The sequence below is a fragment of the Lissotriton vulgaris genome, chromosome 3_1, assembly GCF_964263255.1.
Source record: "Lissotriton vulgaris chromosome 3_1, aLisVul1.2, whole genome shotgun sequence".
Taxonomy (NCBI): domain Eukaryota; kingdom Metazoa; phylum Chordata; class Amphibia; order Caudata; family Salamandridae; genus Lissotriton; species Lissotriton vulgaris.
The window spans coordinates 1255919462-1256207819 of record NC_141689.1 but is presented as its reverse complement, the minus strand read 5'-3'; the positions used below and the strand labels follow the sequence as shown (position 1 = coordinate 1256207819).

General features: G+C 45.3%; 1 protein-coding gene across 1 annotated transcript; it reads right to left on the bottom strand.

Moving 5' to 3' along the window:
• Nucleotides 1–59582: 59582 nt before the first annotated feature.
• On the bottom strand, nt 59583–259549 carry SDAD1 (SDA1 domain containing 1). The gene is made up of 22 exons (XM_086961777.1): nt 259253–259549; nt 216027–216131; nt 215525–215623; nt 210947–211057; nt 197368–197439; nt 197180–197280; nt 195355–195412; nt 180179–180253; nt 176873–176974; nt 166917–166983; nt 166309–166412; nt 163951–164008; nt 137388–137446; nt 129854–129930; nt 123804–123901; nt 112524–112600; nt 97317–97452; nt 89675–89775; nt 72711–72901; nt 72514–72598; nt 72043–72204; nt 59583–59769 (listed from the first exon to the last, which is right to left on the bottom strand). The coding sequence occupies exons 1-22, from the start codon at nt 259340–259342 to the stop codon at nt 59719–59721; spliced, it is 2079 nt and encodes a 692-aa protein (XP_086817903.1). The 5' UTR covers nt 259343–259549; the 3' UTR covers nt 59583–59718.
• Nucleotides 259550–288358: the final 28809 nt, after the last annotated feature.

Here is a 288358-nt window from a genome sequence, read left to right as displayed (position 1 = left end):
AGGGCAAACAAAGAGCACGCCATGAGCCCTGCATCTCTCGTTATCCAACTTTATTGATACCATTCCCGCCTCCCAGGGGCGTGGTTACATCGCGCTGGCCTCTGGTGCATTCTCATTCCAGGGGCGTGGTTGCATCGCGCTGGCCTCTGGTGCATTCTGGGGGATGGAGTTTACGATGCAGGTAAGTCTCCTTTGAGTAAGTTCAGGCATGGTCTTCCAATCTGTTAAAAATATATATTTCTCTGAGTGAGTCACTGTTAGGTGCGAGCAGGCTCAATCTGCATCTGGAGCATGGTGCTGACTTAGTTTCGTAAAGTTCAAAACAGCAGCCTCGCATAGCTGTGATGTGTGTTGTCACCGGCTATGGATGGTTCTCCTCCCCACGGCCAGGCACCGTGTGTAGATATGGGAAGCAAACGCTCTGGAGCTTGGGAGGGAAGCACGACCATGGTCCGCCCTCCGGCCATAACATGCAGCCTGCTGTTACCTTCGTGTTTGTCTTTGTCTCTGCCGACGCGTTTCGGGGTTCACACCCCTTCCTCTAGGGCAAACAAAGAGCACGCCATGAGCCCTGCATCTCTCGTTATCCAACTTTATTGATACCATTCCCGCCTCCCAGGGGCGTGGTTACATCGCGCTGGCCTCTGGTGCATTCTCATTCCAGGGGCGTGGTTGCATCGCGCTGGCCTCTGGTGCATTCTGGGGGATGGAGTTTACGATGCAGGTAAGTCTCCTTTGAGTAAGTTCAGGCATGGTCTTCCAATCTGTTAAAAATATATATTTCTCTGAGTGAGTCACTGTTAGGTGCGAGCAGGCTCAATCTGCATCTGGAGCATGGTGCTGACTTAGTTTCGTAAAGTTCAAAACAGCAGCCTCGCATAGCTGTGATGTGTGTTGTCACCGGCTATGGATGGTTCTCCTCCCCACGGCCAGGCACCGTGTGTAGATATGGGAAGCAAACGCTCTGGAGCTTGGGAGGGAAGCACGACCATGGTCCGCCCTCCGGCCATAACATGCAGCCTGCTGTTACCTTCGTGTTTGTCTTTGTCTCTGCCGACGCGTTTCGGGGTTCACACCCCTTCCTCTAGGGCAAACAAAGAGCACGCCATGAGCCCTGCATCTCTCGTTATCCAACTTTATTGATACCATTCCCGCCTCCCAGGGGCGTGGTTACATCGCGCTGGCCTCAGGTGCATTCTCATTCCAGGGGCGTGGTTGCATCGCGCTGGCCTCTGGTGCATTCTGGGGGATGGAGTTTACGATGCAGGTAAGTCTCCTTTGAGTAAGTTCAGGCATGGTCTTCCAATCTGTTAAAAATATATATTTCTCTGAGTGAGTCACTGTTAGGTGCGAGCAGGCTCAATCTGCATCTGGAGCATGGTGCTGACTTAGTTTCGTAAAGTTCAAAACAGCAGCCTCGCATAGCTGTGATGTGTGTTGTCACCGGCTATGGATGGTTCTCCTCCCCACGGCCAGGCACCGTGTGTAGATATGGGAAGCAAACGCTCTGGAGCTTGGGAGGGAAGCACGACCATGGTCCGCCCTCCGGCCATAACATGCAGCCTGCTGTTACCTTCGTGTTTGTCTTTGTCTCTGCCGACGCGTTTCGGGGTTCACACCCCTTCCTCTAGGGCAAACAAAGAGCACGCCATGAGCCCTGCATCTCTCGTTATCCAACTTTATTGATACCATTCCCGCCTCCCAGGGGCGTGGTTACATCGCGCTGGCCTCTGGTGCATTCTCATTCCAGGGGCGTGGTTGCATCGCGCTGGCCTCTGGTGCATTCTGGGGGATGGAGTTTACGATGCAGGTAAGTCTCCTTTGAGTACGTTCAGGCATGGTCTTCCAATCTGTTAAAAATATATATTTCTCTGAGTGAGTCACTGTTAGGTGCGAGCAGGCTCAATCTGCATCTGGAGCATGGTGCTGACTTAGTTTCGTAAAGTTCAAAACAGCAGCCTCGCATAGCTGTGATGTGTGTTGTCACCGGCTATGGATGGTTCTCCTCCCCACGGCCAGGCACCGTGTGTAGATATGGGAAGCAAACGCTCTGGAGCTTGGGAGGGAAGCACGACCATGGTCCGCCCTCCGGCCATAACATGCAGCCTGCTGTTACCTTCGTGTTTGTCTTTGTCTCTGCCGACGCGTTTCGGGGTTCACACCCCTTCCTCTAGGGCAAACAAAGAGCACGCCATGAGCCCTGCATCTCTCGTTATCCAACTTTATTGATACCATTCCCGCCTCCCAGGGGCGTGGTTACATCGCGCTGGCCTCTGGTGCATTCTCATTCCAGGGGCGTGGTTGCATCGCGCTGGCCTCTGGTGCATTCTGGGGGATGGAGTTTACGATGCAGGTAAGTCTCCTTTGAGTAAGTTCAGGCATGGTCTTCCAATCTGTTAAAAATATATATTTCTCTGAGTGAGTCACTGTTAGGTGCGAGCAGGCTCAATCTGCATCTGGAGCATGGTGCTGACTTAGTTTCGTAAAGTTCAAAACAGCAGCCTCGCATAGCTGTGATGTGTGTTGTCACCGGCTATGGATGGTTCTCCTCCCCACGGCCAGGCACCGTGTGTAGATATGGGAAGCAAACGCTCTGGAGCTTGGGAGGGAAGCACGACCATGGTCCGCCCTCCGGCCATAACATGCAGCCTGCTGTTACCTTCGTGTTTGTCTTTGTCTCTGCCGACGCGTTTCGGGGTTCACACCCCTTCCTCTAGGGCAAACAAAGAGCACGCCATGAGCCCTGCATCTCTCGTTATCCAACTTTATTGATACCATTCCCGCCTCCCAGGGGCGTGGTTACATCGCGCTGGCCTCTGGTGCATTCTCATTCCAGGGGCGTGGTTGCATCGCGCTGGCCTCTGGTGCATTCTGGGGGATGGAGTTTACGATGCAGGTAAGTCTCCTTTGAGTAAGTTCAGGCATGGTCTTCCAATCTGTTAAAAATATATATTTCTCTGAGTGAGTCACTGTTAGGTGCGAGCAGGCTCAATCTGCATCTGGAGCATGGTGCTGACTTAGTTTCGTAAAGTTCAAAACAGCAGCCTCGCATAGCTGTGATGTGTGTTGTCACCGGCTATGGATGGTTCTCCTCCCCACGGCCAGGCACCGTGTGTAGATATGGGAAGCAAACGCTCTGGAGCTTGGGAGGGAAGCACGACCATGGTCCGCCCTCCGGCCATAACATGCAGCCTGCTGTTACCTTCGTGTTTGTCTTTGTCTCTGCCGACGCGTTTCGGGGTTCACACCCCTTCCTCTAGGGCAAACAAAGAGCACGCCATGAGCCCTGCATCTCTCGTTATCCAACTTTATTGATACCATTCCCGCCTCCCAGGGGCGTGGTTACATCGCGCTGGCCTCTGGTGCATTCTCATTCCAGGGGCGTGGTTGCATCGCGCTGGCCTCTGGTGCATTCTGGGGGATGGAGTTTACGATGCAGGTAAGTCTCCTTTGAGTAAGTTCAGGCATGGTCTTCCAATCTGTTAAAAATATATATTTCTCTGAGTGAGTCACTGTTAGGTGCGAGCAGGCTCAATCTGCATCTGGAGCATGGTGCTGACTTAGTTTCGTAAAGTTCAAAACAGCAGCCTCGCATAGCTGTGATGTGTGTTGTCACCGGCTATGGATGGTTCTCCTCCCCACGGCCAGGCACCGTGTGTAGATATGGGAAGCAAACGCTCTGGAGCTTGGGAGGGAAGCACGACCATGGTCCGCCCTCCGGCCATAACATGCAGCCTGCTGTTACCTTCGTGTTTGTCTTTGTCTCTGCCGACGCGTTTCGGGGTTCACACCCCTTCCTCTAGGGCAAACAAAGAGCACGCCATGAGCCCTGCATCTCTCGTTATCCAACTTTATTGATACCATTCCCGCCTCCCAGGGGCGTGGTTACATCGCGCTGGCCTCTGGTGCATTCTCATTCCAGGGGCGTGGTTGCATCGCGCTGGCCTCTGGTGCATTCTGGGGGATGGAGTTTACGATGCAGGTAAGTCTCCTTTGAGTAAGTTCAGGCATGGTCTTCCAATCTGTTCACGAAACTAAGTCAGCACCATGCTCCAGATGCAGATTGAGCCTGCTCGCACCTAACAGTGACTCACTCAGAGAAATATATATTTTTAACAGATTGGAAGACCATGCCTGAACTTACTCAAAGGAGACTTACCTGCATCGTAAACTCCATCCCCCAGAATGCACCAGAGGCCAGCGCGATGCAACCACGCCCCTGGAATGAGAATGCACCAGAGGCCAGCGCGATGCAACCACGCCCCTGGGAGGCGGGAATGGTATCAATAAAGTTGGATAACGAAAGATGCAGGGCTCATGGCGTGCTCTTTGTTTGCCCTAGAGGAAGGGGTGTGAACCCCGAAACGCGTCGGCAGAGACAAAGACAAACACGAAGGTAACAGCAGGCTGCATGTTATGGCCGGAGGGCGGACCATGGTCGTGCTTCCCTCCCAAGCTCCAGAGCGTTTGCTTCCCATATCCACACACGGTGCCTGGCCGTGGGGAGGAGAACCATCCATAGCCGGTGACAACACACATCACAGCTATGCGAGGCTGCTGTTTTGAACTTCACGAAACTAAGTCAGCACCATGCTCCAGATGCAGATTGAGCCTGCTCGCACCTAACAGTGACTCACTCAGAGAAATATATATTTTTAACAGATTGGAAGACCATGCCTGAACTTACTCAAAGGAGACTTACCTGCATCGTAAACTCCATCCCCCAGAATGCACCAGAGGCCAGCGCGATGCAACCACGCCCCTGGAATGAGAATGCACCAGAGGCCAGCGCGATGCAACCACGCCCCTGGGAGGCGGGAATGGTATCAATAAAGTTGGATAACGAAAGATGCAGGGCTCATGGCGTGCTCTTTGTTTGCCCTAGAGGAAGGGGTGTGAACCCCGAAACGCGTCGGCAGAGACAAAGACAAACACGAAGGTAACAGCAGGCTGCATGTTATGGCCGGAGGGCGGACCATGGTCGTGCTTCCCTCCCAAGCTCCAGAGCGTTTGCTTCCCATATCCACACACGGTGCCTGGCCGTGGGGAGGAGAACCATCCATAGCCGGTGACAACACACATCACAGCTATGCGAGGCTGCTGTTTTGAACTTCACGAAACTAAGTCAGCACCATGCTCCAGATGCAGATTGAGCCTGCTCGCACCTAACAGTGACTCACTCAGAGAAATATATATTTTTAACAGATTGGAAGACCATGCCTGAACTTACTCAAAGGAGACTTACCTGCATCGTAAACTCCATCCCCCAGAATGCACCAGAGGCCAGCGCGATGCAACCACGCCCCTGGAATGAGAATGCACCAGAGGCCAGCGCGATGCAACCACGCCCCTGGGAGGCGGGAATGGTATCAATAAAGTTGGATAACGAAAGATGCAGGGCTCATGGCGTGCTCTTTGTTTGCCCTAGAGGAAGGGGTGTGAACCCCGAAACGCGTCGGCAGAGACAAAGACAAACACGAAGGTAACAGCAGGCTGCATGTTATGGCCGGAGGGCGGACCATGGTCGTGCTTCCCTCCCAAGCTCCAGAGCGTTTGCTTCCCATATATATATATATATATATATATATATATATGTCTTGATACCTCCGAACCTCTCTGTGGTGTCCAGCCGGAACACAACCAAAGGACGAAATACAGACTCCAAATGTTGTGGAAAATGCAGGTCTTTAATTCACCAGTTTGTCAGACGCGTTTCGAATACCTTTGTATTCTTTCTCAATTACAAACTTGTAGTTCACTTTTAGTTTTTATACAGTTTGTTTGTGTGATGCTTTCACCTCCTCCATGTGATGTTTAGAAATAGAGGAAATACTAAACACATATGCATGCTGGGACTTGTAGTTTCTAAAAGCCTCATTCAGTTAGTTTCATACTTGATTTGCAAAACATTACAGCATAAATGCAGTTTCGTATAAGATGGAAAAATAGCGTAATGCACATATTATGCCAATTGTCATAAAATTGTTTAAGATGTATGTTTTGATTGTATAGGTTACCAATTTCATTATATATTTTTCAATGAGTATAAATAAATAAATATATACATTGATAAAATATGCTGTACAAAAATATATATATATATATCTATCATTCTTCATGTAGTAAAAAAATGACAAATAAATAAACATTTCATATATACGGAATACAATATAAAAATAGAAATAAGCTATTTTAAAATATTGTCACTCTAAAATTCTGTATGGATATCACGGAATAAATTCCTGATTTCATTATTGGCTAACCTCATTAACCTAAGTCGGTCAGATAACAAATGTGCAAAATTACGCAATGTGCAAAAGTACAAACCAAGTGCAAACTTTGCATTATTTTATAGCAGCATGGAAGTATTTCCTTAATAAAGTGCAAAAAGTGATATAGTAGTTATAAAACTTCACCCAATCTGTGCGACTTGCTAATGAAAATCTTGATTCATTCAAGATATTGTGTTTTAAAACTTATAAGCAAAAATAGATTGTACTTATAATGTGAAAGACTAAAAACAGTATTGAGACAAAAGAAAAAGAACAGGGGCCAGAGTACTGTTATCAAAATTTCCAAGATATAGGAGTTTGGAGACATGTAGGGAACATTCATAACTGGTGGATAGGACATCGGAGGAAATGGTGCAAATCCTCAGTATTGTTCAATCCATTTGGCTGTCTACTATCCAGTTCTACAATACATTTAGATTCCAGCTGCCGCAGACACTTTTCTCTGTTTCCACCTCGCGGATTATCCTTCACAGCTGCGATGACAAAATATTTTAAGTCCGCTAGTTTTGTTTTTGGTGGATAGCTTTGAAGTGTCTTGCGACCGGATACGTACTATCGTTATTAACGATAGCCCGCAAGTGTTGCAGAATCCGGACGTGCACTTGCTGCTTGGTACTACCCACGTACCTAAGCCCACAGGTGCACGTCAGGATTTAAACTGCATATTCAGTTTTGCAGTCATAGCACCCCTGAATTTTGAGTTCCTTCGGGCTGAATGGTGTAGTATATTTCTTGGTTGTTACACCAAATTTACAAGCCCGACATGAAGAGCATTTGTAAAAGCCCTGTTTTTCAGGTAGCCAAAGAGTACATTTATTTTTCTTGCTACGGTCTGGGATGCTTTTAGCTATTTGGCTTCTCATAGAGATACCTCTCCGATATGTTATTGTGGGTTTATCAGGTAACTCCGGTGTCATGACTGCATCTGTCTGTACTATCGACCAATTTCGATTGATTATGGACCGAATTTGGCGATGCTGGTTATTGTAGGTTAGAATTAACCTGGGTGTGTTAGAGGTTTCCTCACTTTCACGCGGTTCATTTTCCTCCATATTGGACAACAGTGATTCCCTGGATCTACTATTGGCTTTCTCCAGAGCCCTTTGTAGACTATATGCCGTATAGCCTCTTCTACCGAATCTCTCAATAGCTTCTCGCATACATGTGTTCTGTTGTTCCTCACTACTACATATGCGTTTAATTCGGAGAAGCTCCGCGTAGGGAATGCTATCGATTAGGTGTCTCGGATGAGCACTCGAGGCATGTAACGTAGAGTTACCGGCAGTAGATTTTCTATGTAAAGTTGTTCTTAGCCCGCCATTTTCAACATATACTCTTGTGTCCAAAAAATCTACTTCAGTACAACTTATATTTGAAGTGAAATTAAGATTCATCTGATTTACATTGATGTCACATATAAAATCATTGGCACTTTCATTGGTCCCCTTCCACAAAACAAAGACATCGTCTATGAAACGTAACCACAATTTTATGTGGTCTCCATATTTTGAGGACAGTTCTTGTCTTAATGTCTGCTCCTCCCACCAGCCAACCACTAAACAGGCAAAGCTGGGGGAGAAGCAAGACCCCATCGCCACACCTCTGCATTGTCTATATATCTTTTTTGCAAATACAAAGTAATTGTTATTTAAGCACCAATCAATACTTTTCATGATCATTTTGTCATGTTCATAGTTCTCGATGGGTCTTGTTGATAGGAAGTTGACTGCATTCAATCCTACTTGGTGATCTATGCAAGTATATAGGGATTCAATGTCCATTGTTATCATTTTCATACCATCTTCCCATTCAACATTGCTAATTTTAGTCAAAAAATCACCTGTATCTTTTACATATGATGGTAATTCTTTGACCAGATCTTGCAAGTAATAATCAATGTATTGTGATAGGTGCTCACTGGCACTTTCAATTGCCGATATTATTGGGCGTCCTGGGACTGGTGTCCTCTCCTTATGGGTTTTAGGGAGAAAGTATATGGATGGCAGTACAGGTGATTCATTCCATAGAAAAGCATATTCATCTTTTGAAGTCATGTTGTCCCTTTTACATTGGAGTAGATGTTTCCTCAATGTTTCCAAAGCTCTCATATATTCTTTGTTATTGGTTTCCACATAGCACTTAGTATCAGATAACTGTCAATTCGCTTCCGTCAGATAGTCCTGTTTGGGCCACAAGACTATGTTGCCGCCTTTATCTGAGGCCTTCACAATTATTTCAGTGTTGTTTCCTAATTTAGAAAAGGGGTGGTGATGAACAGAGTATCTGAATTAAGCAGACCACTCTTACCCAGTCCAAAGATCAGGGCTTGATCCATCACCGTTATTTATCTCACTGCACCATCCCAGTTCAGAACCTGGCTATATGCAAATCAGTCTGTCCCTGGCCCAGTGCATCATGGGAACAGGGCAGACTAAACTACCAAGCCAATTCTTCACCAGAAAGGAGACAAGCTACCGGGGACCGGTTTCTGGCATTTCAGCCGTCGTCGGCCCGGCTTGCTTGAATCCTGATGGTGCTGTGAGAAAGGGACTCATGTCTGAGTGAAGGGTATACTCAGATGTGAGTCCCTTGCTCACTGCACCATCAGGATTCAAGCAAGCCGGGCCGAAGGCGGCTGTAATGCCAGAAACCGGTCCCTGGAAGCTTGTTTCCTTTCCAGTATAAGAATTGGCTTGGTAGTTTGGTCTGCCCTGTTCCCATGATGCACTGGGCCAGGGACAGACTAATTTGCATGTAGCCAGGTTCTGAGCTGGGATGGTGCATTGAGCTAAAAAAACGGTGATGGATCAAGCCCTGATCTGTTGACTGGGTATGAGTGTTCTGTTTAATTCAGATACTCTGTCCATCACCACCCCCTTTTCTGAATCGTTTCCTAATTTAGGGCCAGATGTAGGTAAATTTTATTTTCCGACCTCTTAAATACCGAGTCATACCGACTCGGTATTTCAGAGGTCGGAAAATAAAAGTACCGAGATGTAGGTAAATGCAGATGTGCAATTACCGAATCGGAAACAGTCGGTATTTACCGATGCGGTAAATACCGACCAGTTAATGCCCATGCATTCCTATGGGCTTTGAAGCCCATAGGAATGAACGGGCATTTACCGGTCGGTATTTACCACATCGGTAAATACCGATAGCCACAAGGGTGCAGGGGGTGTCACTTTGACACCCTCTGGCACCCCCAAAAGAGGCTCGGGTGCCATGTGGCAGGCATACCTGCCCTAAGGGCAGGTCTGCCTGTCATATGGCATAGGTGTGCATGCACACATGTGCATGCACACCTGAAACGGTATTTTACCATCAAGTAGTATTTGATGGTAAAATACCGATTTTTTAATGCTTGTGGGACTCAGAAGAGTCCCACCTACATGTCAATTTTCCCTATTCCGTTAAAATACCGACTCGGTGTTTTACAGACTCGGTAAATATACCTATCGGTAAATTTACCGAGTCTGTAAAATACAGGGACCTACATGTCAAATTGCTTTTACCGGTCGGTAACAGCCGAATTCGGCCGTTACCACCCGGTAAACGCCTACCTACATCTGGCCCCAAGTCATTAGTCGGTTATATTGAAACTGATAGGAACTCAATTTTTTGGGATGGTAATTGACACGATGGTACAGATCTTTTATATCTTCCTGTCGTGGAAGATGTCGATCGCGTCCTTCGGCATTATTGGCACAAACACTGATTTTGGTTTGAAAGGGCTTCTGCCAGCCTCCAGATGATTTATATATATATATGTATGTATATATATATTACCTACTGGAGGTAACCAGTAGGTAGTTGTAGTTAGAACCTAGTTTCCATAGGAAAATCTTTAGTTGATTTGCTAATTACTTTAGCATCGTTTGACGAATCTTCACGAAATTATCCAAAAGAAAAGGTCTATCCAGGTCAGCTCCTATCCTGAAAATTTGGGGGTGATTCGTCAAGCGGGGGCTGAGAAAAAAGGGGGGTCCCAAAAATTGTTTTCTCCATGTTAATTTCCATAGGAAATTTTATAACAGGCTACAGCCCGAACTGCTGAACAGAATGACACCAAATTTGGCAAAAAGGTAGAGCTTGGTTCAAAAAGCAACCTTTTTTTAAATGGTGTAAATCTGTTTAGTAGTTGCTGAGAAATTCAAAAAATAAAAGCTTCGCTATCTGGGGGAAGCCGTGGGTTTGCGCATCCTCCTGATCATGCACTTCACTCGGATTGGCTGCCACGACCATGAGCTTCACTGTGATTGGCTGCCAACACTCCAAACCAGGAAGTTTTGACAGCCATCTTGTGACTCGGTAGACCCAATTCACAAGAAAACAGTTGAAAAAAGATAAAAAAGAAGAAAAGGGGGCAGGGTAGAAAATGTCCAAATGCGCGCTGGGTGCGTGAATCTGGCCAAAATGTTTTTTTTTTTTTAAATGAAGCGGGGGTTCCCCCACTTCATTTGCATTCGCCCCGGGGGAGCCAGGTTCCGGGGCAATCATATAATTATATTGCGTGGGGTCTGCGGGCCTCCGCAGCCCCGGGGACCGCTACATCCCAGAGGCAATGTAAATTAGATGTGGGAGGGCACACAGCCCTTCCGCAGCTCCGGGTACCGCCACCTCCCAGGGGCTTCTTTTGTAATTATTGGGGGGCCTCCGAGGCCCCCCGAGCCCCGGGGATCGCCACACCTGGGGCTTTAATTAAATATGCAGCTGGTGCTTCCCGGGCCCCCCAAAACCTCAGGGACCAATACCTCCCCGGGGCTTTGAAAATAGAGGGAGGGGGGCCACACGGCCCGAAACCTGGAGACCTTGATGACCCTGGGGACCGCCACCCCCCCCGGGCCGGCTCCTGCAATGTCCTGGGGAGGTCACCCATGCTATTCATGATGTCAACATTGTAACAATTAAAAGCATTCACTGATACATTGCTTAGTGCAAATATTTCACTGTATAGTTTGCATATCTAATACACAATATATGTTGAACATGCCCTATACCCAGGTCTCAATTCTCCTCCATTCCGGGCAGATTCAAGGGACAGAACGGGGCTTCAGAATAACTTTTATTTGCAGAATAGGGCATAATGCGTTTCATCGATAACCTTCGTCAGATGCCTTCTTCCTTATTGCAAGTCTCTCCAAGCTGTGTCTTAAATAAGCGCCTCCTTCCCTGTGGTGAGGCGCGCACCTGGACCACGTTGCATGATGGTAGATCGAGTGGAGAAACTACCTGCCCCACAATGCAGTATGTTGGTAGCAAAGTGCCTTGAAGAATGTTATTTACCCCAGTGGTGCCAGGGAGAGGACTTGATAAGTTAATTCCAACAAAAGTCCTTATGTCTCCTACTTTCAGCACACCTTTCACTCCGGTGTCAAGAGCTGAAGACGCCTGTTCAGTGACTGCGTCTTTCCAAGCAGTCATGGACCCGCTAATGCCAGCAGTCTCTTCGCATCCAGAGTTAGGGTGGTGGGCCACAGCAATGCGATACCTCGGATAGAACCTCCACTTTTTTCCAGAAAATGTAGAAACCTCTTAGTGAAAGGGTCCCTTGTGCGTGATACTGGAAAACACGCCTAACATTCAAAATAATTCTCCTCCATTCCGAGCAGATTCAAGGGACATAGCGGGACTTCAGAATGACTTTCATTTGCAGAATAGGGCATAACGCGTTTCAGCGTCAGCCTTCATCAGATGCCATCTTCCTTATTGCAAGTCTCTCCAAGCTGTGTCTTAAATAAGCACCTCCTTCCCTGTGCCAATGGTCGAAATCTCCTTGAGGAGCATGTACCTTTTAGCGTCTGAGGAATCCATTGGGGGCAGGGAAGATGCAATACTGACTTTCAAGTGGAAGTGACAGCATTTCTGAGTAGTGTTACAAGACGTTAAGGCTATGTCTAACTATAGATTCCTCACCTTTATAATACATACCCATGGAGTACCTCCCAAAAGGTGGATGGTCAGAGAGCGGACTAATTCCCAAAAGTCCAGCAGAACAAGGAACCTTGCTGCTGATTTGACTGTCTACGAAGCAGTGCTTGGTGAAAGTATGCTTTGAAACTCATGTAGCTGCTTGACAGATGTATATGCCATAACAACCCTTGCCAATGCTATTGAGGCTCTCTTGGCACAGGTGGACTGAGGTCCAAGGCGTTCAGGGAGTTTCTTCTTGGTAGGGTATAGCATGCTTTTATGCACAGGATGAACCACCTGGACAGGCTCAGTTTCTGCACTCCCTTCACCTTCTTAGCACCATCCACGCCAAAGGAGAGCTGGTTGATACAGTACTTCCTCGTGTGCTCAATTTAGAAACCGAGGGCTCTCCTAGGATTGAGCAGGTGATGCCCCACTTCCTCTTTCAAAGCATATGGCAGACAAAGTGTCAGGGTACCCCAGTCCCAGTCACTGTCACTACCATCTCAGTCTAAGCCCAGCTGTCACCACCACTTCCGCCAATGGCAATGTCCCACAGTATCCTTGAGGCCTTTATGTCATCTTCCTATTCAAACACCTCTGCTATGGTGGGGACAGTCTATCTAGGTAAAACCTTTGTGTGGCCTCAATGCGGTGTTCTTCACTTCCTGCATTAGGTGCAAGACTGCTTAAGTCAGATTCACCCTGGTTTGACCGCTTAATAGTAGGCTCAAGAGTCAAGACCTAGTGCAAGCATCTGAGATCTCGTGGTCTTCTTGGGAGGGGCATAGGTATAAATACCAGCTCCTCCCTTTTTTCAGCTGCCAGCAATGGAGGACTTTCAGAAGAGCAGCATCTTGAATAAGAAACAGTGACAATTGCTGTTTCTTCTCAGGATGTAAGGTATTCCAGGGCAACTGGTAGATACAGGAGATAAAAGAACAGTCAAACAATAGGGAACAGCATTCTTAGATAAAGTGTGAGTGGCCAGAACAGAAAGGCTCAGACAAATGTGCATTGGAGTCAACACAGTGGTTGCTTTGCAGTTCATAGAGATCTGAAACTGGAAGTAAGACTTTTTTGTTCCCCTTGGACAAGTTTCGTTCTGCTCTTTGATTCAAAAGGTTTATTTCCCAAGTAATTTCCACAGCAACCCTATAGAAAGATTAGGGGGTCAAGAATGGTCTCATAGGATTCAGAACTCAGAAGAAAATCTGAAGATCTTTGGATATTAGACAAGCCAGACTAGAAACAAAGGTTACAATAAGAACCACCACATACGAGTCTTCTTATGAAAAAAACTTTGATGCAACGCATCTTCTATTTGAGCAAGGTGTGTTTGTAGCAGGGAACATAACAGACTAAGCACTTATTATGGGCAAGCTGCATTGGAAATGTTGTAATGTAATACATCTTGAACTTAATAACGTATCGTTTAAGGTGGTAGTTCCACCATCCAGAATAATAATCCTAACCCAACAGTCTAGCAGAGATGGAATTTAAGCGGTAACGGATCATAAAGCTAAGCCAGGTTGAGTCAGAATTCTGCTTGAAAATAGTGGAGGTGAGATTCTCATTCATCAGGTAGGATACGTATCTTTATTATACAACATTATAAAAGAAAAGCTTTCCCAGAGAATCTCCAGTCACATGTCCTATGCAGATAATCAATTTCTGCCCCATCCCTAACACACTCACCAACATTTTACTGCAGTCTGCAGAGGAAATTATATAATTGGTAGCAGTTCCAAAGTATGGGTGGCAAGCGATTGCGTTCTACTCCTATGCAAGTATACATGTCTGGACAGAAAAAGGCAGGATGGGTTGTAGTCTGACCCACATTGAACCGCGATAAAGCCTTTGGCAGAAAGGAAGCCAGGGTTCTCAGCACCAGGTTGTCAGGAAAGACGGTATACAGAGTATGTCTGCATCTCATGGTACACAGAAGTAAAATCTTAGTAACAAAGAAACATAGAGACCAATTGTGCATGGTCTCCAATGACGTGCACATCAGAAACATGAAGACTAAGTTAAGGTCCATTGATGCATATTGAGGGGTTCTAGCAGAAACATGTGTCAATCCCAGTAAAAACCTTATTACAAGTAACTTGAATAAAAAAATGTAGGTCAGGCAAACATTCCAAAAATGAGAGAACTAACATATTACCATTAACTGTGCCCACAGTAGCATCTTCCCCAGCCTGGGTACGCGCCACTAACTATACCACACACGGAGCTTAGTATTACACATCTTTATTTATCTGTGTGTAGCTGTAAACTTAACATTCTGAACCAGCCTTCATTACATTCCACTCTAACACTTAAGTCACAGTTCTACAGAGTCCCTCAGGAGTCAATAGGGTTCCATAATTTCCAACTCACAAGACACTACATCTCCTCCTATGTTAAATAAAAAAATCAATTTTTTTTTTTTTACACAATATACAGATAGCTGGATAGACATATGTAATTAAATATCTTCAATCAATCTTTTTGGCACTTTATTTGTTTGGCCTGATCTTGTTCTTGGAAACTGGGAACTGTCAGCGCCAATGTCCAGGATCTGCGTCAATGTTATAGAAGCAACAGTAGCTATTGATGTTTCAGACCCAGTCTCTTCTTCAACAGTTAGATCTGATGAAAGATTAGTTAAGCGCCTAAAATGAGAAGAGTCTCTGGTAATAGACTTCCCAGGGTGCTGGGCAGTCACCATGTGTCACCTGGTAGACACCACTTGAGAAGGTTTGGCATCAAATGGAGCATCTGATTTTCTTCTCCACATCTGTTTGCGAGCACTCAATCTCCTTTCTTAAAAATTATGTTATTCGCACGTCGTCTTTGGTTAGTATAAGTTTTCATCCTTTGTTTGTTCACCAAGTCCTTTTCACTGATTGGTCCATTGAGGTAACTTGGTGTTCATTGCTCTCCTCAACATCAGTGTTGCAGGACTTTGACCTGGAGTGAGTGGGGTGTTGAACGATAAACTCTCAAGGTAGAATTCAACACAGTTTTCATATCTAGCTTCTCAAGAGTAGCAGGTAGCACTGTTTTCTTTAGTGTACTCATAAAATGGCCAACAAGTCTATTGGTCTGTGGCCACAAAGGTGTGCTCTTCTGATGCTTTATTTTCAAATGCTCCAAGAAATCTTTAATCTCTCGACTGTTGAAAGACGGGCCATTGTCAGACTTCACATTGGCTGGAACACCCTATATCGCAAAGATTCAATTTAGTCTTTCAATGACTAGTTCTTGGGTAGTAGTTGAAATATCTTCAATTAATGGAAATTGTGAGTGTTAGACCTGGCATCATTGGCATGGGTTTTCCCTGTATTTTTGTTGCCATGACCTCCTGTGTTTTGCTGTGTGTTGGACTCAATTTTGCTTTGAGCACTTTGCCACTGCTGTTCAGTGCCAAAGTTGAAGGACTCCCTGTGTACATTATTGTTATGGATTGGTGATTCCATGATTGGTATATTTGATGTACTAGTCAGCCCCTAGTACAGTGCACTGTGTGTGCCCAGGGCCTGTAAATCAAATTGTGCTAGTGGGCTGCAGTACTGATTGTGCCACCCACACAAGCAGCCTGTAAATGTAACTCAGGCCTGCTATTGAAGAGCCTGTGTGCAGTCTGGTACTGCCATGTCGACTTGGCGAGTGCACCTAACTTGCCAGGCCCTACCAGATGTATGACGATTGTAAGATAGTGGCTCTGTATATACTGGACCAAAGTAAGGTACAGTGTGCACAGAGTCCACAGTCCCAAAATGTTTGGCAGAGGTTAAAGTTAGATATAACCTTACTCTCTAAAGTGGTAGCTTGGTTGAGCAGTAAGGCAGTAGCAGAGGACAGTGTAAAGCATGTGTCGTACACACTCAGTCAGCAACTGGTCTCACACTCAAGAACTGAACTCTAGGCCAATTGATTTGTATCAAAACATATAGTTGTTTTATTTTAGACCCAACAAGGTATCAAAATATACTTTCTCAGAATGAGTTACTTTAGTTAAATACTTTTCAAATAGGCAATAGACTTTTTGATTACAATAGTTACAGTTTGTTGCAATAGGCAACACAATTTCAAACACAATGCAACATTGAGCTCAATGGGAATTTCTAGTTAAAAGCAATTAGTTAGTTTGTAGATTACTTTTCTAACCACAGGACTGGATCCTCGATTCAGTCCTGAGACATGTTCTGTAAACAGTTAAGTAAAAGCATTTTGGTTACAGTAGTGATTTTTAAAGAATATTGTTGTATTTTAAAAGTTGACACTTAGAAACTTTTTCACATAGAATCATCAATGTTATCCTAAGGGAGGGTTCACTTAGCAAGTAAGTAGTGTTATCGTTACTTTTGCTTACTCAGTGGTGGATCCTGTATCCAGCGCTGGTGCATCTCCTGTAAACAGTTGAAAGAATGAGTTTAAGCGAAACAGGCGATTTTTAAGTAATATTTGTAGTTTCTGAAAATCGACACTTAGAAATTTTTCTGCTGAAAACCAGACAATGGGTTCCTATGGAAGGAAATTCAAGTTACTGGTACGTACGGTTAAAAGTACTTTTCAGGGTCAGTGCTGGGCTACAAGATGCATTTACAAAAGGGGGTGGTGATGAACAGAGTGTCTGAATTGAGCAGACCACTCTTACCCAGTCCAAAGATCAGGGCTTGATCCATCACCGTTATTTATCTCACTGACCCATCCCAGCTCAAAACCTGGCTATATGCAAATCAGTCTGTCCCTGGCCCAGTGCATCATGGGAACAGGGCAGACTAAACTACCAAGCCAATTCTTTAACAGAAAGGAGACAAGCTACCGGGGACCGGTTTCTGGCATTTCAGCCTCTTCGGCCCGGCTTGCTTGAATCCTGATGGAGCAGTGAGAAAGGGACTCATGTCTGAGTATACCCTGCCACACCTATAGTGGCCAAAATCGATTTACAAAAGGGGGTGGTGATGAACAGAGTGTCTGAATTGAGCAGACCACTCTTACCCAGTCCAAAGATCAGGGCTTGATCCATCACCGTTATTTATCTCACTGACCCATCCCAGCTCAGAACCTGGCTATATGCAAATCAGTCTGTCCCTGGCCCAGTGCATCATGGGAACAGGGCAGACTAAACTACCAAGCCAATTCTTTACCAGAAAGGAGACAAGCTACCGGGGACCGGTTTCTGGCATTTCAGCCTCTTCGGCCCGGCTTGCTTGAATCCTGATGGAGCAGTGAGAAAGGGACTCATGTCTGAGTATACCCTGCCACACCTATAGTGGCCAAAATCGATTTACAAAAGGGGGTGGTGATGAACAGAGTGTCTGAATTGAGCAGACCACTCTTACCCAGTCCAAAGATCAGGGCTTGATCCATCACCGTTATTTATCTCACTGACCCATCCCAGCTCAGAACCTGGCTATATGCAAATCAGTCTGTCCCTGGCCCAGTGCATCATGGGAACAGGGCAGACTAAACTACCAAGCCAATTCTTTACCAGAAAGGAGACAAGCTACCGGGGACCGGTTTCTGGCATTTCAGCCTCTTCGGCCCGGCTTGCTTGAATACTGATGGAGCAGTGAGAAAGGGACTCATGTCTGAGTATACCCTGCCACACCTATAGTGGCCAAAATCGATTTACAAAAGGGGGTGGTGATGAACAGAGTGTCTGAATTGAGCAGACCACTCTTACCCAGTCCAAAGATCAGGGCTTGATCCATCACCGTTATTTATCTCACTGACCCATCCCAGCTCAGAACCTGGCTATATGCAAATCAGTCTGTCCCTGGCCCAGTGCATCATGGGAACAGGGCAGACTAAACTACCAAGCCAATTCTTTACCAGAAAGGAGACAAGCTACCGGGGACCGGTTTCTGGCATTTCAGCCTCTTCGGCCCGGCTTGCTTGAATCCTGATGGAGCAGTGAGAAAGGGACTCATGTCTGAGTATACCCTGCCACACCTATAGTGGCCAAAATCGATTTACAAAAGGGGGTGGTGATGAACAGAGTGTCTGAATTGAGCAGACCACTCTTACCCAGTCCAAAGATCAGGGCTTGATCCATCACCGTTATTTATCTCACTGACCCATCCCAGCTCAGAACCTGGCTATATGCAAATCAGTCTGTCCCTGGCCCAGTGCATCATGGAAACAGGGCAGACTAAACTACCAAGCCAATTCTTTACCAGAAAGGAGACAAGCTACCGGGGACCGGTTTCTGGCATTTCAGCCTCTTCGGCCCGGCTTGCTTGAATCCTGATGGAGCAGTGAGAAAGGGACTCATGTCTGAGTATACCCTGCCACACCTATAGTGGCCAAAATCGATTTACAAAAGGGGGTGGTGATGAACAGAGTGTCTGAATTGAGCAGACCACTCTTACCCAGTCCAAAGATCAGGGCTTGATCCATCACCGTTATTTATCTCACTGACCCATCCCAGCTCAGAACCTGGCTATATGCAAATCAGTCTGTCCCTGGCCCAGTGCATCATGGGAACAGGGCAGACTAAACTACCAAGCCAATTCTTTACCAGAAAGGAGACAAGCTACCGGGGACCGGTTTCTGGTCCCCCTTTTTGTAATAATTTTTGTCCACCCTATGCGTGGAAGGGCATTCTCAGATGTGAGACCCTTGCTCATTGCACCATCAGGATTCAAGCAAACCGGGCCGAAGACGGCTGTAATGCCAGAAACCGGTCCCCGGGAGCTTGTTTCCTTCCCAGTGTAAGAATTGGCTTCTGTAGTTTGGTTTGTCCTGTTCCCATCATGCACTGGGACAGGAACAGACTAATTTGAATAGAAAAGGCGGGAGGCTCCAGTAAGGAAGCATATTCCATCCTCAAAGAGCTCTCAAAACCCCCAGAACAGGGACTAGGACCCCCCTCTGATCCGAAACTTGACCAGGAGAAGTGCCAACAACTGGCTAATTTTTTCCATGACAAAATTCAAGTTATCATGGAATCAATTCCCCCCTCTAGCCCGGAGGAAGAAATCGATCGCCCACACCCTTCCACCTGTCTGTCCACTTGGGGCCAGGTTACGATAGACGAGGTGAGAAACACGTTTAACTCTATGAAGAGCGGCTCCCCTAGGGACCCTGCTCCTCTACGGATCCTCAAGGAGGTAGCCCCAACCATCACTCCCTCCCTTACCCAGTTGATTAACACCTCACTGCAACAGGGAACTGTCCCCACGAGCTGGAAGAAGGCTGTGGTAAAAGCCCTTCTGAAGAAACCGGCGCTCGATCCTGAGAACTTAGCAAACTACAGGCCCATCTCATTACTCCCAGGAGTTAGTAAAATCGCAGAAAAGTTAGTCAATAGGAAACTCTCGCAGTTTCTAGAGGCCAATGACAAATTAAAAAGTTCCCAGACGGGCTTCCGACCAGGACAGGGCACGGACATCGCCCTCCTGGCTGCGGTCGAGGAGGCCAGAGCACTATTGGATGGGGGAGGATCAGTGGCAGTGATCCTCCTCGACCTTAGTGCGGCGTTCGACACCGTAGACCACCAACTCCTTATCGACAGACTGGCTAAAGTTGGAGTGGAAGGTACAGCCTTAGCATGGCTTTCATCCTTCTTGGCCCAACGCTCTTACCAGATCTGGGAGAAGAACGCTCGCTCCTCCGAAATACCCCTCCAATGTGGCGTGCCTCAGGGCTCCTCCTTGAGCCCTACATTATTTAATATCTACATGTCCACATTGGAGGAGGTCATCACCCCATTCGGAGTGAGCGTCGTCAGCTATGCTGACGACACCCAGTTAGTGGTATCCCTGTCCCACCCTAAACAACAGAAAGCCGATCTTTTTAACTGCCTTACGCAGGTCCATGGTTGGATGAATAGATCTGCCCTAAAACTTAATGGGACAAAAACCGAGGTCCTTATACTTGGCCCCAAAGGAACCTCACTCCCCATGGACAGCTGGCCAAACTGTCTGGGTCCTCCCCCTGACCCTAAACCAGAAGTGAAAAGTCTGGGTGTCTGGATTGACTCTGATCTTACTTTCGCTTCGCAGGCAAAAAAGGTGGCAGGGACCTGCTTTGGTCTCTTAAAATCTCTGAGGAAAGTCCTGCCCCTTCTTCCCCCCAAATCCCAGAAACTATTAATTCAAGGTCTCATAATATCGAGACTGGATTATAGTAATGTGATGTATCTGGGTGCTCCCGAGTCGACTCTTACCACATTGCAGAGAATCCAGAACACCGCCGCCCGGATCATCACAAACACCCCGGCCAGATCGTCCGCTAAACCAGCCCTCAAACTCCTTCATTGGCTCCCCATTAGAGAGAGAGTCAAATTTAAGGCCCTGTGTCTTGTTCACAAAACACTGCATAACCAGGGCCCCCCAGTCCTCAGCAAACTCATTACCCCCTACATATCCTCCAGATCCCTTCGGTCTAACGTGGAAAACCTTGTCAATACCCCCAGATTTAGGAAAACCCGATCAGGAGGAAGACGGTTCTCGGTACAAGCCGCTCGTCTTTGGAATTCTCTCCCTCATGACCTGCGACTTGAGCCACAATACCTGCGCTTCAGGAAGCGGCTAAAAACACACCTCTTCCCATAAACATTGTCTCTCCGATCTCCGCTCCTGGTTTCTTTCCTGTTTTTGTCCCTCGTGCTCCTCAGATCTGGCTAAGTTAGGGTTTCTTTAGCGCTGGGATACCCCCGGGTGACTATCGCGCTCTATAAAAATAAATAATAATAATAATAATAATTTGCATACAGCCAGGTTCTGAAACTGGGATGGTGCAGTGAGCTAAAAAACGGTGTTGGATCTAGCCCTGATCTTTTGACTGGGTGAGAGCTTTCTGCTTAATTCAGAGACTCTGTCCCTCACCACCCCTTTTTGTAATAATTTTTGTCCACCCTATGCGTGGAAGGGCATTCTCAGATGTGAGACCCTTGCTCATTGCACCATCAGGATTCAAGCAAACCGGGCCTAAGACGGCTGTAATGCCAGAAACCGGTCCCCGGGAGCTTGTTTCCTTCCCAGTGTAAGAATTGGCTTCTGTAGTTTGGTTTGTCCTGTTCCCATCATGCACTGGGACAGGAACAGACTAATTTGCATACAGCCAGGTTCTGAAACTGGGATGGTGCAGTGAGCTAAAAAACGGTGTTGGATCTAGCCCTGATCTTTTGACTGGGTGAGAGCTTTCTGCTTAATTCAGAGACTCTGTCCCTCACCACCCCTTTTTGTAATAATTTTTGTCCACCCTATGCGTGGAAGGGCATTCTCAGATGTGAGACCCTTGCTCATTGCACCATCAGGATTCAAGCAAACCGGGCCGAAGACGGCTGTAATGCCAGAAACCGGTCCCCGGGAGCTTGTTTCCTTCCCAGTGTAAGAATTGGCTTCTGTAGTTTGGTTTGTCCTGTTCCCATCATGCACTGGGACAGGAACAGACTAATTTGCATACAGCCAGGTTCTGAAACTGGGATGGTGCAGTGAGCTAAAAAACGGTGTTGGATCTAGCCCTGATCTTTTGACTGGGTGAGAGCTTTCTGCTTAATTCAGAGACTCTGTCCCTCACCACCCCTTTTTGTAATAATTTTTGTCCACCCTATGCGTGGAAGGGCATTCTCAGATGTGAGACCCTTGCTCATTGCACCATCAGGATTCAAGCAAACCGGGCCGAAGACGGCTGTAATGCCAGAAACCGGTCCCCGGGAGCTTGTTTCCTTCCCAGTGTAAGAATTGGCTTCTGTAGTTTGGTTTGTCCTGTTCCCATCATGCACTGGGACAGGAACAGACTAATTTGCATACAGCCAGGTTCTGAAACTGGGATGGTGCAGTGAGCTAAAAAACGGTGTTGGATCTAGCCCTGATCTTTTGACTGGGTGAGAGCTTTCTGCTTAATTCAGAGACTCTGTCCCTCACCACCCCTTTTTGTAATAATTTTTGTCCACCCTATGCGTGGAAGGGCATTCTCAGATGTGAGACCCTTGCTCATTGCACCATCAGGATTCAAGCAAACCGGGCCGAAGACGGCTGTAATGCCAGAAACCGGTCCCCGGGAGCTTGTTTCCTTCCCAGTGTAAGAATTGGCTTCTGTAGTTTGGTTTGTCCTGTTCCCATCATGCACTGGGACAGGAACAGACTAATTTGCATACAGCCAGGTTCTGAAACTGGGATGGTGCAGTGAGCTAAAAAACGGTGTTGGATCTAGCCCTGATCTTTTGACTGGGTGAGAGCTTTCTGCTTAATTCAGAGACTCTGTCCCTCACCACCCCCTTTTGTAATAATTTTTGTCCACCCTATGCGTGGAAGGGCATTCTCAGATGTGAGACCCTTGCTCATTGCACCATCAGGATTCAAGCAAACCGGGCCGAAGACGGCTGTAATGCCAGAAACCGGTCCCCGGGAGCTTGTTTCCTTCCCAGTGTAAGAATTGGCTTCTGTAGTTTGGTTTGTCCTGTTCCCATCATGCACTGGGACAGGAACAGACTAATTTGCATACAGCCAGGTTCTGAAACTGGGATGGTGCAGTGAGCTAAAAAACGGTGTTGGATCTAGCCCTGATCTTTTGACTGGGTGAGAGCTTTCTGCTTAATTCAGAGACTCTGTCCCTCACCACCCCTTTTTGTAATAAAGGGCTACAAGATGCAGGCCTGGGTTCTCTCCCGATAACAGGTGAGTAACATGTGAGTAAATCAGAATTCGTTGTTCAGCTGATTTAGATGAATATTTTAAAGTTTCAAAATTTAATCCTATGGAAGGAAAGTGAGTTATCGGCTTTTAGGTAAGTACTCGACTGGCAAAGTTAAGGTTCTGGGCATAGACTCAGGGGTCTCCCAGGCTTAGGTAGGTACAGTTGGTACACCCTCATCAGCACAGGGGGAGCCGGGTGCAGAGGTAGTTAGGCCCAATGTTATCCAATGTGAGGCAGGGGGCCTTCGGTTGGTGGCTGCTGGCAAGCGGGCCACGCGGCTGTGGGAACTGGTCTCCTGGTCACTTTCTCAGGGCAAAAGGGAAAGTAGATTAGGACAAAGGTTGCACTGCCAGGGGCACTCGGGTGGCTGGGTGCAGGGTGCTTTTGAGCCGTTGGGCGCTCAAAGGTATTTAATGGAGATCTTGGAAGGTGAACAAAGGCTGCAGGCTTGGGGACGGAGATTCTTCCGGAGCGACCAACACTTCGAGGGGTAAGTTGGGATCTTGGAGGATAGGTAGGCACCCCGGAGTTGGGCGCCAGGTGCAGGGGTGTCTTTTGACGTCGGGAAATCTTACCCTCTGCTGGTTGAAGTTGGAGGGGTCCCTGGTTCTGAGGCTGCAGGCGTTGTCGGGATCATCAAGGAGGGTCCTTGGGCACTGGATTACAAGTAAGAATCTCCGGGGGGACGTCCTCAGGGTCTTTGTCCACTCGGGCACTGGCCGGGCTCGGCGGGTGCAGAGTGTGTTGGATTTGCGGTTCCTAGCTGGCACCAGGGGTATTGCTGTTTGAGCAGAACCACTGCTTATGGGAGTCCCAGTCTCTAAGAGGGTCAAGGCATGGAGGTCTTCCGGGGTTCTTGAGGTTGCTGTCCGCAGGAGATGCCAGGATTTAGCAGGAGCAGGTTCAATGATCAACAGGCCTGTAGGGCTGGGGCCAAGTCAGTTGGTGTTGTCCTGTTGTTAGCACAGCAAGTCTTCTTCTTCTTGGTCTTCTTTCTTGTTTTGAAATTGGGATCTGAGGAAGGAAGGTTCAGGGTGCCGCTAAATACTAAATTTAGGGGTGTTACAGGTAGGGGAAGGGCAGGTACACTCCCTATCCTGCTCCTCTCCTGTAGAAGGGGGCAGGAGCCTATCTCTGATTGGGCAGGGCTCCCCATCCTCAAGATGGCTGGAGCCCGGAGTTTTGCTTCACCTCGCCTCTCCCACCTGAGGGGTAGAGTTGGCACAGGCTGGCACACCCTCTTTCCTCATGTAGGGTTTCCCGCCAGTCTTCCTGCCAGAGTGGGGGTCAGAACCGGTGGGGGCCAGTTGCTGACTACAGCAAGTGGCCTGGAAAAGCTCACAAAGGTGGCATGCCTTTGAAGCTTCCCCCTGCCCATCCTGGGGGAGGCGACCTAGCACCTCGCTCAGGATGTGCATTGTTGCAGGCCCAGGAGAGCGGGGACTCTCAACCCAGGGGTCCAGCAACATGTCCGCTATGTTGCAGCCTCTCAGACAAGACGTGAATTGTAGGTTAGGTTTCAGGGGGCATCTCTGAGATGCCCTCTGTAGTGCATTTTACATTAAATCCCACACTGGCATCAGTGTGGGTTTAATGTGCTGAGAAGTTTGATATCAAGTTGTCAGTCTTCAGTGTAGCCATTATGGTGCTGTGGAGTTCGTAATGACAGCCTCCCAGCACCATATACTCTTAATGGCATCACTGCACTTACAGTGCCCAGAAATGGCCCTGGGTACTGTAGGGGCATAGGGCTCATGCACCTGTGCCCACACCACTGGCATAGGGCACCCAGCTAGAGGGGTGACTGATGTATGCCAGGTCAGTGGGTTTTTGGGCATGGCACATAGGGATGTGTGCCATGTCGACTCTTTGTTTAGTACTGCACCAGGACACTCAGCCTGCAAAGACAGTGTGTGTGCGTCGGGGTACAGGGCCCCTAAGGGTGGCACAATAAGTGCTGCAGCCCTTAGGGGTCTTCTATGGCCACAATGCCCTGGGTACCATTTACCAGTGGCTGGCATGTGGCCAGAGATGCCAATTGGGTTTTAGTTTCAACACAGATGTAGGGAAGGAACACAGGCCCTGGGCACCTGATTTGCAGGTGCCCAGGGCCCACTCAGTCAAAGCACATCAGCAATTCAGCAAAACGTGGGGGCATACCATGCAAGAAAGATGGCACTTTTTCACAATGAGGGCCTTTTCAACGCGGTCCGTTAGATCGCGGTTTTCACAACAAAAGTCATTACATCGACTTGCGCTGGAGGGGAGCGGGACTTAGGAATAGTGTGAATTACTATTCCAACTCCAGTCTACATACAGTAGGGAAGGTGTTGGAAACAGTAATTCACACTATTCCTTAGTCAACAGCGCCCTCCAGTGCAAGTTGGTGTAACGACTTGCCTAGTGAAAACCACAATGTAATAGTACCACTTTGAAATGGATGCGTGGTACGCTTCCATTTTCATACATGTTAGTCACCCCTAAGGTAGGCCCAATGTACCCCTGTGGCCAGGGTGCAGTGAAAGGTAGGACATACCCTGGTGTGTGTGGCATGTCCTGAAAGTGAAATACTGCCAATTTAATTTTCACTATTGCAAGGCTACCTGTTCCCATAGGGTAGAATGGGGAGTTTGCTTATAACATCTTATAAACATAACTAACCCTGAGAACAATGTAGGAAAATAAAGTTTAGTATGCCTGAACTCATAATGTTAATTTGCATCTTTTAGTGAGGGTGATTTTTACAACCCCTTTTCGAAAGTAGGTATTTTCTTGCTTAGCCATCCAGTGTGCCTCTGCTAGGTTTGTGTATTACATGTCTATCTTTGGATGACAGGGGCTGGGGAGGAGCAGTGGCTACAGAGAGTGTGATGAGTAAGGGCTGGACTGAATAGACCTGGGCTGCATTTAGAGTAGGGGTAGGAGATTTCCTTTCACCTGAATGGGCCTTACCTGCCTTCCACAATTCTGTCTCCACCCCCTGCCAGGAAGCTGCACCAGAGAGGACAGAACAGGCTTTGAACAAGCACAGGGCTTCTCTGCCACAAGAGAACAAAGGATTTTGTAGCATAAATATTGGGGCACAGACCCCAGAATTTTAGATCACTTCTGGAAAATCAAGAGAAACTTTGCCAAGGAGAAGAGCCGGAGAAGGTAAGGAGGAATACTGACACTATGCTGTTTGCTGTCTGGGGTTGGCCTGCAGTGCCTACTTACTACCAAGGACAGGAGAAAGGACTTTGCGGTTTGCTGGGTTCCCTGCTTGAGGAAGATCTCAAGGGCATGAAACTGAGCTTGCCTCCTGTTCTGAAGTCTCAGGGACACAAAGACTTCACCACCATCTCCCCTAAACTTCTTTGCTGGGAGTTCTGACCTGCTAAGAGGTGCCTGCGGTTGTTTTAGACCTCTAAAGACTGTTTTCCACTGGGAGCTGGAAAATCAACACAACACCGAGAAGAGGGACGCATCCGTACCTGTTTCTGACGCCTCGCTAAAGAAACCATTGCAGTGCCTGGCACAGGCCGAGAAATTGCTGCATGCCGCATCGAGTGCAACGATCTTCGAAGTCCGAGATCACCGCACAGATTTCGACGCAAGCCCTGCTGTGCGGCTGCAAGAATTCATGCATTGTTCCGGATAGTCACATCGCATCGAGGTGCCAAGTCTGTTGCATCATTGGGAGTCGCAGTAAGAAACTGACGCATCACTTCCCCACCCAGTAAGAAACGGACTGATCACCTCCTCTCCTGTAAGGAACCGACGCATAACTTCCCCTGGAGCAAGAAACCGACGCATCACCTTCCCTAAGTGTAAGGAACCAATGCATCATCTTCCCTGCGGCCCTTTTTGTTTGTGTGCGGGACGCATCCAAGGTACTTTGTGTGAAAAGTGTTGCATCTGACAATTTGCTATGAACTGAACTATTTCTACCATCTGAAAGTTATATTTTTATTACTGTATTGTCGATTTTTATTGTTTGGTCCTGTTTTGATTTAGATAAAGATTACTTATTTTTCTAAACTGGTGTGGTGTCCATTTGTAGTGTTTTCACTGTACTACTGTATGTGTTCACAAATTCTTTACACACTGCCTCTGAAATAAGCCTGTCTGCTCATGCCAAGCTACCAAGGGGGTGAGTAGGGGTTATTTTAGATGTGTATCCCTCTTACCCAGACTAGAAGCAAGGGTCCCTATTTGGACAAAGGGACCTACCTCTACCAACTACAGTCCCCCATTTCTAACTGTGAGTATTTGTTCATAATCACCAGCAGGCGATGTCCATTGTTGCCTGGACCAAAAACGTCAAAGGCTATTCTCTCCGGTGCATGCTTTGGGAGTTCTGACATGTTCAAGGTGTGGTGAGTAGTTTTTGTAGAAAGGCAGTTTCATAGATGCCAGGTCTTTAATTCTTTTCCACCCAGTCGTAAAGATAAGGGAACCAGACTCAGAGAGCTCATTTTGTGGCAGTAATTCCACGATGACCCTCACGGGCCTCTTCAATTATTTTCTGTCTCAGACTTTCCATAATCAGAATTCTCGATCCTTACAGTATAACTCCCTCTTGAGTTATGGGCAGATCATCCTTTACATTTTTGTATATTTGATATTCACCATCAGTGGTGAGTGGTCAAGTGTGTTGGTTCCAGGACTGATGTGTAATCATATCCTTCAACTTTAAATTGTCACTACCATGGCTCATGGCAGTTATAATATGGGCTAATGCAATGGCAGCTAGTGTGTTCGATTTTACAATGAAGTGGATATAGGCCTCAGCTGTCTTGTATGGGGTACTGAGACCTTGTGTAGGCACTCTGGAAAAGTAATCGCTGGTTGCGGATCGTTCTCTGGACGATGCACAATAGTATAATGATACTCTTGTAACCATAGCCCCCATTGTTCTAAGCGAGGAGGCATTTTGGCCAGTGGATTGCCAAATATAGTCAGTAGAGCTTGATGATCAGTTACCAGTGTTAAAGGTTTTCCATATAGGTATACATGAAAATGTTCACACACCCATACCACGGCTAAGCATTCTTTTTCAGCTTGTGAACAAGCACTTTCTGTTCGGGAAAACTTCTACTGGCATATGCCTCAATATTCCTTCTAGCATTAAAAAGGAGTCCGCTGTGCTGTCCAAGGATAGTGCCTTATCCAACGGGGTTAGCGTCAATAACGACATCTGTATGAAGCTTAGGATTGAAGTATTACTCAAGCAAATGATGGACGAAATTCTGAATAAATCATACATTCACCCCCAGTAAAGAGATCTGGGTTAAATCCATTGTTCTTTTGCTTACCATGCCACCCCAGTTTAGACCCAGCCTTATGCAAATCAGTCTTGACCCTGTCACAGGTATGCCCAGACGTGGGTCCTGTGTTCCCCATGCCACTGAGTCAGCTATCCTGGCTGATGAGGGCTGAAAGTCGGGAACCGGTCCTAGGATGCTTGTTTCCAGTCCAGGGAGGACCTGGCCTGGCAGTTCGGCTGGACTGTTCCTATTAGGCGCAAGGTCAAGACTGATTTGCATATGGCTGGGTCCAAACTGGAATGGCATGGTGAGCACAAAAATGATGGATTGACGTCCAGATCTCTGCATTGGGGTGAATGTATGACATTGTTCTGCATTCTGTCCATCAATTGTTCTTTTTGCATCAGATTGAAGTATGTCATTTCAATTGCATTCCCAATGGCTTGTTTGATTATTTAAAAGCTTTTCCCGCATCCATGTGACCAATGAAATGAAACATTCTTTTTTGTCAAGTCTCTCACTTAAGCACTTACAGTGGCAAAGTCTTGTATGTATCTGGTACAGTAATTGTTCATGCCAAGAAAGGAACGCATCATAGAAACATCTTGTGGGGGAATCAGCATTTGACAGCACTCCCCATCAGAAAATATATGGCTAAAGAATTTTAATTTGTTTTTTAGAACTCATACTTGTCTGCATTCAAAGTCAAACCTGCTTCAAGAAGTGAACAACATACTTGTGTAAGAGCTTTGTGTTCATTTTTTGTGTAGCTCCAAAAACCAATATGTATAGCTGTAATTGAACACATTCATGACAGGCTGTATGATACGTCGAATGACGTCTTGAAACTGTTCTACAGTAGATGACACACTAAAACTTAGTCTTTTGTATCAAACCAGACCTAGAAACGGTTGTAATGTACCTGCAATATTCCTTAAGTTCTAACTGATGATAACCTTTATTTAAATGAAGGCAAGAGAAGACCTTTGCACCATTTAATTGCATTATCATGTCAGCAATGTGTGGACCTGGATGTCATTCTCGTTAAATTGCCTTGTGTGCCTGGTGCATGTCAACGTATATGCATACCCTACTTCATTGTCCTTTTTAGGCTTTACTAATATCGGAGAAACCCATGGCATTGGACCAGTCAAACGCTCAATAATATCATGCTCAAGTAATACTCCAAGTTCAGTTTTACCTCCCCAGTGTTGTTCAGGTGCTTTCAGTGGTGGTAGCCTCGGTCACTACACACTGTAGTCAATGGGGAAAGAACCTGTAAGAAAGAGGCTGCAAGGGGGAACTGGGGGACCAGTCCAGCAGAACACAAAGGGGGCTCCAATTTTGGAGGTCTCATGGCCACAGAGACCCAGTCAGTTTCAATGGACTCATGCTGGAGGCATCGGGTGCACAGGTGTTTTGTCCAGCAGGGTCGTCGAGTTTTATGCTGCCAAGGTTCTTGTGTACCTGCAGGAGAAGAGACACAGCAAGACAACTTCTGGTGTGGAGCTGGCCTCTGGTGAAGTCCCTTGACATGCAGGTTGTTTTTGGCAGCGGTGTTGTTTGGACTGAACACAAACAAGCGTTGGAGCTTGCAACAGGCTTCGGTTCCTCGAGTATAGGTGTAGGGCAGCTCCTGGGGATCCTGGTGTCTCCAAACTTAGTAGGGATACTGATCTTACCTCCTGTAGCCCGGTGACCACTTCCTGGGTGGCTGCAGTGGTAGCAGCCCAATGGTCAGCAGATCGGTGCACCAGACGTGCAGTCTGTGCCTGCAGGCAAGTGACTCTTCTACTTCAAGGGAGAAGCTGACTGGTGGATGAAATTCTGGCAGCCTTTCAAAGCTTTTTGAAGAGGCACAGCTGCAGGATGAGTCCAGTCAGGGCAATTGTCGAGGCAGGAGCAGGCAGGCAGAGGTTAGCACCAAAGTCCACAGCTAGTCCTCTGTTCTTGTGTTCTTCGGCTCTTCTTTGTACTTCTACAGCTAGTCGAATCTGAGTTCCAGGGTGCACATAGATACTGAATTTAGGGGCATTATGGGAAGTGAAGGGTAGTAGACAATGGGTTACTGACCCTTGGGGTCACTACACCCCCTATATTACTACGTTTTGTGGAGAGTGGGCATAACCCTGTCCAATAGTTCCTAATTCCACAAATTCAAGATGGTGGAACCCTTCTTTCGTGGAACACATCAGGCAGCTCAACTTAGGGTTGTGATTAGCCTGGTGGTGTAACACGCCTACTTGCAAAGCTAATTTCCCATCTGTTCTGGTGCCAAATGGGCCTCAGGGCAGGAGTTGGCATCTCCCATGTCTGGTGGAAGCCGGGGTTGCATAGCAAAGGTGGCAGAGCCTTTAAATCCCCTGGCCTGATATTCTAAATCCCTGGCCTGATATTCTAAATCCCTAGCCTTCCTGCTGAAGGCAGTGTGAACCCTTTCCTCCAGGGCAGCCATTTTTCCTGGCCACAGAGAGCATGGGTTCTCACCTATAGGGGGTAGGAAACATATCTGTGGTGGCAGGTTGGAGAATACCCGCCAGCCAGCAAACTAGATAGTGGTAGGGCACCTCTAAAGTGCCCACTGGGTGCATGTCTTAATAAATCCATTACTGTCATCAGTACGTATTTACAAAGACGAGGTGTTTGATACCAAACACTATAGGTTTCAGTAGAGCCATCATGTTGGTGGGGAAGGGGCATATATGCTCATGCAGATCTGTCCTCAAATGTAATATAATGCACCCTGCCTTAGGGCTACAAAGGCCTGCTGTAGGGGTGACTTACATACACTGCATGAAGTGTCTGTGGGTATGGAGCATGGGTTGTGTGCAATGTCATGTTTTCACACTTGTTTGCACCATTTCACGCAGCTAGCAATGAGTTTGGTGGTGGGTCCCCTAGGATGGCACAATACATGCTGGAGCTTTTAGGGACCATCTTTAGTACCCTTGACTTAGGTACCCGGGGTACCACTTACTAGGGACTTACAGAGGTGCACTATAAAATATGTGGGGACATATCTGCATGAGCAGATATGCCCCTGTTATGTCTAAGTCGAGCCTTATATATTATAAGTGAACAAGGAAGCCATTTTGAGAACCTGTGCAGGACACTGGTATTTAGGAGTTCCCCAGCTGCAGAATGGCTTTACTGAAACTAGAGATGTTTAGTATCAGACATCTTGTATTAATAAACCCACATGTTTCCAGTGGTGGATTTATTAACACGCACCCAGAGGGCACCCTGTAGGTACCCCCTGAAAACCTACTGACTACTTGTGTACTGGCTAGCTGGTGTAGATCATCCTGCCACTACAGACAGGTTTCTTACCCCCTGTAGGTGAGTGTGTGTGCTCTGAGGGTATAAACAATGCCTTCTCCGGCTGCAGGTATTCTCACCTCCTCTAAGCAGGATGGCTAAGTAATTAGCATATCAAGGCAGGAGACTTCAAAGGCCTCTGCTGCTTTTGATATATGACCCAAGGCTTCCACAGACTGGGGAAATGCCACCCCTTGGCTTGGGCCAATTTGGCACCAGGACAGGTGTTAAAATTAGCTAGCCAAGAGGCGTGTTCCCCCTGAGGCTAGTTCCACCCCTATGATGCACCAACTGATGTGAACATAAAACTTAGAATTACACCATCTTGGTTTTGGCGGAATTAGGCTCACTGGGTCAGGGTTATGCCCACATAGCGAACACCCTAATGGTAAGTAGCCCATTGGCTACTACCCGACATTAAGTAGACACAGAAGGGGGTTCCCCAAGGGTAACTTTAGGATATAGGCAGGTAATGGGGGGAAAAAACCAATGCAAATAGAAAGGACGAAAACCCTGCCTTAGGATATAAAGGCCCTAACAAAAGGGTCCAACAAATGTAGGTAGAGGGGTGATTGGCCTAGGGGTTGACACAACACATAACAATCACATGGTCAAATCAAGGATAAACAAAACAATTCATATTTGAGAATATATATCTTTTTTTATTATTTTTAAGAATAGCAATGATATAAATATAAAGTTTTTTTTAAAGTGTCACATATATAAATAGATCATCAATAAAATAGACATGGATAAACAAGCAATATAATAAAGAAAATTCTATCCTGCCCAGTAACGGCCACACTACACACACTCTGACTCACTCACTTCAATCTCTACCCACTCTTTCCTATTTGATCTCATTCACCATTCAAGCTACATCCATTCATCTAATCCTGGCGAATACAACACAAAGAGGGTTTCACGTGTTGTATAGATCGGGATGTTTTAGTCCAGGGAGGTGGTTTTGACTACAAGTCCTGATGTAAAAGGGACAATAGTCATTTTCCTGGGGACATAAGCCGACGCGCGTTTCGGTGGAAGGCCAATGGGGCCACACCTTCGTCAGGGCAAAGGGCAGTATACTGGGAGGGGGCACAGGAAAGGAAACACAATCTGAAAGATAGAGAACGAGAACAAATTTCATTTCACTTATACAAAATTCATTTCACTTATACCTAAATATACAAGTTTTTCAAAGAGTACAATTTAATATACAGTAAAACATGCGGTTCAACATTTTAAACATAAACAAGTCATTTAGATTTAAGAGACTAGATTTTAATCAACTGATGGATTTCGGAGCAAAGCTTCTACATTTGGCCAGTGGTTGCTGTGCCGTGTCTAACCCTCTAGAAACACTCCCTAGGAGAGATTCCCTATCACGTGGAATCTATAAAGGCATCTTGATAGCCTTAACCAAATGGACCGTAGAGAGCAATTTATCCCAACACTCAATCTTCATTTTCAGACAAGTATTAAAAAAACCTTTTGTTTGGGTATCAACCACATTCACATAGTTTATAGCACATACCAGAGCTGTTTTCTATTATACACACATGATCCTATAAGTGAGGACAAGACCTGGTCCTCAAGGGGCAACTAGACAAGCTAGTCCTGGTTCAGTCAGTGACGATCTTAATAAGAAGCTAAACCAAGGTTTACTGTCACTTTTTTCTCTTAATCTGATTACCTGTATGTGTGTCTTATTCAGCCAATTAAGAGATGTCAGGACAAAGATGGAGATAATTTGTAGTGAGCAAGACTTCAGGTCGATTCAAGTCCTGTAAGGGGGACAAAGTAATGTCATCCTAGTTTAGACAACTTGAAAGTTTCCATTTAGGCCCTAGTCCTGGTTCAGTCAGTGACGATCTTAATAAGAAGCTAAACCAAGGTTTACTGTCACTTATTTCTCTTAATCTGATTACCTGTATGTGTGTCTTATTCAGCCAATTAAGAGATGTCAGGACAAAGATGGAGATAATTTGTAGTGAGCAAGACTTCAGGTCGATTCAAGTCCTGTAAGGGGGACAAAGTAATGTCATCCTAGTTTAGACAACTTGAAAGTTTCCATTTAGGCCCTAAGTTTAATCGTTGACTGATGTTCCTAAGGCGCTAGGATGCTACAGCTGTTAAAACAAATCTTTTAAATCTCCCTTTTGTTGTTTTTAAAGAAATAAAGACAATACTCCTACATATGATCTACTGAGTGGAAGTTAGTCTTTAACAAGCTAGGGACGGTATAGCACTTTCATGTTTTAGGGTACCTACTTATTGTCACCAGCACTTCAGCGTAACGTTTTTCTCTTTCAAGGCTCACAACTCTCAGGCAGGTTTTGAGTAGGGCTGTGCATCCGTCTTGCCTATAGATTAAACAGTGGCATGGATCACTCTACTGCTTATGTTTAAAATACAAGATTCCTAGCAGAGTTGGATAAGAGACACAGTCGATGTTTTCTGGGGTGTCAAGATCACATTTAAGTGCAGCTAAAGGTCTGGATACATACCAGCGCCGCTGGATCATATAGACTGCACTGTCTTTTTATATACGTCCTGTTGTTCCAAAAGGTATGTGGGTTTAGTTGCCTATGGAAAGAACGTGGCATTTAGTAAATACAGAGCCACTCAGGTTTTAGAAACATTAACACGTTTGTCCCAGATTTTACCTTCCGTGTAAAAAAAGCTGTTCCTAGACTGGGGTTCTGATGAACAGGTCTTTAGGTATAAAGAGGATTTTTCTTCGTGGAATCCAAGTCTACGTGCCGTCCTCCATCGGCAGTAGGTGACCCATGGGGGGGCTGGCTAATCTAGAGCCAAGAGGTAGAGAAGGGGGACAGGATAGTCTCATCAATTATTTCAAGCCCATGCTGAATTCCTAGTCAAGAACCATCCGTTTCGCGGGCTTACCTTAGTTTAAAAAGGCTGTCTCCGTGGAGCAGGGGTTCCGCCATCCAAGTGTTCCGGCCAAATGATTCTCCCTCCTAGCTTCCAGTTCACCGTTTTATGTAGCGCCATATTCGCGCCATTGTTTGAGTGATACCAGCTGTGTGGACTACCGGTGAAAATAGATGACGGGCTATCGGCTTCCCTTTTACTTTTAGCCGCCATCTTGTGTATACCTGAGAAAGGCAGAATTTGCAGTTCTCTAAGTATAATGCGAAGAACCGCGGCGGCCATCTTGATAAAGCCCGTTAATTTATTGTATATTTGCAAACGTTTATTTGTTAATAACTTTAAGTGGTTTATCCATCTACGGCGATTTTGGGCTCACGTTTGTGGTATCCTATAGATGAGGCACTAGCAGTGCATAATTTTTATTTTTAAAGATTGTAATTCTTAATTGAGTGGCATCGAACTGATGCTCTATAACCAATATTAAAGTGTTATTATAAACAGGATCTTTTTGTTGTGACAGGGAGACTTTTTATTCACTTATTGGTTGTATTGATGCTCACATGTCCTTTATCTCGTTCTATAATTGTGGTCCTGTGAACAAATCTGATAAAGTAGGAGGCAGGTTGTAGCTAGCTCACTGGCTTTAGATGATGGACCTTATTGTAGACGGGGTTGAGGCTAGCGTTTCTGGGGTAAGAGACACTCTTCCCTATGGTACTCGTTCTAATATCGATTTCATCATAGTGATCGTTATAGTCTCATATTACCCTTAAGAGGCATGGAACTATTAAAATAATTGAATTTAAGAGACACTCCTCTCTATGGTGTCCATCCTAATATCGATTTCCCCATTTTTTTCATTTCAGTCTCATATTTCCCCTTTAGAAGCATGAAGCTATAACAGTGTAGTTATAAAAGGGCCTGATGCCAGGGACATTCTTCATTCAATCCTTTTTGGACAGTATCTAGAAAAAAGATCCAAAACACTTCCCGTTTTTTTCGGAGGCATGTAGGGTCGATCCCAGGATTTGCTTTTATCTTTTCAAGGATGAACCAACGTATTTCTGTTTCCTTGTGATCCTTTTCCAACCAGTGAGCCACAATAGGGGCTGCCATCTTCTTGTTTCTTATATTGGACTTATGCTCCCCAATGCGTACCCGGCATTCTCTACCAGTTTCTCCAATATATGGGAGATTGCACGGGCACAGTATAAGGTATACGATGTTACTGGTACGACAGTTAGTCAGAGTGGCATTTCGACTGACTGAGACTGTGCGGGTGTTGGTACTAACAGTATCGCCTACAATGGCTTGAGGGCATATATGGCACGTTCCACATTTGTGATTGCCATATATTGGATCCATTCCTGTTATGGTGGTTTGCTTGTTGGTCGGTGGTTCCAATATTTTTCCTCTTACCAGATGGTTTTTTTAATTCTGGTTTTTTTTGAAGGCGAAGATAGGTCGTTTTAGGTGTGTTTTGTCACTTTCCAGGTTCAAGATGTGCCAACTGGAGTTTATTGCTTGCCTGATCTTATGGTTCATTTCAGAGTGACGAGTTACACAAACTAGTTGGTTCAATTTCTCCGACTCTTTCTCTGTAAACATAGCTTCCCTGTTCGTGTATCTGGCACGTTTGAAGGACTCTTTGATCAGTCTTGGGGGATATCCCCGGAAACGTAGTTTCTCCTGAAGTATATCCGCCTGGGTCAGAAAATCTTGTAGATTAGTACAGTTCCTTCTAATGCGAAGGAACTGACTATAGGGGATACTATCCCTCTGGCTGCGCGGGTGGAAACTCGCGTACTGCAGCAAAGTATTTCGCGCTGTTGGTTTCGTATACAATGATACTTTGATGATGTTGTTCTGATGTTCAATCCATATGTCCAGGAATTCAATTCTAGACCTACTGGTGTGGCTGGTAAATCTCAGATTTTTGTCTGCCATATTCAACCATTCAATGTATTCGGTTAGTTGGTCCTCTGCTCCCCTCCAGATAAAAAAGATATCGTCGATGAACCGTTTCCAGTTCACGACGTTTTCGAAGAAGGGGGCCATCTCATTGTAGATATTAGTTCTTTCGAATTCGCCCATATACAGACAGGCAATACTTGGTGCACAGCTCGCTCCCATACTTACACCAGAGGCCTGTCTATATAGTGTGTTGTCAAATTCAAAGTAGTTCTCAAATAGAACTACCTTGAGGCATTCGAGGATAAAGGCCGAGTTTGTTATGTTGGCATTTCGGGAAAGAACAGTCTCGATGGCATCATATGCTCCTTCCTGTGGTATATTTGAGTATAGTGCCTCCACGTCAAGTGTGACCATAATTTCAGAGTTTTCATTGAACGGAGTGCCTTCCACTTGCTGGATAAAATGCCCGGTATCCCGTACATATGACTCCAATTCCATGACCATCGGGTTGAGAAATTTATCGATGTACTTCGATAATGGCTCAGTTGCAGAACCAATGGTCGAAACTATTGGTCGCATAGGGGGGTCTACACTGTTTTTGTGTGTTTTTGGTAAGCCATATATGATGGGGATTTTGGTATTTGAGGGAGTCAGATACTCAGCCTCAGCTTCACAGATATAATCATCATTGACCGCTTTTTGGACCATTTTTAGAATTAGTTTTTTAAGGGAATTTTCGGGGTTCCTGGTAACCTGAATATAATGGCCTGAGGACGACAACAGTTCATTCATCCTCTTTTTGTAATCCATAGTATCAAGAAGTGTAATACCACCACCTTTATCACAGGGTTTAATTGTGATATTCTTATTGGCTTCAAGTTCTTTCTGGGCGTTACCTTCTTGGATGGATAGGTTGGCTTTTGGTATGGGTACATATTTGGTCATTTTGTTGACCTTTTGCATGACGGTCTTTTCAAATATGTCAACTTCTGGTCCCACCATTTCCAAGGACGGTGTAAAGGAGGAGGGAGGTTTACAACCAGATCTATTAGTTTCATTGTCGGTGGGGGGCGCATCTTGAAAAAACTTTTGGAGTCGTACCTTTCGGAAGAAAAGTTGTAAATCCCTGTTCAGTTCAAATTTGTTGAAATTGGCAGACGGTACGAATGATAGGCCCCTAGATAGAAGTTGGATGGCCTCAGGGTTTACTGTTTCATTTGATAGATTGAACACAGGGAGCCCCCTTATGTTCGCCAATACTGATGGCGGCGAGTCTGAACGTACATTTGTGGTTGTCCGCGACCCTGATGGTAATTCCTCGGTTGAGGCGTTCTTAATGGGGGACGGGTATTGTCCCGGCGGTTCCCTAAAAAACGATTTGGTTGGTAGTTGCGGTCATACCCTCCATTTCTGTTTCCCCTATTGGAGTTGTGTCCTTGATTAAAGTTATGTCCTTGTTCATAACTGGGGTCATATTCCTCAGGGGTTTCCCCCTCGGAATCAGTTGTTTCAGAGAAAGTGGTGACTTTCCTTCCTTGTCCCCACCTCGATGTTTGCCCTCGAGGGGCACCTTCTTCTTGGGTGGTGTAGAAGTTGGTCCCTAAATAGGGGTAAGCCCTCTCCTGTGAGAACATGCGGACATCCTTCCTTAGTTTTTCCGTCTTTCTCTTAAGTAGGTAATCGGAGAAGGATTCCAGTTCGAATTGGATTTCTTCTAGCTTCCTTTTCCCCTCTTCGACTGAGTCCCCATCCTTAAGTTTGTCCTCTAATTCTCGGATTTCTTTCTCGAGGATCTCCATCACTGTCCGTGCTGTTTCCACGATCAGCATCATCCAGTCCCTGGAGCAGCGGTTGGATATGAGGGCCCACCGCTCCAGGAACTGTCTGATTTCAATAAACATTCCAGGGATATTACGGACTCTAAGCCCAATGGGGATCGTACCGGCTCGTAAGTAATCTAACATGAATTTCGCATGTAGTTCCGTTCTTTTTGATTTTTTTCGGAGATTTAGTAATTTGTTCCAATCCCCGTTTAGGCCTTTTGGTACAGTAAAGTCTTGATTACCATCTACTGGGAGGCCAAGCATTTTGGCGAAATCATCATCCGTGAAGCCAAATGTTTTTATAGCATCCATTCTGGTTTTTTTTACGTATAGATTTTATAGATATTAGATATGGATGCCAACTGGTTTTTTGTTCAGTTGATCTCAAGAAGGTTTAGGTATAGGTCATGTGTGTATCACTATCAAAGCCAGTCACTCATACCATTCTAGCACTCTTGAACAACACTCACACTATCCTTACACTTTCTCCTGGTCCATTTAGTTAGAAGAACCCAAAACAACCCCCACAGCTCAAGGCTGGGAATTAAGTAGACACAGAAGGGGGTTCCCCAAGGGTAACTTTAGGATATAGGCAGGTAATGGGGGGGGAAAAAACCAATGCAAATAGAAAGGACGAAAACCCTGCCTTAGGATATAAAGGCCCTAACAAAAGGGTCCAACAAATGTAGGTAGAGGGGTGATTGGCCTAGGGGTTGACACAACACATAACAATCACATGGTCAAATCAAGGATAAACAAAACAATTCATATTTGAGAATATATATCTTTTTTTATTATTTTTAAGAATAGCAATGATATAAATATAAAGTTTTTTTTAAAGTGTCACATATATAAATAGATCATCAATAAAATAGACATGGATAAACAAGCAATATAATAAAGAAAATTCTATCCTGCCCAGTAACGGCCACACTACACACACTCTGACTCACTCACTTCAATCTCTACCCACTCTTTCCTATTTGATCTCATTCACCATTCAAGCTACATCCATTCATCTAATCCTGGCGAATACAACACAAAGAGGGTTTCACGTGTTGTATAGATCGGGATGTTTTAGTCCAGGGAGGTGGTTTTGACTACAAGTCCTGATGTAAAAGGGACAATAGTCATTTTCCTGGGGACATAAGCCGACGCGCGTTTCGGTGGAAGGCCAATGGGGCCACACCTTCGTCAGGGCAAAGGGCAGTATACTGGGAGGGGGCACAGGAAAGGAAACACAATCTGAAAGATAGAGAACGAGAACAAATTTCATTTCACTTATACAAAATTCATTTCACTTATACCTAAATATACAAGTTTTTCAAAGAGTACAATTTAATATACAGTAAAACATGCGGTTCAACATTTTAAACATAAACAAGTCATTTAGATTTAAGAGACTAGATTTTAATCAACTGATGGATTTCGGAGCAAAGCTTCTACATTTGGCCAGTGGTTGCCGTGCCGTGTCTAACCCTCTAGAAACACTCCCTAGGAGAGATTCCCTATCACGTGGAATCTATAAAGGCATCTTGATAGCCTTAACCAAATGGACCGTAGAGAGCAATTTATCCCAACACTCAATCTTCATTTTCAGACAAGTATTAAAAAAACCTTTTGTTTGGGTATCAACCACATTCACATAGTTTATAGCACATACCAGAGCTGTTTTCTATTATACACACATGATCCTATAAGTGAGGACAAGACCTGGTCCTCAAGGGGCAACTAGACAAGCTAGTCCTGGTTCAGTCAGTGACGATCTTAATAAGAAGCTAAACCAAGGTTTACTGTCACTTTTTTCTCTTAATCTGATTACCTGTATGTGTGTCTTATTCAGCCAATTAAGAGATGTCAGGACAAAGATGGAGATAATTTGTAGTGAGCAAGACTTCAGGTCGATTCAAGTCCTGTAAGGGGGACAAAGTAATGTCATCCTAGTTTAGACAACTTGAAAGTTTCCATTTAGGCCCTAGTCCTGGTTCAGTCAGTGACGATCTTAATAAGAAGCTAAACCAAGGTTTACTGTCACTTTTTTCTCTTAATCTGATTACCTGTATGTGTGTCTTATTCAGCCAATTAAGAGATGTCAGGACAAAGATGGAGATAATTTGTAGTGAGCAAGACTTCAGGTCGATTCAAGTCCTGTAAGGGGGACAAAGTAATGTCATCCTAGTTTAGACAACTTGAAAGTTTCCATTTAGGCCCTAAGTTTAATCGTTGACTGATGTTCCTAAGGCGCTAGGATGCTACAGCTGTTAAAACAAATCTTTTAAATCTCCCTTTTGTTGTTTTTAAAGAAATAAAGACAATACTCCTACATATGATCTACTGAGTGGAAGTTAGTCTTTAACAAGCTAGGGACGGTATAGCACTTTCATGTTTTAGGGTACCTACTTATTGTCACCAGCACTTCAGCGTAACGTTTTTCTCTTTCAAGGCTCACAACTCTGTCCTCACTTATAGGATCATGTGTGTATAATAGAAAACAGCTCTGGTATGTGCTATAAACTATGTGAATGTGGTTGATACCCAAACAAAAGGTTTTTTTAATACTTGTCTGAAAATGAAGATTGAGTGTTGGGATAAATTGCTCTCTACGGTCCATTTGGTTAAGGCTATCAAGATGCCTTTATAGATTCCACGTGATAGGGAATCTCTCCTAGGGAGTGTTTCTAGAGGGTTAGACACGGCACGGCAACCACTGGCCAAATGTAGAAGCTTTGCTCCGAAATCCATCAGTTGATTAAAATCTAGTCTCTTAAATCTAAATGACTTGTTTATGTTTAAAATGTTGAACCGCATGTTTTACTGTATATTAAATTGTACTCTTTGAAAAACTTGTATATTTAGGTATAAGTGAAATGAATTTTGTATAAGTGAAATGAAATTTGTTCTCGTTCTCTATCTTTCAGATTGTGTTTCCTTTCCTGTGCCCCCTCCCAGTATACTGCCCTTTGCCCTGACGAAGGTGTGGCCCCATTGGCCTTCCACCGAAACGCGCGTCGGCTTATGTCCCCAGGAAAATGACTATTGTCCCTTTTACATCAGGACTTGTAGTCAAAACCACCTCCCTGGACTAAAACATCCCGATCTATACAACACGTGAAACCCTCTTTGTGTTGTATTCGCCAGGATTAGATGAATGGATGTAGCTTGAATGGTGAATGAGATCAAATAGGAAAGAGTGGGTAGAGATTGAAGTGAGTGAGTCAGAGTGTGTGTAGTGTGGCCGTTACTGGGCAGGATAGAATTTTCTTTATTATATTGCTTGTTTATCCATGTCTATTTTATTGATGATCTATTTATATATGTGACACTTTAAAAAAAACTTTATATTTATATCATTGCTATTCTTAAAAATAATAAAAAAAGATATATATTCTCAAATATGAATTGTTTTGTTTATCCTTGATTTGACCATGTGATTGTTATGTGTTGTGTCAACCCCTAGGCCAATCACCCCTCTACCTACATTTGTTGGACCCTTTTGTTAGGGCCTTTATATCCTAAGGCAGGGTTTTCGTCCTTTCTATTTGCATTACTACCCGACATTACCCTTAAAGCCTTGGAATTGGAGTATTTAGGAGGCAACCCTGATTACAAAGAACTCAGATTTGATGGATCCAGAAGAAGAGGACAAAGAAGAGCCAAGAGAACTGAGAACTGCTGTAGACTTTTGGCACCAAAACCCAGCCTGCCTGCACTAGTCTCAAAAATCGTGACCGAGTGATGACTAAGTGTCTCGTCCTGCAGCTGAGCAACTACCAAAACACTGGTAGACTGCCAGCCCTTCACAAATTGCCAGCAATCTCCCTTGGAGTATAGGATCTATTCCCCTGCAGTCCACAGCCAAGTGCAGTTCAGTGAGTTGCTGCTCCCTGGCCAGCCTGACGCAGCAGCCCCCCAGGAAGAGGTACCTGTGCATCTACTGGTCAGATTTGCCCCACCACCGAATGAGAGGACACCAGGACCGAACGGAGTTGCACAGAATCTATACCCATGGGTACAGACCCCTTGCAGCAGCCAAGGCCTGTTTAAGTTCAGTCAGGACTTAAACAGCACCAAGACTGATCAGCTATCGAGGGACATCAGCAACTCAGAAATCCACTACCAGAGTGGCCCAGCAGTCCTGATTTTTGCAACCTCATCCGATGAGACCAAAAACCGCAAGGGAGACAACTGCAAGGCCCTAGGGCGCAGAGAGCCCAGCCGACTTTTCCACTCTGCTCCAGTGTGCCCCAGTCCCGGTACCAATGAACGAGCTGTGGTTACTTGTTTCCAGAACCCTTGACCCCAAGTCTCCCTGTGGAGCCTGTTTACAATGAGCACCCTTTCCATCAGCGTGCTAAGCTACCACCCCACCAGCACCTCTGCACCCGGACGCTTCAGGGCAGGTAAACAGTAACTGCTGGGGGTACTTCAGACCTTGGTCCCCTACGACCCTAAGTCACAAAAAAGACCCCCAGAAACTGTAAGTAACTGTATGCAGCATAAGGCTTTTCTCCCACAGCATTTCTGCGTAAAGACGCATTTAAGTGAACTGTTTACTTATCTGTGAAATTCAATATTTAACAAAAGTACTTACTTGATCAACTTTTTGGTATATAAATTTATATAAAAGCCTAAGATAATTTTCTAAATTGGTCTTGCTTGTCTCTCATTTATTGCCTCTATGAGTACAACAGATGCTTAGCACTACCCTCTGATAAGCCAAAACTGCTCGCCCACTCTTAGATCTGTCATCTTTTGGAATGTTTCCCCTGTCTTTTTGCTTTCTGCCCTTCTGGTTTTGACTCTGTTTTTGTTGGTTTAGTGTCTCTGCACACTTTCTCACTGCTGTTCAGTGTCAAAGTGCAACTATTGTAAATTGTATTACGGATTGGTGTTTTCATGATTAGCAGATTTGATTTACTGGTAAGTTCCTTATAAAGTGCAATGAGAGTGCCAGGGCCGGCAACTCACATGCTGCTAATGGGCCTGCAGCACAGATTGTGCCACCCGGCCACCGTAGTGTCTGGGCACAGGTTTGACTGCCATATCAACCTGGCAAGTGTACCCACTTGCCAAGCCCGAACCTTCCCTTTTATTACATGTGAGTTACCCCTAAGGTAGGCCGACTGAACCCCGGTGGGCGTGTTGCAGTGTATGTAAAAGGTAGGACATGTACTGGTGTGTGGGACAGGCCTGGATAGTGAAACACAGTGGAGTTTGTTTTTCACTATTGAAAGGCTATTTGTCCCATAGGATAGAATGGGCATTTACTTATAACATCTTATGAGTATACCTTCCCATTGGGACAAGATAGAGAAATTGAATTTAGTACGCCTGTACTCAGAATGTAGAAATGCATCTTTTAGGAAAGACACTTTTTCTGATCTGGGTTTAAAAAATACCACTTTTAAAAAGTAGGTATTTTCTTGCTTAGGTATCCTGAGTGCCTCTGCTGGGTGGTGGATTGACTGTCTGGCTTTGGAATGGCATGGGCTGGGGATGTGCATTCTCTTCAGACAGCCACTGTGGAGGGTTGAGGTGTGTCCTGCCTTTCCTGGGTAAGTCAGGGATGGGCTGAATAGACCTGGGCAACATTTAGAGTAGTGGGAGGAGATTTCCTTGCAACTGAATGGGCCTGGTATTCCTTGGACAATGCTGTCTCCAACTCCTGCCAGGAAATTGGGCCAGAGAGGACCAAACTGGTTGTGACGGAGCGCAGACACTCACTGCCCAATAGAGCAAAGAGAAACGTAGTATAAATATTGGGGCCCAGACCCCCAGAACTTTAGAACTCGCTTGGATTAAGGAACCTGCCAAGTAGAAGAGCTGGAATAACTGTCAGAAGGAGTACTGCCCCATTGCTGTGTTGTTGCTTTGCTGGGTTGGCCTGCAGTTACTGCTTCCGCCTTGGGCAGTAAAAGAACTGGACTGATCTTTCCTCACTTGTTGCCGAGTATCTCCAAGGGCTTGAAATAGAGCTACTGTTCACAAAGTCTCAGGGACAACAAAGACTTCACTTACCGCTGGGTACCGCCCCTGGAACCGTGGGTTTCAATTGCCACAAAGGGAGAAAACAGCAGACACGGTCACCGCTGCAGGCTCCATAGAAGGCATTGCCGCACTTTGCACCACAAACCTGGTCTCACCGATGACTACCACTGCGGCCACCAAGCCGCTGTTTGCATCGTGACCTGTGGGCATCGCACTCTGCACTGCCTTACTTCAATGTGCCGCCCTGGTCTCATCGACAACGTCGCTACACGCTGACCTCGACACCTGTGCCAGCACCATTGTTTGGGGGCACCGCTCATAAGTCACATGACGCACCGCCCCTTCCCACACTGCAGCCTGGACCAACCAACGGCAACTCCCATCATCCGGCACTGCCGCTTGCACCATGACCTTTCAGCAACACAACGAGCAACGCCTCACTCCGCATCGCAGCACTGGTCTCACGGACTCCACTGGTCGACCATCACTGAGCTGCTGCCAGCACCACGTCCCGAGGTCACCACACCGCTACGTTTCACTTCGCAACCGCGATGATTGCTGTGACTGACTCGCACTAATGCGATCAGCCGCAACCTAAAGTACTGTTTACGAGTCGGCTGACACGAAGCCGGTCCGCACCAACCCGGCGAGCCAGGACTGTTGGATTTTGTTGTTTTCAGCATTGCTGTAGTCATTCTTGCAAAGTGCATATTTTGGATTACTAGGTGTTGGATTTTTATCGTTTTGGTCTTGTTTGCACAGACAAATATTGGTTAATTTTTCTAAAACTGGTGTGTTGTCCGTTTGTAGTGTTTTCACTGTATTACTGTTGGTTATGTGCAAATGCTTTACCCACTGCCTCTGGGATAAGTCTGACTGCTCGTGCCAAGCTAACAAGGGGGTGAGCAGGGGTGATTTCAGTAGTGTATTGCCCTTATCCTGACTAGAAGGAAGAGTCCCCTATTTGAACAAAGGTGCACACCACTGCCAACTAGAGAACCCTATTTTAACACCCATACTACCAAAAAAAGGGAGCATTTAGTGCTATAATTTGTCTCTGTAAACCAATAAGGGTTGTCTGGACTCTTTACACAGTGTACATCGTTGTGGTCCACTACATAAAGAGCCAGCTTTCTACAGACATGTTGCTGTATCCTGCTTAGGGGGTCTACACAATCATTGTCAACTCCCAGAAGGTACTAAGCCAGTAGGTGTATCCAATTAAAGTTACTCAGTACCAAACCCTTTGTGTCAATTTCTATATCTGTGGTGTCAGCCACCTTGCTTTTGAAGAGAATACATGGTGTTCATGTTGTCTGTTTTTATTAACATAACCTTGTGGTGATTCCTGAACCTGGTGAAAGAAGTCCTTGAGAACTCGCTGAATATCCAGAAGGCCGAGGTAACTGAGGTAAAGGCCTCTTTTTTGGAGTGACCAAATGCCCTGAATGGCCAGCTTCTGAAAGTGCGCTTTCCACCCTGAGAGTGAGGAGTCTGTGGTCACCAGCTGAACTGGGACCATGAAGAGCTGGCCCAGTAACAGGTTGTTGCTGTTCTACCACGGAGGGAGAGCGATGAGTGCTGGCTCGTATCAACACTAGATCCTTCAAGTGATCTTCTCCTTGTGACCATTGTGTTTACAGGAATAGCTGTAGAGGACATATGTGAAATCTAGCATGAGGAACTATGGCTATGTCTGAGGCCATTATTCCAAAAAGGTACAACTGTTCAGACCACAAGCAGCTGTTGGAATGACTGTGCTCCTGCCTCGGTGGGTAGGCCCTGGTGGTGACTGTGTTGAGCATGGCTCAGAGAAAGGGTTGAATCTGAAGGGGCTGAAGATGAGACTTGACAATAGTTATCATGAAACAGAGACTGTGTAGGAGTGAAATAGTGTGTTCTGAGTGGGATCGAGGCATTGCTGTTTGCTTGCACACTTGATCAGCTAACCATCCAAATACAGGAATTAGTGAATTCCCTTCCTTATGAGATGGGCAGCAACCACATCAAGCCCTTTAGAGGATACTCTGAGGGCAGTGACGACCCTGAATGGCAACACTTTCAAATGATAATGCTGACCACTAACCACAAACAGCAAGTAGCAACAATGGATGGGAACATGAAAGAAGGTGCCCTTTAGATCGAGAGCCATCATGAAGTTGCCTTGCTGCGGAATGACATCCTGCAGAGTGACCATGTATAATGTTCTGGGAGGATGTGCCTGGGTTAAGTATTGGTCTTAGAGACCAGCCTTTCTTAGGGATGAAAAAGTACAGAGTACACCCCTTTGCCGTGATGCTGCAAACATACTGGTTCTACTTCTCCTTTGAGGATAAGCACCTGAACTACTTCTGATATTCTGTGGCAGGGTGTGTTTCCAGGGTGGTATGTTTGGTGGCGTTGCAGTGAGTTCCAGGAGGCAGAAACCATGTTGAAAGATAGAGAGAGGCCTCATTGGTCAGAGAAGATCTCCTAACCATTTGGGAGAAACCCCTGTAGCCTTACCCCAACAGGTGTTGTGTGATTGGAGGAACAGCAATGGAGTCACTATTTGGATAAAAGGGCTCCTCGAGCTGTGCCTCCATTAGCCTTTCCCCTGGTGGTGTTACCTCTAACTCTGCGAGTAAATACAAGCTTGATGCTGCACATTTGAAGTTCAAAATGCACAGTGCCGCACTAATGAATAATATTGTGCAGAAGTGCAAAACAATAATGGACATCTCGAATGGATTTTCTGCCAAAATATAGCACCTGAAAGTAGATATTTGACAGCCTTCATGGCACGGTTTACCACAGGGGTATAAGAAAAGCACTGGGCTGTTTTCAGCCAGTCACAGAATTACTTCAAAACTTTGATGAACAGGCATTGTCATATGCCGATGACATATACTTAACGGACGATGACCAGATGGAACACTAGACAAGAGTGGACAGCATAATCTTTGTCATTTTTCATTTGGGCTATTGATTCAATAAAAAAAATAATCTAAAATTGCCCACCTCGGTGTACTGTTTCTGGGATGCCGAGCTGTCAATGGAGGGCAAGAGCCTGGCGACACATTTTTTAGAAAAATGTGCGGCTCTCCAAAATCAGATGACTCTTAAAAGATTAAAATCAATATTTGGAATTCAATTTTTGGCAGAACATACATTCCTGATTAAGTAAAACGTGTAAAACTATTCTACGACCTTATTTGTCCAGACTTTTCAGGTACACATTGGACACAAGAACATACGCAAAGTTTACGTTCCATTCAAGCAGACCTGAACGCTTCCAAACACTTACACATATGCTTAAACACTACAAACCTGGTGATACCTGTAATCACATGTACATCGGGGTACACATGTCACGTTCAATGAAGGTGACATAACCGAAAGCATATAAATCGCATCTCTATACCAAAGCAGAAAAGCATTTTGCCCCTACTGAAAAAATACTGACAGCAGTACAGACTGCCATAGTCAAAGAGCGTGCCCTGGCTCAATGAAAACGCATTGTGTCGTGACCCCGGGACTGACCTTGGAGGCGGTTAAATGAGCAAGTGTTTCGAACGTTAAAGCTCTACATTTAAGATGGATAAAACAGGCAAACTCCCTCACTGCAACAGATGTAGACTACAGATTTGAAGCTACATTACAGACACAACCATTTCTCCAGTACGAGCAAGAATATTTGCCAAGAGAGAAAATGCCTCTAGAACGCTATGACCATATAATTTACACTGATGGTTCTAGTCAGGCTGCTGTAGGGACCAAACACCGGCATGGGCAGACGTAAAAGGTGTACGCACAACAGAACCTTCCATCCTGAAAAAAACTACACACAGTCACTAGGTGATTGTACGGCACAGCTCACAGAATCTAAGGCTTTAGTACTGGTACTACAGAATACAGATGCTGGATTCCCCACACTTATAGTGTGTGGTTCGTATTATTGTGTGCAGTCATATGAGGAGTATTTTCATTATTGGAGCCAGAATGGATTTAGGGACTCGAGAGGCTGCGCAGTGAAGCACAAGTTTATTTGGGAACAGATGGCGAAGCTGAAAGAATACCTGCCACAGGCCCATGTCATTCATATATTGAGTCATCAACGGGTTGGCATTTAAGTCATAGGAAACTCGCTGGCTGATGAACCCACAAAAGTGATGGTTCGCACTGCCACAGTTGCTGCAATAACTCATTCAAGTCTGAGAATAGACAGACATCATGGTGCTGTGTGCAACGTCACACACCTGGCAAAAGGGTTTCCAATCAACTACTCCTACAAGGGAGATGCACAAAACACACCATATGCTTAGATTCCAGGAATGGGGGAAAGAGTAATACCAAACAGGGATCGCAGACTTAAGATTAATTTGGATTGTAAATGACGGTCTGGCTTCTGCACATGAGGGGGTGGCTGCAACAATTTCACTATTGCAGCAACACTATTCATGGCCAGGTCTTTACAGACCAAGGACTTTGTCCTGTGATGTGAAATTTGTCAGCAGATGAAGGGTTCAACCGGGGCGTGTCCACCCCGGACACCTCTTTTGATTTCCAACAAGCCTTAGGCTTGGGTGTATTTGGACTACAGTGGCCCCTAATCATCTGACAGGGCTCACAAGCATATCTTGGTGACAGTGGATTCCTGCTTTCGATTCCTATGGATATTGCCACAGTGATTGGCCGACACCTGAATTGTTATAAAGGATCTGCCAATTTTTATCGGGACATACACAGAGGCACACTACATTTTGATCAGGGTCCAACATTTAGCTCTCGTGCTTACAAAGAGGCCATGGGAAGTTTGTGTGTAACCTTGCATTTCTCTTCTCCATACCATCCAGAGGGAAACGCGGTTGTGGACAGGACAGAATGGGACTTCAAACATTTAATAGCAAGGATAGTAGGCTCTGGTTGCAGTTGGGTCCATCACCTATATGGGGTCCAGAGGGCTTTGAACAATATGCCAAGAACGTTCCTGGGTGGTCAGACTCCTTCTGAGAACCTGTTGGGGTTAAGATGGGGGTCCTAGACCTGTATAATGCCAGCACAGTGGCAGCAGAAACAGTTTGACATCAATGAACATTTGGCTGTTTTACAGGAATTGAAAGATTTCCGGAAGAACAAAGCAAAGTCCAAGTAGAACGCACCGTCACTGGGGAAGTGAAGGTTGTTCTGGCAAGAACTGGCTAGATCCCAAAGATCGGGGATCTGGTCCAAGAAAAGACAGTGGACAAGAAAGAGTTTGGGTCATCTTACAGAGTACTTGTGCCTGTCTTGGCTGTTGAAGGTACACAAACTGTACTTCTCCTGCCCCTTGCCAGATGCCAAGACAAAAGGTTGGTCTCTATTGATCTGATCAAACCACATTATGTGGCCGATTCTCAACAGTAAGTCGCGTGGACTCCTGGGTAGTTACCAATCTCCTCTTGTTGCTTTACAGGAGGTTCAGATGGAAGCTTTAATTACAAATTAAGTCTGCTCTCTTCAACAAGAGACAACTACGAACAACAATAAAGTATTCCTTATACTTGTTTCAAAAACAGCTAAGCAGTCTACAAGAAGAGAAACACAGATTTCAATTTGGAATCCTGAGAAGAATAAGGTCTAAGTCAATGCACCTCAGAACAAATCTTCATCTTTTCGAGCCAGCCTGCTGAGCTGCCCAAGATCGACCGGATAGCTTCTGGATAAGTCATCGACTTCAATGACTTCTCCTCCGATGCATCGGAGGTTCCACCGCCCCCCACCACCCATGCCTTTCGAACTAAAGGTGCGTGTCTTCTATCATTGGCTGAAATTAACACTTGGTTTCGCCATGTTTACACCTTCGGATTACAATTGCATTCCTTTTACTAGTCCTTTGGATTGGTTTTGTGACCTTGCTCTTCCTTCTTCTACATGGACAATCTGAAAGAAAGATCCGACAACTGACGCAGAGCCGACCAACGCCAACTTCCGACGCGCAGAGGTACTGCTGATGAAAAAACTTTCCGGATCCAGTTTGACGCCTGGGGTAATTCTAGGGTAACGAATCTATAACTAACTAATGTTTGATACAGATATATTGTTACCGAAGGTAAATAACTTGTGCATTTGTCCCAGGACGATCTGCAGTATAAACTGTGAATTTGGTTCTGAAACTACACGCATCATCACACTATGAACAGAGACTTGTCCCTGGTGAACATTTAAGCTGTTCCAGTTCTGGATGGGATTGTATGGGATAGGGTATTGTTTGATGTGTATGGTCTCACTTAACTCTGACAAATTACACATTTGTTTAAAATTTCCTCGAATTATATCATCAGCCCCAGTACTATTTCTGATGATTTGGACATTGATACGGTATATGAAATGTCAGAAGATCTAGCACATGCAGCTATATATTCTTCTGATGTGTTTTATGGTGGTACAGCTAATTTTGTAGAGATGATCTGTTTTCAACATTACGGTCATCATTTTCGACACGGGGCTAGTACACCTTGTGAAGTATTAAACTTTACACATTGGGAACATTGCCCTACGCCACCAAGGGGTAGTTCAAAAGCGTTTGACTAGTTTTCTAGTTATGACACATCTAACCCAGCCTCATTTTATTATAGGCATGCAGTCACCGGCAAAGAAAAATGTTAACTGATACTAAGCTGATTTACTCTGCTTCTTTTCTTTCCCAACTCTCTGTACGAGGTTTTGAATTTTGGAGTGATACAGTAGATGTAAAATCTATCTAGGGGACTAAAGGTTGTCATGTTCAGGGAATTAAGGCTTTATTCAGAGCCTGTTTAATACTGCAACAGATGATTTTCCTGAACAAAACTGTGCAACAGATGTGTCTCGGCTTAGTCAAGATAAAAGATTTGAACACACCGAGAGTTCCCACTCTTACATGCTTTACAACTGGCAGCCGTTAAAACTATATGATGTAAACACTATTGATACAGTGCTGCATAAGAGTAGATATTAACTCATCCAATCTAATTGGAAGGGATGGTTACTGTGGCCAGTAGACACCAACAAGTGTCAGGATAGATTCCTGGGTAACATCAAGGGATTTATAGCAAACAGGCCTGACCTACATTATGCGCAAAGTGAACATTTGGGGTGGTAACTACTTACAGTGTTGGGAAGTTGTGTTTCAATTGCCTATAACCTCTACACTGTCTCAGGTAAAACAGCACTTGCCCCTTTAATTGGATGACTTGGAATTAAGAGACTTTTCGTTAGTTCTTCAGGAACCACGTCAAAAGTGATTCCTTTATGCTGTCTATAACGAGATATGAAAATAGCTCAATAAGAAGCTGCAGAGAGGCTCTTGCAGTAGTGAACAACGCTATGACGACTTTATCATCTAGAATTTATTCTCTACGTAACATTGTCTCATCTACAATAGATGTTTAGACTTGTCTGAATTACAACATGGGCAGTCCCAATTTAGGTCAATTCTATTGTTAAGCTGGACACTACAGACATTACGTTCTGTCCATGTGCTTAGCAACACATTAACATCACTAATTTGTTTTCAGCATACCACCTTTCAGAAGAGCAGATAGCTATTGTACGGAAAGATGCAAAAAACACAATGTTACACATGGAAAGTCTTGAAATATTACTTTGTACCGTTGCTGAGATAGCATCCTCGAATTAGATAATCCATGGTTATTACACTACCAATCTCAACTTTTCCACTTTCACTAATGTCTACAAAAGTGGGCAGATATGAAGCATTAGATAAAGAGTTCAACCATGAACAATGGGAGCTTTGTTTCACATTCCGTTGCTGGAATAAGGATACTAAAGTGTTTCTCTGCGGCTCAGACAGTGAGAATACTTTTAGTCGGCCCCTAGTATGCCAGGACATTTCGTTACACAGGGCATGTACAGAGTTTGTGGCAAACCTGTCTTGCTTCTTGAAAAGGACTCCAGCTGCAATGACACGTCCGACCTACAGATTACTCTCAAATGGGAGTTACCTGATGTTGAACAGTCATGGTTGTTGTGGAATTAAGCCAGGGGTCGCTTATGTGGTGACCGTATCTTCCATTGTAACATGTTGCACACAAATCTTGTTTCTGACTGCCCGTTTAGTTAGGGAGAATATGCTGTGGCTTTCAACTAATCCTACTAAAGTGCACTTTGACGCCCTGTGCAAACTGAAAGTCTTATTATTTCAAAAAAGATGAGGCCTTAAGTTCGGCCAAGGAGAAGTTTGATCTTCAGGTGGCACTTTCATCTTCGGAGATACAGGCGCTTCTCCATACTAACTTCCACGACATTTTGGGTAGCTGGTCAATCATATTTTAAACATGCCTAGAATGACTGGAATTGTGTTGGGAGTTATTCCATCATTTATCCTCCCCATTCTCTGAAGCATCTTTGGAGGTCTTCTGCTGGCCCTGATCCCAATTGTGGGAAATTTGCTTTTACTATTTTGGCTCGCAAATAGATGTCCCAGGCCGAGCTATGGAGCTGGCACTGCCTCACACCCTGTTGTGCCGTGAACACATGATGCAATTCTTTGGTGCACCGTTGCTTCGAGAACTGGATGAGCAATGGTCCCTGTCTTTATGGCATGTATGTCTTCATTGCGAACAGCCTGTGTTTCGGTGTCTCCTGTGCACTTACGAGTGTGCCCTAGACTTGTGCTTAGGGTCACAATTGACTCTATGGACATACATGTACTGGTGGACCCACTGAAGGCCCATCTGTGCAGCTATCTTCTGCAGACCCTCTGCTCCTGGACACAGTCTAAGAGCTTCCATGGGTTGCCTCCACACCTAGTGGTTTGGAACAAAGCTCAGTTTCACTGGAACATCAATTATCTGTGTTTGCTTCCTCAGCATCTGCTGTAGGGGGTGGATGGGAACATATTTGCTCTATCAATGTGTTTCAAGGTGTGCCTCTGGGAACATTGTCTGCAGACGCTGGGAAAAGCAATGTTTCGCCTATCACTCGGAAGATGTAAACATCTGTGGTGGGATTTATTTTATTCAGACTGTTTTTAAATGCTAAATTTCTTTTAAATTGAATTACCTTTTGTAACAGCTATTGCCGTTCTAAGGCCTATGGGCATTCAATAACATAAATGACCTGATTTGTAAGGTAATTTTACCATCCTTTATCATATACACTTTTAGATGCTGATGTATTTTAGAGGTGGGATTATTGGCTTTAGATAGCTTTTTAACCAACCTATGTACGAGGAGTGAGTGTCATGTGCCCGGGTTTGGCCTGGTAGGTAATAGTGCCAATTTACATGTACACAGTTCTTTCCTAAAGCTGCCTTCCCAGTCACATCAACTTTTGACACACATTTGCATTTGTGACACTAAGGTTAGTTTCTAAGAAACACTGCACTGACTTTGCTGACACAAAAGGACTTAGTGAGAACACTATCACACTGCTTTGGCATTATGAGCAAGCCCTTTATGTGCATAATACAAATGTGTTTGTTATTACATCAAAATGGCGACACCGCTATCTGTAGAATACAGACATTAGGCAACCTGATCAAAATCGCAGCCCGAGGCAAGGATGCCCTTTTCTAAGTATAGCCTTTTGTTTCCAAATACAATCAGAGGAGACACTTCTGCTGCATTTGAGGGGTCCCTGCATGATGAAGCTTTCACCTAGCAGCTGACTGACGTCTCTGTGAGTGGTGTCCAATTTGTGACCAAGACGAGGTCCTACATTCTTAACCACCAGATAATAGGGTTAGATAATCCAGAATGGGATTTCTTGGCATACCATACTTTCACACCCTAGACACATAGGTTAGGGTTTACATAGAAGGAGTACACTAGATTGTTACATATACTGTATGTGTATCAGAGAGCTCATAAAATCCCCAAAATGGTACTAGTCCTGCAGGACTAGTACCGTAAAAAAATGTCCTCGACCCAACAGCAACCTACTTGACTTCCGTCTCTGAAAGCGGAGCAAATGTGACAAGATAACAAGATTTAAAGGCATCTTTATTGCTCATTAACTTTGTGAGCAATAAAATGCCTTTAAATCTTGTTATCTTGTCACATTTGCTCCGTTTTCACAGACAGAGGACAAAAGTTGGTCGGCCTTGTTAAATTTAGCCGACTATGCGAGAGGTCGAGTGGAATTTCGAGCCCTGTGTATGCATATATAAGCTGTCTCAATAAGCTGGTGGAACTTTATTTTATTCACTGTTTTGACACAACTTTTGTCTGCTTTGTTCGATTAATCATTGAAGCACATTTTCTATATTAGTCTCACTACGTTTCAATAAATATTAAACACTTGCATTTGTGTATTTTTTTGTACAGTTCTCTGAGCGAAATAAAGCACTAGTGACTGAGCAAAAAGTCCTACGTCTGTCACCACGGTTCCCGAAGGAACAGAACTATCATGTTCAAGTAGTTGCCAGAACTGTTTGCTCACTGAATAAGCTGGCTGCATAAGCGGAGGGAGGGGCTAACGGTTTTTACATTAATTGTATCCTGTGAAGTATGATATCTTTTGATTTAAGCTTCGAACCAATAGTCCTTTGTTTTGTATATAACTCGCCAATACAGTTTTGTTAACTGGCTGATTTTACTGTCACTAATTTCCCTCCATCACAATATCCTCAACTGATCACCTTCCCCTTCCTCCCTGGGGCACTGTACAACCGTTTGAAACTATTGATCAGTTGTCTGTATATTCAGTATACTTAGTCCCATTGTGAATAAAACAATGTGGATGCATTTATTGTCTGTGTAAATAATTCTTTGAATTGTTCATATTATATTACACTCACGCTGGGACCCCTTCTTCTCACTACTTATAGAACCCAGGTCCCAGTGACTATGTTTGGGTAAACCCCGCTATTTATACACTAATCTCCACAACGGCCCCCACAACGCTAAGGATGCCTGGCCTCCACCTTGGAGGTGCCCAGGAGTGGACAACTCACAGGGAAAGCCAGGATGGGTTCCACAGCGGTATTCGTACAAGCGCCTTGAGACCCTTGCGGGCGAGTAGTGCGCTATACAAGTATCAATTTACATTTACATGTGCGTTTGGCTAGCCTAAGATGGCCGGCTAAACAGACATGCACTTAAAAGTGCACCAACCAATCATCCCACCCCCTCCCATGGCCTGGCTCTGCCCCACCCTGCACATGCTGGCTCAGCTAGTAGCTAGAAAATAAGATGATAATACATTATCCCTTTAGTTTTCAGCTGCTGGCTCTAAGCCAGTGGGGTGATGTGCCGCCGCAGCTTCGGCCATTAGCTCTTGCCCATGCGGTTTATATTGGTCAGTGAAATGTTGGCAGAGTGTATCCTACTCATCCCAAAGTGCACTGTTGCATCAGGACAGCAGACCAACAGAGTTTGCAATTTGCCAGTATGTGTCCAGTTGTACTGCCACCCTTTTGCCTGCTGCATCGATCTCCCTACTTTCCTGATCAGGAGGTTGCACACCCCCTGCAACCTGGGCGTTTGTACTTTGGGCATCGCAACAAGGGAGTCCAGTGGAATGTGGCCGCAGATGTAAGATGTTGGGTTAGGGTTCATATATAATTTTTAAAATCTTGCTGGGATGACCCCAGTTTTGACCGGTACTTTGAAGGGATCAGGCAACGTTTTCAGCATCCCCTTGAGCCTGGGGAGGATTTGTAGGGTGGGCTGTTTTAAAAAAAAATATATGTTTAAGAGTGTTTCCACCTGGAAATCCTTTTCCTCCTGGATGACATGCACGTCTACTTTCTGAAAAGTAGTCACCCTCTGTATAACTTCGTGGTACATGGAGGTGTCATCAGGTGGGAAAAGTTTTGCTAGGTACAAGTCTGTGTCACCTTGAGGATCAATATCATAGTCATTCCACGGACCTGGGTTCCAGGTCATAGGGAGCCTCATAGAATACCGTAGACTATCCTCCTCATATGAGGAGTAGTGTGACCCCTATGGTGAAGCTGGGGAAGGTGGCATGTACGGTGGTGGCATTGAGGAGGGAGAAGCAGGCAGAGGTGCAGGAGGAGGGAGAAAGAGGAGAAGGAGAGAGAGGAAAAGGAGAAGGTTGGGCAGGAAGGGGGCGGGTGCCCCTGTCCTTCTATTTTTGTGCCTTGGAGAAGGTGTGGGTTCCGAGGCAAATCGCTCCTTGAAGGACAACTTTCTCTTCTTTTGGAGTGTGTCCTAAGGTTTTGATGGGAGCTTAATGGAGATTTTCCTAGGTTGTGGACGAATAAGGAGGAGCTTCTGGTGAGCATCCAAATGCTCTTGTAATCACTGGAGAATGGGCTCCTCGAAGATATCGGAGACTGCAGCTGATGATGCTTGTGGTGCCAAGTGACTTTTTGACATTGCTTGTGTCGATGACTTAGATGAGTTTTGGTGTCCGTGCAGAGGCAGATTTCGGCGTAGTGTCAAAGTCAGAATCAAAGAGCCCGTCGGCACAGAGGTAGGCCGTGGCCTCAGCGAGGCCTTTAAGCTTGGAGAAAAGAAGGTTGTCGGCTCTAAGGGTTTGTGTCGGTGCGAACCTGGCCCAGAGGCAGTGGTGGACCAGCAGGCTGTTCTAAAGTTTCTGGGCTCAAGGCCCAGCCACCACTGGAGTGATGCTCAGCCGATCCATGGGGCTAATGTGCACCTGTGGGTTGGGAATGGGTAGTGCCCATACTCACAGTCAATATCTTGGTGAGTCGTGGAGCCTGTGGATTATTTTGGTCTCCCCTTCAGATCTGGAGGGCGAGCTCACCTCCAAGCAGGACTGCAGCAGCTGGGCTCTGAAGGCCTGACTTCTTCCATGAAGATGTTGGGCTGTCATTTTAGACTTGCTTCTGCATCCTTCCATGGGATCACCTCCATTCACATCGGTATCGAAGAGTCTTCTTCGACTGAAAGGCGATGCAGGCCTGGCACGTAGACTGGTCATGCTCGGGTAAACGGCAGAGGTTACAGGCTTGATGGTGGTCAGTCCAGGGGTACTTAAAGTGACACAGAGTAGTATTGGAAGGGTATCCTTTCCATAACTGGCTTGGCATTCTTGACAAGGGGACAAAGGCCCCAGGTAGAGGGCTGAGGCCCCGCTTGAGAGTTTCGAGGGGAATGTCGTTTTCACGGTCCATAGAACGATGATGAACTGTGAGTATGGGTCTGTGAAGAGTGCTTCAGGACAAAGGGAATTGAAGGGTCAAAAAAGCACAGTGGATGCACTATTTGGTGCCAAAGACTGAGCCAGATCATTACACATCCAAACCCAATGGTGGAGAAAAAAAACATTCTAACAAAGGTGCTGATGGGCATGCGAATTCCCAACTAAGGGATGAGTCGTCATAACCTGTAATTCGAAAGATTTCTTCCAAGAACAACAAGTTGTGAACATCCAAGCCCAACACTAGATGGCAGGAATATGCAGAACATGTGCAGCTACAGCCACACATGATATGGACATTACATTTATGTACCATTAAACAGAAACAAGTCTGTTCTTACTTTTTGTGCAATGATTTGTAGAAACATAGCTACATTTTGAAGACTTGTCTTTCGACCTATTTCTGTTGCTCTGAGTGCTCCTTCATGCCAATCTACTCTTAATTCTGTTACATCCTACTAACTTTGACAGAAAACTAATCAGCAGAGGCTTCAGTAGACACTGTTGATCAGTCTTTCAGCTACAGCCAGGGCCTTTGAAACTGAGTGAGAGTCATACAGCACGACTGCTAAATTGAATAATATATGCCTGGCACTTTGGACCATTGACTGGGGGATCAAAAGCTATTTGTAAACATTATAATAAATATTTCTGTTGAGTTGTGAAATTTCAAGAGCTGACCAGGGTGCTGCAACCTCGGATAACAATGGCTATAGTGTGTTACAGCACCAAACAGTAAAGGTTTGGGTCCTATCAGAGCTGCAGAAGCTGTTAGCACCTATGATTTTTCTCCCTGTATCATTATTACCAGTTTTATTTTACTTACATTCAAATAAAGTATTTTTCTTTTTTTAATGAGTAGCACTGCTGGACATTGAGCCCATTGAGTGTTCTTTACTGTACCATGTTGGGACTAGTTTTCTAAATACTACATAGAGTAAGTCTTGGCCTCTCAACTTGACTAGGGACAAGGGAGTCACATGCCTAAAAAACAGGGCCTTGGTTATCCTGTTGAAAAGCAATAGTGCTGGCATCCCTGAGACACACACTGTCTGACTGACTGACTGGGACTACCATAGAGACCAACCAGAGGAGTTTGTCTTGACTACCTGGTGCACAGAGGCTATACGAAGTGAGTGTCATCTAAATCAGAACTGGAGAATCTAGGCAGGTCAGATGCTGCTTATGGTCACTGACTGACATACACAGGTTAATGTTTGAGCACTGCAACATAAGCAGCCAGAGCTGAGGCAAGATACAGATGAAGGAAAAATATCAAACAGAAAACATCAAAGGTTATAGGAGCAGTATCTCAGTGTGTTGGACTGGTTTTGTTTTCTAACTCCAATAGGCAATGCAATGCCGATGTATGCAATATATACATATATATATGTAGGTGTGGTCCTTGAGCCGTATGACGGCAAGAAACTCAATAAACTTTGCTGTGAAAAAAAGGTTATAGGAGTAGGCCCATGCACTAGAAATGTGACAAGTGCAAGAAACACAGATTTCAATCCACACAATTCAGCATACAAAGAGGAATGAGAGCAGGCTCACATATAGATTCTAGCATGCAAAGTTCTGGCATTACCAAAAGAAGCAGATTCTAGTCCTACTACTAAATGGGAGGGGCACTACCAATTTGAAAATGAGAAAGAGAGAGGATGCAAGTGTAAAAAAAGACTATATACACAGTCACCAGATAACAGTGAGGCAGCAGACACAAAGGCAAATCCTGTTGTATGTTAGTCCCAAAGAATGATCATAACCGTAGAGGGATGTACGAAGTACTGAGCCATAATGTTGGCCGTACACAGGATTAAGACAGACATGCGATGAGAACAACTACCAAAAGGGTGTAAATGCATGGATCATGGATTCTTGAGGACAATCCCAATAATCTAAACTTGTCCCTCAGAAGACTAGAAGTGCAACAAAAATATGACACATCCTAATCCCTAATGTAAATAAACACAGGAAATAAAGCAAATTCTTTTTTTAGCATAGGAGTCCCATCAAAACCTACAGTTCACTATATGGTACTATGGAAATTGGTAAAGAAAAACAAGATTAAAATATATATTTTCAGAGAATGTACACGCAAAACGATCGGTTGTCAAATTATAGGATTACTGCTCTCTATAAACCGGATCTGTGGACAAGATTGTGCTCTTCGTCGGCCGCTATACCATTACTGACTGCAACAATGGCATTACAAAAGTCGCCTAATATCCTAGAACTGACTAATGCCACCTCAGCACACAAGGAGGCAACGAGCAGCATTCCAGTAATATATTCTCTTTCCATGACTACTCAAGCAGAGTTCGCATACCTGACATGTGGCGTACGATACTCACAAATTACTTCTCACTAAAAGTAAATGAAATGTGTCTCTCGTTCTTCTGCTGTACTTAGCCTTCAATGGCAAGCTTTCAATTGACGAGCTCGCCACAAACTAACATAAGAAATATACATTTATTGTACAATTTTCTTTAGTTACACATCTACAATTGCAATCGAGATTTCATTATGCAGACATTTCGAAAAGTTTTTTCTAAAACAGTCCATGAGTGATCAGAATGCCAAGAGCAATTATTTCATCAGTCGTTTTCTTTTTTTCAAAAGTGCATCCCGCAATGAGATCTGGAAGAAAAAAGGCGACATTTTAGCCAAATAATCTTACATGTACATTTTTGCACCTTCCAGCATTTAATGAAACAATACATATTCTGAATTCCGTTCTTTGATGCTTTATATTGGCGAAAAGTAAACTAGTGGATTAAAATAAAAAAGAAAGCAGGATTGCGCGTTTTTCCTCATTTGTTGGCTAGATTAAGGGCACAGTAAAACTACTTTGATGCTTTTATCTACTAGGATTACAAATTAAAGTTTCTTAATGCTGTTTTGGGGTTTACAAGTCTGATTACACACATCATTAATTCACTGACACCCTTACAATGCTAAACAGCACAACAATCTCACTAGCAACGAATTTATTATGTAAAAAATCTTATGTTATTGTAACTAAACATTAACGGAGGTCAGGGTTCTCATTGGCGATTTAATGTGAGAAGGAAACCGCAGTTTAAAGCACAGCCAACCCGCCCCTCTTCTCCATTGGCTGGCTTCCTAAACGGAGGCCAGCCATTGGAGGAGAGGGGCGTCCCTCAGGTCAAGCCTCGTCTTTTTGCGATTCGGGGGCGTGTTTTTTGCAGTTTTTAAGCTGTGAAGTCATCCGTCACTCAACTGCTAAATACACGCCCCCGAATCTCAAAAATGGTTGCGCTTTTGTTCCACCATTTCCCCCCCCGACCGCCGCCGGAAGTCGCTGAGTCCTCCGCCCAGCTGAGTGCTTGTCTTACCGGCTGTGAGAGACAGGTCCGCCCCCCTTTCCCTGTCCTGGGTCCCCCCCTTTTGTTCCTTGCTTGCTGTGTGCTGCCTAGTGGGTGTGGGGGTGGAATTGCAGTCACGGGGCCAGGGACGCGGGCGGGGGGTTGGCCGGGTGCCTCTACTGTGTTGTGGGGAGGGGAGTTCGCTCCTCAGGCTGGTGTTGCGCTGGCGGGGTGGGCTTTGGAGCGGGTGTGCAGCTTGGGCTCGGCGCGGCCGTCTTTGAGCCTGGGGGGGGGGGGGGGGGGGGTTTGAGTTCGCATGTGGATGTGGCCTTGCGTGGTTCTGGGAAGGGGGACTGTGTTGGGGGGGGGGGGCAGTGCGACATGGGGCCGTCCTGCCTGCGGGTCTGGGGGGGGGGGGGAGGTCCGGTCTGTCCCTCGGGCTGCGGGTCTCTTGGAGTTGCGATCTTGTGCGCCTTCCCGTGTCCGCCTGCCCCTTTCCTTATTTATTTGTTTGTTTATGCGTTTTTATATAGCGCAGCTTTGTGCGAGGGCGTCGGAGAGCGCTTCGCAAGGGGGGCAGATATTTACAAGTGATCAACTTACAGGGGAGACGTTATGTCACATGAGGTAATGGTGACAATTGTGAGCAATCTGATTGCATGTGGCAGCATTCAGTGCATTACAGGAGGAAAGGGTGACGGGTGTGCAGGTTACAAGAGATATCGGGTTACATTTGGGTAGAGTACTGCAATATTGCTGGACACTCAGGCACAGGAACAAACTTTGCGTGCAGGGGGAGCAGATATTTACAAGTGATCAACTTACAGGGGAGACGTTATGTCACATGAGGTAATGGTGACAATTGTGAGTAATCGGATTGCATGCCGCAGCATTCACTGCATTACAGGAGGAAAGGGTGACGGGTGTGCAGGTTACAAGAGATATCGGGGTACATTTGGGTAGAGTACTGCAATATTGCTGGACACTAAGGAAAGGGAACAAACGTTACTTAGGCAATGGTGGCACTTGTGCAAGTGTCTATGGCGGACATCTTGCCTGGTTGCTCGGGGTGGGGCGCGCGCTGCTGCTCCTTGTTGTTGGCTGTGCACCTTGTGGCCAGTCTCCCTGTGCGTGATTGAATGCGGAGGACCGGCGGAGTGGTTGCACAGTGTTAGTTTGTTTTGGCCTCGCTTTCGCTCTTCGTCCAGGACTGCTGTTCCCTCCCAGTCCACCAGTGTTCATGCTGTGGGGTTCAGAGGTTGGTCGCTTTAGATGTGAGTGGTGGCTGTGCTTTTCACTAAGACAGCTTGCTGAGAACCCCCTCCGCCCCAGCCAGAATCAAGCTTCAAGGATCAGGTGTGATGGTGCATTACGGGTGGCTGCTGTATCCCCTGTAGGATGTTGTAGCTCCCAGAGACGTAGACCATGTGGACAAGCGCAGCTGCGGTGCCGGTGTAGACACAACTGAGGCACAGACAGGAACATTTGTTAAGCCGTCTTGCACGCTCTGTCCATCTCGAATAGTTCCGAATCCAAATTGTGTTTATCCTGAACCTACGGGTTCTGGGCCCAGTAGATCCTGTGTACCTTTGCTGTGAAAGCATTCTGCTTTCTTCAGCGAGACTTGCATGGGAGTCCACCGTGAGTGGCAGTGATCAGTGGTGGCTTTGGGTCTGCCTCTGAGCAAGTGGAGCCGACACGTGTCACTTAACCTCGGCACTATAGGTCAGACCTGGCAGATTACAGAGCGGCGCAATTTGATTATTATACATTTAGGTGAGCATTCGGAGATGCAAGAGGTAGCTAGCGGTGCTTTACAGGGGTTTCTGTGTGTGGCTCTGTGTGTGTGTGGGTGCAAATGCAATAGATCTCGCATTTGCGAGAGATTAACCTATTGGCATTGTGAATGACAATGCCATTTATTTATATGTTTTAAAAACAAAAATAATGTCATGAGCAATGCCGATAGCTCTAACTTTAAAAAGGACGAGACCATTGCATTGTAAATGCTTATTTATTTTAGCAGAAGCATCAGAGTGAGGTAGAACTATCTGGAAAGCTTAGACAGGATAAACCATCATTTTCAAGAGGACCCTGCCTCATTAGCTCTCTCTTCCCGCCTCAGGGAAAGGGCACCATCGGCCATGAACTTTCCCGTTTGAGACCCCTGCACTACCGGAAGTGGCCATTCAAGACAGACATGAACACTTGGACACATGCTTGATATTTTCCAAACGTTAAAGAAACCGCTAAAGCCTGTGTGTCCAGGGCATTAAAAATGGAACGCAAAACGTCATAAAAGGCTGCTATTAGACGTTCTGGTTCGCTCACAGCACTTTTCATTTGAGTTATGCAGAATGTCAACTTTTTTGGAACGTATTGCGTTCTAGGAATCTCGGTGTCCCACAATTTGGAAGACCGAGTGGATTCTGTTAAAATTCCAGACGGCTGATTAAAATAATAAGGTATGTTTGTCCTTCACGCCTGCTGACAATCAGATACAGTAGGTAGAAGCTTACCAGCAGGTGTTAACATTAGTCTACAGAAAACACAGGCTTGTCACAATAGTTCTTTAATGCACGCGAGTAGGAACAATTTACTCGGAATGTGTCTGTCAGAACAAACCTTTGCAAAAATCATTGCTATGTTATGTGAATTATGGGCTTTCCCCACAGGAGAGGAAGTTGAGGCACCCTTTAAATTATCTACTTGGCTAGAATTTGACAACATTGGTTACTAGGCCCTGACAACTTCAGCTGCAACATTTTGGACACCATCTTTGAAAATTTTAAAAATAAATCCTCACTGAATAGACTGCATGTATGATCAGTGTTGGATTTAGAGTTGCTAAGCCACCTAGGGTAGCCTGGCCTAGGGTAAGACAGTCAGATTCCAGAAACACAAGTGTAAAGGTCGCACACCACCCAGCAGTAACTCAAGGCAATTCCACTCAAAAACGACACCACCAATTTTTGTGGAAAAATACGAGCTGTTTTATAAAAGTTATTTTCTTTTCTTGGTTTCCAATTCCCACTATCCAATGTAATCAAGTTCTCAATATCTAATTTCTTTACATTTTACAGGTAAACATTTACATTCTCTAATAGATTATGTGCAATAGTACAGTTCTCCAATAAACACTTTTTAAACCTCCTTTTGAAATTATGCTCTTGCCAGATAATTAAATCCTTCCCACAGACATTTCATTTCAGGGAAAACAGAGTGGCATAACCATTCCCCAGTTGATCTCAGGTTATTGACTTTCTAGACAACCCCCTCTCCAGTACTAGCTGTGGATGGTTTCATACACCAGTGTCTGAGAGAGAATGGGCAATTTAACTCACATAGGCTTCTGTCACCACCAATCCCCTTAAGCAGAAGGAGAATCTAAGTTTTCCTCAGGTGAAACCTTGCCCAGAAGATTCCCCCCTAGCGACTAAGTTATCTCAGCTGGCTTTTTAAGAAACTACTACCCAGCAGGCCCCCTATTCCCTTATGAACGCGGGAACCAGCCAGTGCTGCACTGTTTCTTAGCTAATAGCTTAGGCAGGGTGTAGTGCTGCCCAGTCCTCCTTTACCGGCAGGCGTTGGGTTTGTCCTGATTCTCCCCCCCCCCTCTCCTTCCCAGCTTACTTGGCGGTGTAGTACTTATGTCCTGGTTAACAGCCGCCCCTTTCCTCTTCGGGTGTGTTCTCCGTTAAGGTAAGGCTTCCCTGCTCTCTCTCCTGTCAGGAGAGCAGGCGCCCTTCTGAGAGAGTGTCACACGGCGCTCCCGCAGACCGGCAGACGCTCTACGGAGCCGCTCCTGCTCCAGCGTTGGGCGGGTTCCGGGCACTCCTCCTCGCCGACTCCACCCTCAGGGCTCCGCCTACAGCCGTCCGCTTCCGGCGCTTCCACGCTCTGCTACGCGTCCCTGGGGTCGCCCGGCAGCTGATCTCCTCACCCGCGTCACTGGGAACCTCCGGCAGCCGACCTCCTCCGGCACATCACGGCTTCTCCCGGCGTCACGGGGGTCCTCCCCGAGAGTCGCTCCGACCGCAGGACAGAACAGCTGAGCGGTGAGCGTCTCTCTCTGTGTGATAACAGCAACACGAAGGTCGCGACTTCTCACAGCGCCTCCATTAGGTGGGAGATTACCTCACCGTTTAGTCATGAAGCTTCCCTTCACTTGACAGAGAGGTCTAGTCGATACCTCGAGGCGGTGACACGCCAGGCTTAGCTTCACCCCACTTCTGGTTGGATACCCCGGGGCAGGCAGAATTACAAGCTGGGGGCAGGGGGGTTTTCCATAGAGACAGGGCTTAGTAGACAGGCAAGGGGACACGTCAGCCTGGAAGAATAGTACTATAGGTCAGTCTCTCCCCTCTCAGTGCGTGATCCTCCTCACAAGCCTCCTCACTCCTGACCAGACCCACTCCAACCCTCTCTGACCAGCTCTAAAATGGCCGCCCTGGTTCTGGCCTTTTATAGGTGGACCCTAGGAAGTCCAGAAGGGACCAGAAGGTTCTAGAGGGTTCCTATTCTTTCCTATGGGGCAAGCTCCAGGTGTGGCAGTTAGGGCAGTTGAAAACCACCATTATGTAGATTTGGGTGAATTCCAGTCAGAAAAGGCACCTAGGCCTGAGGTTAAAAACTATGAGGGCAAAAGAGCATCTATCCCCCAGGCCAACACCATAAAAATCTAGTGGACACAAAAAGATAAAAAGGGTATGAGGGGCAAAAAGGGGACAAAATAAATAATTATTAGGAGGGGCTACGCAAAAGGCCAGACAGGTCTAACAATCAGTATTTGCCAATTATCTTTATTTGTTTTAACCCTCACCAGTAAAACATCGATCTTATAAGCAGAAGTGCGAGGAAAAAGATTCCGACGTTTTCAATAAGCAGTAATATATGGAGGTTTTCAACTTAACAAAAACTTATTTTTCATACCACCATTATACTGTGAGGTAATATGTGTATGGAAATAGGTCAAGGAATCTTCAGGAGGCCTGGCCGGATAAATACAGTCAAGTACAAAAGTATTGTCATGGACCGCTTGAACCAAAATGAACTTTCTCTAGGGTTGAGACAAGAAAAGGAGCCTTTTCGAATCAATAAAACCCTAACGACCTATTCCTTCATAATTGTTTATTTTATATTTTACTTTAGTGGCTGGAAGGTGTTTGGGCCTTAAGTGCTCTCTAAATGTTATACTTCCATACAGAGGTCCTTCGTGGCACCACCTTGCTCAATGACCAAAGATCCAAACTCACAGCTATAGATGGGGCCTTCTGGGAGGGGCAAAAGAGCCGCTTCACACCGCAACCAGTCACTAATCCGGTCTGTAATGTGTCCCTCAAATGCAGACCCTGGGAAAAGTCTGGAGCCTAAGAAGCAATTAGAGCGAGGACATTTTCAGGCTGGAGCCACATGTCACGTGGTTAATGTGGAAGGAGGGAAAAGGCGGACCCCGAGTCTGGGCTGAAGGAAGCAGCCATTGTCACAGCATGTGATTTGCAGGCTGGGGTGGCAAGAACCTGAACAGACAAATATGACAGAGACTAGTGTGAACCCGCAAGGGTACAGACAGAAAGTGGTTGTTTTCTGCGCCTGTTAGCCCACCCTCGCCTCTACAATCAGACCTGTGGCACAGGCCTGCTAGTTGGTCTCAGAAGAGACTAGAAGAGATTGATACTCCTCATTTACAGGGGCATTGCTATACCCGTCCTCACGGGCCTCTGGACGACACAGATGGAGAGGCACCTCCCTACCATTGTTTATTTGGGTAACTAGATGAGTGTAGGCATGCCATCCTTTATAACCCTGGAACCTGTTGGCACCACGGTGAAAAAAGTTAGGATTTGACACTGGCTGTCTAAAAAAGGTGCAAGGGCAAATCAGGCACGCAAGCACAGGTATTGTGTTACCAGGCCCATACCTTCTGACATGAGACAGGACATAACAAAGCAATTTCACTGTGGTGCCTAGCAATCCGTGGATCCTGAGCCATGCAGCCATAAGATGATAAGAGAAAACCAAAAACACAATACCAAAGCAAGTCCAACAAAACAGGCATTACATCTCCCTCATAGTTCTCCACTGCAATGGAGCACACCGAACAACTGGAATGGAGAACAGGGCCACTTAAAGAGCCGATATGGCAAGAATAACATACAGTCAGAGGATAAGACCACTCCAAGACCAGATATGGTAAGGATAACTGAAGTCATAGAGGATTTACAAAATCAAGTTTGAGAGAGCGGGCACAAAAGTTAATCTTCTCAACTCTGATTTTTGTAAAATCAAGAAAAATGACACAGTAGAGAAAGTAAAGTGCAAAGCTTTGGAAAAGAAATATGGCATAACTACAAATCCAATGAGCAAGTTACCAACCTTTGATAGTGAACATTCTGGTGCATATTCTATATACCTACCAATTCCTTTCCTCCTGAATCTCCTCCAGACACTAGCCTGGCGCTGGAAAAGTTGAAATAGCTCTTGTGTGCTGAAAGGTGGCACCACGGCTCAAACTAGACTCTAGCACCTTGTTGTAACTAGATTTATCTCCTTTTAGGTTCCTCAGCCAGAATGAGTGTGATGTCTGCGTGGAATGTTGGTGTGCGTGATGTCAGAGTGAATAGAATGTGTGTGTGGAGAATGTCAGTTGGTGAGTGAGGGCTGAGCAACATCCATCAAGCTCCTGGTGGGACCTATTATCTTATTGAAACCTACTAATAATCTTCTAACTTGGATAAATTACCTGGCTACCATCTACTTTATATATTCTTTTACCCACAACATTTGGCGACGCTCTGAAGGAAACCCTGCGTGTTTTAGCCACAAACCTACAGAAAGTGAGGAAACTGGCAATTTTACTGAACTTGAAGAAACCCTACGAGTTATAGCCACAAGAATATAGGAGGTGAGGAAACTTACAATTTATAATGAACTTTATTTATACAAGAAAAAGGCAAAGCAACTTTGAAAATAAATACGAGGAAAAGAACGCGCTCCAGAGTCCCACCAGTGTCCTCCACCACCTGGACAGCCTGCCCAGGGCGTTTCACGTTCCTTTTTAAGCTGATATTATCCTGCTTGCCGTGAAAATTTACATATCTGTTTGGTACCAACCCAGTTTTGACTATTACTATGAAGGCTAGCAAACTATCGATTTATCTTGATCTGGATTTCGTTTCATTGGTGAGACTTGTTTTAATTTTTCTTCAAAATATGGTTTCAACCTTAGTCCTGTTGCGCACATTTGTTGGCAACTGTCAATTTTGGATTTTGAAAATGCACCACGAGCTCAGGCACGCACTCACCTTAGTCCCGAGGATACGTTCTTCTGACTCCTTAGTGACATTGTGGGTGCTGCTGATAGGACGTTCTGCTGCTCTGGCGTGCAGTGAACCACCCGGCATGCGTCAGCAAGCGTGCCGCCATTTTGGATTTTTTACTCGAGCCCTGCACTGTACTTTACCGCATAAAGTTACATTTTGGTAGAAATGATTCTCCACAGGTTCTGGTTTCCGTTGGCAGATCGAGTCCTCCAACTTTGGTTCGTGTCTTGATATTGACTAAAAGTGCTCACAAGATATATTTTGAAAATTCTCTGTCTCCGTTTGAGATCGGGTGAGACACCGCTCACCAGGACAACATTACTTCTTTGTGGAACTTTTGCTTCACATTACTTCGACATTTTGTTATTTTACCGTCAGATCACAATCTGTACTTATTTCTCATTTACTGTACTATGTAGAATGCACATATGTTTTCATTATATAATATCGTTCCCTTCCTGAACAATGTTTAATGGTTTGCATACAGCTTACTTACAGTTTTGTTATTTGGCTCCTGAGTTACTTCTCATGTTACCTTGCAGTTATGAGTGTCATGCATAGTTCTTTAGGTACATACATTGTGTGTTATGTCAAGCGCACTGGATCCGTTTTTTTTACAAGTGCTATGTTTTTTTTTCCAGGCTTTGGTGCCTTAGTAAGAGCTTAAGTTATTATGAGTTTGTTTCTAATGGCTAGTATTTTCTTGGTGCTAGGACTTCAACTTAGGGGATTTATTGTATAGGAGCTGGTCTTCTTATAATTATTATATTCTTTCAGTGTGGGTAGTGCACACCCTTTCCACTGATTTTATTCTCCCTAGATTTGTGTGCCTAGTAGCTTAAGCCTTACATTCTCTTCACTTTCACATTATTCTTTATATGTGACCATGTAACAGTACTAGTTGTTTTGTTTCTTGCATTGTGCAATAGTCTGATTACTCATCTTTGTTTTGTTGCGCTACGGGCTGTGTACCCATCTTTATAAATGGCGCAGGTAGTATGACGCGTTAGATTAATTATTAAATGGTGCAGGTAGTAAGTCGCATTAGATTAATTATTAAATGGCGCAGGTATTAAGATGTGTTAGCATTATTATTAAGAAGCGCGCAGGTATTAAGATGCGTTAGCATTATTATTAAGAAGCGTGCAGGTATTAAGGTGCGTTAGCATTATTATTAAGAAGCGTGAAGGTATTAAGACGCGTTAGTTTATTATTTTTATTTAAGGTGCATGAAGGTGATGCACTTATTCTTGGGTCATGTATTTACTCTATACATTTAGTGAGGCTATTTTGAAATAATTTCTGCACTTATTCTTGGGTCTTGTACCGATTTGTTTTCTTTACGTTCACTTGTTTGATTTCCTCAAGGGAAGGGGATATGTGCCATGTTCTATGGTTTATCCTTTTACATTGTTTCTTTGCTTTACTTATTCTTCTTTTCTTTTCTATTATGAACTGTCCGCTTTATTGCAAGTGTATCTTTCAAAATTTTAATTGCTTTATGTTGCGAGCAATTCTGTTTAATTCCTGTGAAGAAAAGGAGATATGTTTTAACTAGATTTATCTCCTTTTAGGTTGCTCAGCCAGAATGAGTGAGATGTCTGCGTGGAATGTTGGTGTGCGTGATGTCCGAGTGAATAGAATGTGTGTGTGCCTGGTGTGTGTGGAGAATGTCAGTTGGTGAGTGAGGGCTGAGCAACATCCATCAAGCTCCTGGTGGGACCTATTACTTATCTTATTGAAACCTACTAATAAACTTCTAACTTGGATAAATTACCTGGCTACCATCTACTTTATATCTTCTTTTACCCACAACACACCTCACAAGTCATAAAGCCTAATGTGCTGATGCTTGCTTCTGCCCTTCCTTTTACAATCCCCCCCTCCCCAACCACCCCACCCCAGGCCCCCAACATCCCCAGAGAAAGAGGGAAGACTCAAGAGATTGCAGTGCATAAAACCAACTTTGAACCTTATTACCAAATGTGCACAACTATTACTCAGAACAGTTAGGTCAGGGAATTAGTGAGGAATCTCCAGGTAGATGGGGCATCCACCAGAAAGATCATTACCGAAGTTAAGTGAAAAGTCTCAAGAAGCAACTATGCATGGGCTCGAACGCTTAAAGTGCTTAATTTGTGCCAGTGGGTTCCGGTGCTCAGCACCGGCACTTAATAGTCCATACCGGCTCGTATGGCAGTTGGTCACATGGGGCGCCGTTTGCTACTTTTGAAATTAGCACAACAACAGTTATTTAATAATTTAATATGCATTAAAAAGGACAACTACCTGCTGCCTGAGCCATTCCTATAGCTTTTAGTGGTCTGGAATAGCATGTGCTGTCACACTTTTAGGAGTGACATGGTGAGTAGTTGTGCTGGTACAGTCATTAGCAGCTCTGGCATGGGCAATGCTAGCTGCTTTGCCCTCCTGTCGAGGACCCTGGCACTTCGGTTTTTATTACAAATTGAGCACTGCAATGAACCCACCAGAAAGAAGAGCACAGAATTCAAGTCACATTGAAACAAAACAAGAGACAATGGAGGGAACAGAATGTGTACAACAACCCCTTCAAGGAACGCATCAAAAAAGGTATCTTTGACTAAGGAAAGCTTATTGTAGTGAAGTAGTGTGGCTCACTGGTTAGAGGCGGCAGACCCGAGAGCAGAGGACGGCCCGGGACCAGGGTTCGATTCCCGGCGCGGCAGGTTTCTGGACCAGGGTCAGCGGACTCGATAATTCTCTCGCCTCGGTGCCCACTCTGATCAGCGATCACACTCGGCAACTCTGGGCATTAGCTTGCCTCATCTTCACTAACGGCCCCACCAGACCGCCGGGGATGCCTGGTCTCACCCTGAAGATACCCATTAAGGGACCATCTCTCAGGGAAGCCAGGAAGGGTTTCGCAGCGGTCGAAGCGCCTTGGGACCCTCCGGGTAAGTAGCGCGCTATATAAATGCCTATACATTTACATTTATTGGGTAAAGAAAAGCCTGAAAGACCGACAAATACCCTTGAACAGTGCCCAAAGCACAGTCTTGTCTGGCTAGGGAAAGAGCAAGCACAACACATTGAACAAATGCACTTTGAGGCGGCCCATACCTTGCTTTAGAGCACCAAGAAACAAAACTTGACCATCGACCAGAAAACACATTTGGTGGAGCGGCATCATGCCACCAAGATGGCATCCACTACCTCGAAGGGAAAATCAGAGATACTCTGATTGTCCTCCTCAATCTCCAGGCATAAAGGTGAAGCCTCTGGATATTCGGATAAAGAGAAAGAAGGACTACTCTGAGCAGAAGATAGGAGCACAAAGAGAACATGACCTGACCTGAATACTACACTAATAAAAACACACTGCTTCGGCAATCTGACAAAAGAAAGCTAGTTTGAGGGTCTCAGGTATTAACATATGTAGGTTCATTTTCCAGTCTTTGGAACTGGTAGTACACAAAATGTTTTCTATAATTATTCGGAAAACAGAAATTAAGTGTTGAGCAACACACTATAAACTGCACATAAGGAGTACCTGAGCAGCACGTGAACCAGTCACAAGCATTTTTTCCTTGAGCCCATGAAGAAATGTTAGGCTTTTTTTGTCGTGAGTCAGGTGTTGCAACATCAGCAGTGAGGTGTAACTAGAGGCTAGAAAGTGAATATGGAAGGAAGTCATCAGTGACATGAAGAATTTGGATCACCCCACTTCTGATTTTTGTTGAGCGTAAGAGAGTGTCATGATGTTCATGAACTCCAAAATTTTCGTTACAATAATAATGCATCTTGTAGTTCTGTGATTTAAAAGAAGCCCTGGACCAGTGTATTTTATAGTATACTTTACATACATACATATAGCCTTTAGGTCTGTTCAAAATAATGACAGACAGTTTAAAACAAATGCTCGCCAACCCAAGATTCTATACGAAAACCAAGGGTTTGACCATAATCATCAGAGCGCTCATTAACCCCTTGACTGCCGAGGCATTTGCACATACTTGGGATGGGCACTTTCCACAAACTTTCCACTCAGGAAGTGAGTTGGACATTTTTGCACACGGGTCATATTTTCAGTAAATGTCCATGACATATAAATGTGTAAGCTTAAGGTCTTGCAAGGGGTATGGGAAGAGCTATATAAATTCCAAACAAATGTCACTGTGGAAGGAAAGGCGTTAATGCATGTGCAAAGAACAATGTCAGACAATTGACCACTAACCATGGAGCCAATTGGATCAATTAAGTGGCCAGTAAACTGAGCTCACCTGCTTGTCCCGAAAGGAGCGTTTGTTCTTTGTCCGGACATTCTGGCTGTGGCGCACCATCATGAAACTTTTGTTCTTTTTCTTTTCCTTATTGGTGGTGCTGGCAAACGGATTCATTTTAGTTTTCTTTTTTACAAATTCTTTCCTGTCAGTCTTCCCAGACTGTAAAAAAAAGAAAGTCAAAAGTGAGAAGAGGAGGTGCTTTCTTGCTCTTGCCTTATAAACATAAGTAATGAAAAAGCAAGCCACTCGAAATCTCAAAATCTTCCTTCAACTTTCTTTTGAGATGACACAAATTGGTGAAGTATACAAAAAGTCAATTTTCGAAGTAAGAAACAACATTAGTCTGTGGTGCAGAGGCATACTTTCATACATCAGAATATTAATGCACAATTGCTTTTATTTGATCCAGATTTAGCATCACTCTCTTATTGAGCAAAAAAACCACAAAAGAGAGAACAGGCTCCTCACCATAGCAGTCGCTAGTCTTGTTTCTTTATCAGATTTGGGTTTTTTATGAAGATGTTCAATATCTCGCAGCGTTAGCAACTCCCCCCTGCCATTGGAAAGACAAAGTATTTAGTTAGAGAGCTAAAACATCAGAGAATGAAGGCAACGTTATCACGTCATAGCCCCCCACATGAATGAGGTTCTTTTCTTCCTGGTACCTGCTTTCCTCATCGCTGTCTATCTCAACATTCTTTCTCTTCTTTGCTTTGCCAGGCGCAGAGTCCACTTCCTTACTGATCTGGGCGAGGCGGATTTTCTTGAAATCGTCTTGGGTTAATATTCTGCTACCACTAACAGCTGCTGCTTTGGCTTTGCGCTCTTCTACTGGTATGGCTTTGATTTTTTCTGCCTGGAAAAGTAAAGTTTGCGTAAAAAAACATTTGAGCACAAAAACATTCTTACACATCAATGTGCATTTGTGTGTTATATTTCGTCTTCACGTCTGTATAACATTTACTTTATAGGGAAACTGGATTCATTGTTTATTTAATACCCAACAGAAACAATTCGATTTTGAAGCAAAGTTAAAATGACAAGACACGCCTAAGGGTCATTTCTTTAAAAGAGACATATTCCGAAAAATATAGTTTAGAATCTACCACATTAGCTTTAAAAAAGTGGTGCATGTTGCATTAGAGGAGGCACTGACGGGAAATAGGTAGTCTACAATCACAGCTTGCTTATAAATTAATCTTCTTAAATATACGTCCACAAAATGCATCTCCAAATATCAATTACAAAAGACGAGTTTAGGCAGATTTGGTGTTTGAACCAGACAAACGTGCTTCTGCCACCCAATATAGACAAGCATTTGCAATGCAATAGGTCTCGCATTTGCAAGGTTTAAGCTACTGGCATTGTAAATGACAATGCCTTTTATTTATCTGTTTTGATAATTAACACGAATAAAAAGGCACTGTCATTTACAATGCCAATAGCTCAAACTCTTGTAAATGCAAGACTTATTCAAAGAAGCGGCCGTCATCGTCCCGGGCTGCTTGGAAAGTAAAAGTGCGCATGGCATGCTGAATGTTGCAGGAAAGCATGTAGTGCCTGCAGTAGGAGAAATTCATGAAAGAAAATATTGCTTAAAGACCTCCTGTGTAACAACAGAAGTGAAAGGTTGAGGCCTCATGGGAGGTTACAAACGAAGACAAAGCGGTACTAAGGAGGGACTGACAAGCCTATTCACGAATCAGAAGCCAGCATTTACAAAGGACAATGACACAAGCCAATGACAGATATCGGCTGAGAGAGAGCGGGGCTTCAACTCCATACTCGGATACAGCAAGCCTTGCAGAGCAGCGCATGCGCTGCCCAGGCCCGACTTAAAAATTGTGGAATGCCCCCACATCTGTTACCATAGCATGATAACTGCACCCTTCGAATTGAGCACAGTCCCTACAGTTAAAGCCACATTTTAGTTTGCGTTTGGATGCAACAAGTTCATTACTCACCAGGTGTGGAAATGGCCTCTTCCTGTGCTCCAGCATACTGACCACACCGTTTTGCTAGTCCTCATAAAGCATGGATATAAAGGTCCTAAAGACAGGTAGCATTAGCAGTGTGTAAAAGCCAAGTTACCAGAGGGAAAACTTTGTGAGCCAAAGTTTCAAGTTTCTCGGACTGTCTAGAGAGGCTGAAGGAAAGGAATTTGTATTCTGCTTCAAAGACATCAAAATGCCCAGAATTTCAGTTGATGGATGGGAGGACTAAACATAATTGCCGCCAGGAGCTAAAGCTATAGCACCTGGCCATCGGCCTATGGACTGCTGGGCCTGAAAAGATTTCTCCCTTGCTACAATTATAGTGTCTTGGCGTACCTTCTTAAAAGAAGATAGGACTTCACAGAAACTGTTGAAGAGGCGGGCGGATCAACTTATGAATCATAATCCTCCATGCGTCCATAGCCCTTTTTCTCCATTGCCCAGGTTTCTGTATCTAAACCAATAATTTCCTCTAAATATCCTTGGCATAGGGGAGAGGTACACATAGTGATTCATCACTGAAGTAATCCTCGATTTCTTCCCTTGCCATATGGATGATAACTTTTTCACATTCATACATCAGCCAGCTCTGGGGCTAGCTTTGTGGGCAGCATCACCACCTACTTTGGGGTTGGCACAGAGGGATTCCCTGAATGAATGGGGGCATAGGGACAAGACAGTACTTAGGTCACTCTTGACTACACTTCAAGCACTTTGACTAAACTTGCAGAGAGAGCAGCCAAGTTAGAAGGCGCTGAACACTCGGGCTAGGAGTGAGCAGTTACGACCAGCTGCTGGAAAGGTAAAGGATGAGCTAACTCGAAACAAGCATAAAATCTGCTGTCGAACACGTCATATAGGACGATTTCAAAATGTGTGCTATTTCATGAAGGTCCACATCAGTAACAACCATGAGTAAGTTTGCACGCTCTGGTCTCAAGCGAGACACATTACACACAAATAGCTGGGTGTCGGGCTTGCTCCGGTTTCTTATAAAACACCATCATCAGAAACACCTGATTTCACCCAGGGTGTTTGGACAATGTTCAAGTGACACACGGCTTTGGAGCTGGCATCCCAGGATGGGTAAGCCTCATCAGTGCAGAAAAATTTAATGGACGAACAGGTCCATCTCCTGATGTCATTTTTCAATCTCAGAGGCATTGTAACAAAAAGAAACCTGTAATTGGCACTGGAAACAGACAAAACCAGTGGTCACTTCACATAAGTCAATTTAAAGACCAAAATGCGCAGAGGAAAGGAGAAACTCTGGGGGCAAGGACTGCGTGCCCCATCATACCACGGACCTGAAGGCGGGTTGATTGATTGTACAGCTGCCCGTAATCTGCTCCGTGTTACAAAGTGTTCACGGTGTCCTGCAGTGCGGGACATGCGTGGGCCGGGCCTGGGCATTCTGAACGCACATTTTTTAGAGTTCTTTCATAACTGATAATGAGGGAAAATAAGTTTTGGTGAAAAAAAAATATTTACCTAAAATCAGACAATTTACGAGGGGAAGCTGTGATTTATCCACGTGTTCTCGTTACACTTTGTACCAAATAGCTAGCAAATTGTTATCTATTTGTTTTTCCTTACGCTAAGGCTTTGTTTTTTTCATGTGTACATTTTCCGATGCTTATGATGTCACACGAGAGGGAATACCGTATCTCTCCTGCAAGTTCATGCACTTTAAAGTCACAACATGCCTACTAACCCCACATGCCTAAGCTACACGCTATATTCAGTAGACAATAAAATCAAGACGGACGTGCACGCGCTTTTAAGCTCAATGCGCATGCGCATTGAGCTTAAAAGTCACGGGCACTGCAAGGAATCGCCACGATTCCTTGCAGTGGATAAAGAGTGGATAAGCCCCCATAGTCTCGCTTGCTCGATGCGCATGCGCATCGACAGGCGAGACCTAAAAAATCAATGGGAGTTACACTTTTAATGAATGATGAATGAAATGAATGAAACTTATATAGCGCACGACTTACCCTGGGGCATCTCCGCGCTTGCTTAGGGAACCCGTCCTGGTATTCCCCTGTGAGATAACCCTGGCAGGGTATCCACAAGGTGAAAGCCAGGCATCCCACCGCGAGGGGCCATTGTGGAGATTAAGCAAGCTATTGCCCAGAGTCGCAGAGTGTGAACCCGTGAGTCGAGAAGGCACCGGAGCGAGAATTAACGAGTCCTTGGAATTTTGAGCCCAAGACCCGCCGAGGCGGGGAATTGAACCCTGGTCCAGGGCCGAACTCAAGCTCCAGGTCTGCCACCTCTAACCCCTGAGCCACACTTCTCTTAAGATGTAACAAACTAAAAATGAATTAAAAGAGCAAACAGTGCATCTATACTGTGTCCGCAATACACGCACGTCACGGCTGCCCACGCAATGGCATTGGTAATTCATGGACGAGGCATTTTATGACAGGCCCACGAAACAACAAGCAATGACAAGAAGAACAAAGTACACATAACTAAAAGGCATTTTCATTTACAATGCCAATAGGTCAAAGTTTAGAGAATTCAAGACCTATTACACTGTAAATGCTTGTTTTTCTTGTGACAATTACTTTGGTCCTAGTTGGTGGCCCAGTCAGTTTACGCCACCAAGTTATATTCTATCTAGAAAAGCTGATTTTGTGGATATGGCTCTCGTTTCTACTGCCTTTTAGATGGTCAAGTCTACTAGACTTCCTTCTTTAATGGCCCCTCCTCATCCTTTCGCGCAGGACTAGCGGTTGCAAATGCTGTACCCCCTGCTAACTTTCTCCTATTCCAAGTTCCAAATCTATCCCTTTTTTCCAGGGCACTAGGAGCGCTCCAGCTGGAAAACTGCTATTTTGCCTGGAGCGCCTTACATGCTTGCATCGTTTTTGGAAGCATCTCTGACACTGGAGATGTAAATATCTTAGAAAGAGTTTGAGTCATGCAGACAGCTGACATCCTTATGTTTTGCAGTTAGTCCTTGTAAATTAAGTGAGGTTTTGGCATGGAAAGTGCGGCGGAAGCAACTGTAAAGCGTGCGCATATGTTTAAGTGGCAGGAGAGAGTGCGTGGCAGAGTGCAGGGCAGGGAATAACACCAGGATAGGTGGCAGGATAAAGTGCGGGCACAGGAAGAGGCATGGGTAGACAAAAATATAAGGATAAGTACTAGGAAACACTGACAGCGTCTATTTTCAGTCCTAGTCCGACCCTGATGAAGAATCATAGCAGTAGAAAGCACTGTAGTAATGCTTACAGTTGCTGAACATATTAATTCTGGGATAGGCTAGAGCGGTGTCTTTTTCAGTTTACAGACTTTAGGGGCATGAGAATTCCCTTTTAAATAAACATCGAGCCACTGCTGTCTGCAGCGCTCCTGTGGGAGAAGTGAATTAGCACGGAACAGACAATACTGCCTTTTCATATAATGGGAATCAACAGGAGAAAACAATCACACAGTGGTATGGTACGGCGAGCTGTAATAGGAGCGCGCTCCGAATATCGGCATCTCGGCTGCCGCTTCCGGTAAGGCGAGGAGTCTCACCGCCTGCCTCATTTATTCTTTCCTTTTTCTGTGAACAGTAATAACGGCAGAAGTCATCTAAGGGAATTGGAGGAGATGTTCCAGGAAGGCTACAGCTGGGAGGGCGGGCGCTGACGAGGACAGAGGCCCCTCTTACCTAATTTCTCCTCACTCGTGTTAATTGACGACTGTCCTGTTTTTATCTTCCTTTCAGCTGAGGAGAAATCACGCATGCAGCGCTTCTTCTCCCGGTACGCGCCATCATCACCCTCACCGCAGAAGAGGGTTGTGAATGCTGGTATATTTTCTGAAGTTTAAAACCGGTCTATGTCACGTCATACTAGGTCATGTTATCAGCATTTACATAAAACATTTCAACAGGAAAGTGGGAGGTTAAAAAATGCCCTACGGATCAAAGGACCAATTAACTCCTACTCCGGTGGGAGTATGTGATAGCTCCTACCACTACAAAGGGGTCGCCAGAGAGGAGACGCCATGCGCGCCCCCCGCTTGTCCAGGCGCGCACCTTGTTTATCTCCCTTCGCTAAGGAAAGCGACGACAATAGAGGCTTGCCAAGCGAAGCAGCTGCGCTGCGTTCGCTATGCGAGACCTAAAAAAGAGAAGAATGACATTGCTTATCTTCACTTTCAGAGTACAAGAAAAAAAAATCTCAGTTGCTGGCATTTGAGTAACACAACACACAGCTTACATCACATAACTCTGAGCTGATCCATCGTTTTCTAAGTAACCCTCTATATTGTCAGTTGGATTACAAAGATCAAAGTCAGGAAAAATAGAACTCAGCGGAAGCTATTATATGTCTCGCCCCCAATGATTTAAAACCGTTTCCCTGAAAATATTTGGATTATCCTAGAGATTCTACCCTTCCACATGACTCAGACACATCTATGCTTCTCTCGTGTAAGTAGCCACTTCAGATTGTTCAGTGTGGGTTGGGCAGAACCATCAGCTTAGGCCTTAGACCGTGCATAGGAGGTGTTGAAAATTAGGGTAATTATAAAAAATACAATGACATTCACTGAAAAAAATGTTTGAGGCTCAAACACACAAACCTTGTTAGTTTGACAAAGAATATGAAGCGAGACATAAGTCCCATTCGACCGCCATGAACGAAACAACTCCTTGTCACCTAGTATGTTGTTCTCAAGTAAGTTAAATTGTGTGGTGAATTTCAATGATTCTGTGTGTTTTAATCTCAACCATAACTCAATTTTTAGGGAATTTAGCTATGCATCTGGTACTGGCCACACAGACAAACATTTGTCTTGCCTACACAGATAAATTGAAAGTCTGGATATTTTACAGCATTTTTACAAAAAGAAATCGCAGATAATTTAGGGCCTTTGGCAATACACCAATTAACATAAAAAACCACAATGTTTTCAAATCTCGAATTCAGAGAACAGGAAACACCAAACTTGCCCCAAGTACACATGTTCAAACTGTATGTGAAAAAAAATATATCTTGTGAATATTCAGTGGAAAGAAAGATTATATTTGGAGCCCAACAAAACGGACACCCTTTAACAGCTAGGTTTTCATCAGAAATATAATGGAGAACAATTAGAGGATAAAACAAAGCAGACTGATGGATATACAAAAATAAGCTACTTATCTTTGGCAACACTCTTTATGGTGCATATTCCTCACTTGTGAATCTCCTCAGGTGCAAGAACAGATCCAGCAATAGCTCCTGTGTGTCAGTAGTTGGTGCTATATACCTAGAATCATCACTCTACTCTACCACCAGACATGATGATACAGTGCTAAAAAACTAACTTAGAACATTATTAAAGTCTTCTACAAAGAATGGGGAGGCGGGCAGGCAGTGAAGCATTTGACAGAGTATTGACCATAAAGAGCATTACCAGAATTAAGTAACATTGTTCTAACGGCTGTTTCTAACCACAGATTGCTCGCTTTGTGACTGAGTATCATTGCAATGCGCTCCCCAAGGAGGTGGGTCTGAAGAGTGGACTAAGACAAGAAATTTCTGCAGAACCAAGCAGGCAAAATGACCCCCTCTGTGGACCTGAGAACTGACACAGAAGTGACTGGTGGAGTAAGGATAGATGCCAACATAGCTGCCTGGCAGATATCCGGGGTAACACATCTCGGATGTAGTAGCACCTTAGCTTTCTGGCCAACACACAACACAGTTTGTTGCAGAGGATGATTCATCATGAGAAAATGTAAGAAGCTGGCTTTCTGTATAGTGCATCAAAACGAGGTACACTGTGCAGAGAGCCCAGGCAACCCTTACTGGCTTACAGAGGCAAAACTGATGCACTAAATATTCTCTTTTGTGCTAGTGTGGGGAGCAGTTTAGGCTTATCAGAGGATAGTGTGGAGCACTTGTTGTACTCACAGAGGCAATACCTGAGGCACACACTCAAAGATAAAATCCGAGACCAATTTAGAAAAATAACTCATTTTTCCACAAATTTTGATCCAAGAACTTCATGTGCAAGTACTTTTTAAAAAAAATATTGAATTTCACAGGTGCAATAAAATGTTCACTTAAATGAGTATTTACGCATAATTTTTTCCTATGGGAGAAAAAGACATTCGGTATACAGGTAGGGGGGGCGACGGACAATCCAACAATGGAGTCGATGACCATGTGCATTATCACCGAAATGAGGAGTCACCTTACCTCGTGACTAGGAAATACTTCTTCGAAGAACAATTTGCAAACATCTGGACCCAACACAAGAGGGCAGGGAGTATGCAAAGAATGTGTAGCTACAGCACACATGCCTCAAACAGGTACATACAATAAAATCCAAGCTAGACATAAAATCCTCCTATATAAAAAAACATTCTTAAAACCTCATTGATAACAAAGCATAACGTATACATGATAATAAACACAACAAAACAGATCATACACAAAATCTTCTATATGTGATTATGTTCTATTCCATTGAAAGAACTCTGGTGAAAGGCCGCACATCATGGGCCTACGACAAACACCTGCACCCGGCCCCCTTCCCAAACTGGCAGTGCATGTGGCTGCAGGAGAAGAAGCAATGTTACCTTACAAGGCTAATGCAGAGGCACAGTCTATAATCCATCACAGAAAACTTAAAATGTCATCTTTGAACTGCCTTCTTCAAACAGTGTGGACATAGCAGCCATGTTTTCAGCAAGTATGAATGTGACATTTGATATTTCTATACTGCAGTCTCCCTATGTGTGACATTTTTTCTGTTTACATATGTGTCTTTTATTACTGTTTGTGTTTCTCTTTCTACAGATGGTAAGTCGTAACAAAACAACCGTAAGTTAGCTCTTGAAAATTAGGAGAAATCGAATAGGTTTTCCCTCACTATGTGCACCTTAGCGTGTGGGCATTTGATTACCACAAGACTGGTGGTATTTCCTCAGTCTGTTTTCACGTTTTGGTCCTGTTGAAAGCCAGCATATGGAAATGTCTGGCTGAAACATGTAGACCGATCTGATATATTATAGGATACATGAGCTGAATTTAAGTCTCTAGACATATCCGCCTTTTCGTTTTTAACCTTGCCATAGGGCCCGATAATAAAATAATTCTCTTTACTGAGGGGGACTCTATAGACATTTTTAACACATGTATCACTCCACCCCACTTGACACAAGAAAACACCAGCTTCCCTGTAATTCAGGTGTCGCAGCACACCCAGGGTGCACTTGCCACCTTGGGTGGGAACCCAATGATGAAGCATGCCACCAACTAGGTTGGTGGGCGAGGGTTCTTTTAAAAAAACAATCTGTTTTTCCCCACACAAACCAGTAATGGAATGGTTTAATTATCTTTACAAGCCTCTTCTTCTTGATTGATATAGACTAACACAGGGGAATGGAACAAACTCCTCTTATTTCCTCACTTTCCTCTCGATATTTAATAATGACATTTACATGAGTCATTTATGAGACTGAGTGACAGTTCATTGTAAGCAACTGATAAACAAAATGGTGCATTAAAGCATGAATTACCTCAGTCAATTTTTAACATCAATAGCGCGCCGTCTATGTATTAATGTTCCCATTTGGTAACAAGCAATAATAACCACAAATAATATTAAAAACATGTGACCCAGATAGTTAATGCATGACTTTTTTTCTTTTTTTTTTTACAGACTAGTTCCAGCTTCTCCCTTTATGCTGCTTCGGTAAGAGAAGCTGCTCTTCTACAATAAGCTGGCTCCATACCTTGCTTTACTCATGGGTAAGTAAACTATCAACTACAGAAATAGCAACATGTAGCATGAGGGAATCAGTGGCATGGATATGTTGCTGTAGAGGGAGAATCTTCAGTGTGAAGTTGGTTTCCTATCCATCACACCCTTAACCTAATTTACTATAAAAACACTGTTTCAAACACCATCAGCCAGAACAGAACAGCAAGTTACTTACCTTCAATAACATCTTTTCTGGTCAAGACTAGCTAACCACAGATTCCTCACCTTGTGAATTTCTCCCAGGCACTAGACAGGAGTCAGAAACGTTTCAGCAATTTCCTCGGGCATTGACAGGTGGCGTCATGCGACTCCATATTGGGTACGCTCACTCCGGATATGAGTTTAAGGCCCCATATATGCACCATAGTTATGCTCTGACATCAGTCTCTTTCTAATCTCTACCCGTACCTTTGGACTCGTAGCTATGGAAATCAGATAGCTCAGTGCGCAGAATGTCATATTTGGCATCTGTAATTAGATAGACTCTCTACTAGAAATGGCATTTAAAAAGTTAAGTAACTTATTCTTGTGATAGAGACTTCTAGACACAGATTTCTAAAAGTGAATTGATGCCAAAGCAGCGCACATGCTTTGGCCGTGGGTCTCTAGAATGGCTCAGAGCAGGATATCCTGCAGGATAGGTCGGGCAAAGTGCCCATTCTGGCAGACCTTGTTATTAAGGCAGCAATTCTTTGTGAATGTCTGGAGAGATGCCCACATCGCAATCTTGCAATCGTCCAGAGCTTTCACATCGCGCACCAGGGCAATGGCAGCAGCCTCCGCTCTGGTGGAGTGAGCGGGCAAGCCTTCTGGCGGCCTTTTCTAGGCCGTCCCAAAGCAGATATTGATGTACAACACAATTCATTTTGCACCGCTTTGCCCTTCTTAGTCACAGAGAAACAAATGAAAAATGAATCATGTCAGTAATCTCTGGTGTGGTCTACGTAGAAGCTATGTGCCCTCTCGGGATGAATCCGGTTACGCAATTTTTCTGGTTTTGAAGGGTGAAACAGTGCACAGGAAGCTGACAAGGTGATGGATTGTCATATGTGGAATTGCATGACAAACCTTAGGCAGTCGTGCTCTTTTGTCCTGGAAGAAGGACATATGTACTTTGGAACTACTGATAAAGCCTGGAGTTTGTTCACTCGCCTGGCTGATGTTAAGGCGAAGAGAAATGCTTGTTTTTACTAGTTCAAACAGGTATCATTTAACTGTTACTACAGAGAAGCCTTGCTGGGCTAGGGTCAAACAAACCAGAACATTAGATAAATGAGCAGTGAGAGGTAGGATATGTCAGGAGGAACACAAAGCAACAAACTTCTCATAGCTTTCTGCATTGACAGATCTTGTGGATGAACACTTGGCTGCCAAGACGACATCAACCACTCCGGGAGGAAACTGAAATTTATCAGCTGTCGCCGCTCAATCGCCACACTTGGAGGTGTCAGTTGCACAGGCTGGGGTTCAAAATGTGGCACTGCTGTTGCAACAGGTCACTCCAAAGGGGCAGCCAGATTAAAGGGCAAATGCTCATGGTAAGTAGTTCGAGGTATCCAACCCAAAAGAATGAAACTTAAGTATAATGTATAGGCACAGTTCTCGATCTGAGGGATGACAAGTTGCTTCTACTACTAGTGGGAGCAATACCTCTTATATAGCAACCCTCGCACACTCTAATAGTGTCATGCTTCATCATTGGGTTCACACTGGCTCCTAAAGGCCATGGGCGCTGTATCTTGCCCAGTGTTAGCCCCTTACAGCCAAAAGACTGTGTGGAACGGGCAGAGGTGCAGGATTCTTACAAGGAACCTCTATGAGAGGCAGCTGGTGAGTGTGCAAACAGGAAGGCAGAAGCATGGCGCGTGACAAGCCCAGGAACAAATGGCTGGGGTGAAAAAAGCATGAGTGACAGCCCACAAGTAGTCATAATATTCATAACATGACATATGTTATAGTATTCATCAAGCTCCCATAAGGAACTTTCCGTACTGATTTCAGTGCAATGCGCAAGTACTTCAACACCCGGTTTCAATCTGACTGTCAAGTCTTCAGATAAGCGTCCACCAAGAGGATGCCATTGGAAGCCTGCTCACACGCAACATTTTCAAGAAAGTGCATTGACAGCACCGTTCGGCAAGTAGCTGGTGTTTCCTAACAACACAAGCACAGCTGCCACCACCAATCAAGCAACGTGTACTGTCAGAAATAAATTCAAATGATGCCAGCACATGTAATGAGCGATGTTAACGCTACACAACCGAGAGTGGGAGGAGGTCAGGAGTGCAAATGGAGTTCTTGTTCTTAAATCAAAACAAGATTACCAGCCCTGTTAAGAAGGAGTAGAAAAAAACAAAAAGGCCCATGTCTATAGGCTCCAGGGGTCGAGGCTTCACATACCGGAGTCCTTGAAAGACTGATAACCAGTTGTGGGGGCGCAGGGCTTCTAAAATAAATGGCATGTTATGGTGAAACATGACAGAGTACCCTGACAAGATTTACAGGCCTGTTTTCAATTGCGCTCTAAATTGAAAGGCACGGGGAGCAGCTGTCCGAATGGAGAGCCTTCCCATGCTGCAGTGCAGAAACAAATTAAAAAAATAGCGCGCAGAAATAGGCCTAAATTCGCACAAGTGGAAGGCTACAAGTAGCTGCTCTGGGGGAGTGAACAACCAACGAAAAGGAGGGACAAATAGAAAAGATTAACCATTTGGAAGCAAGGCTATTTAAAGGACATGTAAATAAACAAACGAAAAGATATGGATGGGCTGTAAGCCCACAAAGTATATATAGGTCTCAAATAGACAGCGCAAGCACTGTCTAGGCTTGACCTAAAAATCTTGGTAACATTTTCATCTTAAATCAGAGATATTCTCAATTTCAGAGAGAGTGGAAGACTGATCCAGAGCTCTATGCATGTTTTCGTCTTTTCAAGTGCTGTGGGAAAGTTACTCCTAATGAGATCGTAATCACAGGTGATCTAAACTCCCAGATAACGAACGCCTTCTGGGCTCCACTGCAGGGGATAATCGAGACCCGGGAGTATAGTAAACTCAGAAAGTGAGTCCCGTGTCTCATTTATTGACTATTGTGTTCATTTGCAGATGTCTTGTACTCCTAAGTCTAAGGCTGCTCCACCACACTATACCCTAGAAGAGCACCTTGGGATTGCTAGAGCAAGCCCCTGTCCACTTGAAAGGGAACCTCTGGACACTTCACACAATATAACTCATTAAGATATGTCATATAAGAAGCCAACTTCCTACAACCGAGCTATATGCAATTCAGTCTCTTTATTTTGCACATCTTATCACCTTAGTTTCAATGATGGATCGGGATGCTGCCCCAAGTGATTACCAGTGGCGGAGAATAATTCAAGTATTATTGTTTTGGCCTAAGTGGGACAGGTATGCCCAGGTGTGGGTCCTGTGCACACTGTCACTGGAACCAAGCTGTACCAGGCTGATGAGCTCATAACTAGGGCGAAACCGATCCTGGGTAGCTCGTGGTCCAGTTCAGGGATGACTTGGCTAGTCAATTCAGGCTCGACTCTTCCTATCAAGACTGATTTTCATATAGCTGGGTTCAAACTGAGGTGGTATGGTGTGAACAAATAATAGTGGATTGGGAAGCACCCCTGTATGAGTACCAATGGCTGAGATTAATTTAAGCATTCCATCCATCACTGTTTTGTATGCTTACTACATGGTTCCAACATACAGCCAGTGCAGCTCCTTTGGCCCAAAGCTGCTCTAGCAGATTTGGTAGGGTACCAAAGATTTTTACCACAGCCTCCTGGAGCTGGTGGACTTTGTCTGCTGGTGCAGTCCATCCAAGGAACAAGGGTGCGGGAACACACTGCTGGAGTCCGTACTGCGTATTGCCTCTGCAGCCTGGAGGTACCTAGGCTGTCGCGCAACTTCGAAAGGTAAGAATGGCAGGTAAGAGGAGACCCATGCTTCTACTTAATATGTTTTTTGTGGTATCTTTTCTACTTACCTGAGCTCTGCGACTTCGATTGGGAACATTCATGCGACTAGCCACAGGAACAATAGCACGTATGCAAACTTCTTCTTCTTTTGGAGTCTAGAGATGGCTAACTTGGCTTCGTGGTCGTGATGGCTCTGCAATTCACCTTCGAGCAACATGGACATAACTCCGAGTGCCAAGGCACTAAAGGCAAACGTCATGGGTGTCTGTTACTGACGTTGGTCTCTGACCGTTATAGAAAGGGATAAAACCTGTGATTTTAGGGCCCATGTTCTTCACACTGTGAAGTGTTTGGAAGGAAAAAGAGTTTTTCCTGAGGGAAAAAGTCTGTCATAAGACAGCACTGCTAGCTCTGGATCAGAGTCTGAAGGCGCTGAAAGATTGGAGCTGGTGTCAGCGCGCAAAGGTGGAAAATATGTCAGTCCACAGTGTCATATTCGGAGTGGACTGAACAAACCTAGGGCTGCACACTGCCACCATTCAACACGCAAAGGAATTACTGAAATGTTTCCGGATCCAGTCTGGTGCCTTGGTAAAATTTACAACACACTGTACAGAGGGGGGGACCGGGAGCTATTAGAAAAATGCAGGTCCAGTACCATTGCTCCCAGAGACTGACGTAGTATTCACTAAGCGGTAAGTGTTCCTAAAGACAAAGGAGTGCCCTCACACACCCTTGCGAGTGTCATGGTTCATCATCGGGCGTTGCTCCTTGAGGGAGTGGCACTGCTGTCCTCCAGGGACCCCCCGAGAAGGCTCTTTTAAGGAGATGCCGCAGTTGTGCATGTGGGTCTAGAACAGTAAGTGAATGAGTGAGTTAATATTACCTTAGCGGCACCCACAACCTTGTTTTATTCAGGGTTCAGCAGGTGTGGTAGCTCTATAGACCTTGGTCAATATGAGATCACCCACACGACACCACTGGCCCTTCTATCTACAATACTGCAATCAGCCCATGGCTGTCCCGACAACAAGAGCCTGTGTTGTGCAAACCACATTAGCAGAGATCATGGGGGTTTGAGTGCGGCACTCACACTCCAACTGGACTACCTACTGTCATAATTGATTACAGGACCACTTACTTGACATTTCATTTTTTAATTGAATCATTGATAATTCACAACCAGACTTGTATCCAACAATTAGACGGTTATCTCGGTGTTTTATGTGTTTCTCGTGCTTGACATCATATGCCTTAATACCAGTTGGAAGCATTACTATCCTTTTTTGACACCCTGACACCATTCCAATATGACCGCCACCGTCCTAGAGACAGCAGTATCACTTGTGCAGTCTATACACATTGACCTCCAGCATACCACGCACTTTGGGACGTCAATTCGGGTCGGTGTCAGTCCAGCAGCTATAATTTGGCAAACCGGACTTTCCCGTAAACACCAGCAACTCACTGACGGACGGGCAGGTACGTGGCATCGATATGGGTGAGTGAATGTAAGTGTCTTCCTGCGGTCTCTACAAAGGATCTGAGGTAAAAGGGCAGACACAAGCCTAACAAGCTCACAATCGTGTTTTATTTTTCATACATCCGCAGATACTCACCCTCATTACGACAGTGAGCGCCGACGTGGCTCACCATTCTGAAACAATGGGTATGTGGTCAAGCGTGTTCACGAATGTTGCTTGTGTGGTATGTGTGTGGCACCACGCCCTGCAATACTGCCGCCACAATTATCTCAATTTCGAGACACTCGTCACATTACACATTTGTTTAGGCACGTGAAGCACCCAGATCACGAAGGCGGTGCTGCGTGTAGTCAGTTTTGCCACCACTTTGTCTGCGGTCTGGGACACGAACGAGATAATTCCATGAGATATGCTCACCGCGTCTGATTAGTATGGCTCAAGAACTGCCACTAACAGCATGAAAGTGGAGCCTTGTCTCTAATGATGTTATAGATACAGCAATAACACCACCCTCTAAACCATTGGGTTTATAAATAAGATATGTGTGTGCCAGACACCTACTGCCTCTGGCTATATGCAGCCAGCCAAAGGCGTCACCAGACTTATGTGTACATCATCGCACGGGGAGCAGCTGTGCGCTGATTTGGCAATGATCACTATATGGCAGTATGTCGACAAGCGCATATTTCACTAAACATGCCCAGAAGGATGCCTGTGGATTTCTCTTGCTCTGTTGTATCCCTTTCCATTTCACCCGGTTGGGTATAGGAACTCGAACCAGACGTTCCTACCAGCGCAGAGACACTTCAACACCTGAATATAGATACAGCGGGAATTCAGGGCGTATTTTGCCTGATTCCTGTTCACTTTTTCTTGTATTTGTCACTTCACAGTCCTGACGAAGCACGCCTCGGTCCATTAGGGACCACCATTAAGTGCGAAACAAGTTGACCTAATCTCACTTTTTTCACACATTCCCACTGATTTTGAGAGCAGCAGGAAGACATCCTTTCGCCCTCTATATCTGCTTTAAGGAGGTGCTCCACATCCTAGATTGTTTTAGCTTTACCTTCTGGACCCCTGAATAACACTAGGTTCTGGGTACTGCTAAGGTAAGTTTAACTCACTCATTCCCTTACTGTTCTAGGCCCCACATGCACAACTGCGGCACCCCCTAAAAAGATCTCTGATAAAGAGCCCTCTCGTGGGGTCCGTGGAGGACAGCAGCGCCACCCCCACGAGGAGCAACGCCCGATGACGAAGGATGACACTAGCAAGTGTGTGTGAGGGCGCTATATTCAAAAGGAGTAATTCCTCCACTGTAATTAAATAACCCAACTATATTGAGAGAGACCACTCAGACCCTCTTTTCAACCACAATAGGTTGCTTTCCCCGTGGTCTTTAGGAACTGGGTTACCCCTTACTGAATACTACGCCTAGGAAAAATTCACAAAGTTAGACATCACAAGAGGAGGACTCTGTGTTTAGAAGTCTCTATCAGAAATAAAACCTTGGAAAGGATTGGCAAATATTCCCAAGAAATCTATTTTATACCAGAGATCAATTAGGCAGACGACTGACAGAATCCCAGCCATCACATGTGTTTAGCAAGGAAGACAAAGAAGATGTGAACAGAGCGAAATACTTAACTTTTAAAGTATAGATCTAATTGAACCAACTCAAACTTGTTCCAGCTGCACCCCAAAAGGTGAAAGCTGGTTATTTCAATATTCCTTTATTCAATATCAGAGTTGCTCCCACTGCCAAAAGCCACAATTTTACATTTTACTACAGTAAAGTTCCTTGGCAGCAGGCATTAATTTCCAATTTCAAAAAAGGTTGATTTAGAGAGTTTTCAGTGCATGTCAAGAAAGCTGCATGGTCCACTTACAAAAGTACTGAGACATTGAGGATGGGAAGATAAATTATAATTAATCATAACTACTTATCTGAATCATTAAGAAAAAGATTAAGTAGAAATGGAATTAAAGTGCACACTTGGAACAGCTCTCTAATAACTGTGATTCTTTCAGCATCTCACCAGTCACGCCAAATCTACCTCAAGCAGAATTTCTAGTGTGTAGATATCAAACACTTTCAAAAGAGTGGGATTTAGACTAAATGCTTACAATGACTCAAACATTAAAACCTCTTTCTTAAGGACAAATATTTAGTTTAATACGTTGAAGAAATAAACAAACATTGATCTACACACACACACACATTTACACTATTGTACTAAGGCTAATTCTAAAATATACATGGCAAACACAAGGATGTTTTTCTAAAAATGTTCCTGTGACTACCTCTGCCGCATTTTCGGCACATCAGTATGGGACACAGCATCAATAAATAAAAAAACTGATATGAAGTGCACTAATATATATGCTTTGAAAATGGCCAAACACACTCAGAGATTAAAAACTGTTAGGATTTAAAGGTCAAACATCTGATGACTTACTATTTCTTGTTGTTCTTCATCTGAGGAATGATGTACATCAATCCATTCTCCATCCTCGCTGCCTCCTTCGTCCTCACTCAAACTGGCACTTTCCCAATCGTCTGGTAAGGTAAATTGCAAACAGTATCACATACACAACCTATAATTTCTACCACACCAATAAAATCTATCATGGTCTCTGTCAGAGCTAGAAAGAGTATGAGCTGTGAAAGCACACATTTTCATCAATCCTTCTCATTTAATGAGACTAATAGTTGATGTGTACAGGAGAAAATTGGTGAAGTAGGAAGTACGTACAATATTCCTACCACTTAATGCGCATGTTACTGAGATAGAGGTGTGACAGATTGTGACCTTAATACATTTTTAGCAGTACATTTAAAAAAAATCTTTCTGAATGGATGTCATGTGTGCAATAAGGGTTTCCCTCCATATAAAACAGGGATGCCTACAGAGTAAGAGGTTCACAGGCATGCAGTAAATAGGAGAACCCAACATAACTGTGCCATTGTCACTACTATGAGAAGGTGTGTCAGCTAAAAGTGTCAATAAGAGCAGTTCACAACTCAAAGCAAGTGGAAAAAAAAATCATGCAAAGAAAAAGACAAAATCATACTACATCAGTCTAATAAAGCCAACGGAAGAGTTTTCAGAATCATAACAAAAAGGACACTATTTCACAAACATAATTACATTTGACAACCCTGCAAAGGAACACCACAAGATTCTAGCAAAATACCACAACTGAGAGAGTCTCAATACTCAAATCACAACAACTGCATGCTTCGGTGGCAAAATATCAATGCAATTGATTAAATTTAAAAAAAAAAAAAAAAAAAATAGAACATTACCTTAAGGGGAACTCAATAACACTCCCTCGTCACATGACTCAACAGCATGTAATACTTTGAATACCCTCTCAGAAAAAGAATTCTATTACATTTAGACCATCAGGATCACCTTCAGACCCAGCACCTCCAAACATATCAAAGATATCCTCCTCACAATGAGTGCTTAGATTGTAGCTAGCCGCTTACTCGACAAGTACTTGGAACCAGGATCTTTCCCACCAAAGTTGAAAGCCTCCTATATGATACCAAAAAAACAAAAACCTTGATCCATACGATCCTGCAAACTACAGACTAATATCCAATTGCCCATTCCTGGGTAAAAGATTTGAAAGAGTAATTTTTTACTTACCTTTCAAAATTTAAGGAGGAAAATGAAGCTTGGGAGAAGCTGAAAACATCCTACAGGAATTATGTTTTAGGTGAAAAAAGTTCTGCTGTCTCTCCTGGTAGATTCCTTCTTGATGTTCAAATGTGTAGCTGAGTATGGGCCATACCTGAATATGGTTATCAACCCTGGGGCACATGCACGATATGTTAAATTCCGATTGGGCATATTACCATTGGCTACTCTTACGCAGTCCTGGACCAAAAAGAAAGTCATATCAAATCTGAGTCCGATGGGTTGTCTAGTTGCAGAGAACACTGAACATGGCGATTTGTTTGTAAAGCTTACGCTAAACAACATACAGAATGGATTATTCCCCTTTGTAAACTTCTTGGGTTTGGGACCGCCATACAGCCCTTAGAATATGTAAAACCAACACGAGACTGTGTGGTGTATTCAATTGCTAGATACCTGTTGGCAATATGGTACATTAGGTTGAGTGCTTTTTAAGATAGTACTTTTATGTATACCTAATGTATTGCCTCAACTGTTTTATGATTGGTTGTATACCCCTTTATCTAGGAGCTTACTTGTTCTCCTTGTAAATCTTTTTAGCTTTGAGATGTGTTTTATGTATTTCCTTCATCTTTTTGTTTTTACTATAATATTATGGATATAAAAAAAGCTACTAATTCTATGAGATTTGTATTGTTGGACCGAAATTTCTCACACAACCTGGTTTTACTCAAATAGTTTTGCATAATACATTTGCACATTTTATTATTATTCTATTTTTAATGTTTATAATGTACCTTTTATGGTTTTATTTTACCGTAATAAAGGAATATGATGACGACTTGATAGATCACCAATCCAGATACAGGAGGCGTGGCCAAGATGGAGGCAGAGTCAGATGTATTTCAAGTGCACTTATCGTCAGGCCTATAATTAATCAGTCAGAATCATGATTAGACCCACGAGTACTGCTTATGAAAGAGCCCCCCCCGGGTCCCCTAGATGCAGGGGTGGCTGTGCTGCAGAGTGGCACTCCGCAACTACAGAGCTGAGATACCACGTTTAACCTTGCGGTCCGCAGCCTGGCTGCGACATGGGACGCACTGACGCAGAACCATGCTATGGCAGCCCTTCTGATGGACTGAGATCACTGGAAGGAATGTGAATTGGGTAGCCCCCACTGGGATCTGAGAGGTGCCAGCCAAGTGACATCAGGAGGGCAAGCTGGAAGACCGGCGATTGTTGGACGCCGGTCCGGGAGTCCAGCTGCTGTGCCCGTGAGTCCGGGATCATCAATGGCGGCGGCCCATCCCCAGGCCGCAAGGAGGGACTCCCTGGCGGGCCTGACCTCTGTTGGGACAGCCGCATTCGTCTAATGAGCGGTGGGTCAGCCGGGACCAGTGCTGCCCTATTGTGGTTGTGCCCCCTTGCCCCTGGCTGCATGGGGGAGGCAGCGACCATCATGTGTGGCAGCTTGGAGGGCTGAAGCTGCAGGCCTGGTTCGATCACCCCGGAGGTGAGGACTTGACCCAATGGCAATGGGGAGAGTCATGATGAAGGTTGGACTTCCTCCTTCCTGCGTCCATACCTTGCCTGCACCTGACGGCGCAGAGAATAGAGTACTCTGTGGGACCTGTCCGACTCCCGGCACCCCAATAACGGGCCTAACTCACTGGCGACACTGCCCAGGAGGTCAGAACCCCCTCAGAGTATGACCTGAAGTGGAAAAGGGACTGGAGGTACAGAGTGCCCCGTGCTGCGGGTGGGGGGGGGGAAGAAAGGATTGCACGCCTGAGGAGGGGTCTGGTTCCCTGAGACCAGGGAGAGGACACATCATTTTTACCAGTGCTGAGCAGCGGGCTGGGGAGCTGGGGGGACATTCCCCTTTCCCCCCCGCCCATCTAAAACCTGTGTCTGCCATCATTCATCTGGCAGGGTCAGCACCGGTCAAAACGGTCTTGCCCCACCACAGACTGCAACATTCCGGTCACCTCACCTTGCAAACCCACCTGAAAATACTAGTTGAGCCCCCACAATACAGGCCGCAGGAACTGAACAAGTGAGAAAGTGATCTCCCCTCTGTTCTTATCCTGTTGAACATCGGAAACGACTTGTGTGCCACTCCTGCGCCTGTGAGACTTGTCCTGGATGGCTACCACTACCGCTTGCAGGCCTATCCAATTGGGGGTGCACAAAGCATCACTCCGGTGTCAGGAGTATGGCCCATGATCAAGAACTGAGGTCTATTGAACAGGTGAAGATGGACTGCTACACCAAGGTAGTAGCACCTCCAGACATGGATGCCCTCCCTTCAATACCTGATAATGCGGTTCTCCCCCTGGATATCCAGTCTTCCTGTGAGGCACCCAAGTGGGGAATGGGGGAGTTGCACTCAGGTCTCCCTCCTGCAGCAGAATCTCTACAACGTGGCTGATAGGGTCACTTCTGCCGAGTCTAGGATCTCCAAGCTGGAGGACACAGTTCAGGGTCACTGTACAGATGTTGCAGAAGCCCAAGCCACCACTAAGGATGTGGTGTGGTGACTGGAAGATGCAGAAAACTGCACCTGCCAAAACAACCTCAGATTTGTTAGATTTCTGGAAGGGATCGAGGGCTCAAAATGGGGCTGAACTAGTGGTAGGGGGTGGTGGGCAACAGACCTCTTAGTCTCCTCTGTTGAGTAGTTATGGTTTAGCTAAGAGAGCAGTTACTTACAGCAGTCCTTGTGGGGTGGCTTGGGTACTTGGTTGGGGGTTTTAGGGTGGGTTATGTTAAGTAGGGGGCAGATACAGATATGGAAACTAGGCATTGGGCAGGTTAGAAAAGCTGGCACAATTCAGGGAGAAAAATCACAGTCACCTTGGCTGATGCCCAGCCTCTATTGGGGCCACATGCACCACATAATTTAGAAGTTACTACTTAGGCACCCATCTCTTCTCTCGCACGTCCTGCCTCCATTTTCAGAGCCAGGATAAGTACTACACCATTAGCAGATAAGACCATGTCGATCTTGTCCTGGAATGTGAAAGGTCTGGGTGACAAGGTCAAGCAAGAGTTGATGGCCCACCTACAACTGGAGATGGTGCTCTTACAAGTGACCCATCTTAAGGGAACACAGTGCAGATTTCAGGGGAGAGAAGCCTACACCACACTTGCATATGCAGGGTATACGTTGGGCTCAAAGAGGGCTAGCGATTTTAGTCCAGAAGGATCCACCTTTCCGAGTAGCTAAGAAGTGAACAGACCTCTTGGGGAGACAGGTGGGAGTAAAAGGGTTCTAGGGACGAACAGATGTTACACTGCTTAGCGTAAATGCTCCCCCTAGGCTATAGTCTCCCACCATTACGAAGCTAGCTAGTATAATGCTGGAGGCGGACTTCTCACTCCTAACTGTGGGAGGAGATTTTAACTATGTCACAGTAGTTGAGCAGGACAGGGTGGAATGCACAGGTCTGACCACACAACCCACCCCGCTTGCAAGCTTTGCAGCTGACTTGGGCCTTTCTGGAGGCACAATCACCCACATGAACACAAAAACGACTATTTCTCAGGGGCCCATAAGGTGTTATCCCGCCTAAACCATGTCTTTGCCCCAACAGGGGAAATGGGCACTACATAGAAGGCGGACTAGTTGGCCCGGAGCCTTTCAGATCACAGCCCCAGTTGGTGAGGGTGGATAGGCTTTGTGCCGGGTGGTAAATGTAATGCCTGGGATCTACATGACCGGGAAGTGGCTGTGGGGCGGATGGTGGACTCAGAGCGCTACTTCCATATAAATGAAGGGTCAGTCAAGTCTAAAGCAGTACTCTGGGGTCTACAAAGTGGTCCTTCAAGACAATGTCCCGAACAGGACAGCCCGAAAGAGGAGGAGCGAGATGGGAACCCTGGAGAAACACGAGGGTCAGCTGCTAGAAATTTAGGGAACCTTGAATCAGGAATCAGACCCCCTCCCCCTCCACCACCCTTAGTAAGCTGGCCCTCCTAAGACACGAATATAGAGCTCTGACACAAGAAGGTACAAAAACCCAAATGCTAACCACGCTACACCGACTATATGATGCTGGTAATAAGACTGGGAAACTACTGGTGTGGCTGGGGAAAAGGGAGGTGGAGGCCAGGCAGGTGAACCAAAGAGGGAGAGAAAATGGGGAAAGAGATGAAGCAATAGCTGGAGCATTTGCTCGTTACTATGCAGAGTTTTATAGGGCCAGGCCATTGCGGACGTTGCCTTAAAATAAAAAGTACCTGGAGTCTGTGACCACTCTTGTGCTAGATTAAGAGGCTAGAGCGGCACCTGGCACCAAAATCAAGTTCGCCAAAATTCAAGCTGCTACAGCGAAACTGAATTCTAACAAGACCCTGGACCCAACGGAATTCCCGCAGAATTCTATAAGTGTTACGTAGGGCTGGTGGGACCGTATCTCTTGAACATGTTCTTGGAAGCGGCTAAACAGGGCACCTTCCTGTGTGACCTTCAACAGGCTGTCACAGTAGTTATTCATAAAGATGGCAAGCCAAACGAGTGTTGCGACTCAGATCGCCTGATCTCGCTACTCAACACAGAGGTTAAAATTGAAGCTATTATTCTAGCCATTAGACTCCTGCATGTCATCAGGCCCCTAATCCATAGGGACCAGTCAGACTTCATGCCTGGCAGATCAACCAGACACAATCTACGTCACAAGCTTAATTAGCTGAACAAAATTAGAGACCAATCAGAACCTCATGACTTTCTAGCGCTTGACGCAGAAAAGGCATTTGACGCAGTGCACTGGCCCTTTATTGATCATACATTGGTCAAGTTCATGACCGGTCCCCGCTACACGAAATGAGTCAAACTATTATATCATGGCCCAATGGTTGCAGCCCGAGTGAACAGGGTACTGTCGGTGGAGTTTCCCATCCATAGAGGCATGAGACAGGGTTGCCTGTGTCCCCTCTTCTGTGCGCTCTTACTATAGAATCCCTAGCATGCACAGTCTGTGTTCATCCCGGGATCCATGGCCTATGGATCGTGGATGAGACCATGGGGGATGGAGAAGATTTGTTTCACACGGATGACATCCCTCTCTATATCACAGTACCATCACAGTTCCTTTCCTCAACCGTCCACCTATTTGAGGATTATGGGAGACACATAGTTTACAGTATCAACTGGGGCAAATTAGTTCTTGATCTTCCAGTGTGGGATGAAGTTGCCCTCACTCCCTCGTCAAGTGACGCATGCCGACCATGGATTCAAATACTTGGGTATATACATGACACAGGAGAGGGAGGCTTGTTTTGAGAGCAATCTGAAGAGGGTGATGTGAGCCTGCTGAAAAGAAATGGAAAGGTGGCAGAGGCGCCCCCTTACATTGATGTGGTGGGCAGCAATGTTTAAGATGGTCTCATATCATAACCCAAACTACTCCCTGACATGTAAAACGCATATAACCCCCCCCCCCCCCCTCCCCACCTTCCCGAGACCTTCAGAGTGGTTGAGGGTGACATGAGCTGTGCTATGGGATGGCAAACACCCCAGATTTGCCATTAAAACCCTACAAGGCAACCAATATAATGGCAGTTTAGCATTTATCAACATAAGTGCCTACTTTTGGGCTGCCCACCTCATAACTGTCAATGATTAGTTATTTGCCCTGCTGGAACACTCAACCTTCAGGCTGGAGCGGGTGCAATGGGGTAAGAGGTCCAACGTACACTATTTGTACAGAGGCAGCCTATCAACTAGCTACATACAATGACCGCTTCCTGACATCTCACAATGACCGCTTCTTGACAACCCACAATGACAATCGTATATGGAACAATAGCAACAAAGTCCATCCCAGCAGTTCTCTCCACCATCTCTCCCTCCAACCTATTCCTGCACAGGACCATAAAATCTAAACTCAAAATTTCAGAATGGACAACGCAGTGTGGTAACCAGCTTAATACTGTCAATTAATCTGCCTACCTCTGCCACAGAATTCTGCCTGAATCTTTAGTAACTAGAAAATTCAATAAGGTTAAGTCCCTCTGTGAGAACTACGGCTACAAATAATCATCTTTCTTAGTGTGAACTACAAGTTCAAAGGTACAAGACACAAAGAAGTAACACCTAATGAATCCAATTTACAAGGTCCTACATTAATTTGCAACTCCTATATCACCAAAGTGCTATGGGGTGGGAGGCACAAAAAAAGTGAAAATGCCAGTTGAGCCCCTGGGGCACATTTTGTATTAAGTACTTTGGCCTCAATGTCATTTATAAGGCCAGGTTCAGATGACCGCAGCATTTTGGTGATATGAGGAGGGGAAATGTTTGCCCCTCCTCTGCATATGTAAAGAGACTGAGAATTAGCAGTTGTAGAAGGATGCCTGGGTTAATTTGCCCTAAAAAGTTGATCACAACCATCGGTCACATTTTCATTAAAACCAATAGCACATTAAAAAAGCTCAGTGATCAAACCTTCTCCATCCTCTGCATCTTCATCTTTTTCATCCTGCTCCACTTCCAACACTTCTGCACCTGGAATGTAACTTTTGGCGTCCAATTCACCATACTCTTGAATTCTCGCCTCTGTCGAGGCCTCCGTAGGTTTACCCTACAAGTAAAAGGCAACATTATAATTCCACCTTACTACACAAAAAGTGCAATGTTGTCCTAATAACATGTAAAAAATATAAAAGTATACAGTAGTGATTATGCAAGCTTTTATACACTTGAGCTGCAACAGCATATCAAAGACCTACTTAAAACCTACATGATACGCTATCTGCCCTCACATTGCTAGTACTGGTTTTGTAAGCAATATATGCACAAAACCTAGGGTTTAACTTTAATGTTTGGTACAAGTGTCTGCCTATCCCATATATTTTAATTATGAAAATGTTCTCGTTAACCACGTGTATTATGCCCACTTAGTCCAACAGGACTTTTCGCAATAGACTACCTGGTTTTAAGGCTTTTTGCCACTTGTCTCTCAGTCACAGTACATTAACGGTAATTGGACTGAGGGTGCTAACTGTCAGTGTCTGCCTTTTAAGATATAGCTGCTGCACAGCTAGGGTAAGAGTCTCTGGGTTTGTCATACCAGAGGACAAGCATGTGCAAGCTGTTTGTGCGAGATTACAGTTGTGTGCAGCCGGTATCTGCGACAAGTAGTCTGTTGCAGAAGGGGCTCTTCAAGGATTGGTGCGGACCTGGGGTAAGCCTGTTAATGTGAGTGGACATTCATTGTATAGGTTTGTAGTGCTCACTGAAGGTATGTGGTGTTTTCCATACATTACACATAAGAGACTAAGTAAGGCCTAGATGTAGGTAATAGCAAATTACCGAATGGTAAATACCGAATTTTACAGATTCGGTATTTACTATTCGGTAATTGCTATGTAGGTAAGAAAATTCGGTAAAAATACCGAATCGGTAAGATTCGGTAATTACCGATTCGGCAATTACCGATTCGTTATTTGCCATTGATTCCTATGGGCCTTGAAGCCCATAGGATTCAATAGCAAATACCGATTCGGTAATTACCGAATCGGTAAAATTAACGATTTTACAAGGGGGACAGGGTGTCACTTCGACACCCTGTTGCACCCCTGTTACTGGCTTGTGTGACATGTGATACACATACATGCCCTTAGGGCATGTCTGTGTGCCACATGGCACAGGTGTACATGCACAGATGTGCATGTACACTGGAATTCGTTATTTACCATGTAATAGTATTACATGGTAAATAACGAATCGGTAAGGGCCTGTGGCACTGTTTTCTGTGCCACCTACATATTGATTTACCGATTCTGTAAATTTACAGAATCAGTATTTTACCGAATCGGTAACTTTACCGATTCGGTAAATATACCGATTCTGTATATTTTAAGGCCCCTACATCTCCATTTGTAAATACCAGTCGGTAACGGACGAAATCGGCCGTTACCGACCGGTATTTGCCGACCTACATCTGGCCCTAAATCTGCCCTAGAGTACAGTTTAGCTCCATTTAAGCCTACAGGATCCAGCTAAGTATCAATCAAACGTGAAATGTTCACCTCGAGTTGAATTTTCAGTCCACAAGTATCCTTCATAAACACCTTATGGAAATTCAAGATTTACCCTATTTTGATGGCTCAGCTCATAATCAAATTCCAGGCTCCTGCCCCCTCCCCTCTACTGGGTTTAGTTAATTACTTTGCTCCCAAGTGGAGACGTCAAAGGGCTCCTCGCACGATAAAGAAAAAACAGCACTTCACCCAGTTCCTGGGAAAGGAAGGGGAGAAGGGGAAATCAGCATCTGATAATTTGTTCTTCACATTGCACCTGGGCTGGGGCAATATAGGCCCACTAGATCAAAGGAGGAGGGCAGACTTCTGAAGCAAACATAGAAGGGCTTGCTTTTGACCTTTTTGAGGGAAGCGATCAGGCAACTGTGTCAGGAAAGGGAGGAGGTGAGGGTCTCAGAGGAGCTTTTACTAGAGATAACTTGAAGTTGCAATGTTGGATTGTCCCAGAATGCTGAGCAGGAGGATTGAAATGGGGATAAAGGGATTATGAAACAGCCTAGTCTTGATTAAGGGGTGCTTGGCTCGTAAAAAGTTCCACGCTACCTATAAAAAAAAAAAAACAACAGCATAAGGGAGAGAAAGATGAGAAGACCCTGGATTTGAGAAGATATACAGCAAAAGGATGCTCAGCTGGAAGGAGAAGTCACCTGATGCCCAGCAAGAATGAACAAAGAACTTTGACTCCATGTAGGAGAGTGCACCTTTTTGACATGGTTGCCCCTACGTTTTGCTTGGTAGGTGATGTGATTTCGACAGAGTTCTTGCCAACCAGGAACCCAGTGTCAGAGCTCTTTCTTAAAACTGTGCAATTGTACCCCAATTTCCAAAACCTTTAGTACACGCTGTACGTCCCTAGTAAATTGGACCCGGGTACCTAGGGCCTGAGGTTCTATAGAGGGTCCCTGAGGGGTGCACCACCAATTGAAGGCTGCTTGTCTTGGTGGAGACAAAAGTAAAAATACGACCGGTCACACATCTGTGAGCAATTATTTCCTACCACTGCTTATGATATTTATAGGTCACCCCTACAGCAGGCCTGACAGTCCTAAACCAGGGTGCTTAATACTATATATGAGGACATATCTGCACGAGCAGATATGCCCCTGTGCTGGTTAGTCCTATTGCTGCCAGTGCAAGTGAGCAGGAAAGCCATCTTACACCATGTACTGGACACTGGTAAAAACGAGTTACCCAGATACATGATGGCTTCAATGAAAATAGGGATGTTTGGTACTAAACTACTCATCTTGATAAACTCACACTGATGCCAGTGTTGGATTTATCAAAACATGCACTCAAAGGGCACCTCTTAGAGCAGTCCTGGAAACATAACAGCCTCTGGTGTGCTTGCTGACTGGATCCTACATGCCTGACCCCGGAAAAAAGCTTCTGACCTTCTATGGCGAGAGCCTTTTGCTCTCAAGAGATCAGGTCAGGCCTGTTTGGAAAGAGGGTGCAATTCCCCTTCCCACAGGATGGCCTACTGATTATCCTCCTTGGGCTAGCAAGCTTCACAGGAGCCACCTCCTTGGAATGCAAATTAGGCCCTCACTCAGGAGAGGAAGCCATCTCCCTGTCCTGAGCCCACTTAGCACCTCGACAGGAAGGAAAATGAGCTAGTCAGGTAGGTGTGCCAAGCCAAAGCTTGTACCACCCGTAAGGTGGGCTAACTGTGAGGTTTACACATATTTTTACAGGTAGGCATCTTTGCGATGGCATACCTAGAAATTCTGGGACAGGGTTATGCCCACTTCCCACATAAGTAGTCATATAGGGGGTGTGGTGACCCCAATGGCCAGTAGCCCATTGGCTACTACCCTACACTCCCCAAACACCCCTAAATTCAGTATTTAGCGGAGTCTTGACACCAGAGAAGCAGATTCTGACGACCTCAGAAGAAGGACACTGAAGAGCCAGGAAGAGCAAGAACTGAGAAGTAACAAATGACTTGGCGCCAAATCTGCAGACCTGTCTGCAGTCATCGACAATTGTACCAAAGATAATTTGTCCTGCAGCTGCTGTTCCTCCAATAGCCTGGGAGGGTAGCCGGCACATCAAGAAGCAACCAGAATCTCCCATGGAGTAGTGGAACTACTTCCTACACCCTGCAGAAACCCATGAAGAACCAAGAGGACTCAGAACCTTAAAAACCTGACATCAGAAAGCACCAGTGTACCCGTGACCCCCAGCCTGAGTAGAAGTGGGCCAATGGTGCCAACAAGGTCGTGAGACCCTCCACAGTCGCACCCTACCTTGAATTCGCCCCGACTGGACTTCTAGTCGTCGGCTGCAGCTTCTTGTGCAGGCCCTCTAAACTGTGAGTGTCTACTGCAGCACAGATCTGACGTCTAAAGACACAACTGTCAGTGCATGACTTCGTGGCCAGTGGAACCTCCCTGTCAGTGTTGAAACTTCCTTTGTCAGTCACTGAGCGTTGGTCACACTCGCCGAGTGAGTCTCAAACATTTTTGTTCTAGCAGGAATCACATTGACTGTTGCTGCACCGAACTTCTGAGTGTTTTCACCTGTTAGTAAACTACCTAGCTGAAAGAAACAGGTTAGTATTAGATTCCTTACCTTAGAATATCCCCAGGCGTCAGACTGGATCCGGAAACTTTTGCGTAGCAGTACCTCTGCGCGTCGGTAGGTGTCGTCTGCGGCTCCACGTCCGTCGTCGGCGTCGGGATGACGTCGCCGGAGTACTTAAGACGCCGCCCTCGCGCGCGGATGTCAGTTCTTTTTTCCGCGCCAGCTAGCGCAGATCTGGAAAAAGTGGTACCCCTTAGTCAATTTTTGACTAAACTTTTTCGATCATTTTTGATCCTTTTCGAAGTCTATCTACTCCGACGGTGCCGGTAGGGATGCCCGGCTTTAAGCCCTGAGCCGACTGCGATCGACTGATGTCGGTTACGGACCCCCATCGCCGGTGTCTTCATTGCCTGGGCCTCGACCACGACGACAAGGCCTGCTCCGACTGCCGAGCCCTGACATCTAAAGCTAGGCGGGAGCAGTCCAGCAAGCGACTCGAGCTCCAGCAGTCAGCCAGCGCCGCTCGAGGTCCCGGTCCGCGAGGAGGTCGAGGGACCGGTCGCGGGGTCGGAGCCACCATAGCTCCGGGAGTCGTCCTCGTTCTTCGTCTCGAAGTCCTCAGGTAAGCACAAGAAGTCGAAAAGACGTCATCGCTCTTCCGTCTCCCCCCGACGCTCGTGTGATGCGGCTGGGAGTTCGGGCGACACAGCCCACGGGCGTCGCGGCCTGCTTCATACCAGTCGGTCCCTGGGCAGAACGCGACGCCGGAGGAGATTGAGGCCTTCCTCACGGCCATAAAGTCGCTCACTCCTCCGTCGGGCTCCGTGGCTCCTTCGGGCCCAGCGGCCCAAACTGGGGGCCGCAGCGGGTCGGGCGCTTCAGCCCAGACGCCGCAGGGTGCTTCGGTCCAGACGCCGCCGGTGACTTCGGTCCCGGGTCCGGATCCAGGTAGTTGCCGGTCGACCTTACGACCTTGCTCGGCGCCGTTCTCGACGCCGATGGGAGATTTCTACTTCTATGACCCGGCCCCATCCTTTGAGCCAGAGTCTCAGGTGAAGGGTGGCGAGGCGGATTGGGAGGGGCCTGAGGACCCTCTGGCACAGGAGTGCCAGTCTTATCAGGACTGGGCAGGTGAGCTAGGGGACGCCAGTGGTCTGGACACCTCGCCGGACACTGGCTTTGTCTCCCCTCCTAGCGTGGCTACGGAGGAGGGGGCTGCTTACAGTGGGGTGCTGACGCGGGCAGCCAAGGCCTTGGGCCTGGAGCTCCCCGTCGCGGCCGTGAGGACTAACCTCCTCACTGAGGTCCTTAAACCGCAGGCAAGCTCGGCAGAGCCTCTGCTGCCGTTTAATGAGGCCTTGTCTGACGTTCTTCTGGGCACTTGGTCCAAGCCTGCTACAGGTCAGCCTGTAGATAGGAACATGGCGAGACGCCACCGTCAGGCTCCGGGCGACCCTTGCTTCCTGTCCACCTACCCCACCCCGAGAGCCTGGTCACCAGGCCTGTAACTCCCAGACCGCATTCCCGATGGCTCCCTCCGATCGAGAATCCAAGAGGTACGAGCAATACGGGAAAAAGGTATTTTCATCCCTGAGTTTAGGGCTCCGGTCAGTCAACACCGGGTGCCTCTTGGGCCATTGCACCCACTCTCTGTGGGACACGGTCACGGACGTGCTGCCACAATGCCCGGTGGAGGTACAAACTAAACTCACCCAAGCCCTTGCGGAGGGTCGTGATGCAGCACGGTACTCCATCCGGTGGGGGTTGGATACCAGGGAATCACTAGGCAGAGCGATTTCAACAACGGTGGCGATTCGTCGCCACGCCTGGTTGAGGTCCGCCAACTTTTCATCTGATGTCCAAAACACCCTTATGGACATGCTGTTTGATGGCCGTCGCCTCTTTGGCGACAAAGCAGACCATGCGCTTCAGCGCTTTAAGGCTCCAGGGCTACGCCCAAGTCCTTGGGCCCGAGCCAGCAAACGGCTGCTTTTCGCTCCTTTCGTGGCTAAGGAAGGGGCACCCCGACACGTCCTGCCAGCCACAGACCTCAGACTACCGTCCAGCGTGGTGCCAGACGTGGAAACCGCCGTGGCGGTGGTCGGGGACAACAGCGAGGCCAGTCCACACCTGCCCCTGCAGCATCCGCCTCAAAACCCTCCTAGTCCGAGCTTTCAGGCCCATGTGACGCCAGTGGGGGGCAGGGTTCGCCATCACCACCTCCACTGGCGCATTGTCACATCGGACAGGTGGGTGCTGCAAATCCTCCGAAGGGGCTACTCCCGCCCCTTCGAGGCAACCCCTCCAGCCATGCCACCACAGTACCACCACGTGTCGGGGGATCACTTGACACTTCTACAAGAGGAAGTTACGGCCCTCTTGGCCAAGGGGGTCATCAAGCGCATTCCTGGGCCATAAGTAGGGTGTCGTTGTTACTACCACTACTTTCTGGTACCCACGAAGGGCAAAGGGGGCCTACGCCCTATCTTGGACCTGCGGAACGTCAACGGCTTCCTCCGGCAGGAGAAGTTCAAGATGCTGACACTGCCTCAGGTCCTAGCTGCCCTGGACCCAGGAGACTGGATGGTAGCGTTGGACTTGCAGGATGCTTATTTTCATATCCCCGTCCTGCCGGCCCACCGGCGTTACCTGAGGTTCACGGTAGGCCACGAGCACTTTCAATTTACTGTGCTCTTCTTCGGCCTTACCAGTGCCCCACGGGTGTTCACGAAAGTGATGGTGGTGGTCGTAGCTCATCTGCGCAGATTAGGGGTTTAAGTCTTCCCCTACCTCGATGACTGGTTGTTAAAGGCGGGCTCGCCCCAGACAGTCGTCAGCCACCTCCAGACTACGGCCGACCTCCTGCACCTGCTGGGGTTTTCCATCAATGTGCCGAAGTCGCACCCGTGTCCCTCTCAGAAGCTCCTCTTCATTCTAGCGGTTCTGAACTTGGAGCAGTTTCGGGTTTATCCTCCCGAGCAGCGGGTTTGGGATATTCAGGCTCTGATTCCGATCTTTAAGCCGTTATTCCACGGTCTTGGTCAGGTTGGCCCTGCGCTTCTGGGGCCGATGGCCTCCTACATCCTTCTGGTGCATCACGCCAGGTGGCAGATGCTGGCTCTGCAGTGGGACCTGAAGTTTCAGTGGGCCCAGCATCAGGGCAACTTATCCGACCATGTCTTGATCTCGGAGAGCACTGCAAGACAGTTGCAGTGGTGGCTCACGGACCGCAATTGGGTCAGCGGCAGATTCCTCTCCCTACCTCAACCGGAGCACGTAGTTGTGACGGACGCGTCCCTCCAGGGCTGGGGAGGCCGCATGGGAGAGGCGGAGATCAGAGGCCTCTGACGGAGTCCCGGCTCCACATCAACCTTCTGGAGCTGCGGGCGATCCGGCTTGCACTGAAGGCATTCCTCCCCTCTGTCCGGGTGAGTGTAGTGCAGGTGTTCACGGACAACACCACTGCCATGTGGTACTGCAACAAACAGGGCGGGGTGGGGTCGTGGACCCTATGCCAGGAGGCTCTGCGCCTCTGGCAGTGGCTGGAACATCAGGGCGTGACCCTGGTGGTTCAACACCTGGCAGGTTCCCTGAACACCAGGGCGAACAAACTCAGCCGTCGGTGCATGATGGATCACGAATGGCGTCTCAACTCGTACGTGGCGCAAGGCCTCTTTCAGCAGTGGGAGAGCCTTGGTTAGATCTTTTCACCACAGAAGAGAACGTGCAATGTCATCAGTTCTGCGCTTTGGAATTTCCAAAGCGTCACTCGCTCTGAGACGCTTTTCCTCGCGAGTGGAGCTGAGGTCTGTTGTACGCCTTTCCGCCTATACCACTTCTGCCCAGAGTGCTGAAGCAGATCAGACGCGACCGGGCCCAAGTTATCCTTGTGGCTCCGGACTGGGCACAAAGATACTGGTATCCCGAGCTACTCAGCATGTCTGTCGATCCCCCGATTCGTCTGCCTCTTCAGGAGGACCTTCTGTCGCAGCAGCAGGGGACGGTCCTCCACCCGAACCTGTCCAGTCTCCACCTCCATGCTTGGAGATTGAGCGGCGACAGTTGAGGCCATTTGACTTGCCTCCTGAAGTTTGTGATGTGATTCTGGCAGCCAAGCGTCCCTCCACAAAGTCGGTATACACCTGCAGGTGGAACAAGTTTGTGGCATGGTGCACAGCAAAGGCTGTGGATCTCCTTTCTGCCCCTCTTTCAGAGGTTCTCCTCTTCCTTCCTTCTCTTGCCCAGCAGGGCTCTGCTCTAGGCACTATCAAGGGCTACCTTTCTGCCCTTTCCGCCTTCTGAAGGCTACCTGATCAGCCTTCCTTGTTCAAGTCCACGGTTGTTAATAGGTTCTTGAAGGGCATCACTCATATGTTTCCCCCTGTTCCTTTTGTGATGCCTCAGTGGGACTTGAACCTTGTACTTACTTTTCTGATGTGCGCTCCCTTCGAGCCACTTCATAACTGTCCTCTCCGTCTTCTTACCCTTAAGACTGCTTTCCTGGTTGCCATCACCTGTGCCAGGAGAGTGAGTGAGCTCCAGGCTCTTTCATCCAAGCCTCCATTCCTTTCTGTCCATTCGGACAAGGTTGTGTTGTGGACAAGACCCTCTTTCCTGCCCAAGGTAGTCACGGCCTTCCACATCGGGCAGTCCATCACCTTGCCCACCTTCTTTCCGCATCCGCATCCCTATAAAGAGGAAGAGCGGCTCCACCGTCTGGACCCAAAACGTGCGCTTTCTTTCTATTTGGATCGCACACGCCAGTTCCGGGAGGATGACCAACTCTTTGTTGGTTACGTGGGCACTAAGAAGGGGCGGGCGGTGCACAAACGGACCATCTCTTGGTGGGTCGTCTTGTGTATCAAGGCATGCTACTCCTTGGCTAAGAAGGAGCCTCCTGTTGGGCTGAGGGCCCATTCCACTCGGGCCACTGCGGCTACAACTGCCCTGGGCTGGGGAGTCCCCTTGCAGGACATCTGTCAGGCAGCTACGTGGGCCTCGATGCACACGTTTGCAAGACCCTACTGCCTGGACAGCCAAGTCCGGAGGGATGGCTTCTTTGGCCGTTCCGTCCTCCAGGACTTTCTGGTGTGATTATTGGTTCGCAGACCCACCACCGGGGTTGGTATTGCTGGGTTATCTATTCTAAGGTAAGGAATCTGATACTAACCTGTTTCTTTCAGATGCACAAGTTACTTACCTTCGGTAACGATATATCTGTAAGAAACAGTAGTTAGTATAAGATTCCTTACCGCCCCACCCATCCTCCCCATTCTGCGAACCGATATCTAGGGTTAAGGTCATCCCTTTCAGGGCCCTAGTTTCATGGCACCAGTGTTGGTTTTTATCATGGCTCTGCGTTTCTGGCACGGAAAAGCTGCGTATAAGAACTGACGTCAGCATGCGAGGACGGCGTCTAAGTACTCCGGCGACGTCATCCCAACGCCAACGACGAACGTGGAGCCGCAGACGACACCTACTGACGAGCAGGGGTACTGCTACGCAAAAGTTTCCAGATCCAGTCTGACGCCTGGGGATATTCTAAAGTAAGGAATCTAATACTAACTACTGTTTCTTACAGATATATCGTTACTGAAGGTAAGTAACTTGTGCTTTAGCGCAGTTGGGACTATATTTCGGACATTGCTCTTACCAAAAGCACCACCTAATGTGATTGCTATGTTTTTCAGTATTTCGTCTGTTTTCGTTGTCTAATATTGTTCCTTTGATCTGTGGGTGATTGAGTACACTTTGCATTCTGACTCTCTGTATTCAGCTTTGTTGCCCCCTTGGAAGTAGCTTGTAGTTTTTGTGCCACTTGTGACTCTGTGCATTCCTTTTCTGTATTGTGCCCATACGTAACGGGGTCTTTCTGCGACCACGTTCTGTGTCATCGTGTTTTCCCACCGTTACTGCCCCTGTTCCCGCCTACCAGCTGCTCGTTCCCTCCCCTACTTAAATTGCGGCCCTTGCGTGGTCACGCAGCGGACGCGCCGAAGGCGCGCCTAAGGCAAGCCCGTCTGCACTCGTACACAACCTGCCCGTGACCAGCGTCAGGAACCCTGGTCCTACATCCACCGCTACGACTCTGCCACACTCCACGCACTCAACCCCGGAACCATCAGAGACTGCCAACGAGCCTCACCAAACACCACCTATTGCCATTTCTCCTGCCTCCACTGCCGCTGGACTTTCACCACCACCCCGGGCTAGAGCACAGCCATCCAAAGCACCGACCCCGTCCTCAACTGCATCCTCCTCAACGTACGCTCCGTACACAAACAGGCCATAGAAATCTGGAACCTACTCTAATCCCTCTCACCCGACATCTCCTTCATGGAGACCTGGACCAACTCCACCTCTGCTCCCGACTTCCACACCGCCATCCCGGGCGGATACAAGAGCCAAAGAAAGGGCTGCCCCAACTGCCCTGGAGGAGGCCTCGCCATCGTCCACAAGAGCGCCCTCCACCTCCAGCAAAACCTTCTCCTCCGCTGAACACCTGCACTTCCAGATTTTGACCAGCCCCAACACCACGCTCCGAGGAACCCTCATCTATAGACCCCCGGCCTCTGAACACCCTTCGCCACCACCATCACCGATTTTATCACACCCTACGCCATTGCAACAATGAACTACATGCTCATTGGAGACCTCAACTTCCACCTTGACAACCCCAGCCACCCCAACTCCACCGCCCTCCTCGACGACCTGGCCAACATCGGACTCAACCAATTTGTCACCTTCCCCACCCCACAGAGCTGGCTCCCCCGACCCCATCTTCTCCGCAGGAAACAACGTGCACTTCAGCCACACAACGCAGCCGCAATGGACCGACCACCACTGCGTGCACTTCATCGTCAACAAACCCAAGGCGCCAAAACCAGCCCTCCGCCCTCCAAGAAGGAACTGGAGCAAGGTGACCTACAAGCAGCTATACTCAACCCTCACACAAGACAAACACACCTGGACACCCGACACAAACATAGCAGCCAGTGGACTTCACACATTGTTCTCCAACTGCGCAGACAAACTCGCCCGCTACGAAACCCCGGCAAATAGTGCCCCAGAAAAGCCGCTTGGTTCACCACCAATCTCCAAATAGCCAGACACACCTGCAGACACCTGGAAAAGAACTGGAGGAACACCAAGACAACAGGAAACTACTCAACCTACACCATGACGGACTACCACAACCAAATCAGAACCACCCAGAGGAACTTCATCCACAACAAAATCACCGCCAACTCCACCAATTCCAAGGAACTCTTCAGTGTCATTCAGTAATTCACAAAACCCACGCAGTGAAGCCACAGACATCACACTGTCCCAAGAACTCTGCGACAAGCTTGGAACCTACTTCCACCTCAAGATCAAAGCAATCTACGACAGCTTCACCAACCACCCACAAGACGCCACACCCAGCCCCCGCCTCCCAGAAGCACCAGCCAGCCCACCATCTCCAAATGGACACCAATCACAACCGCCTACACCGCCACAACCATGAAGGGCATCCACTCAGGGGCCCCCACTGACCCCTGCCCCCGCACATCTACCACAGAGCCACAGACGCTATCGCACCCAAACTACAACGTACCATCAACACCACCCTTGAAACAGGCACCTTCCCAGACGACTGGAAGCAAGAAGAAGTCAGGCCCCTGCTTAAAAAGCCCACTGCTGACCCAGTCGGCCTCAAAAACTACTGCCCATCTCTCTCTTCCCCTACGCGGTCAAAGTGGCGGAGAAAACAGTCAACAAGGAGTGAACGCACTTCATCGAAGAGAACGCCGTCCTCGGCCTATCCCAATACGGATTCCGAAACAACCACAGCAACGAGACTGCTGATTCACGCCACCACAGACAACATTCGTGCCCTCCTGGACCAAGCTCTCATCCTACTTGACCTGTCAGTAGCCTTCTACACCGTTTCTCACCACGCGCTAGTAACCAGAGTACACGACGCCTGCATTCAAGGCACAGCCCTGGACTGGATCTGATTCTTCCTCACCGGTAGAACCCAAAAGGATCAGACTACCACGCTTCCACTCCGCCCCCACGATCACCTGCAGAGTCCCACATGGTTCATCTCTGAGCCAGACCCTCTTCAACATCTACATGGCTCCCCTCGCAGCAATCATACGACAACACGGCCTCAACATCGTATCCTACGCCAACAACACCAAGCTCATCCTCTCCCTAACCAGAGGTCCCACCACCACAAAACTGAACTTCCAGAAAGGTATGCAAGACATCGCAATCTGGATGACCAACAGCTGCCTCAAACTCAATGCCGGGAAGACAGAAGTCCTCATCCTTGGACCCACCCCATCAGCCTGGGAAAACACCTGGTGGCCCACCGCCTTCGGAAGCCCACCTACACCCACAGATCACGCCAAAAAACTCTGCATCGTACTCGACTCATCGCTCAACATGAGCCGACAGGTCAACACTGTCTCCTCCAGCTGCTTCAACACCCTGCGCAAGACTTTCAAGTAGATCCCTCCTGAATCAAGAAAGACAGTAACCCACACACTCATCATCAGCAGACTGGACTACGGAAACACGCTCTATGCTGGCATAAACAAGGCCCTGCTCTGCAAACTCCGAAGATTCAGAACACCGCGGCCAGACTCGCCCTCGGCATCCCCCGCCACGAACACATCAGCCAACACCTACGGAGACTACACTGGCTCCCCGTGGAGTAGAGAGTCACCTTCAAAGTCCTTACTCACGCCTACAAATGCCTGCACAACACCGGACCCCAATACCTTAACGACAGAGTCAACTTCCACGTACCCAAACGGAACCTCCGATCCTCCAACCTCGCACTGGCAAAAACCCGGGGCATCCACAGAGCCAGAGCAGGCGGAAGAGCAGGCGGAAGAGCATTCTCTCACATTCCAGCCAAGACCTGGAACGAACTACCGGTAGACATCAGACTCTCCCCTTCCCTAAACACCTTTGAAAAAGACGGTCAAGACCTGGCTCTTCGCCTGAACAGATCTGTGTGCTTTCCCCCCTCCCCCAGCGCCTTGAGACCCTCATGGGTGAGTAGAGCGCTTTTAACACTGCTGATTGATTGATCACTGCACCCGTGCCCTACAGCCGTGGAGAAGTGGCCCGAGCATCTCAAGGACTGAGCCCCCATGTGGATTCAACCGGACTGGCCTCCCAGTCCCAGCCTCTTTCTCCCACAACCGTTTCTCATTGAAACCAACGGGGCACCTAACACTGAAAAGCACGTCTGCACCCGGGCACCTGAGAGCCTCCCGAGGTGACCTGTTGGTGCTGCCTTGGACCTTACCCCATACGTACCTTAACTCCAGAAGATTGATTCTGCAGGAATTGGGTATAATCTTGTCCCAGAGTTCCTAATTCTGCATCAGATGGTGGAATTTTTCTAAAGGGGGACACATCAGGCTGCCCACCTTAGGGGTGTCACTGGCCTGGTAGTGCACCACCCTCCCTGCATATCTAATTTCCCAATGTGTCCTAGTGCCAAATGGGCCCACAGCAGCGGTTGGCCTTCCCCTGTCTGGGAAAGTCGTGGTCACATATCAAAGGTGGCAGAGGCCTTTGTAGCCGGCTTCCTTGATATGCTGATTACTTAGCCATCCTGCTTGGAGAAGGTGACAACACCTCTGGACAAAGCAGGCATTGTTTCTGCGCTCAGAGAGTGTAGGCACTCACCTGCATGGGGTGAAAAAATGGTCTGTGGTGGCAAGCTGGTCTATACCAGTAAACTAGCACACTCGAGGCTGGTAGGTTTTCGTGCCCACTGTGCGCATGCATTAATAAATAACCACTGAAATCAGTGTGGGTTTATTAATAGAAGGTGTTTGATAACAAAAACTATAGATTTCAGAGAAGCCATCATGAAGGTGGGGAACTCGTTTTTATCAGTGTCCAGCACATATACCTAAAATGGCTTCCATGTTCACCTGTGATATCTAAGAATTGACTTCTATATCACATGGGCATATTTGCTCATGCAGCTATGCCGACACATGTAGTATAGTGCACCCTGCCTTAGGGCTGTAAGGCTTGCTGTAGGGGTGGCTTACCTATACTGCATGCAGTGTCTGCAAGCATGTCACACATGGATGTGTGCCATGTTGGGTTTTCTCTTTTCTCTGCACTAAAACACGCAACTTGCAATGTTAATTTGCATGTAGATGCTGAGAGGTCCCTTAAAGTGGAACAATGCATGTTGCAGCCCTTGGAGACCCTCTTCAACCTCCTTGACAGGAGTACCATTCACTAGGGACTTACAGCGGTGCTAATGGTATTGCCAATTGCTGTAACAACTGCACAGTTCAGGGAAAGGCACTGGAGTCCTAGACAGCAGGAACCCAGTGTACTTCCATCAAAATTTCATCAGATACCAAGTAAAAAGTGGGAGTTACCACATCATAAAGGGGCAATTTCCTACAATGCAAAGTTAGAATAAGACACTAAACATTTTGATTGAGAGTGCTCCCAGTCCGGACGTTTACATTGTTCTCCCTAAAATACAATGTTGGTACGCTTTCCTTTAGAAACCGAGAAATAACACATGCTATGGATATTGCAACATACCATATAACATTTAAATGAAGTCTAATGATGAAAAAGACAAACAGGACAGATGAGTGAGGACAAACTACAGGACAATGAAAAGAGCTAAAAAGCTGGGCAGAAAATGTCAGATTGGAGACGTCAAACCACTGTAAGTTATCAAGGCAAAAAATGGTAAATGGGAAGAATTAGATAACTTAAAAGTATATCTAGAGGAACTGGACAGGCTTTGAGGAAATGTGCGAGACTTGAAAACTAGGTCAAGTTAGTCAGAGGGTGCAAGGAAACATTATGGATCGATGATGGAGGGTAGAAAATAAGTCAAAGACAATTAGGGTGGAAAAGTTGGGTAGAGAACTGGATTAAGAAGAAGAGGCAGATGAACAGGCTGAAGAGCTTTGCAAACAAAAAGATACAGCTAGGAGTGCATTACAGGCAGCACTCGGGGGGGGGGGGAGACTGCACAGAAAATGGTTGCTCAATACAACTAGAACAGGTAGAGAAACACCCAACTGATTACCCGAAATTTCTTTTGCAACATCTGGGGATTCAGTGAGCGGAAGAGATGTATTAAGGTCCTTGCTGACATCATTACATCTGTAAAATAAAACAAGCAGCTGAATATTGTCAAATGGCACTTTAAGAGCATGCTCGATACCACACCTGCCTAAAATAAACTAGCTACTTACCTCTAACAATAGGTTTGCAGATTGAAACATTTCTACAATGAAATACTGTGCACTATTTCACCATATGGTAACTGGGAGAGGATTTTCTTTCTAAATAATATTATTTTAAGTGTCAATCAAAGGTGGAGGTCATATGATTCCCTATGGCATCAAATTTAAGCCCACATTGCCAGAGTTCGTAGTCCCCATCTTCAGACCCTTTTTTCATTGCTATACTAAGTTATGCTTATTTTTATGACACACATCACCCGGGAGGGAATCCTGCTGTCTAAAAAGGGAGGGGCTTGCAGGTCTGATGTGGAGTGGGAGATCATGCTATGCTTTGGGGTGAGGTACAAGAAGACAGGGTCCCTGGCTCTGGCACAACGCATCCGGGTGTAGGGGAATAAGAAATTGGCTGACTGGAGGTGTCTGCTGGTGTGTTACAAGGGACATGGCTGTTGAGGTATGCTGGGCCTAGGCTGTGGAGTACTCTAGTGTATACGTGAGGAGCTTAAAGAGGTCATGCTTGTGGATTGGGAGCCAGTGGTGGTCCTTGAGGTGTTTGGATATGTGAGTGTTGTGTTGAAGTTTAAGAGCAAGCCTTGCAGCAGCGTTCTGTATGACTGTAAAGCCTCTTGATGAGTAGAGAGGTGATGCTGAAGTAGAGGGCGTTGCTGTAGTCCAGTTTGCTAGCGATCAGAGCTTGTGTGACAGACCCACATGTGTAGATTAGGAACCATTTTGTAGAAACAGATAAATGCGACCGTGTTAACTTGGTTAGACATCAAGATTTAGTTGCGATTCATGAATCCTGGCATCAAATTCTGGTCTCATTGAGGCGTTGGATGAGGTCGGGGGGAGATTGTGTTGAATGCAGCCAATACATCAAGGAGTGACGCTGTGTGCCCCTTGTCTATGATGAAGCGGAGGTTTTTGATGGCAGTAAATGAATACTCATTTTAAAGTATGTGCATCTACGGACTCTAAGCAGATGTCTTATTTGTGGAAGAATTTCCATGGCAAGGGTCACATGTGAAGAGAAAAAATTCATTCTGAAAGCCTTTTTTCAGATGAAAGTATCTGGCTCCTTTTGGAATGTTAACTATTCTAGATTCACGTCGTGCATAGGTTATGTGGCATGTTTCACTCATTTCGATGTAGGAGTGCAGTATGGCTTGTGGTAAGTAAAAGTCTAAATATCCATCTCACGTAGATTTCTTTTTGTATTTAGATCTTGGAAGAAAGATGAAAATTGCAGTATTTGTTTGCTTAAAATCAAAACTAAACACTGAACATTTTAATTTTTCCTATTACCACCTTGATCTCTGAATTTGCATGAAAGGTTCTTATATTATTAATGCTTGTATTTTACTAACCTTACGTAAACAGATAAGGGTAATTTAAAAACTGTCTTAAGTGTTTCAAAGTGGCCAGCTGCATTCATTCAAAAGGGATTTTCAAAAGACTTCACAAGACGACATTGAAGTTTCAATTTGGTGTAGAAATTGTACATTGAGGATACATCTTTTAACTCCCTCGATACATCTTTTAAAAACTGAAAGGGCAAATAGTTGATCTTCCCAAACACTTCTTGTGTGGCCTCTAACTACAGATAAATGTACTCTTATTGAAGCTTACATTTGTTTGGTGTCTAACAAATATATTAGTCACTGACTGTCATTTGTTTCAATTCATCTCCTTTTCAGATCCATTGTTCTTACATCAAATGTATCGATTTCTAGCCACACAACACTTCAAATTTGCTGGTTTTCCTAAGTCTTATCAGTGCCATACACCTTTGTGGTAGGGGATATATGTTGAAATTCCAAGACTTAAGAAGCAATAGTGACAAAATCCTGTTTTTGCTTCTGAGTAATAAATTATTCTTTTTACTACTGTATGTAGTTTTACAAAAAAATATGATGCTACTGCATTCTCTGCAGTGAAATTTTCACAAAGTCTGAATGCAAATAGTGGCAAACCCAAAGTGGTGCTAATGGTATCGTACTCTTCTGTGACACTTTTCAGAGGCTAATGGGGAAAGAAATCATCAGTATGCAGAAAGGTTTGGAGTCTCTCAGTTTGTGAGTGTACTGTTGACAAACCCCAAGTTCATGCTCATGGAATATGCACGTTTGTCATCTAAGTGTATCTGCGTTTACATTTTGTCCCCTGAAAAATGATAATTGTAGGAAAGTGCCCCTTTTTGACAAGGTCACCCCCACCTTTTGCCCAGTACCTGATGCAATTTTAACAGAAGTGCACGGAGTTGCTGCTATCCAGGTCCCCAGTGCCAGCTCGCTTTCCCTAAAAACTGTACAATTACTCCCCCAATTGGACATACTTTTAGCACCACTGTAAGTCCCTAGTAAATGGTACCTCGAGTACCCAGGGCATGGGTACTAAAGAGCATCCCTAAAATTTGCAGCATGTACTGTGCCATCCTAAGGGAACCCTCACCTAACTCATGCAGGCTGCCATTGCTGGCTGTGTGTCTTGGTGCAGATAAAAGTGAAACCACGACATGGCACAAATCCCTGTGTGCAATGCCTGTTGGAGCTGCATGCAGGATAGGTAAGCCTCTACAGCGGGCCTTACAGCCCTAAGGCAGGGTGCACTATGCTACATGCGTTGGCATATCTGCATGAGGAAATATGCCCCTGTGGTGTCTAAGGCAATTCTTAGACATCAAAAGTGAACAGGGAAGCTATTTTAAGTACATGTGCATGACACTGGTAAAAACAAGTTCCCCAACCACATAATGGCTTCACTGGAATCTATTGTGTTTGGTTTCAAGCACATTGCATTAATAAACCCACACAGATTCTAGTGGTGGATTTATTAATACATACACTTAGAGGGCACCTTAGAGGTACCCCCTGAAATCCTACCAACCTCTAGTGCGCTGGCTGACTGGTATCGATCAGCCTGCCACCACAGACCGGTTTCTGATCCCCGGCAGCTGAGAGTCTACGGCCTCTGAGGGCAGAAACAATGCCTGCGCTGGCCGGAGGTGTTGTCGCCTCCTACAAGCAATATGGCTAAGTAATCAGCATAATAGAGACGGAGGTTTTAAAGACCTTTGCTGCCTTTGATATGTGACCGCGACTTCCCCAAACAGGTGAAATGCCAACCCCCTGCCGTGGGCCATTTGGCACCAGGACAGGAGGGAATTGAAATATGCAAGGAGGCGTGGTGCACTACCAGGCCAGTCAGACCCCTAAGGCGAGCTGGCTGATGCGCCGCCCTTTAAAAAGATTCTGCCTTCTTGGTGATGCAGAACTAGGAACTCTGGGACAGGTTTATGTCCACTTCCCACAGGAAGTGGTCATATAAAGATAAGTACCCCTTTGGCTACCACCGTCACCCTCCTTAGCACCACTGAATCTAGTATTTGGAGGAGCCCCTATCACCTGGACAGCAGATTATGTCAACCTAAGAAGGAGGATACTGAAGAGCAGCGAAGAGCAAGAATGGACATATCGCAAACCCCGACGGACTTCCTGCTGTCCCAGACAATTACACCAAAGACGACTCGTCCTGCAACTGCTCTACCTCCAAAGTCCAGGGAGGGCTGCCAGCACTTCAAGGAGCAACCAGCATCTCCCATGGAGTAGCAGAGCTATTTTCTTGCACATTGCAGGCATCCAAGAAGAACAGTGAGGACTACAGTCCACCGAAAACCCGACACTGGAAAGCACTACTGCACCAGTGCCCCCTAGCTGGAGTTGAAGTGGGTCAACAGTGCCAACAAGGTCCTGAGACCTTCCAGAATAAAACTGCACCTTGGGTTTGCCCAGAATGGACTTCCAGTCACCTCCTGCAGCCTCTTTGTACAGGCCTCCTCAAAATGAGTATCTCTCGCAGCATGGGCCCGATGCCTAAGCTCTACAGCCCGAGAAGAATTGGACCAATGGTGTGCCTAGGTGCACGAGCATCTCAAGGATTGAACCCCCATGTAGGTTCAACCGGACTGGCCCCCCCAGTCCCAGATTGCAGTCTCTTTTTCAGGACTGCTTCCCATTGAAACCAACAGGGCACCCAATGCTGAAAAGCACCTCTGAACCAGGATGCACCAGAGCCTACAGAGGTGACCCGTTGGTGCTGCCTTGGACCATACCCCATACTTACCGTAACTCCAGAAGATCGGTCCAGTAATTTGCTGTTAAATACCTGTATGCATTATACGTTTCCCCCCCATAGAATGCCGTAACCGCATTAGAGACAATGCAAGTGTGTTTACCTGTTTTCTTTAAAACTGCAATTCTAAAAAGTGCTTACCCAATAACGAAGCTCTTGGTATCTAAAATTACATTAAAAAACAAGTTATTTTTCCAAATTGGAGTGGATCTCCTTATTTATTGTGTGTGTATCATTTATCTACTGTGTATGCAGCAAATATCTAACAATCCTGAATAAGCCTAAGGCGGCCCGACCACACCAGCCCAAAATGAGAACCTTGAGATTGTTAAAGCAAGCCCTGTTCACTCATAAGGGATACCGGGACTCTACACAATAAACCTCTTTTTTGTATATTATATAAAGAGCCAGCTTCCTACAATAACTCGCAACTAGTGAAAAGTGATTTTGAACAGATCATTGTCAATGTCTTGTATCAACTTCGAGTGTGCAGGACTTTGTTCCTCCTAACTTGTGTATGTAAAGATATAGGTGTGGTACAGTATATCTGTATTTGACCATTCCTGGTGTATGACTTTGAAATGATTTTAGGGCAGGAACCTAGTCTTTAGTTGAAAGTGTTTGATTACAAAGGTTAGCAACCAAAGATCTGACTTGTAGCTCCTTTAGATGTGCGGCCTCTCATGTGCAAGGTTGATGGATTGGAATCATCAATGTGGGGACTGGTTCCTTGAACATTTTACCCTTTGACATGCTGTTGAGTGTCCACCACTGTAATTTGTTTTGAGCCTTGAACCACTATATCCTCCCTGTCCCCCAGCTTCTCAGACTATTGTTTTTTAAACAGTCTAATATTAATCACATCTACAATGGCATACGTAGTATTGATAGAAAGCCCTGTGCCATAATTCAAAATTGTCATTACAATCTATCCTGTCGGAAAAGGATTTGTGCTGTATGTAAACATGTTTCTGAAATGCCAGTATTCTCTTTTGTGTTGGGACTGCCATTACTATAATGACATTGAGCTTCGCATCCAAGAAAATATTCTATTGGGACAGCATAAGGAATGGGTTTCACATGTTAACAGTGATCGCCAATTGGTATATTAGGCAAATTGCCAGGTATATACTGTGTGGTGTTGTAAAGGGAAACTCGTTCCTACACGCCAGTTTTCTAGATATGAGTAAATATGACCCAATTGTCGACTTAAGTGCATTATCAGTGTTGGCGTTATTGCATGTGGTTCCTTTACCAGCTCTAGTCAATATCTATGACTCATGATACTAAACACTAATAGGTCATTGGTGATGGCGTGTCATTGTGAAAGATAATCCTCCAGCACGCCGCTCGCAATGGTGAAGGTGCAATGGAATTCAATTATTTTCTTGGCAGGAGACAAACTTTCGAGGTTTGCTCTTTGCCTCATCCTCAAAAGGACATTGTTGAATGATGGGTTAAGGCCAGTGAGAGCTGACATTAGCCCCACGCTGCCTGGCTGTCAGTGAAACTAAACATTGGAATTAAGAGTTCTATGTTGTCCTCTTCTTTGGCTTGCTAGCCACTGTGAAAATAATATCCGATATACAAAGCATCCACAATATTTTCCTTTCATTAGTTTCTTCAATCTTTACAAGAAATGTGTCCACTGAAATTCTCAATACGGTTTCACCTGTGAATAGCATACCAAGGACTGTGGACTGAAACTAGCTTCTGCAGCTCCTCCCTCGGTTGATGCCTGTATTCCAAATAATTATAGCATTTTAGTAGCTTTTGCTACGTGTTTGCCTATTACATGCAGCCCTTTCAGTGTCCGTTCCTGGAGGAGCAAAATGAAAATAGAGGGTTACTACAACTTTCACCTGCCTTAGCCACTATTAAGGAGTCTGCCTAAATCTGAGTTTTGCTATATGCCGGATCTTCTGGCGAGGGTCTATATTTCTTTTCCTCTCTGTGTGACTTTTTAAGAAAGCAAAACCAAAGGAAATGATGGACGGAGCGTTGACAATACAAGCACTCGCCCCCAGTCAACTGATCTGGGTTTAATCCATCACCGTTCTTTAGCCCACTCTGCCACCCCAGTTCAGACATGGCCATATGCAAATCAGTCTGACCCTGTGCCTCATGGGAACAGTCTAGCCCGAACTGACAAGCCATGTCTTCCCTGGACCGGAAACAAGCTACCGAAGACACTGGGAAACATTGACAGAAGTTAAGTTCTTTGTTGCAGTGGTTTAAGAGTTTCTAACAAGAAATAGAATTCCTCTTGCTCTCTCCCACATGTACCTCATATACCTTTTCTGCTCTCTTTACCACATTACCATGTTATATGCAACAGTCACCTAGATGTGAAGATATCAATAGAAAAAGTTTACCTCCTACTGCAGGTAAGCTCTTTTCATACTTTAATAACAAATATTTTTAGCCAAACGTTCATAATTAGTGTCCTCTGTGCTCTGAGGCGGATTTGGATCATCTTCAAATGAGAAATCTTCATATACCTGTTCATAAAGTTGTGTGGATCGACTTGATCAGTCTTTATTCTCACCCCCCCCCCTCCCAACACACTTGCCCCCTGCTCTGCGTATTCTCAAGAGCTTTTATGACTTTTTTTGTGCTCTCTTGTGGGCACTTAATGCTCCAGGGCAGGTCTTTTCTGCAAGAGTACTGCTACTTCGGATTCAAGGCACTGTTCTTTGGTGGTGGACGTATGTAGGAGAATCGTCCTCCTTAACAGCCTTTTAATCTCTTTTCAAAGTGTAGTCAGTTCTTCTCAGTCTGTTCTGGTGCTGTTTTGTTTATACCGTGAAGAATTTTGCTTATTAACATCTTTCTTGACAGTCAAAGCTTTCAATGCTGAGGTTAGATCTTTGCTCTTGGAATCCAAGTCTCTTGCACTCAATGCTAAATATCTATCTATCTATCTATCTATCTATCTATCTATCTATCTATCTATCTATCTATCTATCTATATTTGTTTTTTTAGACATGGCTAAAATAGCTTTGGAGTACCTCCACATTACAGGAGTCGCATCTTCGACACTGGAGTCTTAAAATGGCCTCATCCCTAGTCTCCTCTTTGATGTCTAGGCCAGAAGAGCTCCCTCTTCAAAGAATTCCATGTCAGCCGTGGTTGGTGTTTAGCCTGTGACAAACTGTGGTGAGCCCAATGTTGCTTTTCTCAGATTTTTAAGGTATGATTTTAAGCAAAGATCATGCAGTACAGCCCCCAGACTCATGGTCCCAGGGTATGCAGAGATTACAAACAAGCACGCTTGCCTTGAGGTGACATTTTTGTTGCCACTTCGAAACAAACCTAAACTTTGTATTTTCCATAATAAATCAACTGAAAATTACGAAAAATAGACCCATGAAAATAAGAGACCCCTCCCTTGAAACATGCACTTGGAACTCCTATGGTTGAAGACCTTGTAAAACTCAATCAATAAAAATGTAATTTTACTTTTTGCGGTCTTCTGTAATAATACTGTTTTCAGTACTCGTATCACACTTCAGTTTCTTTAGCCTCTGACAATTCACCTGGTGATCAGTAACTCTCAATCTTGTTTACGAACTCATCAGCAAAAAAATTAATATGGAGCGGGGAGGAGCCAAGATGGCGACGGGTGAGGACGTGTAGGTCCCCGGCTCCCGCGGCTACCCATCCTCCGTTCCGGAATCCTGATCCCTATCCTGTCCTCGTTGGCGGCGGAATGTGCGCTACGTTGTGCAGACTTGTTTCGTCGTTCCCGCGCCTCTCAGCTCGCCCGGCAGCCGAAGATATCTGACCGGAAACTTTGAGCCCTGGCCCCGAGACGGAGCCGCCGACCGTCCCCGAGCCTGGTGGACTGAGGAGCGGCCGTCCTGCCCGCGATCCGTTGCCGATGAGGGGGTGGCTGTTTCCTCTCGAGCGGAGCTCTTGGTGGAATCGCCTGCTGTGGTAAGCCGCGCTCGGCGCCCTGTGCTTCATCACCCCTCGAGGCGCCCTGCAAGCTACGCGTCTTTGTTTGAGACGGGTGCCAAAAGACCGGACACACGGCCATATTGTCACTGTGCTGACTGCCCACACCCGCGGCTCGGTGAGGCGGTCTGCGGCGCTGCAGCCCTCCGTTTTGGCCGCACAATTTCCATCGCCTTTCCGGGTTTGCCGCCCTGTGCTGTGATCGGTTGCACTGCCCTCAATCTTTAACTTCCCTGCGCCACGATCGCCAGGATGAGCGCCACTGCCTTAGAAACTTGGGGCGGATGCCCGTCCCAGTCTACTGGACGTGTGACCCGCCGAGCACCGGGGTCCAATTTGCTCGTTCCTCTCCGGGAACATGACGGCGAGAGTCTCCTGCCGCCGCTCTCCTATGGATCTATCCTGGCCGTTCTCACTGAATTGAGGACTGAAATGTGTGGGGGTTTTCGAGCGCTGGGTGAGCGCTTCGACACAATGGCGGCTGACCTGCGGAGGGATCGTGCTACGGAGGGCCAGCCACTTCTGGATCTCTCCCCATTTGCATCTACAGGGGAAGCTGTACCTAACTTTCCTGGCGGGGGAGACACGGCCACCTTAGCCCCTACGGACGCCTGCCACCGGCCGACCAGTGCTTCGACCTGTGAGACTTTGTTTCCCTTGGCTCCGGGACTTCTATCTCTGCCGCTTGCAACAGTGTTGCAGCCTCATGCCCGGGACTCGCAACTGCTGGCCCCCCCGGTGGATTTCTTGTTGCTGCCTTTATCCAGCGCTCCGGAGACTCCACATTACCCTGATGGCCCGCGGAACTTCATTGATACGGACGATGGACATATTGGTGACTTTCTATTGCTGCTATGTGTGACTGTTTTATTCTCCTTTGCCATGCGGCCATGTTGGTTCTTTGTCTTGATGGGGGCGGGCCTTCTTCATGGGCTCCATTTTGAGATCTGTCCGAGGTCGGGTCAGGGCTAGGTTCCTTCTTGTGCTGCCGGTTGTTTAGCTGATTGGACCGGGATTAGAGGTGGCTCACATTGGTTTCAGTCGCACACGACATACTGCCCTTCCCTGCTTGTTTTCGTGTTACTGTTTACTCCTTAATAATTGCATATTACGTGGGGATTGTGAATTTGATGGGGGGGCTGGGAAGGTTTGAAATGGCTCCTCCTCCCGCTTCCTTTGTAGTTTTTGAGAGTTGCGGATTAGAATGGTCTAGTCTCACTCTCTATATTTCGAGGTGATTTTTATTCTTTTTCCTTTGTTCTTCTTTCCTCTCTTTCTTCCTTGGACTGCATTTCGGGTTCTTTATGGGGCGACAGGCACATTGTCGGGGGGGGTAGGCCGTAGCCTCCGCTTGGTGTAGGGTGGGGGGGTATTTTTGATTTCCTTTTATTTCTATGGGCCTTTTTCTTCTTTTCTGCGCTTTCTTACGCTGTTTTCCTTTCTGGGTCTGTGATAGGGGATGGTTGGGAGTGGGCGGCGCTGGGAGTGGCACGAGCGTGGTTCCTGTTGCCTGCCTTGTTCTTCTATTGTATTGTCACTTTGAAGGGGTGTTCTGTGTAATTGATGCTATTAATCCAGCTGCCTGCTCATGTGGACCTAAAGTACGGACTCGGATCTCCTTTGTACCTATCCTATATTGTTTTCTAGATTTAAAACTTTAAAATTAACCTCCATTGCTCCTTAGGCGTGGTAGCCAATATTCTCCAGTGTAACTGTGGTCTAAATGCTTGTCGAGATTGTCTACTATTGCGCCCTCGTATTGCTTGCACCTGTGCTCAACCAGTTTTCGTGGCCAGCCTCAGGGTTGTGGGCCCGTATTTGTACTTTTGTAGAAGCACCAATAAAGGTTTTCAAAAATTTAATAAAAAAAAAAAAAATTAATATGAAGATGGTTACTATTTACTGGGGCATTCTGGGTTTCTATTCAACATCATGTTGAGTCATCCAGGCTTTATCCATAGTCTGTTTATTCCAAAGAATTTTCCTGAACAAACAATTTGGTGGAGGCAGAACATACAGCATGTGAATCTAGAACAACTTCATGATTCTAAAAGTGGGAGTCTCCCTGATCTGTGCACATCTATTCCAATTTCCTGATGTCAATCTATTAATTACCCCAGGGCTGTAGTGTTTCCAGGAATGCGCTTGAAAGGACTACAATGAATTGAAGGCCGCTCCCGGTTCTTCCTCCTAATCGATATAGAAACCTGCAGATATCAGACTTGGAGAGAAACGGGAATTGAGGAGACATAGGAGACAAACCTCCTCTTCTTTCACTATTGTGGGCCGAAATGGGCATCAAGGTTAACGGGAGAGGCTTCATTTATGAATTAAGGGGCTAGCCCTGGCAAGCTCAGATTTCAAAGCAGCACGCCCAAGTGCGCCAGTTCTCTAGAAATGCTTCTCGATTGGTGTTAAGACTACTTCAAGAAAATCCCAGTTATTTATACCGTAGTCAGATGAGGAATATACTTATGCGGGAACAGAAGGGAGCAGTCGCAAGCTGGCACACTGAAGAACTAGGAACACATACAATTCCTCGACCCTGCCCCACCCGTGCTCCAGTAAAGGTTTCCCCTTAAATGAGCTAGGGGAGAAAAAACTGGTTTGAGTCTTATGAATTTGAATAGAAAGAAGTGGTACTTTAATTGTAAATTTACTAAGTAATAGCTAGCCAACAGCACTTTATAGGAGGTTGGTACAGACTTGAAATGTTAGGAAATTAAATGTATGAGCTTTCAGGCAAAGGTGTCAATATGAACGGTTTCTAGAAAGTTCCACTATCCCGTAGATACATGTTTTCTCACATAAATTTGGTAGGTTGAGATGAACGCTATGTTCCATATGCATTACCACCAAAATGAATGCTCCAGGAGTGTGTCTTTATGAAGAGGACCGCTACTTCTGCTAGGAATACGAGTTTGGAGGGAGGCCATCTAGGATACTCATGGCATTTAGTATATGAGGAACGTAGCATGAGGAGGCAACAAACAGACAATTTTAAACTGATAAACCCTGTCATACTTACTCTTATCTTTGTGTGTTTTATACAGAGAAAGGTCTTGTAACAGTTCTTCTGTCATGGCCAGCGGACATCTGGCTGTAATTTCTTTGATAGCATTGATTCTAAGAAAGAAAAACAATCAGGATTTACAAATTAGATAGCACAAAAAAGGATTATGTTACTTACCCTCTAAGCATCTGTTCGTGGCATGTATAGTGCTGTAGATCCACATGCTGCGCATACTTCTGGCATCTAGTGTTGGGTTCGGAGTTGTACAAGTGGTTTACCTTTGAAGAATTGTTTCGAATCACAAGGTAGAGTGACTCCTCCTCTCGGTGATACTGCGCATGGGCATCGACTCCTTTTTTAGATTGTTTTTCCACAGGAGGGTGAGAAAGGAGTGTAATGAATGCGTATAAAATCGAGATGTCCATGTTAATATGTAAATATACGATAGAAATGTGTGAAAAGTTAACTGCAACAGCCACAAGCATCCAGGGAGGAGGGAGGGCACATGTGAGTCTACAGCACTACATGCTAAAAACAGATGCTTACAGGGTAAGTAACATAATCCATTCAATTGCATGTGTGGCTGCACATGCTCTGCATAGACTGTAAAGCAGTCCCTCCTTATAAGTGGTGATTAGTGTGTGGGCATTGCAGTAGTTTGAAAAAGTATGTAGCACTGCCTGGCCTACATTGGCTTGTTGGCATACTAAAATTCCACACAGTAGTGCTTAGTAAAAGTGTGTGGTGTAGACCATGTAGGTCCTTTACAAATGTCAGCTATTGAAATATTTCCTAAAAAGGCCATAGTTGCTCTCCCCCCCCCCCTTTGCTTTAATGTAACACATTTGAATGAATTTAACTATGAACCTAGCTATAACTTATTTGGATATAGGACTGCCTTGATGAGGTAGAGAAAAAGGTACTAAGAGTTGCTTTGTTTTACTGAAAATCTTCGTTTTATCTGTGTCGAACATGAGCGCTCTTAACATTCTAACTGTGAAGAGCTCTTTGTGCAACAGAATCAGGAGTAGGGGAAAAACAGAAAGCTTAATAGATTGAGGTGAAACTGGGAAACTACTTTAGGTAGGATTTTAGGATTAATACTTCGATCCAGTTTATCTTTATGTATTTGAAAGAAAGGTTCTTCTAAGGTTAACGCCTGGAGTTCACCAACAAACCCGCGGGAGCTAATGGCAACTAAAAACACCACTTTTGATGATAGAAATTGAAGAAGGCTTGAATGTAAAGGCTCAAATGGAGGACCCATGAACCTTGTAGGTACAATATTTTAGTTCCAAAAGGGTGCTGGAGGAACACAAGGTGGAATAACTGATGTAAGTCCTTTCATGAACGCTTTAATGACTAGAATCCCGAAGAAAGAGAGATGCTGTCTATTTTGTAGATAGTCAGCTATGGCAGCAAGATGCAATCTAATGGAAATATATATTGAATTGGGTTTTTAGCAAATGAAGCAAATAAATAATATCCTGTGCTGTGGCTTTGAGAGGATTTGTTTAGGATGACAATAATAAACAAAACGTTTTCATTTTGCAGCTTAACAAGCACTAGTTGTGGGTCCGAGTGTGTGTTTAATAATGCCCATACATTCTGTTGGCAAGTTTAGGTAAACAAATTCTAAGACTTCAGGTGCTAGAATGCTAGGTTGAACATCCTGAGATCTGGATGTCTGATGTGTCCATAGACCTGAGTGAGAAGGTATGGTCTGTTGGGGAGGTTCTCGTGTGGGACTAGTGAGAGAACTAGTAAGGTTGTGAACCAGGATTGACGTACCCAGGTGGGAGCTACAAGGATCATTTGTAATGATGTTTGCCTGGGTTTCCGAACCAAGAAATGGAATGAGAGTGAGAGGTGAAAAAGCATAGGCAAATATACCCCACAAACTCATCCTAGTGCACCTCCCTTGGATAGGGGGTGTGGGAACCTGGAGGTGACGTTTTGGCACATTTGCGTTTTCAGCTGTGGCAAATAAGTCTATTTGAGGAAACACTCACTTTTTAAAGTATGGAAAGAGAACTTGTGGATGGAGTTCCCATTCATGGGTTTGCTGGTGAGTCCTGCTGAGCAGGTCCGCAAAAATGTTGGTAGTTTCCCGCAGATATTCTGCCAAGAGATAAATGTGATGGTGAAGAGCCCAATTTCATATGGTCTGAGCGAAGTGTGATGGATAGTTGAGATGACCTTGTCCCCTGGTTTTTTGAAGATAGTACGTGGCTGTCATATTGTCCGCGTGGGCTAGGACACCCTTGTGTGAGAGATGAGGAAGGAAAGCTTTCAGTGCTAGGAAGACTGCTTAAAGTTCCAAGTGGTTGATGTGAAGGGATTGCGGTCTGGCATCCCAACGACCTTGTATTGTAAAGTGTTGATGTACACCCCAGCATGTTTGTGATGTATCTCTAGTCATAATGATTTGAGGCACTAGGTCCAAGAAAGGAAGTCCCTTTAATAGATTGTTGGTATTTCCCTATTTCAGAGAACAGGGAGTGTGGTGGTCTATCAACACTAAATCCTGTAGCTGACCCTGTGCTTGAGACCACTGGCGAGAGAGACAGTGTTGCAGTGGGCATATGTGTAGCCTTGCATGCGTGTGAGACTATGGCAATGCAAGACAACATCATTCCCAGTTGGAGCATGACAGTCTAAACTGTGAGAGTTTTGTTTGGCTGGAAGTGAGATAGAGTTGTTTGAAAATTCTGTATCCGAGCTAGATTGGCATATGCTAACCCCAACTGTGTGTTGAGTGTTGCCCCCAAGTATGGTTGATTCTTAAGAGGTTGAAGGTGAGATTTGGGGACATTGATGGACAAACCAAAGTTGTGGAGTAGATCCTCTGTCAACTGTTGACATTGGTGAAGAGTGCTGGCTTTGATGAGCTAGTCTACAGGTATGGGAATACATGAACGTTTTGCTGTACTAAGTGTACAGCCAATAGTGGAGCAGTAATGATTCCAAATGGAAGTACTTCAAATTGGTAATGTTTTCCTGCTATGATAAACCTGAGGTATGTGAAAGTAAGCATGCTTGAGATCCAGTGTGGTCATATGGTTACCTTGTTGTAGTGGGGGATTGACATGCAGTATGACCATGTGAAAATGTTCTGAAAAGATGTAACAATTGAGGGGTCTGAGATCTAAGATTGGTCTTAAGAACCCGTCCTTTTTTGGAATGAGACAATATAGGGAGTATACTCCTGTGCACTGTTGGTGAATAGGGACTGCTTTCTATTGGTGAATAGGGTCAAAGAGCATATTAAGGACCACTTGTTGCACTTCTGACTGAAAGCCGGAACACCTGAGCCAAGCGTGATGCTTGAGGACACTGGTGTTTATTCCTTATGTGGCTGCGTCTGCTGCATAAAAGCCACAAATGATAGACTTATTAGTGATGGCCTGACCCTCTGCCACAATCTGCTGCCCCTTTTTATGATACCACTCAGAGAGATGTTGCAATAACTCTTTCATTTCATCCCAGTGGGCCCTATCATAGAACACTAGGAGGACCTGAGAGTTGGAAATATGCAAGAGGTTAAATGCTTGAGACGCTAACCATTTACCTGCTACATCAATACACTAGCTCTCTTTTTCAGGTGGTGGCGTATCTCCTTATGATTAACTATTAGCTCTTTCACGAGCAGTGATGGAACCTGACCATGTGCGAATAGGAGGGTCTGATAGTGCTGGGTCATATCTTTTTTATCCATGAGTGTGTAATGACCCTAGCACAGACGGGTTCTTTGAAAATATCCTCAACGTGGCGCAACATACCAGGTACATAGGCAAACACTGGCAGTAGAAGATAGGGTGTCTTAAAGGAAGTCTTCCTCTAAAGATACTTTATGTATTTGGACACCATGATAGGTAGCTGTCCTTGCAATAATCTGTTGGTAGACACTAGCATCCTCAGAAGGGGAGGGTCTAGCTGGATATAAATCTGGACCATTAGGTATCATGGAATCATTATCACAAGTGTCTCAAAAGCCTGGCTCTCCTAGGGGGTCCCCTATACCTCCAGTGTGTGATTTAGGCGAACCTGGATGTGTAACATCTATTGGATCATGATGTGGAGATGCATGAGAGGAAGGAGGAGATAGTGGAGACTGTGGTGGCGGGGGATGAAGTTGTGGTGGAAGAGGAGGTGGAGAATGATGAGTAGGACTGGTAGCACTGTCCTCTGAACTCTTCTTTTGCGGCACAGGAGTGCCCAAATACTCCTCAAAAGTTAATTACCTCTTTGGTGGAGGCGAGGCCACTATTCTTCCAGTTCCTTGTTGAATCTGGATTTCTCTATGTCAAATAACCATGGTTTTGAGGATAGGTTCAACGGGAGAGATAGAAAAAGTGGCATGATTTGAAATTTTCGTCTCTGATGATTTTGGAACCAAACAGTGCTTTGAGGTCTTAGGTTCAGCTGGTTTCGGAACTGAAGATATCAAAGCGGAAAGATGTTTCTTGCCCGGCACAGAAGCAGAAGTAGTCAGAGGGCAGGTCAATGCCGAAGATTGGGAGGACACTGATGGATGTGTACGATCTGAGGTTGCCAGAAACAATTTAACCTAGGTAGTTTTGGGGCCGGACCCAAGGGTAGGGTCGCTGAAGAGTTTTTCTTGTTCCGACTATGGACAGATGGCAAAGGCGGCTCGGCGACCTCTGGTAATGGAACGGGTGAAGATTTGGCAGTCTTTTTAGGTGAAGAGACAGGGTCAGAATCGAAATTACTCACACGCTGTCTGAGTGGCAGGTTGCATTCAAATTCGCCCTACACGTCAGAGCTGGAAGTCTCTTCTATAGACAAGGGCTCTTCTTGCTCTGCAGCACGGTCTTCCTGGGCATGCTCTTCTTTAAAAATGTCAGGCGTGTCGTCTTCGGAACGATGAGACATTTCCAGCAAACGCGACCTCTGATCCTGGTGAGTCTTTTTCGAGCAGAAAGACTTGCAGGTGTCACAATCAGCTTCACGATGATCGGGCAAAAGGCAAATAATGCACCCAAGATGTTGGTCCATTTGCAGGTACTTGGCGAGACACTGGGTGCAAAATTGAAAAGGTGTCACTTCCAAAAGGAACACATTTTCAGTGCCAACAGTGCATGTGGAAAGTAGGCCAGAGAAGGGCAGCGCCCAAAGGGGCGATCAGTTGGTAACCAAACCAATGAATTTAAAATGATGCTGAAAGGGGAAAGCGCAATCGAAAGAGCTATACCCTCGAAGACAGGATAGGCCCGAAAAGTAAAACAGTAAACAGTAGTCCAACATGGAGGAGAAGCACAAACGGCTAAACCAGACGGCAGAGAGAAATCAATCTAACAAAGGAGTCAATGCCCATGCTCAGTGTCACCAACAGGAGGAGTCACTCACCTCATGACTCGAAACAATTCTTCAAAGAAAAACAACTTGCATAACTCTGAACCCAACACTAGATGGCAGGAGTATGCAGAGTATGTGCATCTACAGCCACACATGCCATCGAGCATACTGTAATGCAGAGCGTTTTTTCAGGAATCCAGGACAGATGTTGTGCAAAAAGGCAATTGCTTAAGTCACCACTACAACAGACATGCATAAACATCTGATATGTTAAACTGTGTCAGAGCTACAGAATAACAGGTTAAAATGTGTGTGCATGTGCCTCACCTATTACCATAGCACAGTCTACAACCTTTTGTTGGGTGAAGGGGGATGACAAGAAGAGTGATCTTCAACAATTCCAAGAAAAAGGGCCATTTAAAGTCATTAAAATATTTCAAGGGAGTTGGGGGGGGGGGGGGGACTCAGCAGATGAGTATCTGCAGGGTTTAAGAAGAATACTTAAGGTACTTACACATGTGCATATTTTCTCCAGCATCATCACATCAAATACACTACACTTACATGCTCTGCATATTTTAATATTGTCATAGAACATCAAACTCCTTCCCTGTAAAAAGATAGACCTGTCCTTCCCTTGAGGTCTGTATAGTTTAAGTAACTCAGAATACTCAGGCAGTGACTGCTGAAACATCCAATCCTTTGTAAGGGTTTGTTGTGTTTTTCCAATTCTTTTCCATACATACCCTACAGTCATTGCTTCCCCCGAGTTTCTGTCAGTGACAAAGTTATTGGCTATCGTCATCATCAGTGATTGGATAACCTGAAAAAGATAACAAAAAGTATATTTTTATGTACTCTATCAGATTTAAAAGTAATGCAAAAGCCTAGAATATGTAACTTGCAAAGAAATGTATATTTGTTCATATTTGAGCAATGAGTCAGCCCGCGAAGGAGGATGGAGCGGGGCTAGAATTGGCTTCTCTTGTATAGACAATCTAGGTTTGGAATGGTGGAGTGCAAGACCAGTGATGTGCCTTCCATGTCTAAGAAGGGAGGCACCACATTTTAGCAGTGGGGAACAAGCAGTTACTGATCAGTCATTATAAATAATTTTCAAAGACCCTCTTGCAGGAAATTAATGGTACTGAGGTAATGCCATGCAAAGTGGATGACCAAATCTATGTACATTTTCTGGCCAGTTCCCATTAGATTTGACTAAGCTGAGTGTGTAATGAGGTCTACGGATATACCTGAAATAGAGTAAATTATGTCTATTTCATTTTTCTTTTCTTCATTATAGAGACCTGTGAGAAAACAGTTAGCTATGGGCTAGGGAGGGCAGTATGGGAGACAGTCAGGAAATAGGTACAGCAGAGCATATATGTAGGAAGCGGACTCTTTATTTATCAAAATGTGATATGTTGCCTGAAGGAGTCAAGGGGTTCCCTTACTAGTGGACAGGGGTCTCCTCTAGCAATCCCAAGTTGCTCTTCTAGGGGGTAGTGTGGTGGAGCATCCTTAGGCTTACCATAGAGGCGTGTTAGACATCTGCAAATACACACAATAGTCAATAACTGATACACATGATTCAATATGGACATCCACACAAATGTATAAAAATATCACATCTTTATATATGTTTAGGCACTAAAATCAATACAATCGGGTAAGTATGTTTTTCAAGTGTGAGATAGTGCCTCTATTGACATTGTAGCCCTCACTTTTTGGTTGGAAACTGATGTGGTTTCAATTAAAGTGTATATGGTCCCTGCCAACCAGGTCCCCTGTTCCATTGCTTCTTCCCTAAAAACATATCCACAATTGGTACTTATGCCCCCTGTAAGTCCTTAGTAAGTGGTACCTTGGATACATATGGCCTGGAATATGAAGAGGGTCCCCTGGGACCCCCTCACTAGGACTCTGTCATTGCCCTTGAAGCTTGCAAGCCCTTGTGAGGTGAAAAACAAATGCTGCCATGGTATACTGCCTGGGTGCCATGCCAGACAGCACTGCCTAGATGTATAGATAAGTCACCCCTCTAACAGGCCTTACAGCTATAAGGCAGGGTGCAGTATAACACAGGTGAGGGCATATCTGCATGAATAGATATGCCCCTACAATACTTAAATCAATTCTTAGATACTGTAAGTGCCAGGGAAGGCATAAGGAGTACATGGGCTGGAAACTCGACAAATCGAGTCCCCCAGCAACATATTGGCTTCACTGAAACCATGAGTGTTTGGTACCAAACAACTCCTTCTAATAAATCCACACTGATGCCAATGTGAGATTTATTAAACCATGTACTCAGAAGGCACCCCAGAGTTGCCCCCTGAAAACCTACTGATCCTGGTGTGGTCACTGACTGGCTTTAGGCAGCCTGCCACACACAGAAATGTTTCTGGACCTCTGGGTGAACACCATCTACCCAAGAAGGCTTTGTCTTTGACCTTGTAATAAAAGAGCCACTCTTGTGATTTTGGCACCTTATGATGAGCCTCAACCATCACCATTTTAATTGATTTTAGTGTGTTATTTTACCCTAGCCTTAATGTAGGATAGTCCTGCATATGCCTGCTTCATATGCCTGCTTCTCTTCTGTTCTATAATCTTGCTGTCTTTCAATGGGAGCTGTTACGGAGTGGCACAGTCTTGCCAAGAGCAGAGCGTGTGGGATGTGCATTTGAAGGCGTGCAGTTGTGCAGGGATGTGTATTGTATTGTGCATTGGTGAGAATCACGAGTTCTTACAATTAGCTTTGACATGCTTTCATGTCATCTTGCTTCTCAATTCCATCTTGATTTGGGCCTTTCTGTGTGCATGGCCTAACTAACTCCATTTTCATGATGTAAGCTATTTTCTGTGCTTGCACGTAGCTGCAAAGTGGAGAGGACATGTTCTGCTCTTCCTCCTGTTTTTCACACTTTACTGACTACAGAAAAACGATTCTTATCAGAGGAATGTACATGGTCCGTCTCAAAGCCATAGCAAAGACCTGATCAACTGATGCCGTGGCCTTGGAGCGGACTGGTACGGGCTCTCATGAGAACGAGGGGGCGAGGCTTGCTAGAAGCTTTGTTACGTTCGGATTTGTATTAAAACGGGAGCCTCCACTGGTCTGGTGGGAGTTTGAATTCCGAGCGAGGGCAGACTTGTCTATCTCGGATTGGACCCTGATTACTGAGCTCTGACCCCCGGCTGTGTGAAGACTTCCCCCGGCCAGAAGTGGGCAGTGTATTCATCAGGTGATGTATTGGGTTTTGTGCTTATTGCCATTGTGATACGAGACAGTGGCTGTGATCATTTGAGGTGTTTACTTTGTGGTGTGGGAGGTGCACATCACTTTCAATGTCACAGATATAGTGAGGCAGAATGAAAGAGAAGGCCCCAATATTTATTTGTTTCCTTTTTCACTTCGACAGGTACACAGTCCAGGCCTGATGAAAATCCCGTTATATTAGTTTCGGGTTTGGAAACGCGTCGGCTCTTTCCATTAACTAGTATATGGTGTACAGTACTCACAAAGGTTTATTAAACCAACAGTGTGCATCCTAGTGGTGTACGCCTAGGATAAAGTGACACTGCTCGGAAGGCATCCCTTGTGAGCTTAGTCATAGCACATTGTGATATAACATATCAGACAGGACTATTTTGTGAAAAAGAACTGGTGCACTGTTATGAAATGTTATATATTTTTTGTACCACATTTATTTGTATCAAATTGTTCGCAATTATTTCTACACCTTCGGGTGCATATATATTGTTTGTTTGAAATATGTTTATTAATTTAAATGTGGTGTAGTGTGTCAAACTTGGACATATTGAATATTGAAATTGTGTTAACTATATGTTTGAAATGAAAATAATGAAATAAGTGCCTAAGAAATTATCAATTTAGGTACTGAATCTGTCTAAATAAATAGCAGCATTATAAAATAGAGACCAGTTTACTTACAGGTGGCTTAAAGCAAACACACTTCATACATTTGCATGGCTTCATCATCACTCTTATTTGGTTCCTCTTCTTCAGTCAACGCATGCCAGCTTCACTTCCTTTTCTTGTGCTTGTCCATCCACAGTACTGCTTCCATGCACAGTGTTTGTCCTTCCATTGCATGCACTTTCGGAACCACTTTTTAGTTCTCGCCTATGCAGCGCGCATGCGCTGATAGGCAAAAAGACCTTTTGCAATTGGTTCACTTTTCGCTCTTAAAACGTGCACGAGTTCCATTGCCTTCAATGGCAACGCGTGCACGTTTGGCGATTCCCTTGCGGGAGCGACCTTGACACCATATGTTTGTAATTAACTTACAAACACATGATGCCTCTGGCTCGCTCCCGCAACGGAATCGTTTTGTGTGCCCTCCCACTGTGAACGAGAGGCGTGCGTGCTTTTATAGGACTTGTTCACTGGTTACATACGTGAACCCATGCCTATATTTTCGGGAGTTTTTCGGTTATTCGTGTACTTTCCATTGCCGACAGATGCGCTTACTTTCGAGTGTTTTGAAACTTTCAGTTCACCTCGCCTGGTCGTCATCCGAACTGCTGTTTAATATTACTTTCTGCGTTCACAGCAGTCTTTATTAAATAACATTCCTTATCTGCCTGCATCACATTTTTGCACAGTGCATCCACTAGATGGTAAATGTGCCTTACAATGGTTTGGTTGGAACTGCTTTTCATATTTGTTATTTTATCATACATTTCATGTCTCTCTAAACATTCAATCAACTTGCAGCAGAAAGAAAAAGCCGCTCCTTTATCATATTCAACTGATGTGGAACCTCGCGAGGCAGCACCTGCAAACTGTGCTATACCTGCTCAAGGCAAGGTGCATCATGTCACAGAAGTTAAAGGTGAGGCATATCGAATCGGTGCAAATGCTGACACAGTAGTGCCTTCCGAAACTCCGTCTCGGCAAACTCATCACCGGAAGTGAGAGCACCTTGCATTCAAGGGCCATAACACAACAGCTTATCCAACCTCCACGGCGCTTCTCACGGTGCTGGGCAGTATGGCATTTTAGGATGCTCATTGGTTTAGGTGAATACGTGCTTGCATTTTAGAACCTTGGTGCGAATGTCTTTCTTTGAAAGGCACTGTCTTCCACCGTCTCGCCCACTTAAGACTGCCTCCTAGAAAACAAGCTTTGACAAAGCCAACCAGTCTGGCTTTCCACATCACAGGTGAGTGTAGAGAGGCAACACTTGTGCACATACAACATTGACTAGCACACAAGCACACACCCACAGCACATACAGGTGCCCATGCACACCCAGGTACGTTCACATACATATGTTTGTGCATTTATTGATAGTGAGTCAGATTATTCTATACCAGTCTGGCTGCCAGTCTCTGTGTCTTTCAGTACTTGCATGACTGACTGACTGCCGGTTTATTTATCAATCTATTTCCTGATGACAGTGCTAGGGTAACCTTTGACAAATCCATTTTCAGAGCAGTACAGTAGAGCTGGTGGCATGATACATAATGAATGCTTGCTATCAAGTTTGACAATGTAGTTACTATGTGTCCATCCAGTCAGAACTTTCATATCTCACATCACCATGCATTGTTTTCACACTAATATATGATATGGTCAACCAAGAATGTTTTATCGTTATGTCTTTTGTGATACGTGTACTTTTCTTCATGACAAATGAGCGACTTTCTTTGCCTCCAGAGCTAGTGCTCTGAAGATGAAAATACCAAAGGACACACATGTATTGATAGATACGCAAGCAGTCATTCATGCAGATACAGGAGGGCGTATAGAGACAGACACACTGGGATAGGATAAACCATTGACGACCATAGTGGAAATTGTGTATTTTAGGACAGATCAAGGTCTTCAGCTTGCAAAATAAATTGCACAATGCAACAGAAAACAAAAAGATCCCAACTGCAAGTTCCTACAGGTGTCAGTAATATTAGCAACTCAAATAAAGAAATAAGCTAAGACTCAGTGGATTGGACACGCTCCGATGGCACCCGACGGTTTTCAGGTATCTAGGGATCCTCATATATCGGGACCCTATAGATCTCCTGGAGGGCAACCTCGTGAGAGCCATATCCTCGCTATCGGCCCAGGTCACGTTCTGGAACTCCCTCCCATTGAATGTGCCGGCCCCAGTGGCGCTAACCAAGATGATAATGCTCCCCCGGCTCCTCTACTTTTATGCTAACTTACCGGTGTACGTAGCGGCATGCATATTCAAAGGGTTGGAGGCCCTCACCAGGCGCCTCATCTGGAATAAAGGGTGCCCCCGAGTAGCATTGAGGACCCTCTACGCGGCCTCGGACTCTGGTGGCTTGGCAGTTCCCAATCAGGAACTTTACTATTTAGCGGCCCAGCTACAATGGGTTGCCTATTGGCTGAGTGGTAAAAACCTGATGGATACGGCCACGATCGACACTACCCTGTCCCCCGTGCAAGTGCTGACACTCGTCCACCCCCTGACGCGGGGCCGACCCCCCGCTCAGATCCATGTGGCAGTCGCGAGGCAGTGCTATGTGCGGAGCCTCAGACTCACCAACAGCACGGTACCCTATGCCCCGAACATGCCTCTACTGGGGACCCCCCTGGGTACTGGCGCGCTTTCTTCAACCGAGTTACGCAGCTGGACTGCGGCAGATTTGGACGACCTAGGCAGCCTGTATAGTGACGGAGAGCTGTTGCCTTTCGAGACCTTGGCCGCAGACACCGGCCTGCCAGTGGGCCAATTTCTGGCGCACGCCAGGCTTCTCCGCGAGCTAACGAAGGCATGGGGTGACTTGGCCCACGAGCCGCCCACACATCTGCTACTCCAGCATTTACATGTGATGGGCGACGGTTCCCATATAGTACACTGGTTGGCACAAGCGCTACACAGTCATACTCAATTCTCCTCCCAAAGGCTGAGAGAGAAGTGGACGACCGACCGGGGTAGTGTCTGGTCAGACAAACAGTGGGCTGCGGTATTGGCAGGCGCCGGAAATATTCCACGCAACGCGCGATTTAAGATTATCCAATATTACATAATACACCGCGCGTATTTGTCCCCAGACAAACTGAATCGCTACTTCGGACTCACGTCATCGGCGTGCCCCAGGTGCGGCCTCCAGAACTCAGACTTCCTACACGCACTCTGGAGTTGCGCCCAACTCACCTTGTACTGGTCGGCGGTCGCTGACACATTGACGGCGGCCACGGGCGATACCCTCCCCAAGACATGGGAAGCATGCCTACTGGGGCTCTACAAGAGAACCAAACAGACCAAACTAAGGGCACGTTTCTGGGACCTAGGACTCATTACAGCTAAGCGGCTCATCACGAAACGATGGAAGAGTGCCGCCCCCCGTGCCCTGTTGACTGGCGTCGCTCTTTTGACAACTGGGCCTGCGCGGAGAGTGTGTCTCTACACAGGGAGGAGACCGCGGGCCTCCGGAAGTACCCGATTGCCCAAGACTGGGACGCTGCCCTGACCGCGTACCACCGGGCGTGCACCCGGGCCGGTATAGGGTAACCGCCCCGACGCGGAACAGTGTGGGACCTGTTGTCTACCGTCCGGTCGTATAGCTGATTGGCCATGCAGATAAGGGCGTTAAAAATGCCCAAGATAAACGGATCCACTCGTCACAATTCAGCCACACCTTTCTCTAGAACCTTTTCCAAGTTTCACAAGGAAACGCGAATCCTAAACATTAGAGTAGTGACAAAAGCGTGTGCGCTCAATACTAGAATAATACACAAAGATAATGCACTAATCAGGTTTTATCCTACAGTACACCGATATTGTACTCGGGCTCCATACCATACATTACTTTCTACCCCAAGCCCTTGCACGGTCCACTTGCCACAGCTCTCTCCCTTAGAAAATGACCCTTTATAACCTGCCACGTCATCAGCCGTACACGTCGAGCGCAAACTGAAATTATGTATATCTCCCCATAGACAGGCACTAATAAATTCTTAGACTTTGATAAATGTACAGTAGTTAATAGCCAAGCAGAAATAACACACATTAGCCATGCAACAGTTGTTGTTGCACCAAGGATACTGTGCTGCATAACTAAATACTTATAAGGTCCCAAAAGTGAGACCTATTAGCTATGCCAATGCTTGTTTATAATTATGAGGTCAAACCAAATTGTGATAATTACAGCTCAGAAGAAGCCAACAGAAGTTTATAAACCAGTGCAGGAACAAAGCCAATTGATTGAGCTCCTCATTGATGAGTCAAGATTTTGTTTTCAATATTCAGTTCCCTTCAAAGTGACTAGGCAACTGCTTACCTCTGGTGGAACCAACGAATGTGCAGCTTGTGCAGCATGAAGAAGAATCTTCGTTACCTCTGGAAAAACAGAAGCGGTAAGAAAGGGTACATAAATTATAACAAGTGGAAGAGGCGCGGTGTAGACAAGGAGCAGTTCAAAAGGCATAATATGCAAAAGGAGTAGATTGCATGTGAAAATAAGCAAGGTACATGGACTATTAATGTATTGTTACATATAATGAGCATTTATTTTATAAGTGTGTCATCTACATTAAATCTGAATGCATGTCAATAGCGAATGCCAACATAGACAAAACAAGGAAGGTGGGCCCAGAGGAAAGAGTTGCATGAGCCAGACATTCACCTAGCTGCTGTACAGGAATCCACAAGTACAATATGGATAAGAACAGACGTTTTAGCCTTGCTTTCAATACTGTATGCCTTGACCTAACCCGTGGGGACCATAGACACACACTTAGATAAATAAACCATCCTTTTGAAGATAACAAAATGGTTACTTACCAGTAGGAGTAGTTTAGCAGCTTGACACATTTTCTGGATTCACATGCTGCACATTATCACATGGCTTGGTAGTTCGGGCTGGACTGTTCCCATGAGGCACAGGGTCAAGGCTGATTTGCATATAGCCATTGTCTGACCTAGGGTGGTGTGGAGTGCAAACAAACTATGGATTTAGGCCCAGATCTTTGTACTGGGGTGAATGTAAGACATTGTTTTGCATTCTGTCCATCAACTGGTTTTTTTTGCAATTTTCACCCCGAGTGGGCTGGGTATGCTCAGACGTGAGTCCCAGGCTCTCCACATCACTGGAGTCAAGCTATCCAAGCTGAAGAAGGCTGATAGCCAGAAACCGGTCCTTGGATGCTTGATTCCGGTCTAGGAAAGACATGGCTTGGTAGTTCCGGCTGGACTGTTCCCATGAGGCACAGGGTCAAGGCTGATTTGCATATAGGTATTGTCTGACCTAGGGTGGTGTGGAGTGCAAAAAAAAACGATGGATTTAGGCCCAGATCTTTGTACTGGGGTGAATGTAAGACATTGTTCTGCATTATGTCCATCAACTGTGTTTTTTGCACATTATCACGTCATCTAGTTGTTGAATCCGGAATTCTTTTGATAGACCTTTTTTTTATATAGACCCCTTTTTCTTTCTTTCGTTTTGCTGGGCGTGGTCTATGGCTTTTTGGTGCAATGCCCATCCTCAGACTTCAGACGTGCGCCCCAGAAACCTCTGTGAGAGGTCACCATCTTCAGATTCTTTTTTCCCCTTTGGGTGACCTTTATCCTTCTTGGCATCGTGTAGATTTAAGGTACTGAAATGTGTAACCCTCCTTGTAACCTCTCTGTAAGAAAACAGGACTCTTTGCAGATGCCCCCCACTTTCTGCTCCATTTGGACTACTAGATGCTGGTTTTTGACAGTGAACTGAGGCCTGCTAACTAGGCCCCAGTGCCAGCGCTCTCTCCCTAAAACTGTTGTGTGTGCATTGGTAATCCCAATTGACAAGGACTTTACTTCCTTATAAATCCCTAGTCTATGGTACCAGTGGTATCCAGCGCATGGGTCATAAAAGGGTTCCCAGGGCAGGAGAACGGTCTTGTGCCGCCCTGAGCGACCCAATCAAGCTACTGACAGCAGGCCTGCAATTGCAGACTGCAGGAGCAGTGCAAACTGCTCGAACTTGCCTGTGCCCTCACCATGTGAGGCACAGTCAATACTATTTTTAATATACATCAGACTAAGGAAGGCCTCCTGAGCACAAGAGGCAGGGTGCAGTATATTAAAGGCGATGACATATAAATGCAAGCCTATTTGTCCCCAGAATGGCGGTCCCTATTGGAAACTACTATAAGTGTTAGTGCTCCATAGAATAACACTGGCTGCCAACCGGGCATTCTCGAGGTTGCCAGTTCCATTACGGTACTAACGAAATAAGTCATGTTTGGTATCAAACAACATACCTTCTCACCTGCCACAATATTTCATGCCCTGGGTGATGTGGTATGCACCCAGGTGGATACCTTAGAGATTGCCCACCTGGTTGCCCAAGCTTCTCTGTGCTCTGGCTGGCCAGTCTGTGATTCCCGCTTTTGCTGCCGCAAGACAGGATTCTGACCTCATGCCAGGCAGGGTGATACTCTCAGGAGCCAGGAACCAAGGCTTGGGCAGGAAGTAGGTCCCACCTCCCTTTTCTCAAGCAGGCTAGTGAAGTGGCACATCAAAGTGGTGTGCTTCAAAGGTTGCATCGCCGCTGATATGCACTAGGGCTGGCTCCAGGTGGAGGAAACAGCCCTGTCCATGCCCCAGGCACATTTTCACCCGAGTATGTGGAAAATTACTTATACAAGGAGGTGAACACCCCCAGAAGGCTAGCCACAAGTCCAGGGTGAGAAGCCTAGTATGTACAATAAAATTAGATCTCTACCATCCTTAGGAGTGACCCAAACCCCTAGATATGGTCACCTTAGGGGTGGACTAGCTGCATGGACTAGATGTCCATGGGCTACTATCTCCCATAACCATAAATCTAGGATGTAAGCGACCCCCTGACACTAGAACCTCAGTTCTGAACAACCTGCGTTGAAGAGGACTAAAGAAGAGGCAGAATCAAGAGTTCGGGGTAGAAAAAGTGACTCAGACCCCCAGATATGGTCACCTCAGGGGTGGACTAGCTGTCCATTGGCTACTATCTCCCATAACCATAAATCTAGGATTTAATCGACCCCCTGACACCAGAACTTCAGTTCTAAACAACCAGCATTACTGCGGGCTAAAAAAGAGCCCCACACCAGCAAGAACAAGACTTGCCCAAAGCAAAGGAGGGATACCCTGCACCTGTGTCAATGCTCTTGGAACTGCCTGGTCGAGACTAACCCATGGCTCTCGGTTCCCCCAGCCAGAGGGACCCATGTGGAAGCCTGAAGTACCGTCAGATTCCCCTAAACTAGTGGTACAAGTTCCCTGCAAACTGCTGGTAAAACAGTGCTCTGGCTCCTAAGAATCATTGGCCATCGAGCCGTCCGTGGGATCGCTGAAATCCAGATGGTCTAGTGCAATGTGGGAACTGTAGTACTGACTTCCACAAAGTTACATGCAGCCACTGCGTTTCCCTGGATCACCAGTCATCAAATTTACTCTCCGCACTGCTTACCGCTGCCAAGGCTTGTATGTCGCCAGTCTGACAACTGACCCCTTTACTCAACTCTTCATTAAGAGGGAATTCCATCCGACTTACATTACCAAGCACATGGTTGTTCTTTTTTCTTCATCTTTGGACCCCTCAGCACTGTCTCAGTGCTAAAAGCAGCTTTCCCGCAGCTCTGATTCAGTACCAAGGACAACCAGGACAACTCTGCACTCGGGCTCCATGGGCCAGGTAAAATTGAACTGACTGTTGTAGCTTGGTCCTTGGATCAGCATCACCCTTACAGAGCAAGGGTACAAAGCAACTTGGCCTGCAAGTGACTGATTGTTACTAGTGGGTTTTCCCATTTACCACAATGTTATATTTTCACTGTATTATTTTGTACTGATTTTCTATTGCTTAAGAAATCTATAACTCCAGTTATATGTATGCTATTCTGTTTGTTTCAGTGTCTAAATTAGGATAAAAATACACGTTATTTTTAAAAATTAGTGTAGGATTTCCCTTGAGTCTTGTCAATTACTTATCGCCCATGTTGGTACTCTGAAATGCTTAACACATGTTCCTTTAGTAAAGTCTAACTGCTCTTTGCCACACTACCAGGCTGAGCTAAGGATTTATTAACCTGATTCCAAGGACCATCTTTTGGGTATCGTGATAGTATTACAAGGTGAGGACTAACCTTCATACCACATAATACTCCACTTTTCTACACTCTCCTTTATCGGGTAGGTGGAGGGTCGCATGTGAATTCACAAAATTCTTCAAGATGGAAAACTACTCCTACTGTAAGTACCCTTTTTGTTTGCAGCATGAATCCTTTTCTGGATTCCAATGCTGTGCATTTTTTTGTAGCAATATCTTGTTTTCTCTTGGAGGTGGTGTTACAAATGAAGTTGAGTTTGCGAACAGGTGCTTCAGCACTCTCTGTCCCACTTGTGACTCTGAAAATGGATCTCCACGAAATAGTAATTTGTGAAGGAGTGAGCGGATATCCAGGTGGCTGCTATGCATATTCCGGTTATCGGCACATTTGCAATGAACACCAAGGTGACCCCTTTCTTCATTGCTTACAAGTGTGTGCCTGCTTCTGGTAGCAGTGCTGGATCATTTACACTATCCTACTTGCAAAGGTGCTTTTTGTTACCACTGTTCCTTTGCTTGAATCTGCGAGGAACATGAAGAACTGGTTTACCTTTATGATCTCCTTTGGTCTTTCCAGGTAGTATATCACAGCCCTGAATAGGTTCCGCATGTGTAGGACTCTTTCGGACTGCATTTTTGGCAGTATGAAAAATGCTGGGAAATGAACTGTTTGATTCACATGAAACTGTAATATGACTTTGGAGAGGAAATGCTGGGTTGACCGCATGACAATCCTGTCTCTGTGTATTCGTAGGTAGGGTTCCTGGGTGGTTCGTGCTTGTGAGTCGCTCACCCTAAGCAATGATGCGATTGCAATTAGGAAGAGGGCTTTTAAAGTCTGGAACCGCAGCACTGCCGTGTGCAAAGATCCAAAGGATGACTTCATTCGTTGAGTTAGTACCAGGTTGAGGTGCCACACTGGTGTTGGTGCTGACCTGTATGGAAATGGTCTCTTTGCCTCTTCTAGAAACCTTTTAATCACTGGTGTTTTGAAGAGGCTTCTTCCTAGGTGTCTTCTTGTGTAGGCTGCTATGCCACCAAGTGTACATATAGCGAGGCGTACATTAGATTGTTGTCCAATAGGTGTGTAGGGTATCTAACCACTGGGGTGTCCTCCGTTCTGTGGTAAAACAATTTGTTGTTCCTGAACCACAGGACATATCTCGGTCATTTTGTGAAGGAGCACCTTCTTCTGCTTGGCCTTCTTGCATGGTTTAGGATGCCCATGGAACACTTTGGGAGGTTCAAGTGGCCAAACTATGTTCTCAGGAGACAGGCCACCAGGCTCAAGGTACTTACTTCTGGGTGGTGGACTCTTACCCCTTGCATGGCGTGGTCGTGCCTTGTCAGCAACTTTCTTACATTACCCAGTGCCATCTCCACCAGGTCAGAGAACCATGGCTGACTTGCCCACTATGGGACGATGAGGAGCATGGTCATGTGTGCCTGTTTGCACTTGCTTATAACTAGGCGAATGAGTGGAGTTATTTGAAAGGCATATGCAAATCTCCCTAACCAGTCTATCGAAAGGGCATTCTACTTGAACCAAGAGTGGGGGGTGGTACGCACAGTTTTGTTATTTAGCATTTTCTGGTGTTGCAAACAGGTCGATCTCTAGGGTGCCTCAGTGAGTGAGAAGATCTCGGAGCACCTGTCCGTTTAGTTCCCAGTCGTGTGATAAGGAGGCTTGCCGGCTTGTCTGCCTGCGTCTTCATTTTGCTCTACTGGTAGATTTGTTGTTATTATGGTTATTTTTCTCTGAATGACCCATGCCCATATTTCTTGGGCTAGTTTGGAAAGCTTGGGTCTCTTTTATCCTCTTTGCTTGTTCAGATAGAACATCATGGTTGTATTGTCTCTATGTATTTGCACTATCTTCCCCTTCACATGTGTCTCAAAGGCTTTTAAGGCTGGAAAAAGCATCCTTAGCTCCAGGATATTTATGTGTTGTATTGCTTCCTCCACTCTACATAGTCCTCAGATTTTAAGTTCACCCTTGTGCGCTCCCCAGCAAATTAGGGATCTGGTGATTGTCACAGTTGGAGTTGGCTCTGTGGAGGGTCCGCCTGTCGTTGTGTTGTTCGTGTTCCACCATCTCACCTTGCATTGCCATTTCTGTGTTACAACCATTATATCTTCCCAACTACCTATTGCCTGTGACCATTGATTCTGGATCCATTCTTGGTGGGGTTTCATGTGTAGTCTTGCATGCGGTTTAAGGGCAATGGAAAGCGACAACCATAATAGTAAACAGGCTGATATTGCTAAAAGGGGATGGTCTTGAAGAGTCCGAGTCGATTTCCTCTTCCGGCGAGACAACCTCAATATCCGGTCACTTGTCAAGGTTTTCAACAGCTGTGACGAGCCTTTGGTGGTTGTCGAGGAAGATTTCCTGCTCTGCTTCTTGCGGCCTGGTGTAGTTGGCGGGTCTAGCTGGACTTGCTCCTGTCCCTCAAGGCTCGGTTCTGCTGAAGGGTCTGAAGGGATTCCTCAAAGCCTTTTTTGTTCTGGAGAATTGCTGCCATTTTGGTTTTGAGGCGCCTTTTGTTTCTGTTGATGTCAAGAGCTTTCTCGTTGATCTCAGTAGACAGTCCTTTCTTTACAGCAGCAGCCTCAAGCTTAAACGGTTCCGTCGCCCTTTCTCCCTCATCCTTCGATGTAGAACGCTATTCCGCGAGGGACCTCCACAGGTAGACTTGTGTCGGGACCCAGCGGGCTCTTTTTGACTTACCTTTGGTCAACCAATCTTTCGGCATGAGGTTGCCTTTAGGGACTTTGAGTCCACTGACTTTTGGTTGGTTCCACCTGCTTTTTCCACTGGTATTGGAGGTTTTTTCCAGGGGTCTCCATCCTGTTTCTTTGAGGGACCAGGTTACTGGTCAATGACCTCTCACTTTGCGTCTGCCCTTTGGCTTGTGCCGCTTCAATGCCAAGTTGTCCTCTTCCTCGCTTGATTGCCCAAGTTCGCCAAGAGATGGGCTTCCTTCTTTTGCACCCGCGTGGTGGTTTGGTGTGCCTGTCACTGCTTACCACATGTCCTCAGCATCTTCGGAAGGAATTTAGCACATGCTTAACAGCCCTCAGTGTTATGATCCCTGGGTAAGAAGAGGTTGCAAACCTGATGGCTGCCTCCAGACCTCTGAGAAAACGTATGGTGGAAACCAAACCTAAAGGGAGTATTGCCCATTTCTCTTGTCTGGTCCGTTCCTTTGTCGGTGCATTCTCCAACCATGTGGTCGCCCTACCACATGGTGAACACCTTTTTGATGCTGATCAGTATTTTTTCAGTGTTCTTTGGGTTTTTGTAATATTTCCTCAACAGATGTCCCTCGTGGTGGATATTCTCTCCCTCTGTCTTGGAGGATACGTCGAATCTTTCTTCTTATCTTTGGCGTCCGCAGAGCTTTGGCTGACGCTTACAGAACCGTTGGAAAAAAGAATTTGAAGTTGGCGACCACGCACAAAGGCCTCTGGGGCACACTTCTGACATCAATGGAGGATGAGCATAGCATCAAATAGCCACAAACGACAGCCCCGCCGCAAAAAAAAAAAATAGACTAACAAAAGAATTTCAGACCCAACCACTAGATGGCAGAAAAATGCATGGCATGTGAATCCAGAAAATGATTCATGCTGCAAAAAAGAAGTGCATTAGGGAACAGGCACTGAACTCTCGGACAATGGCTCTAAAACAGAGGTTCTGGTGATTGGGGGAAACACGGCTAGTTGGAATCAGGAATGGTGGCCTCCTTGTTTAGGCCCTTTACCTTCTCCTTGCAAGGAAGCAAAGAACTTGGGTGTATGGGTCGATCCTAGACTCTCCTTTGACAGCCACGTCCAGAAGCTAGTAGGGAAATGCTTTGGGGTGCTGAAGACCCTTAACCGTACTCTGGACCTTCTTCCTTTAGAGGCCAGACGCACGATGACCCAAGCTCTAGTCACCTCCCGTATCGATTACGGTAATGTTCTACTCTTAGGGACTACCGAGAAGAACATTAGAAAGCTGCAGGTTCTTCAGAACACGGCAGCTCGGTTAGTCCTCAGGCTACCCAAAAGAGCTGCCTCAAAGCCCACCTTGGCTGCCCTTCACTGGCTCCCTATAAAAAAGAGGATCCTGTTCAAAGCGCTCCTCATATGTCACAGGATAACCTCTCAGAAAGCCCCTGAATACCTAAAGGATCTTGCTATCCCTTATGTGCCCAACAGAGCACTACGCTCCGAGGGAACTGGACTTCTGAAAGCCCCCCGGATAAACAAGGCCAGAATGGGAGGGCGCTCCTTTCGTGCGCTGGCGGCCAAAAATTGGAATTCTCTCCCTCTGAACATTAGACTTGCAGAGACAGAGACAATATTTAGGAAACTTTTAAAAACCCACCTTTTTACCCTATAGGTCTCTCACTTTTTCCTGCTGCTCACTCCACAGCGCGGGGACACGCCGGGATGGCGTCACCAGGCGCTTTATAAATTCCTTTATTATTATTATTATTATAGCACAAAGTTTTGGGCCGTAGTCAATAGTCCCATCTTTTCAGACACAGCTAACCACAGGACAGACTGTACTACATCTAGCCTGACCGGCTAAGGTAACAATGGTTCGAAAGCTATTAACTTATAAAATACGGCATTGAATGTGCTCTTATAAGCGTCGTTTTCTCTACTTTATAGAACGACTAAATATATCACCAGATTCCGGTTTGAAGCTTGAAAAACCAAGGCTACCTTGTGCCATTGGTAAGCTTGATTTTGATTGTAGACCAATTGCTGGGTGAGGAATAGAAGCAGAATCTAAAAATATCATTTTTTCCAAACAGAAAGGTACCGAGCCCTGATCTGGTTTTCAGCTTGTGTCTCCATTATCCTCAGTTCCTAGGACGAAGGCCCACAAAGCAAGGACACCAGGCAAGTAGGCCCGCAGATTGTGTTTATACCTCGCCTTTCTACCACTTCCTAGGAGGTTAGTCTAAATATATGCATTTGCATTTATAGATATAAAGACAACTATTTTGTGCCCCCCGTCACTATTCTAAGTTGGCTTCGTCTCCACCGGTAAGAAAATAGAGATACGGAGCTTTACTCTGTCAGGTTCACTGATGTATGGTCTCTTGATTACTTAAAAAACTATTTTTCTGTTTGTAATTTTTGTATTCTTGTGTTATTTGTTTTTCCCATTCAGATACTACATAAGGCCCTGAAGAGAATCCCAGGAAAGTCAGCGGGATTCGAAACGCGTAGGCCCCTGCCACATGGTGTCTGCGAGAGCGACAAGTGTTCATAGGTTTTCCCTTGGTCGCTAGTACAATACCGAGTTCTACTATTAAAAAGTTTTGTTTGTAGACTATTTTAGGATTGTACAGTGTACAGTGACTGTTTCCCGTCATTTTTTCTGTAAATTGTGTCCGCAGACAGTGGCCTATTGCTTAGTTTATTTTGTAGTATATCTTAGTGTACAGATTTTATTGCCTTTTGTGCCCCACACCTTCCCTGTCCCTGAGTGGTATGACTGTGTTTTGAATGTATGTGATATGTATGAAATATTGTATGACTGATGAACTCCAAACTTTCCCCCTAGTTTCATGTGTCCTTTGTAAATATGTCCTTTTGTATATGGAAAAATAGAGAATTTTTGCTTGTTCTAAAATTTTGTTAAAAATAAAAAACTATTAAATAGTTAATCCCGTTCTTGATTTTTTCGAGTTCTGTTCTGGCCATTAGTTGTTTAAATATTATTCACATCAGCACTGGCACCCTCTTTTGTTCTTTGATACTTTAGATGGGAGCATAGGCCCACAATATGCTTGAAACAGTGAACAAAGTTTGCCTCTACCTGTTTCGGAATCGTGCTGTCTAAAATAGTGCACATACTCGAAGAAATTGACTTTAAGCACTGTGGGTGCAAAAAAGTGGGGGCTCTGCTCCGCAATGAGGGTGAAGGAGTTGAGGGAGGGGTGGGGGAATTGTGATAGGACACCGATATTTCTATAATAACATTAAAAAAAAATGTCAAATGGACTATTTTGCTTGTCAATGCTTTCTTCTATTCCGCCTATACATGCCCTATGATGTAAGCTAAAGACGATTAATAAAACTATTAAACAACTTGTTAAATAAAAATTCACAATACAGTAAGACTACACTGGTTATTTGAAGGTTTCAAAGAGTACAGACAGCATTGATTTGCCCACGTGTCGTCATCATGAATCAAAAACATCCCTGGCAAGCTCGAATTGGAGAGGAGTAAGCGAAAGTAGAAAGGATCTGAAACAGAATCACTCCCATACCCTCTTTGAAGTCATAGATGGCCCGCCCCCTTCTGTTGTGTCATTGTGCCAAGTGTATCTTGCGCCTCAGACACTGCGCCATGGAGGGCGCTCTGGGCCGGGCTCCATCTTGTCTGGTTAATAAACAACAAAGGTCCTAGTTCTCATGGCAATTTTCATTTGCTGCACTGTAAACATCCATGGTCAAAATTTGTTATCCAAGGGATCTCTTTAGTCTCAAGAGAATCCTAAGATGTTTCAATCTATTGCCTCATTAAAACAACAACCTCTCTGATTGATACACACAGGACAGCACAGACAAAAAATGTGTGAAAAGCGAGATGGCACCTCACGGGCGCACCACCAATGGGACCCCTGGTTGGTACTCACCAGGATGGCCCTGTTCTCATCATCGGTGCCATCAAGCTAAAACCAAAAAACGTGTCTCGAACCTCAAAAGTAAAAAGACAGTGAATGGTGCAGTGGACACAACTTATATGTGACAAAACTAACAACATTTAACATATAAGTCACTGGGCAACTGGGACCATAAACTTTACTTTCTTTCCCTTCTCTGTTGCAAAACAGTGAACACACATATACTAAAAAAGAAGAGAGTAAATACTACCTATCGATTCACTCTCTACTCACAGCCGACATGTTTCATTGCCTTGGTTTCTATCAGGCAATTTCTTCAGGGCAATACACTTTAAATGCCACTGCAAGAGACACTGAAGCTTGAGTGCTGTAACATAAACAAACAAGAGTATGGTCACCTGGTGTCCCTCTCTATTTTCTGCGTATCAAACTATCAAACCACCATGCTGTATTGGTAAATAAATGAAAGACTTCCATTTACCCTGCATGCAGTTTTGCCTCTCATACCAGTGATGAAGTAATGCTAAAAACGGGAACCAGCTCCCTTAGGTGAACATGGTCCTTACTCTCCGTACGAGAAAGTCACTAGAATGTAAAAACACAGAGCATTCAATACTTTTAGTATAGGAGCCTACTCTTGCCTCGCGTATTGTGCATAGCCTAAATGCAGTTAAGCTAGATGTTACCGGTTTTAGAGTAGCGGTCGGCGTCCTCTCAACCCTAGAGCGCCGACCGAATGAATCTCTGTTTATTTACCGGGTGTATGCGCGTTACGATTGGTCCGCCATGGTACATCACGTGAGTCAAGGCTGCCGGTTTCCAGGATCTCCGATTGGTTCCTGCAAACGCGTACAGCGCATTTCGATTGGTCCCTAGTGTCAGCAGACACGGGACCCGGCCGCCGGGTTTCGGGGGCTGTGATTGGACCCAGGCTATTCTGTTGTTAAATGCCGGTCTTCAGAGAAAAGACGCGGCCATTTGTAAACGGACCTGTAGGCCCGGAACAGCATGGAAAATAAGCCTATGTGGTGTTATTTAATATACGCCCGTGTTTATAGCTAGACTGCACTATTGAAACATACAGGTGTAGTTAAACGTGTCCTATATTGAGCTAGTGTAAAAATTTGGGTGTTGGCAAAAAACGCAGTATATTGAGGCTGGTCTTCAGAAAAAAGACGCGGCCATTTGTAAACGGACATTTGGGCCAGCAACAGAGTGGAGAATGGGAATTAAACCAATGTGGTATTATTTAGTATACGCCAATATTTGTAGCTAGACTGCATTATTGGAACACTCAGGTGTAGTTAAACGTGTCCTGTATTTAGCTAGTGTAAAATTTAAGTATTGGCACAATCGCAGTATATTAAGGGGATTATAATGGCAGCTAAACTACTGTTCTAAGAGAGAAGGGCCACGGGCGAAGAAGACAGTTATAGGCTAATACATGTAACGCCTAGTCAGATCAGGTATGGTGAGAATTACAGTTCTCCTGAAATGAAAATAGGGTCTTTATTATAGATGTTATCATTTTAGATGTTAATTTAGGATGTTAATTTAGGATGGAGGAGTGCCACCAATCAAAAAGGACAGAAAGCCACTGCGCTAGGAGACAGCTCTTCGGATGGTTAACGCAACTTGTTCCATTCCAGTAATTCATTCAGCCCTTTCTGTTCGCTTTGTTCTTGATATATCCAACGAGCTTCCTTGTTGATTAATCGTCTTTCCACAGATTGCGCATCGCCCATCACTCTCTCCAATACTACCCAGGTGAAGGTGTGTTTATTTCGGTGGCAATGTTGCACTAACTTAGTAGTCAATTTTCCAATCCTTATTGTGCTGACATGCTCCTGGATGCGGAGTTTGATCTTGCGTGTGGTGAGTCCGATGTATTCCAGACCACACTCACATTTCAGTCTGTATACCACGTTGGTTGTATTGCAGTTACTGAAATGATTCAGTGACCAGATGTTTCCAGATTGAAGAGTCACGGTGGTGGTTTTCTTAGTCAGGGGGCACACAGAACAGCTCCCGCACGGGAAGTGTCCTTTCGGGATGGTAGTGTTCTCATTTTCTGGTCTTCCGACGATTCTGGTGTGAACCAGTTTGTCTTTCAGGTTACTTGCTCTTCGAAAGGCAAACCGTGGTGGTGGCATCTTGAAATCCGCTGTTGAAAGTAGAGACCAGTGTTTCCTGATCGACTGGCGGATTTTTGTAGCCATGGGATCATAAGTCATGACTACAGGTAGACAGTCTGACTTCTCTTTGACTTGTGTCTCTAACAAGGCTGCTCTCGGTGTATTCAAGGCTCTTTTCTGGGCTTGCTTGACAACTCTCCGTGGATAGTCACGGGCTTCCAGTTTCGAGCTTAGGACTCCTGCTTGTTCCTTATATAGTTCCGTTGATGAGCAGTTTCGCCTGTACCTGAGAAATTGTCCTACAGGGAGATTGTCCCTGAGTGCTCTTGGGTGATATGACCGATATGACAATAGTGAATTCCTATTGGTCGGCTTTTGATGTACACTTGTTCGGAAACCTCCTCCAGATGCCTCAATATCCAAATCAAGATAGACTGCCTTTGCATGGTGGTAATTCCAGGTGAAACGCAGGCTCATGTCTTGGGTGTTCAGCCAATTTAAAAATTGGACCAGGAGTGTTTCTTCCCCTGTCCAGAGGAGGAGCACATCATCAATGTATCGCCTCCAGAGGCGTATGTGGTCTCTGAAGGGATTGATGTCAGATTCGATGATGTGCTCCTCAAATTGGCCCACGTAAATGCAGGCCAGGCTAGGTGCCATTGTAGCCCCCATAGACGTTCCCGTCACTTGTAAAAAGAGGTCATCTTTGTAACAGAAAAAGTTCCTTGTGAGAGCGATTTCCACACACTGTAACACAAAGCTTTGTGGGGCGTCGTAGAACCATTCCTGTGTGGCCAATGCTCTCGACGCGGCCACTAGTGCGGCATCCTGAGGGATACATGAGTACAAAGACTCTATGTCTATGGTCACAATATATTCATTGGCCGGGTCAAATGTTATTTGGTCCAGGACTTTTAAGATGTCCATGGTGTCCTTGACGTACGATTTCTGGGTTACCACTGATTCACGGAGAAAGTAATCAGCGAACTGTGATAAGGGCTCCAGAATTGATTGAATTCCAGATACAATAGGCCGGCCCGGCGGAGGCCGGGCCGGCTTATGTATCTTGGGCAGGATGTAGAAGGCAGGAGTCCTCGGATTGGTATTAACGAGGAACTCAGCTTCCTTCACACTTATCCATTTCTTCTCCTTCGCAGTACCCACTAGGTCAGTGATCATTTTCATAAGATCTGGGGTGGGATCTTTGGTGAGCGGTTGGTAGTTAGTCCTCACATTGAGTAGACGGCGAACTTCAGCCTCGTAATCACAGGTGTTTAATACAACGATGGCTCCGCCCTTGTCGGCGCTTTTTATAGTGATGTTGTCATTCCTCTGGAGGGACTTCATTGCCTCCCAATCACTTTTCGTCATATTTTTGAATCCACCTGATTTGTTGTTATTTTCTATTCTTCCAATTTCCTCCAGAACTTTAGCCTCAAATACTGCCACTTCGGGGCCTATAGCCCCGGTTGGTGGGCAAAAAGTAGAAGGTTTTTTTAGGTTGGTATTGAAGCCCTTATTCTCCTCAGATGGTTGTTTGGCAAAAAATTTCTTCAGTTTAATCTTTCTCATGGTCTCATGAAACTCAGTCCGGCATTTGAAAGCATCATGAATCGGGGTGGGAACAAATCCCAACCCCTTGTTAAGTACATGTTCTTCTTCCATTGTTAATTGATGGTCGGACAAGTTGACCACAATGCTCATTACAGTGGCTTCTTTCCCCTGCTCCGTGTCTGTCGTGGGGAGAATGTTTGCCATTGTTGTGGTAACCGACTGCCGCGTCCTTTTCCTTTCCCCTGTTGTCCTGGTCCCTTGTTGGACGCTTGTCCCTGTTCTAAAAAACTCCATAGCAAGGTACTCAGGTCAGTGTTGGAAGCTTCCGATTGGTTAAATCATACTCTGCTGGTGCTGGGTCCTGGCTCAGGTTCGTCCTCACTGGATGTATTATCAAATGTCCAGTTTGCAGGTGTTCGTCTTTGTGGTTGGAATCTGGCTCCTCTGCCTCTTCTCCCTCCTCCGAACTGCTGTGGCTGTTGTTGTTCTTGAGCCGGTTCGTAATATGAATCACTAACGTAGGGAAAAGCCCATTCATGTGTGTAGCATTGTAAATTACGCTGCAATCCCCTTATTTTCTGTGTTATCATGTATTGTTTATATTCTTCCAGATCGTCTTGAATTTTTTGTAGATGGTCTTTCGCGTCAGTGAAACTACTGTCCCGACTAATGGCCTCCTCCAGTTCTACGATCTCTTTAAGTACTTCTTCACTTAATCTCTGAGCTGTACTTATTATCAATATTAACCAATCCCTGGTACACTTATTAGCGATAAAGCTCCAATCACGTCGGAACTGTTTGTCATCAAGGAAGATCCTCGGTTCAATTCTCACTATTAGACTTGCAGGTGAAGCTCCAGCCTGGTAGTATTCAGTCATAAGAGCCCCATGCAGGGCAATTCTTATGTGTTTCTTTTTCAAGTTACTTAGTTTCTCCCATTCTTCTCTGACTTTATTATTACCGGAGAGGGGATTCCCTTCAAATAATGATGGACGTGCAAAAATTGCCGCGATCTGTTCATTCGTGAAAGCCAGGCAATTTTTGTCCATTCTCAGAGTACAGTCTTATTGATGGTTTGATTATGCAGCGAGTGGTAGGGAAGCCAGGTTAGGGTGACCACACTTATGTATTAAAAATCAGAGTTACGACGTAAGGTTGTATAGGAGTACTCTCACGGCTGAGCCGCCGTACACAAGGCACTACAAAAATGGGAGTCTAGAGGGAAAGACAAACAGAACTAGGACGCCCTCCACTCTGAAAGCTAATAAACAACAAAGGTCCTAGTTCTCATGGCAATTTTCATTTGCTGCACTGTAAACATCCATGGTCCTGGATGGCCCTGGTACTCACCAGGGCCATCCTGGTGAGTACCAACCAGGGGTCCCATTGGTGGTGCGCCCGTGAGGTGCCATCTCGCTTTTCACACATTTTTTGTCTGTGCTGTCCTGTGTGTATCAATCAGAGAGGTTGTTGTTTTAATGAGGCAATAGATTGAAACATCTTAGGATTCTCTTGAGACTAAAGAGATCCCTTGGATAACAAATTTTGACCATGGATGTTTACAGTGCAGCAAATGAAAATTGCCATGAGAACTAGGACCTTTGTTGTTTATTAGCTTTCAGAGTGGAGGGCGTCCTAGTTCTGTTTGTCTTTCCCTCTAGACTCCCATTTTTGTAGTGCCTTGTGTACGGCGGCTCAGCCGTGAGAGTACTCCTATACAACCTTACGTCGTAACTCTGATTTTTAATACATAAGTGTGGTCACCCTAACCTGGCTTCCCTACCACTCGCTGCATAATCAAACCATCAATGAGACTGTACTCTGAGAATGGAAAAAAATTGCCTGGCTTTCACGAATTAACAGATCGCGGCAATTTTTGCACGTCCATCATTATTTGAAGGGAATCCCCTCTCCGGTAATAATAAAGTCAGAGAAGAATGGGAGAAACTAAGTAACTTGAAAAAGAAACACATAAGAATTGCCCTGCATGGGGCTCTTATGACTGAATACTACCAGGCTGGAGCTTCACCTGCAAGTCTAATAGTGAGAATTGAACCGAGGATCTTCCTTGATGACAAACAGTTCCGACGTGATTGGAGCTTTATCGCTAATAAGTGTACCAGGGATTGGTTAATATTGATAATAAGTACAGCTCAGAGATTAAGTGAAGAAGTACTTAAAGAGATCGTAGAACTGGAGGAGGCCATTAGTCGGGACAGTAGTTTCACTGACGCGAAAGACCATCTACAAAAAATTCAAGACGATCTGGAAGAATATAAACAATACATGATAACACAGAAAATAAGGGGATTGCAGCGTAATTTACAACGCTACACACATGAATGGGCTTTTCCCTACGTTAGTGATTCATATTACGAACCGGCTCAAGAACAACAACAGCCACAGCAGTTCGGAGGAGGGAGAAGAGGCAGAGGAGCCAGATTCCAACCACAAAGACGAACACCTGCAAACTGGACATTTGATAATACATCCAGTGAGGACGAACCTGAGCCAGGACCCAGCACCAGCAGAGTAAGATTTAACCAATCGGAAGCTTCCAACACTGACCTGAGTACCTTGCTACGGAGTTTTTTAGAACAGGGACAAGCGTCCAACAAGGGACCAGGACAACAGGGGAAAGGAAAAGGACGCGGCAGTCGGTTACCACAACAATGGCAAACATTCTCCCCACGACAGACACGGAGCAGGGGAAAGAAGCCACTGTAATGAGCATTGTGGTCAACTTGTCCGACCATCAATTAACAATGGAAGAAGAACATGTACTTAACAAGGGGTTGGGATTTGTTCCCACCCCGATTCATGATGCTTTCAAATGCCGGACTGAGTTTCATGAGACCATGAGAAAGATTAAACTGAAGAAATTTTTTGCCAAACAACCATCTGAGGAGAATAAGGGCTTCAATACCAACCTAAAAAAACCTTCTACTTTTTGCCCACCAACCGGGGCTATAGGCCCCGAAGTGGCAGTATTTGAGGCTAAAGTTCTGGAGGAAATTGGAAGAATAGAAAATAACAACAAATCAGGTGGATTCAAAAATATGACGAAAAGTGATTGGGAGGCAATGAAGTCCCTCCAGAGGAATGACAACATCACTATAAAAAGCGCCGACAAGGGCGGAGCCATCGTTGTATTAAACACCTGTGATTACGAGGCTGAAGTTCGCCGTCTACTCAATGTGAGGACTAACTACCAACCGCTCACCAAAGATCCCACCCCAGATCTTATGAAAATGATCACTGACCTAGTGGGTACTGCGAAGGAGAAGAAATGGATAAGTGTGAAGGAAGCTGAGTTCCTCGTTAATACCAATCCGAGGACTCCTGCCTTCTACATCCTGCCCAAGATACATAAGCCGGCCCGGCCTCCGCCGGGCCGGCCTATTGTATCTGGAATTCAATCAATTCTGGAGCCCTTATCACAGTTCGCTGATTACTTTCTCCGTGAATCAGTGGTAACCCAGAAATCGTACGTCAAGGACACCATGGACATCTTAAAAGTCCTGGACCAAATAACATTTGACCCGGCCAATGAATATATTGTGACCATAGACATAGAGTCTTTGTACTCATGTATCCCTCAGGATGCCGCACTAGTGGCCGCGTCGAGAGCATTGGCCACACAGGAATGGTTCTACGACGCCCCACAAAGCTTTGTGTTACAGTGTGTGGAAATCGCTCTCACAAGGAACTTTTTCTGTTACAAAGATGACCTCTTTTTACAAGTGACGGGAACGTCTATGGGGGCTACAATGGCACCTAGCCTGGCCTGCATTTACGTGGGCCAATTTGAGGAGCACATCATCGAATCTGACATCAATCCCTTCAGAGACCACATACGCCTCTGGAGGCGATACATTGATGATGTGCTCCTCCTCTGGACAGGGGAAGAAACACTCCTGGTCCAATTTTTAAATTGGCTGAACACCCAAGACATGAGCCTGCGTTTCACCTGGAATTACCACCATACAAAGGCAGTCTATCTTGATTTGGATATTGAGGCATCTGGAGGAGGTTTCCGAACAAGTGTACATCAAAAGCCGACCAATAGGAATTCACTATTGTCATATCGGTCATATCACCCAAGAGCACTCAGGGACAATCTCCCTGTAGGACAATTTCTCAGGTACAGGCGAAACTGCTCATCAACGGAACTATATAAGGAACAAGCAGGAGTCCTAAGCTCGAAACTGGAAGCCCGTGACTATCCACGGAGAGTTGTCAAGCAAGCCCAGAAAAGAGCCTTGAATACACCGAGAGCAGCCTTGTTAGAGACACAAGTCAAAGAGAAGTCAGACTGTCTACCTGTAGTCATGACTTATGATCCCATGGCTACAAAAATCCGCCAGTCGATCAGGAAACACTGGTCTCTACTTTCAACAGCGGATTTCAAGATGCCACCACCACGGTTTGCCTTTCGAAGAGCAAGTAACCTGAAAGACAAACTGGTTCACACCAGAATCGTCGGAAGACCAGAAAATGAGAACACTACCATCCCGAAAGGACACTTCCCGTGCGGGAGCTGTTCTGTGTGCCCCCTGACTAAGAAAACCACCACCGTGACTCTTCAATCTGGAAACATCTGGTCACTGAATCATTTCAGTAACTGCAATACAACCAACGTGGTATACAGACTGAAATGTGAGTGTGGTCTGGAATACATCGGACTCACCACACGCAAGATCAAACTCCGCATCCAGGAGCATGTCAGCACAATAAGGATTGGAAAATTGACTACTAAGTTAGTGCAACATTGCCACCGAAATAAACACACCTTCACCTGGGTAGTATTGGAGAGAGTGATGGGCGATGCGCAATCTGTGGAAAGACGATTAATCAACAAGGAAGCTCGTTGGATATATCAAGAACAAAGCGAACAGAAAGGGCTGAATGAATTACTGGAATGGAACAAGTTGCGTTAACCATCCGAAGAGCTGTCTCCTAGCGCAGTGGCTTTCTGTCCTTTTTGATTGGTGGCACTCCTCCATCCTAAATTAACATCCTAAATTAACATCTAAAATGATAACATCTATAATAAAGACCCTATTTTCATTTCAGGAGAACTGTAATTCTCACCATACCTGATCTGACTAGGCGTTACATGTATTAGCCTATAACTGTCTTCTTCGCCCGTGGCCCTTCTCTCTTAGAACAGTAGTTTAGCTGCCATTATAATCCCCTTAATATACTGCGATTGTGCCAATACTTAAATTTTACACTAGCTAAATACAGGACACGTTTAACTACACCTGAGTGTTCCAATAATGCAGTCTAGCTACAAATATTGGCGTATACTAAATAATACCACATTGGTTTAATTCCCATTCTCCACTCTGTTGCTGGCCCAAATGTCCGTTTACAAATGGCCGCGTCTTTTTTCTGAAGACCAGCCTCAATATACTGCGTTTTTTGCCAACACCCAAATTTTTACACTAGCTCAATATAGGACACGTTTAACTACACCTGTATGTTTCAATAGTGCAGTCTAGCTATAAACACGGGCGTATATTAAATAACACCACATAGGCTTATTTTCCATGCTGTTCCGGGCCTACAGGTCCGTTTACAAATGGCCGCGTCTTTTCTCTGAAGACCGGCATTTAACAACAGAATAGCCTGGGTCCAATCACAGCCCCCGAAACCCGGCGGCCGGGTCCCGTGTCTGCTGACACTAGGGACCAATCGAAATGCGCTGTACGCGTTTGCAGGAACCAATCGGAGATCCTGGAAACCGGCAGCCTTGACTCACGTGATGTACCATGGCGGACCAATCGTAACGCGCATACACCCGGTAAATAAACAGAGATTCATTCGGTCGGCGCTCTAGGGTTGAGAGGACGCCGACCGCTACTCTAAAACCGGTAACATCTAGCTTAACTGCATTTAGGCTATGCACAATACGCGAGGCAAGAGTAGGCTCCTATACTAAAAGTATTGAATGCTCTGTGTTTTTACATTCTAGTGACTTTCTCGTACGGAGAGTAAGGACCATGTTCACCTAAGGGAGCTGGTTCCCGTTTTTAGCATTACTTCATCACTGGTATGAGAGGCAAAACTGCATGCAGGGTAAATGGAAGTCTTTCATTTATTTACCAATACAGCATGGTGGTTTGATAGTTTGATACGCAGAAAATAGAGAGGGACACCAGGTGACCATACTCTTGTTTGTTTATGTTACAGCACTCAAGCTTCAGTGTCTCTTGCAGTGGCATTTAAAGTGTATTGCCCTGAAGAAATTGCCTGATAGAAACCAAGGCAATGAAACATGTCGGCTGTGAGTAGAGAGTGAATCGATAGGTAGTATTTACTCTCTTCTTTTTTAGTATATGTGTGTTCACTGTTTTGCAACAGAGAAGGGAAAGAAAGTAAAGTTTATGGTCCCAGTTGCCCAGTGACTTATATGTTAAATGTTGTTAGTTTTGTCACATATAAGTTGTGTCCACTGCACCATTCACTGTCTTTTTACTTTTGAGGTTCGAGACACGTTTTTTGGTTTTAGCTTGATGGCACCTATGATGAGAACAGGGCCATCCTGGTGAGTACCAACCAGGGGTCCCATTGGTGGTGCGCCCGTGAGGTGCCATCTCGCTTTTCACACATTTTTTGTCTGTGCTGTCCTGTGTGTATCAATCAGAGAGGTTGTTGTTTTAATGAGGCAATAGATTGAAACATCTTAGGATTCTCTTGAGACTAAAGAGATCCCTTGGATAACAAATTTTGACCATGGATGTTTACAGTGCAGCAAATGAAAATTGCCATGAGAACTAGGACCTTTGTTGTTTATTAGCTTTCAGAGTGGAGGGCGTCCTAGTTCTGTTTGTCTTTCCCTCTAGACTCCCATTTTTGTAGTGTCCATCTTGTCTGGTGCCTGATGCTGGGCAGCCTCTGCCAGCAGCTGCTTTCCGGGAGCGCCTACTAGCGGAAGCTGAAACTAGTGACAGTGGTGAGTGAGCGACCCCCTTGCACACTTAGCAACTTCCTCCCTAGCAAAGGGACTAGGCGGTACCAGGGCAACAGCAGCTCCTTAACAGGACACAGACACAGCTCACTAGTGCAGGGCTGCACGTTACTGACTCAAGTATGTGGATCAAAATAAAACTGCGATTTAGTGCATCCTGGGGAGAGGGGGCGTATTTACAAGGCCCTTGCGCCGCCTGTGCGTCACTTTGAACATGGGAAAAGTGTTGCACCTGTGGCGCAAGGGGTTTGTAAATAAGCCCCCGTGAACTGGTTCGCCTATAGTAAAACTAATGAAAACAGCTTCTTTCTAGGGCACTTTTGGGCCAGGGCATCCCGGTTTCGGAGCAGCTGTTCCGCAGTGTAGACCAGACTGGTTCAAAAGTGCCTTATTTAGTAGCAGCTGCTATTTACTGCCCAGCAGGGCCACCAGCGTTCTACAAAAAATGTTATTGTAATTTTAAGAACAGGGATACAAGAGGAAAATAAAACTAACGAGAACAGAGGGGAAGAAGGGAGGGAGGAGTGCGAGCAGAGGAGCCTGAATGAAGCCGACAAGAAGAGAGGGGGAGAAGGAAGGGGTAGTGCGAGCAGAGAAGCAATTACAGAAACCCAGATGGCAGCTGTGCACGTGCACGCAATCGTGAACGCAAGTTTTAGGCCAGCAAAAGCCTGTGGGTAGCACTTTAAAAACCCACTTATTAAATGTCTTGCAGAGCAGCGCAAGCGCTGGCTCAGGGGAGACCTAAAAAGGGTTCAAGGGATGACCCTGCTTATTATCGACTGATTTTGTTTTTGGACTTGGCCGCTTAAATCATGGGGAAAGGGATACTGGATCGTTTAACAGCAATGCTGGACCATTTTAATGTTATTTCTGAACTACAAAATGGCTTCAGGCAAGGCAAAGAGACGTTGGACCAATGTCGTAACCTGTATTTGGTGGTTGGAAAATACACAATTGCCAAGAAGGGAACCTTACACATGGTATTTATGGACCTCACGTCTGCGCTTGACTGTGTAAATAGATCTAAGCTGTGCCTGACGTTCCGGGATCTGGGCCTAGATTTGGAACTAGCGGCCTTCCTACAAGCCGCCCACAATAACACCACTGCAGCTGTGAGATTTAATGAGGATGGCGGCGTGTTAGACTCCTGGGTGGTTAAGAGAGGGGTAAGGCAGGGGTGCATCTTGGCCCCCTGCTTTTCACCATGTATATTAATAATTATGGGGGCATCCTATCATCCGGTTGCAAAAATATCCCAAGAGTTGGACCGAAGATGATCCCAGCCCTGTTGAACACAGCCAATGCGGTCCGGTTTGCCAGAACCGCGGTGGGTCTTCAAAAACTCTTAAATGGTTTTACAGAATTTAAGGACTCACTTGATCTAGACACCAATTTTTTAAATCCCACACTATGTCGATAGGCCCTCGGAAGGCAATAAGGATTACTTTTCTGTAAGGGGGTAGAAGTAACAAAAGTGTCAACCTTTCCATATCTGGGGATGCTGTTTGATGATCGTGGTCTTGGTCAGCACAAAGAAAGCTATAGAAAAAAACATCTTGGCTAGAGCTACAGGGTCTACCTTGGAGTTAGCTGAAATCTGGGGTCTAAGCCCATCCCAGCCTTGCTTAATGTGTACAGAGAAAAATGCATTCCTATGGCCAAGTATGGGTCTGATGTCTGGGGTTATAAAGAGGTGTAGGACATCCAGGGGGCAGAAAATAAATGTATGTGTAAACTACTTGCCGTACCCCCTCTATCCCGGTGTACATTCTACAAGAGGAACTGGCCTTAGGGTACATCTCAGACCTGATAGCTAAAGTCCCACTGTTGCGTTATCACGGAATGCATTGCACAGGAGGGAGCCATGCGTATCTCTTGGCTAAATTATATTAAGGAGCAAACAAAATGGTGGGGCTACCCCGATCTGTATGTTAACCCTAGGCCCTTAGGAACGGTAGCCATTAAAGACATTAAACTACAGTTTCTGGCCAAGAGGCAGAGGCTCAGGGAAGGTAATGAGTCAGTTTACTGTGATAAAGCTTGTCACACTGAGCCTGAGCCGACAGGCACAGCCATACCTGTTGCTCGTCACTAAAGCATTTCATCTCGGTGTCTTAACAAGATTCCTATTGAATCTGGTACCCTGATTACTAGCTGTTCCTTAAGACTACACAAAACCTGAAGCCCTAAAGCCCTGCCCTTGTGACACCTTCTCGGAGCAGGACGCACTACCCTTTATTTTTGTGTGTGATTTTTATGCCTCTCTACGCAAAAAGTTTATACTTCCGCTGCTCAGAGACTGTCAATTTACCCAAGTGAGTCCTGCACTGCTATATTTTCCAATGCTCTCCTCTTCTATGGTCTGTTTTGGGGTCGCAAGCTTCTTAATAGGGGCCATAAGACATAGGAAGAGGTTGTCTGTGCAGTAGCCAGACTGTACCTGTTTATTATTCTCTGGGAATAACACGTGCTATTGAACTGCACAACTTGCAGGATTTTTTAATTACTGTATATCTTATTATGTGTACTGATTTTATGGCTTTTAGTGGCCGAATAAACTCTATCTTGGTCTTGATCTAGTCTTTACAAGCCATCATTCGGCCATCTGAAGGTACTTTGGCCACAGAGGTGTTTTTGCCCTTTCTAAATCAATTGGTGCCAGAAGTAATATTTAGTGTCAAAGCTATGCAAAGAATGGTCTTCTGGGTCCAACTGTTAATGGGGGGTGGGGACAGCAGGTTAGGCAAGGATGAGGGTTTGTTGGAACTATTTATATTGTCCTTTAGCATTTCAAGATGGCTCAGATGTGGCTTTGTTGGTATCAGAGGGCACAACATGAAATTGTATAAAAAAACGTGTTGATATTTTGTTTAGGACTCATCATGATTCTGATGTACACATAGTACTTCCTTTATACTCTTTACTACCAAAAAGGACTTTGAACCTGGACCTTTCTTTCCCAACCTAACAAACTCAGAAAAGAAGCCATGCTTCAAACCATGAAGTGTCACTCACAGGCACAGTATGCCCACGGTTTGTGCAGATTACAATTGGGTCATGGAACAGTGATGCATAAAGAGAAGGGTCTAGGGATGATACTAGTATTCTAAACAAACCCGTATTGCAGTGCATCTTCAAGGAAGTTCATGCTGCCAGGTGTATCCTGACAGATGCTTTAAAAATAACAATATTGCAAAGTCTTCTAAATTGACAATAAGATTATATTCATTTTAAATAAAACAACAAATCTCTTCCAGTTCATAGAGTAACAACGTTGATGTGCTTCCTTCAGCTGGGTATTTGAAATGTTTAGTTTAACTAGTTCAAAGACCTCTGGAGCCAAGCTGCTAAATTCCCCAACTTGGGGTGGAGGTGTGAGATTAATCCCGAAATTATTGTCAACAATTTGTGATGTACTTGTAGTTTGTGTAGTGCAATGTGCATCTCCATTAGTTGTTAGTCTCCTGACTGTGGTGGATATATATGGCTCATCATATTTGACAATTGGTACATCTTCCTGATCACTTGGAGTGTTAATGTAGTGGTGAAAACTGTATCAAATGTCTTCTACCAAATGATCAATAGCACATGGATTCCTGATATCAGCGAATGTACCAAATGGGGATAGAGGAGGGAATGTCAGCCTTTCCTCTGTAGGTGGCTAGCTACTACACTAAACATTTTGTCAGAACCTCTGGAGAACATGCAATGCTAAAAGGAAAATCCGGTAAATGTATTATGTCTTTGATACATCAGCACATGGGGATATGAACCATTAAAATCAATGGCGGCAATTATCTCCCTTTCATCACTAGAATTACTGCTTGTAAGGCCATCATTGCCTATTGGTATGCATTGCAGCTCTATCCTGGCCACTCCTTCCTTTGGCAGGGGTTCCTTTGTGTTCTGAAAGATATGATGCTTGGCTTGTCTGCCACTGTCAGTTCTGCAACTCCTGGTGGCCATGTGTCAAAAGATTAATAGGACTGTTTAGGTAGTAAGGGAAACCTCCTAAACTGAGCACTGATACTTTGATGAAGACAGATGCTAACACTCGAAATTGCTATTTAACTTTCCTTCTTTCTGGTGTTTTATCCTTCTGACTGCCAAGAAGGGACTTGTCAGACAAAATTATGCTACACTTTAATGCTTGTTTCTCAGGTTGAAACAGAGAGCCCTGGCACAAAGGTGCCTCAATTTTATTTGGGTGCCATTCTGAGTAACTGATGTTTCTTTTTAATCCAGTCAAGATTTGCGAGGTTTTGGAAACTTTGTTTTTCGCAAACTTTTTTAGAACCCTGCAGCAATTTAGCTCTGGAAGAGAGTAAATGAGGGCTTAGGGTGTGGCATACCATTCAAGGAGCAATGTGAAACTAGTAGCCCACATAGGTCTGTGGCTGCAGTACTGATGTGCTCAGTAATGATTTCAACTTCTTACTCTACTTATGTGAGAGTGGCCCTGCTGTAACCCTGGGATCAAGTGATTGTTTTCTTGTGGTAGTCAACATTATCGAGATGGTATCCAGGCTTAATGTGACAATAATAGAATTGTGTAGTGTAGCCTTCCACATTTTTTTGTGACTTTATATGTTTGATTGTTGTTTCAGACATTCTTTAAGGCAAATGCATTTTAGACTGTTCTGCCTTACATTTTATGGTTTGAAGGATAGTATTTGAGCACTTAAGCCCTTTAAAGAAGAATGCATAGCTGGTTATGCTAAGCGACCGTGTGTTGATAAAATTACCAAACTCCCCATGAGCCACACTCCTGCAAGATCTTATATGTTCGGTATCAATGGGATTTGATAATCACCAGAAGTGCTGCCATTTTTAGTATAGCGTTCAACATTACTCATCTCTAAATGGTGTAATGCTATTGTCTCATAACTGGAAGAGATTATAGCTTGAATGTGCACTGAGCTCAAACATGCTTCTCTTGACAAAGCAACAAACTTCCACTTACATTTTTCCTGTCAGAACCCCCAAACCACTGGCCTTTAAGTAACTGTTCTGCGTATGGTTAGGCCCGGTCTCTAAAGTACACTGCGCAGTCAATCATGGAATGTGTACAGAGCAATCCTTAGTGGCTAAGAGTCCACCCATGCATTTTTTCCACCACTTTCCTTTTAAGAGCACAAAGACCAATGCTCGAAATGTCAACATGGTGCAGCGGATACGTTGCAAATGTTAAATCACAAGTTAACTGGAACAAGGGTCAGTTTTGGCTATTAAAGGGAAATAGCTGACATTAAAACCAAACAGATTGGTGGACATCTATTAAGGTAATGAAAATAGTGAAGGAAGCCTTTATTGATATTATTTGGGTGCTCTATATATTTTCACAATAAAACCATCCTAGGAGCATTCATAAACAACAAAGAGATGAACATTAACTAAATAAATCATCAGCACTCTTCCACCAGGTATACGAGACATCAGCAGAAAACAAAAATGATGTTGCATGTTACCTCTCTGATGTGGTTGTAGGAACCGCTGAACAAATGGATAGAAGTTAAAGAGGAAAAGCTGTGAAAAGGAAAAGAAGGAGGGTTAACAATATGACTCAATTTAAGGAGCTTTTCTTGTGTGTTGTGGCAAATCAATTTTAAATGTAGACCAAGGCACTTCCACTATGACACATTACCACAGAACTATTTAGATGGTAGATGTTGCAAAAACAGTCAATACACAGATGGTGTCTTTTTTTAGCAAGAGTGTCTGAACCATTTATATGCTGTTGGGATTTACATGTCTTTTCGATTCTAAAAACACAACATTGACATTCTGAACCTGTAATATAGGAGGGGAAACAATGTCACATACAATCAACAATTCTTTACGTTGCAGCCATTTTGAGGGCTTTCGCGCATGATATGGCAGGACGTTAAGCCATGTAGGAGAGCCTTTGCAAGCATAGGATCAAAAGATTCTCTACATTAATTTTGAGGAAAAGAGGTGGCACAATGAGGGCTTTGAGAGTCACTGATATATCTTTAAAAAATCAGTGAAACAGGTTTGTAATCTTGTCAAAACAGTCTCATCCTCCACAAGAACAGAGCTAGGGTTTTGACACTATTACATTGCTATCCCACTCTTTAATATACCAGGCAAAAATCCCAAGCAGTTAAACAAACATTTACAATTACATAAAGGGGATTTTATGTGACGTCGCGTATAGCACATCAACTTGTTGACTGATGTTAATACTTTATATCAGTTTCATTCTTGTTTTTCTGTTCTTTTAAACTACATTTCTCAATTCAAGTCTAATGTGCAGCTCAGTCTGGACAAGGCATATGCATCAATAATCTTGTTCTTGTGATATTTGATTCTGTGACAATCACAGGGAGCAAAAAATCATTCTCATTTCATAAACGAATACATGCATAACCTCGTCAAATGTAAGTTGAACTGACAATATCCACAGATCCAGCAGACACCAAGAGTAATTTGGGATAAGATGCAAGTTTAAATCCCTAAGAAATCACTTGCAGTACAGTTTAAGTGGCCATATTAATTTCTTTCACATGATCTAGAATATAATCAGTCTCAATACAAAACAAGCTACAAGAATTGTATCAGAAATCACAGCTGATTTTAAGAAGAAATCAAGAAGAAAGCGTGTTTTGTCAATGCAAGCGCTGGAATGTAGCCGTGCCAAATTATGCATGGCTTGTCTGTTGCGACATTTCGCAGACTTCGAGCTACCTTTTTCCCCCTTCTGATTAAAAAGAAGAAAATTGGAATCCAGGATTGTATACTGAACCTTGCTTCTTTACAGGTGGCAGGAGTATTAGGACTGAACCAGGAGTGATTGGGTGCCAAGAAATAAGCAACCTGTGGTTTCACCAGGTGAGTGGGAAGCAAGTCATTCATTCCAAAAGACTAAGACTGCAGGCCTGGATAATTTGGGTAAAAAAACAGTCTCTCAATGCTGGATGTGACTGCTGCACAGGTATGCTATGAGTTAACAGAGTACCTTGGGGCGGGGGGGGGGGGGGGGTTATAAATTGTACGATTCTAGTTTTTTAAGAGAGAAAATCAAGCCTTGTGAACTCTCGAATAAACATTTCATCCTGATTATCAGTATTCCCATGAGCTCACTTCAACTTGTTTAGACACATTTATTGCTAAGAACAAACTGATTTTGGCAACTGAAGTTAAGTGATGTGTTTGCAATCTGGCTAAATAAGTACAAAAGGGCTGGTAGCAGAAGAGGTAGTGAATGCCTTATGAGACTGCTGCAATGCCACCTCTGCAGGTCAGAGAGCAAGAGTTTGCCGCCCCCAGTATTATCAGGAGTCACACAATATGCTTTTGTGTGTAATTTGGTGTATTAGGGAAGCCCAGAAATTCCTCCAGCCACTCCCCATAATAAAGCCCATTCAATTTTCTCTTTCCTGTATGATTTTCACAGTCTTTTACCAATTTTGCCCATCTCATTTACAAGGCAACATGTCCAGATGCTGGCTACCAAGATCTCTTTGCTTAGCACATCAATGTCTATTGATACTCTTTCCTTTTGTTGATAAGCAACGAGAAAGGCTGTTTTATTTAATAATAAGTTAACTTGGAACACCGTTAGTCCATCTAAGACTGTTAGTCCATCTGAGGCAGAGTCCACATGGTCCCTTTTTCATTATTAAATGAAGGATTATCTATCCTGAAACTACACCCACAGATAAGATGTAAAGTGATTCAAGATAGCTTCTTTTGTTAAGTGCACTAATAAAGGTAGTCAATCATTCAATAAGAACTTTGAGAACAAAATTATCATTTAAGGGACAAACAGATGAAAGATTACATACTGTTGATAATAAACATACCTCGTGTATTCCAACCAATCTGGATATTAGATCCATTAGCATCATCTTGACTTCAAACCTTTCTTTGGATGTTTCTAGTTGTTTAAATAGTTTCTCTGCAAAATCTGAAATCACAAATAAATCCGGGACCAATTGAGGCTTACTGTGTAACAGGGCATGGCGATGAAAAGTGCTTCACTGTAGTTGTACAAATCTACATTTGGAGGTCATAGTCACACCACTGGCTGTGAGGCTCATCATACAGGCAGATGAGACGTGACTTCTTAGGGGGATTATTTTGGACAGGTATATGTATGTATTCATCTCGAGGCCATCAGACACTCTAGATTGGTCAGACTCCATAACACAGCCAGACTACTAAAGATCAGGTCAATGGGTTTGTAACACAGTGGTTTACTGGAAATATAACAAGAATATATTGCACAGTTTATTCTGTTGTCGAAAGGGGTCGATTCACAAAGAATTGAACTCATGTAATAACATTAGAATTAAAAATATATTAACCCTCCCCCCCAAAAAGCAATTATACAAACATGTTTATGCAACAGGAAAGAAATGTTTCTATGGGAAATGTTTTACAGGAAACTCAAAAAAGAAGTGCTGCTTACCTTGTGGATCATGGACTAAATGGATGGCAGAGAAATTAAAGATTTCTGGCTTTTTCTTTTTGTGTTTCTGTGTGAAATTGAAATAGATTTAATAACATTAAAGAGCTATGACCTAGTGAAGCAATTTTAATTAAAACACTTCCTATTGATAGCTTAATCTGGATTAGCACAACATTAAATATCAGTAAGGATCATTACTTTAATCCAGAGCACTACTGGTCTACTGGATGCTGTAGACAAACATCCCGGAAATAAATAATATAAACAGCCCTTCTAAGCACACTCATTTTGACGCATTTTGACGCATTTGCTGTCTACTAAAGAATGTGCTGGGAGTAAATCCCATCTGTGCCAATGGAATGAAACCAGTGATCTAAGAATCCTGCCCTTGGTATCTCCTACCTACCACACAAGCAAAAACCTTGATGTAAGGCTCAACAACATTTGATAAAATACAATTGCCACAGTGTATAGCTGAATATGTGACTTAATTGAAGGGCAAAATAAAGCTCAGTTGGTTGCCTATGTAGGAAGCATTGCTCATGATATATTATACCAAAGCGAGATATACTGTGCAGAGTCCAGGTATTCCCCTATGAGTAGAAATGGGCTTTCACTAGCAATACCAAGGTGCTCTGCTAGGGGGGTAGTGTGGTTGAATAGCCTTAGGCTTATCAGAGAGGCGTGTTAGACATTTGAAGCATACACACAGTCAATAAATGATGCACACAACAAAATAAGGAGATCCACACCAATTTATAAAAATAACACGTATCTTTATATAACTTTAGGTACCAAGATCGTAAAAATCAGGTAAGTACATTTTGTGTTAATTTTTACAGTTTTCAAAAATGGACACACTGCAATTTCTGAAGTGGTAATGTTAATCTATAGAGGAAAGACATACAGGTACTTCACAGCGACTTACAGGACAATCTCTTGCACTTAAGGTAAGTATGGGGCAAGGTCGGAGGCTGCACCAACAGGTCACCTCTGGCGGCACTGGGGCAACCGGGTGCAGAGGTGCTTCTCAGGGTCGGGTTCACAATGTTATTTTATTGGGAAAAACATGTACTGCATTGGGTACTTCACAACAACGTATGGGACCAATCTCCTGAACGTAAGTATTGGGCAAAGTCCAGGTGAGCACCAACAGGTCCCCTCGGGCGGCATTGGGCAGATGGGTGCAGAGGTGCTTTTCATCGTAGGGTGCCCAATATTATCCTATGGGGATTGGTCCGGTTGAAAAGAGGCTGCAGTCTTGGACTGGCAAACCAGTCTGGCTGAACCAACAAGGGGCTCAGGTCTCATGGTGCTCAGGGACACCTTGAGTCCACATCCACTCGACACAGGTACAGAAGGGTCTTGAGGCATTGAGTTTTTCATAGCCAAGTCACTCGCGGTCGGGGGGTGCACACAGAGGCTGCAGGAGGTATCTAGGCGTCCCCTCCTGACAAACCCAAGGTGGGCTTCTTCTCTGGAGGACTGGGGAGCATGCTGGCACCATTGGCCCACTTCCACTCGGGCTTGGATTGACGGGTGCATTGGTGCGGAACGGTGTCAGGTTTACGCGGTCCAGAGTCCTCACAGTTCTTTCTGTGGTACCTGCAGAATGCAGAATGCAGGGAAACAGCTCAGCTGCTCCACTGGAGTTTCTGAGTCTTGACAGAAGTGTTGGTGGTCTTCCCAGGCTTTAGGAGGCACAGCAGATTACAGGATGAGTCGACTTTGGAGCAATTGTCAGGAACAGCTAACAGGCTGGGAGGGTTGGTACAGAGCCAGTTGCTGCTTCCCCAGTTCTTGCTATTTGCCGCTCTTCAGTCCTTCTTTTAGGTCATCAATATCTGATTTCCTTGTGCCAGAGGTTACCCTAAATACTAGATTTAGGGGCTTAGGGGAGTGTAGGGTAGTAGTCAATGGGCTACGTACTGCTGGGGTTACTATGACCCCTACATGACCACTTTCTTTGGGAATTGGGCTTAACCCTATCCCAGAGTTCCTAAGGTTGCCTTCACAAAGATGGCAGACTTCAGATTTTTGTATTCACCTTTGGTAGCCCACCTTAGGGGTGGAATTAGCCTGAAGGTGAACACACCTCTCTGACTAATTGTCCCACCTGTCCAGGCGCCAACTGAGCCCTGGACATGGGGGGAGGGTCGAAATCCTGTCCTGTGAGGGAAGTCAGATTCACATACCAAAGGCGGTGGGGTCTTTAAAGCTTCCTTTGAACTTTCCAGCACTTTGGCATATCTGCTCAAGTTATGTCCACACATGTAGTATAGTGCACATTGCCTTAGGGCTGTAAGGTCTGCTGTAGGGGTGGCTTACAAATATAACATGCAGTGATAAGGGACATGGCACTCAGGAGTGTATCATGTCGTGTTTCACTTTTTAGGACACTGTGTCACGCTGCCTGCAGTGGGAGTCTGTATGAGTTTGGTGCTGGGTCCCTTAGAGTGGCACAAGATATGCTGCAGCTCTTAGGAACCCTCTTTAGTACCTATGCCCTCGGTACCAGGGGTGCCATTTACAAGAGACTTACAGAGGTGCTAAAGGCCTAGTCACTTGGGGATCAAGTGACCAGTTGTCTTGTTTTGGGGTAGATCACTGGCAATGGGGACCTGGTTAGCAGGAACCCTGTGCACTATAGTAAAAGTTGCATCAAATACCAACTAATAAGTGGAGGGATTCATGCAACAAAAGGAAAATGCAACTTACCAGTATGCATCTGTTCTTAGCATGTAGAGCTGCAGAATCCTACATTTAGCAATAGATCGCCACCTGGTGTTGGGCTCGGATGATTGCAGGTTGTTGTTGTCTTCTTGGAAGAAGTCTTTTGTAGTCACAAGATAGATGACTCCTCCCTTGGACAATACTGCGCATGGTCATCGACTCCATCCTCAGATTGTTTTTCGCCATGATGGGAAATGATGGAGTTAGTAGAAGTAAAGAGAAAAGGATGTCCATGCGTGTGCATCTAAGTAAGATGAGTACTGGAACGGATACAAGTCCCGGGGAGGCGGGAGAGCATGTAGGATTCTGCAGCTCTACATGCCAAGAACAGATGCATACCGGTAAGTAGCATTTTCCGTTCAAGGCATATAAGCTGCAGATCCTACATTTAGCAACGATTGTGCAGCAGTGTCTCCCCTAGCGGTGGTCGCTTGTATCCGTTGCAGCATACTGAAAAAGTGTTTTAAGGACAGCTTGGCCTACTGCAGCTTGCTGCTTGGCTTGCACATCAACACAATAGTGTTTAGTGAAGGTGTGTATTTTAGACCATGTTGCCACCTTGCATATATCCTCTAATGGTATGTTTCCTAAGAAAGCCATAGAGGCTCCTAGTTTGCGAGTGGAGTGTGCTCTAGGAGGAACTGTTAGTGTACGTTTAGCCTTGTGATAGCATATTTGAATACACTTAATAATACACCTAGCAATACCTCCTTTAGAGATATGATTGCCTTTGTGTGGGGGAGAGAAGGCTACAAATAGTTGTTTTGTTTTCCTAAATGATTTAGTCCGGTCTGTGTAATATAGTAGAGCTCTTCTAACATCTAGGGTGTGCAAAGCTCTTTCTGCAACAGAGTCCGGTTTTTGCAAAAACACTGGTAACTCTACTGATTGGTTTAGGTGAAAAGGAGTAATCACTTTTGGTAGGAATTTTGGATTGGGTCTAAGAACAACTTTGTTAGGATGTATTTGAAAAAATGGTTCTTCTGTTGTGAATGCTTCGATTTCACTAACTCTTCTGAGAGAGGTAATGGCAACAAGGAAAGCAGTTTTCCAGGTTAGAAATTGTAGTTCACATTTATGTAACGGTTCAAAAGGGGGTCCCATGAGTCTTGTAAGGACTACATTTAGGTTCCATACTGGAGCAGGTGGTAACCTGGGTGGGATTATCCTTTTTAATCCCTCCATAAATGCTTTTATCGCAGGTACTCTAAATAGAGATAGATGTTGTCTATTTTGTAAATATGCTGCAATAGCTGCTAGATGCAGGCGTATGGAAGAGTAAGTCAAATTGGACCTTTGTAAATGTAGAAGGTAGAAAATGATATTTTGGATGGAAACATCCAAAGGATCAATGGGATTTTTGTTACAGTATATTGCAAATCGTTTCCACTTAGCAGCATAGCATGCTCTGGTAGTGGGTCTTCTAGCTTCTTTAATTATATCCATACAGTCTGGTGGTAGGTTTAAATAACCAAACTCTAGAACTTCAGGAGCCAGATCGCCAAATTCAGTTGGCTTGGTTCTGGGTGTCTTATTTCTCCATGGTTCTGTGTTAACAAGGATGGCGTGAGCTGTAATTTCGGATGTGGAACCATTGAGAGATCTAGTAGCGTGGTGAACCACGGTTGACGTGCCCATGTAGGGGCCACTAGTATCAGTTTGAGGGACTGTTGTCTGAGCTTGCGTACTACTAGTGAAATGAGTGGGAGAGGCAGAAAAGCGTACGCAAATTTGCCTGACAAATTCATCCATATTGCATTCCCCTCCGACCGTGGGTGTGGAAACCTGGCGGCGAAGATTGGGCATTTTGAGATCTCGTGGGTGGCAAACAGAACTATTTGTGGATGCCCCCACATTTGAAAGAATGGTTGAAGTACTTGTGGGTGCAACTCCCATTTGTGAATCTGTTGTTATTGACAACTTAACAGATCTGCTATCTGGTTGTGGATCCCTGGAAGGTGTTCTACTGTCAGATGTATGTTTTGAGGAATGGCCCATCTCCAAATGTTCTGTGCAAGTTGGGACAGTTGCAGAGCGTGTCCCCCCCCCTGTTTTTGTATGTAGTACATGGCTGTCATATTGTCCGTTCGGACTAAGACAGCTTTCTTTTGGATTTGTACTTGAAAAGTTTTGAGTGCTAGGAAAATTGCTAGCAGCTTTAGGTGGTTGATGTGGAACTGTTTCTGTTGATTGTTCCTCTGACCTTGTGTGGTATAATGCAGTAGATGGGCTCCCCATCCTGTGAGGGATGCGTCTGTCGTGGGCACTACTTGTGAACAGGTTCTAGTAACGGCCGTCCCTTTGTCAAATGTTTGGTGTTCCACCATTGTAGAGAGCGATATGTACGGCTGTCCACCAACACCAGGTCTGTGAGCTGACCTTGAGCCTGATTCCATTGTTGTGCTAGACATTCCTGTAGAGGACGCATTTGCAGTCTTGCATGGGGAACTATGAAGATGCAAGATGCCATCATCCCTATTAATTTCATGAACACTCTGGCTTGTAGAGAGTGCTGGCATTGAAAAAGGGAGACTAATTTCTGAATACTTTGAATCCTGGCTTGACTGGGATAGGCTTGAGCTACTGATGTGTTTATAGTAGCTCCTAGATATTGATGAACGTGCGAAGGCTCTAGGTGCGACTTGGTGTAGTTTATCGTAAACCCTAAGTTGTGCAGTGTTTGAATTGTTTGCTTTGTGTGTTGTGCACATTGGTTGTACGATCTTGCCTTTATGAGCCAGTCCTCTAGGTAGGGGAAGACATGTATTTGTTGTCTTCTGAGATGTGCTGCCACTACTGCTAAGCACTTTGTAAACACATGTGGTGCTGTTGTAACCACCGAATGGAAGGACTTTGAACTGATAGTGTTGTGTGCGCAGGATGTATTGGAGTGTGAAAATAGGCGTCCTTTAGGTCTAGTGTGGACAGAAAATCTCTGTGTTGTAGTAATGGGAGTACCTGTTGTAAAGTGATCATGTGAAAATGATCTGATTGAATGTAGTGATTGAGTGGCCTGAGGTCGAGAATTGGTCTTAAAGTCCCGTCTTTCTTTGGAATTAGGAAGTACAGGGAGTAGACTCCTGTTCCTTGTTCTTCTAATGGAACTACTTGAATAGCATCTTTTTGTAGAAGTGCTAGAACTTCCAGTTGAAGCAGTTATGTGTTCTGTAGACATTGGACGCTGCCTGGGTGGTATGTTTGGAGGGGTTGCTGTGAGTTCTAGGCAGTAGCCATGTTGGATAATCTGTCTTACCCACCTGTCTGTTGTGATGGAGTTCCAGACAGGTAGGAATTGTGAAAGTCTGCCCCCCACAGGAGTGGAGTGCTGTAGGGGAGGCGGAGGGAAGTCATTGTTTAGGAGCAGAAGAGGAGCGGTTGTTGTTACTACCTCTACCTCTTCCCTTGTTGTTATTGCCTCTGTATCCTCCTCTAAAAAATCCTCTATTAGAGGAGGTCTCCGTGTGTGTTTTAAAAGATGATGTTGTGTCTGCGCCGGTCTGCTTGGAGCCTCCTCTATAAGAGGAGCGGCGAAAGGAACCTCTAGCTTGGGTATATTGTAACGCCCCCATAACCTTAGCGGTATCTGTGTCTTTTTTCATCTTTTCTAATGTATTATCTACCTCCGGCACGAAGAATTGGTTCTGATTAAAGGGCTGGTTTAGAATAGTAGTTTGTATCTCTGGTTTAAAACCTGAGATGCATAACCACGCGTGACGCCTGAGAATAACACTAGTGTTTACTGCTCTGGATGCTGTGTCAGCTACATCTAGTGCACATTTAATTGAGGTATTTGAAATTAATTTGCCTTCTTGTAAAAGTTCTGCTGCTAGATCTTTGTGTTGATCTGGTAGGTGTTCCATGAACTTTTCTAGTTGATCGTAATGGGCCCTGTTGTAGCGTGAGAGTAAAGCCTGTGTATTTGCTATGCGCCATATGTTTGTTGCTTGTGCAGCAATTCATTTCCCTGACGCATCAATGATCTTGGACTCTTTGTCAGGCGGGGGTGTGTCCCCAGAAGTTTGAGAATTGGCCCTTTTGCGCGCATTAGACACCACCAAGGAGTCTAGTAGCAGATGACCCTTAATGTATACTGGATCAGCTGGTGCTTGTAAATACTTGTAAATTGATACTTGTATAGCGCACTACTCACCCGCAAGGGTCTCAAGGTGCTTGTACGAATACCGCTGTGGAACCCATCCTGAGGCGTCCACTCCTGGGCACCCCCAAGGTGGAGGCCAGGCATCCTTAGCATTGTGGGGGCAGTTGTGGAGATTAAGCAAGCCATTGCCCAGAGTTGCAGAGTGGGACTCCATGATTGGAATAGGCACTGAGGCGAGAATGATCAGGTCCGTGGAATTTTTGAGCCCCAGACCCGCCGAGGCGGGGAACTGAACCCTGGTCCCGGGCTAGACCTCTGCAACAGGGTCTGCCACTCCAATCATTAAGCCACACTTCTCCACTGCTGGCCTATACTTTTTCTCGATTCTAGGATTTAACACCCTACACCTTACCTTACTGGATCTTTAAAAATCTCTGGAGCATGTTTTATGACTCCCTTAATCATTGGTAGTATTTGAGTAGACCTTTGTGACTGTTCAAAAGTGTCTAACAAGAAGTCCTCCTCAATGTCATCAGAGTGCATTGGAACCCCATGGTAAAGTGCAGCTCTGTTTAACAACTGATTAAAACCAACACTGTCCTCTGTAGGGGAAGGTTTTGTTGGGTAGTACTGAGGATCAGGGATGTCTGGTGCATTATTTGGTGAAAAATTATATGCATCCTCATCATCTTTAGGGTATTCTGTGTTAGCATCCTCATCTAAAGGGTATGTATGTGTTTCTGGAACATCACCCCCCCCCCCCACCCAAATCATACTCCTCATCAGTGTGGTGTGATGATGCAGGAGAGTGAATAGGAGAAGTTATAGGTTGTACATATGGATTAACAGGAGAAGAAAAAGGTGAAGGAGAGGAAGGGTGCATTGGAGAGGTTGCACAGTCCTTTTTGGCAGGGACCACAGGTGTAAGTGGTGTGTCTGCTGGTCTCTTCTTATAAGGAATTGCTTCCACATGTCCAGTTTTTGGATTAATATGGACTTTTTTCTGTCTAGGATCTGGTTTAAACAGTTCTTCCTCTTCTATAACCTTCTTCGGCGTCGATCTTTTCAGAGCCGATAGAGGTTGTTTAGTACTTTTTGCCTTATGAGGAGTACTTGAGTCATGTTTTCGGAGCCGAATGTTGTTTAGCCTTATCTGGGGTCTTCGGTACCGGTGTTAGAAGTTTTGGCGTGAAGACAAGTTTTGCTGGGCCTGTGGCGCCGGAAATTGGCTTCCCCTCTCTGTTTTTTGAACCGGAAGGTTTCGGAGTCGAAGCTTTCGAGTTTGGTACAGTTTTTGTCTTTGGCGCCGGTACGGGTGCCAAAGTGTCTTGGTCTTTGGGCGCCGAAGGGTTTTTTATGTTCGGTGCCGACGAATCCTTCGGTGCCGAAGAATGTTTTGGTGCCAATGGAGGAGGTGTAACTGGCACATGGTGTTTTTTCGGTGCCGTGCCCGAAGGCGGGGCGTTAGAGGGTAAATGTCGGTCTCGACTGGGCCCCATGGGCGGAGTGCTGACCGTTGCCTTCTGTCTGGGTAATGTCTGTCGTGCAGGGGCAGATGTACTCACGGGTTGTCGAGACGGGATTGAATCATCCGAATCCTCTGCCCCCGATATCATCTGGAGATTAGGCGAGTCCTCCTCTGCGCCAAGTTGAGCCTCGTCCTCGGAGACATCTTCGACTGGATATTCGTCCTCGGAGACGTCTTCTTTGACGATCTCCGCTTCAAAGATGGCCTCCGGTGCTGGTGCTGATCTTCTCATTTCGTGTCGACGGGTCCTCCGATCTCGAATTGTTTTCTTCGATCGGAAGGAGGCACTGGCTGTGCAGGTCGACTTGTCGTGTTCTGGCGAGAGACAGAGTTTGCAAACCTCGTGATGGTCGCTATGAGGGAATTTTTCTTGCCATACCGGGCATCTCTTGAATGGAGTTCTTTCCATGAGGCGTAGGCCGCACGGCGCCGATGGGCCCAACGGCCCGCGTCAACGCACCGGAATGTAGCTGGTGATGTCGAAAGCGTGTTCGATGGTGAAAGAAGTTTGTTTGAAGTTTCTCGCTTCGAAAAAGTAGAAAAAAAGTCTTTTTCTAGCCGGAGCGGAAAACTTTCATCCGAACCCAGTGGCGGAAAAAAACAATCTGAGGATGGAATCGATGACCATGCGCAGTATTGTCCAAGGGAGGAGTCACCTATCTCGTGACTACAAAAGACTTCTTCCAAGAAGACAACAACCTGCAATCATCCGAGCCCAACACCAGGTGGCGATCTATTGCTAAATGTAGGATCTGCAGCTCATATGCCTCGCACACACAGTTCCCTACAGTCCGAGAGTAAACTGGCAAATGGTATATTACCATTAGCAATCAATTAGACTAAAAATTCCTACAGAAGGAGTCACTGTTCTGAATCAAAGAAAGGTTGAAGTGGAAGGAGATTAACATTTCTTTAAAAAAAAGTCTTTAAAAAAGTCTTTGGCAATTGGCTGAAGTTACTGACAGAAGGTACTCATATAACCATCATAGTTACAAGGGAAAAGCCAACACATTAACATAACTCCTAGTGCTAGCCTCTTTAAAGGACTAACATTTCTAAAATCACAATGTGCATTGATATACTCTATAAGCACAGTCTCCGGACTTAACTGCTGCTGCCCATTAGCTAGTCTTGATTCCAACAGTGTTTGAAACTCTCAATGAAATGATGTCTTTGTAGACTTAGGAATAGTGTGTTAATGTGCTTTTTTCATTTTTACTTGAGACTGGTTCATGAGTTAGTGCTGTCTTGGGGACATTGCACTAACTGGGCATTTTTTGTTATTACAAACTCAAAAATATGCGCTTCTTAAACAGAAGGTTTGTCCCAGGATTTATAATTTATATGGTGTGCACAACAGCACTAGAGTTGTAAAACCATTTCAGGTACAAACAGGAGTTTGCGCACGAACCAGGTTCACCGCCCCACTGCAATGAATGCCTAAGTGTCTCTGCTTGTAGCAGGGGAAAAATTAAATCCAAGTGCAGAAATCTAAGAGGGCATTCCCTGAGTTGCTTTACAAAGGCAGACCCCATCATTGCTCAGACACATCTTTTTTGGAAAACAATAACCACATAAACATAATAAATCTCTTACTCTGAGAACTTTCATGGCCTTTTCAAGTTTCTTCTTCTGTTTTGTGTTTTTCTTTCCAGTTGCGTACCGTACCATCAGATCTCTGGCTGTTGGTCCTTCATCCTTTAAAAAAAGTACATTGGCCCAGGAACATGTTAACTTGAGAAACAAACTTCAAAAGCCAATATCATGTATCCTTTAAGAATCAAAACAAGCGCAGAATATTTAAAGGAGCAGGTGGAATAGAACTGGACATAGTGTCAACTATTTAGCTGGAGCCCGTTATATCTACACCATTAACCAACTTCTCTCCAGTGACCACTCCACTTCAGAGCTACCTTCCCTTGTGCTGTGTTGACAGTTTCTGTTTCCAAAGAAAATATGACTCACAGTCTTGTGCTTTTGCTATTGACTCACCATATGAACAGCAACATCTCTGCAAAAAGAATAGACTAGCCCCAGCTTGGCCACCACCTGCACAAAGCACACACTGATGCATTTAAATCAAGACAGCCACAATGCGTTCACTATAGGTGGAAAGTAGGCCCCAAACTATAGAGGAGTGCACAAAACAAAAGCCATTTAGAAAACAGCAATTATAGAGTACTGAACTATAAAGGGGCCTCCATGTATCCAGAGAACTGTTACACCTCGTGTTCCATTTTAAAGTGACTCAGGCTATGTGTTTGTTAATACCCTGAATGAATTTATCACAGTAAAGCAACTGAGTGTGTATGTAGTGCCCAGTTCCATGAATGTATACATACCTTAAGTAACATTTAAATACATTATACATTTATCTTTGCTGCGCCATCAAAGTAATATTTTGATGCTCAAACATTACGTTTACTTTAAAACTAATTCTGGTTCATAATAACTGCAAGTGAGATTATATTCAGAAACAGTGAGTGATTGAATTCTCCGACACCATAACCTAATGTAACCGGGGCTGCTTGCTTAGTTCTCCTCTTAACATCGAGGACAATGCATCAGAACTGATGTTCAACTTGCAGCTGAATTTCTATAGTCCAAACACAATGCGTTAATAATGCATCGCTCACCTTGCTGTGAGTAACACAAGACTAGTAGACGCCATCTGAAAATGGGAGGGGGTGACTTCAATGCCTTCCATGCCTTGGTTACACCTCTCCTTGCTATCAGCAATGTAATGTAATGTGTAATGTAATGTATAGGCATTTATATAGCGCACTACTTACCCGTAGGGTCCCAAGGCGCTTCGACCGCTGCGAAACCCTTCCTGGCTTCCCTGAGAGATGGTCCCTTAATGGGTATCTCCAGGGTGAGACCAGGCATCCCCGGCGGTCTGGTGGGGCCGTTAGTGAAGATGAGGCAAGCTAATGCCCAGAGTTGCCGAGTGTGATCGCTGATCAGAGTGGGCACCGAGGCGAGAGAATTATCGAGTCCGCTGACCCTGGTCCAGAAACCTGCCGCGCCGGGAATCGAACCCTGGTCCCGGGCCGTCCTCTGCTCTCGGGTCTGCCGCCTCTAACCAGTGAGCCACACTACTTCAATGCTAGGTCTGACAATCTCGATTCAGCCCTGCAACCTTTAGGCCATCGAAATCCATCAAAAATACATTCCTTCAAGTTACACAGACCTGAACCTCCTAGCAGTTTAGATAATACAACTGTAATCTCCTTTCAATATTGTGTTATTTCCCGGTATCCAGCGCAAACACAGTATGATTATGGAGGGAGAGCTGAATCTTTCAGACACTCACCCCCAGTTACCTTAGATCTGTGTTAAATCCATCATTGTTCTTTTGCTCACTGCGCAATTCGAGTTCATACCCAGACATATGCAAATAAGACTTGGCCCTGTTCCTCATGGGAACAGTCCAGCCCGAACTGCCAAGCCAGGTCTTCCCTGGACCAGAGACAAGCATCCTGGGACCTGTTTCGGGGTAGCACCCCTCATCAGCCAGGCTAGCTTGAATCCAGAGGCAAAGGGATCAAGGGACCCACGTCTGGGCATACCCTGCCAACTTAGGGTGAACAAAGCAAACACAATTAGATGGACGGAGAGCTGAAACTTTTCAGACGCTCACCCCCAGTCACTATATCATCTGGGATGAATCCATTATCTTTCTTTTGCTCACTTCGCCAATTCAGGCCCAGCCATATGCAAATCGGTCTTTACCCTGTTCCTCATGGGAACAGTCCAGCCCTAACTACCACCTAGAGTTTGTGCTATTTTCATGTATCCCCACATCATGTGTAGGAACCCTAAGCTTCTTGTATTCTGAATCTTGGACATTCAGATGTTGCCCCTGAATAGATCTTCATTTTTTTTCTTTGAGAATGACAGGCCCGAGTAGGAAGATGAAACCGATATATTTAAATCTGGTGTTTCAGAACAATGTATGGGGTAGGATAAGTCTCGAACCCATTAATTATGGTTGAATTCTCTTCCCATATCTGTGTCCCATTTGTTTCAAAGGTTGTTCAGAGATAGTCCTCAGCTGCATCAAATGGGGGAAAGCTCAAGGTGTGTGGTGTTGAAGAAGAAGAAAACAATTATATATTGCTCCTTCTAAATTTGGGATATATTTTTCCCCTCTTACTTCTCTCATTGATATTTCTGTTTTTCTAACCTGGGCCCCGATTTGCAGGAGAACTCTGCACCAGTTTTAGGATGACATTATGTATTTGTATGTTCTACTGTATTGTACCTACCAACAAATAGTTTACATACTCACTTGAACACAGAACTGTTGTAGATTCATTATATTAAAAAAAGCCAGAGCATAAAGGCCTATTTTTTTATTTTTATTTCCGCTACTTAACACCAAACTTTACTTAAAAAGGCTGCCTCTCAGAATGATATACTTTAGTGTACAAATTGCTACAACGTCAAAATAACTATTGCATCATACTGTATTACCTTCATTTAAATTTGGTAAATACCTTATTAGTAACTTCTCTCTTAGTTGGCAAAACTAACTAAACCTATTTAAAGAAATACATTATTTCAAGAGCAAAGCTAATTTATTTGTATAGCTCACAGTGATGCCGTCCACACATAATGGAACTGTTCCAGTGGGAAGGTAATTACCAACAGTGTTTACCCAGTGACTGAAAAAGCTACAGTTACATGAGTTATGTTCGAGTAAGTTCTTAGTTTCATGAGCACGCTTTAAGCCAAAAGAACTGAAACTTTGTCTGGTATGATAACTTCTCTAAGGAACGTGGAGAGACCTTTGTTTTACACACCTTGAGAAATGTGTGATCTTTCCAACAACCCCAACTCACTCAGTTTTGGAAATAGTCGCACAACTGACTCCCTCCATGCCCAGCAGTAACTGACCTCAGATTCAGAATCACTCTCTCGTTTCTCATCTTCATCTCGTCCCAGGAAAAATTTAAGGGCAGCTACCAGAATCTGAAATAAAAAGATGGTTTGAAGCAGATTGCTAAGGAAAAATGGTCTAATTTTTACAAACTCAAATACACTTTCAAGAATATTACGTTAGAAAGTCTTAAAATCAATTGTTTACAAGCTCTCTCTCTAAAAGTTTAAATTCTTAAAAAATGTAAAATAGGGAAACAAGCCATGAAGATCCACATGTAAACTAGTAGCTGTCAATTTTCAAAATTCAGCAGAATTCATCTGTAGTAGAAGACGAGGATATCAGGAGCTGGTTAGAGTCACGGATGGTCATCCAAGGGTGGGCACATCAAGCCCACGACTGAAGCATTGCTAGTTTATGCTTAAAAAAAACACAACTTATCGGGTTTGAGGACCTAGTCAAAGGTATGAGTATTGTATCTGATATTTGATCAAAGATTGCCTTCAGGAAAAAAAAATATATTATGTGAGTCCCCTCACTCACCAGGGTTTTCCCACGGTGACATGCTTCAATATTGGGGCCATCCCTGTTCTCTACGAACTGGGGCGTGCTGCGACTTGCGGAAACTACGTAGGAGCACTTATAGTGGAAGACTATGTGTAGTGCAATGTGTGGTGGAGTGGATTAAGTGATTAAAAATACCTTGCTAGTGGGCTGAAATACTTTTTTATAGCTCCTAGGTTGGTATGTCTAAAATGGGATGTTACACAAAAGGACTAACTATTAATGGGTTAGCAATTCAGTGTAAGATCAACATGTTTCGAGCCTACCCCTAGCTCTTCGTCAGGACCACACAGGGACCAGCCCTGTGTATGCCACTCCTAATAATCCTAAATATGGAAATAAGAAATTAATAAATTCAAATGAACAAAAACGCTGCAACTAATAAAAGCATGCGTGTTTATACATACGATCGCTATGTCACGTAGTATGGTTAATTCTGAGCAAAACTGTGCCTCATTGACACAAAAGGGGCGAGGTCTCCCTGAAAGTAATATTTCAATTAGTAGAACCTGGTGTTTGCAGACCTAGTCGTCTCCCTGTCGGACCAATGTCGGAGCCCAAAACTGTCTCCAACTCTTGGAATTGGGTTAACAAGTAGAGAATGATGAAATGAAGATAAATATAGCAAATTCACCAAAGCTTGACCAAAGAAAGCATTCTTGGAAAAGATTGTGAATGCATTTGGATTGATGGGTTCAAGTAAGGACCATCCAGTCATCCAAAGAAATCATCGCAATGTAGGATAGCTTCCAGAGTTCGAAAAGAAAAAAAACTGTGAAGAATACAAGGGTACAGCCAACATTGTAGCAGTAGAGATAACGGCTACAGCAACCAAAAAGGGTCAGTCATCCATTCAAACATATTAAAACTTGGCAATACACAGTAGGAATTATATAGTTGATCTCAAACTTCACGAAGGACAAAAAATTTGAAATGTTTGCAAAAGTGTGCGAGAGACTGTAGTGAAAATTATGGACTAGTAAAACAGTGAAGCCAAAGTAAAGGTAATATGGTTTCTGTTTCCAAAAACCCAGAAACCACATTTTATATAAGCAAGAGTCTATGTGATAAAGTTTTGGGAAGATCCATATATACCTTTCTGCAATAATCCACTGTGAGAATATAACATCATTGAAGATCAGTAACTTTTGGGGAAAAGCAAAATACAATGTAATCTCCTCAATGTGATGAAAAGGTGCTCGTATAGGAGCTCATCATTGCACACTTAATTAAGCTCGAGTCAATTTTCACTCCAATATTTAGGCAGTCTACTAGAGTTTGGAGTGTTTCATCCATGGTTTGCGAGAAAAACTACTGATGTTACTATGACAAGGTTTTGTTTAAAAGGGCAACATAATCTATTTATTTTAATTTTAGGTAATTATAGCACATCCAAAAGACAAAAGAAGGCAGACAATTTTGAAAATTGACGATAGGAGAGTGAATGATCATAGCTTAATTTACACAGCCCGAGCGTCACTGATGAACATAAAAAAAAATACATAATGGCTTTATAAGACTGCATAGGAGGTGAAATAGAACTCAAACTGTAATTGGGCTTTATTAAGATTGGTTATGGTACTCTGCCTTGCATGTTGCGAATTGGGTACTTAGGATCCTGTAGATATAGTCATGCTAAGACTCAGCTAGATCTCACGTATTGCACCCTCTGGATCGGACTCTGGAGTTTTCTAGGCGGGATTGATCCTCTTTTAAAAGAGTACCTAATGTTCACTATGCAGCTGCATCCGCTAACATGATGATCAGTTCATTATTTTCTCAAACTGCTGTGCTTTTTATGTGTCATGCAGCTCAATAAAAACAACAGGTATTTAAAAAAAATACAGTCATAGGTAAGGAACTGAAATCTGCGGGACACATGATACAAGGTGGTGTGGGGTAGTTGCAAAATGAGATGTGGCCTAAAATGTTCTAGCTGTGACTTGGACAGAGTGATCCCAATCTTAGCATTAAAATCAGGTGATCTTTAGCACCATACTAAGGTACTGACAAAACAAGGGGGATTTTGGATAGTGGGATCTAAATGGAATCTTCAATCTTGGTGATATATGGGGACCTGGTCACCGTAAGTCACTTAAGACATTTAAAGAGGATTATGAATTATACTATCCACAGTTCTTTAAATATTTACAAATTGATAGTGCTGCAGACCTATACCGCCTTCACCTTGCAGCTCTCTGCAGAATTCAACCCCCGTAAGGAATAGAAAACAATTTAGAGTCGCTGTGAAAGATATTAGAATGGCTTCTAGGGAGATGGCCAGTTCGTAACTCATTTACATTAAGTATCACTAGAGGGGTTGTGAGAAAGCGACTCTTGACATGGTTAGCCCATACTTTTTACCTGAACCTAGATGTAGTGCACATGGTTTCTGGCAATCAGGTCTCATGTGCCAGAGCTTCTTCCCTAAAAACTATTCCCCAATTGGCCCTTCAGCCCCATGTACATTCCTAGTAAAAGGTACCTGGCTACCAAGGGCATTGGGACTGAAGAAAGTCCCCTAGGGACCCCTCACTTAGGCCATGAAGACTGCCACTGCACATTGCATTGCCTGGTGCAGACAAAATGACAGTCGACATGGCACACAACGTTTGTGCCATGCCAGCTAGCTCTGCCTAAGATATAGGTAGTCACCCCTCTGGCAGGCCTTACCAGCCCTAAGGAAGGGTAAACTATATCCCTGGTGTGGGCACATCTGCATGAGCAGACACACCCCTACAATAATGGGGGTCTATTTTTTAATTGTAAGTGCCAGTGAAGCCATAGAGTACATGGGCTGGAAATTCGACAACTCGAGTTCCACAGCACCCCCTCCCTCCGTGCGGTGGACTGGAAACAGGCAAAAATCCTTCCCCTTTTAAAGAAGCCTACTCTGGACCTTCTGATCCCAGGGAACTATCGCCCTATCTCCCTCCTGCCCAGCTTAGCCAAAGTCTGTGAGAAGGTGGTCTCCAGACAACTTATGGAATTTGTTGAAGAATCGGATGTCCTACCCCCTGCGCAGTTTGGGTTTCGATCCTCCTACAGTACAGAAACAGCGCTGGTGGAGATCTCTGAAGCCCTCTGCGACTGCTTAGATGCCAGTTGGAGAGCAGCAGTGGTAATGCTCGACCTGTCTGCAGCATTCAATACGGTCTCCTCTGGTCTATTTAGCAAAGGAGTTGGGGGCTAAGGTGATAGCATATGCTGACGACACCCAGCTCCTCTTTACATGGGGTAAGGATGAGGACTCAGTATCCTCTGTATAGCAATGCTTGTCTTCGGTTTTTGAATTGCTTGCGGCGGCCCAACTCAAGTGTAATAAAGACACGTCAGAGATCCTACTCCAAGGTAACTTTCCCCCTGACTTCAGGAATGAGACCTGGCCTCCTGGTTTCCCTTTACCAATCTCCAATGGGAAATCCGCTAAAAACCTAGGAGTGTGGTTTGAGGATAACCTCTACTTTTCTGCTCAGGTGAAAAAGATCTTAGGCAGCTGTTCTGACCTCCTCAAACACTAAGGAGTTTTCTTCCTCTCCTTCCAAGGTCTGAGAGAGACGGTCATCCGGGCTTTGATCCTGTCTCGATTGGATTACACTAATGCGTTGTACAGTGGCATCCCTGGATATTCCCTGAATAGACTTCAGGTAATGGAGAATGCGGCCGCTAGGCTGCTCTTGGGAATCGCTAAGAGGAGTAGTGTGCGTGAACTTCTCCGCACCCTCCACTGGCTTTCCATGGCAGATAGGGTCAAATTCTAATCTCTGGTCATTGCTCACCGAGAATTTTATGCTCATGGGCCCGCCTATTTACAGAAGCGATTCTCCTTTTATGTCCAGCTGAGACAACTGCGATCTTCTGCCCCCCTTCTAGCTAGAGTGCCTTAGTTCTTACGCCACAAGCTGGTTGGATGTTCTCTGGCTGTTAAGGCTGCCCAGGCTTGGAATGCCCTCCCATTTTTACTATGCAATACTCAAGACCCGTTAGCCTTCAAGAAACTATTAAAAACTCACCTGTTCCCGTAGATAGTGGTTGTGCAGTTTAGAGACTCTTCTTGGTTCCGCGCTGGGACACTCCTCGGAGTAGCTATTGCGCGCTATGAAAGCACTTAACAATAATAATAACAAGATGGTTTCCCTGAACATATGAGTTCTCACAATAGACCCACATTGATGCCAGTGTGGAATTTATTGTAACATGAACTCAGAGGTGGCCCCTGAAATCCTACCTACTCTGGTGTGGGCACTGACTGGCTTTAGGTAGCCTTCCACACACAGACATGTTTAATGACCCCCTCTGTGGACAGCCTCTGCTCTCTGGGACAAGGAACAATGCACATCCTGGGCAGAGGTGTCACACCTCCTCCCTCAGGAGAGGCCAGTGCTCTAAGGGGAAGCTTCAAAGGTCTGCCCTCTTTGTACTGTGACCCCGCCCCAGCCTCTGCTGCTAGCACCAGATGGCAGCGCCCAGTTTACATTCCCACTTTGGGCGAGAAAATTGGTTAAACAAGCATTGGAAATGCAATAGGTCTCGCATTAGGAAAGTTTGAGCTATTGGTATTGTAAATGACACTTTTTTTTATTTATGTGTTGGTTTTGAAAGTAGCAAAATTAATAGCTTTGTCAGTTGCAATGTCAATAGTTTTAACTTTTGCAAATGTGACACCTATAGCATTTGTAATGCAATGTGTGTTGTATTTACGTGACTTAGATGTATTGATATTGCAAATAACAATGGCTTTTAATTTTGTAAATAATTAATACTTAAATAAAAGTTATTGTAATTTATAATGGCAATAGCTTAAAACGTTTGTAAATAACTTTTGTGAAGATTATGTTCAGTGTATTTTATTGTGACGAAAATCCAAGAACATTGCATTTGCACCTACACACACACACAGCCAGACACATATAGATGTGGTGGTGGTGGATCTGGGGAATATGGTGGTGGTGGATGTGGTGGTGGTGGTGATGGTGGATGTGGTGGTGATGGTGGTGGATGTGGGGGTGGATGTGGTGGTGGATGTGGATGTGGTGGAGGTGGTGGATGTGGTGGTGATGTGGTGGATGTGGTGGTGGTGGATGTGGTGGTGGTGGATGTGGTGGTGGTGGATGTGGTGGTGGAAGTGATGGTGGTGGGTATGGTGGATGTGGTGGTGGTGGGTGCGGTGGTGGTGGATTTCATGGTGGATGTGGAGGTGATGGTGGATGTGGTGGTGGTACTGGTGGTGGAGGTGATGGTGGATGTGGTGGTGGTGGTGGATGTGATGGTGGATGTGGTGGATGTAGTGGTGGATGCGGTGGTGGTGGATGCAGTGGATGTGGTGGTGGATGCGGTGGTGGTGGTGGATGCGGTGGTGGTGGTGGATGGGGTGGTGGATGTGGTGGTGGATGTAGTGGTGGTGGTGGTGGATGCAGTGGTGGTGGTGGATGCGGTGGTGGATGTGGTGGTGGTGGTGGATGTGGTGGTGGTGTTGGATGTGGCGGTGGTGGATGTGATGGTGGTGGATGTGGTGGATGTGGTGGTGGAGGTGATGGTGGATGTGGTGGTGGTGGTGGATGGGGTGGTGGTTGTGGTGGATGTGGTGGTGGATGTAGTGGTGGTGGGTGTGGTGGTGGTGGTGGATGCGGTGGTGGTGGTGGATGCGGTGGTGGTGGATGTGGCGGTGGATGTCATGGTGGATGTGGAGGTGATGGTGGATGTGGTGGTGGATGTGGTGGTGATGGTGGATGTGGTGGTGGATGCGGTGGTGGTGGATGCGGTGGTGGTGGTGGATGCGGTGGTGGATGGGGTGGTGGTTGTGGTGGATGTGGTGGTGGATGTAGTGGTGGTGGTGGTGGATGTGGTGATGGAAGTGGTCGTGGATGTGGTGGAAGTGGTGGTGGATGTGGCTCCAGATAAATGATATAGGATTGTATATTGTAGACTGAGGAGAGGAACTCCTCACGGATCTGGAAAAACAGTGGAAAATCACATTCTTCATCTTAATCCTCATTTAACATAAGCAAAAGATGCACTCTAGGGGGCAATTCGGTCAGAATAATCGAGAGGGCCTGCTGAGTAGTCTAAAAGATGCAAAAATGCGATTACATACACCGGTGGTGTGGTTCAGCGGCAACCAATGGAGCCAAGTGGACAAACACAGCATGCAGTTCTCGCAATTACCTTTATGTAATAGTCACCGGATCAGTAGGGATGGTTGGGGGGGGGGGGGGATGAGAATGATCGGGTTGCTTTAACGTGTGGTAGGGTTGGCGGTATCAGTGTAATGCAGGGGCGGAGCTCCCAAATACCAGAGATAGCACAGCGGGGATTCAAGTGCCCTCCAGGGGCGTTTGAAAGTGTGCAGGTTCAGGCCACACACATGCCACGACCCGAGAGCTTTGAGGTGCAGGTAGAAGGGACCAGTCCAGTGAAGTTTAAATGCGCACGGACAGCACGTGGGGCGTAGGCAGGTCCGGGTACAATTTTGGGGGAGAGGGGTGAATAATAGTAAAATAATGCATACGCGGGGCACATGAAGGCTGGGGTGCAGGGATACCGCTCATGAGGGGCAGTTTCTCGGATGGCCGGATGCTCAGTTTAGGAGTTACGAAGCAGCCAAGGTAATTGGGCTCAGGAGCACAATGTTACAGAAGAAAACAGTAGACAATAGTAGAGACTAAGGGGGAAGGGAGGTGGCATAAGCAAAAGATGCACTCTAGGGGGCAATTCGGTCAGAATAATCGAGAGGGCCTGCTGAGTAGTCTAAAAGATGCAACAATGCGATTTCATACACCGGTGGTGTGGTTCAGCGGCAACCAATGGAGCCAAGTGGACAAACACAGCATGCAGTTCTCGCAATTACCTTTATGTAATAGTCACCGGATCAGTAGGGATGGTTGGGAGGGGGGGGGTGAGAATGATCGGGTTGCTTTAACGTGTGGTAGGGTTGGCGGTATCAGTGTAATACAGGGGGCGGAGCTCCCAAATACCAGAGATAGCACAGCGGGGATTCAAGTGCCCTCCAGGGGCGTTTGAAAGTGTGCAGGTTCAGACCACACACATGCCACGACCCGAGAGCTTTGAGGTGCAGGTAGAAGGGACCAGTCCAGTGAAGTTTAAATGCGCACGGACAGCACGTGGGGCGTAGGCAGGTCCGGGTACAATTTTGGGGGAGAGGGGTGAATAATAGTAAAATAATGCATACGCGGGGCACATGAAGGCTGGGGTGCAGGGATACCGCTCATGAGGGGCAGTTTCTCGGATGGCCGGATGCTCAGTTTAGGAGTTACGAAGCAGCCAAGGTAATTGGGCTCAGGAGCACAATGTTACAGAAGAAAACAGTAGACAATAGCAGAGACTAAGGGGGAAGGGAGGTGGCCCTTATGCTCGGGCTGCCAATTTTGGATTGGGAGAATAAGGATCGAATCTCAGCGTGGCTCGACATGCTATGATCCTGGGCAAATTATTTAATCTCCCCGTGAGTACCACAAAAATGAATTTGTCCAGGTGTGATGCAACTGGTGCTCATGTATAGGCTCATATACAGTTGATTCGGGCTACAGCAAAACAAAGAAAGGGTCACATTTCAGGACAGAGGGTCATCATTGCTGTGGGGAGGGGGGGAGGAGAAATGCGACGCGACATGGCAGGCAGGGGAGGGGGCGGAGCGGGGGTGTGGGAGGAGTGCGGGAACAGACGGCGAGGGGAGGAGAGTAGGAGGAGGAGAGTAGGGGAGCTGTGGGGAGGGGGGAGGAGAAATGCGACATGGCAGGCAGGGGAGGGGGCGGAGCGGGGGTGTGGGAGGAGTGCGGGAACAGACAGCGAGGGGAGGAGAGTAGGAGGAGGAGAGTAGGGGAGCTGTGGGGAGGGGGGAGGAGAAATGCGACGCGACATGGCAGGCAGGGGAGGGGGCGGAGCGGGGGTGTGGGAGGAGTGCGGGAACAGACGGCGAGGGGAGGAGAGTAGGAGGAGGAGAGTAGGGGAGGCACGGCCTAGCGGCCGTGCAATTAAGAAGTGAGGGGGCGGGAGAGTAGGCAAGGCAGGCGGCTGGGGGCATGTGCACGCGCTTTTAAGCTCAATGCGCATGCGCATTGAGCTTAAAAGTCACGGGCACTGCAAGGAATCGCCACGATTCCTTGCAAGTTGGATAAAGAGTGGATAAGCCCCCATAGTCTCGCTTGCTCGATGCGCATGCGCATCGACAGGCGAGACCTAAAAACTTAGAAAGGCTAGGAGGTGTGCCTACCATTTCCAACGCCACGCCTCAGGCGGAGGAGGCAAAGTTAAGCACACTTTTCAGTCCCCTCAATATTAAAGAAGAAGGGACCCTCCAATCAGAGCTAGGTCTTTACCCCCTCCCACAGGAGGGTGGCCATTGGCCCTACCTACTACTCCCCTAAACCTCCCCCTAAATTTGGTATTTAGGTGGCTCCCCCAGACCTATAGGTTAGATTCCTGCAACCTACCAAAAAGGACGAAGAAGACGCCATGCAGCAAAGCCTAAAGAGGACTACTGACTTGGCCCCAGCATTACCTGCATGTCTCTAGTTTTAAAGTTTTAAAGACTGCAAATGCGACAACGCCTGTACTGTGGCCAGCGACTACCAGAAACCTGAGGTAGAATGCCTGCTTTTTAACAAAGACCAGATCCCCCAAGGACAGCAGTTATGTCCCCAAGAATCCAACCCAAAGGACTTTGGTGCCCACCAGTGAATTTAAAGGTCTTGCAAATGTGCTCTCCACCCTTCTAATGAGCCATCTGTTGTCATTATAAAATGAGAGCGAGAGCAAATTAAAGATAGGTTTGGGGGAAATGCAGACCTCTCTCCTCCACCATGCCAGTGCTATCTTCATAGATGATGTAATTTGAAATATATCCTCAAAAGATCCTAGCACCTGACCCTACAGAGTATCTAGTTCTTGTAGCAATCTCATTTGCAGCCGGAGGTTTGGGATTACTGGACTACATGAAGATATCATTCCCAGCATGCTTTTGAACATATAGACAGAAGGGAACTTCTTTCATGAAAAGGATTAAATCAAATGCATTATGCAGTGTATCCTTTCTTTTTGGGGGAATGCTTTGCATGTCTCTGTACTCAAATTCGCCTCCAGGAAAGTATTCCATGCGCATGGGATCAAAGAGGACTTTTCCTTGTTTAACTGTTGCCCTAGTTCTTTGAAGAGTCTTTACAAGCCATAGTAGACTTTCGTGCAAATCGGAAAGATAAACCCTCGAGTCAGTCCTCTAAGTACGGAAATACTGAAGGACCACTTCTTCTTAGGAACGCTGCTACCGGAACCAAATACTTGGTGAAAATTCTGGGAGCAGATAGAATTCCGAATAGGAAAACTTTAAATTGATAATGGCACTCTGCCATCTCAAACCTTAAATACTTTCTGTGTATCACATGAATGGGGGTGTGAAAAATAGGCATCAGGAAGATCTAGAGAAGTCATAAAATCTCCCACGTTTGGGGGGCTGTAGAATCTCTTGGAGAAAAAAGCATCTTGAATGGTTGTTCCCTCGTGAATTTGTTCAAAAATCTTTAATCCATGACTTGCCTCTATTTCTCAGACTTCTTTATGAGGAAGACATTTTAATAGAATCCCTTATTTCAATGGATATATAGAACTACATCTATAGCCCCTTTGCGAATAAGAAGTGAGATCTCTTGTTTTAAGAGAGCTTGATGTTGATGGGACCTCTTTCGTGGAGGGTTCTCGGGAGGCTTTTAAAAAAATTCCAGGGTGGGTCATGGACGAATGACATCCAGTACCGAAGAGATATTCTTCCATTGGTCGTTATAATGATAAAGCCTGCGATGGAATGTGTTTGCAGAGGTGAATGATGCCTGAGAATGGTCACTAACGTTTGGACACTTCATGACCTTTTCCTCCCACGGGTTGTTTGTCTAGTATAAGATGCAGCTGGTGGTGCTCTATATCGCTACTGCGGGACATACTGTTGCTGAAAACCCAACAGGATTTTAGGGTAAGGTTGATACCTGTATGACTGATACATACCTCTAGAGGCGAACTGACCTTATCTTCTATTGCTTCAAAAGCGTTGAAAACAGCTTTGTTGAAAACAGCAATCAAAAGTGTAGTGTCTGTTTCAGCCTTAATGAACTGCAGATAGGCATCCACATGCTTGCCATATGGATTTTCCCCATTAAAAGGCATGCCCACAATCTTGGCCTGAACTTCTGGATGTAAAGCGGTAGCTTCCAGCCAACCTTGTCGGTGTAACACCGCCGCTTCAGCCATTTGTTTAAAGGCGTTAGAAGCTACATCCAAATCAGTATCAATAATCTCAGATGACTCCCTCTCCTCTTCCTGCAATATTTCCATAGGCCCTTTCTGTTTATCCTCAGGTAAGAACTCAAGAAAAGTTGCCATATCCGACCACATCGGTCTGTCATACCTCCAAAAAATGGCCAGCGCACTGGATGCGCTTATAGCCATGGCTTCCATTGCGGAGAACCTCTTCCCCACATTGTCCAAATGTGTTCCTTCTTCTCCAGTGGACCTGAATAGGCAGTTGAAGATTTTCTAGATCACCTCTGGGCCGCCTGCATCACCACCGAGTCTGGACGAGGATGTCCAATTAGACATGAAGAAGAATTTTTTGTCGAGGAATGACAGCTGCCACCAAAGCTGAAGTTTTCCTCATCTTCAGACCTTCAATTCCCATAGTCAATCAAATTTGGGAAGATTTGACTAATTTTCTGGCGGAGTTTTTAAAGGCATATAAAAAACAAAAAAAACAATCTGTTTAACCATTATTGGCGGAAAAAAGCGTTTTGATGCTCTCTCTAAAAGTTCAAGAAATCCTCCAATATTCCCTGGAGGTTAATGATTAGGTGGTGGTGTGGGTGATATGCTGAGTATGGAGAACGGGGGGCTACATAATCATCCTACTCTTGCCCGAGACAGATTGATTCTGAGGGATCTCGCTTTCTTCAGGTTGGTCCTCACCATCACTTTCAACATAATCGTCATAAATCGTGATATGAGGCAGCACAAGTATCTGAGTGAGGCTGATAACTTGGTGGTTTATTTTCCTGCATTTGCAGCACCCTGGAAACACCAGGAGTATCATCAAGTGCCAGGGTAGTCTGTGGATTCGTTATTGTAGGAGCATTTGCTTCACTGAATATTTTATAATAATTGTTAAGCGTGTGATGAAGATCTCTCATTAATGTGACTGCCACTCTGATGGTATCTTCTGTATAGCGAGGTTGTTCCTCAAATGCCTCCTCTTAAGGATAATTCTCTTGAAGATTCATAATGACAAGACTTCTATCGCGTCTAGTTTGAAAACAGAAATCCCCTTCATAGTAAGAGGACGAGTCTTTACTTTGACCATCCTCATCATACTCCTGGCACTTTACATACAGCTGCGTGGAACTATACGCTGGACCAATGGGACCATCATTATCTTCTGAATTCTCTACTTCCAGCACATGCTTAGGTGGAAGCATTGATACCTTACTTGTGGAGGTCTGGTGCAGTTAGATGGTCACAGGAGTGCCCCCCTGAGTAATCAAAATTGAGTTTCCTGCACTGTCGACGAGGCCATTGATGGTACCATCAGTCAAGGGGCTCTTGTGTGTTTGATTGCCCCAATGGTCTGGACCGCAGGCAGTTTTGGTGTCAACCGTAAAGCACTCATCGATGAAAACACAGTCGTCAGCAGCTTTGTCGGCAAAGGCAATGTGTTTGTGGTCTTTAACGACGAGGATGAGACTGCAGTTGTTGATGTTCTTGCCGTGACCATGCGCGAAGCAGTAGTCGACGTTGAAACATCCGTTAGCGGTGGGTCTGTCATAGACTATGACTCTTTGAAGGGGAGGAGCTGGGTCAGAAGAAGTCTTTTCAGAAAGGAAGGGGAGACTGGAAACCCATTTTAACTGGTTTATAAGCATCTGCTAATTTTTATGATGTTTAACCTTTTTATAAGCCCCTTATATGAAGTATATTCCTCATGTTTGTGTATTCCTGGGAGCGAAGATGAGACCTGGCCTTCCTCACCAGATGCAGTACGTGAGAAAGTGTCTCTTTGTGACATAGTTAGCCCCCACTTTTTGCCTGGTATTTAATGTGGTTTCAATTGTAGTGCACAGGGTACCTGCCAACCAGGTCCCTTGTGCCTTGCTTCTTCCCCAGAACTATTCCACAAATGGCCCTTCAGGCCCTGTGTAAGTCCCCTGTAAATGGTACCTGGGTAGATAGGGCATTGGGACTGAAGAGGGTCCCCTAGGGACGCCTAACCTCGGACCTGCAGACTGCCACTGCAGCATGCATGGCCTTGTGCAGAAAAACTGGCAAAGTCGACATGGCACACTGCCTGTGTGCCCTGCCAACTTGCACAGACTAAGGTATAGGTAAGTCTCCCCTCTAGCAGGTCTTTCAGCTCTAAAGCGAGGTATACTATACCACAGGTGTTAGCATATCTGAATGAGCAAATATGCCCCTACAATATTTAAGTCCATTCTTAGATATTGTGCAAGGGAAGCCATACAGAGTACATAGGCTGGAAACTCAACAACTCGAGTTGCCCAGCATTATGATGGTTTCTCTGAAACCAGGATTGTTTGGTACCAAACTAATCCTCTCAATAAACCCACACTGATACCAGTGTGGGATTTATTGAACCATGTGCTCAGAGGGCACCTTAGAGGGGCCCTTGAAAGCCTACCAACTTAGTTGTGGCCACAGGCTGGCTGTAGGCAGCCTGACACCACCAGACATGTTTCTGGATTCCTGGGACCAGAAACAGTGCACATCCTGGGTGGAGGTGTCACACCTCCTCCTCCAAGATGGTCACAGTGCTCGAGAGGGAAGCTTCAAAGGTCTACAGCCTTTGTAATGTGATATTATGGGAGCCTGCTTAAATATTTCGAAAACTGACTGGGTCACTTTTGTCAACTCTTTTGAGATCATATGTTGTGAGGAAATATGGTTGATGGCAGGGTTCCACTTTATGGGTATCATGCCTATTTTCAGCCAGCAATGCCTTCTAAGGCGGGAAGAGCCAAAGGAGGACTCGCCACCTTCTGTTCTGTCAAAATAACTGATTTTCAAACCTCTGAATGTTAGTCCTCCCATAGTTTCCTGGTCACTCGCTTAACCTTTCCTGTTGAGCCCGATATGTTAATCCATCACTCATCGACTCATTGTAAACCCTTACACCCACTGAGACTGCACATTTTCGTGCTGTATTGAAGGATGTCTGGAGTGTTTGGGACTCTGCTTCTTTAATTAACTTAATGAATAAGACTCTGCTTGGACGTTTGATAAAATACTGTGAGATTATTTTTTCGCTATTTTAGAGCTTTAATAGAATGTGTACGTTTGTTTACATGGCTTAAGGGTGGAAATGCCGACCTGGCAGTGCTGTTTACGCGCAGACCTTATCTCGCACCACAGAAACACGTCTGCACTTCAGCAAATAAAATGATGGCAGAGACTCAGCACTGCCTCCATTTATTGTATTGCTTCCGTGCCTGGTGTGTGCCCAGCTGTAGTCAGGGTGGAGGGCCAGGGACTGCAGGAAAGCCTACTGATTTCTTTTCACATGTGATTGTGCGTTTGGGTAATTTTTCATCACATCTTCCACATTTGGGTGTAAATGTTTACCTTAAGCTGAATTGGCTGAGTGTTACACGTGCTAGTAAATCATAAATTATATTTATCTTACAGAATATTCGCAGATGCCTAATGGCCAAGATCACCCGGGAAACCTTCCGCCATCAGTGCTTTCAATGCTGCAGGATTTTAAGCTCATAATTACATTATCGAGTAATCAAACATGCAAATCCCACATTGAAAGGTGCTAAAAAAGCCAGACCTGGTTGAAGATGTCACATACACCAGGTCACTTGGCAACTATGGCGTGCTGGTAAAAATGTAGATGCAGTGTATTTAAACTTCTATTCTTGTGAGCCAACATGAATTATTGAGGCGCCCAGATTAACCTGAAAGTACACGCCCTGTACCACACACAGAAACTACATTTCAGGAATTGGACAGCCGATATTCAGACAATTCAAGATCCAAATACAAGGGTACCCAAAGGGGAAAATGTAGGTAGACTGGTTTGATTGTTATTGCCATACTGAAAACTGGACGCTATGAATTATTGAGTGAAAATAGATCTGAATATTCCCAGAACGCATGACTGCAATTCAAAAAGTCGCTGGCTAAACAGCATTGGGCAGTTATTGCTTCACACTATCTGATGCACTAAAGGGAGTACTTGACTTCTCCCCATTAGAGATTCTTCTCTGCAATCAAAAGTTTGGAGTGATATTTGGCGCTGCACACACGCGCGGTCTGTTTTCTGGCGCACACAGCCATGGTTGCAGCGCACAGAGACCCTTCACTGCCGCACACAGAGGAAACAAATTAGAGGGAACATTGCAAGAGGCCCTTGTATAAAAGTGCTGAATATGAATAGCATCACAACAGAGTTTGCTTTCCTTTCTCGTGCTTCTTCATTATTCATAGAACTATCCGAGTGACTAAATTAGGACACATAAGCCCATGAATGCACAGACATTTATGTTATTTGTATAAGTCACCCCTATGAGTGTTCCGCAAAGGCAACCTCTTTGCAGTTTTTGTAAACATCTCTTACCTTTGTAACTTTTGAGAAGCATGCAGTTGCAATAACATTCACAGTTTTGGCATCATTCCTGTAACAAAACATTAAAAAGTCATGTCCCACTACACCATAAAATATACAGCATATTAAAGATGTAAACAAAGTTTAACCGTGTTTTGTAAAAATGTCTTGTACAAGAATAGGCCTGCTACACCACCATAGTGTCTGAAATTAATAAAGGATGCCCACGTCTTTGAATCCAAACTTACTTAAGTTGGGTGGGGGAATAACAGACGGAGGAGTGCTACCTAATCTAGTTAAATGCACAAAACTGACATTCTATATTTTTTTATAAGGTTTATAAAGGGCCACACACTCTCAAGAAGCTTTTTTGTTGAAAGATGTCTTTAATTTTCAAAGAGCATAGAACACGCTTGCTTTAAAAAGCAGTGCATGTTATTAAAAGAAGGTTCTTGTAGTTACATAACCCACGTTATACATATTTATAGTGAGTTCATTACAGCGGATGTATGTGTGGAACCAAGCAGATGATGCTAGGACATAAATCAGACAGTAAGAGAGAAATAGAACAGAGTAACAATGACGAAAAGGCCTGGGAATAATATTGTTGAAAATGGAAACGTACTACGTTGGGGGAGAGAGAGGTCAGATCTCATATAGAGAGCCATGAACAGGCTCTGGTGGGAAGCAACATGTAGGTGTGTAACAAGTATGTGAAGGGAGATGTGGGTGGTGTACTCAATTGGAAATATTCATTGTACATTCAAGAAGGTCTGGCGTCATCTTTAAGTTTTTCTGTGAAGGAGTAAAGTAAGTCATTTCATGAACTTGCTATGTGGTGTCCCCAAAAGCTTATTTAGAATACTGGAATACCACTGTGAGCAATAAAGTAGAAGCGGTAAACACCAACAATTACATTTACATGAGTACCAGACAAAGGGGGTGTTACTATGAATATATCACACATTTATGAATAATAATCATGAATTCTGGGCAAGCCCCCAATGTCAAATAAATGTTTTGGGATGTATTGCAAATGACATAAAATTCAATAATTGTTAGTGGACTTGGGGAGGTAAATGAACGCTGGGAAACCGATTCAGATTTCTTGCTATGTCAAAAAATCCAATACACGAGGATGGTTTCTTGAAACACGCATCTCAGATACCTACCTACACTAAAACTTTGCAAAAGGATACATGACTAAGTCAAGGTATGTGGACTGAAAAAACACTTTTAGATTGTAGTATGGCTGAACTTGGAATATAAAAGGTCAAAATTGCCTTTCAAGCGTTCTTGATTTCTGAGACTTCCAGTTGAGCTCAATGGGATTTCTGAGACTTCCAGTTGAGATCAATACATGAATTGTTCATAGATCTACTGGTCTTGATTGACCGCATGAAGTACAAGAAACATGTAGATAAAAAGAGCACAATGGTAGCAGGTGGGGCAGTGTCACCACTGCACTTCCCTGCTCCATCGTTAATAGATTAAAGAGTGGCATGTAAGTAAACTGAGCAGAAACCATGGCAACTTAGAAGCAGCAAGCAGGCATACAGCGTATACAACATCTGGTGTGTGTGTGTGGTGTGTCTGTGTGTGTGTGTGTGTGTGTGTGTGTAAGGGGAGGGGGCAAAAACAATATTAGAAAGTCCTTTAGCAAAAATACAGATAAAAGTGTATCCAAAATACATAAAGGAGGAAATTGAATGAGAGACTGTGTGAATGGGTGAACAAGAAGGAAGAAATTGTAAATGTTACTACAAACTAGGTAAACAGCCAATGTTTTATATTCAGTATCGATTTGAGGTTTTGTTTTACGAATAATTGCTCTCACCAAATGTTTCGTTTGTACAGCTCAATCATCACATCCAGCGATATCTTGGCTGCAGTGGCATTGCTGTCCCGTAGCATGGTGTACATGAAGTTTTGCAGAGCCTAACCAAAGAAAAAGAGGGACATGTTTCCAAAAATCAAAGGAACAGCATGGTGTGTTCAATCTCAATCCCAATACAGAGCACTTACTGTGTTGACCTTGTTGTTCTTGTGTTTAGCATTTATGTTCTTGATATCAGATACAATATGTGTATACAAGGTCTGAAAAGAGACAGGTAATGGAGTTAAACATTACTCATGAAGAAAAGGTCATACTTTTTATTTGATATGTATTCTTCAGGTCTGTTGAAACAAATCCCAACATAAGTTCTTATTTGCTTTCTAGAAAGATCTTAACTAAATATATCTAATTAATTATGAAGGCTCGAGACATTAAATTAATCAAATAATACAAACATGTGTTAGTTGAATTCACACTTGACCTACTTATAAAATGTAAAATCTCGCCAATTCTATACATGTTCAGAATGTCACACTCCAATAGCATAGGATAACCCGTGACTGTTTCCAGGTCCCTGCGAATTCCAATAATGGATGTTGTCACAGTCAGAACGGAAGACACACAATACCAATGTAAATAATCCTACAACTATTGATTGTTCAAATCTCTTTTTTGAGGAAGAACATAATCTTAGTAAGAGCAGAAAGTTTCCAAGAGGGTTAGTTTTGTTGTCCAGCACCATTTAGCTACCTTAATCTTAAGCATTTTCTTTAAAAAAACAAATCCTTCTACTGGAAATTACAGTTGATCAAAGAAGAAATACAGACTCAAGATAGACACTGATATTTCAATATCTGTGTACACTATTTTTACTAAATACTATGATATATCGCTAAGGAAAGTACTCACTCATGCATCTGTCAAACAATAGCAAAGAAGTGAGACTTAATGAAGGCCTATAGCCTTGGCAGACTTTATTGGTAGTCCCGTCATATGCATTGTATTGCGACAAACTGCGGCAGGGTTAAATGGGATACGCTCCCTGCAGGCGTGGCTCCTAGGCAGTACTAGAGGGCTGCGAGGAGCGAGAAGTGTGGTGCTATTTGGGAGTTGCTTGAATTACAGCTTTGAGCGAGGCCTGCTTTCTCTCTGGCACTTCTTTGGATATCAGCGGTGTCCACATCTAGAGGCAGAGGGGATCTCCACTTGTGATGGTCTCCAGGTTTCCCACCGGGGGTAAGTGCGCGTGCTATGCTTAATGTTTTGGCAGGATTGTAGTGCTACCCAGTAGGGGGTCTCTTGGGAAGGCCACAATAATGCCTTTGTGAGTTGTTTTGGGGATATTTGAGATATTTACAGGAGTGGATTTGCCAGAAGGGCTAAATTAAGGGATCCAAGAGGTTTTTTTTGATTTGGGAGTATTAGAAAATGCAAAGTCATTCTAAGGCCTCTGGCTCTACAACAACACATTTTGAGATATCCGCCCCAAGTCAACGGGCTAAGAAAAAAGTGGGCCACGCCACAGCAGGAGCTATTTGCACCGCTTCGGCTCGTAAGAATTATACTTTCTGTAACAAAGGTGCAAGCAATAGTGAGGACCAGCACTCCTCTGAGAGGGGTTGGGAAACAATCTCTATAACCTCTGGGCAGAACAATAGCAGCACAGAATCCATATGAGTGACGCCCACTTAGACCTCAATGAAAGAATCAAGAGAATTTAGTTCGGAACTAGAGACTGTTCTCCTGAAAGCCAAATAAGTTATGGAATACCCGTTTTTATGAAGACGAAATTATGTCCAGGGACTAGTGTGGCCCCGGTGATTGATCAGTCCAAGAAGGTGTAGCTCCCGCAGTATGCACAGCCTCCACAGTCGCACCGGCAAGAGTCACATTCACCAGCTCCCCCCCTCTCCTGCGGCAAACCAATGGTATTTCAAACCTCGACATCCCCTACCGGCCAGTTATAGCCCTGGGGTCTCCTGTCCCTGAGAAGGAAGGGCAGGATGTAACAAGGTGCAACATGATCCACTTCTTACAAATAATGAGACATTCCAGAGCAGCTTTCCTTCTACGATGCAATGGGTCACCAAGACTCTGCTAAATCTCATCCTGGAGTTAATACGGGAATTGAAAGCCTCATAAACCCTCGAAATTGCCGCTCCACATGCAAGTCTTACGAAAACTGAGGAGACTGTGGCCCAGATCCTGGAGAGACTAAGAGAGGCAGAAGGAAGGATCTCTCAGCTAGGAGATCAAGTAGTTTGCCTACTGGAAAGGACGGCCGCCTTCCAGAAACAGCAGTCCTTGATTGAATACAAGTTGGAGAAGTTGGAAAATCACTTGAGGCACACTAATCTGCACAATGTTGGGGTCCAAGGAAGGACGGGAGGGACAGCAAACACTGCAATGGGTAAACACCTTCATTAAAAAATATGTCCTCTCGAAACATCCCAGTGATCTCACACTTACAAGAGCGCACCGGGTACCCGTGCATCTGCCTCCAAATTCAAAATACCCTCGCAAAATTCGGGTAAGTTTTGAGGACTGCAGGGTGAAGGAGTTAGTGCTATCAAAGAGAAACAGTTTAGTACCCCTGAAATCCCTCTCTGCCATATTTTCTCTGACACGTCTGCTTCAGCAGCGAGGAGGAGGAAAGAATTTGTAAAGATGCTTCATCTTTTTAAGGTGCAAGGAGCATATGCAATGATCGCACTGCACTTGAAGCTGAAGGTGCTTGTAAAGGGTCGGTTCCACGTCTTATACGACGTCTCGGATGCTCAAGAACTATTGCAACAAACATCATGGAAGCCATTAGCAAGGAGTGTGTGATCAGAGAACTGGACTATTGAGGCAGTCCAAAAATTGGGGAACTAATATGACATATGCAACTCTCCCTTTTTCTAGGGGTTGACTCTCATGGCTGTGGCTTATAGTCCTAACTTTATAAGTTTCATTATACAGTTGGTGAGCCTTACTTAGATAACTTCATAGGGGGAAGGTAGGCCGATCAATCTGGGCTCAATGCCAGGGGGCCAGATTTTTGGGGGAGGGAAGCATGTTAGGTGTGAGTGGGATAGCGCACCACTCACCACAGCTTATGGGTGAGGGGTTAAAGAAGGGTGTGTGAGGGGCACTTGGTAGGTGGAAGGCAGTGGCGTAACGAACCTTGAGGGGGGCCCCCCTGCAGGGTACGTGAAGGGGCCCCCTCCGGACTCAATCTAGAGCTCCCCAGCAGAAGTGCGGTGCCGACGGGCCCCCTGGAGGGTGACAGTGAGGGCCCCCCACATCGCGGGGGCTGCAGGGGCCTGTGCTACTCCCCTGGTGGAGGGGTGAGGTGAAAAGAATGGAAAATATGGATCCAGGTTTGCCATTACTTAATTTAAGCAGTAAGGAAGGTAGAACAGAATGTTAGTCTGGTTTGAGGGGAGCTTCAATCCGCAGCTCAGGCCTCTCCATTTTATTAGTTCATGGCAAGAGAAAGGAGGGACAAAATTTGGGAATTGTGTACTTTCTTTCCGTGAAAAAGATAGTCTGCTCTCTGTAGTGCCTTAGACTAAGGGGGAGGGAGCCTATATGGGTAATACTTCCCTTTTATTTCCTTCTGGTTTTTAGAGCCGTGAGTAATTCCCTGAAGGTAATGTCCTTCAATGCAAATGGGCTCAACAACTTTAAGAAACTTCAGGCAATAGAAAGCTAGGTTTTAGCCGGCGAACCTTGTAGTGATCTTGATCCAGGAGACTCATATCCCGGCTGGTAAACGGTCAAGATTCTCAATGTTTAAATACTTAGCAGCATATAGAGGGTTTTCGTCTGCTCAAGCCGGTCCTAGCGGCACAGCAATTCTTTGGACAAAATGGGCAGGTGAAGAAGTGGTTAACAGTGCCAGCGATACAGAGGGTCGCTGGTGCTGGGTTACTTGTCTGATAGGGTCAAACCTTTTTCATTTGCTAGTTTTTTTTTTTTTTTATATTTCTTTTTATTGAAACAAGGCATCAAACTAAGTGCATAGTACAGAGGTTAAACATACCCACATAACATTACATCATATCAATAATAATGGGAGGGGGGGGGGTGGAAAAAGAAAAATACTAATCCATGTCCATGCAAGGGTCACAGGGATGTAGGCATATCCAAAATAGAGTCAACCGGTGGTACGCAGATCTCCCCCCTGTATCGATTCCACGACCCCCAAACAGTTGCCCATTTACGAGGTCGGCCTCTTGCCAGGTAGACAGTCTTTTCCCGGAACATAAACCAGTCCATGCTCTCTTTCCATTCCTCAAGCTTGGGCGGTCTCTTGGATCCCCGCTGTTGTGCTATATTTTGTTTCGCTATCATTGCCCCTAGAGTGGCCCACCTGGACTGTGCTGTGTTTCGATCTGTAGTGTCCCAGATATTAAGGAGACATCGCCTCGCCTCTGGCAGCACCATCACCCTCAATAACTCTCCCATAACATCATGTGTCGCACTCCAATACTCCACCATATAATGACATTCTCACAGTATATGGAGGAACGTGCCCACCCGACCACATCCTACATTTTCTAGCTTTTAAGTGCCATTGGAAGACAACATTACTTAAGGTACATTAGGTAAAACTCCCTTGGTAATTATGCAGGGATTTTAATTTGTTGCAGGATCCAAGAGTGGATTCTTCTGTTAAGGCAAAAAAAAGCCTTGAGCTAGAAGTGACCAAAATACCAATGGGCCCGAAACGCAGGTGTTAAATAAGCAATATCTGCAGGAGGAATGGTAGGTACAAATTCTTAAAGATGAGATTTGGGAATTCTTGACGATTAATGAGAAGACCCCACCAGAGGCTATGGTTTGGGGCTCTATGAAGGCATTTATCAGAGGGAGGATAATAAGTAAGGATGCAAAGAATAGGAATAGCCTCAAGGCCAAAAAACAAAAATGGATTTTAGAACACGGAACGAGCACCCAAGAATCGGAAAAAAGCCTTGAAATGTCCAATCACTGGAATAATAAGTAGGGAATCAGGGATGGTTTGAAAAATCATGTTAAACCATAATGGACAGATTTATTCATAGAATGAGTCAATTGATAAACTCTCTTTAGAAAGATTTTTTGTAGATTGTGATACTCCAGCTGTCTCAGCCTGTTGTGGTGCCGCTGCTTGCCGCAAGACCTGCCATTTTTGCCGCACAAACCCCTGGTGAGAAGAGGGTCCCAGGGGATAACGCCGCCACCGCCACGCCACGCCATCTCTACACTCTGGGGTGGACTTTATCCCCAGAGTGCATCGCAGGATTACCGCAGCTGCCGAGAGTGAGTGAGGGAGAGGCGGGGCCAAAGCGCTCATAGCGCAGCCTCTCCTCCCGTGGTGTGGGAGTTGTCTCTGCTTGTTGTGGTGCCGCTGCCTGCCGCAAGACCTGCCATTGTTGCCGCACAAACCCCTGGTGGGACGAGGGTCCCAGGGGATAGCGCTGCCACGCCATCTCTACACTCTGGGGTGGACTCCAACCCCCAGAGTGCATTGCAGGATTCCCGCAGCTGCCGCGATTAAGTGAGGGAGAGGTGGGGCCAACGCGATCATAGCGCAGCTTCTCCCACCGCGGCACAGGATGCAACCCGGACCAAGGGCGGGCCCGTCTGTGCCCGTACGGGACTGTCAGAGGCCGGACCGGGCCACCCCTCTGACATCTTCAATCAGTTGGCTCCTGCAGAGGTGAGTGGGGCTTTATATCAGTTTCATGTCCGGGGAAAAAAATATCATGGGCAAACGCAACCCAATTTCAGCATCGCGTAACACCACGACTATCAACAGCATGGTGGAGAGGGCGGTGAATATAGTCAGCACTGAAATCGAATTAACTGAGAGGCGCCTGTCCCTGGGCTTAACAAATTCCGATCTTCTTTTACAAAATGAGAACATTGTTATGAGTGACCCCCAATTAACGTTGCTTCTTCAGGCTGATCTTGGCCTACATCTACCAGTCGGAGAATGCGCATTGGGCGCTGAGAGGGTTGATGAAACTGGACATCCAGGGGCAATAGAAGACTCCGCATCTGGGGGCTGCTCTAGGGATACCTTAGTATCGTCAATCACAGATGTATCCCCGAACCCAGAAGTTTGCGGAGCAAAAAGGAAAAGGAAACCAGCTAAACCGGTCTGCTCCAAATGGAAACAACCTCCTCGTCTGAACTCCCAACGTACTAAGCTAACTACGTGGATTCAGGGCCCAAAAGCTCCAGTGGATTCAGTATCCGGCAGTGCCCCGATTGATTTCATTCCATCAGAGACCCTAAACAGTTCCGCATATACCCAGACTGAATCTATAGAGACACCTTTTTCTAAACCCATCCCTACCAAAAATGCCAACTTTCAAGCCTTGATATATACACGGGGGGGGGGTTCGATTTGTTTTATTAATTTCTATAATAATGATTTTTTAACCACGCCTAATATGAATTTTGTTAACCTTTTTAACTTTATTTTGTATATGTATAATCTCATGGGAAAACAAAGACTGACAGGGATATGTCTGGGTTGTGATTTCAATGCAAAGATTGCTGGGGGAAATATTTCAACTCCCACCCACTATATTTTAGGCAACCCATGCAAAAGGGGGCTTGAATGATTATACCATCTATTAAACAGCAGTCTCTCAAATGTTATGGACATCGCAGCTATAAATAATGGGGATAGTTTAATACTCACTTATAGAGGCCATGGCCGCGCTTCAACAATAGACTATATGTCTTTATATCAGCAACATTAGAAGACCATTTAGTTGAAGCAGAAGTTAAAGCGTCTTCCTTTGGGGATCACCGCCCAATTTTAGTTTCATTCAGGGTTACCATTAGACCAGATCCTAGAAAGGATATAGGGGCCGGCTACCTAGAACCTTCCACAGACAATCTAAGAGTTAAATGGAAAGGTATGGATAACTGCAGGGTGTTCCAAAAGATGGTAAAAACCTAGCCATCACTCTGTGAGACTTGTCTCACATTGGATGATCCTAACCCAGAGGTAGTTTCTGCATTTGCCTTACTATGCACAGGCATCAAAAAACTGATTTCGAGACCCGTACTTGCATCCAACCCCAACCCTAGGTGGTTTAACAGCACTTGCTCTAGGGCAAATAGAGAACTTAGAACTGCCCTATCAGCCTCCCCTAGGGACACTAATCTTATTAGATCACTGAGGCACACCTATAAAAGAGTGGTGAAGCAGAGGCAAGACGTGATCTTAAAAGAACAATGGAGTAATTTGGCCTGTGCTGCAAAGATGTACTGGGGTGAATGTATGACATTGTTCTGCATTCTGTCCATCAACTGTTGTTTTTGCATTTGTCACCCCGAGTGGGATGGGTATGCTCAGACGCGAGTCCCATGCTCTCTACACCACTGGAGTCAAGCTATCCTGGCTGAAGACGGCTGATAGCCAGAAACCGGTCCAAGGATGCTTGATGCCAGTCCAGGTAAGACATGGCTTGGCAGTTCGGGCTGGACTGTTCCCATGAGACACAGGGTCAAGGCTGATTTGCATATGGACATGTCTGAACTGGGGTGGTGTGGAGTGCAAAAAAACGATGGATTTAGGCCCAGATCTCTGTACTGGGGTGAATGTATGACATTGTTCTGCATTCTGTCCATCCACTATTGTTTTTGCAAAGATTAACAACACAAACGTTTTTGGACAGCTGCTATCACTGGGCAATATACTTACCCTGTTAAGTTGTAACATAACCAGCGGAGCGTGGGTAGCCCACTTTTCCAAAATATACGCTGTTATACCTCAGTGGGAAGATACTCTTGAGAACTTTGCTGTTACTCGCATTCAAATATCAATATCGGAGGTTGAGGATGCAATTAATCAAAGTCTGGGCAATAAAGCTTCGGGCCCGATAAAATCTAGGCCAGAGTTTTGGGCTCCTTTCTTACTTAATGTTTTAAATAACTTGACAACAACTAAAATCCCCAATACAAGGTCTACATCTGTAATTGTTCCAATTTTTAAAAAGGGAGACTGTTCCAACCAGAGTTGTTACAGACCAATTTCTTTAATCGATAATACTCTTAAGATATTGGGAAGGGTCCTATTTAACACACAATCAGAATATGGGCAGAGGAGGAAAATATCCTAAACAGATGTCTGCTGGGCTTCCGAAGCAAACTTGGAACAGTGTCTCAACCTTAATTTGATGATAGGTAAATATACCATCGCAAGACACGGCCCCCTTTACCTAGCATTTATGGACCTTACCTCTGCCTTCGATTTTGTTAATAGATCTCGGCTCTGGCAATGCCTTTTAGACTACGGGTTGGATGAGGATATAGTGCACTTTTTAGCATATCTACACAGGGACCTAAGGGCACGGTGAGAATAACCACGGATGGGAAATTCTCAGGGGACATAGTGGTCGGAAGAGGTGTCAGGCAAGGGTGCGTTTTGGCCCCACTTTTGTTTATTTTATATATTAACCCGTTCGATGCTTGTGACAAGGTCAACTTGTCATGGGTGTTACCTGCACTGTGCTTATGACGAGTTGACCTTGTCACATAACAAGGGATTTTTAAAATTGCAACACAGCACGGGAATGTGCTGTAGCAATGATGCGGTTAATGAGTTACATAATGCGTTGTCTGACCTGACAACAGATGTCCCAATAATCAACTGTAACAAATTGCCTGCCCTATTATATGCAGATGATTCTGTTTTAACGGGACATACACTCAATGCTTTGCGTATATTAGTTAGGGGCTTTGTTGAATTTATGAATGGTCTGAATCTTTGTACGAATTAAAATCCCTTCGCTGCGGCAGCCATTCCGCCGCAGCACTAAGGGGGCAGGGGGGCCACGCGGTTCCGTCATGGCCTCGCCCGCTCAATAGAACGCACCGCGCAGGCGCGAAATCAGCGGTGCGCAGGCACGTCGAGCGGGCCATGACGATACCGCTCCGTCATCAGCACAGCGCTACCGCAGCTGATGACGGAGCGGTTCCGTCACCAGCGCGGAAGCAGTTAAGAAATCTTTTTTAATGTGTTGTGGCCCTAAAAAATGTCTTATTAATGTTATTACCTCGGGTTCAGAGACCCTGATACGCACTCCCACTTTCCCGTACTTGGGTCTACAATTTTCAGATAATGCATCTTGGGCACCCCATTTGGCATATGGTCGGACCAAATTTTTAAAGGCAGTTAATTCGATTTTAAACCTACCCCAACCAAAAAGAATTGAGGAAGTACTGCCCCAACGTAAAATTTATAGGACACAATGTGTACCCATCATAACTTACGGGGCTGAAATTTGGGGCTTTATAAACTCTAAAAGCGCCCAGGTGGAAGAAAATAGATTTTGCAGGAGAATTTTGGGGATACCCATGGCATCTCATCCTCTACTTTTGCTTGTCACAATGAGTTAAAATGATCTTACCTAGAGGACTATATTAGGTCCCGCCCTGCCCTGTTTTGGATGAAGGTTTGGCAAAATCCGGCAGCCTCGTTAACAAGGGAAATTATAGTCGACTGTTTAAAAAGCGACAAGGGCGGAGACATACCGTGGCTCGCAGAAGTAAAGGCAAATCTAACAAGAGTTAATCTTGGTCATATTTTCCATAAACCAGATCAACTAGAAGGAATCGTCAAAAAGACTGTCCGCAAAGCTTTATAAATATATTATGGGGACACGAGACACGCACAAGAGCTTACCAAAGTATCTGTGGCACATTATTTATCAATGATAGAAGATGGTGGTCCCTCCTCTTATTTACCAGCTAGTTATCTTTTAAGAGATATCACCCGCTGGGAGCGAAGTTGCTTTTTTGCCTCAGATCTGGCTCACTAAAATATTTGTTGTGTTTTCCCTTAGGCTACCAACCTAACATTGAGGCCACAAGGGCACTGCTCTGCCCTTGTGGCAACTTAGGTAAGCAGTCCATGTTGCATTTTTTGTACTTTTGTACTTTTTATCAAAAGTACAGTATGCAACTTCTGATCCCGTTTTCTTTAGGGCCAATGGAATAACGGACCCCAAGGATGCATATAAAACTATTCTCCAGCTCAATGGTGAATATTTAACATTTCAAGTCTGCACTTTTTTTTAATATGGCTATTCGCTCATGCACTTCTATGAACCCCTGATAGGCGGGCCAAGTTGTATTATATGCAATCTTTGACTTTACACTCAAATACGGAAATATGTTTTCTGATTGATATCCGAATGAATAGGAGTATTATGTATGGAATTTAACAAGCTTGTTTCCTCTTGCTGCTATTTTTTCAGATCAATTTGCACTTTGCACATTGGCACTTTCTTATATGATGCTGCTATTTGTAACACTAGTAACAACCGTGTGATGATTTATCTAATCGTTTTATGTAGTTAAAGTTTTATGTATGTTCTTTAATGTAGATGATGTTTTTATGTGACTTATTAGCTTGTCCATCCCTGCTGCTATTTTCTCCAAACCATTTGCACTTTGGCACTTTATCATATGAAGTTGCTACCAAAACATACCTGTGATAATTCTGTGATGTTTCACTGAACTGTTTTTATAGTTAAAAAGTTTTTTTTGAAAGTAAGTTTTTTTAAACCTAGTTGATGCTTTAATGCAAATGTTTTTGTGATTAATTATGTGAGAAATGTTTGTGCTTTTATGGATACTGCATATCTGAATAAAGATCACTGAATGAATGAATGATACTACAGCCTTAACTAGAAAAGAGGGAGGCAATATGTATCTACCCTTCTCTAGGGAGGAATTGTTAGAGGTCTTTACGAATCTGCCTAATGGGAAAATCTGTGGCCCACATGGATTCCCTGTGGAACTTTTTTCCAACCTTTTAGCCAATCCTCTTTTATCTCTAGCTAATAGAATGCTACAGGGAGGTGACATACCAACTTCTTTTTTTAAGGTGAATGTGGTAAGCTTTCTGAAAAAAGACAAAGAGGCTGAAGATCCTAACTTGTATAGCCCTATCACATTGTTAAGCAAAGATTATAAGATAGTTACTAACCTACTTGCAAATAGATTCAATCGAACAGCCACAGGAATGATCCACTTAAACCAGAACAGCTTTTTAGCAGCTAGGAGCACACACTCACTATTTGGCGTAAGCTCTGGATTACTTAGCTGTGAATAAGATACAAGACTTGGTGTCCCTGCTAGACGCGGAAAAAGCTTTTGACCTTGTGGTCTAGGAAACTTTATTTAATATATTGACCAGATTTGGTATTCCATCCTGGCTCATGAGGCTTATATATAATTTGTATTGTAAAGCTGAAGCAGGTATTATCATTACTTCAGTTGAAGTGGTGCAAATAAAGGTATTAAGGGGCACAAGACAGGGGTGTACATTATCCCTTATTAGGTTTGCCTTCTTCTTTGAACGACTAGCTAGAGCAATTCGAGCTAATAAAAGTATCCAGCCACCACTCCCACAAATGGATAAAATTATATGCTGACAACATCATGTTAATTCTAGATAGTTGGAAGGAGACTCAAGACAAGCTTTTTGAGATCTTTGCTCAATATGAGGCACAGGGGGTATAGAATTAATAAGAGGAAGACAGAAATAATACTCTGTGGCTGCACTTCAGAGGTCCTACTTCCAGACTTGGCTGTTTGCGTTAACTCCCAATCAAAGCGCTATTTGGGGATAGGTTCTCTTCTAAGATCAAGGATTTATATGACTTTAATTTATCTCCCCTTCTGACTAAGGTACAACACGTATTTTCTCTATGGAATTCTCTCCCTTTGACGATTCTAGGGAGAGTCTCCCTAACTAGAATGCCGGTTCTCCCTTTATTTAATTTTTTATTCTCGGCCACCCAGTGCATGTGAACTACCCCGTTTTTTTAAGCTGTTGAATCCATGGTCTCATCTTTCATCCGGCAGAAATAAAAATCAACCAGAATTGCATTAAGCACTTTATATGAATTACGGCTAAAGGGAGGATTAGCGTTCCCCAATCTCAGTGATTACTACTATGCCAAATTTGCACAATTAATGTCTAGGTTCAATACAAAGACACTCAGGGTTTTTTTATATAAATAACTTTATGCAGTTGATTTTTAAAGAGCTTAATATTCCAGACGTACTAAAGACGACTAAGCTGCCTAAAGGAGTACGCAATAAGAGCTTGATGTGGCTCTTTTGGAAACGTGGAGATCTCTATAGGAGATACTCCATTCCCCAGATCAATGTGGTGACTCCCTTGGCTGCTGTGGATAAAAGTCCAGGGGCGGAGCTCTCACCCGAAATTGTTCAAAGGCGGGGTAAAGCAGGATATTGGAAAATATCAGACTTCCTCATGGGGGACACAGATGGCAAAACTATGGGGAAGTAAGACAGCGTATACAAGATGACTTTGCCCTCTCTGGCACATTTCCAATCGTTAATAAGGTTCTGTTGGATTTGGATTTAGCCCAGATTCTTAGCAGCAGAGAGGTGGCATATGCTCTAAACGAGGATGGGGCTTTAAAAAGGCCAAGGCAATGGAAAAGAAAGCTTTCAGTATGTAAAGGCCTTGAAATTACAAATAAGATATGGAAGGTAGTCACTATATTACATTTTAGTGTGTTAAGAGGAGCCAATTGGCAACGGATGCTTTTTTCTCTAAATGGCTTTTATATAGAATACCAGCTTTTTTTTAACATATATTAGCCCGGCCCTCCAGGGTAACTATCCCCAGTGTATAGGGCATTTCCTGGCAAACTGGACACATGTTATCAGCCACTGTGCAGCTATACAGGGATTTTGGATTGAAATATTTTAGCACTTTGTAAGTGTATGAAGGGTTAATCTGGCTCCAACTATTTAGCGGAGAGTCCTGGGCTATGACCCAGCATTGGCCAGTCCAAAAGGGGGGTAAGATTTGTATATATAGCAACAGCTGTAGCTCAATCTCTTTTACTTCAAAATTGGCGAACTAAGATAATTCTCTCAATGAAGGACTGGCTACAAAAAATGAGACGAGTAAGAAACAGTGAACAATTGTATCCAATACGAACTGGGGGAGTTAGTAAGCTTGAGAAACTCTGGGGACAATATTTCCTATCTGAAGACGTAGAAGCGGTATGAAAGAGACTGATTAAACTGCCCTAGGTCTACTTCCTCATCCTATTGTAGGCACTTCATGAGCTATTCTCCCTCTTTTTGTCTGGTTTTAAGTCAACTGCATTTACAGATGTAGAGCATGTTTTAGCATTTCCTGCTATAATGAAATTCTTTCAATGTAAGATTTTGTACCCTGTGTACTTATTCTATTTTTATAATATGAAATTATATATTTGTATTGAAGGCTCATGTGTCATTTATGATAAACCTTTACTGTAACTTATACCTATGATACTGCAATACCTGGACACTAATAAATATTATTTTTAGAAAAAAATATTACGTTCATCCTTTCCCTCAACGCAACTTAGGGGAAGTATGTCTTTATATGGAGGTTGTGGGAGAATCTGAAATGTATCCGTTACAAAAAAAAAATAAGGTTCATGGTTTCTGAAGATTTTTCTTTGGAATTAAATGTAATAAATGTGCTGCTGGGATTTGCTATTAAAATTGACACTTATCAATCGGCTGCTATGTCAGCCAGATTGTTTCAGCAAAAGGTCACACTATCGCTTCCCAAAAATTTTTTGTGAAAGTTGGGGGATGAGCTATTTTTCCATCTCTAGTATCACTTGGGATTTCAAAAGAGTACCACATATGGGCAATAAAACATCAGGGGGCTGAAAGCAAAAATGTGTGTCATGTCTTTTGATTTCCTCTGCAATTATTGTCATTTTGTACCTTTCTCAGTAACTTATCGTGGCACCTGAGCAGCTCGAAGAACAGTTCCAGCAAAACTGTTGGATTTATCAGATTCTTGTTTCTCAACAGGATCAGAGCTTTGCAAAAAGTCTGTTAAAGAGAAAACAATAGTATTTGTTTTTTATAGTGCACTTAATTAACAAGGTATCAGTGGAAGTCACATGCAACAAGTGAACAGAAAGTCAAACATTAATTGCTAAAAGGAGATTATGAAAAGGAAAGGGTAGGAAATTCAGAAAAGGAGGGGTGGACACAAGGCATACCAACAGTAAATGAACAGAGCTATAAATGTTCATTTTTGATGTGTCTGAAAAACATAAAACTTTGGATAAAAATTCTAAAATTCTAAAATAGGCTACTGGAAATTAGCATGCTGTGCTAGAAACAACAGCATACAGATCATATAAGTTAGAACACACTGTTCAACTCATCCCTCAAATAAACCAAACCCTCATGCCTAGACAGATACTACTATTGTTAAACATAACACATACATGGACCCCTGAGCCATACAATATCTTACTTCTGGAGACCTACCTTGCAAAACACTATTATAGAGTTCACTGCAGTGCTAACATTTAATGACAAATTGGTTTACTGGGACTTTATTTTTAATGCCATATTTAATTTTCTGTTTGCCAACAAAACATCACAGGACAAATGTTTCTTTAAAGCTAGCATGCCCCAGAAAGAGTGTTGGTGGGCTGAACAATGAAGACAACCATGCAAATGCTAATGTGGCTGCCAAGCAAAACAAATATAAAGTGTATTATTAAAATAGGAATAGGAAGTGAGCTTGCATTATGAAAGGAAATGTAAACCATCTGAAACCATCAACGTTTTTTTGGGCCTGCAGAGTAGTGGAGGTTTTGTCTCTGGTTACTTGGTTTGCCAGAAGAGCCTATGGGAGCAAAAGCTGGGCGCTTTGTCTAGGTGTAGATGAGCGAAAAGATACAGTAGACACTGGAAGAGCTATTAAATTCATTAAAATCTAGAGAAAGTGTTCTTCCCAGTAAAGATTCTGGTATTGAAGAGTTTGTTGACACTCAGTACACTAGTTCTGATTCTACTACTTAAGTTTCGGATTAAATTAAAAAAACATTTACAAATTTTAATCAATGTGACAATGGCCAACTTAGCAAGTCGGAAGATTATTCAAAGGTGAATTGGGTGTTATTTTCATTGTGTGCTATTTATTTATTTTATTTACTTTTCCCCACTTTCTCAGCATAATAACTGTTGTGTTGTGTTCCCTTGAGGTCACATGTTCCAACATACACATTCAACTGTTCAACTTTGAGTTGTTGCGGTACAGTAGGTCTTGCAGATGCCTTGGAATGACCCCTGTTAGTCCAGTCAGTCTTAGGGTGGTCTTCTCCCAAACCTTTTGCCGTCTCTCCTTCTGTTTTGCTGGATTTGTTTTTTTTTTGGCCTTAAGTCTCCATGCACTTTACCACTACTAAACAGTGCTAAAATGCTTGTGCAAACTCCCCAAACATGGTAATACTGTGTTACACATGATTGGCATACTTAGTTTACTCGAAAGTCCTTACTAAAGTGGTATACCATATATCCAGAGCCGGTTAATTAAAGCCTACTAGTGGGCCTGCAGCACTTCTTGTGCTACCCACTAAAGTAGCCCCACAAAACATGTCTCAGCCTGCCATTGCAGCCTGTGTGCAGTTTTAATTTGCAATGCGTCCTGGCAAAACAAATCCCTTGTCAGGCCTAAAACTCCCTTTCTTTATACATGCAAGTCATCCCTATGGTAGGCCCTAATCAGGCCATAGGGCACGGTGAAGTGCATTTAAAAAGTTCAACATGCACTTTAAAGTTTTACATGTCTTGAAGTGGAAAACTCCTAAATCCGTTTTTTTCTACTGGGAGGCCACAGGATAAAATTGGGTTACTGTATTGCATTTAACTTGCATTTAACGTGGTAACTTTTGTTTGGGAGCAGGTAGAAATATCATGTTTGATGTCTAAGGAAATGTAATTTAAAATCCTCTTCAATGGTAAAGTCGGATTGCAACTCACAATTCTCAAAAGGACACTTTTAGAAAGATTGGAAACGTAATGTGCAGCCAAAGAGTGCTACTGAAATGAGCCTCACACAAACGTGGGCCGATTAATATGAAGAAGTGTTTTTTAAATGTATTTAAAAAAAATATTATGTGGAAAGAAAACTCATAAAAAGATTAGGAATAATAAATTGCTTGATCTTATGAAAAAAATGTTACCTGAATAATTTCAGGTAGGTAACATTGGATGTTTTTTACGTTTAGAAAGTAGGCATTCTCTTCTTCTAACCATTTGGTTCCTGAGGCTGTTTTCCGAGTCATCTGACTTGGTGTAGTTGTCAGATGGCCTTCCTTTCCATCCCAGACAGCCACATAATAGAGGGACTGGGTGTTGGTAGGATGGACCATCTTGGCGGGACGATTGGTGAAGCTGTGCACAGCACCACATGCAGTTCAAAGAAGCTGCCTTAGGCTAAGACATAAGAACTTCACTCTAGCCTTTTGTGTCTCCAGACATCCTAGGACCACAGCAGAGAGGGAGAAAAACTCTACAAGTTTCTTCCACTTCACAGCTGATACCAGTTATAATATTAGGACCCTCATATCACCTCTTCAGTTAACTTCTGAAACTATGGAGGACTCTGAAAACTTTTTGCCAAAAAGTGATCTGAGAACCAAGAGGAGACCGGGACTTACCTGCTCGCCGATTCACCCTAGATGCAAAGCCGGTTGGGCTGACTAAGCAGTAGTTCCTGCTACGTTCTTCTCCACAGCAGCAACTCCTCTTAGCGGCTCCTCTCTGAAAGAGTATCCGGCCTCCTGGAGCCCTCGTTGGTTACAGCCTGCAGCTTCGTCCCGCTGGAGATTTTTGACTACCAAAAGAAACTATGTTCGAATGTAGAAATCTTCACTGCAACTTCATCAAAAGACTCCTAGACAAAGATGCCTCTACTTCAGACACCTTAATATCAGAGATGTGGTATTGCACTTGTATGTTCAACAGTTTATTTTGTATGTTACGTTATTTTTGTATTTGCCGTTGGTGCAAAAGGTCGGTACCCTACTGAGCAATTAGGGTGTGCATGAACAAACTTGACATGTGCGCTCTGCGTACACAGGACCCACTCCTTCCTTGCACTCCTTTCAATTTCATTCAAATTTTACTCCATACGTTTAGATGCTGGTTTGTAAATTTTATTTTAATTTCCAAACATGATTCTGTAGCGAGTTTTTTAATCCATATAGTACATATTTCATTGATTTTTACATGATTGTGTTTATTCCCAATTGCAATAGCAGCAACAACTACAATCCCCTGCAGGCACTGCTTGACGCTTGCTGGGGGACGTCATCGCGGCGCCTGGAGGCGCAACTTCAGGACGTGGCAGGGCAGGGCCACCCCGTGACTGTATGATCAAAGACAACGATTAATGATCCCCTGATGAAGAGCGTAATGCTTGAAATGCATTGGGAATAAACACAATCATGTAAAAATCAATGAAATATGTACTATATGGATTAAAAAACTCGCTACAGAATCATGTTTGGAAATGAAAATAAAATTTACAAACAAGCATCTAAACGTATGGAGTAAAATTTGAATGAAATTGAAAGGAGTGCAAGGAAGGAGTGGGTCCTGTGTACGCAGAGCGCACATGTCAAGTTTCTACTTCAGACACCGCCAGCCTCCTTTACTTGCTGAACCATATCATCTCCGAGATTTTGCTGCAAAAATTGTTTCAAGTCTGAAGGTAAGCCGAGACCAGACCCAATCCACTTCACGGGCTTCTCCATCGCAGTCAGTCATAACTTTCGACTTTGCCCCAGTTTTGCACGACTATGTCTGAAGTTGGCACTTTGAAAAATAGTGCCTAAAACATCACTTTAAACTAAACTACCAGCAAAAGAGAAAAGGCAGCCCAGTACAGAAGGCCATCTACTTAACACTGTGACAGATCATTTGCTTCTAACAAAAAGTAACTGTGGCTGAGGAGCAGAGCAAATGAAATGTGACAATGCAACTAAAATGGGAATATATCATTGTGCCGCTCTATTAAGGTGATCTTACGTTTTGATAGAAACTATAAAAAATCCTACTGGATTAGTCAGGGAGAACGTGGACTGAAACACTAAGAAAGTAGCCGTCTTTTCTCCATACTTCACAAAAAAAGACACCTTGTCCTGCACTTCAAAGACAGATTAGCCTATTCGGACTCACATTTACTCCCACATCACCGACATCTGACCTGCTAGAAAAGATGATGCTAAAAACTGGGAGTGAGACTGATAATTTAGCCCAATAATTTACATTCTGAATATTTCAGTTAATGTTCGAAAAGTTGTGGGAATCCAGATTCTGAAGCAATGGCCTGACCCCTCTTCCCTCCCCTCACCAATGTATAAACAAGGAAAATTACAGAGTATATGGTCCTACGCAGCAGAAACACCTGAGCTACAGAAGTGCTGAAACAGCAATCACTGTCCATGTTTTATGCTTCAGGCAAATACATGTGTAGGGTCTCAGCAACCTACTTACCATACGAAGATCAACATCCAACAGAGTGTGATTATTGGAAAGGAGGTCCCTCAGTTGCTGTGGGAAGTCAGCAAGGTGGTCTGGATAACACTTGGCAACCTGTGAAAATATACTTTTTTTTAAAAACAAAAGGCACATGCTTATGTTGATTAAATGTATTATATTTAGCTGGCAATCCCAAACATCATATCTGCCATGGACAGATCTATTATCCAAAGAAGTTACTGTAATTAATTGCCAATAATATTCAACTAGCTACATGTAACTGTCATCCAATTTATACCCTATAACACCTGTAATTCCGTGTCAAAATTGATGCAGAATTTTAGTATGGAGCTGTGCTGAAATGCTTTTTAAAGTCAATTACAGCTTCAAAATGCTGATGTCTAAATTATTTAGTTACAAGCTTTTGTAATAACAGTCACTTCTTTAGACAACCTTCAACTAAAGGTTTTAAGAGGTACTATCGATTAAATGTAGATAAGGATGTGTAACATCTTACCTGTGCCATAAACATAACTAGCTCTGCAAGGTCCTTATTTGATTTATCTGGCTGCAATTTGAAGATCTCAATATGAGACTGAAAATGGTGGTACTGTTGGAGAAACTAGAGAAAGCAAGACAGTTTTAAATTCATTTTTCAACTACTGTAATAAAACACACAACAACATGCACAAGTACATACAAAGACAATCTGTCAAGATGTACATTTAGAACAAAAATATTTGGCGAGTTGAGACTGAAAACACCATTACATCAAGAGACACAAGGCATGCATGACCACAAACAAGAACAACCAAATCTGCTTGAGAGTAAAGGTTTCAATGAAGTTACTGCATATATACATAGGATCGGATAAGGCAGATACATGGTAGCGGGAAGAATATAAGAATTCACTGTTGGAATGTGCGGTGCCTGCAGTGACTAGCCGCCAAAAGCTATTTTCACAGTAAAGGGCTGTATCTGTCCTACGAAAGAAACTAAGCTTCAGAATAAAAAGCAATTTCTGCTAACTCTGGTTTGAGATAAGTGGTCAACATTTTTAAACCACCTTTACTAATATGTATTAAAAATCTAATTCACTAGTGAAGTCAGATTTCTGATAGATATTGAGGAAAGGAACTTTTAAATACCTAGACCTTGTCTGCCTGAATCTCAAGTAGATGAGTTAGCATTGACCTGCCAGCAGCTCCCCTTAATGAGATTTTTTTTTTAAATTAAATTTGTACTTTATTGCACATTCAACAAAAGCACACAGCACTCTTCGCCCACAACCCGGAGGCCGGCGGCAACAGTAAATAGTATCCGGTACAGTGTTCAATAGCATCATACACAGCTGTAATGCCAGCATCCCGGAGGCCTGGCGGCGCAGTCAGAGAAATTCTCATGCAGGAATAGTGCTGCCATGTAGCAAGAATGGAATGGACAGTCTGTATATCGGAACCCAGAACCGTAGAGTAAAGTGCAAGTGCAGTGCAGCTAGAGTGACTGAGCAGAAGAAGTCCTGAAGCCAATAAACAATTTCCGCTAAGTAACAGTACAATAAAACCCATACTCAAACAAACCCCCAACCCCCCCAGCAACCGACCTACCCGTACATGTGCCCACCCACCCACCTGCCATATCTGCAGTGTCTGAATGCTAACAGTGTGCCTACAGCCAGAGACCCATAGGCCCCATGTGTGCGAGTGTTTCCACTGAAACAATCACCAAGGACTACCCTCCCTGTGTAACCTCCTCGGGGGCACCCACCCCCCATAGCACAGCCAACAGCACCAAGGGACCAGCGACCACCTCTCAGAAGGAAGCAGTCAACCGTGTAGTAAGTCTCTCTCCGACGCCTCCACCCCTCCCTCCTGGGTCACATCCAGCTCCTCCCCTTCAGGTTCAGACTCCCCACCTTCCTTGGCACACAGATATTCCCTTTATAGACCCCAGAAATTCTTAGGGCGACTGTTCGGGGGCAGCAGTTCATTATAGACCTCCGACTGCGTGCAGCAGTACAGCAAATCCACCTCCCAACGCCTCTTAGTTGGTATCGGTCCCCTCATCCAGCACAGTGCAACCAGGCGTTTGGCAGTCAGCAACGCAATATCCGCCAAGCGCCGCACCGCCACCGGCAGCGGCTTGGAGAAGCCTAGCAGTGCCACTGCCGGGCACGGCAGGACCTCCATTCCCAATATCACACTGAGTTCCGAGAATACCCCCTGCCAGAATGTATAAATGCTAGGGCAAGTCCAGGCCATGTGTAAAAAATCAGCCGAGGGAGAGTGGCACCGCTCGCACTCCGCCGAATCCCTCAGTCCGTATCTGTGCAGTCTTTCCGGGGTGTAATAGACACGCTGCAGATACTTAAAATGTATCAATCTATGTCTGCTAATAAGCGAAATCTTTCTAGTATTCGTGCAGCAGTACTGCCACATCTCATCCGTGACCGTCATCTGGAGATCGGTCTGCAAAGCTAATCTGGCCTTGGAGAGCGGGTACAGCTTGTGTCGGTCCCCCAGTTTCTTAAGGTTCGTGACCAACTTACTGGACGAGGGGTTTTTGAAAACGTAGGTGAGCTCCGGCACCTCCAGGGGTTCCGACATTTCCGGGCCCAGTAACACCTGTAGCGCACCACGGACCCTATGATATTGAAAACTGTGCAATAGCGTCTTCCCAGAATGGGATTGTAGGACCTGTTGCAGCGTTTTGACAGTACCGTTCAGGAAGAGATCGCCCATCTTTTCTATGCCCAAGTCCCGTAACGCTTTAAGGACCCCCTTCTCTGTCAGTGGAGTTAACCACACCGCCCATTCCACGCGCATGAGGGGCGAGTACAGTAGCTCGCTCTCCCTCGAGAGGACCAGCTCATGCCAGGCGTGGTTCATAGCCGCAATAGAATCTAAATTCCCAACCCTACGGTCAACAGGGCAGCATATTGTGGCTGGGAGCGGGGTGGGATCCGCAAAGAGGCGTTCAAGTTTCACGTGTGGGATACCGGTGTCCCCATGGACCCAAGTGTGTAGATGAGCCCCCTGCGCTATTCTATAGTACCGCTCCAGATCCGGAGCCCCCAGTCCCCCTCATTCATAAGGGAGCATTAAAGTCTGCCATTGGACCCTAGGCTGTTTGCCCCCCCACGTAAGCCTGATAAGGGTCTGCGTAAGCTGCCGGAAAAATGCCTTTGAAAGCACCACAGGGATATTAGTAAAAAGAAAAAGAAACCTGGGGAGGACCACCATCTTCATAATCGCTATTCTGCCCATCAAGGACAACGGCAGCCTGCACCACACTTCCACATCATCCACCAGTCTAGAGTACGCTACACCATAATTCTCGCGTACCAAGGTCTCGGGATCAGTGTGGACACGTATCCCCAAATAGCGAATCGAGTCCGTGGTCCACTGCAACGGGTACTCCGAGTCAAATGGGTGGGTCACCGGGGTCAGAGGTAACGCCACGGACTTGTCCCAGTTGACCCGCAAACCAGACAGAGCTCCAAACCTCACCACTTCCCGCAGGACAGACACCAAGTTCTCTTCCGGTTCCCGAACATATAGCAGGGTATCGTCGGCGTACGTCGATATGCCGATCTGATAGGTAGGAAAGTTGATCCCTTCAAACCCATGGTATTCCCAGATAGCGCACGCCAGTGGTTCCGCCACCAAGGCGTACAGAAGAGGGGAGAGGGGACAACCCTGTCTGGTGCCTCTGCTGATCTCAATCGGAGCAGTGACCGAGTTCCCTATCTTCAACCGGGCTGTCAGCTTGTAGTACAAGGCCCCTAGCATCTGCAAAAAAGGCTCGCCCAGCCCATACTTACGCAGGACCCTGAGCATAAATGGCCACTCTACCGAATCAAAGGCTTTTTCCATGTCCAGGAAAATAGCGACAGCCTTATCCTCTTGCCGGACATGCTGTATGGTGCCTAACACAGTACGGATGTTATATGTCAAATTCCTAGCGGGGACAAACCCAGCCTGTTTCGGGGCAACCAAGTCCGGGACCAGGAGAGCCAGACGCGCAGCCAGGACTTTCGCGTACAGTTTGGCGTCTACATTAATCAGGGAGAGCGGCCTATACGAGCCACATTCGTTGGGAGGTTTCCCCGGCTTCGGGATTGTAATGAGAAGTGCTTCCCTCATAGATTTCGGCATACTACCCTGTTGGCAAATGTCATCGAAAAGCAACATCAAGTGTGGTATAAGTTTATCTTGAAAAGCCTTATAGAAAGCTACCGTAAGCCCATCAGCCCCCGGAGCACTGCCTGACCTCATTCCCTCGAGTGCCTCCGAAATCTCCTCTTTCTGAATCGGAGCCATAAGAAATTCTCTCTGCCAATTGGCTAGAAAGGGCATATCAATATAGCTCAGGTAGTCATCTATTTCCTCCTCTAGGTGACCTGACCGTGTTCTGTACAGTTCAGTATAGTAAGCGTGAAATTCCGCCAGTATATCTCCCTCCTCCGTGACCACCCCACCGCTAGATGTTAGTAATTCCTCAATCACCAATGGCGGTCTACTATTTCGCATAAGTTTAGCCAGTAGGGAAACAGGGCGGTCTCTCTCCCCATAGGTGCGTGCTGTGGCATATTTCCCCATGTGCTGTATTTCCCTGTCCGCCTCATCACGGAATTCTGCTAGTAAGGATTTAAGCCTCTCATCAGTGTCTGTGTCTCCTGCACGCCCCATTCGCCGTTCCAGATCAGACAGCTGCGATTCTAAGTACTTCAACCGCTGCCTGATAGCTTTGAGCACCCCTGAGTGTTTGGCCATCGTCATACCTCGTATATACACCTTGAACGCATCCCAAAGAACCTGCACACTATCCACCGACCCCACATTAGTCGCAAAGTAAGTGTCAATGTCTTCAGCCAATTCCCCTCTGAAAGCCTCATCCATAAGTGAGTATGGGGGGGAACCTCCAAGTGAACGGGGGGATTCTCCTAGCCGGCGCCTCCAGCAGCATAAGCAGTGGTGAATGGTCCGACAACGTGCGGGGCAATATTACACAACCCTTCACTGAATTAAGGAGGGAGTGGGAGGCAAACCAATAATCAATTCGCGTGTGTATGTTATGATAGTCTGAGTAGTGAGTGTAACCTCCCTTCCCCGGGTGTCTATGGCGCCACACATCCACCAGGTCAAGCTTCACCATTTCCGCCTGCATAATCAACGCCGAGGCCGCCGGGCATCCGTAAGCGCCAGCCGACCTGTCCAGCTCTGGGTTCAGCACAAAATTGAAATCACCCCCCCACAGCAAACTGGAACCCTCATACTGTCTGCTTAGATCCGCTAGAGAGGAGTAGAAGGCAGGCGTATCATAATTGGGGCCATATACATTCACAACCATCAGATCCTGACCTTTCCCTACACAACAGGCAATTGTATATCGACCCTCCGGGTCCACAACCATCTGCTGTAATTTCAATTGCGATTTGGGATTAGCCCATGTAAGCACACCCCTTGCATGTGTAGTAAACCCCGCTGCAACGCAATTGCCTCCAAGCCCTCTAGTCAACAGCATAGGGCTGGATAGAGGCAGGTGTGTCTCCTGGAGCAGTGCAAGGTCAACCCGGTGACGCTGTAAATATGCCAGTACCTTCCGGTGTTTACGAAAGTCATTCAACCCCCTCACATTCCAAGTCAGCATTCTGATAGAGTTGGGGCCACTCTCCGACCCTAGAACCTCAGCGTCCGCCATTGCAGAGTAATGAGTGTATTGAACTCGCGCAGTTGGAATCGCAGACAGTCCCGTAGTAGGCCTAACAAAACCCTCCCCCCAACTGTCCCAATTTGTCATATGCAACACGTCCAACAAAGGAATAGAAGAGCATCCACCCACCCACCCACAGCCGACCATCCCCAACCCGGTCAGACAGGCCCCGCCACCACCCACCATCCCCCCCCTGAACTACAAACTGACTCTACAAACCCTGAGGGGCTCTCAAAGGAGCCAAAAGCCGAAAGCGCAGGGGAAGAGGTTCCCAGCCAGACAACAGCACAATTGGGTCCGGGACCTTAAACTTCAGTTGCTCCTCCACCCCGCCCCCGACCAACATTCGGCACGTTCGCCAGCTCAAATCCTCATAGTCTAATAATGAAACTCCTGCACACTGGAGGGCCTTCCCCATAGTAACACACGGCCAGTAGAGCGTGTTGCCAATAAACTCCCCAGTACAATCAAATTAGTTCAGGAAGTAACCAGGAAGACCTCACCCCGAGATCGTGTCACAGTGGGCTCGCATCGTCTTACAAGAGCCAGAGTACGATAGGGCACAGTCGACCCATAAAGGAGGCCGCACTCCCGTTTACTCCTGGTCGTCCATGTTAGATGCAGCATCAGCGTCCTCTCATCGACTCCTCGGACTGTTGCGCTGTTCCTTGGCCCACTCCTTCAGAGATTTTTTCAGTTCCGTAGGGTCGGTGAAAAAATGTGAATGCCCCTGCTGTTAATCCGGAGCCTCGCAGGGTACAACATGGCATAGTCAAGCCCAAGTTCCCTCAATTGTTTCTTATATGGGGCGAAGCGCTTCCTCTCCTCCTGCACTCTCGCTGTGAAGTCCGGGTAGAGGGAGATGTTCATGCCCCGAATTGCAGATCTCCTTTCTCCCTGGCCAGCCGAAGCGCTATGTCCCTGTCTCGATAGTTCAACAGCTTCGCAATAATCGGCCGCGGTGGGAGTCCTGGTTGCGGCTTCGGCCCCAGCGTGCGATGAGCCCTCTCAACGATAAACATAGGGGAGAAGACCTCCTCCCCTAACAGGGTCCGCAGCAGCTTCTCCACGAACAGCTCCATTTTACCAGTGTTGGTAGACTCCGCCACCCCAGTAATGCGAACGTTGGAGCGCCGTGAGCGCGCCTCCAAGTCCTCCGTCTTGTCCTGAATGACTTGGAGTAGCCTTACGAACTGCTTGCGATCTTTATCCCATTCCGTCTGGGCCTTCTCTGCCTCCGTCAGCCGTCTCTCCGCCATATCCAGCCGTTCAGCATGCTTATCGACTCTCTCGGCCATGCGGTCCATCCGATATGTCAATGCATCAATTTTAGTACCAATCGCCGCCATGCTGTCTTGCAAGCCTTTTTCCATCGACACTAGCATTTCTCGTATGTCCGCACATAAGGAGCTGTCGGGGGCAGCGGGCCGCGGCGAGGCGTCCGGGGCCGGTCCTTCAGCTCCCTTCGCTTTCCGTTGATCAAACGACAGTTTGGGCTGGGTTCTGTCGCCCTTCCCCATGGCGTTCCTGGTGGACATTCGCTAGCAGTACACCACCAGCGGATGGTAGGAGGGCAAGCAGGAGACACTCAGGCAGTGGGCGCCACAGGGCGAGGTGTTGCGCAGCAAGAAATGCGCCCAAAATGGCGGCAGTCCGCACGGTAGTGCGAGTAGGCCCAGCCGCCAAAAAGGTACACCGTCAAGCACTCTTCCGTAACCACACCGAACCAAGACCGGGCAGACGGGTCACCACCACTCCGGATCACAGTACACCTACAATCCTGCAGCTGTCTGTAGGTAGCGTGGGGTCCAGGCACAAGCAGCTAGGGCGTCCTCCCAGCAGATCGGCGGCCAGCCAGAAACTTCCTCCAGCGGCTAGGATCACCGCAGACACCAGCACGTCTGCCCCCTCCAAAACTTCACAATCGAATGCCAGTTCACCACAACGCCGCCCGGGAACAGGGCGTAGTAGCGCCGCTCAGGACCAGTTGCTTGGCAGCAGGTTAGGTAGACCGGCCCCGCTTCAGTACAGCGAGCCGCACGTAGTGTGACGAAGCACAGGCCGCCCCTCAGGATAGTCCGTGGATTACGGCCTGGTCCGTCTCAGCACCGTCCTCCGAGCAGCAAAGTTCCACCACACCGGATTTCGACCGGGTAAAGAACCCCCACCGGGCCGGAGCGTAGGTAGGGAGTCCGCCGCAACATTTAGAGCTGGTTAGGCGCCAGAAGGATAAGTTTGACGGAGTTTAATGGGGCTTAGGCGGGGAGCTCAACGCTCACACGTCTTTCATGGACGCCAGCAAGCTCCGCCCCCCCAGCTCCCCTTAATGAGATTGTAAAAGTATTACCAGAGTTGGAACGAAAATGAAGTCCTTTTCACACAAGACCTGGGTATGAGGTATGCAATTCCTCTCAGCTTGGGAGGGGCATCTGTGGAGGGTTCAGGTAATAAATTAACTTACAAGGGACCAGGGTCAAGCCTGTCCATTCACAGTTAAGCGTAATGTGAGACCTGGGGAAGAAAAGCCTTTTCTCTCGGGGGCAAATAGTGCCAGCTGGGCACCAGCCCAGTGGAAGAGGGAGCTTTTCTCAGAAACCAGTTAGGTTGGCTTAGGAGAAGATGCATGCGAATTTTACTAAATGTACCCCTTTCTGGGCCACCAGAAACCTCAGGGGAGAGAAGAGTGAGGACGTGCTGTGTTTTCATCAAATTAGAGCCCTGTGGGATAGTCTGCAGTAAAGCAAACATGATGTACTGCATGAGTGAGAAAGGTTGCCATTAGGATGTTTTTCTCATTTGTTAGGGAATGTCCAGGAGTTAACTCCACCCACTGGCTCAATAATCCTTCAAAAGCGGCACCTCATGCATAGCTCATCATAAAATATCTGGATTTGTGAAAATACAGAAAGGACTGGGCCTGCTATCTGTGACCTTTGTAGAGGCTTGAGGGGCTGGACCTGCTCCCATTTGTAGCCAAGGCTAAAAGGTGGACTCCAGGTGTCAATTGGCTGACCTCTTGCGTTGCTACCCATGCACAACATGCTGCAAATGGCCTTTTTTCTGAAGTGACTGGTTACAACTGGTCCTGCTTTTGGCCTCTACTGGAATGAGTCCTAGTCCCCACTTTCAATCTCTGAGGTCCTCGGAAGAGACCAAGACGACCTACTCCTGAAAGTCTGAAAAATTGGGACTTCCAAGTTCCGGAGGTTTAGCGTGACCTTGAGGTAAAGGTGTTCAATTTTGAGAGGACTTCATTGGATGCTGTTTCCAGGTTTGCACCGCTGGATGATTTTAAGTTCCAAAAAGAGTCTAAATGTAAAGATAGAAATCTTGCCCCAACAAAGGGGTAAAAGGATTCCGCCAGATAAACAGGCATTAGTGGCCACAAAATTTGAATTTTCTCACCAAAACCATCTGCTTCTAACAGCTACCCGACTTCGAGAGGACTTATTCAGATACAGCCTGCAACCTTGTCCCCCTGGCGGATTTAATCTTCCATTTTATTTTTTTATTTTTTATTCAAAGCAGCAGAATTAGTACACAAGTACACAAAACAAAAGAAAAACAAAAAACAGAGGGCACATGAAATACCTTCTACTCCACACAATAGGTTCGTAATAAGTAAATCAATTTACATTGAACAAAATAAATCTGATTAAGAACAATAATATCTCAGTCCTGCAAATATTCCCTGAATATTCCCCATATACTCAAGCCAATCTTACGCTTCTTAGCCCCTTTCAAAGAAAACAGGCCCCATTCTATTTTACAATAGTTGTACATTTTCGCACGCCACAGTTCAAACACTGGTGGTTCTTTCTGGAGCCATTCTTTAGCTATACATAAGCGTGCTACGGTCATTGCAAAAAAAAATAAAAAAATTCTATGTACATACAGTGAGTGATCCCCATTGTTCCCAATTACCATCATTGCCGGTGTAATAGTCAACCTTACTTTCAAAACTAAAGACAGGAAATTTTCTAAATCGGTTATGAATCTCGACAACTTATCGCATTTAAAAACAATATGTACACTATCTGCATTTTCCTCTTGGCAGCGAAAACATCTGCCGTCAAATTTAGTCCCCCATTTAACCATACTCTCAGGAGTGTAGTATAGATCAAACATAGATTTTAAAAACTGCGACCTCAAATTTGCAGACTTGAGTACTTCCGTGGATAGTGCGATAAGTTTCTCGATATTGATATCTGGCTCCACCAAATCCCTCTACCATTTTACCCTATACTTAGCCAAATCATCCGGGTGATTAGCTAATAGTAATTGATATACCTCTACAATTCTGCGTTGACGCCTAATTTTTTCTATTAAGGGATGGGGTTCCCTGATAAAATTAGCCCACTGTAAAAAGTCCCTTATATGCAGATATTTAAAGAATTGTGCGCTGGGGATACCATACTGTACAACCATATCGTCAAAAGATTTACAAACCCCTTCCTTAGAGTAGAAGTTGCCTAAGATTCTAATACCCGGTCTGCCCCATGCTGAGGCAATATTTTCCTGACAAATACCAGGTAGCAACTTCCCAGCATGCAAGGGTGTATAATAAGAGATTTTCCCAACTTTTATCAAAGTTCGAATTCGTTTCCAAACTTTCTGAGCACTAATTAAAACCTTAAATCTCGTGGGCTTATAGTAGCTACCGTCCACTTCAGTAAATAAACATTGCCTAGCAACAGGACCCATTAACATTTCATAAATCGTAGGTGTATTAGCCATGTTACTAGCCCCTTCACCCGTTAGTATCCACCGCATTTTCAACAAAAAGCAGGTGTAAAAATACAAAACAAAGTCCGGGACTACTAGGCCCCCTCTCTCCTGGGGTAGAGTCATAAAACGCATCGCCCGTCTGGGCTTACCTGGACTCCATATGAATTTCCCACAAATTGACTATAGAGTTTGTAGCATAACATTTGAAACTTCTAAGGGAATAGAACGGAATAAATACAAAACCTTGGGTAGAATCTTCATTTTAATGATATTACAGCGTCCTATTCTGGTGAAATTGAGCCGACCCCATCTATCCAGAGAGTTTTTAATATTTCAAATCAAAGAGTTCCAATTTACCTGCATCAGCTCATTAACATCTGTCCGTATTAATATACCCATGTATGTTACTTCTTTGGTTACTCGGTCATCTATAAACTGAGTGCTATTTGAACACAAAATGTGTGTCTTTAGGACATTAAGCTTATACCCTGACTTTGCCCCGAACTCTAACACTAGCCTCTCAATTTCATCCATTGCACCAGCAGGGTCCACAGTAAGCACAGCTAAATCATCAGCATATGCAAAAACAGTATATTCATAACTATGAACCAAAAAGGGAGGAATTCGGACATTGTGCAATAATCGTTCTAAAAAAGGATTTATGTACAAAGCAAATAATAAAGGAGAGCAGGGACAACCCTGTTGTGTGCCTCGAGTAATAGGAACCACATCTGAAAGCAAGCCCATTGCAGATATCTTGGCATTGGGCAACTCATATAATGCCTTTATAGCTGTCAGAAATTTCTGTCAAAAACCATTTCGCTCCATTATCTGCCACAGGTACCCCCACTCCACTCAATCGAACGCTTTTTCCGCGTCCAACAATATTAGTGTTAATTCCCTTTTTTCCACGCTAGCCAAATCAAACAACGTAACAACTTTATTGATATGTTCCGTTGTTCCCCGTTGGGGAATGAAACCGTGCTGATTCACAGACACCAAGGAGGTGATAACTGAGGAAAGGCGATTAGCCAAGATTTTAGAGTAAATCTTGTTATCGTAGTTTATTAAAGAAATTGGCCGATATGACCCAACCAAGTCTAGAGGTTTATCTTTCTAGCAAAAAATCGCAATTGTGGCTTCCAAACAAGATTTAGATGGTTGCCCCGCCTGCGTCTGCAGGAATACCTTCAGCATCTCATCCTTAATAAGCGGAAAAAAGCCTATACACCTCCACCGGTATTCTGTCCGGTCCTGCTGCTTTTCCTGCCGCTAGGCTTTTTACTGCCCTTTCTAATTCTGTCATGGATATTGCAGAATCCAGCTGTTCTGAAAGCACTGGATCTATTTGTACCGCTTCCTCATATCTCATACCATTGTTCCCCCCCATCTCCATCTCCTTGATGTGTGTACAAATCAGCATAAAATTTCTGAAATATAGCAAGTATCTTTTGCGGGTCTGAATGTGTCATACCATTCTTATCTTTCATATTCTGAATAGCTCTCGCCGAGCCCTTCATTCTCAGGCGTAGTGCCAGTGCTCTGCCTACAGTCTCGCCAAACTCATGAAGTTTTTGTTTCGATATAAGATATTTCCTAGCATTCTCTTCACTCTAGAAACCAAGAACCCTCGACCTACATTTGGCCACTGTATTTAATAACTCAGAAATATCCTGCATACCTGAGACGATACCTCTTGTTAACCCACATTCCGCCCCCGAGAGCCTCGTAATACCCAGCCAGCTCCTCTTTTTGCTTCTTCTGTAGGTATAAACTAAAACTAAGCACTTCCCCTCGAAAACAGGCTTTAAATGAATCTCAAATTATATCAATTGGTGCGTACAGCCTGTTTTGCAAAAAGAAATCCATAATCCATATCCCCATATGCTCCTTGAATTCATTGTTTAAGCACAATTTCCAATCAAATGTAAAAAAATTGTGCGGCTTCCTAGCCCGAGTGGCCAGGAGCTCTAGAACTACAGGGGCATGATCCGACGATATCCGTGGAAATACCTCAATAAATGCACCATTTAATAAATAAGAGGGTACAAATCAATGGTCCAACCTAACTAATTTTTTATGTGGATGTGAGTAAAAAGTGAATCCCGACTGCTGTCCCTTTATTTTACCCCACGCGTCTACCAACCCATGATCCCGACTTAAGTCATAAAGTGCTTTGAAAACTTTAGGTTTCCGCCCAGCATATTTCTGCGGCCCCTCTAATAGTGCCTGGTTTGTCAAATTAATGTTAAAGTCCCCACACATTATCAGGGGGGCTGGCCATACCGCTAATTCTATATTTAAATCATACAAAAGCCCTGGCTCATCCAAATTGGACCCGTAAACCGTACACCGCGTGAAGTGATAACCTTCTAACTCACACTCCACAATGGCCTACCTACCCAACTTATCCGCCATTCTTCGCCCATACCTCAGCAAACCGCTCGCTGCTGAAATTGCTACCCCCCCCCTAGTCGTACCAAGCTGCCCAGAGGCAGATAGTAGCGTAAACCCTAGATCTTTCAATATCGCTCTATTAGCCCACGGAATATGAATCTCCTGAATGCAGAGCAGATCGAGGCGAATTTGGCGAACTTCTGCTGCCACCTTTTGACGCTTTGCCCAGTTGTTAAGACCTGAGACATTTAACCCCTTCGACGCTGATGACGAGCTGGGCTCGTCATGTCGTAGCCTCCTCGCACGCTGATGACGAGCCCAGCTCGTCACGTATAGTGCGTTTTTTAAAAACCCAGCGTGCGAGCGGAATTCCGCTAGCGCGCATGCGGTTAACGTACAAATCTTTATCCCTTTACCCAACATTGTCATACTTATACATCAATCCTCTCTCCACAACCCCAGCACATCTGTGACAAAACAAATAAAGAAAATACAGTTGCTTTGCATCTCCCTCTTGTCTTTTATAACCTCTTATATACACATTTTGGTATACAGTTTGCAATTTGTACCATTTCCTGCTGCTTTTGAAATGTTTTCCCCCCTTTTACCCCCCAAACCCAGCCCGGCCCCCCTCGACCCCTTCCCCTCACCACCCTTGAAAGCCCCCCCTCCCCTCATTAACGAGGCTTTAGGACTTATGGTCCTTTAGATGCGAGCTTACCACCCCCCTGCCTTTACCCTCGGGCAAAGAACCATCCTCACTACACATACACCACACAAAACAAAAGCGAAAAAGAAGAAAGGAAGAAAAAAAAAACGAAGCATCAATAAATTCTTTAGCCCTATAATCTAAGAGCATCCTATCCATTGTTATCTTTTAACTAGCTGTACTACATTAAACTCAAAAATTATTTGGCAGATCCAAAGGGTTCAGAATTCTTGTCGTAGACTGCAGAATTCGGTTAGGCGCTTGAACAAATCACATGCTGAATTTTTGTCAAGAGTAAATGAAGCTGAAGCATGTATATCCAGTCTGGAGGATGAAGTATCTCAACACAAGAAGGTTATTGAGACTCATTTTGCTACCAAGGAAGATATTAACTGGAAGCTAGGTGACATAGAGAATAGGTCTCGCCGAAATAACTTGAGGGTTCTGCAAATTCCTGAAGGGAAGGAGGGGTCGGATGCCTGGGGGTTTATTGTCGACCTTTTTAGAAAAGCATTTCCGGAAGCTACAAAGTGGGACTGGGATAGGGAGGTTGAGCGGGCGCACCGATTCCCATTTTCTATTAGAGCTGATCAGCGAGACCAGAAGCCGAGAGCTATATTAGTGGCATTCAACAGTATTCGTGCCCGTGAGGAGGTATTCATGAAAGCACAGCCAGACAAGAAAATAAGTGGAGGTGACTTTGAATTCTTTGTGCGCCCTGATTTATGGAAGCAATCTGTAGAGCTACGTTGGCAGTATCGTCAAATGATTCTTGCATTTCAAGCTAAGGGAGCTCAGTCATTCTTAATGTTCCCTGCCAAAATCAAAATAGGCTATAAAGAGCGCACACGCTTTTTTACATCATCTTTCATTTTAGAGCTGTAATCAGAAAGTAAAATCTTTGATCGGGGCAAACTGCTTTGTGTACCCAACCACCAAGCCACTGCAGTCGACCTGAAATTGTACCTAGGTCGCAATCTAAAGTAAACAGTGACATCTAATTGGCACTTTACTTTCTCTTGCCACTATTTTCTCTAAAACATTCCAAATACATATTAGTGGTTGCCTCTTTTGGGGTTTCACCATTTTCGATTTAAGGTCGAGCTTTCGAGACCAGTTGAATATACTTGTTTGTGGGCTTACAGCCTGCCGGCTGTTTTTCATTTGTTTGTTTCAGTGTCCGTTAAAAATCCTTGCTTCTAAGTGGTCAATTTTTCCTATTTGTCCATCCTTTTAGTCAGTTATTCACCCCCGCAGATCAAATCCCAATTACTTGTATCCTTACGCTTCTGAGTATATGGGTTGTTTTGGGGAGACTATATTTTTCTTTCATTCTTGTCTGTGTTGTTGTAGCTTGGTTTTGATTTTCATAACAAATTTTATTAATTTATCTGTGGTCTTTTGACCCATCGGGCTACATGTATACAAATATGTTGACATGGCTGGTATTATCTGACAGATTATAACAAGCCAACTACAACAATTAAACCCAATGCATTGGTTCCTCTTTGAGGATTTATGACAAGCCCAGGCAACATCCATGTTCCAATCATGAAATTTTACAAAGTTCATAACACCCCTGGATCAAAGGTCCAAATTTCAGTGTCGATAATGTTGGACATCATTGTCTGCTGTGCCAATGTAAGGCCACGGGATTCTGCCTCTCGCCGCCATATTTTTGTGTGTTTCTGTGGGAATTCTCGGGCCTGATAGACAGATATTTAAAGTCCCATACAGAAGTCCATCCTATTTTCCCATGCCCTAGCTGTGGGAGGGGTGTCAGCTTTCCATAGATTGACTATATCCTGTTTAGCAAGGGTCATGTCTAGTCGCAGAAGGTGACGCCACCGATCTTTGCTGTTTCTTGTTTAACTAGTTGCTCAAGTGCTGTTCCTTATTTCTCCCGTCCCCCCACAACTTCACACCGTCCTTGCTTCCACATTCTCCCACCCTTCTCCGCTCTTTTATTGTTGCTTCCGCCATCCCACTTCGTGGTATGAGCAGCCCCCACACTCTGAGCTCCAACGCAGCACAACCCTTAATCAGGCAGCACCCGCTTTTTGCATCATGTTTAAGCCCCACTCCCTTGTGCTTGTTTACCACCCCCACTCTCAGGAGTATGTATAAACTGACTTTTAAAAAGAACTGCCAAGAAAAAGACAAACGCTGCTAAGATCAAGCACTGTTGCAAGTGTTTGGTGGAATGCATCCTGATGCGATGAGGCTGTGAACAAGGCGAGCCCCCAAGCCCTGCTGAGATTTAGAGGCACCTGAGTGCCACTTCATATCCCACAGGCCCTGTACTCAGCACTGCCTTCATGGTTATGGAACTTTTAGCTGACTTCTCTTCGGCAGGAGATTTTCCGCGGTTGCTGGGCAACAAATCTCCATGTGCAAGAGTGAACACCAAGCAAAACATGGTAACCTTCGACACAAACCACAAGGCTTCTGACGTGGACTCGGTGGGCGGGAACGACAAGGATACCTGCAGAGTTTGGTTCCTTGCAACAACTTTTAAATGTTATACCTGTTGTTGTGTCAGCAACAAAGGGCATAGCTTCTCCTCTTGTCAAGGAGTGTAGACAGAAAGTAAATAGAAGCATGCTTGTACCTGGCTCCTTATTTCAAAAGTGAACATAATCCAAATCATGGTAAAAAATTGTCAACCCAGATGATAATCAAGAATAGGTTCACAGACTTTTAGCTTTTACAGAGGAAATTAAGGGGATCTGATTGTGATTATTTAAAAATACACATGATCAAAAGCAAACGCCAGGATCACAGGATGTTGAACTGAAGCAGAGACGCAGCCCTGTCCATTACACCACAGCCTTTCCCTCTCTCGTGTATGCATGCATGACTTTGTGAGGAAGGACGACTTTTGTGAGAATCTCGTTGTACTGGTACTGGAGAAGCATTTTCGTCGCAGTCTCTTGTGTTTTATCCCTTTTTTTAATTTCACCTTTGCAGTTACTTGTTCCAATTTTCAGTAAACTTTCACTTACTTGTACCAGTGCATCAATAGGAAGTAAACGGAGCACTCGCCTAACAGCTCAATAAATCAGTACTCCGAGATGCTAGTACTTAGTACTTAGCATTTCTTCGTTCTGACTGTGATTAAATAAGTGATGTGGAGTTGGCTGCAAATCAACATTTGCTTTAGAGTGCCAAGAAACATCTCAAGGCAATGTTCGCTTCACAAATACATGTCATGTTACATGCCAGCTGTGGTTCGACACAAATTTCCTTTACTTGACTGAACCCCGCGCAGCTGGCCCCAGAGGGCGAAGGCCCTCGCAACAGCTCATGCTAAGAGGCAGTGGGGGGGAGCCTTGCAATGCTCGCAGCTCACCCCCTCGGGCACCCGCGGGCAGAAGCCCAACTAGGCCGGGCCTACACCCTCGACACCCGGGCCTCCCACAGCCAGAGTTGAAGATTCGCTGGGCCAACCCTTCTGTGCCTCTCCCAAACAAGATATATTTAGTACAACAGCTAAATAGCGTTATTTTAAATTATTATAGAAAAGGGGTTTGGCAAAGTAAAAAGCACACTCATACCAAATTCTGAAAAATGCTTTTGTAATTCAAATAAGACAATAATATCAACGACATATATACAAAAAAGTGCAATGTGTCCCCAGTGATATTGTGAGCGAAAACAACAAACACATAGACAATAAGTGATCTGTACAGTTTTTCAACTATGAGTATTTACAAAAAGGGAAATGACCAAACGCAACAATAAATCAAACACGGCAGTCATGAACACATACTGAAGTTTTTCTCAAATTGTAACACACGCAATGTCGTGTACTGCATTTGGTGCCCTTGCGGTTTACCATATATTGGGCAGACACAACAACCAGTGAAAGCGAGAATAGGCCAACATCGCAGCCGCATAAGAAAAGCGGTTTTAACAGCACCACTGGTAGGTCATTTTATAGAGAAAAATCATTCTGCAGACCAAATGAAATGGCAGGTCGTAGACACTGTTACAGTACCTGAAAGAGGTGGTGATATTTCACAAATATTGCTACGCCGCGAGTGCCATTGGATTGACAGAATCAATTCAATTAATGATGGTTTAAACTCTGCAGATGAATGGAGGGGCTTTGTCTCTACTCTGATGACCTGATGAGACCGAGAATATGATTATGTCTGAGCAAGAACATCCAAATTGAGTGGCAATGTGGGATGTATACTGATGATATATACTGGCTCTACATTACTGTATAGCAAATAGATAACTGTTTGTGACTTATGCAGTATAACAATGATGAGTATAACAAAGATGAGACAAAATATGGGGCTCTTATGTTTTGTTTTGGGTAAATGTATAACTTTCCCTTTTTCTTGACTACAGATCGTAATTGGGGCTAAATTATCTGTAACTATTGTATATGCAAAAATCGTTATATAGTAGAATATGTTTATAAATGCTAATTATTGTAATTGCGACATACACTTTTTTGTATATATGTCGTTGATATTATTGTCGTATTTGAATTACAAAAGCATTTTTCAGAATTTGGTATGAGTGTGCTTTTTTCTTTGCCAAACCCCTTTTCTATAATAATTTAAAATAACGCTATTTAGCTGTTGTACTAAATATAAATTGTACAAGTTATTATGCCACAGGAACCATTGTTCTTTTGATAAACACGTTACCCTGGTTCCGTTGTGAGTAGGGTCTCCCTTGTTTTTCTTTTTCGCATTCTCCCAAACAAGAGGTAGGTAAAGGCGATTTGCGGGGTCGGGCCTAGAAGGAGGCTTGCTGGTGGAGATTATAAATTAATTGCCCACTCCCGGTCACAGTGCGACCACTACCAGGGGAGGGGTACCACTACCCTTTTCACCCCGGGAGCTGTCAACCCCCCCCCCCCCCCCCCATGGCAGACCTCACCACGGCATGAGCAGTGCACAGCGGCTCAGTATGGGAGGGGAGCGAGGAACAGCACTCACCGCAATTAAACGCGGATCCCGGGACACGTCTTAACGGCAGGCATCGGTGTAGTGGGCAAAGGAAATGGCCGGCTCTACCATCAGCAGCGGCCTGCACTCGCCATGTTGGAAGGAAGCAACGTCACACACACAGAGCCCAGCGGCAGGCAAGGAGTGCACGGTCCGGGACGGGAGGGGGAGAGACGAGGAGGAGAGAGGTGAGAAGAGGGGTGGGGGAGAGGAGGCGACGAGAGAAGCAGATAATTAGCGCCCGGCTGCCCGAGAGGAAGCCCCGTCCAGGCTAAGGCGAGACTTGCAGGGAAGGTCAGGGAGGCCAGCTTTCAAGGGCAGGCAGACAGGGTGGGGGGACAGGGAGCCTGGAATGGCTGGAGGCAGGAAGGGGTGTGGGGTGAAGGCAGGAAGGGGTGGGGGTGGAGGCAGCAAAACAGTTACGGATGAGGGAGGGAGGGGGTGTGAGGAAAGCATATAGAGCAGGAACTGTCGCGAGGGGGAGAGGGCAGTATTAAGTGTTGTGGAGAGATGGACACAGGATGGTGCGAGGGAGTGGGGGGGTCCTCTGCACCCCCCCCCCCACAATCCCCCCTCGTCCTCTGCAGAAAGGTTTCTTCCCCTCGTTCCAGCAAATATCCAATTATCATGTGTTGCTTCTACAGCTTATCACCAAACCCAATTATACTGTGGCATCCTGGCCATGTGCTCAGCTGTGATAAGGCTCTGCACAATGGGCCGGCTTAAGGCTGAGATCAGTCAAGGCACCTCAATCCCGCCCTGCGGCACCCACTGCCGTTCCGTTACTTAGACATCCGAGCACCTCTGCGCGCCAGATGTCAGACCAGCAGGGACCCACTTGGAGCACACCTGCGCCTCCAGTAATAGACCTCCATCATGACTGACAGACCCGCTCCCACGGCCCAGCACTAGATGCCACCCAAAGCTTGGCCTCGGCACCTCTGTCAGGACGACCCCACAGCCCCGGATATGTTTATAGCCCCGGGACAACACCAGTGGCGTAGGAAGGGAGGTGCGGGCCGCCCCTGCTGTGCAGCTCCTTCAATGCAGCTCAACTCACGTTTCATCCCTTTCTTCCCCAAACTCGGCTTCTCTTCCATCTTTCTCCCACCACCCCTGTGCTTCCCTTGCCTTGTCCTTCTTCCTTCGCTTTCACTTCCTTTCCTCTTCACCCTCTTCTCTCTGTACTCCTATGCCCATGCTTTGCACACCCCCTTCTCTTTCCCTTCGCTCTCACTTAGCTCTCTACCATCTTCCACTCATCTGTCCTCACACTTCCTTCTCTTGTTCGCCCCTTTCTACTGGCCTGCTTTGGTTCTCATCCTCCCGGCCCTCCATCTCTCCTGCCCCCACCGCTCGTGTTTTGCTCCCATACATTATTTATGTTTTCTTGGAGGAGTGGGGCCATCTCTTATAGAACGCGAGAGACGAGCTCGCACCACCGAGACTTCACTGAAGAGCATCCCCGGTGCAGCAGGCCAGAGGACAATGCCGGGGCCCACTGCACCGGGCAGCGCATATTTATTATTCAGACAGCAGCGGGGGTGGGAGTGTGTGTGTTTGGGGGGGGGGGGGGGGCATTCCTTGTAGTAGGGCCATCGACACACCGGTTGGGGTATGGGGCAGACGCGCAGTGTCTGCGCGCAAATGAGTGGGTGTGTCTGCACTCGGCTGCCTGCTTATGTGTTGTGTAGTTGTACACGTGCAGTCAATGCCAATACTATATGTGTGCGTATGTCACTGTTCACTTCTTACCGTAGTGTGAGTTAGTGCTGCTGCGTGCTCTGTAAGCCCCGTCCTTTTCGGATTGAGGGGCGTGTTTTGCGAAGAGAGAAAAACGAAAAAAGCACGCCCCTCAATCCGAAACAGACGGGGCTTAGCTTCCAAAAATGACGTCTTAGAACCCTCTTCTCAAATGGCTGGCCGCAGTTTAGGCAGCCAGCCAATGGAGAAGAGGGGCGGGTTAAAGCATCCCTACTCTAAGACATGCGCAGCCTACGCTAGCCGAGACCTCAAAATTAGGTCGAGCCTAGCGTCAGTGCAGTAGTAGAGTATGGTGTGTAAGCCTCGCCCACACTTTTCATTAGCTGATGTTATCGACGTTGGTAAATGCTGGCTTCATTATGTGGCTTGTTAGTTCCTCCTTATTACCGCCTTGTCGCCATTTGTTACCGCCCATGAGGACTAGATCTTTTACTGTATCCGAACTCAGGAGCTTTTTTTGTTACCAGTTCTGGGAACTGAGAACTATTTACTTCATTAAGGGACAGAGCACGCATGGTGGCCAGCTTCGGAAATGGCAGCCGCTTCCTAACATAATTTGCATTTCTTTTTAACTTTTAAGTATGCTCTGTTCCTGCTGCACCATTGCAGGAGTCCTTTGTTCCTCCTCCAAAGCAGCCCTCTCCCACCTCTCATATGCCTGGAGAAAAATGGCAAAACGGAGCTTGGTTTTTTCGCAAATGTTCCTAAACTGTTCCGATGGCACGGGAAGGAAAAAGCCAGTTTAACAAGATCGTTTGGGATCACATTTAGGTGTTTTTAACACAATGTTGGTGCGCAGGCAAACATTAAAAGAAAGACTGTTGCCATATTGTTTATTTTTTAAAGGTTTCTTTCACCCAACTCAGCTGGCGAGCACATAATGCACGTCATAGTTTCCATGCTGGTAATTGTCAGTTTTCGCTGATCCTTGGTGGAGCGTATTTAACAGTTTTCTGTAGAGAAGCCTTTTCACTCTTGGAGCTCTGAATCGGTATTCTGGTTTTTCATGAAGAAGCAAAAGTTATGCGTGGTGAATCAGTTTGCCAGGTACACTTTGAGTTCAATTCCGCCATCAGCATCAGGGTGGGCTCCGGTCTCCCGTGCATGGAGAACAAAATATACCTGTTAGACCTGTCAGCCTTCGGGTGGTCTTCCCTATTTTTTTTTGCTTTTGCCTCTTTTTTCTCACCTACTTTTTGTTGGCCGTAGGTCCCTGGGCACCTTCCCATTGCTTACCAATGCTAAGGTGCAGGTGCTCTCTTCCTTTAAGATGGCTACCACTGACCCCTGCTACTGCAGCGTGGTCTTTCTAGGCGCACTCTAGTAGCCAGGAGCTGGCTGGAACCCTTAAACAATGTTGCACTGCCAGCCTGCCCATAGCTAGAATGAGGGAAGCTCCTGGAACCTTCCAGAACAGGGGAGGTGACACCAACTGCCACTGCCAACTGTCGCTATATAAGGAAAGGGAGGGAAACTTTCCACAGAGAGTAGTTGGGGTATCACTGACCTGGGGAACCTACGCAGGAGACTTAGGCGGTAGGGCCTAGTCAGGAACCTATGCCACTGGGGGTGACAGGGTTTAGGCACTGCCTACCAAGCTGTGTGAGGAACACTGAACTAGCCCACTGATCTGGCCCAGCGAGAGGGGAACCCAGGGACCACCTGAAGTGATTTACTGAGGAAACTGGACAAGCCTTCAACTCACCACCACCCCCCCCCCCTCTCTTCAAGTAACTTCTACCAAGAGCGCAGGATCCAGCTAGCGCCAAGAAGCCCTTCTTACTGCCCACAGGACTGGTGGGGAATCAACCAGGTATTTGCGCTGCATTCCCCTTGAGAAGCGCGGGGAACTGCTAACTGCCAAGCGCTGTATTCCCCTTGAGAAGCGCTGTGAACTGCTAACTGCCAACTGCCAAGCGCTGTATTCCCCTTGAGAAGCGCTGTGAACTGTTGACTGGCAAGCGCTGCATTCCTCTTGAGAGGCGCCGTGAACTGCTGACTGCCAAGCGCTGTGCCCCTTTTGAGAAGCGCTACTGCGTGGAGACCCTGTGTGGGCCCTGAGAGTGCTGCCTGAGGCGTGATGGTAAATTGCCCTAAAGCGCCACGAGAACCGAGCGCTTTGACCACTTAATGCTTCTCAGCTGGGCCCCCCGCCGGTCGCACTTCTGTCGAAGCGCTCTTGCACTTCTGCTTTAGCCTTTGAGCCTTACTGTCATCATTGCAGCCTGGCACCTTCTCCGCGGCGCCAGTGCTGCCTTCTGCTCCCCCTCGGCGGCCCCCAGAGCCAAGAGAAGGCCGCCGTAAAATCTGGTCAGGCCGCAGTAGGCCTCGTTAGGCCTGAAGCCGGGATCTAGCGTCACGTGACAGGGGTGCCGGTGTAATTCCGCCCCCACCGTGCCCTGATTGGGTCCTTGAAATTGTGCTCCGCGAGCCGCTCTGCAATTGGCGGTCGCTGCGCACCCTGGCCTCCTGTTGGTCCCCGGTCACTGCAGGCTCTGAGGGAGAACCGGGACCGGAGCGGACACCTGCGCAGGGGGGCTCGCAGATATTACCGGAGCCCCTGCGCACCCCTGACTTCACTGGAGGGCTTATAAGGAGCCTGGGAGCCTACAACACCACCGGAGGGCGCGGTAGGAAGAGCGCGCCTCCGGGAGTCATCTTATCTTGTGCTGAACCTTCGCAAGGGCCCGAACAGGGGCCGAAGAAGTGAGGTAAACCCCCGGGGAGGCTCCAAGTCCGCCCCCCCCCCCCCCCCACGGGAGACTATAGTTGGGCCCCGTTGGCCCCAAGAGATACGGAGGACTGGGCAGGAGCCCTAAGGAACGTTAACCCCTTAGCAGGGGAAAGGTTGTTCTACTGTGGTAGCCTGATCGTTAAGGGAATTGTCAGACTTAGCTCCTGAGAGTAATGTCCTGCCTATTATGACCAAGAGAAATGCTCATATATAAGTGTTGAATTGCTTTATTCCAGCCAGATGAAATGCACTGTATTTGCTGATAAATGGCTTATTTTTGCAGCTAGGAAATGTTTACCCCCCATTAGTGACTGCTGCTGAGCAATGAGATGTTATTTAAAAGTTTGAGAAGGAAATTCTTTGCAGGTGTTGACTAGGAGTAAGGCTGTTACCAGGCCTACCGTTATTTAATATTTATTTATGTACATATTTATTGCTGAGAAATGCAAAACCTGTGTTTTAAAGGAACGGCAATGAGGTAATACAGTCGTGATTTTTGACTGCTCTGATTCTAATTCAAGATAATTCAAGATAAAACGTATTTATTTGAATCAAGCATTCTGGTGTGGACTCAGTCCTTGTGTGCACTTATTGTCTCAGTGGATGAGTGTGTTGTGTAGTCACTTTACACCTAAGCTTCGGGTGCCTGCTGGCTCGGTCCAAGCTACCCCCCGGGGACCTGGCGAACCCAGTTCCAAAGGCCACAGCACACACCAAGATGCTCTTCGGAGTGCATATTCTATGTGTTTTTTTGTCATAGCACTTCATACCCCAGCCTGTGTATATGAAAGGATCTGTGTGATTTACATGCACGGTGTTATGACATCACTGCAAGGGATAAACGCCCACTTGTTACACGAGGAAAGTAATAACTGGTCCTCCTATAGCATAGTTGTTGTGAGTAGATTAGGTAGGAAGCAGGACACGTCCTCAGGTTATTAAGATAAGACAGCTGAGCAGTAAACCTCCCTGCTGACCAGACCATCAACTGCCAAGGCTGGTATCTTCACATCACAGATAGAGCACTCTTAGGTAGTATGGGAGACTGGTAAGATAAGAACACTAAGAAAGGACTACAGACACCAAGTAGTCATATTGAAGTAACTAAATATACAACAATAGTTTATTAGGGTAATCTGAAGCATTTCCGCATTTTAATAGAAGTAATAGGTTTGGAAACCACAAAGCTAATCGGCGAATCTAAATAATTTCCACGAAGGTGTATTAAATATTTAATTATATCAGCCCCACCAATACTTCGAGCTGACTTTGGGTATGTTCACACAAATATGTTTAAAGAATGTTTTAGAACAAATATGCAGATGGGGTTCGGGAGATTATAATGTACCTCATAAATACTGCTTTGGTCAGGAATCGCCACGCTTTTTGCTCTCAGGGAAAACTGAGTGCGGGTAACGCTTTCCTGCCTACTCTTAGTGATTGTACAAGGACTGTGTTTGGGCAGTGCAAGGATAACAGCTGAAGGGGCGAGGATTTGCAACTGGGTGGGCCAACAACTGCAAGGCCAGCGCGGTCTGCAGCCAGGCCTCCTTCAGTGAGACAGGCAGCGGAGGAGCCCTGACATAGTGGGCAGTCCAACCCCTGCTCGGGGAGGGGCATCTCTCCCCACTAATTAAAGAAAAATGTTTCACTGGTAAGAGAGAAAACATCTTGCAAAGTAGGAGGGAGGTACTTACTTTCATCTGTTCCACTCAGCGACAGGTTTAGCGGCCTCCTCATGTGCACTGAATTTAAGGAAGTCGCCATCTCCTTCGAGTCGCATCTCCCCTTGGAGAATGTGCAACATGTTATTGGATTTACATGCATACATTCACTAAAATACTGGGTCCCGTAAAACACAGCCGCAGACGCTGTTCACTTGTCTTTAAAACCTTAAAACTCTTGATGCTATAAATCAAGTACCATAAAGTGCCATTAAGGCGCTACTAGTGAGGCGGGGGAGGGAACGGTGTTTAGAGCAGGGGTGGCTACATGCCTCTATTGTGACCTCATTATTTTTTACCCACTGCGTTATTACTGATCAGTAATGCACAGACTGTCTAATAATTTACTCCTGGTAATATCCAAAATGCATATGGAGCACTGTTAATGAAACACCTATGTTCATCTATTCATAATGCTACATGCACAGATTTGCAGACACCTGTGACCCTGACGATGCCCACATAGTGACTAGACCTGGATAGAATTTCAATTACTCTGGAGTAATCAGAGTAATTCCATGTTACTCTTAGGCGCAAGGGGGAAGCATTTGCAATGCAATAAGTCTCGCATTTGTGAGAGTTTAAGCTATCAGTACTCTGAATGACAATGTCTGTTATTTATGTTTTAAAACCCAAAACATAAATAAAAGGCATTGTCATTTACTATGTCAATAGCTCAAACTCGCGTAAATGCAAGACCTATTGCATTGCAAATGCTTGTTTTCTAGGTGTTTATATTTGTCACATATAATCTTCCTTCAGAAAAACCCTGGGCATAGAAGAAGCAATGCAGGGCAGTATGCTGTCTTTCAGCTGTTCCTTTAGGTAGCGCTCTGTTGACAAGATCGGATTGGGACAGAAAATAGACTTGGGCACCACAGTAAAAGTGCCCCCCCTTAGTTAATTAGATTAATTATGCAGCAGGTGAAATGGCCAAATAATGCAGCAGGATTGAGTAAATTATGCAGCAAAATGCTGCACATTTTGGAACAGTAGCCATAATTTAGTCGGTGGGTCCAGAAATACGATTATGGACACTGCATTAAATGTGTTAACTCTTACACAACAATTTTAAGTACAGGCAATGGCATTGCTTCAATACTCCCTTACGGCGAGATCTATTGGCTATGCCAATGCTTGTTATTATTATTCTAATTTATGGGTTTTTTTTTAATTAGCTTTGGAACTTTTATTGAACTGCGTTTTACCTTTTTAACTGTTTTGGTTCCTGTAACGAATTGGGTTGCTAGTCAAGGAGGGTGACTATCCATCCACTTCGAGTAATATTTACAACCCTTGTCAAGGTGAACCACTAAAGTCACAAAATAAACTCGACCTCAAATATTATGGTACAGAGCAGGCAGACTTAACTTACGATAATGTGCAAAGTATTTATGCAATACCAAACCAATAATAAAGTAAAAAATGTAAATAATAAAAAGTCCCAAATCAAATAGAAAAACTGAGTAAAAATTAATAATGAAAATTACACCAAAATGGAAAAACTCCAACAAAGAGAACCTAAGATATGATGTTTAAGTTTTACATAGCACCAAGAAGCAATACGTACGAATGATGGTCAACGGTCTCAGTAAATGGTCAATGGTCTCAGTAGATGGGACCGAGGAACAATTAGATGCTGACCGAGATGGAGCGCAGGTGGGACACACCAACCAGATTTGAGACAGTCAAAGATATTAACTTCTGACTTTAAGTCCCAATCCACCACAGTGGTACACTACTAAAGAGCCCATTGACCTATAGGGAGGCATTTAAGAGACTTGCAGGCTGTCAGACAGACCCAGCAGCAGGTCCCAGTCCAGGTACATTTGACACTGGCCAGTTGCAGGACAGGCCTCTTGTAGCTTGCTGTATCACTGTAGCTTGAACAGGAGTTCAGCTTATGACCCTTAGAGTTCACTCCTTTGCCCTTGGTACGAGAGGGAGCAGCCATTCCTTCAGGGCTCCAATCAAGGTCCGGACATCAGGTTCATTCCTCTTCTGTTCTTCTTCAAGTCCTGCAGTGTACCGAAGTGGGTGCCTGGAGATGCTATATTTAGGCCTGACACAAGCTAGTGAGTGGGAAGGACTCCTGGGCACGTCCTAACTGAGGAAGTAAAAGTGTCCAAGGCCAAACCTACCTACTTTGGACATTTACACTCAACTTGGGCTCTATGGGCTGGGGAATTAGTGTGGAGTGTATTATGGTAATCATAGGGTCCTCCCATGTCTAACACTAAAATCCACTTTGAGGTACCACTGAATCCACAATAAACCCAGGAGACAGAAGTCTGGTAGAATAAGAGTAGGCTTTTCCATCAAACACACAGTGGTTACACAAGATTTGTTTTGGCATCCTTTCCCCTTCTTTTCAAGTGTGTCACCAGTGTAATATATAAAACCCAGGGACAGGCATCTTGGGGGACAAAGCAGGTCCTTCAGCAACCAGATAGTGGATATATAAGAACTATTTTAGCATTCTGTTCTCTGCCTTATAAGTGTGCTCCCGAAATGTTATATTTAGACCCAGCACACCTGTCAATCAGGATTTGACAATGAAATGTCAAAAAGGATCCTCAAAGTCCCACCCTGCATATTCTGTGAGATTCAGAGGAGACATCTCCATCCATTCACATCAGCCTATTGTTTGTTCCTGGGAAGTGTTTCACTTGTTTTGCACACCTATTCAACCGTTAATCTATGGCTGGGAGAAGTTTGAGAGCACATGCTAACTAGCCTCCAAGAAATATGGTTAACCTTCTAAAAGTTACTTTTGCTTATTTACTAAAAATCCATCTTTTTTATAGAGTTGTACTTTTATTAACTATTAAAAATAGTTGTTTAATTATTCTTCTGGCTATTGCCATTCCCAAGCTATAGTATTAGGACTTTAATTTGTACTCTGGTTTTCCACATAGGACAGCTAGGTCTTACTACCTCATCTTAATAACCTCAGCACTCACAGCCACTTTTATTAACCATCGAGCACTCCTGTATCTGCTGCTAATCTCAAGTCCTTTTTGGTGTATCAAATGTAATGAGATAATACTGTTAAAACGTTTTCTCAAGGTATTTTAACTTATTGTATGTGCTTGTGTTACTCAGATATTTCTTTTATCCACGCATCATGTATTGCTTCTGTTTAGAGGATTTACACTGACGTAACTATTTTTATTAATCATACAATAAAAGTTATTGATACACTGACATAGGACAGCTAGGCTTGACATTGAAAATTTGCTTTTGAGTCCTAGTCACTGTAAGGGCATGGTAACATTAAAAGGTCCACCTTTAAATACCATGTAACATCCCGTGTGGACTACTCAGCCTATATACGGGTGACATATTTATATTTAAAAGTAAGGTTTTGACCTGTCAATGGGGATTTGTTTTGGCAGGTTAAACTGCAGTGTTTAAGCTGCCACAGTCAGGTTATAGAGGTAGGCCTGAAGCCATGTTTTACAGGTCACTGTAGATGATGGCACAATAGGTGCTGCAGTCCACTAATATAGATTATATAGCTTACCTATATGTCCCTAGTATATGGTACAAAATGTACCCAGGGCCTGTAAATTTAATGCAATTAGTAGACTGCAGCACCTATTGAGCTATATAACATACATTTCTTTTTTTTTAGGAATATGCCAATTTTACCATGGTTAAAGGGAGAGTACAGGCACTTCCCACTGATTAACAGGGTTAAAGTGCACATAGTGCTTAAGTCACCAAAAAACATTGGACCAGCAAAAGTTGTATAACATAGGTTGACTGCGCAGAAAAGTCGATTTCCCAAAGCACTGCGAAATACTTCACACACTTTTCTTGAATAAAGCCTATTTGCTCAGTGCCATAGCTACCAATGAGCGAGCTTAGGTTTATTTATGGATGTACTACTTTGTAAGGACTCATATCTACCTCAACTGATAATCCACTTTCTTACGGTATTCATTTGGTGTTTTGGCTGCAAACTCCAAGTGTTCTGGTCTTATTGGTAACAAGGTAGAAAGCCCACACCCACCGAAAGGGTGTCATGCTTCATTGTTGGCTCCCTCCTGGCATCACCAGGTGCAAGCAATATCTGTATAATGGAGCTCATGAGACATTTTACATTGTTGCCAGGAATTGTGCTGCCCAAGGGACTGTGTGATGGGAAAGAGGGTTGAAAGGATGTAGAGGGTGTAGGTGCAAAGGGGTATAGGAGGGTCTTAAAACTATGTGTTGGTGGATAGTAGAACTTTTTATTGTGTCCCCAATGGTAAGATTAAAATGAAGTTGACGTTAATTTGACCACTTGGAGAGGTGTGTTTGCCCTTAAATCGCCCTCTGATGAGGTGTAGGACCATTCGCCAGGACCGTTGTGCCCTCTCTGCTAATTAAGTGCCAAAGGAATGAGAAGGGTATTACAACCAGTGGTCTGAGGATTTCAAATGGTAGATCTACCTGGATAGAACAATCTATTATGCAAGCTAAAATATACTTCTTATTCGTGGTTCAGAATAGATAATAGACAGTGTGTGATGCAAAAGTTCACTAAGGTGTCAAGCAATCCATGTAGAAATTAAATTGACCTCTGCAAACTCTATTTGCATTCTAGCAATGTAAAGGCCTTCTTACCCCTTTATTGAGGTTCAATTGTCTCATCATATTGGAGGAAAATATGGGACTGGGCTGCTGTAATTAAATAACGAAATCATGTCTGGACTTGTCTAGCAGAATCTTTACAAGCAGTCACATAGTAGCGATCGTAATAGCAAGCTTAAGCATTCTTCCAGTGCCTAGTCTAACCCCAAGTAAAATGAGCAATACAGTATCCAATTAGCTCTCAAGATACCAGCACAAGTTCTGTGATCCCTCTCTGGTATAATCGAGAGCAGGTTTGAAAAGCAGAGGAGGGCGTTGCCCCGCAACGACACAGAACACATTGTGTACATCGATATCATGTGTTCAAATATGAATTTGTGTGTATCGATTAGGTGAGTGTGATGGGTGGCCACAGAAATTGCAAAAATAGTCCTAAATTGGACTGAATTAACGGTACCTGGGAAGAAGGCCTCCTCGACCGTGTTGTGGGATGTATCGAACAGCATTAACACTTAGCTAAAGAGGTGATGTAACAATGTGCAAGTAATACAGTTTGAAGTACTTAGAAACAGTTAATTACAATAATAACCGAACACAACAGCTTTGAGTCATTACCTTTTGCCTTCGAAGCAAGGGATGACCATTGTGAATATCTATACTGGAGGATGCATTTCCTTGCTATGCTCTCCCCCATTCATCCTCTTGTGTTCGGATACTAGCTGAAAACCTTATGGACTCTGATAAATCCCTAGGTGTAACTCTTGATAAAAGACTCAACCTTCAAACAAAAATCTACTCAAAGTGTACGTTTTCAACTGTCAATAATTTGGAGGATTTGCCAATCCATCCTTTGACAAGATCTCAAGACTTGTTTCAATCTCCAATGTTATCATGGATTGCCTACACAACTCTCTCGACCAAACTTCCAGAAGTGCATGGGGCTCACTAGAAACAGCTTTGTCTCTTGAACCAAAGATGTGACCACATTACACTGGTGCCGATAATGCTCTAATCGCTTCCCACTAAAGTCAGAGCATTATATAACTCAGCCTGCAACACTCATAAGATTCTACACGCCTCACCTCTGCCTCTCAATACCACACATCAAAGTTGAAATTGTCTGTAAGATTCAGATATTTGCGCAGTGCTGCGAAAAAGCTTAGAGAACCATAGACTTTCAAAAAGGAATGCAAACTGGCACAGTGCTTTTCAGACAGTGCTTCTAGAATCTGAAACTCTCTGCCCCTAGGCTTAGAAACCACTGTGTTATTTTCTACATTCAAGACAGAGCTGAAAATTCATCCCTTCCAAAACAATACCACAAGTCAGGCTCTAGGGAATTTTCCTCCATGGGATTTTCTTTCTTCACTGAGCCCTTCCATACATCTACACAGAATATATTCAAGTTTTTCCTCATCCCTCAACCTCCTTTTGCTCTCATTTGTCTTATAGTTGAATATTATTTTGCCTCCTGCCACAGTTCTTTCCTACTCCACCCTAGCTTACCTCTGCAGCTCTCCTATTATAAATGTGACATAATCATCAACATTCTGCTTCATTTGACTGTTAAGTATTGCATTATGCATATATACCTTACTTGGAATTCCCTCTTCATTCTTTTTCAATATTCTATCTGATTAATTTGTAGCAAACATGAATTGCTATTCAACTTATAGTTCACCTGGTCGCCTTCATTTTATTCAACACATTGTTGTTATGTGCAGTTCTCATTGTGTTTAGTCAGCTCAGTTTCACTTGTAACTTCTTATCTCCTATGTAAACATTACTGACCTCAGGTAATTACCTTCCTATATAAAACTATATAAATAGTTGATAGATCTTATATAATAGGGCATCAACGTACAATCTCATGTCTGTAAAGCATTCTTATATTATTGGCATTACATACTGCCACTTAAAGTCAATCAAATGTTATGTAATGAATATATATATATATATTTTTTTTTAATTTTTGGAAGACCTTTATTTATAGAAAGTCGCACATACAGTCCAACAAAGCGCCCGAGGGCTCGCGAATGCAGTACATTTCAACACGACAACAGGCGAAGGATCAATTACAGAGGCATTGAGGTCTAATTTTCAAAGTTTTTTCTGAAGGTAGACAGGATCAGAATATCACAGAACAACGAGATAGTTCCAGCTTCGTAGGATCAGGATAGACAAATACACATTGCAACAAATAGCCGGAATAGCTGCTGTCCATAAATAAGAATCGTCTAAACCCAGAAACGAAAAAAAGGAAAAAGAATAGAAGGCACATAGAACCAAAAATAACAAACAAAAACCCCCCCGTCCACCCCCCACCCTGCACCCCTGCAGCTGGCTACGGCCTACCCCCCCCCTAGCAGTGTGCCTGTCGCCCCACAAAAGGAGTCCCGAAATATAGAGAGTAAGAAAAGAGTATCCTAATCTATAACTCCCATGAAATAAGAAAAGTGGGGAGGAGCCCACCACCCGTCCCTCGGCAGCATTCTCCAATAATCCAATAACAGCACATAACAGAAAATCCGGTGATATTAAGCATTACGAGCAAAACGATTGAAAAGCACAAGGGCGGCACAGAGCGCGATCAAGAGCAACAATACACCACCCACATGCCCGGGTCAGCAACGAGGAAATCGCCAAGCTATGAATAAAGTGTTCATCCCTGTCCAGTTTTCTCCTGTCCATCACTGCGAGCCGCGACAACCCAGGGGAACATAGACGAGAAGGCGAGAGAACCAATCGGACACAAGCACTTAACCACACCGGGCATAAGCAGATCCAGTGATCCCAGGATGAGTTCAAAGTACACAATCTCCAAGTTGTTAGGTGTAGCCGGGCAAGGGGAGAGAGTCCCAGTGTTCAGCCCTTCCTGGAGCGGACCCCGAGGGTCGGGGGGCATGACATGAGGAGAACACTCCTGTTGCGGTCGCAATCCCCCGGTCGCACGCCGTCCCGGAGAAACATCCAGAGCGTAAGGCATCTCGGGACTTGGGGTATCGGAACCGTCTCCATCGCATGCGGCAGCCATCTTGTTGCAGGCGGACCTGGAGGAAGGAGAGTCACTGTGAACCTGTGTGACAGCCATTTTGAAGCAATTCAGTTCACCCGTTATGCCATCCACCTTGCCAGCCAGGGCTCGAGCAGAACACACGATATCGCGGCGAAGGGAAACAACAGCCGCCAATAACGCACCATAGCCCTGCACACCTCTATTTGCCCCTTCAAGCATGGCCCGCTGCTCCACACGTCCGCGGGCACACCGTGTCATAGGTATCTCAGGGATGCAATCCAATATGTCCTCCATAGTCCTCACTGAAAAACACACAAAGGGTCAGCAGTGCACTTGGGTAGCAAGGAGCGGCAGACAGAACCAGGATGTAGCCACAGACAGCGTCCCATAAAATGCCGCCCCATCCGTTACCGAGGGAGCTGAAAATCCGGGAGCTACCCGCCGTTTGCGGGAGAGTGCACAAGCAGTCTCTGGGCAGGCAATAATCCGGGCACATGCGGTCGGGTGATGCACACAAGCAAACTGAGAGGCACACGCAGCTCTGTACCTACAGTCCAGTGTGGCGTATGATGCAGGCTCATCCGTTGCGCGGCAAAAGTTCCGGCCGGGCCATCCGAAGCGCCGAAGTTGTTCGCCCGGCTGCCGGTCACTGCTTCCACTCGAGGTCCCGGCTTCGGAGCTGCTGCAGGCCTCAAACTGCAGTCGGACGGATCGCCCACTTGCGGCGCAGTACGAACTTCGGAATTTCGGCACAGGACAACGGAGCCCGTCTGCTTTCGCGGCGTGCCGTCTTGGCCCAGGATCGCCGACAGGATAGATGAAAAGGAGATGATGGTCCCCGGATCCGGACGCCATCTTGGCTCCTCCTGTAATGAATATATTAAATAGGTATTTGTCGAGTGTGCCCTGGTGCTATGCTGAGGGCTACTACAATTCCTGAAGTAATGAAATTATAACAATTTTATGTTAACGAACTACAGTGAGAATTAGAATCTAGAAAAGGCCAGGTTTTTAATTCTTTTTTAAAGGTTCCTTGAGATTCAGTTGAACGCAGAGTGCTGGGAAGCAAGTTTCATGCTTCGGAGCTCAATACTGCAAAAGACTTTCTCCCTGGATATTTTAATCAAAAAGGAAGGCAGTCTCAAAAGGTTAGAGAAAAGGATCTTAGAATTTGCTGGGGCAGGTAATGGCATATCCAATCAATAAGATATTTAGGGCCATCGTACTTAAAGGTTCTGGAGACAAGTAGAATGATTTTTAAAAAGATCCTTTTGCGAATAGGCAAACAGTGCAATTATTTTAGCACAGTTAATGCTAAACTCCACTTAGCGGGGGCAAAGTTTGGCCACCATTTTATGGGAGACATTATGTTGGATTTACCAAAAAGAAGTATTTCCATCTTGTAGGACTTACATTTGACATGGTTATTCTGCACCAATAAAATGATGTCAGCAAAGCAATTCTGGAAGTTGACTTCTGAGGTTAATGAACTTTTTCTAAGGACAAAATTGAGTCTTGTCAACATATGAGGTAGAAGCAATCCCATATGAAGCAATTAGTGGGATGAGAGGGTCCATATATTAAATGAAATGAATTCGTACTTGTATAGCGCACGTATACCCTGAGGCGTCTTGGCGCTGTACGCATACCGCTGTGGAACTCTTCCTGGCTTTTCCCTGTGAAATGCCTACTCCTGGGCACCCCCCATGTGAAGCCAGGCACCCCAGCGCTGTTGGGGCCGTTGTGGAGATTAAGCAAGCTACTGCCCAGAGTTGCAGAGTGGGACCCATGATTAGAATAGGCACCGTGCGAGAATTATCAGGTCCGAGGAAATTGAGCCCAAGACCCTCCGAGGCAGGAATTGAACCCTGGTCCCGGGCCAGACCTCTGCATCAGGTTCTGCCGCTCTAACCATTGAGCCACACTTCTCCACTTCTCCACATATAGATGTTAAAAAGAGTATGACTCAGAGAAAAGCCCTGCGGCAAAGCCATTGTAACTGCTTTTCCTGGTGAAAAGAATTGCCCAAGGGATACTGATTGCTTTCTATTTGACAGGAAGATTTTAGCCAGGCTAGGGCTTTGTGATAAATTCCGATGTTCTGAATCCACTGCAATAGAATGGCATGCAAGATGGTGTCAAAAGCAGCTGAGAGTTACATTTATTCCAACAGCATAGTAATCACCCGGGAGGGTATCCAGGCACTTGAGCAGGTGCATAAGTAAGTGAGAAGAATCAAGACTCTAGCTTTTTTGGGAAACTCAAGAAGGGATGAGGAGGCTCTGATGTATTATTTAGTCCGTTTCTAGGCTTGGGGTTAGAAAATAGTTTGTTCCATATTTAATTCAGAAGTGGTTTATGTAGGTGTGAATATAAAATGAGTTGGATGACGGAAGATCTTTGTGGTGTCTTATGCGTATGGATGGTTTTCCAAAAGAGGTTTCAGTTTTTTTTTCTTTAGATCTGTTGATTGGATAGAGCAAAGTGCCCTTTATAAATGCATCACAGTCCCCATTCAGGTTGGTAAATCTGAATCCACGTTGTGCACATGAGGTTTGACATATTTATTTTAGTTTTGTTGGACTGGTTCTAGTATATTTCTCCTCAAAATCCAAATGTGTCTCCAGTTCCCTGGCACAAAAGCACACCAGGGAGTAAAAAATAAAGGGAAACAAGCAGTCTCACAAGGATGATGAAAGCTGTGCAATAGATATGCCACAACACAGGGAAATGTGGGTGGGTCCGGTCACATTGTCTTGCAGATCACACACTGGGTAGGGCGGTTACTGAGGAAGAAAAGGTGCCCTAGGAAAACCGCACTTTTAGAACGATTCACAAGGCTGAGCTCTTGACATATTCCCTCATGCCCCAGATACTTCCTATTCTTTCTTTGAGAGATACAAAGACAGATGAAGGAAGCCAATGAATGTTGCCTTTGATCGAACACATTCTCCGGGCCACGCACATCACCTTGCTGAAGTGAAAGGTTTAAATCTCCTAGGCTTCCAAGGCCAGCTTACATTGCCAAACAGTGATAGCAGATGCCATGTCCTCCTGCCACTCGAAATGTGTACCATTCTCTTACGCTTTCTGACAACCAATAAAGTTCAAGTCCAAGTTTACCTCCAGATACAGTTCATGCCCTTGAAAACAAACATGCCAAAATGCTCACAGTATTTTTAACACCATAATGAAGGGTGGCATTGCTAAACTTCAGTTCTCCATACCAGAGACTGCAGGTGATAGGCAGGTAGATTTTTGTTCAGCTCAGATCTGTCCTAAAGTTCTAAGTCACAGTCTTTGCAGAGCACAAGCAAACCTGGCCAACATAGTTCAGTATAAATGCATCAATTACAAAGGGATTTGTAACATATGTCTCCTATCAGCAAATATATTAGGTAAGCTAGAAATGTTGGACTAGGGCGGGACATCACAGGACTAATGCAACAAGAACTTTCAGCTCTAATGATTCCGTTAATCTGGCAAATGAAAATGTGCATTATGGAGAGCTCTTAAAACCTTAAACTGTGAAAAGCAAATGGAACCCTAAAAAATGGATGCAACGACCTATCAGAGATGATGCCTTAATCTGCTTGATAAAGAGGGGGAATAGTCGGATAAAAGTGAAAGTCCAAGGGTTTTTGCCAAAAGGAAATCATCAGAAGAGGAGATAGGAAGAATGGGGTGGTTATTATGGTATACATGTTTATGTGAAGCTTTAAGTATAGTATAACATGGACTAGCTAGCATGTTGAATTGCTGATCACAAAGTATACTGGACAGATACAAGGTAAAACAAGAGAAAAAATTAAACCCTTGAACATTATCTCCATATATATTTAATGCCCAAAGAACTACGGTAAGATAAACCCCAAAGAGATTAGTTGCATCGACTGCACATTTTGTCATCACACAAGAAACAGATAACTCCTTACAAGAGCATTACAAAAGTAAACGGTCTGAACATTAGGTCTCGCCTGGAATAGCATCCGAAGGATGCGTCCAGGCTGGAGACTTATAGCTGCCCGTCTCGGGGGAATGAGGGACAAGAGGGTGTTATGAGCTTTTCTGCCGGATTTGGGTGCGCGAACACGCACGTCGGCTCCGTCAACATTCTGAAGCAACAAGCGTGCGCACACAGCCAGCCACCACACAGACTGAAACACACGTGCGCTGGTTACTTTCACTTTCCATCCCCCCACCAGTCATCGGCTCTTTTTACACACGCACGCATGCATGCATGCATACACACACACACACAGACACACGTGAACACACAGGCACACACGCGCACAAACACACACACAGACACATTCGCGCGCGCGCACACACACACACACACACACACACGCGCACATCCCCCCGCCCCCTCACACCCCACTCACCCAGTTCTTTTCGTGTGTCCCTCTCTCCCTCGGCAGGCAGCGGGTCATCCTCAGCAGCAGGCAGGGCTCTCCACGAGCACGGGAGCCCCGCTAGCTGACACGCAAATCTTCCGGCTGACGGGCACAGGAGCGCTTCAGCACAGGAGCGTGGGGTAGGCTCCCGTCTGCTTCCTGTCTTTTTGCGGCCCCGCCCCCGTCCCAACACAGGTTGCCTGGCTTCCTGTTCAAGCCGGGCTGCAGCCGTGAATTTTTATTGGTCTCGGCAGCTGCGAGGAGATATTTTTTCCACATGCCAAGACACTTGATTAAACGGGCGGCAGGAAGCTGCGCTTTGAAACCCATCGCACCCACCAAGGAGAAGCAAACTGGGATGAAAAGAGGCAAGGGGAGCCCAAGTAACTCCGATAAAAGGAGGGGGCTGGAAAGCACTCACTGTGGACCTCTTCCTTAGGAAGGCAGCCGCTTCGTCAACGAACAACAAGAGGATGCGGGAAAAGATAAGATTTTAGATTTTTAGTAGTTCAGCACGTCAATTGTGTAAGAATGATGCATTAAATAATAGTCATCTGTTATTTACAGCGCGTAGGCAGGGCAACAGTGCATACGAAGTGCTAGATTGAAAACAGGTCAGTTTGCATGCCCGTACAGCAGACTGCCCTCACTTATAAGTGCAGGCACCCCATCTTGTCCTACTTTCTGTTATCTCAAAACAGACTTTTTTTTAATTTGCGTTTCGTATTTGAAAGAGTTGCTGTAATCCTCACATGTTTAAGATGACAAGACCTGCAGCCGTGGGCAACTGACGTCGGGTTGCTGGAATGATGCCATAACCTGTATACTGCCAACTGAGTGACAGCACAGACTCTGGTATGACTCCACGATGCAGTTTGTGACATCACTTTCTGAACCTGCAGTAAGGATTTAAATGTCCTGGAATCCCGCATCTCAAGAATTCAACATCAGGCTGTGATATTGGTACCCAAGTACCGGACATCGGCCTAGTGCAATTCTAGGAACCAGACACAAGCGACCCCATGTCCCCAAGAATCAGATGCGATACTGTGACTTAAATCCACTGCCCTGACCAAATATGAAATCACTCAAGAACCGGATTCCCGAGTGGAATCACTGCAATAATAATAACCAAACTCTTGCATAACTCCAAGAACCTCTGACCATACTTTGACATCAATCCAGAACTTAGATTGCCAACAGGCACCACTCAAACTCTTAGATGCAAGGCTGACATAGTCCAAAGAATCAAATGCCAGACTGTGACAACACTCCAAGACCCAGATGCTAGACATCGACAACACTAAAAATCATGTATCTCGTTGCCCGCACTCGATAAGACAAGGTTGCGCCATGGCATAGCTGCCTGTGTGTGCTTCTCTGCAGGAGGCACTACGGGTGCCGTGCAGGATGTTTTTGTTGCACCCGTTAGCAGGAAGAGCAGAAACCTATGGCCCTCCCTTTGCTCCCGACCCCCTAGCACTCACGGACATGTGTGTGTGCAATGGAGTTGGAGTCTTGTCTAAGCACAGTGCAGGGGCCATGCACTGGCTTAAAAAGGGCCAGCCTGACCTGCCGCACCGCCATTCAGTCTTATGAGTTGAAATGCTGCGGTGTGCATCGGCGGGATCATGGTGATAAATGAGCTACTGCCATATGCCGTAGGAGACAGCCAGTGTGAAATTGGCTGGATAAAATGTTTTGGATTATTTACAAATCAATTAAAACATTATTTTTCGTGTTTCGCTGCCCTCAGCAGGCAGAGAGCATGTGGGGCTGGTATCCTGTTGTCCACGCTGCGCCTCATTGGACCTGCACTCTGTGTGTGCTACCAGCGGTTAAAAGGGTTTTTCATCGCGCATGGATCATATCAGGCAGCATGCTTTTAAATTTTCCAAAATCCTGCCGGAAAAAAACATGTGGAGGGTTTCCAAACCTCTGAAACTGCTGCCAACCAGAACGAGACATCCTTAGGAGAGGCCACTTGCCTCAGACTCTCCATCCTGAAGGCCCAGGAAACGTGGCAGCTGAACATGTGTAAACAAAGCTTGGCCGAAGCACTCAGCTTGGAGACCCCCAGGCACTTGTGAAATGGGAGCAGGCAGGTTAGTCACGCTGTGCACTGTGTTTATTTGATATCAGCAGCATGGGCTTAACTGTATTAGGTTAACCCAAATGTAATGGCATGGATGCGTAAAACGTACTCAATTATAATTTCTTTACCTTTACATTTTTGGGCATATTTTAACACGGCATATTGTATTCTAGTAAAAACAGACTGAAAGGGAATGCCTGCTTGTACTACATTTTCTTCTTCAGCGGCTATGGTTCTATCTCAAACATTTTATTTGGTCTTTGAAATGGAGCATTGGAAACATTTTCAAAAATTGTACGTGCAGCCATGTGTTTGCTTGCAGAAACAGGGAAGTGTCACTTATAGTCGTTGAATGTTATGTATAATTACACTGAAATTATAAAAATGTCACACATAGCAATCTGAAACTTTGGGTGCTATGTTGCATACACATGGTAGCAGGTGCAACACTACCCCTCCAGAGCTTTGCTCAAATCTAAACAAGTATTATGGGTGCATGTGTATTTACATGGTGGGGTATTGTACTGTAACTGCTCTCCAGTGACACTGTGCTATAACTCAGTATTCATTTAAAAATCAATGTTTTGATGGAAAACAGTGACCAGCACTTTCTGGTTTGCATCTGCCACCCCATGCTTCCTTTGTGCACCCTGTATAACCTTGTCTTCGCATTCACTGCCCTGCTCTGGGCTGTCGGTCCACCATTGCCTACTGTGTTCAGGGCTGGTGATTGCTGCCTTTGTGAGCTGGCAAGTGAGGCTGTAGGGCCATGCTTGCTGAAGCGTTGGTATCTGTTTTGCATTGTGGGAGGCGCAGTGTCCTGGGTGTGGGTGGTGTCATGAAGGCGCAACGGCCAAGATGTGCTCTACAAGGACATTTCTCAAATGCACTGCTAAAAAGGGTGAAGGACACGTGCAGCACAAAATAAATGTTTGCTGATGTTAGGTGTGGTCCCTGTTGGTGGTATGCTGACCCGCTGTCGTTCCTGCCCAGAGTTGGCTCACACATTGCGTTACACAGCCTTTTGGCTTCCTTTTTTCTGGAATAGTGGGCTTTAATCGTAAAGTACACCCATTGGTCTTTAAAAGCTGAAGTGTTCCCTGCTTTTATCATCACTTGGTCAGGCTCCTCTGTGGTGATCTTTCTATAGCTTTGATGAGCCTGTGCCTTTCCTTACATTGCATACAGCAAGTATTGTCATCTGCCCAGTCACACAATTCATCAGTTGCCAGACCTTTTCAGACCATTCCAGGAGTACCTCAGGAAAATAAACTGTCTGCCCTTGTTCTATACTTTGCTTCCTGTTTCCTTTGCGCCCTATTATCTGCCTCTCTCCTTCCCCTGTCTCCTCTCTTCCCTTGTCTCCCTTCCTTACTGGTCTGCTCTTCCCTGCCCCTCATCCCCTCGTGCCATCTTTCTACTCTGCTCCTCTCCTCCTGTGCCCCCTCCTCTCTCCTCCTGTGTCCCCTCCTCTCTCCCCCCCTCATCGCTCATCCTCTTTCCTCCTCTCCTCCTGAGTCCCCTCCTCTCTCCTCCTGTGCGCCCTCCTCTCTCCTCCCCTCGTCCGGTGTCCCCTCCTCCTGTATCCCCTCCTCCTGTGTCTCCTCTCCTCCTCCTGCGTCCCCTCCTCCTGTGTCCCCTTCACCTGTGTCCCCTCCTCCTGTGTCCCCTCCTCCTGTGTCCCCTCCTCTCTCCCCCTGTGTCCCCTCCTCTCCCCCCTGTGTCCCCTCCTCTCTCCCCCCCTCATCGCTCATCCTCTCCTCTTGTGCGCCCTCCTCTCGTCCCATGTCACCTCCTAAAATGAAAAGATGAGGTGAGGGGGAGCAGAATTGATGGTTTCTGAAACAACCGAAAATACCATGACCGCATGTAGATGAAAAATAAAAGGGATAATGTCCTTTTACATGGAAGGGTGTGAATAAAACTAAGCATCCCAAACATCGTGGACACTTTATTTCATGGCTACGTCACTCTCCAGCGCAATGCCATAATGCTTCTTCAGTGTAACTGTATGGTATCTCCCCAGACAATCCTAGAGTAATGCAAGAGCATTTCGGCACTGCATCAACAGGACAGCTCGCTGGTGCATATTTAAAACATCTCCTGGTGCAGTGTAACACATCTTTCCTGTGTAAGGGCGGATTTTTGGTTTTGGGAATATGGCATGGAATTAGATCCGAGGAACAGAGGGGTGCTTACCAAAGACTATTACTACAGCAAAAATATCTCAAACCCTGAGGTACAATACATGTATCCAGGGCAATAAACAGAAGAGCATGTCGCTGCTACTTTGTCAAAGCATCTTCACGTGCAACACCACAGCATGTCTTCAGTGAAATGTTCAACTATCTCTCCATCTATGTCTTCCGCGTTTTCAAAGAGCATCTCAACTGCGCATTTCAAGAGGATGTCTTTGACAAAGGCAACAGCGGGTCATCTCTTCAGTGAAATGTCTGATTACCTTTCCAGCTGTCTGGTACAAGGGATTTCCCGTGTAATTCATCGGCATCTCACACGTGCATTGCAAGAGGATCTTTTGCGCCACATAATTACATTCTACTGAATGCAACACACACTCCACACAATACCACTCAGTGCCACATAATTATATGCTACATAATTACACTGCACTCAATGCAACATACACTCCTAACAATACCCCTCAGTGCCACATAATTACACGCCACACATTACACTCGACTAAATACAACATACACTCCTCATAATACAACTCAGTGCCACTTAATTACACGCTCATTGAAAACAATGGGGTAGACCCAATAAGTCAACAGGACCTGGGTAATTGTATATATATAGGAAAAAATGGTCCTTGACACAATTTTAAAAGGACAGTTATTATACTGCAGTTTATTTACATATTCATAAAATTGAACAGTAGGAAAAATAGAAAGAGGGGTGCTCAAGTGATGAGAAAAAAGAAAAGCTGAAGGCATAAGATTTGGAATAATTCAGTGCAACAAAGGAAACAATTTACATTGCACATGTAAAGCCTACCCTTACAAAGTATATACAGGGGGACAGGGGAATTGGTACAGGCTTTGAGAAATAAAAAGGGGGCGTAATCGTCGACGTTTCGACCCTGACGCAATACGGGGAATTCACGACCTCTGTTCAATTTTATGAATATGTAAATAAACTGCAGTATAATTTTTCTTGATACTGTTGTGTTGGGTTCATTGCATTTATAGCATATTAAGCTAATAATACATCTCCTGTTGTTTTTCAGATCGTTTCTGATTATCTGTTTGTTGTGAATAATTAATACTTACATCAATTGTCCTTTTAAAATTGTGTCAAGGACCATTTTTTCCTATATATACTTAATTACACGCAACATAATTACACTCTACTCAATGCAACATACAAGCGAAATACCACATAATTACTCTATCGCTCCCACTCTATCGCCCTCACTGTATCTATCGCCCTCACTCTATCTATCTATCGCCCTCACTCTATCGCCCTAACGCTATCTGTCTATTTATCGCACTCACTCGATCTATCGCCATCACTATCTATCTATCTTGCGATCGCCCTCACTCTATCTGTCTATCTATCTATCGCTTTACTCTGTTTATCTATCGCCCTCACTCTATCTATCTGTCGCCCTCCCTCTATCGCCCGCCCTCTATCTATCTATCGCACTCACTTTATCTATTGCATCACCAAAGCATCACTCAGCACCACCACAGTATCACTCAGGGCACCACAATATCACTATACGCTACAACAGCATCACTGAACGGTACAGCATTACTCGTCGCCACCACAACATCACTCAGTGCCACCACAGAATTAATCTGTGCAACCATTCAACAACAACTGGTTCAAATATATGCTATCAATGTTTCAAGCTTTATTGCAAATGTCACAAAAAGATGTTTATATTTCACTTCTGTTCTTGGATTTTCGTCACAATAAAATACACTGAACATAATTTCACAAAAGTTCTTTAGAAAAGTTTAAACTATTGCTATTATAAATTACAATAACTTTTATTTAAGTATTAGTTATTTAAAAAAATTAAACGCCATTGTTATTTGTAATATCAATACATCTAAGTCATGTAAACACAAAACATATTGCATTACAAATGCTATAGGTATCACATTTGCGAAAGTTATAACTATTGGCATTGTAAATGACAAAGCTATTAATTTAGCTATTTTCAAAACCAACACATAAATACAAACTTTGCCATTTACAATACCAATAGCTCAAACTTTCCTAATGCGAGACCTATTACATTGCAAATGCTTGATTCACATGTGGTTGGGCGACAAATCACCAGTTGACCAAATCCAAAACAAATAAATAAATATTTCTCACACAAACGACAATCAACAGGCCGTTTTTTGGCATTCTTGTTTTTTTCATTCTCTTTAACTCAGACATGACAGTATGTAGCAAAGAAGTTAATACTAAAGCAACCAGATTAATTTAAATAACATAGGACAAAAAAAAGAGGCAAGTCGACTTATCAAACATTAAAAGTTCCCCAGCTTGTTGTTAAACTTACAATTTACTCTTAAACTGGAATAAATCAAAAATTCGACTGGGACCTTATTACTACCATGCGCGAAACTAGCATCCTAGAAAAAAAATACTTGTTACATGGATCATCCCAGTCCCAACAATCTTTTCACATACAAAAAAAATGCTTTTCAGTGAACGCTCTTCTGTCTGTTGTCCTTCTCTTAGAAAGTGTTATCTCTTGATCGGGTTTGCCTTCTCCATTATCATTAGCTTGCTTTGCTATCTCCTGTCCCTTCGCCATATGGGATCTCTGTCTATATATTACTCTAGTACCGGGGAATCTCATACATCCGCATCACAGAGGAACTCCGCTTCCCTGCAGTTGGCCATAAATTGCCCCCAAAGCACAATCTTACCTCCTCGGTGTAGGATGAAGGATCTCTTTTTATTAGGTTCTGCAGCTGAGGCAGGTTGGTGGGCAATTTGTTGTTGTTGCGCCCAGACATGTTGCCTCTAATAAGACCTTCCCTAGCGTTGCAACTGTGGCCGGTTAGGGTAAGGGATAAACAGATGTAAATGTTTCCCACACACGCGCTGCGATCCTACAGCTGACAGGGCGCTGCCATCTTGACACGTCACCAACTCAACTCACAGGGGGACGCGTAAATGTGAAGAATAACTAGAGTGCTAACAGATTTTCCGTACGTGCCAACAGTGGGCGCCATCTTGCCAGACAAAACAGCTTTCAGAACCCCTCATTGTTCTCCACAACAGACAGTAAGCAAGTCATAGGATTAATTGATCCTCAGTTGTTGTCTCGCACGATGTTTTAATTCTGCAGCCGCTTTATTTGTATGTTGGTAAACTGTTACGTCGCCGAGCAGTCCAGACAGCGGACGATGCATGAAATACAGAAGACAAGTGAGATCTCAGGTACATACATGCCAACAGACCGGAGACTCCCGGTTCGTTAAGTCAAAAAAGGCTTTATTTGAGCTGTCTCGCTTAAAATCGCCTTTTCTTCAATGTATGTCAAAGGGAACAAGCATTGGCATAGCCAATAGGTCTCGCTTTTGGGACCTTATAAGTATTTAAGTTATGCAGCATAATATCCTTTGTGCAGTGCAACATCAACTGTTGCATGGCTAAACACTTATAAGGTCCCAAAAGCGAGACCTATTGGCTATGCCAATGCTTGTTCCTAATATATAGCGTAAATGGCATGTTCTGCTATTTTCTCGAGGGCAATGGTTTGCCTTATATAGTCTGTTTATGGCATTTTTTTCTTCCAACATTTATAAACTACCCGTCCCTTGGATATTCATGTTTTCAGAACCCCTCGAAGTTACCCCTTGTGAATGGTTAATGTAAAATGTGAGCGAGTAGAAGCTACAAAACAAAATGTTTTTGTGACTAACTTGTCAACCACCTTGCCTAACATTTTAAAATGCACGCAAATGAGATATTACTGGATGGTGTAAAAAACACTTCTATTATTAGACTGACTAAAAAGAAAGTAAAACATTCTAAGTGAAGTAGAATAGTGTGGTACATCATTTGCTTAATCACATGTTCTATGGACATGCGCGTTTAAGTTTAGGTCATGTTAAGACAACATGGTGGCATAAGGACCGTCACAGGGTGCGTTAGCATTCTAAATGAGGTACTTTTTTGTGCCCCTACTTTTAAAATATATATTTTTAAGCAACAGTGTTGTTAGACTATTGTTTAATTGGTACAAGAGGGATGCTCCACTCCAGGGGCACCATAGGTACAACAATGTTAATCCCACATGGTCAAGCCATCTGTTTTTACATTCTGCATTTTGGCCAGCTTTACTCATTGCTTTGCGTTCCAGCAGACTTGTGCTCATGCACTGATGCACCAAGACCCTTCTTAACAGTAAAAAAAATACTATGAGGCTAACACCACATGGGTAGCAGCTGTAAAAAGGAGGTTAGCGGTGGCATGGAGGACTGCCTATCATAACTACCTAGGTAGTGTTGGCTCATTTTGATCATGGGGCGCTGCCCCACCCCAAAAGTTCTTCTGCCAGTGGATGGAAAGACTCAACCACCTTTAAAAGGTGAGGTCCAAGAGTCGGGTGGCCTGTTTTTGCCACTGACCTGCAGCTGCCTCAGCAAGTGATTCTCTCCAACTATCCATTTACCTACTTCCTTCTGCCCTCTCTTCGTAAGGTTGCTGGTCCTCACCAGGCTCCGAGCTTCGTGCCTTGGCAATGTCCAACCTGAGCTAGTGTGTCTCCCCTTTTAGAAGGAACTGAAAAACCAAATGTTTTGGTAGACCTTCATATCATATATTGGCGGGGGCTCTTATTTGGTTTCTGAAGATGTCGAGCAGACCATGGGAGGTACTTACTATGAGCTCACAAAAACTGTGCATCAGAATTGTTACTGTCTGGATGGTGAACATTAATATTTGTCAAAAATTATAACTTCTTGCCCAAATTGTGTATCCTAGGCAAATATGTTATTTCTCAGAGCCTCCTTATGTTTGTTATTGCTTACCTTCCAATACTGACTTAAGTATGTGGCTGCACAAAAACGTTTTGTGTTTCATTTATGGCTTATAATGTTGCTCCATCTTTAGTTGGATTCGGTCCAGATACATTACATTCATTCATTAATGAGAGGATGTGTGGTGTAATGGCTAGAGTTGCTGACTTTGGAACGAGGGAATAAGGTTTGAGTCTCAGCATTGGCTCATCCTCCTGTGATTCTGGGCAAATGACTGTGTCTACAAAAAGTTTATGTGTCCTTTTGTAATCTAACTAGTTTTCATATAAAGCCCTCCAATACATTTGAATCAAATTTACACTATATAAATCATTGCAAATACAGGATATGCATGACCTCTGACTTGCTTCTTAGTTCTGAAATGTAATCGGAGCGGGGGCAGGATTGTTTCTCAGTTTATGTTTTAAAACATGCACATTTAATAGATTTTAAATAGTGTGATTTACTAGGGTGAAACGCTTTAACATGTAAAAGAAATAAACTTACTTGCACTTTGAAGACACCTTATTTTATTGTAACATGATCTTTGTGACATGCTAACATACCGAATATTTTCAAATTCTTACAACCTCATCTAACCTTTAACTCCGGTATCGCTGGTAATTTGTTAGGACATCAGTTGTCCTCCCTGAGCCCTACTCTCCTCTACATCTCATGGTCTCGCTTGCAGCCATCGTCACGAACCACGGTCTCAAGATTGTTTCCTACGCCGACTACATCCAGCTGGTTTTCTCCCTCACCAACGAACCAACAGCCACCAAGAACAACATCCACGACGGGATGAAGGCTGTCGCCACCTGGATGAAGAACAGCTGCCTCAAGCTCAGCTCCAAGAAGACCGAAGTCCTCATCATGGGCTCCACCCATCCGCTTGGGACGACTCCTGGTGGCCCTCAGCACTTGGAACCCGCCCCACACCCACTGACCATGTACGAAACCTCAGCATCATCCTGACTCCTCGCTCACCATGAACTGCCAGATCAACGCTGTCTCTATCATGCTTCCACTCGTTATGGCTGCTATGAATGATCTTCAAGTAGATCCCACCAAGTCCAGCAAGACAGTCACCCATGGACCCATCAGCAGCAGAATCGACTACGTCAACGCACTCTACACTGGCATCACCCAGAAACTCCTCAGGAAACTGTTGAACATTCAGAACGCCTACGCCAGACTCATCATCAACTTCCCCCTCCGCAGCCACATCACAAGACACTTGAGACCTCCACTGGCTCCCAGTAAACAAAAGAATCACCTTCATGATCCTCACACACACCTACGAAGCCCTACATGACACAAGACTTGGGTACCTCAACCAAGCCCTCGCATTCCAAGCACCCACTAGAGGCCTAGGCTCCCCTCCCCCAAACTGGCCCTGGCTACCGTCCCACGTATTAAGGTATTAAGACCACAGCCGGAGGAATATTCTTCTCCTACCTCGCAGCAAAGACCTGGAACACCCTGCCTCTCCCCCTCAGACAATAACTGTCACTGTCTCAATTCAGAAACGACCTCAATACCTGGGTCTTCAACTGAACCCACAGCGCCTTCAACGACCAGCAGCTCCCACCTCCCACCTGCGCCTTGAGAACCTTATGGGTGCGTAGTCGCGCTTTACAACCCACCTGAGTTAATCATTACACAAACCAGATATGGTTTTATAGTCCTTTTTCTATTTCATGCATCACCCAGTCGTGCATTAGCGTTGGGCGGAAGTGGAAGCTGAGGTGCAGGCTGCAGGGGAACTCGCTGGGAAGGGAGAAAGTTCTGCTTCGTCGTAAAGTGCAGATTCGAGAAGAGCATATTAGATAGGGAAACCAGAAATCGCTGCTCAGTTTTATTTGGTATTTTGGCTCGGAAACAGGGAAAAGAGGCAGAAAGTGAAACAGGTTTGATTCTGAAACCTCTCCTCGCATCTTTATGCAGCACTGAACTGTAGGGCTTTTCTTGCGAGAGGTGGTGAATGCAGGAGTTTGCCTCTCCTCGGAGCTTTAATTATTTTGGCTTTCTTCCTAAAATTGTGGGAATAGAAACACTTATGAGTTAGATTGCTTGAAGGTGCTTTGGTCTGAGTTTGAGAAACCACAGCAAATGTGGGTGGCGGGGAGGGGGGAGTATGCTCACATCTCAACAACAGCTGTGGAGCATACTCAGTTGAATTTTGTGCTTTATTATTTCAAAAATGCCTATCGAACGAAGCCTGTCCAATTGAGGGTCTGACTTTATTTTGAAAGAAGTGGCTGTGGGATTTTGTGTCTTGTAGCCTGATCTTGTAATATAACTGTTAGAACTGGGGGTCTCTAGTTGGCAATGGTATGCACCTTTGTCCAAATAGGGACCCTTGCTTCTAAGTCAGGATAAGGGGATTATACTCCTAGATAACCCCTGCTACCCCCTTGGTAGCTTGGCACGAGCAGACAGGCTTATCGCAGAAGCAGTGTGTTAACCGCATCGCTGCGGCGGTTATTTTTCCGCTGTGCGGCTTTTTTCTAAAAGCCGCGTTACATGACGAGCTCAGCTCGTCATCCGCACACGACCACCGTGGCTGATGACGAGCTGAGTTTGTCATCAGCATCGAAGGGGTTAAGCATTTGTGAATATACACAGTAATACAGTGAAAACACTACAGATGGACACAACACAGATTTTATAAAAATAAGTATTCTTTATATAGACTTAACACAAGACCACAAACGACAAAAATCCACAATACTGTACTTAAGAGTGACTTAAAAGATGGCAGAAGTTGCTTAGTTCAAGTTGGTGATAAATGCGACACAGTTCTCACAAAAGTACCTGGATGCGTAATGCAAAATAAACAAAAGACTCGCAGAGAGAGATGCGTTGGTTCCGTGCTCCGGGGCAGATGATGCGTCGCGCCTCAATGTTCGCGCAGACCAGGGGATGCGTTGTGCTCCTTACCGGTGCGGGGGTGTTGCGTAGGTTCTCGGCCTGCGGCCCGGTTGCGATGCGCAAGATGGCGCCTCGATGCAATGCGACAACCATGGTGTGATGCGAGAAGATGGCGCCCTTGATGCGTTCACACTCTGTACTTTGGAGCCGCGACAGGCCCTGCAACACGCTTCTCCGGCGATGCGATGGCAACCCTCTCGATGGCGTCACGCTTCTCCGGTGATGCAACAGCAGACAGCTTCGACGAAGACACCCTTCCTGGGAGATGCGGTGACGGTGCACTTCTCCGGCAATGCGACGTCTTCAGCTGTGGCGGCGTCACGCTTCTTCTCATTGTGTCACGCTACCAGCTCCCGGTGACACTCAGGCTTTTGTAGACAGAATTCCCAGCAAGGATGGGAGCTGGAAGTGAAGTCTTTTGTCCCTGAGACTTCAGCAGGAGGCAAGCACAAACTCAAGCCCTTGGAGCAATATTCTGCAAGATGATGAAGTTCTTAAAAAGTTCCTTCTCCTTTCCTTGGCAATAAAGAAACCACTGCAGGCCAACCCAGCAAACAGCACACTGGCAGAGGGGCAGTCCAAACTCCTGCAGCTTCCTTGGTTCTTCTCCTTGGCAAAAGGTTTGTCTTGTTCCCAGAAGTGATCTCAAATTCTTTTGTTCTCTGAAGGCAGAGAGGCCTCTGTTTACATGACTCCTTCCTTCCATCCTTTCACAGTGCAGGGCAGAAACATCAGACGCCTCACAGGAGGTGGAGCCGGCATTGTGGAGGGAAGGCACAGCCCTGGAGCCCTTTGTTGACTTGATTCCTTCTCTCCTTTCACAGTGTAGGGCAGAGACATCAGACACACCACAGGAGGTGGAGACAGCGTTGTGGAAGGAAGGCCCAGCCCTAGTCAGGTCCCAGGTGCAACTCCTCCTTCCCATCTAGATGCAGATCTCTCTGTTCTCTACGGGGCTGACTCATCCTGTCTCCTGGAATTCCCCAGCCCTGTCACTCAAAACTCCAGACAAGGAATACAGAACCTAGCAGAGGCAGGCTTGGACAGTTAAGCAAGAAGATACCTACTTTCTAAAAGTGGTATTTTCAAACACAGAATGTGTAAACCAACTTTACTAAAAGATGTATTTTATCATTCTGAGTTCAGGCATACTAAATTCGAATTTCTACCATGTTCCCTGAGTCAGTTAGGATTATAAGATGTAATAATCTAACTGCCCATTCTGGCCTATGGAGAATAGGTAGCCTTGCAATAGTGAAAAACGAAAATGGCTGTAATTCACTATTAGGACATGCCAAACACATCAGGGCATGTCCTACCTTATCCTTACAATGCACTGTGCCCTTGGGCTTACCTTAGGTGTGTCTGATATGAAGAAAAGGGAAGGTTTAGGGACTGGCAAGTTGGTTCACTTGCCAAGTCGACATGGCAGTCACAGACTGCACACAGGCCTTGCAATGGCAGGCATGAGACACACTTTACAAGCTGCTTCTGTGGGTGGCACAACCAGTGCTGCAAGCCCACCAGCAGCATTTGATTTACAAGCCCTGGGCACACATGGTGCACTGTACTACGGTCTGACAAGTAAATCAAATAACCAAATCATGGAGTCACTAATTAGTACAACAATTTAAAATAAGGAGCACTTGAACTGTGGCACTGAATAGCAGTGGCACAGTGCCCAAAGCATCTAACCAGCCAAGACATATAAAAACCAGAGGAGGCAATCCGACAAAATGGAAGGGAGACTCACACCAATGACGCCAGGTCTAACAATAACTCTTGGATTGAAGCATCAGAGTCCGATCTCGATCAAAGCTTGATCCCCATGGCATTACTGATCCTTTATTATCTTGTATCAGGAGTACCTTTTGCGATGCTATAAAAGTATCTTTTGAAGACAGCAAACATTAACATAGTTAAAGAATTGCCATTGCATATCTTGGACAGCAGAACTAGCCACTAATGAGGCAGGCAGAGTATTATACAGCCCTGTCATCCCTCGACCGTACATATTTAATTACTGTCTGTTTAATAAAGAATAGCTACACGCTTTTTCTCTCTTTCACTATCAGCATTACTTCCTCCCCTTCTCAACTCACTTATTTCATCCTCTGTACTCATGCGCTGCCCTATGTCTGAGTTTCCCCTTTCTCTCCGTTCTATCTTCACTAACTGCTTTTTTTTGTTCTCCTTCACGTCTTTCCCTTACAACTCTCTTGTCACGCCTTCCACTCTATGACTGCTCTTCTTTTCCTACCTCCTTCTCTTTTCTTTTCCTCTTTCCACTTTTCACTCTCATCATGTTCCACTCCAATCTTTCACTCCAAACCTCTGCTTTCCCCAGTTCTCTTCACATTCTTTGTCTACCTTTGCATTCAGATTTCATGTCTTTCCTCACTCTCACTTTTATAATTTTCTTTCTTGCACATATCTTTCATGGTTTCCACCTGTCTGCTTCCTTTCTTCTTCACCACTCCTACTCCCTACCCTCACCTTAGAAAGTGTGTACACATTGCATTCCCGGCCTGGTACATTAGTACAGTGATAGTTCATGCACTCTAAAGATAACTTCAACTTTTTGTGCAGTAATTGCTATCACCAGAACTGTTTGCTCAGGAATCATCTGCCAACCCCAATTCTCACTCTGACTCCTGGCAAATAACAGCATGCAATCTTCTCTATATAGTGCACATCAGAAATTAAAGTTACCCCAACTTGCCCCAGCTCTCTTCTCTGGGGTTGCTTGATCACTAAATTGCAGGTCTCAGCCACCATAGGCTAATAACCTCAAACTTACTCTCTTACAATGATGCTACTTCTTGGCAGTGGTCACAGCTAGACCACAAAGTGACAGGACTGGGTTTGAATGTTCTAAAATATAAAAAAAAAGGCAGTGGCCAAGCCAAGAGGACTGCAGTTGACCGCCTGCCTTTTGGCTTTGACTCTGTTTTTTGTTTTATCATGTATTTTGCAAAACATGCAAAAGTTTCAGCACTCCATCCCTCATCTCCTTGTGTTTGCTTTGTTCGCCCTAAGTTGACAGAGTATGCCCAGACGTGAGTCCCTTGGTCACTTTGCCACTGGATTCAAGCTAGCCTGGCTGCTGAGGGGTATGTGAGAAGTTGGCCTGGTATATGCTGTCCCCTAATTAAAGTGGGCACCCTGCACCAGTCCAAACGATCCTTACGATTTATGAGGTCAAAGATAACCTTTAGAAAGCTATCCTAGTGGTAGCTGTGGAGAGCAGCCTTCAGGCCTAATCTTGAAGGAATGTAAAGCAGATATCACCTCCTATATTGACTAAATGACTAAATGAAAGGAGAACCACACAATAGAACAGTTTTCAGTAGCACAATACACAGTGGGCTCCAGGGGCAGACCAAACCATATACTAAAATAGTGGTATAACAATCACAACTTGGGTCAGGACACAGTCTAGAGCACGTATGATCACAGGGACCCCGTGGAACCACCCAAGGTGAGTAGATAGGGACCCCACGGAGGATGGTTGCAGTGTGCTAACACAACCGTGGACTCCCTACAGTTCTATGGGGAAGTTGCTGTTACGGTTTTGGAGTTTAAGGACCCTTTTAGGAGGACTTCTTGCAAACCGTTTGGAACTTATGAGGTTGGAGAGCCATCCTGCCCGTGGATACCATAGTACCCAAGTTACCTATCCCAGAGGAGCTGGGTGCATAGGTCTGGAGTGGTGTCGGAAACCACAGTCGTTCTCCGTGGAGGGCTGAGAAGAAGTACTGCTGCCGTTAAGGTGAAAAGGGTCACGAGGAATCCAAGTCTGGTTTCTGGAAGGAAGGAACCTGAAAGCAGAGGAGACAGAGTCTGGGTCACTTCAGGGTGACCAGGGGCTCGGTAGACGAATACCCACCGATGTTGGATGTTTCAGGTACGACGAAGGGATGCTTGACTCTGCAGCCACGAGGACCAGGAAACATTGAGGAAGACCAGGAGCTGGAGGTGAGCTGTCCCACGAACGATGTCGAGTGCTGAGGGGTCGGTGTCCGGCTGGAGCACCAACAAGCCTTGGCAAAGGCAACCCGCGCAGGAAGGTCAAGCACATTACGGTGTGGACCAGCAAGGTCCAGGAGACTTATCAAGAGTCAGGGCACGTCTGGAGCAACTTGGAAAGCCGAACAGAAATCAAGATGACCCTCAGGGGGACCCACAGGCCAAAGGACCAGGAGTCGCGAGGGGACCTTGAGCAAGATTGCAAAATACCAGCCCACAGAGCACTTGGTGCGAGGAGGCCGGAGTTCTTTGGTGCAAACACTGCTCTGGGTCAGGACTTCATTCAGTCCAATGTACAAGCTTGGGGATTGCCAACAAGCACATGCAACTGCAAATGGACACGGTGCTTAGGGGTTCGGGTTATGCGTCCCCACAGAAGATACTGGCCTCAAACTTGCTGAGAGGGCAGATCTACCTCCAGGACCTTCGAAAAACCACCTCCTGTGTTGCTCAAATCTTCGGAGTCTGCAAGAGCTCAGGAGCAGCAGACCTTTCAGTTGCTTTAAGGTGCCTGCAGTTGAAGGAGAGGGACTCCTTCACTCCAAGGGAGATTCTTCAGTTGTCCTTAATGCACCACAGGTCCTGCACAGAGCCTGTATGGAGCAAGGGCACAGACAAAGCGTTGGACAGAGAGGGAGACAATGTTGGGGCAAGTCAAAGTCCAGCGAAGTCCAGAGTGTCCATACGGTTGAAGGTCAGTCGTTTCTTCTTGTACAATCTCGTCCACGTAAAATCTAAAGTCTTACAGCCAGTTAAGCCCTTTTGTACCCAAGGGAGAAAGTTTGACAGATTCGGGGGACCCTCCTAGGGGAGGGTCAAGACAGAGGGACGGTTACACCCATGTCCTTTGTCCAGTTTTGCGCCAGAGCAGGAGCCAATGGCTCCCAGAACTGGTTTGAGCTGGACTATGCACAGGGACACCAAATGTGCCCTTAATGCAGACTTTCAGGCCCTCTTGGAGTGCACCCACCCATCCCCAATACACTAAATCTTGTCTGGGAGGTGGTCACACCTCCCTTTGATAGGATGCATATTGTGCTGCCTTCCTCTGTTGCGAGCTTGGCTCAGCAGCAGTAGGGCAGAAATGTGTCTCTGGTCGGCAGCATCCATTTTATGCTGTCCGGGTCAAGAAGGCTGGCACTGGATAGACCAGTGACCCCACGAAGCTCGCTTCTGAAAGGTGGAATCATACCTCCCTCACCGGTTAACGGTGTAGAGGTATGATTCCAAGGTGTTTGATACCAAACACAATATGTTTCTATGCAGCTGTTTTCGAGATAGAATTAACTGCGAGGTTATAATGCATCTCTACCTATATGTCCAGCTGAGTCACAGACATCCTGTAAGAATGGTCTCCGAAGGCTGCAGAGGAGCTCTGCTCATGCAGGGGCACCCTCTCACTAAAAGCCCTGCACCCTGCCTCCCATATGGGTGACTTATAAGTTTTAAGTGTAATGACTACAGATATAGTGAACCTATATCTCATGTAAGTGGAGCAAGCACCAATTTACACAGGTTGCAGTAGCAGACCTGAAGTTCCATTTTGCATGGCTTCTCAGGGGTGGCATAATACATGCTTCAGCCCATTGGAGGCCCCTGGGGTACCTATGCCCTGGACACATGGGTACCTATATACTAGGGACTGATAATGATACCCCAGTATCCAATGCATGCATGAACATTTATGGGAGAAAACAGATAGACTGGGGTCCTGATTAGCAGGATCCCAGTCAGACTAGTCAAAAACAGTGCAACATAAAGCAAATAGTGGGGGTAACTATTAGAAGCAGATCCTACTTTCCTACAGGGTGTTACCCTGAAACCGGTCCGAGGATGCTTGTTTCCCGTCCAGGGAGGCCCTGGTCTGGCATTTCGGGCTGATCTGTTCCCATGAGGCACAGGGTCAAGACTAATTTGCATATGGCTGGGTCCATACTGGGGTGGCAAAGTGAGCTAAAGAACGACAATGGATTCACCCCAGATCTGTGATTGGGGGGGTTGAGTGTCTCAAAAGTTTCAGCACTCCGTCCCTCATCTCCTTGTGTTTGCTTTCTTCACCTTAAGTTGGCAGGGTATGCCCAGACGTGGGTCCCTTGCTCACTTCCCACTGGATTCAAGCTAGCCTGGCTGATGAGGAGAGTTATCTTGAAACCGGTCCCAGGATGCTTGTTTCCGGTCCAGGGAGGACCTGGCCTGGCAGTTTGGGATGGACTGTTCCAATGAGGCACATGGTCGAGACTGATGTACATATGGCTGGTTCAACACAGGGGGGTGGCGAAGTGAGCTAAAGAATGATGATGGATTCAACCCAGATCTGTGACTGGGGGTGAGTGTCTGAAAAGTTTCAGCACTCCACCCCTCATCTCCTTGTTTTTGCTCAGGTCTTCCCTGGTCCATAAACAAGTATCTTAAGACCTGTTCCGGGTTAACACCCTCATCAGCCAGGCTAGCTCTATTCTGGTGGCTTAGCGAGCATGGGACCCACGTTTGGACATACCTTTCCCACTTAGGACAAGAAATGCAAATAGAACAGATGATGGACGGAATGCTGAATTAATCAAAAATTCACCCCCAGTCACAGATTTGGGTTAAATTCATTATTTTTTGCATGCCACGCCACTCCACTTTAAACCCAGCGATATGCAAATCAGTCTAGATGGGGGGTAACTGGTTGAAAGGTTTCAGCACTCTGTCTGTCATCTTGTTGTGTTTGCTATGTTCACCCCAAGTGGCCAAGGGTATGCCCAGACATGGGTATTTTGCTCGCAGTGTATACAAAATAATAATAATTTGCACTCCTCTTTTAAATCACTTTTTAACTAATCTTTGACAATTACATCTGGTGCAGACCCATATCTTGACTAGCCCCAGTCAAATTAGTATAAATGAATAATCCACAGAAGCCTGTGTTATGGGGTGCACTGTCCACTGGCCCACTATTGCGTGATGCAAACTATGCTCTCAATTTTGTATGTACTTTCCAACCAATTTGTATCAAGAAATATTTCAAGAACATTTTTTCAAAAATTAAACAAATGACTGTTGATCATCACATTGCGCAATCATTGTGAAGTCATAACATCAAAAGCTAAACAAAAACAGAAATGCCATAGATCAGTTGTTTAGTTTTCCTTCTTCAAAAAGGCTTTTATTCTTCTTTTTTCGTAATCAATTACGTTCGTTTGAAATCTTCAAACAACTCTCCAAATATCAACACATGAAGACATATCCCAATGCATTTCGGCATGCACCTTCGTCAGGGGAATGCTCTACAAATAACATAAAAATCTATCACTATACATAAAATGCTAGTGAGTTGTTAGCACTTTCTAAAAAAATTAATTCATTATAGATCATTTAATCCATAAAATGTTTTAGCAGAAACCAGAGAATAACCAGCTAGGTTCTCACATGTAGTGTATTACTAATTATCATGCTCACAAAAGTTTGCAAGTGACTGAAAAAAACAAAAAGTGTACAACTAGAAACGACAAAGAACAAAACTATACCATGCACTGTCAGTGCCCAAAATAATATTCACCAAAAAGCTGTGTATGTGCCCAGGTGTCACAAATCATGCCTCTAACTTATTCGCACTCCTACCTTCACTGACCACAATCGAACGGGTAAGCGTGGTGTACCAAAATGATTGTTGACTTTCTTACGAACATCTGTAAAGAAAGTAATGTCGTCCGTAAACCTCTAAGTTGCCATGTCTATTAGTAGGTTTATCCTGTATACGTGACACCTAATAATCACTCACTTGTCTCTGAAGCAACGTCCAAATTTAATGTCCTCGACGCTATTTCCACTTTGTCTCTTCCCCTTGTCTGAAATACAATAATAATGACGCCAAATAAGCTTACAATCCATACTACTGATGGAACTTAAAAAAGGTTCTCTGCCTCACTAAAACGCCCAGTTCTTACCTATTTTGTCGTGTACTTGTCCGAAAAGTCTGCCAAACGCTGTCCCAGGGATTCCGAACAATCTCAGAGTGCCTGTACTTGGCGTCTGATGTCACCATTGGTACAAACACCAATGGTGACGTCAGACGCCAAGTATTTCAGACAAGGGGAAGAGACAAAGTGGAAATAGCGTCGCAGACATTACATTTTGACGTTGCTTCAGAGACAAGTGAGTGATTATTAGGTGTCACATATACAGGATAAACCTACTAATAGACATGGCAACTTAGAGGTTTACGGACGACATTACTTTCCTTACAGAAGTTCGTAAGAAAGTCAACAATCATTTTGGTACACCACGCTTACCCGTTCGATTGTGGTCAGTGAAGGTAGGAGTGTGAATAAGTTAGAGGCATGATTTGTGACACCTGGGCACATACACGGCTTTTTGGTGAATATTATTTTGGGCACTGAGAGTGCATGGTATAGTTTTGTTCTTTGTCGTTTCTAGTTGTACACTTTTTGTTTTTTTCAGTCACTTGCGAACTTTTGTGAGCATGATAATTAGTAATACACTACATGTGAGAACCTAGCTGGTTATTCTCTGGTTTCTGCTAAAACATTTTATGGATTAAATGATCTATAATGAATTAATTGTTTTAGAAAGTGCTAATAACTCACTAGCATTTTATGTATAGTGATAGATTTTTATGTTATTTGTAGAGCATTCCCCTGACGAAGGTGCATGCCGAAATGCATTGGGATATGTCTTCATGTGTTGATATTTGGAGAGTTGTTTGAAGATTTCAAACGAACGTAATTGATGACGAAAAAAGAAGAATAAAAGCCTTTTTGAAGAAGGAAAACTAAACAACTGATCTATGGCATTTCTGTTTTTGTTTAGCTTTTGATGGTATTACTTCACAATGATTGTGCAATTTGATGATCAACAGTCATTTGTTTAATTTTTGAAAAAAATTCTGGAAATATTTCTTGATACGAATTGGTTGGAAAGTACATACAAAATGTTTTTTTTTTTTGTTTTTTTTTTAAATCCTTTATTGGTAGTTCAAAGTACACCGCTATTCAGCCGTACATCCCGGAGGCTAGGCAGCATTATAAAAGCAACATAGAGGTGTGCACAAAACAGTAAAAGGAGCAATCAGGTTTAATTTTATATTATAGAAGTGAACCTAAGGAACAAGGTGAGAACCGAAAAGGAACAAGAATAAGAAAGGAAGAGGGGGAAGGGGGGGGGGGGGGAAAGGGGGAAAGATGGCAAGGCAAAAGAGAATAGAAGAGCGGTAAAGCATATATCCAGGGGGACGAGCGGGAACATCAGCACCGTGAAATAAACATATCAATAAGAGCATACATTTGTGGGGGGAGAAAGAAACAGGATCATATCACGTGAAACATGGGTGGAGGGAATAGCTAAGGCGAGAGACGAACCTCCAGCCGGACTACCTCCGGGGGCACACAAATATCACTCCTATACGCATTCCAGGCTCCCCAGACCATCCCCCACATCCTGGGCTTACCCCGGGCTAAGTAGACCGTTTTCTCCCGGAGCATGCACCAATCCATGTTGGTTTTCCAAAGACTCACAGAGGGGGGGGTCAGAGCACCCCATTTCTGAGCAATGTCCCTCTTGGCCACCATGTTCCCTAGCGTAACCCAGCGGGTTTGAGCATTGTTGTAGTCAGTCGGACCCCACACATTCAACAAGCAGCGTCTAGCTTCCGCGGGCAAATCAACACCAGTCACATCACGCATAACCGCATGCACCCGTTCCCAATAGGAGGCAATGACCTGGCACTCCCACATGGTATGCATAAAGGTGACCAGCGCACCACATCCTCTCCTACAAAGGCCATCCCGGGAAATCCCCATATGAATCAACCTGGGGCCGGTGACGTACACCCTGTGAAGCACTTTCAGCTGCACCAAACGCAGTCTGGCCGAAATTGCTACTTCCTTGGAGGAGGATACCGCAGACTGCCAGTCCTCATCATCCTTCTCAATACCATCATTCATCCACTGATCTCGCACTTTCATCAGCAGGTCTGTCCGGACATTGATTAGCTTTTTGTAGGTCAGGGAAATGGCGCTGTCCGGCACATGGCCGTCCAGCACCCTGTCCTCCAGCGGGGACGACTCGGGAACTGTTTCACCAACAGGCAGGGTGGACGTGAGGGCATGCCTCAACTGTGCATATCTAAAGTATTCCGTGGCCCCCAGTTTGAATTCGGCCTGTAGTGCCTCAAGCGATTTAATTTCCCCTCTGGCCATCACATCCGCCACCTTGGAAATGCCGATGAGATCCCACCGATCAAACCCTTTTGAGTGCCACAACCTCCCCAGCAAGTCAGAATCGTAACGGGGAGTAGCCATGGTGAGCCTATCTTTCCACCCCAGTGCCTTTGTAACGGCCCTCCATAGATGCACCGCGGTCCTCGTGGGACCAGTCAAGTTTCGGTCCAGAGATCTAGAGTACAGCGCTCTGTAGATACAGCCCGTCGTTCATGAGCCATGATCCAAGGCGTACCCTGGGCTTACCGCCGGACCGTAAAACCCATGATTAAGAGCCGCCAATTGGGAGGCCCAGTAGTACCGGCGGACATCGGGCAGGGCAATACCGCCGTCGTACCACGGAATGGTCAACTTAACTACGGCAATACGCGGCCTACCTTCCCACAAAAGGGTACGCTGCAAACCTTCAATCTCCCTGAAGTATGTGGAAGGGACTAGGTCCTGCGTATTTTGAAGCGCATACAAGAATCTTGGCAGGGACATCATTTTAAACAATGCCGCTCGGCCCAACAGGGACAGCGGCAATCTTTTCCAACCCTCCACGTCACGCCGAAGGCGCGCTAGAGGAGGGATCAAGTTGTTGGCGTAATGTGCCCGGGCATCCGTTGAAATATAGATACCCAGGTACTTGAAGCCCTGCTGCGAGACCTGTATCGCACAGCCCCTAGGGAGACGTGGAGTGTCTCCGCGAAGCACATATAGGTAGGACTTGGACCAGTTAATAACCAGGCCCGAGTATCCACCAAAGGTACCCAGTGCGTCGAACACAACAATCAATGACCGACAGGGGGAGGTAAGGTAAAGCAGAATATCGTCCGCATACAGCGAAACGCGGTCTTCAAATCCCGGTGACCACCTGATCCCACAAATATCAGGGTGAGTGCGGATCCAGGCAGCAAGCGGCTCAAGCGCAAGGGCAAAGAGGAGCGGTGATAATGGACAGCCCTGTCTAGTACCCCTGCGCAAGGCAAAGGAAGCAGACATGCGGCCATTGACCGTTATGTGGGCCAACGGGGAGGAATAGAGAAGCCGGACCCAACTGACGAAGTCAGGGCCAAACCCAAACTTAGACAGCACCGCCCAGAGGTAGTTCCATTCAAGAGAATCAAACGCCATCGTCGCGTCCAGTGAAGCCAGGACAGTTGGCTCGCGGAGCATGTGCGCCCGCGCCATGACAGCGTGAAGCCTTCTAAGATTAAGGGCAGTATTGCGGTGAGGTATGAAGCCCGACTGGTCTGGATGGACCAAGTCTGCAATCACACCCACGAGCCGATTGGCCAGCAACTTAGCCAGGATCTTGGGCTCGGCATTCAGCAAAGAAATAGGGCGGTATGATCTACAAAGGTCTCTAGGCTTCCCCTCCTTATGAATGACCACAATGGTGGCCAGGCGTTGATCCAGTGGGAGTTCACCAACCTCCCGGGCTTCCAAGAACATATTCCTCAGGGGCACTGCGATGGTATCCGCTTTGATCTTGTACAGCTCCACCGGGAGACCATTGGGACCGGGGGCTTCACCGGAGCGCAGGGACCGTATTGCTAACGCCACCTCATCCGCCGTTATGCCCCGGTCCATGTCGTCACGCTCGGTATCCGACAGGCAAGGAAGCTCAACCCTCTCCAAAAAAGAGGCCGAGTCCGATTCAGTCAGGGCGGAGACTGAGGTGAAAACCGTCTCAAAGTAGTCGGCAAAGGCCGAGGCGATAGCGTTGGGGTCAGTAACAACCAGTCCGTCGTCGCCCAAAATCTCAGGTACCACACGGGAAGCCAACTCTTTCTTATCTAACCAGGCAAGGAGCTTGCCCGCCTTGTCCCCGGCATCGTAAATCCGCCCTTGCTGTTCCCTGCCCATCGCCTTGGCAGCATCAGTGGCAGTGGCTCTATACTCCGACTGCTTCAGGGAGAGAGCGTGTAAAAGTTCGGGTGTCGGTCCCAGCGCCAACTGGGAGTTCAAACCTGAAATATCCGACTCCAACCGCACCATGTCTTCATCCCTTCGCCTGCGCACCTCGGCTATCAAGGAGAAAGCCTCTCCTCTCAGGACAGTCTTAAAGGCCTCCCAGAGGGAAAGGGCCGACGTTACCGTACCTGTGTTCTCAGTGAAGTATAGATCGATAGCTTTAGCAAGGAGGTCTCGAGTCCTGGGGTTGCGGAAGTACCAAGGATTAATCGGCGCCACCCTAGTCGCCGCCGCAATGCCAAAGTCAAAGGATACCCAAACTGGAGAGTGATCCGATATACCTCTGGCCATAAGGCGAGCCCCAGAGACGGTCGATGCCTGAACTGCCGGAGTCAAGATGTAATCAATTCTAGAAAGTCTGCCGTGTGCACCCGAGTGAAAAGTGTACTGCCGCTGAGCAGGATGGAAAAGCCACCAACAGTCGATAAGGCCCATAGTGCTCATGAAGTCCGGGAGCCATGATTGTGCACAGCGCAGATCTCTGGACGGAAAACGGTCAAGGGTACCCGAAACCACAGAGTTAAAATCCCCACCCAGTATTAGCAAACCCTCCGGGAGGCCCAAAATGGCGCCTCCGAGATCTTGAAAGGTAGTCGTCTGCAAGCCCGGGGGGACATAAACAGAAACCAAAACCAGGGTGCGTCCCTCCCATCTGCTCACCACAGCAACATAGCGGCCCCTATCATCAATCACTTTGGACTCCACCTCCAGGGGAAGAGACATGTGCACCATTATCCCAACCCCCCGGGATCCCGAAGAGAACCCGGAATGGGCCACCATTTTGAACCCCTTTCTGTTCAGGGCCTGGCAAGTATTGCCGACGAGATGGGTCTCTTGCAGGAGGATAACATCGGGCACACAACGTTTAAACTTTTGCAACACAACACCACGTTTAATACGATCCCCCAACCCATTCACGTTCCAACTAAGCACATTTAAAGTCTTACCCCCCATCATCACAGATGCCCCCCCCAAATCCCCCCCCCAGAAAGCAGCCACCGCGGCGTTGTAATCAAAACAATAATAGCCTCGCCATGAGAAAGGAAAGAGAGGAAAAGCAAAAGGAGAACACACAAACCAACCACCCCCCCACCCTGCACCCCTGCATTAGACTAAAAGCCCCCCCAACTAGCAGTGTGCCTGTCGCCCCGTATAAACTAACCTACAAAAAGCCCCCAGAGGAGAAAGGAGACATCCTATCACCCCCCGTTACCCTCCAAAGTTAAGAAAACAGGAGAAATAGAAAAAGAAAACAAAAGTCAGTGAATGATGGCATCCGCAAAGCCCTCCGCAGAAAGAAGACCAACGCGGTGAAGTTTATTCCTGGGAACCTGGACCGCCCGACGCCTCTTCCGACAGATCCTCAGGAGTAGTCCGACGCTGAGGCAAAGTGTTCAGCCAGTCCCCAGCAGCATCCGGCAAGTCAAAGAACAGCGTCCGAGCGCCATGCTCTATTCGAAGTTTCGCTGGATAAAGCATGGAGTACCTCAGCCCCATCTCTCTCAGTCTCTGTTTGACTCCCATGAAACTTTGTCGGCGCTTCTGTACAGCCTGGGTGAAGTCGGGGAAAAAATTCACGTCGGCATTCTGAAATTTCAGCGGACCGCCACTTCTCGACGCTTGTAGGATCGCGTCTCGGTCTCTGTAGTTAAAAAGTCTGGCAATGATAGGGCGCGGGGACGCACCCGACTTCGGTTGGCCACCAGGCAGTCTATAAGCTCTCTCCACCGAGAAGAACTTACTCAGGCCTCCGGGCGCCAAGTGCTTCACCACCAGTTCCTCCACAAACAAATCGGCAGCGTCCTCCTCCGCACCCTCCGGCACACCTGTAATGCGGACGTTCTGGCGCCGTGCCCGTTTTTCAAAATCATCAAGCCGGCGGGCAAGCATCAAATTAGCGGCCTTCAAGTCCCGAACCTCGGTCTGCACCTCAGACATGTCAGTAGTCAGACTCGACGTCTTGATGTCGAGTGACTTGACCCTGTCATTCGTCTTCCCGAGGTCGGCTCTGATGAGGTTGAGCTCGATCGTAAGGGTATCGACCTTGTGGGACATCACTTCATGTTGTTTGTGCATTTCGGCCTTCACGCCCGCAATGGCTCCCATCACGTCCCGGAGGGTGGGTTCCGTATCTTCCGGGGACACATCCCGATGCGAGTCTTTGGTACGGCCCGATGCACCTGGCGAACCTTTGGAGAGAGAGAATCGTTCAGGAATGGTGGGCTGCGAAAGGGAGGGTTTCCTGCTGACCCTCGGAGGCTTCCCTTTGTCTGGGTCTCCTCTGCCCGCCATGATGGGCAGCGGGGATCGTGCGATCCGAGAAGGGGCAAGCCAACAATACCACCACCAGACGGTCGAAGTCAACAATCACCTCCACCGTGCCCAGGGGACGTCGAGTCTCCAGTAAGAGCAGTACGGTCACCGGACCTTAGCAAGGCAGTTCGTCCCCACTCGAAATGCCACCGCACAGGGGCGCCGTCGCCGTCCCAACAATGCCAGGCTGTTATGGCGTCTTTGTCACCAGGCTTCCCGACGGTGTAACTCGGTAAAGGAAGCTCGGATCTTCAATCTGAGAACGGGCGCCGCATCAGCATCAGCACCGCAACTGATTCCCACCGCCGTGGGATAGGATAGTTAACAGGATCGATATGGAGGATCGGAGGGTCTTCGGAGCTCCGAGCTTACGCGGCCATCTTGGTTGCCCGCGAAGCTCCTCCTCCAGTACATACAAAATTGAGAGCATAGTTTGCATCACGCAATAGTGGGCCAGTGGACAGTGCACCCCATAACACAGGCTTCTGTGGATTATTCTTTTGCTCGCAGTGCCACTGGATTCAAGCTAGCCTGTCTGATATGGGGTACTATCCCGAAACCGGTCCCAGGATGCTTGTTTCAGGTCCAGGGAGGACCGGACCTGGCAGTTCGGGCTGGGCTGTTCCCATAAGAAGCAGGGTCAAGACTAATTTGCATATGGCTGGGATCAAACTGGGGTGGCATAGTGAGCAAAAGAACAGTGGATTAAACTCAGATCTGTGACTGGGGGTGAGTGGTTGAAAAGTTTCAGCACTCCGTCCATCATCTTGTTGTGTTTGCTATGTTTGCCCTAAGTGGCCAGACATGGGTGCCTTGCTTGTTTCTGGTCCAGGGAGGACCTGGCCTGGAAGTTCAGGCTGGACTGTTTCCATGAGGAACAGGTCAAGACTGGTATGCATATGGCTGGGTCCAAACTGGGGTGGCATAGTGAGCAAAAGAATGATGGAATAATCACAGATCTGTGACTGGTGGTGAGCGGTTGAAAAGTTTCAGTACTCTGTCCATCATCTTATTGTATTTGCTTTGTTCACCCTAAGTTGGCAGGGTATGCCCAGACGTGGGTCCCTTGCTCACTTTGCCACTGGATTCAAGCTAGCTTGGCTGATGAGGGATGTTACCCCGAAACCGGTCCCAGGAAGCTTGTTTCCACTCCTGGAGGGACTGGCCTGGTAGTTCAGGTTGGACTGTTCCCATGAGGCACAGGGTCAAGACTGATTTGCATATGGCTGGGTCCAAACTGGGTTGGCGATGTGAGCTAAAGAATGATGATGGACTCAACCCAGATCTGTGACTGGGGGTGAGTTTCTTAAAAGTTTCAGCACTCCATCCCTCATCTTCTTGGGGCCGATTCACAGAACTAATCTAAGATAAAATCCTAATCTCACTACTTTTGGTATTAAAGTAGTAAAGTTAGGTCTCCTAAAGTTAGGTCTCCTAACTTTACTACTACTAAACTGAGACAAAATCCTAACTTCAAGACTTTCGGTATTCACAAAAGGCATGTAGTAGTAGTAAAGTTAGGAGTCCTAACTTTACTACTCCTAAATGCCTTCTGTGAATACCAAAAGTAGTAAGTTTAGGAGTTTATCTTAGTTTAGTTCTGTGAATCGGCCCCATTGTGTTTGCTCAGGTCTTCCCTGGACCAGAAACAAGCATCCTGAGACCTTTTTTTGGGTAACACCCCTAATCAGCCATGCTAACTCGACTCTGGTGGCTTAGCAAGCACGGGGCCCACTTTTGGACATACCCTTCCCAATTAGGGCGAGAAATGCAAAAAGAACAGATGATGAATGAAATGCTGATTTAATCAAAAATTCACCCACTCTCCAGATTTGGGTTAAATCCATTTTTTTTTCTACTCCACACAACTCCAACTTAGACCCAGCCATATGCAAATCAGTCTTGACTTGGGGTGAGTGGTTGAAAATTTGCAGCTCTCTGTCCATCATCTTGTTGTGTTTGCTATGTTTGCCCCAAGTGGCCAAGGGTATGTCCAGACATGCGTCCCTTGCTTGCTGTGCCGCTGGATTCATGCTAACCTGGCTGACGAGGGGTTATACCCTGAAACCGGTCCTGGGTTGCTTGTTTCTGGTCCAGGGAGAACCTGACCTGGCAGTTCAGGCTGGACTGTTCCCATGAGGAACAGTGTCAAGACTGGTTTACATATGACTGGGTTCAAACTGGGGTGGCATAGTGAGCAAAAGAACGATGGATTAAACCCAAATCTGTGACTGGTTGTGAGTGGTTGAAAAGTTTTAGCACTCTTTCCATCATCTTGTTGTGTTTGCTATGTTTGCCCTAAGTGGCTAAGTGTATGCCCAAACGTGGTTCCCTTGCACGCTGTGCCACTGGATTCAAGCTAGCCTGTCTGATGAGGGGTAATACCCCGAAACCTGTCCCAGGATGCTCGTTTCCATCCATCATCTTGTAGTGTGTACTTTTTCTCTTAAACTTTGAAAATTATAGTTTGTACAATTGCCTTCTTTCGTTGTATTCCATTTATCCATCTCAGAAGGATGAAAGACTGAATTTTGTCTATTCTTCAGAAATGGATAGCTTTCCCAGATCCATTACTGGTTCCACATCCATTTCTGCCACTAACTGGAAGGAGGTTGAAAGCACAAAAAATAGGCTATGTCCCAGTAAAATGCCAAAACTGTTTGGAAAATTTAGGTTTTCTGACAAAAGTCTGCCAGTTCCTGAAAGCCGGGAAGATAGTGATTTTAGCACCAAAAACCTTTCGTTGATGTGGACAAAAAGTTATAGGAGCCTAAGTACAAACGACCCCATATAGTAAAAGCAGTGTTTCGAAAGAAGAAAAGGCTTCAATCAAAAACTTCAAATATGAAGAGACCAGGGGCAATTGGATGTTGGAGAGCACAGGTAGTAAGGTGGCTAGCAGATATGTCCTGTGCCTTTTCAGTTTAAGTGTCACTCGACTAAGCCTTGTCTGTGAATGAGAACTCTGCAGTGTCACGATACCTTGGTCTGTAGCCTTTAGACATGCATGATTGTTGCTTTCTTTATGATAAATTCTGTATGCTTCTTTCCATTACACATCAAGAAACTCCACTGCAAAGTATCTATTCCCTGGATTCAGTCACCATTTCCAGTAGCCAGATTCTCTGGCTATCTCACCCGGTCACAGTACTCTGGAGAAAGCAGTGACAGAAGATGCCAACTGTTCCCTTGCTAAGCACACTAATTAAGCAGCTGATTGGTTACTAAGGGCGTGATTTAGAGTTTGGCAATAGCGGTACTCAATCACAAACATGACAGAGTTCCTCTCTGCTTTATTACATGTGTGCTTAACCCTACACTACTTGAAATAAGATGGATGGCATATCATTGTAATCCTCATGTAGAAACTCGTTCTCCAAACTCCAAATCAGGCCCTAAAACAGCTGTCAGTCTCATGTAACAACGAATTTTACAAAAAGTGATTGATGGAATGCTTGAATTGATTTCAGCCACTGATAATTACTAAGGGCCACATTCCAATCCATCAACATTTCGCACACCTAGGTACCTCAGTTGGGACCCAGCCATAAGCAAATCAATCTTGACCCTGCTCCAATGGAAACAGCTAAGCCTGAACTGCCAGGCCAGGGCCTCCCTGAACCGGAACACAAGCAGCCCAGGACCGGTTCGCCCAAGTTAGGGCTCTTCAGCCAGGTATAGCTGTGTTCCAGTGACAGTGTGCACGGATCCACAGCTGGGCATACCCGTCCCACTTAGGACGACACAGTGAAGTACACAAAAAAGTAATGGATGGATTGCTTGAATTATTCTCAGCCAATCAGAGAGAAAATGGTTATTCCACAGCGTTATGCATAATGTTTCTAGTCTCTGCAATCATGTTACTTGCAGTCCTGGGTTGCTTCCATTGGACTGATTAGACTATTACACCTTTTGCCAAAAATGTGTATGTTAGAAGCACAGAATTATGAAAGTGTCCATACTGATGCAGAGTGAGATTCCCCTTATTCACAAAACAACTTCTCTGTAACTTAACACCACTCACATCATTCCTTGTCACTTGGCCTTTGGTATATAGCCATGACCACTCCTGATACCACTAAGCTTCTTGACACTGATTAATACTGGTATCACCCAGTAACCCTTAAGATGCTGTGATTACTTGCCAACATCCAGTCAACTCCACCCTTTCTCCACATCAGTCAGCCATATATTTGTGCATCACCAGTCACATTTACCATACCCAGTTACTTCACCTCTTGCTCACCATCCCTGAAGGTTCTAGGTTTTACTTGCGCACACCACTAGATCAGCATTAGTGCACTCACCACACTGCTTACTCTCACCTTTTAAATCGTCCTACCTCCTGCCTTCTACAAAGACTCACAATCTACGTATTACAATAACCATACCATTTGCTTACTAATTACCATTCAATACAATTAGGAACTTTATTACCATGCCATCTATCTACACAAAGACACTAGTACCACAACTTCCCTTTAGGCTGGATCACTTATTCCGCACTGTAAAAGGGGTCAGGAAGCACTCTTCGTATTCCTCTTTTTACGAACTTGTTTGTTTTTCTTCATAATGGTGCGTGCTGGTTGAGTTTTAAAGTGCCATGCCCTGTCGGCACTTGTAATTAGAACATCTCTGTCGTGGGGCTTCATCATACCCCAAACAACCGCACTGCTGAATGTGCGGATTTCGCAAATGTTTGTTAGTTTTTTTCATCATACTCAAACTTCATCAATGTAATCCTTGGTATCCCAAACTTGTCTATTTTGTTATCCAATATTTATGCGAGTCCACAGGCTGTGTGTATATGCAATTTCCGATTTTTTACCGTTCATTCTGCGTCTATCCGGACTTTAAAAATGAACAGAGCGGAGGCATTAATTCATATAAGGCAGCATTTATTTCTTTAAAAGGTACCCAATGCATTTCGGGCTCGATGCCCTTCTTCGGGGGTCACTGTGAATACAAAATGACTACAATCACTAATCTGGCTTGTCACCTCGGCGCAACGTTGTCTAATATGAACACAGTCATCAATATATCATGCGATGTCTGAAACATTTTTACCACGTTAACTATCTCTGCACAATCAATACATATGTTACGAACATGACACTCAATCTACCTCCTACAATCCTTGCGTTTTTAATCTATTATTCTCTTTCCAGTCTTATTAAAAAATGAATTGAACCCAACCCCCTCATCGTGTTCCATATCCATAGTTTTCTCCTGCTGCCTTCCTGCTTCCCTCAGTACGGACATCGATTCAAAACGTGTTTACACTTCCACCCATATGCTCATTAGTTTAATGATCACCCTTTCCCTCCCATAAACAATTATCTTTACTACCACACCTCCGTTCTTCAGGCCGCTATGATTTTAGCGGCTGCACCTCTCAACTTTCCCCTCTTTGTTCCCTCCATTCCGCCTTGCGTGATTCATTCACTAAATCATACCTTTCAAACCACTCTAACTTAGCTTGTACCTGCCATGCTTTGTTAAAAACGTCTGTCCCTACTGCGTCTTGCATCACATCTTTCTCCTTCCCATCATGCCTCTCGTGTTTAACCCCTACTTATATCTACCCAATGAGGTTTCTTAGGTTCAAATCTCCCGCCCTCTCACCCTCGTGACATTGCGTGTAGGTTTTCCACATGTTTTACTGCATTGCCCATAATGCAGTTCGATTCAATTTGAACACGTCATAGTGACACAGAGATATACAACCATGTAAAACAATTATAAGTTACACTCTGCTAACGCTGAAAAAATGTAAAAGGGTCACTTTCGTTATCATTTCAAAATGAACTCCTCGAGTGTCTCTATTACTGTCATTTATGAACCACGTTCTTCCTCCTCGCTTGTGGACTCGTACTTTTCTGCTACTATTATATCAAACTTCTCCATCTTTCTCGTTGGGTGCATTCCTGGTGTAGGGCATCTGTATCAAACTGCACTGTAAAAGGGGTCAGGAAGCACTCCTCGTATTCCTCTTTTTACGAACTTGTTTGTTTTTCTTCATAATGGTGCGTGCTGGTTGAGTTTTAAAGTGCCATGCCCTGTCGGCACTTGTAATTAGAACATCTCTGTCCAACGAGAAAGATGGAGAAGTTTGATATAATAGTAGCAGAAAAGTACGAGTCCACAAGCGAGGAGGAAGAACGTGGTTCATAAATGACAGTAATAGAGACACTCGAGGAGTTCATCTTGAAATGATAACGAAAGTGACCCTTTTACATTTTTTCAGCGTTAGCAGAGTGTAACTTATAATTGTTTTACATGGTTGTATATCTCTGTGTCACTATGACGTGTTCAAATTGAATCGAACTGCATTATGGGCAATGCAGTAAAACATGTGGAAAACCTACACGCAATGTCACGAGGGTGAGAGGGCGGGAGATTTGAACCTAAGAAACCTCATTGGGTAGATATAAGTAGGGGTTAAACACGAGAGGCATGATGGGAAGGAGAAAGATGTGATGCAAGACGCAGTAGGGACAGACGTTTTTAACAAAGCATGGCAGGTACAAGCTAAGTTAGAGTGGTTTGAAAGGTATGATTTAGTGAATGAATCACGCAAGGCGGAATGGAGGGAACAAAGAGGGGAAAGTTGAGAGGTGCAGCCGCTAAAATCATAGCGGCCTGAAGAACGGAGGTGTGGTAGTAAAGATAATTGTTTATGGGAGGGAAAGGGTGATCATTAAACTAATGAGCATATGGGTGGAAGTGTAAACACGTTTTGAATCGATGTCCGTACTGAGGGAAGCAGGAAGGCAGCAGGAGAAAACTATGGATATGGAACACGATGAGGGGGTTGGGTTCAATTCATTTTTTAATAAGACTGGAAAGAGAATAATAGATTAAAAACGCAAGGATTGTAGGAGGTAGATTGAGTGTCATGTTCGTAACATATGTATTGATTGTGCAGAGATAGTTAACGTGGTAAAAATGTTTCAGACATCGCATGATATATTGATGACTGTGTTCATATTAGACAACGTTGCGCCGAGGTGACAAGCCAGATTAGTGATTGTAGTCATTTTGTATTCACAGTGACCCCCGAAGAAGGGCATCGAGCCCGAAATGCATTGGGTACCTTTTAAAGAAATAAATGCTGCCTTATATGAATTAATGCCTCAGCTCTGTTCATTTTTAAAGTCCGGATAGACGCAGAATGAACGGTAAAAAATCGGAAATTGCATATACACACAGCCTGTGGACTCGCATAAATATTGGATAACAAAATAGACAAGTTTGGGATACCAAGGATTACATTGATGAAGTTTGAGTATGATGAAAAAAACTAACAAACATTTGCGAAATCCGCACATTCAGCAGTGCGGTTGTTTGGGGTATGATGAAGCCCCACGACAGAGATGTTCTAATTACAAGTGCCGACAGGGCATGGCACTTTAAAACTCAACCAGCACGCACCATTATGAAGAAAAACAAACAAGTTCGTAAAAAGAGGAATACGAGGAGTGCTTCCTGACCCCTTTTACAGTGCAGTTTGATACAGATGCCCTACACCAGGAATGCACCCAACGAGAAAGATGGAGAAGTTTGATATAATAGTAGCAGAAAAGTACGAGTCCACAAGCGAGGAGGAAGAACGTGGTTCATAAATGACAGTAATAGAGACACTCGAGGAGTTCATCTTGAAATGATAACGAAAGTGACCCTTTTACATTTTTTCAGCGTTAGCAGAGTGTAACTTATAATTGTTTTACATGGTTGTATATCTCTGTGTCACTATGACGTGTTCAAATTGAATCGAACTGCATTATGGGCAATGCAGTAAAACATGTGGAAAACCTACACGCAATGTCACGAGGGTGAGAGGGCGGGAGATTTGAACCTAAGAAACCTCATTGGGTAGATATAAGTAGGGGTTAAACACGAGAGGCATGATGGGAAGGAGAAAGATGTGATGCAAGACGCAGTAGGGACAGACGTTTTTAACAAAGCATGGCAGGTACAAGCTAAGTTAGAGTGGTTTGAAAGGTATGATTTAGTGAATGAATCACGCAAGGCGGAATGGAGGGAACAAAGAGGGGAAAGTTGAGAGGTGCAGCCGCTAAAATCATAGCGGCCTGAAGAACGGAGGTGTGGTAGTAAAGATAATTGTTTATGGGAGGGAAAGGGTGATCATTAAACTAATGAGCATATGGGTGGAAGTGTAAACATGTTTTGAATCGATGTCCGTACTGAGGGAAGCAGGAAGGCAGCAGGAGAAAACTATGGATATGGAACACGATGAGGGGGTTGGGTTCAATTCATTTTTTAATAAGACTGGAAAGAGAATAATAGATTAAAAACGCAAGGATTGTAGGAGGTAGATTGAGTGTCATGTTCGTAACATATGTATTGATTGTGCAGAGATAGTTAACGTGGTAAAAATGTTTCAGACATCGCATGATATATTGATGACTGTGTTCATATTAGACAACGTTGCGCCGAGGTGACAAGCCAGATTAGTGATTGTAGTCATTTTGTATTCACAGTGACCCCCGAAGAAGGGCATCGAGCCCGAAATGCATTGGGTACCTTTTAAAGAAATAAATGCTGCCTTATATGAATTAATGCCTCAGCTCTGTTCATTTTTAAAGTCCGGATAGACGCAGAATGAACGGTAAAAAATCGGAAATTGCATATACACACAGCCTGTGGACTCGCATAAATATTGGATAACAAAATAGACAAGTTTGGGATACCAAGGATTACATTGATGAAGTTTGAGTATGATGAAAAAAACTAACAAACATTTGCGAAATCCGCACATTCAGCAGTGCGGTTGTTTGGGGTATGATGAAGCCCCACGACAGAGATGGATCACTTATTCCCCATACTCACATCCGCCACATGCAAAGCTGATTGCTAACATAATTCTCTTAACATCAGTCTTCTGCAACACTACTTCATTATAACACATTCACACAACAGCCTGTTCACAGCATTCATCCCCCAAACTTCACACTAGGGGCCAGATGCAGGTAATCCGATTTTACCGATTCCAAAATACCGAATTTTACTGAATCGGTATTTTAGGATCGGAAAATGGTATGTAGATAAACAATCGGTAAAAAATACCGATTCGGTAAAATTCGGAATCGGACAATCGGAAATTACCGAATCGGTATTTACCGAATCGGTTTTCCTAATTAATTCCAAAAGGCCTTTTGGCCCATAGGAATGAATAGGAAATACCGAATCGGTAAATACTGATTCAGTAAATACCGAATCGGAAAGCAAACAAAAGTGAAACTTAAGTAGGCAGCCAATCAGGTGCTACCACCCTCCCCCCTCCCTACCAGGAAGTGGCTACACAGGCAGCTGCAACTAATTAGAAGGTTCTGGAAAGGCAGTTAGAGCTGAGCTGAGTCCCTGAGCAGCAGAACGGGTTTTGTGCACTTTTAAAACTGCAAAATGGCAAGCAGCAAAAAAAGAGCTGCCTGAGAGGAGGAGGAAACTCAAATTCAGCAGCATGGAGCTCCAGGTCCTTGTTGAGGAGGTGGTGAAGGTGCACCAAAAACTCTTTGGCAGGCAGTCC

Bases quoted from the DNA above. Each gene is read 5' to 3' on its own strand.
- SDAD1 (XM_086961777.1), bottom strand. From the start codon at position 259,342: ATGTCTGGGCGCAACAACAACAAATTGCCCACCAACCTGCCTCAGCTG. The intron at 195,413-197,179 runs GTGAGAGCAATT...GTTTTGTTACAG, and splicing joins CTGTACAAACGAAACATTTG to GAATGATGCCAAAACTGTGA. The intron at 97,453-112,523 runs GTAATCAGTTGG...TTTTACTTGTAG, and splicing joins TGTTGCAAAAGAAATTTCGG to GGTAAACCTACGGAGGCCTC.